At 28.7% G+C, this 262,678-nt stretch overlaps 7 protein-coding genes across 11 annotated transcripts; 4 read left to right on the top strand and 3 right to left on the bottom strand.

Annotated features, from left to right (window-relative positions):
- The first annotated feature begins 21,316 nt into the window (after positions 1-21,316).
- LOC107439645 (uncharacterized) lies at positions 21,317-91,064 on the top strand. The gene is made up of 16 exons (XM_016052312.4): positions 21,317-21,455; positions 35,103-38,524; positions 70,393-70,622; positions 72,740-72,854; positions 72,946-73,033; positions 74,503-74,615; positions 76,079-76,249; positions 77,664-77,757; positions 78,948-79,040; positions 79,116-79,281; positions 81,303-81,382; positions 81,459-81,581; positions 85,760-85,880; positions 86,652-86,838; positions 87,352-87,494; positions 88,597-91,064. Exons 2-16 carry the CDS (start codon positions 35,206-35,208, stop codon positions 88,834-88,836), a joined length of 5,283 nt encoding a protein of 1,760 aa, XP_015907798.3. The 5' UTR covers positions 21,317-21,455; positions 35,103-35,205; the 3' UTR covers positions 88,837-91,064.
- LOC147816369 (c-Myc-binding protein homolog) lies at positions 64,718-66,649 on the top strand. The gene has a single exon (XM_087161423.1). The coding sequence runs from the start codon at positions 64,884-64,886 to the stop codon at positions 65,208-65,210; it is 327 nt and encodes a 108-aa protein (XP_087017549.1). The 5' UTR covers positions 64,718-64,883; the 3' UTR covers positions 65,211-66,649.
- A 5,675-nt stretch (positions 91,065-96,739) lies between the features above and the next one.
- Positions 96,740-148,204, bottom strand: LOC107439649 (uncharacterized). 4 transcript variants are annotated; one of them, XM_087161383.1, is made up of 12 exons: positions 147,859-148,204; positions 123,880-123,924; positions 118,785-118,988; positions 115,775-116,073; positions 114,673-114,945; positions 113,394-113,478; positions 111,470-111,647; positions 109,991-110,175; positions 107,710-107,862; positions 107,483-107,572; positions 106,790-106,894; positions 96,740-104,907 (listed from the first exon to the last, which is right to left on the bottom strand). In XM_087161383.1, the coding sequence occupies exons 1-12, from the start codon at positions 148,004-148,006 to the stop codon at positions 102,116-102,118; spliced, it is 4,557 nt and encodes a 1,518-aa protein (XP_087017509.1). In that variant the 5' UTR covers positions 148,007-148,204; the 3' UTR covers positions 96,740-102,115. The 4 variants fall into 4 exon arrangements, with proteins under 4 accessions (XP_087017509.1, XP_087017518.1, XP_087017514.1 ...); XM_087161392.1 differs by lacking the exon at positions 147,859-148,204 and adding an exon at positions 135,027-135,540; XM_087161388.1 differs by lacking the exon at positions 123,880-123,924.
- Positions 148,205-148,337: 133 nt separating this feature from the next.
- On the top strand, positions 148,338-162,585 carry LOC107439650 (uncharacterized). Of its 2 annotated transcripts, none has more exons than XM_016052319.5 (7): positions 148,338-148,579; positions 151,176-151,242; positions 154,293-154,372; positions 156,760-157,049; positions 157,165-157,305; positions 159,727-159,781; positions 161,762-162,585. In XM_016052319.5, exons 1-7 carry the CDS (start codon positions 148,577-148,579, stop codon positions 161,909-161,911), a joined length of 786 nt encoding a protein of 261 aa, XP_015907805.3. In that variant the 5' UTR covers positions 148,338-148,576; the 3' UTR covers positions 161,912-162,585. The 2 variants fall into 2 exon arrangements, with proteins under 2 accessions (XP_015907805.3, XP_015907806.3); XM_016052320.5 differs by having other exon boundaries at positions 148,346-148,579; positions 157,168-157,305.
- A 2,165-nt stretch (positions 162,586-164,750) lies between these two features.
- LOC107439631 (uncharacterized) lies at positions 164,751-186,597 on the bottom strand. The gene is made up of 8 exons (XM_087161482.1): positions 186,459-186,597; positions 183,055-183,214; positions 178,548-178,691; positions 176,802-176,986; positions 173,647-173,772; positions 172,268-172,354; positions 168,732-168,876; positions 164,751-165,117 (listed from the first exon to the last, which is right to left on the bottom strand). Exons 1-8 carry the CDS (start codon positions 186,549-186,551, stop codon positions 165,020-165,022), a joined length of 1,038 nt encoding a protein of 345 aa, XP_087017608.1. The 5' UTR covers positions 186,552-186,597; the 3' UTR covers positions 164,751-165,019.
- Positions 186,598-192,662: 6,065 nt separating this feature from the next.
- Positions 192,663-217,300, bottom strand: LOC107439651 (4'-phosphopantetheine phosphatase). The gene is made up of 17 exons (XM_043048019.3): positions 217,049-217,300; positions 216,846-216,971; positions 215,319-215,404; positions 213,512-213,729; positions 211,892-212,075; positions 210,254-210,346; positions 208,378-208,549; positions 207,452-207,636; positions 206,237-206,318; positions 204,170-204,261; positions 202,775-202,930; positions 201,242-201,354; positions 199,964-200,051; positions 198,903-199,107; positions 198,672-198,826; positions 197,010-197,179; positions 192,663-194,641 (listed from the first exon to the last, which is right to left on the bottom strand). Exons 2-17 carry the CDS (start codon positions 216,943-216,945, stop codon positions 194,434-194,436), a joined length of 2,307 nt encoding a protein of 768 aa, XP_042903953.1. The 5' UTR covers positions 216,946-216,971; positions 217,049-217,300; the 3' UTR covers positions 192,663-194,433.
- A 191-nt stretch (positions 217,301-217,491) lies between these two features.
- Positions 217,492-240,801, top strand: LOC107439652 (uncharacterized). The gene is made up of 8 exons (XM_016052322.5): positions 217,492-217,896; positions 224,016-224,175; positions 227,647-227,786; positions 232,730-232,915; positions 233,620-233,739; positions 234,674-234,760; positions 237,326-237,470; positions 240,341-240,801. The coding sequence occupies exons 1-8, from the start codon at positions 217,780-217,782 to the stop codon at positions 240,436-240,438; spliced, it is 1,053 nt and encodes a 350-aa protein (XP_015907808.1). The 5' UTR covers positions 217,492-217,779; the 3' UTR covers positions 240,439-240,801.
- The last annotated feature ends 21,877 nt before the right edge of the window (positions 240,802-262,678 follow it).

A 262,678-nucleotide genomic window follows, 5' to 3' on the forward strand; every position in this document is an offset into this window, starting at 1 on the left:
ATTTCTTTTCATAAATCAATATCACTCTTTAATTTTTTTAGCTAAGCATTATTAAGAAAAAAAAAGGGGCATGACGTAACATTAATAGAGGAAATTATTCTTTTAATCAAGCCCTATAATGGATTAGTTAAAAAAAAAATTTTTTTTCCCACAAAGATTGGTTAAAATTTTCAATTTTGATGAGATTGGTGAAGACCCAAAAAAGATTGTCACATGATAAAACTAGTTCCTGTTTTTATGAGCAATTACTGGAGGAACTATGAATAAAAATAAAATCAGCATTAAGGGGGCGAAACCTTCGACCCCTCTTCGACTTGAACAATAGGGAGCACATTTTTCAGACTGTGGCTACTTCCATGTTTTTAGATCTCGTTTTAAGGAAGTTAATCCTACTTCAATTAAACTATTGTATGTTATTCGCATGTAAAAGAGCTTATCTTTTCCAGTGATTCGAGACACGAACCTGTGACCTTATCCTTCGCAGTCCAGGCCATCCGATTTATATTTTTGGAGTTTTAAAAGTCTTAATCGGGTATATTTATTCAGCTCGGACAAATGAATATGCAAATCCAAGCAAATTGCAACTCACTGTATTCATTTTTTTTCATCACTGCCTTTTTATTCTAATAAAAAAAAAATTCGAAAGATGAGCACGGTTTTACTTATAATTTTTGAGTAAGTAAAATCGAAAGTTTGAAAATATTTATTGACGAAAACAAAATTATTACTAAATCACTAACTTATTTATTTATTTTCCATTTCTTTATTTTCACAAACACAGTTCTAGCTCAGAACAACTGGTTATACAGAAATATAGATTTATAATAAAGTTGTTGAAAAATTAAACTTTACAAATTTAGTGATAGCAAGGACATCTTTATTGTTTTAAGACATAGACATCTTTATTTCATTTAATAGATCATTTACCTAAAGTTCTAATTAAGTTTTAAACTTCGAAAACATGCTTCATTTTGCAAGTAAAAAAACACAAAATAGTTTTCGGACCATGTGCAATATAGATTTTTCTACGTAGCCTATTAAATTTCAGATTTTGAATTCCAACAGCTGATAGTGTTTCATTCGCCTTGATCATTAAGAATCTAAATGTGAATCTCAGTGATCTATTAGATTATTTAAAAATCAATGCTCCTTCACCTTAATTCATTAATTATTTAGGGTAACACTTCAAAATACATTTGAATTTAAACTTTTTTATGTGAACATCGATAAAAGAAATACTTAAATTCATATTAATGCAGTTAGCTGTTCGAAAACTGCTGAGAGAAACGTATTGAACAAAGTCGCCAAGCTCTGATGTAAAATCGTGAAATGCATCGTTATTTATTCATTATTTTAAATTTAAAAGTGTTTATATATATATTTTTTTCTTCATTTGCGGAATATTTTCGTATGTATTATGAATGTGTGTATATTCAAGATTTTTAAAAATTCTCGAAAGTTACATTATTGAGGCATGTCTTAATATACATAAATTTTATATTTTCTTCACAAAACAATTAGTCGTAATTATATTTTTAATTTGATTCAGTGATAATTTATGACATATTAGATCCAATTTGGCATTTTAATAGTAATAACGCTACATGAACTCAAGAAGTGTATTGATAGTACAATATACTTTTTTAGGTATGTGTAAAATCTTAATTAAATTTTAAAATATTTTCTCGACATTTGTGAACATAAAGTTATTTCTGTGTGTTAATTTGTTCAAAATAAAATGCCGAGAGCAGCGGTATAATATTTATAATAGCATTAATGCGCTGAAGTGAATGTAAAATGAAATGGTTTAAGAGCCGGAATCTGCTGTACTACGCCAAACGTAAATCCTGTTTCATGATTTAGGTAAGCGATTCATGAGTAAGTGTTTCATGATTTAGGTTTGGCGTCGTCTTAAATAGCATGCAGGGCCCCCGGGGACAAAAATGTTTTAGATCCCTTTAACATGCCATAATGTTTAACAACGAACTGAAAAACTTCTCATAATAAAATAAATCATTTTCAAGATATGAGGCAAAAATTTTGACAAATTTAAGCACACTTTGATTACCTCAAAAACTCAAATAAAGCATTTTTAAACTATGAGTAATTTTAAAGAAAATTATAACCAGTTGCAATCCTCATATAATAAAATAATTTTCAAAACCATGGAAGTTAATTAAAATAATTAAATTAAATAAACATAAAGATTTACCAAATCAAAAAAAAAAAAAAATTAGAAAAGTATGAATTATTTTGTCAAACTTAAACAGTTATTGAAACATCTTACAACTCCCAAGTAGTATCTACAAAAGAAAGCTTCTTGAGGGCCCTCTGAGTACCCGCCCCCCCCCGGGCACTACCCTCGTGTGCCCATGTGTAAAGACGGTACTGCTCAGTCATCACATTAATAAACAATTTTACCCACATTACACACAAAAATGTCATTTAAAAAATTGCTTTGAAAGAAATAGTCTGCTTCAGTTACAATCAAGGCTAAGTTCAATTCACGTGACTTTATAAATTAAATCTAAAACTAAAAAAAGTCTAAAATATTTTTAAAAATTTTAATAAACTCATTCATTTAACAAATAAATAAAAAAAAGAGATTAGTGCTGGGCAATATTCGAATTTTTATATCGCTCTGTATTATCAGAAAATATCTATGATTCACTCTACCTTGCGATATGTTTTCCTTCTAGACTAATTTACATTATATTTACTGTAATCAACATTATCGATATCTAAATAAAGTTTACGAACGCTCACGATGATATCAATTTTAATAATCATTATTCCCGAAAATGCTCACAAAATTATCGTATTCGATAAATATCGAATACGATAACGACAGCAATATTGTTGTATTCCATAATGCTCATGCAGTTATTGTTGTCAATATTTATCGTTGTCAATAATTATCGTATATTTGATATTTATCGTGTTAGATTGTAATCGCAAAGCATCGTGAGAAAACCTTTCAAAATATCATTATCGCGATAATTAAATCGCTCCCCTCTGATATCTAACAATGGACGTGCTTTTTCTGATATCTAACAAATACTCTATCAAGTTTACTTTGTTTCAATTTAATTCACAATCATAAAGTTCTTTCTGACAAATCAATTCCGGCTAAATATAATTTTGTTTTTTAAAATGACATTCAAATTTTATTCATAAAAACGAAACAAACAGCAAGGGCATGCTCTCCTCACGTATATAGGGCATCGTGTTTGGAGTATCAGTTTTCTTATCTCTGTTTTCACAATATGTCGGACAGAAAGAAAAACGACCACAAAACCCATGTTTTTTGACTTTATTGATGTCTTGATCTGATATTCCAAACAACCATTCTCTATTTCCGAATATTCAATATAAGAGTCTTTATATTTATATGCTCCTTGTTGTGCAAAAAGTTATATTTGCTGTTGCATGGGATAGTGCCCGCTATTTCGTCACGAAATCTTTTCATTATTTTAAATAATTCCTTTTGTTCCTTGATCTTGATACTTGAAGAGAGTGAATTTCTTTTGTCTTTTGCGATTGTATCTTTTCTATTATATCAACGGCTGAATTTAATTTCAATATTCAGATTTTCAAAGACAAGCTGTCTTTTACTTGTTTATCCAGTTGATTTTAATGAAAATCATCGCCCAAAACCATTTTATCGTTTTAGGAATTCTTTGAATAAAACCTCGTCATTTTGCTCTTACAGAGCGGCGAACCATTGAGCTAAGTAGATGAAAGTTCTAATTGATATTATAGTGAATTTGTGTAAATTAGATTTAAAGCTTGCACTAGGAAATTAAGATTATATCTTACTTCTTTCTTTTGTTCTCAAACTTACGATAGTATTTCAAGATTCCAAGATTGCGTTCCAAGGTTTTATGAGGTTACTCGCCGACGGCTCGTTACTAAATGCACTCAGAGCCATTTCCCACACCAAAAGCAATGAAAGAGTATTGATTTACTGACATCTCTGAAATTTAATGACTAGGCAAAACAAATCGATGTAAAGGTGTTAAATAAGACTAAAACAAGTCATTTCCTAGCGAAATTTAATTTTTTTCCCTTCAAAATTGTCACTTAGAACCTTCTACTAAACTATTCATTTTAAAGTGTACTAAACTAGAATTATGCTTAAAATAATTACCATAAAAGTCTTAATAAATCCTTGATTTTAAAATGAAAAATTAAATACTAGATGGTGCTATATATAAATGTTTAAGTATGGAAACGTGCATTAACGTTTTTGAACCCCCCCCCCCCTGTTGTCACATTTCACTATACCCCCACTCTCTGGACTCCTGTCGCTCTACGTTTGCAGTTCAGAAACACACGTGTTAAAGATCAGATTTCAATTGATATTTTTTAACTACATTTGTGGGTACTATTTGCGGGTCGACGTGTAACTTATTTTAATGTAAAAGTTGCAACTTTTTTCCCACGGCAAATTGAGCCCACGGCGAATTGAGCTAGTGACGAGCTGTTCCTGTGACTAATTTTATTTTATATCCGTCGTTGAAAAGCCGACCCAATTTTGAGTTTACAACTACTCATGTTCAACTCCGTAGCCTTGTAATTTTGAACCAATCCAGAAGACAAGGAAACTCTTGGATCAGTACCCCCAGAGGTATTGATTTGTTATGGGAGCATGGAGGACTTTGAGACTCGACTGATTTAACGTGCATCAGTCACCATTTACTACACGGGGAGTCTTCGGCCGGCGAGGATCGAACCCACGACCTCTTGGATATGGGCCCAGCGCCCTACCAACCAGGCTATCCCGGCCCCCTGTGACTAATTTTATTTTATTTTATAACCGTCGTTGAACAGCCGACCCAATTTCATGGGTTTACGACTACTTACGTTCAACTCCGTAGCCTTGTAATTTTGAACCAATCCAGAAGACAAGGAAACTCCTGGATCAGTACCCCCAGAGGTATTGATTTGTTGTGGGAACATGGAGGACTTTGAGACTCGACAGATTTAACGTGCATCAGTCACCATTTACTACACGGGGAGTCTTCGGCCGGCGAGGATCGAACCCACGACCTCTTGGATATGGGCCCAGCGCCCTAACGACCAGGCTATCCCGGCCCACCCTGTGACTAATTGTGCTTTGCATCGATTTTTACCCATGACGAGTTGTGCTTGCGTCGATTTTTACCCACGACGAATTGTAGCCATAAATAAATTTTCGCCATAAGGAATCGCGTCCGAGAAGAATTGTTTCGGCGACGAATTGCCGGCCCGACCAATTGTAAGCAGAGTATCGTCGCGCGACGAATTGACGTGACAACTTATTTTTTTCTCATCAAAAAGTGGGGCATTACACTTGTTATTACTCCTTCCCTCCCCTTTATCACAAACTGTCACAGTTGAGCCCCGAAGGCGCAGGGGATAGAGCGTTCGTCTTCTAATGAGGTGAAACTGGGTTCGAATCCCAGCGATGGCTGGTAAATACGAATTCCGAATTCGGCTTGCACCTACCACAGTACTGACGTAAAATATCCTCCGTGGTAGACGGATGATGGGTTAGAGTCCCCTTGCCATCAGGCTAACCGTGGGATGTTTTCAGGGTTTTCCTCTCCATGTGACGCAAATGCGGATTAGTTCCATCTATAAGCTCTCTACGAAGGGAAATCTTTTAAAATACTCGATCCAGTAATTCCCTTGTCTTCTCAATTGTGTTCAAAATTACAAGGCTACGGAGTTGAACTTTGGTAGTTGTAAATCCAAAAAAATTGGGTCGGCTGTTCAACGACGGTTATAAAAAAAAATTTAAAAAAAAAAACTGTCACAATTTTTAGGGACTTCACCCACCCTTCCAAGCGTGACATCATTTATGACCTATGGTAAAACACAAACTCCATTTTTCTTTCTTATGACAAATGTATTAAAATTATTTTCAAATTTCGTTCTTGCTTTATAATAATTCGTCACTTGAGTATCGCTGTTATATGCAGTGATGTTGTTAAGGCCGAATATGAATGTTACTACATTTCCAAAAAAATGTTTTGATGAGAACACATAATTATTTATTTTAGCATTAAAGCATGGAATTAAAAAAAATACGTTTAGTTAATAGTAATGTTTAATTTAAAAAAGCCTTTATAGACAGTTTGATAAATGAAGAGCTTTTTTTAAAGCGGAGATGAAAAAGTTGTTTTTTAATTTATTTAAATGTTTATTTTATTATGACTTTACCCTAATTTTAAGCTCTAGAAGACCGGAATGTCTCATTATTGTCAATTAGTGACATATCTTCTTCTCTTAGACAGCTGAAAAAACAGATGACCTTATAACTAGTTTTATCTCCAAGTTTTTGTTAGTACAGCCTATTTAGTTCTAAAAATAATACTTTAAACTCAGAAGAAGAAAAAAAAAACACATTATATACATTATATAATTGGTTTTGAGAAGAAGATTTTTTTATTTGAATTTTCGAAATGTTTTCGAATTTTCAATTTCAACTTTCATTGTTGCATATAATTAAACATATTTTTTTCGGACATTTTCCAATGGTAGCATATTTTGTATTTTATTCTACAGCACTAGAACGCATGTTGTGGAAGATTTGAAAATTCACGAGGAGCAGTTTAACTATTACTTAAGCATATTTTTGGTGGTTTGTGGACACGCTTTGTCAGAAAAAAAAATTAGATAATCGCAAAGTCTCCCTAATGCTCAATTAAAGTTTTTCTTTTCAAATATTAATTATGAAAAATTGAATTACTTAATTTATGAAAAAAATAGGGTTTATTTTTTTAATGAAAGGAATGTGAACCGTGGTGGATTAGGTGATAGAGCGGTCGCCTCTCAATGAGGGGATCCAAGTTCGAATCCCAACAATGGCTGGCTGATACGAACTTCGCACCCGGCTCGTACTGATCACAGTGCTAACGTTATATATCCTCAGCATCATAGGTTAGGCCGTCAGGCTAACCGTGTGTGGTTTCTGTCTCTATGTAACTCAAATGCGGGTTTGTTCCATGACAAAAAGTCCTCGACCTAGTCAAATTCTCCTACTACTTGATCCAGAGCTGCGCTGACTCAGGGGATAGAGCGTTCGCCTTCCAATGAGGTGAACCGGGGTTCGATTCCGGCGATAGCTAGTACGAATTCCGTATCCGGCTTGCACCGACCACACTGCTGACGTGAAATATCCTCAGTAGTAGACGGATCATGGGTTAGAGTTCCCTTGCCGTAAGGCTAACCGTGGGAGGTTCTCGTGGTCTTCCTCTCCATGTAACGCAAGTGCGGGTTAGTTCCACCAAAAAGTCCTCCACAAAGGCAAATTTCTCCCAATACTTGATCCAGGAGTTCCCTTTTCTTCTGGATTGGGTTCAAAACTAAAAGTCTAAGGAGTTGAACATTAGTAGTAGTAAACCCAAAAATTGGATCGGCTGTTGTTATAACAGTTATAAAATTAAATAAAGAGAATGTAGAGTATTGGGTAATTATTGTTCACACATTCTTAGGTTTTTTCGTAATATTTGAGTGGTCCCTCAGCAGATTTCTATATAAAAAAAAATTATCAATCTTCCATGTCATTATTTTTTTAATATTAAGAGGCACTTGTCTTAAATCTTTTCTCATCTCACCTTTATTTTCAAAAGACCACTTTTGAAGTTTATTTATAATACAAAATGCTTGTTTTATCATAACCTATTCTATTTTGATTGATTATGAAAAACTCCAAAAATAACAAATTCGTGTTCAACTATTTGTTTCATCTATTTTTATACCACTTTCACTCCTCTTTATAAATCTAAGCAATCTTGAAATACTTTGCTTTGAATTTAATTCAATGATGTTTTTCGTAACTTATTAAAAAAAACTATAAAAAGAATTGAGAGCTGCTCATCATTTTTTAAAAACGATGATCGCACTTAATGAATTTTGAATGACAAGATAAAGAAGAAAATGAAGGAAGTAACAGGTACTTGAAGTCAATCAACTTCGGTAGCTTCATAGATTGAAAAAGTGAATTGAATAAATGCGAAAAAAAAGTAAAAGCGCAATTTTGTTATTATTTGAACTTTCATCATCGTGGAAAGAAAGATGTTTTTATTGTCTAAAAATAAGTTTTCGGTTTTCAATCAATAATGGAAGAGACACTTTCAGTTTTTGACAATTTTTTTAAAATTCTCAATAAATACTAAAAGGATTATTTCGTAACTTTAGAGGTGTTTAATTCGAGCGATTTTTCATACTTAGCAATAAGATTTAAAGCTTTCGGAGGTTTGGAAGACCTACAATAAATTTTTAACACACTATGTCGGAAAATCAAGCAAAAAACTTGTATCTTGTATCGTTTACTTTAGTTGTTATTTTTAATAACTACATAACGTTTCGCAAACCTAGAGTAAATATACTTATGAAAATATGGACGTTTTTATAAAAAAAAATATTTTCGTCGTTTTTTTGGCTATAACTTTGTAATAATTCAATGGAATTAAAAAAAAAAGTTTTTTGCTTGATTTTCTGACACAGGGTGTTCAAGCATACTTGTTTCGTAATTTATTGTCGGTCTCTCAAACTTCAGAATGCTTGAAATCTTATTGCTAACTATGAAAAATCACATGAACTAAACATCTCTAAAGATTTTTTTCACATTTTAAAGTAATAATTTTATAATTAATTTCAAATTACTCCACAAATTTCGTTTACTTTCATTGAATGTTTTTATAGTTATGGCAAAAAAACGTAAAACAAAAAATTTAGTTTTTTATAAAAACGTTCATATTCGCATTAATATTTAAGCTAATCTCACGAAATTTTGCGCTATTATTGCATATAATAACCAAAATAATTGTTGTAAGTTAAATTTATTGCTACATTTCTTGGATAGGGTATTCAAAAACTCAATTTTCCGTTTGTAATTTATTGTTAGTCCCTCAAACCTCCAAGAGCTTTAAACTTCACTGATATGTATGAGAAATTGCATGATCTAAACATTTCTGAAGTTATAAAATGATTCTTTAAGTATTTCTTGAGAAATATGAAAAAATGTATTAGAATAGAAGTTTTCCATTTTTTTGTCCACCCCCTGTAAATATTGCGCTGTTATCTACTTGCAGAAATTTCGGAAACTTGTCAAGTTCTTACCTAAGAAGAAAAGTTTGATACAAAGTTGTTAGTTTTGGAAAAATATAGCATATCACTATATCGCTGAACGCCCGTCAATAGGGTACTTAACACTTCAAGAAGAAGAAGATCACCGATACCCGCACACGTGATCCATGATGTCAGTGTCAGCTGATCGCTTATAAGCAAAATGGCGTGTTAAAGTTGAGCTTAGTTTCTTCCCACAAGTTAGAATGTTAATTAACGTAAAGTTATTTAAACACGGTGCCGTATCACACATCAAATTTCTTGAAATAGGATTCTTTCTCGTCTTTTACTTAATTTAGATTTATGTTTTGTTAATGTATTTTATTATAACCGTAATATATTTTAGCCTTGTGTACCTGGCAATTTCAATGCATAATTAGCTTGTTTATGTTCCACATAGCCTTGTGCCTGTCTTTGTGTTAAATAAGAAATGTATAGTGAAAGAATTCAAATCTTTGTGAAAGAATATAGAATGCGTCATTTAAAGGGATCGATACTTGACGAGCTTGACTTACTCGAAATCGAATGGAAAGAACAGTTACTAACGGAAACAAATGCCATATTTCAAAAACCAATCAGGATCTAGATACCCACTTAGACACTACGTCACTTGCAGGTATCCCATTTAAGTAAGTTCAAAACCACAGGTGATACATCCCTTTATGTCCCGGTTTGATTTTCATATTTGTAATTTTTTCTGTTGTCGCTTTTTTCATTTAAATCTAACCATTAGATCAAAAGTTATTCAGAATTATATTTTTTTTCACATTCTACTTATGAAAAAAAAAATTATGAATTTAAAAGTTGATTATTTTTTTATTCCTACAAAAATATATAACTTACATTTTCGAGTACGATGTTTTATCTTGAAACTATATTTGTTTTAAATTTTCCTTGATCATATCTTAGGTGTTGATATTTGCTGAAAACAGTTTGCGTGTTGTACAAGAAAAAATCGCACGAAAATCATTGTAACGTACCATTTGCATTTTCTAATTCACATAATAACCGTTTGTGTCAGAACTTCAAAATTTGTTCAGAAATGCATGAGCAAACTTTAGCGTTCAGAGGAACTTTCGAATAAATACTTCTAACTTCGCACATTTTAGTTGAGTTATAAGAATAATAAATGTGTGTTTCGTGACTCGAGTTCGAGGCTAATGTCACGATTGACATTGGCAACCGGCCGATGATCTGTGAGTTCGAGTCAATTGATGAAAATTGTTATTAAAAGTAGATCAGAAGTAGCTGTAATCGATTGGTCGGTCTACTTCTAATATTTAATTTCCTCTTTTTTTTTATTTGAGGTTCTTACAACTCAAGCCCATTTTTTATGGACTAAGCACTGTGATTAAGAAAGTTTAATGAAACCGAGCTCACAACTTATAGAATTATTATTAATATTATTTTGTCCGAATACTCCCAAGAATATTCAATATACGTGCAAATAAAATTCGAGGTTGTCAAATTAATTAATTTATAGTGACCTTAATTTATAGGACCAAACCTTAAGTGATTAATTTATAGGGAGTACAGGATGTTCTTTAATCACTGTAATGTAAAAATTCAGGATCAAGTTACGGTTAAAAGTACTATCTCCTTGAGAACAACATCCATAAAATTCATTTTACCGCAAAATTCATTTCCAACGTAAAATTCATTTTTACTGAAATTTTTACGTAAATTATCACGAAATGTAACATTTATTTATCAGTTACTTTACACTAAATATCACTGTAAAATTTATGGTATATTAGATTATTTTTGCGATAAAAATAGATTTTACAGTAAAAAATACTCTCACCCTGAGTGCTAGTACTTTTTACCGTTATTTGATCTCGAATGTTTTACGATGCACATTTGGCACATTTGGATGCACATATTGCACAATTTTGTAAATCTTTGACAAAAGCGAAGAAAAGTAAACTATTTCAATGGAATTTACAATAAGGGTCGTAAATTAATATTTGAATGAGCGAAAATAAAAATCAATACTTATGAAATCATTAATGAGTAAAGTATGATTAAAACATATAAAACCGCAATTGCCAAACGGAATTAAAAAGAGGTGAAACGCGACAATTACCTTTAATAATCTTCAATCAATCACGCTAGTTTTTATATTTTTAATCCCGTCGTCCTTAATACTGATTCGTCAGACTTTGATAGCGTTTCTTTCTTTTTTTTTTTTACCACTGTTATACATTAAGTTGTGACCTCTAATGTGTCAATATATTTGATTTCAGTATATAAAAGAATTTAAAAGAAATATGCGTTAGTGACTCACGTTACAAACTACTCAATGTAACACTTATTAATGTTATAGAAAATCTACCATATCTAATGGTTCAAAGTACTAATAATGTTTCAAGGTACAGATAATGGTTCAAGATATAACGGTTCAAGGTACTGATAATGACTCAAGGTACCGGTAATAGTTCAAAGTACCGAAAATGATTTAAGCTATAATGGTTCAAGGTGGTACCGAAAATGGTTCAAGGTACTGATAATGATTCAAGGTACCAATAATAGTTCAAAGTATGGATAATAGTTCAATTTACCGATAATGGTTCAAAGTACCGAAAAGTTGACGTAACTATAATGATTAATTATAGTTACATCAACTTTTCGGTACAATGATTCATACCGAATAAGCTATAATGATTCAAGGTACAATAATGGTTCAAGGTACCGATAATGGTTCAAGGTACCGATAATCGTTCAAGGTATAATGGTTCAATGTTGAGCCATTGAAAAAATTTAGTATTTGGTATATACTCAGTACCAAAATTGGTATCAAGTATTCACTAAAATTTTCTGCAGTGTAGGTTTCAAGTTACACTAACGTAATTAGCAGCCGTTTAACCTAAAAGCCATTAAAAAAAATTTCAAAATTTAAATAATCTAAAGTTATAATTAAAAATTTTGAAAGCTTTCATTCATATTTATATATATATACTAAAAAAATTTTCGTCGGTAAATATACTACTTAATTCTTATTCTGTCACTATATTTATTTGAAAAATATGCAAGTATACTAATATTTCTGCTTTGTTCCTTTCAAATAAAATTTGTATGTCATGCATCTAAATTAACTTTGATAATTTTTTTTGATTTCCCTAATCAAAACTCTTAAAAAACTTACCCCAAAAAATCCTTAAAACTCTTAAAAATCCTTAAACCCTTAAAAATAAAGTTTTTACCTAAATAGATAAAATTTAGATTTTTAATGCTATATAATTTAGATATGAAACGCTGAGGAAAATATAATGATAACCCATATTTTCTAAAGATCAATTTTTTTAATATTCAAACTAGTCCTTGGTATTATTTCGATGTAAGGTACTTCACAAATTTACGGAAGATACACTAGATAAAAGCGCAATACAATCCTCACTTTACATTTTACCTCAGACGCTTTCCCAAGTGGAAAGCGTGGCTTATCTCTATAGAACTTCGCACGTGTTCTGGTGCATTACTTATAGCACATTTCCAATCCAAAAAGGAAAAAAAAAAACATTTACCACGGTTAGTATTTTATGCATAATCTTTCAGTTATAAGACTGTTTGCCTCATTCATCAATGAATTGAAGTTTTGTCAGTGAAGAATTAGGACTAGCGAAATGACATGTTTTGTTCATAATTGTACATTATTATTGACAAACATCAATTTAAAGATAAGTAATATAGCATTATCTTTGTTACAAAATGTTTTTGAAGGCTAGTAAAGTCATTTGTCAGATCTGCCTGAGTTTGATTGTCTCTTGTTATTTAAAAGTGTACTTAATTCAAAATATCTTGCTTTTGATTGTATTTCTGGAAATTCACAAAGGCATGCATTTACACAATCTGTAGTAGACGTTTCATTGCTTCAGTGAGTTGTTCTTTGAGTTTCATTTCTTCACGCTTAATTTATAAATATAAGTCTAATTTAAAGATTATTTTAAGTGGAACAATGTAGCTGAAAATATTTTAGAACCATAGCAATAATATTACTTATAATGGATAATTATCAGTAAATTATAGCAGATAATTATTCGATTCGATAATAAATACCTAATGTATTCGATTGTTTTATTTAAAATCTTAAATTAGGGTCCCGCGATGAACTGATAGTTAAGACATGGTTCTCAGCAGACCCCCGCAGTCAAGCATGAATGGCTGTTTTCAGTGCTCGGGATGACTACTTTCATCAGCCTACGATGGGACCGAGGGTGTGCGGTATCTGTCCTCGTAAAACTATTCTACCGTAAAGTGCTCGGCATGGCGTGCAGGTCGTCTGGCTACAGAAGCGAGGGTGCCATCCCTTTTGCAGAGGGTCAAAATTGTGACGGCATGTCTTCTTATCATCCTCAGGTTTGCTTCCAATACCAGTAGCCTACTGTGCGAGACGTGTTGGCTCAGGGGATAGAGCTTTCCACTGAGATGAATCGGGTTCGAATCCCAGCGATGGCTGGTCGATACGAATTCCGTACCCGGTTCGCACTGACCGACCAGTTCTAATGTAAAATATCCTCAGTGGTAGACAAATTATGGGCTAGAGTCCCCTTGCCATCAGGCTAACAATGGGAGGTTTCCTTGGTTTTCCACTCCATGTAACGCAAATGCTGGTTAGTTCCATCAAAAAGTCCTCCTCGAAGGTAAATTTCTCGCAATACTTGATCCAGAAGTTCCCTTGTCTACGGAATTAAACATTGGTAGTCGTAAACACAAGAAATTGGGTAATCTAAAATAAAATAAAATAATTCAATAAAATATAAAATACCCCACTGTGAAAATCTAGTGCGACATAAATGAATCATAATTGTAACAACTACAGCTTGGAGTAGGACAGTGAAAACGTAATAAACTAATAATGTAAATTTTCATATTATCCAAGAGCAATATAAAAAATGAAAAATTAAATTGAATGCATTACATTTCGAAAAAGAGTACGGACAGCTCCAGTTGAGCAGTATCGCCAGCCTAACGCTTTGTACAATGGAGGCAGCAGGCTCGAATACCTCCTCATCCCTACATGAATCTTCAGGCTGTCTTTCTTGGAATGGTGCAATCTGTTTTACGATTTGACAAAGACTAATAAACGGTACTTTTGTAATTGAGCATGGAAGTTTGCATATGTGTGTGTACCAATATTTGTAAAATGTACACGAGGGCAGTGTTGCCTATTGGGTAAAATGGTCAGTAACTTTGAGTCCTTGGAAAAATAGCTAGAAAAAAAAGATACAGCTTAATTTAACACTTTTAAGAAATTGAAATTTATGTTAAAATAAAAGACAAAACTAATTGACCCATTCAAATCATTTCAAAATACATTGGAGATTACCTTCATTCAAACACTTTAAGAAAGATGAAAATTTGTAACTTAGTTATGTTATTTTTAGAATTTTCGAGAAACAATAATTACGTACGCTGTTCGAAATTCCCAGCAAAAATGATTAAATAACATATTATTTAATTGTTATTTTGCCATACTCAACTTAAACAGTCAGAAAACAATAAAAAAAGATGAATTCGATCTGTTAAATGTGAGAAAAAAAATATTTATTTATTGTTTTTTCTTGCTACGATTAATCAACTAGAATTCAATCTGCACCAACTAGGCCCACTTTATAAAGCCATTTTGTTCCGTGCAGCTAGGCACACCAATTGCACTGATCTGTGATAACTGATCGGGTCAGTCTTATAACTTCTATGCCTGAACAGTTGCTCTGCACTCTTCAATGGTGACTCTGGACTATTAGAATACGAAACTATTATTCACGCATGAATGGCGCAGTACCCAGAGAGCTTCAGTGTACAGTTTAGTAGTAACGGTTTTTTAACGGTACAAGTTGCAAACGGTTTCAAAACCGTAAAGATAAAAAAAAATGTTCATATGGTTAATCGGATGGACAGACTGCTGCCGGCTATTTTACCGTAATTTCAGAAAATTCTGACAGTGTAGCCCACTATAAATGTTTTACAGATCCCTATAAATAAAGGAACTTTCATAAAATGTTGAAACTTTCATCAAATGTTGAAACTCAACAGTATGTTAGCAGTATATATATTTTTTCCATCTGAAATCATAGCAATTTTTATTTTATAAAAAAAAAAAAAAAAAAAAAAAAAACTTATATATGAGCGTTAGTTTGGTCTAGAAAAAATTCATTTAGTTTAAGCACATATGTCCTACATTTCTCATAGAGGCACTAAAAATTCATTTAGTTTAAGCTCATACCTAAGCACATACATATGTCCTACTATATTTCATAAAGGTTCTAAAAGTCCATTTAGTTTAAGCCCATATATCTTACCATTTTTCGTAAAGGTACTAAAAATTCGTTTAGTTTAAGTACATATATCCTACCGTTTTTCAAAAAAGTACTTTCCACATCAGTATGAGAAAAAAAACATTTACACAGCATTCATAGGGAAAAGGTTAAATATATTCACAGATTTGATTAATACATAGAAACCTCCAATAAATGCTCGATAGTTTTTAAACTTCTGAAGTATTCGTTAAAGGTTATCAAAACCTCAAAATTTCTCTTTTCGTTTTAAAAATATAGCACACACTGTGAAAAATATACATACTTCATTCTGATCAAATTTAAGCAAAACGAAAACTTTTTTTAATCTTAATTATATTAGAACAAAGTTTGTAGAGCTAATTATATTGTAATAACTGCTGACTTTTAATCCTACTATATTTTCAATGCAGTTTTCGTTACAAAAGAGTTGGCAGCCAAACAGCCGAGTTGCTACTCAAAATTGATTTATACTTCCAAAAGTTATGGAACTGTAACTGCCATAAATTTGAAACACAGATGCTTTAATAGTAAGGAGTTGTACTTTTTGGTGAAATAGATTAACTTTTCGATATCTTTTTATAGCTTAATAATTATTTTACTACTATTTTAAAATATCTCCCGAATGACAGTACAAGTTGGCAGCTATGATACTGCAACTTAAAAAAAATCAAAGCTGAAACTTAGTTAGCATAAATGTTTTGAAACAGGAACCCAAGACCATTTAAATATGTGGAAAAATTAACAGTCACCACAGGGCATATGGCGACTACGCATAACGAGTGGCCATTAAAAGATTTTAAGACAACCACTATTTTTTTCGTTGAAAATGCACTCCATGCGCATTTTATTACAATTATTTGTTTTTATAAATATGGAAGTATTATGAATATTTTATAACATTTTGAAAATCGCTTTATTTCACGCTTGTTTCTTAAAATTCTTCATTTTAGAAGTAAACCTTGTTATTATTATATGATTAAAAACTTCATTCTCTTCATAAAATATGTAAATTGGAAATAAAACTCGACATGTTTCAAGCGCTCAAGAACAGACGCCCATTTTCAAGACTTGCCGGACGGGATTGAGAAGAAACAGTGATTTGAAATAGAAAACGAAAGTGGCCAACAGAAAAGAGAAGAATAAAGGTGAGAAATAAAAATAGAAAAACCCCAGTAGACGAGAGAGAAAAAGATGAAATACAGAAAAAGAAAAATCATCGAGAGGGGCAAATCGGGGTAAAATGCAATTTCATGAGCTACGGAAAGGTGGTGAGGAACTAATATCATTCACAATCAAATCAGCATTCATATATGAATATTACATACATTTAAAATCACTTTCGTTTTTTCTTATTTACATCTGGAGAGCCCTGAAAATGGGCGCATGTTATTGAGCACTTGAAACATATCGACTGTTATTTCCTATTATAATGCTACTATAAAACAGCTTGCATTTTTAAAATTAAGTTTTTTTAATCATTTGAAACTTTAAATTTTTTTTTTTTTTTGAAACTGGTCGCACGTTATAAAAATTGGGCAGAGACTTTCTTTTCTGTTTTAAGATAAGAACCTTTCTTTAAAAAGAACTCTAGAGAGGGACTCTACTAACCCTTTCCCTTACTCGGGTAAGTTTTAAAAATGTCTTCTATCGCGTCACTTCGAGCAATTATTTCGAAAAAATTTTTGATATAGAATTAAGTCATTTTGAAAACATTCAACGTTTCTTTACCATAATATTTACTTCTTTAAATGTTCATTTCCTGGCAATTATTTTTGTTCTGGTAAATCAAAGGAGAAGGGGAAAAAAATGGCATTGCTACTTTCATCAATGAGAAATATGGAACAGTGCCGATTTACTTTACTCTAATCTTTCATAAATGTGTGACCTTTTATTTTGACATACATTAAAACCATTTTGAAAATTCATGTTAGACGAATCTTTTAACAGAAAAAAGTAAATACCCCGGATTATACTTAATTCAAAAATATAATAATCTCGATTATTTTACTTGCGAAACAGTGAGATCAACAAGGAAGTGAGGGCTTTCATCAGAGTTATAATGCAGTTTGACCGCTGGATTTTCTAATGTAACATTTCTAGAATACATTGTAAACAACAACTATGACCAAACAATGAATAAGTGAAATACTAAACGAGAAAAATAAAAACTCTTTTCGTGGTTCGTTCGGTGACTAAAATATGCGATTAACATTTTTTTGTTAACACCTCAATAGTTATTACTTATTCAGGGCCAGCGCTAAGGATTTTAAATTATTAGCCCGTAAATTAGCCAAATATCAAAAGTTTTTGCCAATTTTTGAAAGTCTTCGCCAAATGTAAATCTTAACAATTTTTTATGATTCATTTTTTCTCATAGAATTACTTAACGGGGTTTAATCTGTATTTTACGGTAGTTAGTTTTAGGCTTATATTATTTGGACCCAATTATAATTGGTTAAGTGGCGCATCTACCGAAAATTACTGTAATTGAATATAAAATACTGATTTGTTTAGAAAAATTCATTTTGACATAATTTTGATGATCGAGTGTATATTTTTTTTCTTTCCAGTGAAAATAATCATTCGCCAATACTTTCGCCAAAACACATTTTTATTGGCTAAATTTATGATTTTATCGCATTCGACAAGGTGGCAAATGCTTAACGCGGATACTGCTTATTTTATGTGGATATCTGGTAAAAAAGTATTAAATAATCAATTTAAAATGTTCTATAGTTATAAACCAGCTTTTCCCAATTTTTTTTTTTTTTTTTGTCTGTGGAATTCTAAATATTTGAACTTCTTTTGGGGGAAATGTTATTCCTTCGATGCAGATGGGACGCGGGTGTCCCTTTTGTACATTTTACTTCTGACGCTCTAATTATTTACAAGCAAAAATATATTTTGTTATATTTTTTAATTACGAAAAAAACAGTCAAATAATTACTAAAAAATCTGTTAGATTATCAGAATTATATTTGTACCAAAAATCTAAGAAAGGTTGTTTGAATTTTTTTTTTTATCGAAGTGGTCATCCACCAGCATACTGACCACAGCCAGTGATACTTGACTTCTGAGATCTGCTGGGAACCGTGTCTTAAAAATCAGTTCACTGTGGGACCCTTAACCAAGATTTAAAATTAAACAATCGGATATTTTAGGTATTAATTATCGAATCCAATAATTATCTTCTATAATTTACTAATAATTATCTATTATTAGTAATTATCTTTATGGATCTAAATTATTTTAAGCTGCATTGTTTCACCAAAAGTAATCTTTAAATTAGACCCATGTTTATAAAATAAACGTGTCAAACACTTAAATGAAACATATACTATGGACCGTGTTAAAGCCTGACTTAGTAAACTACCAGGATTAAGAATGAAATGTTTTCTATAAAATAAACCTCTTAAATAACAAGAGACGATCAGGCAGATCTATCAAATGACTTAACTATTACCTTCTAAAACATTTGTAACAAAGATAATGCTATATTGTTTATCTTTAAATTGATGTTTGTCAATAATAGTATACAATTATGAACAAAACATGTTATTTCTCTAGTCTAAACTGTTTACTGACCAAGTTTCAATGCATTGATCAATTAGGCAAGGAGTCTTACAATTGAAAGATTATTCAAATTCTAAATTGTAATATTAACCCTTTGAAGCAGATGGGACACCGGTGTCCTTTCCAGATATTTTTTTCTGACGTTCTAATTTCAAGTAAAAATATATTTTGGTATTTTTTAGTTTTAAAAAAGGTGAAATTACAAAATAGTGACAGTTAATAAAAAAACAGTGACAGTTACTAAAAAAATCTGTTAGACTATCGGAATCATAATTGTTCTAAAATATATAATCCAAAAAAATTTGTTTGAATTTTTTTCATTCATATTCAAAAATTTATCAATAATTTATTTTGTAAACTAAGGAAATTTCAACGAGGAATATCTATTTCTCTTAGATCTAAATAACTTTAGGAAAGTGCACATTAAAAAATTATAGTTTAGAAGTGAGCCGCGTTTGGAATATTTTACCTTTAATGCAGAAAAGGACACCTGCGTTTCGTGCTGTATTTCATTACCATCAATTATCAAAATACTAAGTATAATATTTTTCACTTATCTTAAACTAAATTTAAATTAATATAAAATAAGGAAAAAAAGGTGTGAAAATCTGTTTAACAAAAATCCTGCCAGCGTCAAATGCATAACAGCTTTGAATATACGAACTGTTAAAAAAATAATACTAATAATAAAAATAATATTTAATATGAAAGATGAGATATTTTATGTTATAGATCTGTTCTTGGCGAATGCATACGTTGGAAATAAACAAAATCAGTTGAATTATGCTTTAAAAAATAACTGTTATAAACGCTGAAAATATCTATCAGAGAATTTTTAAATCATTTTAAAGTAATTTTTTTTACATGGCAAAATACAATCGGTTGAATAGTTTCTGAGAAATAAAATTTTAAACATACGACTTTTTCAAAATTGGATTTCTCAGGAACTATTGAACTGATTTCACTCAAATTTTGTATTTTTCCATGTAAAAGTATATACTTAAAAATTATATAAAAAATTATATACCTTACAATTCAAAATTTTTTCGACTATTGTTAAATAAAATAATAATAAAATTTGTTAAATAAAATTTAGTTTTTGCATGAGGTTATCTTTGGATAAACGAGTCTTGTAATTGTGTGCAAATATTTTTCAATTCGTTTAAAAATGCCTCAAGATATAGCGAAATATGCAAGAAATAAAAGGTAATGTTATGAGGTTCAAACTTGTGATCGCTCTCCTGATCAAACTATGGGGACCATATTTCCAAGATTGCTGTTGCTCCTATATTTTGGGGATCGGAAATCTGATTCCGATGAAATAAGGTATGTATATTTATACAGAGAAAGTGCGTTTTTGTGTCCGATTTTGTAACTTAAAATAACGTCTGCACTAATATATTTGAGGTCACTTCCTCGAACCCCTAAGATTGAGTACTAGAACGTGAAGATCCGATAATTAGATGATAAATTATTCAAGGTGTCTGTTTTTTTTTTTTTTTTTTTTTTTTTTTTTTTTTTTTTTTTTTTGGTGCACAGCACATACAGGAGTTTTTGATTTACTATTCCGATTGTACATACGGAAATAAGGAGTAAAGTAGGCTTAAACACTGACCGTTTTAAGATAATTGGTATTTCCAAATTTTTATTTATCGTCTCAAAAAATAACAAAAAAAAATTTTAAAAAAAACATGCGTGAACGATCCAAACATAGTCCACTGAAAAGAAAAGACCCCTGATATTTCCTTGAAATGTAAACACAAATGTTTTTCACATCCAACAAAAATCAAGTGTGAAAGAATTTTAGAACACTTTTCCCTTAAAAGAATATTAATATTTCCTGAAATTTCCAGGAAATTGATATTACATAAACTCAAATGTTTTTTACGTCTCACAAAAATCAAGAGTGAAATATTTTTAGAGCACTCCACATCGAAAAGATTAGTGATATTTCCTATAAATGTAAACACAAAAGTTTTTACATCTCACAAATATCAATTGTCAACTATTCATATTCCCTAGAAATGTAAACGCAAATGTTTTTCACATCTCACAAAAATCAAGTGTGAAAGATTTTCCTAGAAATGCAGTTTCTTAGATTTCATAGAAAGGTAAACACAAATGTATTTTTTTTTTTACACTTCACAAAAATCAGGTGTGAAAGATTTTTAAAACACTGTCCACTAAAAAGACTCTTGATATTCCGTAGAAAACGAATTAATTGGGAAAGAAGAAAAAAAGGTAGTAACTTCATCCGTAATTATTCGGCTGGGCACCATTTTTTTCTACCTTTTAATTTTGTTTTTCGCCTTGAGCACATTCAACTTAAAGCGAAATCTTCCATAACTAGGTTACAGAATCTCTGAGGGATCTTCATCTGCTGTCGGCCACTAGATTCACAACAACTCTCGACTTGAGAAGAAAAAGTTAATTGATTCGCTCTTGGAATTCACAATATCCAACTGACAGGTGAGTCTTTTTGTTTTTATTTCAAAAGTGAAAAATTTTTTTAAAAATTAAATTCAATTTATTAAATCTTGTTCGTAAATACTGTCTTTGGTATTTGTGGAATAAACAGTTTTTGTTAAATAATTAGTTGTTCTAATGCAATTTAAAATACGTTTTATAAATTTTATTCCTAGTCAATAGTCATTATTTATTACTTATTTTTATTGTAATTGCTTAAATTTAATTTTTGTTTAAGCAATAAATTTAATTTATTTACATTTAAGTTTATTGCTAATTTTATTGTTTACTATTTTTTTTCTTAAAAATCAATCGATAATTTATTATAGATTAAATTTGAATAAATTGTTTGATTTTTTGAATTCAAAATTACAATTTTAAGTAATTATGCAATTTGCTTTAACTAATTTAATTTATATAAATTAACCTACAAGAAAACGTGAATAGTTAATTTTAACTGAACTACTAAACTGAAAATAATAGTCTGTTTATCATTTCAAAGAAGAAAAAAAGTGTTTCTTCAGAAAAATTTATTCTCAAGATTTTTTAACACAGAAAGCATTGTAGCGTCATTATAAATAATTTCTTCAAATTACCCTCCTCTTCCCTTTATTAGAGGGATAACGAAGGTTATTTGGTTAGAGAACTGTATATCATTTAAGCAGGAAAGTGAGGTATAGTTTTTGATGACTTTTTTATGCTGAATAACGTAAGACAAATCACAAGACAATAAAGACCAAATAGTCCAGAAATTAATAGGGTTATATATCCAAAAATTGGAATTTTGTACTGCCACTTTTTTTACCTATCTTACATTGCTATACAGACAAGTGAGGTATTGATTCCTTTGTACTTTTTCTCGTTTAATCGAAAGAGACAAACTAGTATCAAAGGGGCTAACAATTCAAAAGTTAAAATAATTTTTTGTATAAAATGTACAATTTTTGAACTGCTCTTATTACCTTATCACTTCTCTTACCTTTATAACTTCAAAACTATTTATCTTCTGAACTCGATTCTTATCTTATTCAATTCAGTATAAAGATTTTCATCGGAAAATGTACCTCACTTGTTCAGAGTCCCTAAATGTATAATCATGTGTGTGTGTAAAAATCATGTGTGTACCTAGTGTGTAAAAATCATGTGTGTACCTAGTGTGTATAAATCAAGTCAAAGATAATACAATTTACACATGAAAACACTTACGACTTTTGAATTATTCGTTCTCGTATATAGCTTTATTCGACTCAGCTTAAAAAACACATAATTAATGTCTCATTTTCTCAGATACTTATATTAGATGAGTCATTTGATGCAAGTACAAATTTGTACTTTATGTACTATATACCTATGTACTATGCTTATAACTATTCATCCGATCGTCTTATTTAATTAAGCGTGAAAAACAAATCAGAAACAATGCCTCACTTGCCTGTTTAGAAGAAATTGAATTCTCACCCTCAAATCACCCCCATTTCCCTAAAAAAAAAGGGGGGGAAGCATAACAGAGGAGAGTAGGGAGTTTTAAAGTATCATTTATTCCAAATTTCTATGGAAAACAGTTTGCGTCTTAAATTTTCAGAAGAAAAAGTCTAATGATACTAAATTATACATAAAATTGTTTTATTTTTATTTATTCATTTTCTTGGTTTGCAATGAAGCATGTTAAATTTGCCAGCATTGTGTGCCAACATCAGGTGTATGTTCCAAATTGGTTTCTTTATTATTATTATTAAATACAAACTTTACAAAATTTCTAAACAGAAATTACGTAAAAATATATTGCTAATTCCCTTAGCATTGCATATTGATTTATTGTTATGCGAAATCACCAAATAAAAAAAAGAAAGCGGTAATATCTTCGCGTTTAGGTTAAGTGAGCATTTTTTTCTGTTAGCTATGAAGACAAATGTTTACAATTAAATAATTAGATTACCTGAGAATGTACAGGAAAATGGAATATTGAAATTTTGTAGGTAAATGCCTGAGTATTATTTAGTTAGTTTATTGAGTTAGTTTAATTAATTTTTACTATTTTAACTAAGCTTAGCATTAGACATGGGTGATGGAAATAATTTTGATTAATTGGTAATTGTTGTAATATTTGATAAATATAAATTGAAAATCAGCTTTAAATTAATTTTATAATAAATTAATTTTTGTTCTTTAAAAATGAAGCGTTATATTTGATGACTGAAATTTATTATCGTTTGAAACTACACGAGAATTAAATGAAAATAGAACTTACTTTTTAATAATACAAATAAATAGAATCTCAAAATTTTCAAATTTTAGTTAGAGTTAACCATTACAAAACAGTAAAATGTTCGCAGTAGTTTATTTCAGTAGTAGTTTCTCACATTCAACTTCAGTCAGTAGTTTATTCATTTTTTAGATTGTTAATCTAAAAAATGAAAACTCTTTTTAACTGTTAGCAACTCAGTGCCCAAAATTGATGAAAAAATGTCAACTATGTACACTGCTAATTAAATTTTGCTTAGAAGTAACCATGTGGTAATAGTTAAAATAATTTTGATTGTTTTCTAATTGTCGCAACATTCGATTATTGTAAATAGCCCAATTTACTATTATTCTGATATTAATTAATTTCTCTTTTAAAATTATCGAACGTTACATTTAATGGCTGGAATTTATAATCGTTTGCAATTACTTGATGTGTTAAAATTAAAATAGAACTTATTTTTGTATATTGCAGATATTTAGAATTTCAAAACTGTTTGTTTCTTAATTGAATTTAACCATTACATGAATATAAAATTCCCACAGTGTTTTTTGATGATTTATAATTAAATTGTTTCAGAATTTCATTAAAAAATACCTTAATTAATAATAATTAGAAAATATAACTTACTTTTGCATGTCACAGATATTTAGAACTTCAAAACTGTTTGTTTCTGAATTGAATTTAACCATTACATGAATATAACATGCCCACAGTGGTTCGTTTGCTGATATATAATTAAATTGTTTTAACATTTTATTAAAAAAAATATCCTAATTAATAGGAGCTTAGTAATTTCAGAATTGATAAAAAATTTAGAAGGAGAAGACAAACAAGATTAAGAAAGATAACGATTTCCTTAATAACACCAAATACTTTTGTAAATTAGATAGTTTCAAATGAGCGTTCTTTTTCTACTCTGCTATATGTGTTACATATTAGTAGAGGGATAACTTTAGGCAAAAATAATTGATTTTAGTGCACATTAATAAAATTAAGAAAAAATTAATTTTACGTGACTATACTTAAGTGTTGTTAATTAAATATGAATAAATTTTTAAAACCATAGTTCATAAATATAATTATAATATAAATAATCAGGCCATTAATTATAGAATTTAAACAATTTTTAAATTGATTGGTTTTTACTTCGATACTTTTAAATTAATTAATCATATAAATTAACCGATTTAAACATTAAACCCTCATTCTTATTTAAAAATGCCATAAATACTTACTTACAAAACTCATTTGTCTTATCACGAATCAGACATTTCTCATAATAAAAATAAAATTAATTAAAAAATAAAATTAATTAAAAAATAAAATTGAGGAATATAAATAATAAAAAATTTAAATTTAATAATATTCAAGTTAAAACTTGAACGTAAAATGCCGGTGGTGCAGACGGTACAATTAGCTGAAATTCAGTGATCGGCATGCATTGTTATAAAATTTTAAAGTGGCAGCCATTCAATGTTTAAATATAAAAATATATAAGCTTTAGCTCTTATTTTAGTTTTAAAAAAAATAATACAGTTGTCAATTTAAAAGTTAAATTTAATTACTCAGATCACTAACTTTTACAAATTATCAAAATGACAAATACCAACTGTAGCAGCGAGCTACAAAAGAATTTAAATGTAGTAACCAATTTACTTTAAACTAGCAAATAAAAGTTCAATATTTCCCAAACTTTCGATCTCTTTTCTGACTATACTGTTAGTATTACATTTTTCAGATTGCTACTTCATCTTGTATTTTGAGGGTTGAAGGTATAAAATCATTAAATGATTTGATACTTTCAAATAAGGTACGTTTTATTCAAAGGAAACACATTTTAAGGGTCTGATTTTGCAATTTAAATATCGTCTGTCCTAATTAATAACAAATATGAAGTTGAACCAAAAAAAAAAAAAATAGAATTGTATGCTAATACGTAAAAATTGCATCATTTTTTAGATTGCTAATATATCTTGTATTTTGAGGGTTGAAGGTATCAAATCATTAAATGATTTGATACTTTCAAATAAGGTACGTTTTATTCAAAGGAAACACATTTTAAGGATCTGATTTTGTAATTTAAAATATCATTTGTCCTAATTAATAACAAATATGAAGTTGAACCAGAAATTTTTTTTTTATGTTAATACGTAAATATTGCTTCATTTTTCAGACTGCTAATACATCTTGTATTTTGAGGGTAAGGGATTCGATACTTTCATACAAAGTACGTTTATTCAGAGAAAACACGTTTTAAGGGTCTGATTTTGCAATTTTAATTATCGCGTGCCTTAATTAATAACAAATATAAAGTTAAACCAATAAATAACATTGCATGTTAATACGTAAAAATTACATCATTAAATAAAAATATATTCAGTTTTCCTGTTATTTATTTTGCGATCCTTTCATTTACATTTTTCCTTTAATTTTTATATATTAATGAAACGGCCGATTAATTTTCTTGATTGAAAGTTTTTCTTGATTAAAAGTTTTAGATGGGCATGAGACCAAGAGTTGATTTTAAATTCATTTTTCCTGTTGTAAGCTGTGTTCAAAGTTAACGGTTCCATTAAACGATTAGGCAAATATTTTTCAATCAAATGAAGCAATTTTTAAAATTATAAAATTATTATTATATTTATAACATAAACTGCAAGTGAACGAGTTTCATTTTTTATCAAACATAACAAAAACTGCTTATAATGCAGAACAAGTATTTTAAAGGAATTACCTTAAAAACATTCTATGGCGTTTTAAACAAAATAAAAAACGTGATCTAGATTTGATGTCTGAAAAAAAGATAATTAAATAATTGAGTTAAATAAAGAACAATAGTAATTAATGAGAGGGAAATGCTCTTACGCTAGATTGAATTTTCATTTGTCTAAAAGGAAAAAAATTACTCTCGTTTAAATGATTAATAATGATTAACCCCTGTTTCCTTTTCCTTACTACATTGCTATTTTCGATTAAACCAGTAAATTTTTAGCTTTATTAATTGTTACATTTAACCATGATTATTTTCAAGTCATTAGGCAAAAATATCACTGGTTTTTTTCTTCATAACGTGTACATTGATGGCGTTAATTTTTTTATGTGCACTTTTTAAAAATATTAGAGTTACATGAAATTTTAAGATGAGTTAAACAACATAAAAATTAATAAATAACATAATAATTAGTAAATATTGTAAAAATCATAAATAATTAAAAATTAATTAATAACATAAAAAGTTGAATATTGTTTGCAATTTTTTTCATAGAGTCTTTTTAAAGAAATAGTTCTCTTAAAAGAAAAGAAAACTTTGTTAGCAAAAGTGCTTTTTATTGGAATTCATTTAGAAGTCTGGATCAATTCCAATAATACTAATTGTCAATCATATTATTTTAATACCTATAAATATTCATAATATATATTAAAATGATGAATATAGAATAAATAGTATAATAAAATATATATTAATAGGTAGTATAAATATAATATATTTATAACATATAATTTATGCTTGCAATAAACTCTCAGTGCTGAAGTGGTAATTAACATAAGAAAAGATCTGCGAATGGCAAATCTACACATACCTTTTCTTTAAATTACTTTTCGATTCAGAGCAATATTTGCGAACAGGTATTAAAGGGATATTTATAAATTCTAAATTTACAGTGAGATACGAAAGTGAGAGCACAAGACGAAATTTTTACAAAATGTTCCAACCAGAATATCGTTCAAATTTGTTTGCCAATTTAATGTGGTGATAAATGAACCATAATTATTGTACTTCTTAAACTTGATTACAATAAACTGCAGCTCAACTTAAAAAGGTAATATGGCTATATTCAGTATCTTATTAAGGTTATAGCAAACTTATACGCTTCGATTAGATTCAAGGTACTAATATTCTGAATAAAAGCATATGACGCTCTAATAAAGTATGACAGCGTGAATAAAACACAAATAACAACGACAAACACATTACAACGAGATTGTCTCGTTACTTTTCTACTGTTTTTTTATATTTTGACATTGAGGAGAGTTCTTGTGTATAAAACCGAAACTATATTATGTCCATTTCTGTATTGCCTTATTCATGTTGTTTTGCTTTACTTTAAGTATGACACCTAGCAGTCGTTTGGACTGATATTGCGATTGAACGTCAACGTTAGACTTTTTTGAGAGGGTACATGTGCATACTTGAGTTGGATTCCTATATTGCTATTAGTGCGTTATTCATGTTGTTTTGCTTTACTCTTAAGTATGACACCTAGCAGTCGTTTGGACTGATATTGCGATCAAACGTCAACGTTAGACTTTTTTGAGAGGGTACATGTGCATACTTGAGTTGCATTCCTATATTGCTATTAGTGCGTTATTCATGTTGTTTTACTTTACTCTTAAGTATGACACCTAGCAGTCGTTTGAACTGATATTGCGATTAAACGTCAACGTTAGACTTTTTTGAGAGGCACATACTTGCGTTGTACACACTGGTACACACTTGCATTGGATTCCTATGAAAAAACACCCTCATTCCCTACAATTTTAGAAGAAAATCCTTCATTTCAAAATTGAAAAGATATTATGAAAGACCCTGATTAAAGCTTTCAAAAACTGTATTATTTATGTTGATGTAAAATTTAAGCAAGTAATAAATGTAATACGGATAATTATGCAATGGAAATTAAACACTATATCCCTTCTTGAATAACAGCTTCTTTAAAAAAAAATTTTTTTTTAAATATAAATAAGTTATTGCTACGTATGATTATTTTCATATAAAACTGAAAAAAAAAAGTTCAAAAAATGTTAAATGTATGCTACTAGCTCGCAAAGATATCTTCGATAAAAACAAAAATATTTAAAATTTCTGTATTTGAAAAGGACTATAAGTGAGTTATCACTAAAATTAACAATACAACTTCTGAAAGTTGAAAGCTTCAATCAAGGACTTAAAATCTTAAAAATTTTGAAATGCCGAATTTTCTTGTAAAATTGTAGAGAGTGAAAATGCTGTTTTCGTAAAAACACAATGCAAGTACACACTGAGCCTGGGCGATATATCATAAAACATCGATAATTTTTAAGACATTTTAAAATCAATTCACCCGATACATCGAATTGCCATATTTTATGCAAACTATCGAATATAAGATTATTATTAATCCTGATAATATCGCGAAAAATTTCTGAATCAATAACTATAAATATATTGAATAAGATAATTTCCCGAGCATTATCGATAATAATAATTTTTACAACGTTATGATCATCATGCACACTGATAAATATTGAGTATGACAATATTACAAGTTTAGAGGATGATAATCATCAAATGTGCTATCATCATGAGCGTTGATAGTTTTATGAGTAATGAAATTACTGACCAATGTAAAAATTATATGTAATCAGAAAAATATCGTAAAGTATCGTCAAATATCGATATTTCTTGACGTTATATAGAGATGCAAAAATTCGGATTAGTCCATAACTAGTACATGCTAACTTTTGTAATTCACTAAATGTGATACTGGTTTTACATGATATCATTTTTCTATTTAAACCTTATTTTAAATAATTTTTGCTATTGATAGCTGTTTTCTTGAAATATCTCTTAAAATGTCAGAATTTCTTCGATGCATTTTGTAAATCATTATATGTGATACTGGTTTTACATGATATCATTTATTTTTCGTCGTAGTTTTCTTTTTAAGCCTGATTTTAAATTAACTTTGCTATTCATAGCTATTTTTCTAAAAATAAATATCACTTAAAATCCCAGAATTTTCTCTTTGCACTCTTGTAATTCATTCACTATATGAGGAACAGGTTTTTCGCATATTATTTAGTTTTTAGCGAATTTTTCTGTTTGAATTTAATTTTAAGTTGATTTTGTTGTTCATAGCTGTTTCCCGTAAATAAAATATTACAAAAAATTTCAGAATTCACTCTATGCATTTTGTAATTCACAGCATGCGATGCAGGTTTTAGATGATATCATTTAACTTTCGTCGCATCTTTCTGTTTAAGGTTGATTTTAAACTAGATTTGCTATTCGTAGCTGTTTCCTTGAAATAAAATAGAACTCTAAATTTAAGTATTCGCTCTATTCATTTTGTAATTCACTACATGTGAAACAGGTTTTATACTATATTTACTTTTAATCGCATTTCTCTGTTTAAGCCTGATTTTAATGTAATTTGTCATTCATAGCTGTTTTCCTGAAATAAAGTATTACTCGAATTCTTTCTATGCATTTTATATTTTATTATATGTGATACAAGTTTTACGTGATATCATTTATTTTTCGTCGCATTTTTCTGTTTGTGCCTGATCTTAAATTACTTTTGCTATTCATAACAGTTTTCCCGAAACAAAACAAAAAGTATTCAAAATTTCTGAACGATCTCTATGCAGTTTGTGAAATACTATTTGTTATACAGCCTTTACATAATAATGTTTAATTTGCATTGCATTTTTCTGAATAAGCCTGTTTTTAAATTAATTTTGCTATTCATAGTTTTTTTCTGAAGTAAAATATTTCTCAAAATTTCAGAATTCTCTGTACACATTCTGTAGTTCACTATATGTCAAACAGCTTTTATATGATATCATATACTTTTCGTTACATTTTTTTTCTCTGGCATATTTTAAAAGAATTTTGCTATTCATAGTTATTTTCTTGAAATAAAATATAATTTAACATTTCTCCATTCACAATAAACATTTTATAATTTACCGTATGTGATACAAGTTTTAAATGATATTATTTATTTTTCGTTCCATTTTTCTCTGCTAGCCTGATTTTAAAATAACTTTGCTACTCATAATTATTTTCTTGAAGTAAAATATAACTTTATATTTCTTCATTGACTATAAATATGTCATAATTTACCGCATGTGTTACACGTTTTAAATGACATTATTTACTTTTTATTACTTTTTTATGCCTATACCTGATTTTATATTCAATTTTGCTACCCTATACTTATTTTCATGGAAAAAAAAAACATCACTCAAAATGTAAACAAAGTATTAATTGTAAAATCGACATTAATTTAAGTTAGTTTATTAAACAAAAATGTAAAACGAAAACTCTTATTCAAATAAATTAACTTCGAATAAATAAACAAAACAACTATTCAGAAAATAACCCATTTTACTGTTATTATTATTAATTCAGCAGAAACGTAGGGTCACCATGAAATAGGTATTATGAATGAAAACAAGTTATAAATAAGTTAGCAAACAATAGCAACTACTTTATTCACTCATCGACAATGAAAATGATTACTACGCAAGACTTTGTAACAAAATATCCAGGCAACCCAACTGCCGTAAAACCTTTCTCTTAGGTAATTTAGAAGACAATGGGTTTTGCGAAAATCGCAGGAAACGTGTGCAATTTTTATGCATTTTTGGAAGATACAGCCGGAAAAGAGCTAAAACTTAAAGATGATTAAAAAAAATAGAATGCAGAGATTTTATTACAATATTCACCAATTCGAATTTTTCCTTAAATGTTATCATACTCTTGATGTTTACGAAATATTTTTTTCGTAGAGAATTCGCACAATCCATGAATCCAACTGAAGAATCAAGTATATGAAGGTTCCAAGTGGCATTTTACTGAATTCGAATAAATTAGCTTTTAAGTTTATACATTGAATTAAGTTTATACATACAGGAAATTCAGATTTTACCTTCCCTTTATTTTTTTTCCGCAAGCTTCCATCTGACGAAAACAGGGATCAAGGTCCAGGATGTCCACACTTATCCACTATATTTAAAATTTTGTCACAGTACCCCAATTCTATAATATTTATCTTCTTTCTTATCGTCTTAATTGACTTTGCAGCCTTTTGTGGGCTATAAAGCCTTATTCAGAATGGAATCATCTTATCTTCTGTCCTCTTCGTCAGGGTGCTCCAATTGGTCACTCTCAGTGTTTCAAAGTCGTCGTTAATAACGTCAACCTTATCTGGTCTTGCCTTTTGAGTACCAGTCGGTTTAATACTAACGATCTGATTGTTAAAGAAGATGAGTCTATATAGCCGATGTGTCCAGAAAATTCAATACAGTTTACTTTGATATGGTTGATAATGTCTACCACTCTATGCAGCCTGTACAGCTCATTATTGCATCACAATATTTGCCTGTGGTATAATATTTACAATATGCAAATAATAGTTTAGCATATGTAAAACTATAAAGCAGAAACTATGGAAATAAGTGGAGAGAATATGAACAATTTTATCCCCTATCCCAGTTCTATAATATTAATTTTCTTTTTTATCCTCTTTATTGACTCGACAGCTTTTTATAGGCTATAAAACTTTATTAAGAATATTCTTATGCCAAGATGTTCCAGCTTGTCACTTTCAGTGTTTTAAAGTCCTGATTAATGATGTCAATCTAATCTGTTCCTGCTTTTTAGTTGGGTACCAATTTGTTTAATATTAATGAATCTGGGTGTTAAAGAAGGCTGGTCCATTCGACCAATGTGTCCAGAAAATTTAGCACAGTTTACTTTAATGTGGTTGATAATGTCTACCACTCTATACAGCATTTACAGCTCATTATTGCATAATAATACTTGTCTGAAGTATAATATTTATTATAAGTATATAATGTTTTTATACGTGAATAATACATATAAACATAGTGAATACAATTGATGCCTTAAAATAGCGTAAATATTTTATTGTTAACTGATAAAAAAGTATTTAGATAATATATAATATTATTAGTCTGTATTAATAATAGAAGAAAATTTATCAGTCATACTCGAAGGTATAGTGAATTCATTTGCTGCAAAGGTTGCTTGCATAGATTTTTTAATCGTGGAATAAAGCATGATATAGCAACTAGCATTTCTTTTCCAATGTTTATTTGCGAACAATATTTGTTTTTTGAAATGGCAACTTGAAATCCAATGTATCTGCCTAGGTTACCACAAACATTAATTACAATTTTCTAGTACTTTTTATTCATTTTTCAAAACCTCACAAGTTTCACAATCTTCTTTGAGTATTTTACCTTTTTGCTCAGAAGGTGAGGGCTTAATTTACTAAAGAGGTTTTTTTAATGTTAATTAAAAATATATCCATGAGTTTTACAATATAAATATGAATCAAAAATTTTTGTTAAAACTAAATAGCTTGAACTGAAAAATATTATTAAAAGGTGCTAAAAAAGTTTGTTCAACAATTTATTTTTTACTCTAATAATCTGTTTCTGATGATAAATTGATATTAGGCGGTATATTTTGAAAGATATTGTGGTATATTTTATTATTTTTATTTATATAACATTAAATATGCGCTCTATTGTTAGGAGTATATTTAAAAAATTAGACGAAAGTTAAAAGTCAGAATTAGCCTTTTTCTGAAAAAAATTAAAAATAAAAATAGTTTATTTATTTATTTATATTACTTTTAATAAACTGCAGAAGGATTTCCAGAATTTCCAACCAATTTATGAGGATATTTTTTCTAAATTTTGAAGTTTATGGATAACTCAAGATGTGTCAAGAAACATCAATGCATTTTAATTTGCTTTAGCGACAAATCCGTACTTACTCACCCAGTTCCTATAATATAATTGGAATAAGATTAAAACTCACCAGAACTTTTCGAACTCAAAATGGCTCGTTCAGTCTGCGAAAGTGTATGATCTTTGTTACTGCTTAAAATGCATTTTCCATTTTTATGTCTAAATTTTCAATACAACATTCTGTACAGGAGTTAACTCTTAGAATATATTTCTTTGGTACTAGGTGATGCTTTTTTTGGACAAAAATGTACCTCTCCCATAAAATTTTCAGTAGATAGGAAAAAGCTTCGAATATACTACTGCGGTTAGAGTTAACACTCTTTTGGTCAAAAATAGGCTTAAAAAATGTTTAAACGCATTCTTTCGTTTTCATAGATAGCTCTCATAAAATTCTTTGAGAATGAGCATTTGCTTAGAATATGTCGTGGGTAAGAAGCAATACTTCTTTGGACAAAAATATCCTTTAAGAGAAAAACGTGTAGCCTATTCTTACATTTATAGATTACTATATATAACTTCAGTAAGTCAAAAAATGCTTAGAATATTCTGTGATAATATGTATTTACTTATTTTGGGAGAAAATAAGCTACACAAGAGAAACTTGCTAAGTAGCGGAACATTAACAACTCTTTCTAAAACATCTTAGTTCTAAATTCATATTAGACTTCACCCAACAAGAACAAAGAATATTTACTTCTACTTTAATCTGATAAGGTCAGAACACTTTTCTTACACTTGAATTGTGACAATAGCTTATTGACATGAAACATGAAGACACTTTCTCTTCAAGATTTGCAAAAAATAGATGCGTTGAATCAACAATGGTCAGCTAACTTGACGAACTTCATTCAACTGAACTTTTTATACATCATTACCAAATTGATAATCTTCCTTTTTCACGCATGAGTAAGCCGTCACTCTTCGCTAATAATTCCTTATCTACAACTCAACGTAATTTAATAATTCTCCCTCCGTTAATTACTCTAAAAATAGGTGAAAAACTCTTTCCGTGTTAAGCTGATTACTATTTACGAGTTTATCAATTTTCGAAAGGCCAAATGTTCCATTTTTTTTAGTCCGAAATTAAGAATCCTGAAAGTTTATTAATCATTTGACGTGAACGTTTTATAAATCGGTATTCAAATTTTTAAAAAGAAAACATTTTATTTCCTCTTTCGTATCCTAAATTAAAGTACAAATAAGGGGTTTTTTTCGGCTGCAGAATTAAAGAGTTTAATTTTGGAAAACATTTTCTAAAAATAGACAATACATGCGAGTTAACAAATGTTTTAGCAATTAGCGAGCTCTTTTCATTAATTTAATTTAATTTAATTTAATTTAATTTAATTTAATTTTTTAACTTGCATTGAACAGCCGATTCAGATTTGAGTTTTTGATTATGTAATGATGATTAAATGCAATATTAATTAAATATATTGTAAATTTAATGATCTGTCTTTAGTAGGTTTGGAAATTGATCACTCAAACGTTTAAAAGGTTTATTGATTACGTTACAATATAAAAAAGTAAAATATTGGATTCGATGGAATGTAGAACAAAATGACATTTGTGCCTGAATCGGCTATACTGCTTAAAACAAGTGTGATATCGTGTACTTAAGGTAAGCTGGTTAAACGATTGTTAACCAAGTCCAACGCAGAAAAAAAAGATGAAATTTGCGATCACTAGGGAATCTGAGAGTTAATGGGTTTTGTTTTTACCTGAAAAATACAAACCCCTTAAGGGAGGTTGGATATCTGCGAAGGATTTTTATTCTGCATGAAATTATTTGTTTATATTTAGTTGGACTTAATATTAACTATAAAGACATAACTGTATATTATTTTTTGTTTTAGGAGACTTAATTGAAGGCAACTCAGACAGCAGAATATGGATAGAAATTGAAACACATTTAACTTTTCCGGCCATTAAGCTTTGATTTTTTTTCCACAAATCAATATGACGAAGGTTTTGTTGTTAGTGACGTTTGTATTTATATTTTTTTCATTGATGGAAATAGAATCCCGAAAGATGATCTCCCCCTCTACAAAGGGTTCGAAATATTTTTCAAAACCGTCTTTATCAAAATTGCGTCTGATACCTACTTCCATAAACAATAAAAAAATTAACAAACTTCAGTATGGTAAACAAAAGCCATTCCTGAGAAAAACTTCGATGGGAATATCTAGAATGATTCGTGATTTGAGATTCCCCTTCTTCACAAGCGAGCGCCCGAAGGTGAACAGGCACGTACAAAAAACTCCGCATCGATCTCCATATTCAACCGCAGATTTTTCCAACTCTGGTTTCAGACCAGTAATAACACCTGAAAAAAAGCCGATGAATCAGCAACAATATCGTCCTGCATATCCCCTCACTCAAAATTCAGCACAGCCACATAATACCAGGAACCAAATGAGCACCACCTTTCAACAAAGAAAACCAAAAAGTCCTCCTCAAATCTCTGCAAGACCTATTAGAACTACCAGAGGTCCTCTGAGATTACCTGGAAAAGATATGATGAATAATAGGCCAAGTCTAGGAAGAATTACGATTCCTGAGAGACGGGAAAACTTTAAACAGCATGCGGCGGCTTCAGTGCCCGTGCCTTCTTTGCATTTAGACCAACGTCTAAACAAGTTTCCATCAAATGGTAAAAATACTGAAAGCATTGCAAAGCAGCAAACATCTCGAACGAGAGCTCGAGTTATTGACGTATACCATCATATACCAATATCTGACAACCCTCTACAAACCCCACAGTTAGGCATGCAAAATCCCCCAGAAATTGAAACTCTCTTAAAAGAAATGGAAGTACCACCTTCCTCATTTCCTTCCTTGAGTAAACCTGAAAAAATAGCCGGTTTGAGAGATTTTGTTCCTAAAATGCTACCCGAATTAGACTTTTTAGATACTGAACTTTTGAAAACTCATTTAATTGAACAAGCACCTCCAAATGCGAATGTCTACACACGGCAACCAATAAACTTACCACTTCGTACTAGTACTGTTTTACCATTTCAAGTAAAACCTGATTATCAGTCTACCAGTGATAGAGAAAATTTATATGTTCCCGAACCGCTTCACGAAGAAAAAAGCGAAACTCAATCCATTGCAAAAACTCAAATAAAACCTAACTCACACGATATTGATCTTTCAGAGAGCATCGTTTCATCAGAAAAATTAGCACCTGTTAATGATAAATTAAAATACATTCGTGTATCGAACGAAACCTTGTCTGAGGGTCCATTAACTGTGAAAAAGTATTTTGACTTCCACCAAGAGAATGCAGACCAGGTTCCCTTTGTTCAAAATCAACAATCACTTCAAAAATTAGTACATGGTGCAAGCAAGCCAGCCCACGAACATGATTTCAAAAATCATCGCATGCAAGAACATCCAGTTATAGATCCTATTTCCTCTGTTATAAAAACTTTAAACGAATATAATGAAAAAATTACTCAAGTAAAGCCAGAACAAGAACTTTATTACAATCCTCCACATCACAATCTAAACAATTATAAAGAAATGATACAAAGTGAATCAAGTACTCCAAGTAGTTCAGTTTTGAGCTCTGAAGTATCAAGTAGTGACCCCGTTAATAAAAACTCAAAAGTGACGAAAAGTGAGTTTCACGGTTTCAGAAATCAAAATACTCGAATTTCAACTGAAGTTTCTGATAGCAGAACAACTTCAAATCCCTTTAAAATAACTCCCGACATTGAGAGTGATTTTACAACAAGCGATGCAGAGAGCAACAGCCAATCTAACACAAATACACAGTATCACCATCTGCATTTACCGCATGAATGGGACCAAAATATGGCATACATTATCTCAGACATATTTAGAAGAAATTCTAGTACTCTACTAAACGAAAATTTTACTCCGGCAACTCAAGAGAAACCTATAACATCCCCTGGTATTTATGCTCGTAATAGAGGTCAGTTTGAAAAATATGAAGATCTTTCAAATTCTGAACTTCAAGATCTTCACGGGGAAGAAGGTGAGTTTGAGATCAAGCAGTATTTTAGAGGTCCTCAACATGTAAATCATAATAACTGGACAATATTAGAAGAATATCCCATACCTGGTTCTCGTTTAATTACTTCAACGCTTATACCTCCTGGTAAGCCATGGGTAATTACTCCACCGATTAACCGCCCACTTGAATTTGTTACTGAATCCAGCAGACAAAAGGAGAGATCAGGCTCTCACAATAAGGTAACGAATGCTTGGAACTTTGCTAATAAAGTATTTGGAAGAAGAAACCATACTACTCGTATGCGGATGATTTCAACAACTGTTACTCCTGAGCATAAAAAGCACAAATTTGCTTATGCACCTCTGCATAGAAATGTAACAGACGGAAAGCAGAAATCTGAAAGTAAAAACGGAGGAGTCAAACTGGTTTTTAATTTTAGAACAGGAGCTGCTCAAAACCCAGTGGCAGAAAATAAATCTGAAGATACTGAATCTGACAACAAACCTGTTCCAAACCAGGATAATGTAAAAGAAATTACGTTTAAACCCAAATTCCAAGTTACCATTCCTGATAGGAAAAGGAATCATGAAGTTCGTTTACGAATTCCACCAAAAGCTACCGAAACCAGAAATGTATACTTAAATCTTAAACCAGCTACAAAATCATATTTATCAAGCACCACACAAAATCCACCGAGCAGTACTAAGCAAGTAAATGACAATAAAAGCCATGGTATTGGTATAATCTTTGAGAACAAAAGCAAAACCCTCCCGCAACATATTTTCATTAAAAGCACTCAATTGCCAAGGATTACAACTCAGAAAGTAAAACAATACGAACCAGCTACCGAGAAAACAAGCACATTTACTTATATCAATCCAATTAAAACTTCAGGTTATGAAACTGAAGCGGTAAAACAGTTTGGCAAGATGGAAACCACAACAATCTCTTCAACCAAAGCTGTCACTCATAATAACTATGTTACTCCTGCAGAAAATATAACTCCACCACGTAGAAGTGAAACAGTCAAGAAACCAATACAAATAATCTCTTCAACAACGCCTGAAACTGCAGACACGAACATTGCTCAAAGCTTAAGTAATGAACAAATTTTAGTCGATTCGTTAAGATCTATGAAATTAAAAGTGCAAGAAATGATGTCTAAAGGTATAAGACATTTAATGCCTCTTGTAATGGAACTGTTTTCTGATGTTAGTATATCAAGTGACTGTACATTTTCACTACTAAGATGGCTTCGAGGGATTAAATCTATGGAACAATGGGCCATTAAGAGTGAGTACAGTTTATTAAATATTATTAACTTTATTTAGTTTTCAGACACTTTTTCTTAACCATTTTTTTTATAATCTAGCTTATAATTTATAGTTTCAGTCCATCATACGATTTTGAGCCTTTTTTTTTCTTTTAGTACGCTTTTCTAGACGGTAAGGAATTGTAGTGTATGTTATTCACACCAAAAATACTGGCAACTACTTTACATCAAAGTGTTGTACTGAAACACCACAGATAATTTTTGATTCTTTTTTTTTTTCATTTCGCTAAGAACCAAGGATATTTCCCAATGTAGTGAAACACCAAAAATGTTTCTTCACACTACTTAGCGTAAAGTAGTTGCCCTTATTTATAACATTTGGTAACAATAAAATTCATAATTACAATAAAATATGATACACATAAGAGTCGGTTAAGTTTTTTTACGATGCAATATAAAGTAAGAATCATTAGTTTAAGATGCATATATACACAACACTTATTTTAAAAATAAAATTAGTTTGTTAATCACAAACATACACACAACACAGAGAGAATACTAAGAATAATTCGAACTAGGCTTAACAGAATAGAAGTGAATAGAATCAGTGAATAACCATTTGTATTAAATACAAAATTATTTAATACAAATGACAGATATTAAAAAATATAAAATATAATGATCTTTACTACACAACTGAAAGCATACATGCATTTTGAAACGGAAAACTTTTGTTCTTGTAATTGCTTAGAAGCATAAAAGAGAACAACAAATTCGCGCATTTTGAAATCGATCGGGAACAATCTACTGGCGATATCCAGAGTTAGGCAAAATTTGTGTTTTTTGGAATGAAAATAATTAATTTTGTAAATAAAATTTGTTTGTTAATCAAATATACACACAACACAGAGAGAATACTAAGAATAATTCGAACTGGGCTTCAGAACAGAAGTAAATAGAAATTAAATATTATAAAATTATTTAATACAAATGACAGACATTAAAAAATATAAAATATAATTATCCTTATTACACAACTGAAAACATATAAATATTTTGAAACGGAAAAACTTTGTTATTGAAGTTGCTTAGAGGCATGAAAGAGAATAACAAATGCGCGCCATCTCGAAATCGATGGAAACAATCTATTGGCGATATCCTGAGTTTGCCAGAATTTGTGTTTTCTGAAAAGAAAAGAATTCACTAATGTTGTAAATGCTCAGAGTTTGGCTTATAATTTCTCTGTTATTAGTGTTTCAATTTGACTATTCTTTTTTAAGTGTACGAACATAGAAATGAGCTTTTGCAGCTCACAAAAATTTCAAAAATAGGTATATGAAAAAAATCCTTCGTCACATTGTTGAAAATTCGACTATTAATGTTAATTTAAAAACACAATGAAAATCGGATAAATAGATTAGGTGGAATCGAAAATAAAGTAAAAAATATACTTCCTAGGAAATGCGATTGAAGTTTTCTCCGTGTGATATAGCGGTTATACAAACTTAAAGGAAAAGATGGCACATCATATTATAATTTAGAATTGAAAAGCAACTGACATGTTCGGACATGACATCGTGGAGCGGTAGGAGCGCATTTCTATATGCTTGCTGTTAAAGCGCATTTAAAACTGTACTTTTATTTAGATAAATTATCTTCCCTTTTATTAACTTTCCGCTAAATTGGCCATCAAATCATTAAATTACGATAAAAACAGAGGTAAATTTCTGGTCCCATTTGAATGCATTTATTAACAATAATAATAGAAGACGTAAAGTTAGCAAATTAAGGTAATTTAAATAAATAAAAAAATGTTTTAACTGAGCACGAACAGCCAGTTCATAATGACGTTTATGGCCATTGGCTGCTATGCAATTCTCATTCTCTATGATATGCCCTACTTCTGACACAACGCTATTAATCTCATTATTTTTGAAAGCTTAATATTTTAAAAACTAAACTTTTTCTATGCTACTCAAACAAATTAAAGTAACTAAAATATGCATATTCCAAATTCCATGAAATTATATTTCATAATTTCTTATATACACTGTTTCAAAGTTAAAAAATATTTATCAACAAAACTTTCAGTTCAATGCTTGGGGAAAATTAACTGTGTCTTATCTCACACAATAAAAGAGATAAAACATGATTGTTTTTCTTCATTGGAAAGATATTTAATAATATTTTTTATAATCATAAGAATTACAAAAAACCATATCATTTTTAGTATTTTGTATGAAGGACCTTTTGAAGATTTTTTGCTGCAAGACTTTCTTTTCTTTCTCAGCTTATTAAATTGTGGAAAATATAGTGGTTTTGACAAAACGATCGTGATTTCTTACTAAATTTCTTTTTCAGTTCTGGATTTTTAAGATTCTGAATATCAGAATTGCGATAGCTTCATTGAATTGAGAAAAAAATTGTCTAAACAAATAAAAGCGAAAAAATTTCGTTTAAATTTCACGGACGAAAAAGCAATAAAAATATATTTTTACAAGAATAATAATATTTACCTTTAACAAATAAGATCCATCGATATTTTTATAAAATAACCACTTCCACCGATCTGTGTTGGTGGGTTCTTATAAAAATGCTAAAACGAAAAAGAATCTATGTCATCACTTTCTGAGTTTATTTAAGCGTAGTGGTTACAGTTAAATTAAACTAAGCGAAACATTAATTAGTTATTTAACCTTATTAAAGTTTTCGATTAATTAATGGCTAGTTTGATTTCTTGAAATTGACATTTAAAAATAAAATAATGGCAAAAGCAAAGAGAAAACGATTTTTAGCATGGCTCTGGAATAATATAAATACAGATTAAAAAAAAATGGAAAGGAATGAATTAGAGTATAGAAAAACTTAATGATTTTTCTAAATATAATATAAACACATACGACAAATCCCAAAGTGATTAGGATCTAAAACTAGGTTTACGAATATTATTACTAAAAATTTTTTAATCGATTCAAGTTAAATCGTGAAACATACTTTCTGATGTTTGAGATCGTCTGATGTAACAATTTTTAAAAAAATCATAATTAGCATTCGAATTTTTTTAATTTTCCTTACTATTCTACCGATTTCGTTCAAACTATAAATTTCGTCATTTAAAGTTATATAGTTTAAAGTTTTTCAAAAAATTTTCTAACCATCATTAAATTCGATAATAAATAATTACTATCCTCTAATATAGATACGTTCTGGTTAGTCTGGTGCAAGTAAATTCAACTATTCTTTTGTTATATTTCTTAATTTTTTTTAAGGGACGTTCGTTCATGATAAAAATAATAGTTGATTTTACTTGTGCTCTACAAACCTAATAAACAGAAATAATATAAGCTTGAAAATGTTTTTAAATCAGTAGGGTTAATATTTTTATTTTCTGATTGAACAACATAATTAAAAAGAATAAAATCAACACTAATTTAATCAGTTTTTGTTATTACATGTATTGTTGCGTGCATATAATACAACAATCATACTGTGACCTTATGAGTTTCGAAAATGTGTTGCCATTCGGTACTCCTTATACTAAAGGGTTAAAAAAGCTTTGAACATTACTCCAAAAAGTTCAAACAGTCAGTCGAGCAATGAGTTTTTAATAGTTTCGTGACTAAAAATATCGTCTGATGAAAGTTGTCACGAAGAAGCAAGGAGCATGTAATCAACCGCAACATTTATCAGCATGTGTTGAAAACTTTAAATGAAACAAATGATGCATGTTCGTTTTATCTCAATTTGCTAAGTTTTTATTTAAGTAACTGCTCATGCAGGCTCGGTGATTTTATTCTTAGTCTCATCTTCAAGAACAACTAAACTCCGATTTTCCACTAAGATTGCTGATACGCTCTGCATATTCCAACTTCCAAGATCACGTTTAGAGATCAGAAACCCCTACAGGCATGGACATCAAGAATCTGATCTTAGATTATTTATGTTTCATTGAGGGGGGGGATTAGATCAATCCTTTTAAGGACAAATTGTGTCCTAGAGATTTTGTGACCTTCTTGAGTTTGGTCATTTTTATCGATAAATCAATTTCTATGATTTGATTCATAACTTGATATGAGTTCACAGATACAGTCTGATATCCATATACACCAAAAAATAGATGTATGCTAGTTTTAGGATATATTTATTTAATCATAAATTTATGGCTGTAATTTGATTCGGCTATATGCGTCAATTGGTATGAGTTTAAAAATATAGTTGGTGGATATTACCCATGCTGTTTGCGGAATAGTTTCATTCTCTATACGTTGTTCAGTATATTGCTGTTTGTTTAAGAGAACTTCAGCAACTAAAAATAAATTATTAGATTCAAATTAAACGAAAATTACTTTAAGAGAAAAGTTACAGATCAATAAATAGATCCATATCTGTTGAAGAATATAATTAATCATAATGTAAGTATATAGTGTAAGACGATAAGAATATAATTGAATTTTGAACATTATATAGATATATACATACAAATTTATAGATTTGATTCTCTCCACTATTATATACGTTTATAGATATGAACTGGATCTTTAAGGTATACTGGATTATTAATTCTTTGCTAAAATGATTACAACGTAATGCTAATGCGTATAACTTGACAAACTATATGCTAATGCTCATGACCAACATTTACTGTAAGTTGACACATACAGTAAATGTTGCATATTGCATCAAAAGAGAGTAAATATAAAATTATCTATTTTAAATTTAGGTTCGCACAATCTTTTAATTGACAGTTTAAAATTCCTCAAGTGAAGTTAAAAGATTTTCAAAAATTACAGATAAGAATTAATTCACAATTAATTATTAAGAATAAACTAATTATTAAGTATTAATTATTAAGAATTTATTCTAATTTCTATACTTAATTTATGTGTGTGTTGATTTTAATAAGTTGTGTGCTCTTTATTATAATAGTTAAGTACTGTAGCAAATATATTTAAAACCACATCACTTACTTCAGGAATAACAAATTTGTGATTTTAGTCACCTTAAAAAAGTATTTTTTAAAGCTTAAAATGCTTCTCAAAACAAATTTTTTTATTTAAATATCTCTCGATCACAAACATCTATTTTTCTCAGTCAGCCGGAAACATGTTTAGTATTCACTAAAACACATGTTCTCATATTTATTTTAAAAGCAGTAAAAATATTGAGGAAATTGCGTCGTTAAGCTCACTTAGTAGTCAGAAATTCTCTAACCCAGTTTTATGAAAACACTTTTTCATTTTAAGTAAATTTCAAAATTCTCTAAATAAAACTGTCAGAGGAAGTACATGTTTTCTCAAAGTCAGTTCTAAATATTATAATATGTTATTTTAAGGCAATTTTCCTTTCTCTTCCGGCGGCGTTCATATGAAGAGGAAATAAAGGAATATAATTTTAGGCAATTGTAAATAAATTTGAGAGCTATCGCTATCGTTCATTAAAAAGGATTTGTGTCACACACTTTGGCACAAAATAATAAACCTGAAAAAAAAAGTATTATGTTAGGAATTGTAATTTCAATTGCAATTAGTTACAAGTTTAACATATGCAAAATTTAGCCAACTTTCAAAATTCATGAAATGATAGAGGAAAGGGAGTAACTATTGACCAAAAAAGCATACTAATTATTACTTTAACTCTTTATAATTATTATTACTCCTCATAATTATTACTTTAACTCTTTAACAGCGATGTCCCTTTTATATGTATATTTCTTGACACTCTAATCACAAGTGAAAATATATTTTCGTATTTTTTAAATCTGAAAAAAAAAACTTTCTAATAGTTACTGAAAGAAACTGTTAGATTATCGGAATTATATTTGTACTAAAATATGAAAAATATCTTGAAATATTTTTTTTCATTCATTTTTTTCATTCATGTTCAAAAACTTGTTAATTAATAATCTATTTTGTAAATTAAATAAGTTTCAATGTTGAATAACTGCTTTTCTTAGATCTAAATAACTGCAGATTGGAAAAATTATTGTTTGGAAGTGAGCCGTGTTTGGAATATTTTACCCTTAACACAGAAAAACACACCGGAGTTTCTTGTTGTATTTCATAACCATAAATTATTAAAATGCTAAATATAATATTTTTCGTTTATTTTGACCTAAATTAATACAAAATAAAAAAAAGTATAAAAAAAGGTGTTTAATAAAAATTTTGCATCAAAGGGTTAAATGCATCTTTAAGCATTTTTGTCTTACATTAAAATTCGAGCTTTTATCTTCATTTTGAGAGATACATATACTATTGATGTATACTTTTTTAACAATCTGTTTTATTTAAAAAACGTTTTTTTTTTTGTCCACACTAACTTCATGCACGTCTCAAAACTGAATCTATTTTTACTCATTATTATTGTTGTCGTAGGCCATTAAGGCAAGGGGTACGATTGTCCTTGTTTTCCAGTGGCGTCATCTATGGCCAAGAATTAGACTTCTGCCTCGCCCATATGTCAAACGCGTTTTAGGGCGGACCCATTCATACATCCATTTATTCATTCACAGATTGCAATTTTAACTTGAGCCAGAGCACGATCAATCTCCAATTCTGTACCCCCAGAGGTTTATTTTGTTATGGGAACATGGAAGACTTTGTGACTTGACAGATTCAACGTGCACCAGTCTCCACTTACTTCACGGGGAGCTTTCGCCGGCTGGATTCAAACTCCCGTCCACACGAACATGAGTCGGGTGCCCTACCAACCAGGCTAACCCGGCACGTTTTTACTCATTAAAAACGTAAATGGCTAGTGTAAAAGTAAAGCCGCTTAGCTAAGGCATCGGGAGGAAGTGTGAGACTTTTATTGTTATTTTACTTTTATACATTTCAGTTTACACCTTCACTATGCAGCTTGAATAAAAAAATACTTCCATCCTATTTTCAAAGTAACACTATCATTTCTTACATTAAATTTAAGGAAAAAAATTTCACAGTAAAGGAATAAATATTTTAACATATTTTAAATGATTTAATTTTTATTCATTAAAGCTTAAAACTTCATCGGAATTGTTAGATTAGTTACTGAGATATATCTTAAACTGTCAAAAACTGAGTTTGCGTCTTATTTGACCACTTTCATATTTTAGATGTTGCCATTTACACATTTTAATTCAATTGTCTTTTTAAATGAAATCATAAATCGACTATTATCAAATAAAATGATAAAAAGTATTAAATAATTGTTAAAACTTATTTTCTGCTTAACTGTAGCTTTGGATAAGGGAGTTTTTAATGGACAAAATGTCTTAGTACTAGCAATTGTTTTTTTCTTGTTTTTTGTGGAAATGATTGGAAAAATTCAAAAATTTAAAGATAAAATTAAGGTAACTAAACTTTTTAAAACTATCTTGACTGAATTTTTGGAAATCCAGCTTACGGCTTTTTCAAGATTTGACAATTTAATGTAGTCGAAAAATAAAGAGGTGTATATAATCAGAAAAATACGTTATGATGTCTGAGATTATTAATTAAGCAAATTAAAATGTGACCTCGAACAAGTTTCTGAAAAAACTTTTCTGAACAAAAGATAATTTCTGAAAAAAATTGTGATAATTATAATTATTTCGTGCGTTTCGCTTTTTAATTTCTGAACTGTAAGATCTTATTTTGAAATATTTAATTTTCACTTTACATTAATTTGAATATAAGTGTGAAGTAAAAAAAAAAATAAAGAGTAGTTAATTTATAATTGTTTGTAAATTATAAGCTACACCTATCCTACGAACCGTTCCTCTGGCAGATTTTGTATTGTGTTAAACCTTTGACTCTGAATTTTTATTAAACATATTTTGCATTATGTTAGGTAAAAACGAGTGAAAAATATTATATTTAGCATTTTAATAATTTATGGTTTTGAAATACGGCGCGAAACACCTGTGTCTTTTTTTACGTTCAAGGTAAAATCTTGATAACACGGCTGACTTCCAAACAATAATTATTGAAATTTGCACTAATTTGCAGTTATTTAGATCTAAGAGAAACAGTTGTTCATCATTGAAATTTCTTTAATTTACAAAATCAATTATTTATAAATTTTTGAACACAGATGAAAAAAAATGTGTAACTATACTTTTTTTGATTTTATATTTTAGTACAAATAAAATTCCGATAATCTAACAGAATTTTTTTTTATTAGTTATTGACTGTTTCTTATAATTCAAAAATACCAATAAATATTTTTGTTTGAAATTAGAGCGTCAAAAAATATGTATGTATAAAAAAGGGACACCAGTATCACATTTGCGTCAAAGGGTTAACTATTTATAATGTCTTACGAATGCTTACAAATAAGCAGGTTTTAAATCAGATAAAATAAAGCCCATCATTTCATATCCTATAGTCATGCTCCATTGCAGATATTATTCATAAATTTTACCATTAGCTGATTAAATAGCTATTCAAAACCAAATGATCAGAATCTAATTTCAATCTTTCCCAAGGCGTAGTATTTCTTTTAACGGACATCTTCATTTCTTTGCATGATAAACAGAAATTCATCTTTTTAGGAAGGTTTTAAAAGGAAGCATCCTTTAAGGCTTCTAGCGACAGAATAAATGCAAATATTACCAATTTGGTGTCTTTGAGAAAGAAGTAGGAAATTAGTTCAATCATTTTGGTCAAAATAAAGTTTCAACTTAAATGATACGTAACGGTATTTTAAGTACTAGGTTATTGAAAACGAGAGTAATTATTATACTGAAAGGCAGAGAAAACACACTGTAAAAAAATTCCAGATCAAATGGCGGCATAAAGAATCGGCACTTTGGCGCTTCATCCGTAAAATCCATTTTACCATAAAATTCATTTTTACCATAAAATATTATACCGTTATATCAGTTTTTTTTCTTTCGTAACACGCTCCTATTAAAATATATTTTACGGTACTTTTTACCGTAATTTGATCTGGAATTTCTTGCAGAGCAGCTAGAAGGTCCACATTGAAAAGTTTCAAAATCATCAGTATTGCTTAGTCGCCAGTCACTGCTAAAATCACATATTGTTAAAATCACATTCTGCTGTTCAACGACATTTATAAAATAAAATAATAAGCTGTTAAAATTGACCTATCCAACCTATAAATGTCATCTTCGATGCCCTAATAAAAATATTTTATGTTTAAATAAAAATTAGTTTCCACAAATTAATTTTTTATTTGGCGTGATAACGTATTTTATTTTTTCTGTGGCACTTTTGTACTTAATGCATGCAAGTATTACTATAAATGGCCGAAATCCGTTCACACGCGTAATTAGTAAGAAAGCAAAATTTGTAAAAGAATCCGTTATTTCTCATACTTATTACGAAGGTTCGGCAAAGACCCGATTGAACCGTTGCATGTCGAAGTTTTTCATATACAAATAGCGAATCGGGTTTTTTTTATTAAAATATTAAGGGCACTGATATTTAAACCCCATATGATGATGAAAATGTTGTAATAAATCAATATCTAATCTATAACTATCTAATCGAACCTTCTCGTAATAATTCTCCCGTAATTTTCTATTCATATTTCATCAAAACTTTTACCAGATTTTTTATTTATATTTCCACAAAAAAAAATTTCTTTTCTAAGTTCACTTTTCTAATTTGTGTTACGCGTGTAGAAAGAATGAATTTTCACTGAAAGCTGCAGTATATAGTCGAAATAATATTTTAATGTGGGCCATTCCTTACCTTAAACCTAAGAACGCTAAATACCACAAAAGACCACAGATCACAAAATTACAAACGCATTCAGACTTATCACATTTTTATTAGGAAACACGCCTAAATGGGCTACTTCTGCAATACAAATTTAAATTTATTTATTTATTTACTTACTATTATTATTATTATTTTTTTTAAAAAAAGGGAATCATAACTAGAGTAGTGTTACAACTCCATTCACTCCTAAACCTAATCTTGTGAAGAAGAAAAAAATAGCTGCGATAAGTCGACATAGTTCACATCCTGCTTATTTTAATTCAACCCATCTTTTAATTTTCAGTGGGAAAAATTTCATCGGATTATATTTATTTCATCGGAAAAAACCACTGGAAAATGAGAGGCAGGAACAATTTCGTTCCGCCACTTAATTCGTATTATGGCGGCTAAATATGGGACAGATTCGGTTTTATTTTGATTGTATCAGCTTGCTCATATGAAACATGTGATTTTGTTTATTGTCTTACGGAAATCACAATCTCAGAAAGACTTTGAATTCGAAATCCATTTTCACATAGAATTATTAAGCGCCTTTCGATTTATATAAAACCGGATGGGAATAATAATTCTTTCACATCCCGTAATGCTTTAAAAACCTCTCATAACCTTTAATTTACACTCTTTATATAATATGAAATATTTTATTTATGGGCTTATTATTGCATGAAATGAATAATACTGTGATAGTTTTTTTTCCCTTCAAATAAACTACCAAAGTTCAAAGCTCAGCTTTGAGATCATGTTTGCGACCTAGTGCTCAAAACTGCTACTTTTAGCCAAGATCTTCCAAAGGTTTTGCTGAAATAGCATTTAATTCTCGGTTTAATAAGCGAAGATTTAAGTTGATTTTATCCATGAAGATTTAAAAATAACACTGTGCCAGGGTCTGATTATCGCCTAGGTATGGGCCTAGGGCCCACAATTTCTGAGGAGCTTCAAAAATCAGTAAAATGTCTAATGGAAGGTGGGATAGCTTTGTGTTGGTTTAAGTACTAAATAAAAAATAATTACAGCTTGCAATAAAAAAAATAGTTCAGCTAATCAGTGACTTTTAGCAAAAATCACTGATGTCAATCGCTTGTGGTCACCAAACTAATTTTATTTTGACATAACAATGTTTTGTTGTTTTACATTTCGCTTTAATTCAGAGATACGTAAACTTTATCTTAGAAAAATAATCTTCAATTGTCTGCTTTCTTAGAATGTTTATTTTGAATCATGCATTTCAATAGTTTCTTTTCTATTGTTAGAACTAATTACTCAAAATATATTGTAAATTTCAGTAACTTAATTTCAAAATATTTTGTAAGGGGCCCGAAGAATTTGGTGGGCCTTGGGCATGAATTTGTCTTGATCGGTCCCTGTGTGCAACAAATTTGATTGTTTTTCTTTCTGTTTAGAAGGAAACTAATTGCAGTATAAACAAAAGATTCTTGATTCGTGTTTCCAAACCAAAATGATCCATTATGTACCGTTTCTATGGGAGAAATGTCGTCAAGCTTTCTTTGAATTCTCGGATATCTTGCTTTCTAATGCATTTAGAGCCTCGAAACTTCGGGAAAGTTGATGAAAACTTTGTCCCAAAAATTTCACCAAAGTCGCCAAAATCCCTAAAATTGGTGCAAATTAGGAGACCTTGATAATGGCACCATTTTTTTAAAATTACAACGATAAATTATTGAAAACAATCCTACAATAGTTTATTAAAAATTAAAAGTCTTGAGTCACAAAGTCTTGAGTGAATCATTCCACCTGAAATTGAATTCATTTAAGGGAAAGAAAAAAAGACATGGGAAATCACCCCTTTTCCTAAAAATGGAATTCAATAATTTAGGAAAAATCATGGGGAGGAATTTATATGATAAAAATACATGGAGACTCGTCCCACGTGAAAATGGATTTTGTTAATTTAGGACTAAACATGGGGAATCATCTAACCTTAAAATAAATTCATTTATTGGAAGAAAAAAAAGGAAGCATTGTAAATTTTATTTATTTATTTATAGTGGAGCAAAAAAGGAATGGAAGTATGATTGAGAAAAAAATCAAATAAAAATAAATAAATAAAAAGAATGAAACTATTTGTTATCTTAGACAAGAAAGGTTAAAAAAACAAAAGTTTTCTTTTCCCCGCCTTCAAACAAGAAAAGCAAAAGGTGTGGATAGGTTATAGTGTAAAGTAGTTATGTTAGTTTTTCTTTTTTATTGTGTTGTGAATAAACCATAATTTTCTATCTCAAGTCGCTGATTGTATAACTCTATAAGTGGAAACTTCATCCGTTGGTTGGATTTATGTTTTACCTTATAATGATGAGACAATGTATTCTTGACCTTGTTCTCTAACAACGCCGTGACATTAACCTGGGCGTTGCACAAAATGTTAATTGCAAACAACTTGCATATATAAGAGACTTGGGAGAGAAAAAATTTGACCTCTTTCCTGAAATTATGAGGAAGAAAACAATCTCATATCACGAAAGAACGAAATACATTAAGTGACGATTAAATTGTCTGGATTTGTTTGTTCTCTTTAATCTTGTTTAAGCATGGTTGTCTTTCTATGGTGATTGTTCATCCGTAAGGCCAGAGGGGGCTTAGATCCACTCACTATTTTCATTTAGTAATGAAGAACTTTAATTGCATTTGTGAAAAATACTGTTACTAAGATTTTATAATTATAGGGGAAAATCTTGACTGAAAAATTAATAATTATATTGCCGGTAATGTTGAAAAATTCTGGCGTTCTTAGGCAAAATGTGAAATATTAGAATTATTATACAATTTATACAGGCATTGTACATATTGTCCATGCATTGTATACAGTATCAATTATAGGGGAAATTATAGAGTAATTATAGGGGGAAATCTCAACTGAAAAGTTATTAATTATGTTACTGACAATTTTGGAAAATTCTGGTGCTTTTATTCAAAATATGAAATATTAGAATTATTATATACTTCCACCAGGCATTGTATATATTATCCAGGTATTGTATACATGTCCAGGCATTGTAGATATTGCCCATGTATTATATACAGTGTCTGGGTATCCAGGTTCAGACATTGTATAAGTGAAGGCTGATAAAATCCACGAAGAAACATGGAATTATAATTCTTTGCTTTCTTTAAAAATAATATAAATAAATAAAAATATTACAGAGTTGATAAAATAATAATAAAATTCTTGTTATTCTATAAATCAATCTTTTTCATGGAACACAAATTACATTTTAACCAGCTTATTTGGTTGTTATTAATAATATCCTATTTGAAAAAACATCGAAATAGGGGATACCGGGCAATAACCTTTCACTTTAGAAAAACATTTGTGTAGGTAATGGCTCTTAACGTTAAAAAATATCAGTGTAAGGAATGCAGGAAAATGACTCACACTTCTGTGCCGCCTGGTTATTATTTCAATTAATTCAAATAGTATAATACATGGCGAATATTAAAAGTTTATCTCCATTTTATTAAAGAAAAAAAATTAAATCTAAACCTATTTGTTGTACCAAAAAATGACTTTCAACTAATGTCAATAATTTATAATTAGAAGTGTAAAAAAAAAATCGCGTTTCCTACTTCACCGTTTAGTTATTTGAGAATTTTACACAATGCCAAATTTCTAACTTAGTAGGTAAACGACTACATTAGTTAGAAACTTTTTAATCCAGCTACTATTTTATTAATACTGTGAAACCTGTGTATGTTGGGTAATTGTGAGATAGCAATGTGAGGTTAATCTACCAGTGCTCAACTTATAATGGGACAATTTAATTATTTTTACCGATTTCGTACTTGATAATTGAGATCAACTCATATAGGTGATAAACATACGAAGGTAGTAAGTGCAATTTCACAGGTTTCACTGAGCTCTAACAATGTTAATTAATATTACTGAAAATATTTATTAATATTAGGAACTTTCGTAATTACAGTTATTAATAAAGCTTTTTCAGTTATGTTGGAGCTAATTAGTGTTACGATTCGTTCGTTAATTGATTTATCAATTTTTTAAGTCACTAGCCACTTTATTCCACCTTTAATTAAAAATTAAAAACATTTATATATAATGAAGAGATTAGCTTTATTAAGCTTTTCGTTTTTCTTAATCGTTGAAATTGCTGTATTATTTGGAGCTATTAACTTCGTTTTTTTTTCTTCTTTTTTTTTCTTCTTTTTTTTTTTACCAATTTTCAGTTGGAAAGTTCTTTTTCTTAAATATTATATTTGCATTATTTTAACTATTGTTATTTTTTAGAAACTTTCTATAAAATTTTAAAACATGTTGCTTAACGCAACCTTGTTGTATTATTTGGAACTATTAACTTCTTTTTTTTAACCAATTCGCAGTTGGAAATATTTTTTCTTAAATGCATTATTTAATTAAATGCAATATTTGCATTATTTTTACAATTGTTAATTTTAGAAACTTTCTATAAAATTTTAAGAGATGTTCTCTTAACGCAACCTTGCTATATTATTTAGAGATATTAGATTTAGTTATTTATTAATTTTTTTACCAATTCGCAGTTGGAAATTTTTTTTGTTGTTAAATATTATATTTGCGTTATTTTAACTATGGTTATTTTTTAGAAACTTTCCATAAAATTTTAAAAAATGTTCTCTTAACGCAACCTTCTCTAACGCATATTTTTTAGTTAAGACGAATTTCTTAAAAACTCACAGTATTTTCCTTTTTGCTTTCCAAATGTCATTATGTTTTAAAAATTAAAAAACCGATGGTTGGCGACAAAAATAGCAATTTTTTGCTGCCAAATTTGCTTCGATTTATCAATATTAAATGTAGTAAACGTATCGGTAATTTAAAACTTATAATAAAAAAATATAATGGTAACAATAAAGCAAGCATAAGTGATTTCTAAAACATAATATCTAGATTAAGAAGGCTGCTTAATATTTTTCTATTGAAAATTAATAAACCAAAATTTCAGAGACCTTTTTAACTTCAAGGGGGGGCGGGATTATTGCTCCTCGTCTTTCCTTTTGCCTACACCCATATATTTCTCTCAAACAGGTAATTGCATTAAAAAAGACCTTAAAATCAATTTCTATACTTTTTTTTAAAAAAAGACATAAAATATGGTTTTCAGAACTTTAGTAACCTAAATTTGTAGTTCAAAAAAATAAAACAGTGAAGAAACTTGAACTAATTTAAACTGCTTAATATTTTTATTCTACTGCAAAATTTTTATTATCTTTAATTATAATAAAAGAGTTTTTAAAGAAAATCAAAAATCACAAAATTATCAAAACTTTTCTCAATCGTACTAAGAATAAAATATTCAGCTGATAAGCGTTCACAAATTAAAAGCACCATCACCATTTATTAATGTAAATCAGGTGATAAGAATATAATTTGTTTTAATACAATGTGTACTCAAGCATTTTATTGCTGACCAGCGCGGTTTATCAACCTTTTAGATCGCCAATGAGCTTTTAGTGTCAGTAGTCCGATTCTGATTTTCAAGGTCTCGATGCCTGGAGCAGATCGTCTGTTTTGTTAAGTAACAAAAAAACAAGCAGACGAAAAGGAACGTCTTCTTGCTATCTTTTGACCTATTTCAATTGTTATTCTATTCATCAGAACACGATCGCTTTTTTTTCTTCTTTTTCTTCGAACGTGAAAAAGGAAAGGATGGGAAAAAGTGTTTGATTTGCTAACTTTTTTTCCCCCTCAAAAATATTGATGGCATATTGGGTACTAATGAGCGATCGTTTTTTATCGGGGGGGGGGGAATCTGCCAATTTCTTTGGCAATGAAGCGATAATGATTTTTCGAATCTTAATGATGTGATTGATAGGTCATAAACATCGTTTGAGGAAATCAGAAGTAAAATATTGCTTTTAATTAGATCAGTTGTAGACTTTTTTTTTTTTTTTACTTTTTAGCGTTATTTAAAAGCATTAAAAAAAGGTTTTACTAGAATAATTTATATGAATCATTGATTTACTTAGCAACGCAGTACCAGGATTCATATATATAGAGGTGGCAAAATTATCTCATAAGAAAAAAATTAATAGAGAAATTCCCTTCTAAGAAACAAATAAATAAATGAAAATTAAAATTGTTATTCCTTATTTAACTTTAACGCGAAAATTTAAGTAAAAAAAATACATAATTAAGTATTTGGAATATTTCCTGTAGTGCTTAAATTAATAAGCTTTATCCTGAACAGCAGTGACGTAAAATTTCGTCAACGCACAAGCAAACTATAGATGAGTTCGGGCTCGCTTTTCGAAATTCGAACTCACCCGAGCCCAAAATATGCATCTGATAAAGGCCGAATTATTCGATCTAGCCACCCAGCCTTTGTTGTCTAAACAAAGAAATTAATCATCATAACCTTTTCGTCACTACCTTGTAAAACAAAATGCAAAGAGAAAAACCTAGAAATGAATGTGGAATTTTACCATGAGTCCAAACCTGCGTCGGGCCTAGGCTTAGGATGAGCCCGTCTCATCTCTAAATACAAGCAGAACTGTCTCTAGTCTTCGCACCATATTCTGTGGTACCCTTTAAATATTCTTTTTCCTATATTATTGACATAAACACGATTTTTTTTCTTTTGAATTTCACTTCTAAAAGTTGACATAAGTTCACTTATGAAAATTTAATTAAATTATTTTCTTAAACACTATCGTTTAATTTTTGCATTTTGTACACACAACATTAGTGGTCCTTAAAGAAGAGGAATTTTGCGATTAAGGCCTCTGTTTAAATCTATAAGTGTTTAAGCAAAAATCGTTTTCTAATTTTAATTTATACGAAATTTTTGAGCAAGGCTTCTAGAACAACATTCGCCAATCGGTGATCAAGCATGCAACACAGCTCTGACAGAAAATTAATAAAAATTCGAAGAACACCGAAAAATTCGAAAATGAATAGAAGTTAAATATTATAAAATTATTTTACATAATTCACAAATATATGTAAATCTTTTTTTTTTCTGAATGGCAGGCACTGAACTTTATTCGTTTTGCCTTAGAAGATGCTAGAGTTGTTGCTCATTTCGCGTTACCCAGTAGGCACCTGTGAACCAAAGTCACGCAGGCGAGTAACATTACCCTCGCCACACTGCCACAAACCCGTTCATAGGGTGGGCCACATTCATCATCACACACAACAGAGGACAACACAACAGAGAGAAACATCCATACCCAGAGCGGGATTCGAACTCGCGGCCATTGGCATCGCAGTCAGGAGCCGCTAACCGTTCGGCCACCTGGCCGGCTATATGTAAAGAGAACATTTTATAAATGTTTATATGAGTAGCTTATCAAATCAATCCGACAAGATGATTTTTTGGTTTCATAACCGGCGTTGAACAGCCAACCCGATTCTGAGTTCACGACTACTAATGTTCAACTCCACCATCGTGCAATTTTTAACCAAATCCAGAAGAAAAGAAACTCCTATATCAAGTATTTAGTTTTATAACCATCGTTGAAGAGGTACCCAGTTTTGAGTTTACGGTTACCAATGTTCAACTTCGTAGTCTCGTAATTTCGAACTAAATCCAGAAAACAATTGAACTCTTGGATTAAGTATTGAGAGAAATTTCCCTTCGTAGAGGACATTTTTGATTGAACATATCCGCATTTGCGTTGCATGGTGAGGAAAACTACGAAAACCACCCACGGTTAGCTTGACGGCAAGGGACTCTAATCTATGTTCCGTCTACCGCTGAGGATATCTTACGTTAGTATTGTGGTCGGTGCTAGCCGGGTGCAGAATACGAATTGACCAGCCATCACTGGGAGGCGAGAGCTCTATCCCCTGATCCACCACGGCTCTTGGATGAAGTATTGAGAGAAATTTGCCTTTGTGGAGGACTTTTTGAAAGAACTAACCAGCATTTGTGTTACATGGGAAAGAAAACCACCCACGGTTAGCCTGACTGCAAGGGGACTCTAACCATGATCCGCCTGCAGTTAATTATATTCTGCGTTGGCATTGTGGTCGGTGCGAGCCGTTTCCGAATGACGAGTGACTGCTGTGAGTTTGCAACTGTTAACTCATTACTGATAGGTGAAGTTTAGCATATCTAAAGTCAGCTCTGTCTACGCTTATTTTGACAATGGCGCAAAACGTCAATATGGAGAAAAGCCACAATTTTGTGAAAATGACAAACGTTTGTGGTCTAATTTTTTTTTAATATTTAAAAACTTACGCCTATGCTGCATTACTTGAGATCATAAAAAATTGCAAAAATTAAGAATAAGGCAGTGATTTTGATAATTTTCATCTAGGTGTAAAAATGTCACCAACTTGGCGATTTTTTCAAAAAGTTTAATAACTCTCAAAATAGTTATTTGTCTGTTCTAAAGTCAAATAATTCTTCACGGCTAGATTATATATATCGTTTAAAATCATCGCATTGCTTTAAGTGCAAGGCACTTAAAACTGTAGCTTTTTCGTTTACCTTGGCGACAGGGCTTCGAAAAAAAGCGTTAAAAATTTTAAATATACACTAATTATTCGCCAAATTTGCAGAGTTTCGAATAACACTTCACCAACGAGCTGAAGATTGGTGTAAGCTTTATCAATTATTGGTGTTAAGATTTTAAGTATTAAAGCACATTCGATATGGCATTAACTTGTAATAAAGTAATCATTCACATAATTTTGAAAGTTTTTAGACATCAAATTCCAAGAAGTATTTACCGCAATTCTTATAGTGTAGTTAAAATATTTATCTTTTTCCACCTTCGATTACTTTATACAGGCCTTCTTTTTCCATTTTCGACTATTTGAAATAATTGAGATAAATTCAAAATGACTTTAGATAATAAATTAATATTAATTTTAAGATGCGTTTTTGAAATATAATGGAATCATTATGATTTACTCTATCGGTAAATCGGTTGAAAATTTTTCGGACTAGACATACAGTAAGTAAGAGAAGCATAGTTTCGAGTAAATTAGGTTCAAAGTTTTGTGATCAATAATCCATATAAATATATAAAATAAAAATAATTGCAACTAACTATCGAGCATCAATACCAGGAAAATGAGAAGCTTCTTTTTCATCATTTTTTGCAGTCTCTAATGCTATTCTAGTTCTTTTTCTTGTCGATCTATTCTCACGTGATGGCTCATATGTTTTAAGAGTAGTAGCCGAAATTCTGTGGTCATTTTAAGAATATTCTTTAACTGCTGAACCTGCATTTATTTCTAATTGTTCCAAAAACTGTCAATAAACCTTTGTTAAAAATTATCACTGCTACATAAGTTACAATTTCAACTATTTATGTTGAAAGTACCATTATTTCTTTTTCTTAGATAATTTAAACAATTTATTTAATTAAAGTAGTTAAAATTATAGCAATTTACTAAATTTTTTGATGGGATTAAGCAAATCTATTAATCAAGTGAGAGCACAAGTTCACTACATATTACGTCACTCCCGCGTTCGACATTATTATACTGCAATTTTTACATTTTTACGAAAATCGAATCGATACTTCGGTATAAAATCAAAAGGATAAGCAATCAAAAAATGCAATTAAAATTTAATTTATTTTATTTATTTTTTGTTGAAAAATTTATTGCGTAGTTCCGCCTAAGTTTATTTTTTACATTCTTTTTACGCTAAATTCTCTCTCCCACTTCTAAAAATCTTTTTTTTTTCCTTTGGCTGTTTTTAAAATCCTAACCAACTCATAAATTAAGAACAAATCATCTTCGATTAAAGTAAATACCCAATCATAGGCTAAACAAGTTTAAGTTAACCAATCCTAAGTACCAAAAGGGAGATCTACTACCTGCCACCTACCCCTTTAAAAAACATCTGCTCAGAAGTTTTTTGAAACCCCATAATTAAGACTTTCTCACAGTCCCGAAAACGGACAGGAAATATTAACCATTTATTAACCAAATTATTAAAAAAATATCAAAAAAATATCAAAAATGCGTATAGCTTTTTTACCCAATTAAGTAATGGCTATTTTACACTTAGGCAAATATTTTTTTAATATTCAATATTATTTTCCAATTTTTTTCTTAAAATATTTAATTTGGTAAAATCCCGGATTTGGTACACATATAATGAAATTGATTAAAATTTTTGATTATTATTTGCTTGTATTGAGCTTGTATTGTCAGAATCTCATGCATGGAATTTCCGCCCACGCAATTTTAATTTCTTCAATTGTGAAGTTCAGCTGTCCAGCCTCATCTTCTCCTGTCTACATCTGAGAAGAAATAAAATAATAAGCGTACATAAAAAATACTAGTAATAATTAGGTAGAAAAAGCAAATCAGGCATAAATTTTCTAATAAATGTAGCAAAAACACATAAAATAAGTCAACACTATTCTCAATACAATTTGTAAAATATTGAGTGTGTGAATATAATATTTACCCTTTGGAACTTTAAAGTCCCAAGAAAGGATTAGCACATGTTGTTGTTATTGTCGTGGTCCATTTAGGCAAAGGGGGAGATTGCTCTTGATTGAAGTAGAGCCATCTATGGCAAAGAATTCGACTTCTGCCACACCCATACGTCACACGCGTTTGTAGGGCGGACCCATTCTTACACCCATTCATTCATACGCAGGTCGTAATTTTGATCTGAACCAGAGAACAATCAGTCTCTAATTCAGTACCCCAAAAGGTAAAACTTGTTATGGGAACATTGAGGACTTTGTGACCCGATATATTTAACGTGCACCAGTCATCTTTTACTACACGGGGATTCTTCAGCCTGCTGGATTCGAGCTCCCGTTCTCACGAACGTGAATCCAGCGCCCTGCCAACCAAGCTATTCCGGCCAGATTAGTACATAATAAAATTTCAACCCTAAAAATGTAACATTTTGTTGTATAACTAGATGAAAATGTTAATGAATCAATTAAAAAAAACTTATAGAAGACTTGGTTACAAAAGTGATCTAGAATAGATAGAAAGCTGAGAATTGAAGATCAAAGATTAATCATAAAATTATGTCCTCTAAGAAAAAGTCAAACTAAGTCCCAAAGGCGATGCTTAACTTCAAATAATAGTGTGTTGCCTAGTAGTAATGATAAATGGAAAGTCATATCAGAAAAGTTCCAATGGGATGTTTCATCCCATTTCAATTCTATATGGGAATATTATTAGAGGAACTTGCAAGTCCCGTCGGAGCATAAAGGATTAATGGAGTTGGTAATTTTTCTCCCAATCAAGTGTTCACCGAAAACAGTGTAGGACAGAAAATCTGTTGAATCCCATAAACCTCCAGCTTAGTACAAAAAGCAATTCAATCCGTTAAAACAGAATAATTATTAAATTAACTTCATTAAATTAGAATATTAGTTAAGTTACGATACAATAAAATTAGATATGATATCAAATCATTAATACTTGGAATTATCGATCATTATTGAGCATAATCTTATTTCAAATTTAGTTTTTATTAGGATTATAAGGGTTATCATAAATACTTATAGCTTAAAATCACAATTGCAATCGTGATTATAAGCAAATTGCAATCGATTATGTCTTGCTAAACTCTACCCCATATTCAAAACTTCTTACAAGCAATATAGAAAAAATAAAAATCACCTTTCTTCTATCTTTAAGTATCATTAGGATGTAATTGTATCTCGAGTTAAAAGTGTGTAAAAATTGTCTTTTCAACGGGTCATATAGGACGTTAAGTAATAAGATTTTTTTTTTATGTTGATAGAAATAACCCCAGCATGCCTATTCCAGTTATAACAATAGCATAAAAAATAAATTGTCGTCTTAAATTATATTTCTTGATGCTTCGTAAGTTGTGTCTTCTAGTTTCCTTTAAATATGCCGGAAGCACTACGACAATAAAAGCGATTTACAACTGAAAAAATTAATGTTCATTGCATGTTCATCAAAGTCATTTTTTTTTCTGTTTTATTACTATTTTTAGTGACTTCACGGTTTAATTGTTGATTCTATGGAACATTGTTTTTGCTTATTTATTTCTCTCGGGCATATCAAACTTGATTTACAAAATCTAGAAACTAAACTTTTCGCGCAGAATGAAAACTAAAAAAGATTACTGAACCCGTTAGCAAACTGTAATCTCCGCAGTTATTTTAAGCACGTATGCTGATATTAAAAGCGAAAGAGATAAAAGCAAAAGACTGAAAATAATTCCTTTAAGTGCCACAGCCGTTGAGATAATCAAAAGTGACATCAATTCTTAAAGTGCATTACTATGCGAAACCTGTTAAAATTTACGTGTTTAAATTCTTTTTTTAAAAAAACGTAGTAATCCTTAAAACAAGGATTTTACAAACCTTTTCAAGATTAAAGGTCACATTTCCATAGTCACATTTTCTAGGCCATCGTCTATATTTGTCAGAAAAATGTGGAGGAAGCCACGTGTGGATTCATTTGTTTGTTAAGAGGATTCGTCGTAAGTCGAAAAGAACAGTTTCTGAATTCTCGTATTCAGTTCTAGATTGTTTGCTGCGACCTTTTGATGCAAACAACACCATCAGAATCCTGTATCTGGGTTTTTAAAACTTTATTCAAATTGCCCTCGCAAAAAGAGTAAAGGTGATTTATAAAGCTTCGAAAATATATTTATGTTAAGTTGCCTTTCGACAGGAAAGAATGGTTTAATTTTGTCTTTTCCTTATTAGCAAAATAAAAAAATTTAGTTCTTTTACTCCCATATATATATATAAAATTTAAGTATAAACTGAATTAGCATTTTATTGTGTTAAATACCATTTATTTTTATTTCAAAAATAACAGCAGTTATTTACTTATTCATTTATAAATATTTTAAAATCAATAAACCTTAGTGCCGGAATAGAAGGTCATATCGGCAAATTTTGTTTGGGCGCATTCGTCATACTTACGAAAATTCATCTTCTCATATTTTATTCAGAAAACGCAAATGAAATTATGAACAGCACGTCTTACTTTGTATAAATTTATTTTGAGTAATTAAATTGTTAGGCTTCGAGGAATGGAGTGCAATAAATAGCAGAGGAGGTAAGCCTTAATAAAATTAAAATAAAATGTAAAAAGAAAAAATAGTGCGTGGAGTCCCTCCGCGCGGAAGAAGTGAAACTTCGTAATGTGGAAATGAAAAGAGGAAGGGGTAGAAATTGATTTTTTGTGAAATCATATTGTTTCTTTAAGACAAACTTTATTAACGTTGCTTACAACCACCTATCTACATAACTTTATTTTAAAATGTAGCACAGAATTACATTACAACAATAATAATAAAAAAACAATTATCTTAGTTTTAAACTCTTGAATTAAAAGCGTAATAATAACGGTTCAGGAAAATAACATTAAATTAGGGATGCAAAAATATTTATAGAAAAACAATACTTTTATTAATTTTATGCTAGTGAGAACCAAAACAATATGGAAATGAATGAGGGAAAACTGGATCCTACCACGTGATTTTCCGCCCAATAAAAATGTAGCGTTAAATGTTTAACGCAACCTTGTTGGAAGTCGCATAAAAGAATGAAGAACATCAAGGCATAATAACTGGGATCTAAAATAAAACTTAGGAGAAAAGAATTCGAAGCTAATTCGGAAGGAACTGCGTCAGAATTTTTGGGGAATTGAGGAGCGATAGCTATCAGAAAGCAGAATCTCCTTGTGATTATAAAAGAGAACATTAAGAATTTTGTGTTTTTATAAATTACGTATTCATTAACTTAGTGGGAGGTTCTTACAAAATCCCTTTGATGCTACGGGAAAATTTTTTTTAAATAATTCAAGCTGGGAATTATCTATAGTAATTTAAAAAAAAAATATTTATTTCATCTGTTTATATGCTGGCATTATTTCATTCATTCAATTATTATCAATAATTATGTATATTAATTTAAAAAAATTAGGCATAAAATCACGTTTACTCTATCCATATCTACTTAACTTATTACTTTACCTTTTAAATTCAGCAGATTAATATATTTTAAATAAGTTCAACAAACTTTTTATTTAAATTAATTAACTTTCGTTTTCTTTTTAATTATTAAAATCTTTAAAACTATTTTTAACAAATAAGGCAAAGAAACTGCAGCGGTAAGATATTACATGACTGAAAACTCCATTCACTTCAGAAATAAACGAATAAGAAATAACAGTCAAAATTTTTCAAACCCTTGGTAAGTCTTGAAAACGGTCGCCTATTTTTAATGCTCATGTCGACTGTTATTTCTTATTTGTTTATTTCTTAAGTGAATGAAGTTTTCAATTAGGTAATACTGAAAGTATAGTTTCATTTTAAAACATGATTCTCATGATACCTATTTTATTTCTGCCCGGAATTCGAAGAGATTTGCTGATTACTAAATTATTTGCTATTCGATCCATATAATAGTGAAAAATTATATCATCTTAGCTGCGAATTAATTTCTTTCTTTTTTTTTAGATTTATTTTTCAGGTAGTTCAATATTAATTTTATTTATTGACTAGAAAGAAAGTAAAGCATTCCCACAACAACCTTATGTGTTCCATGGGATTTATAGAGGTTGAGGTTTCGCAATGTAAGAAATGCTGATTGTGTCAATATGGTCAGCATTGCCCACAAACAGCTTTTACTTTCCAGACATAATGATACACATCGGTCTGAAGCTGAGTGGGCTTCAAGCCGCCACTGGAGATCGAACTCCAGTTCTTCACAACACGTCAAAGCCTTACCCATTGACCAATCGCAGCTCATTGGTTAGAATAATTAAGTATGAAGTCGATAAATCTGTAATATATTGTAGGAAAAGTTTAACATATTGTGAAAATATTAGCAACAAAATAAATTTTTTTAAACCAAGCTAACATTACCTACCTTTTAATGATTCATTCTATCAAAAGGAAAATTTCATTTGGCAAAATGGGAATTTCCCGCCTCCCAAAAATATAAGTTCGCGGTACTTCTGGTTACCGCGAGGTTAAACCAAGCTGCATTGCAGAAACGAAGTTTAAGGGAAAACGCGGTTCTAAATTTCAAAAGTGTTTTTAGTGAAAAGAAACCACGATTTCCATGCCGATAAAAAGATGCTACTGAATATTGCGCTATTATTAGAGGTGATTCGGAACCCTTATAATTTAACAATCTAAAAATTACACAGATTAATTGTTTAATGTAAAGATGTCACTTAGATTTAGATGGTCACTTTTTAGACCAAAGGTTCTAACCAATTCATTTGATACAAGAACGATAAGAGAAAGAGAAGAAAAAAAAAAACATCGAAAAAATATGTACCTTATGTATGTCCCTCGAGTATTTAAAGTGGTAGTAAGTTTTACGCTTTACCATTTTATTTATGATTTAATAAATTTGATTAATAATGATTGGATTCTTAAACTTATTGGATTTGATTTTCAAACTAATTTCATTTTAGAAACTATATAGAACTCCAAACTGCATTAAACATAGTTTTCAAAGTTAGCATTGTGTTCGTGCCCACTGCGACACAAGCGCCATCTCTTAAGAGTTTTAAATATTTGAATCAGTGTTAAATGAGTTCCGCAATCAAGCGGATGTGTCTATACAATAGTGAAAATGTGTGTGTACTATAGTGTTAAATAAAATAATTAATGCGTACAATCCACTGTGAGAGTTATTGAAATACATCTGGTCCGTACTAACCGGACTGATTAGCGATCTATGGATAAAATTTGAGATGTGCAATTAAAGTTCATTGTGCGTAAGCTACGAAGTAATCAAAGTGAAACTTTAAAATCAAAAGTGAAACTTTCCTGGATGAGCATCTAGTGTCGAAGTAGGTGCATGAACTTTCTGGTCATTTACTCCCACCAGTTAAATTTTGTATTTACCCATATGAGTTAAGTGATATATGTCAATTTTGTGATTGTATTTTGTTTGCAAAATGTTTAAAGGAGAGAAAAAAGTAGACTTACAACTTGCCGCTACTGAGTTAGGCGTGATAATAAGTGATAAAATGACAAATATAGATCTTACTAACCTTATAAAAAATACTGAGAGTTACAAAACAGATCCTAATATGGTAACTGATCTAATCGAGGGGATAATAGATGATAGGAAAACAGAATTAGAGGAACTTGAGAAAAGTAAACAACAATAGTTACAATTGGAACAAATAAAATTAGAGAGAGCAAAGGCAGAATTGGGATTGTAGCGCAAGCAGTCAGTTCAAAAAACTAATGATAATTATTCTGAAAACAAAGTTGAAAATTGCGAGTCTCTGGATTCGATTATAAAGACTATAGAAACTTTAACTATTAGAGTTCCGAGTCAGCCAGAAGGGTGGGGTTTATTTTTTGCTTCTTTGGAAAGGTCCTTTATAACAAAAAATGTACCCGATAAATTTGAGGCTGAAATTCTTTTGAACTAACTAGGCCTCCATGAAGGCAGATTTGTGACATGGAACCGGTGTTTGTTCTTCCCAAAAGTGAAGAACTGAGAACTGTGGTTGAGAACAGCGGCCTCTAGGCAAGAGAAATCAACCGCATTTTTAAAAAAAATTGTCGAGAATGCAAACATGCTTTGTCGTAGACAGAAATAAGCAAGCGGAAGCGTTGTCAGACAAATCAGCTGCGAAATTCGAACTTTTACTATTCACGTGTTATTTGTTAGATACGAATTGTTTTGTTCAATTTTAGTTCTATTTACCTGAAATAACTTACGTTTTTGAAAATTACTTTAAATTAATTGCATGAATTAAATGTCGTCCGTTCCGGATATGCCTACTTTGGGGCAAAACAAGAATGTTGCCCCCACAACCGATTCAGAAACTGAAGAATTTCGAAAATATTTAGAAAGCAGTGGAACTTTTGATGTTATTACTCGCATTTTGAAGGAGATGTATGAAAAAGAAGACAAACCAGCGGATCCTTTAGTCTATTTTACCAGAACTCTCGGAGCTGTAAGTTTTGAGGCCAGAGAAATCGATGCTTTAAAGGATGAGATTATTGATTTGAAATCTGTTATTGAGGAATTAGAAAGAGAAAACAAAATTTTGAGAGAAGCAGTAGATAAAAGCACTGCCTAAAATTTCGCTTTGATTGATAGACTTTTTAAACAATTGTGTAAAATGGTGAGAGTGAAGTATAGGTATATAGTTTCGGAACTGGTGACTGATAAACATCAGCACTTAATAAAATTGCCTGTTAAAGAGAAAGACATTAAAAACACTGTACTTGATATGGTTAATGAAATTCATGGTGATTTTGGTGTATCTTGCATTCTTGCTGGCTTTTCTATTAAACTGTTTAATCCTGTCACAAGAATAGTTATTTTTAGAGCCCGTCGCCAGCACCACAATATTTTATCTACTGCTTTGCCTTTAATTACTGCAGTTGGTAAAATGAAATTAATAATGAGAACTTTAAAACTCTCGGGAACTATTCGAAGTGCTTCAAAATTTATTATAGCTTATGATAATGCTAAACTTATTGACATGGTGCATCAGCTACAGATTGCTCCTAATATGGAAAAAGAACTGAAGGAGTTATTGGAAAATTGCCATCACAGACTAGCAAAAAAGAAACTAGATATGCATTAGTTACTTTAGTTTAGCAGAAAAGTGTTTTGATGTTTAACTATTGTGATAAAAAAAATGTGTTTATGTCTATCCTTAGGTGTTGAAAGATGGTTCGCAATACTTGTTTTCAGCAAATGTTTATCTTATTATTTATTCACGTCGATTAGGTCCGAAATTTTGACATTAATGGTTGTAATTTTTCAAGTAACTTATTGATTTATTTTATTAAAACTGTGTATCAGCTAATGATAAAAAATATTTTTTCTAGTTTTCTAAAGGAGTTCCTCTATACAGTTATATTTTAATTATTATATCCAAATTATGGATTAATAAAATTTTTTTAACTATCAATTTTGTTGCTAGTTTGATATATTCATTGATTGATGTAAATCATCATCATTGTATCAAAAATTATTAAACTTTTCATTTTATTATGAGTGCTGCTTCAAACCTGGTTACTTCTTTAGTTATTAGTCCTAGATATGGATTCAAATGTGACATTTTAAGTTTTTTATACTGTTTTTTGTTTTGTATGTTTGAAATAGCAGCAATATTTCCCTTCTTATAAGACTTTTTTTTTCCTATAAAACATGTGTACAAGGTTATAAATACAAGAGGCTACAAGATTTCCCCACTTCTAAATGATACTTTTATTTATTTTATTTTTCTTGTTAAATGTTGTTTTCATCTTTAATGGAAAAGATTTCGTACTGATACATCTTATTAACCTTTCCTATTAGTATTAGGAAGGTTATAAATTGTGAGCTATCTTGTGATAAATTACAAATGCTAAAAAAATTATTTGTTTTTATAAGATTCTTAATCGAAGTTATCTTTAATATAATTATATGAGACTATTTGTTCTTAAACATGTAATGAAATTATAAGTAATTTGTGTATTTAAAGTAATTCTGATACTTATTAATAAATGATTATGAAACTTTCAATCTTTTCTTTCACTTTTTAAATTAACTATTAGTACTTACGTACTGTAATGAAGCAATGTAAGATAAAATTAAAATCTTTCTACTGATCAAGCATTGCCTAAAATCATAAATAGCATCTTTACTGAAACTTAATTTGACTAGCAAAGCAACCAATGTTTAAATTGATGTATTTCCTCAAATTCAGCATTTTTTAAAAATTAAAATTCTGTTTATAATATTAAAATTTAAAGCTGTTTATTTCCCCAGTAATTTTTTTTTAAATTAATTTTTCAGTAAACTAAATACATTATTATATGTAATTTTGTTTAAACACAAAATTGCAGATATATTTTATCCTCTTTATATGAAAATGTAAATAAATTTTTTTAATCATTTATTTGTATACATATATAAATGTCTATAAATATACTTATATATGTACACATATATACGAGCATAAAATTATAATGGTTGATCTGCTTCTCAGTTCATTTTCATGTAGCTACTTTTTGTGCTGCAATTTTCTTTCCTGCACCTAGAATGATACATACACTGATTTCACGATAATTCTCAATTACTTTTAAAAAAATTACGAGTACAGTTTAAATTAAACTGTAACTAATTTTTATCTAAATAGTCTTTGATTGTAAAATACATTTTCTATCTCCAGGTAAAGCAATGTGACATGTAAATAGTTCATACAGCTAGCAGCAGTGTTGTGCAGGCCATTAGTTTTCTAAATTATTATTTTGTATGTGTGCATGGGATAAATTATAATAGTTTGGGCATGACACACAAATAGATAACCACTGAAATTGCTGCCTGTTCGAATATGCAATTGCGAGAATGAAAGGGAGTAAAAATTAAATTGTGATAAAAGATATTGTAAAGTGCAAAATATTTTAAATTTAAATACAATTTTATGAGGATAAAGAAAGGAACAAATATAAAGTAATCCCCTTTAAAATAGTATGTTAATGTTTTCACTTCATTTCTGACTCATGTTTCTCTTGTATTTGCATGTTACATATTTTATTATCATTTAATGTGTTGAAATTTAAATTATTACTAACCAGAGTATATCTTTTTATTACTTTATTTTTGCTAAGAGGGAAAGTATGGCATCTTTGTAAATATTTACAGAGATCTCCCGAATAATAAGAAAGGACAAGGTACTTTTTCAAAACTAGGGCACCTTCAGTTTTGAAGGGCACTAATCTTACAAAGTATATTTAAATAGATTAGTGCCTTTCAAAATAGAGTTTAAAATACTCAAATATGATAAGTAATATTTTATACATATTAACTTGACCTAAAAATAATTTGCAGTAGTTATGATAGTCTGAATAGCTTGTGTTCTGCCCCCTTTTCTTGGAATAAAAAAGCATATTTTTTTCTAAAAAAAAAGAGTAAGGAGAGTGTTTACCTCTATAATAAGTCAGGCAGGGTGGACCTCCTTTTTAAGAACACTTAGTGTGTGTACTAGTTATACACATGTGATGCTAAATATAACATGTGCAAATTATTTTTCTTCTGTGAAATTGGTGATTCATTGGCACAGGACCACTAAAATTTAACTTGGGGCAACATAATGCAGTGGTCCTTTAGATCATTCTGAAGGGTTTCAGTCTGTGTTTTAATCACACAATAACATATTTCATCATAATTATATCATTATGAAATTCACTGTGTTATTTTTGTTTCAGTTCATTTCTATTAGCTTGAAAAAAAAACTCGGGTAAATGGATCAGTAAAAATGTGATTGGACTAGTAGATCAGCAACTTAATTTCTATCCCTGGAAGGCAATAATATTTATTTTGGGCTAACACATTATCTAATTTTTTGATTTAAATTATTAGACATAATTCATAAGTATTTGTATAGAAATTCATATCGTAGAGATTTATGTAGAAATTTTCAATAAAAGGTGAAAAGGTTCAGAACCTGATATTAAATGTTGTGGTAGCAATTTTAATTATTACTTTGAGCTTTTTATATTTTATTGAAAATATTTGTTTATTAGGATAATTAGTTATTTTTGTAATTAATTGGGTTTCTAAATATATGAAGCAGGTTTTTAACAATGTTTTCTATTTCTTACAATAGTAGGAAAATTTTAAAGTTTATGTTTAAAAATAAATAAAGAAAACTTTTCCATAGACATGAAGGGAAACAATGATCTGAGTTGTATCGTCAGGAAATCTGTTCCATTTCAAGGAAATTAATTCCATTTTGTTAGTGCAAAGTCATTGAAATTTAGAAATTTATATATGTAGGAACCATCTCCTTAAACTCTGTAAAGTATTCGCAATTGTCTCCTAATTTTTTCACAAAAATTCCTTTAAAAAAAGAATTATCGCATCACATTAAAAAGGCTTTTTTTTTAATATAAGTATTTCATTAAAAATAACATAGTATTTTAATTGTAGATTCCTAAGGGCATAAGTTTTAAAAAATGAAATAATTTTTTGATAAAATTTTCCTTTTATTGATTAATTTTATTAAAAATTTTGAAAATCTCTAAAAATGAGGAAGTAGTTAGGAAACTTTTAATATAAGAATGAATACAATATTAAAAATTGGTATTTATGTTGTGTCCTGTTGACCATTTTAGTTAATCTACCATCTGAAAATAAGTTTGGAAATGTTCAAATTTTTCCTCGTTTTTTCATCTAATAAATTATATTTGTATGTTGTCTATTTCTTTATGATCAATAACTATATAAAAATAAATTTGGACGACACCAAAATAACTTAAGCACAGTGTAGGCGAAAAAATTAACAGAATAATATTAAGTACCTAAAAATGATAATGTGTAATTTGTGAACACAAAAGCCTCTTTAATTTTTATCTAGCAACTACGTGGGTGTCGGTATGAGGGTCCTTCTGACTAGTTAGAAATCAATATTTCAGGTAAAGAAAATTTTGATTTATCATAATAGATTTAAAGTTATCAAAGTAAGAACTAATACAAAAATAATTATCTTTTTGCAGATTTAAGAATTTTTTTTCTTCCTTCATATGAAATTTTGAGAGCTGTTGTGATTGTGAAATTTAATTTCTTCCTCCTCAAAAATGCGTCTCTGTGACCATGGCCAGCTACTCATATTGTCTAGATAATGGTATAGGTATATCACAAATATAGGTTGCAAGTTTATCACAAATCTTTTGCTATTAATGCATATGCAAAGATTAAAAGAAAATTGATGTACGTTAAAAAACTAATAATATGTATAGATACTGATGTAGAAAATATTCTCTTAAGAGGATGCTAAACTATGGGAGAATCCTTTCATGGCAAATTCTCTTTTACCAAATCACCTACTTATTAAAGTTTAGAGAAACAGGAGTTCAGTAAAACAATTAAGTTTCAAATGCTGAGAATTTTCAAAATATGAATGTATATGGGATTGCATTGCGAAAGGGAAATAATCCTTTTACAGGATAATAATCCTGCATTATAATATTATTTGTAGGATATTTATAAAATTTGCAGGATAAAATTACCCTGCAATTTGATATTTTGGGGTCATTTTTTTCCCCATCAGTTTTTGAAACTTGGTGATGTAAGTTTTCATAAATAATTCAAAAAATAATGCTTATGTAGCTGGAATTGAAATTTCGATTAATTTTTTTTAATTTTTTAAACTCTTAAATTAAGTTTTTTTTTTTATATCCAGGTCTATGAAATTTTTTTAAATGTCTTCTTAAATTATTTAACTAGGACCTTTTTATTTAATACATAATTTTTTTTAATTTTAGTGATTGATGCTTCTAGTAAAATACCTGAGGGCATATTATATGGAACATTATCTACATTTGGCTCTTATGATGAATGTGTTGCTATAAAAACACCAAAATCGAATATGCAAGTTTCTTACACTGGACAATATTGTTCAATTAACGTAGAACCTGTTTTGCCAGAAAATGATCGCCGTTTCACCATTCAAAAGGCTTTCCGGAAGTATCCGAAGTTGAAAAATGCTTTTCAGGTATGCATTGATTTTTTACTTACTCATTAAAATGAAGGACTATCTTGCTGAATTTTCTAATTTTGTGAGTTAAGGACTCTTTCTTCGTATTCAAGAATGATTTCAAATTTAAGGCTGGCTATATTTCACTTGTCTAAATAGCTAATGTCAAATGTTTGGTGAAGAGTTAGGATCTTTTTTTATCTGATTGTAATTTTTATCAGTTAGATAAACTTTAAGGGAATGATCAGAAAATTTCTATTTTTCAAATTAATATTTTTTCTTTAAAAAGGAAAGTAACAAATTATTGTAATATTTTCCTAGTAAATTTAAAAGTTCAATCCCAGCATTTTGGTTTATTTATTTATTTTTATTTTTTATACTGGTTGCTTTTGCATTTAATCCCATAAATATCTTTGATTGAGAAAAATGTGATTTTTTATTAGATATTTAATGATATTAGTTTAATTAAATATGGTGGTAAATTGTGAGTAAATCATTTGCACTAATTGTTTATAGTTCACACACCATTTTTTTTATAATCAATTAAAATTTTTATTGAAATATTTTATTTTTTATAGGAAAAATTTCATTGAGACTTTATTTCATCTTTCAGTTTTTTGACTGGCTGTTGTTGGAATCTAAATGACATAATCTCTCTATGTCTGCAATATTGTCATTAATGAAATAATTTAGCTATTTTTTTATTTATCTTTTTTTTTACTTTTTGAAAATATATCCAAAGTGTTATTTTTAAAGTACATAAAAAAGCAGTAACAAAGTGATTGATGGCAATTTTCTTGGAGACTTAAAAGATTTGTGATTACTTAATTGTGCTTATCATTTAAAATTTTGTATTCAACAGAGAATAATATTAATTTAGCATAAACAGAGAAGCACCATTGTTCAAGTTTAGATACAGGTATTTTATGTTTTTAACTGAAATGTTTAAAATCTTCAAGATGATTGCTTTTAATGAAATAAATTCCTTGCCGTCATGAATAGCAATAATTTTTATTTTTAGATTTAGACATTTATGACAACCAGAATTTATTAATAATTTAAAACTTATATTTTGTGGAAGAAAATATCTATTACATATTAACACTATCATAACCATTAATTGTAGGACAATACTTAGTTTTACAAAGTGTTAGATAGAATGCTGGTGTAATTTCAGTCTTTCATTATTTTGTATTAGTAAGTTGATGAGTATATTCTAAGATAAACTTGAAGTTTTAAAACTAAGCAAATAAAAATTTGGTATACATATTAATGAATAACTCGACCCTTTAATAGAAATATTCAGAAGGAAATTTAATACAAAATTTGATAACTTTATCTTACGTAATACATATTTTCTATCTTTAAGGTTGTACAATTTGCAGTTCTCAAATGGTCAATGTGTTAAATACATAGGTTCTAACCTAAAAGTAATATGACCAATATTGCTCTTCAAATTAATTTCACTAGTATTTTGTAATAAAAATATATAGGTATTATTAATTATAGTCTTAAATTTCCAAGATGTAGATTATCAAATGTCATGACTTTTGAATTTTTTAAAAGAAAAAAAAAATTGTAGACCAAAATATATTTACAATGTATACAATTAAGGAATTTATTTTAAAATTTAAGTTATATGCAGTTTATATACTGCAACATATAAGAAAATTATTTCCCCACTGAGAATAGTTAAAAACTTACTGTAATTTATAAAGAATATAAAATGTGTAAATTGAAAGTTTTTTCTTTTACTTCAAAAATATTATAATATTTGGTTGCCATGTATACAATTTACTGTAATTTGGCTTTTCCTTTTTAAGACAAATTGAAATTGTTTACATTATACTAAAATAATTAAACCATTGTTGATAGATAGAAAAGCTAAATTCAATCTGACCCTTAAAAGATGATATTTTTGAAGCCCTCTTCTAGAGCAAGCTTTTTGCATCTATACTATTAGCATGAATTTTACGGTTTTGTTTTGGATTTGTTAAAATCATTTATATTTTCTCTTTCAATGTGTATGTAAGCTAGAAAAGCTAGTTTTAAAAATAGAAAAAAAAAATATTGCATTATATTTGATGCCATTAAGTAATAACTATAAAGTTTTTATTTTATTATTCATATTTTAGGAAATTAATATTGATGAAGAGACTATGGCTTACTATTATATAATGCATCACAGGTTGGGTTTCTGTTTACCATCCACATGTGACATTGATGATATTAGTAATGTAACAGAAAGTAGTAAGTATTAGCTTCTATTTTTATTTTTAATGTTGTCCTGTCTATTTAACCGTTTGTTTCCATGCATTCTTTATTATTTTTATTCTTTCAGTTGCTAAACGTCTGATGATGAAAATTTCAGTAGGGCATTGTGAAACATCTGAAAGACCTGGTCTCACAACAGGTCAAATAATTAGCATGTAAGATATTAATATTAACTGCAATCTGTTTCAATATTTTATTTTTATACTGTTTTATGTTATCATTTGCTGATATTGCTGTCACTGTGTTATATTGTTTTTTTTAATGTTTTTTTTTTATGTTGAGGTTAAAATATTGATTAAAAAAGGTACATTTATCTCAAGAGACCAAATACATTTAATATAATATGCTAATGTAAGAGGATTATTGTATCAAGTTATTATTTTATTTTTATTATTTTTTTTGCATTAAAAGAATATATATATATATATATATATATATATATATATATATATATATATATATATATATATATATATATATATATATATATATATATATATATATATATATTTGCTAAATCCTGTATTATTGAAATTAACTTATCACCAATATTTCACTATAAAAATAGTCCTTACCTAAATAAAAATATATATTCCAACTTTTTGTAGTCAGGGAAAAAAATTATGTTTTTTGGCATGTTAGTATTCAATACATTTTTCTTTTATTAGATTCTGGCAGTTAAATTGTTGATTTTTAACATACATTTTGATGTTGCCCTCTTTACTGACTTAACTTTATTTGCCCAAATTTTTAATACAATATAACTATTTTAAATTAAGTAAACTGTAATTACTTAATAACTTTATATCTAAAGTGTCTTTTCGTGAATTCACATTGTGGTTTAAAATAATTGCCTGAAACATCAGTTTAAAATTGAAGTAGCTCAGAATTAAATTACATATATATTTATTCAATTTAGTTCTGATATTATATTATTTGCCCAACTTTATAATAGATTATAACTACTTTAAATTAAGTAAATGTTAATTTATGAAACATTTCTTTAGATCTAAGGAGTCTTTTTGAGAATTCACATTGTGGTTTAAAATAATTGCTTGAAACGTTAGTTTAAAACTGAAGTAACTCAGAACTAAATTGAATATATTTATAACTATTAGTTATTGGGAAAAGTTGTACCTCTCTGACACTTCTACTTTCATGCTATGAAATCTTTCAATCTTATCCTTTTCAGTAGTGAGAATGATATCAGTTGTCAGAAATTAGACTATTTAGAAAAGTGCCTCTGATTCAGAAAGATTTGAATATTTTCCCATTTCATAGACTGTTCATTTCTAGCTGGAAGTTTTCACAATATTAATCCTTTCACTGTTTTGTATTGAACTTATTTTGCCATATGATCTAGTTCCTATCCTGTAAATTGTATAAATTTAATAAATTAGTTATTGAAAGTAGTTAGGCAGTTAAAGTTAATGGAACAAAATTTTATTCTAGTAACTGAAAAGAAAAAATTTAAATATAATTTCATATTTTGATCACAATGGTGTGATATTCAAGTATATAAATCATTATCCATCACTGTCAGATTATGTGCAATTGTGAAATTCAAATTATTTATAATCCCACAACTTTGAATGTTTGGAATTATTGTTAATTTTACTTTCAGGTTTGGAGTGATTGTAGCATTTGGAGTTGTGACACTAGCAACCTTTATGGACTTTTTCATTCAAGTTAGATTTGAACATGAAATGGATATTGATGAAATTGTTCGTAAAAAAAGTTTGTATCAACATATTTCTTCCTTAATTAAATATTGCTTTTCTAGCTGTTCATTAAATTATTAATCTTATATAATGGCAATTTAAAACTGATCAACGTACTACAGTTGAGTCTCGATAGTTCAAGTTTCGATTGTTCCAGTTTCCCATAAATTCATGCTAGTGGAAAAAAGTCAGTCTTGCTCCCAAATAATGACCAACGTACACACAACATGTGGAACGAATACTATGATGGGGTTTTATGATGATTACTACGTCTGAATGTTGAAAAACGATATTGTGTGCTAAACACTGAAACATGTGAATAGTGTTTAAACTGAAAACATTAGACAGCTATTTTAAAGTATAATTAACCTAATGCAGTTATATAATGAATATTGCAACTTGGTGTAATGTAGTAAGTGTACCCTGATGCTCTAATGTAAGTTTTCTTTAAATATAATATATTTTTCAATTAAATACTGAAATTTAAAAATTGCTTTGTTTCTATTTATTTAAATATCTATTAAAATTCAAGTTTGCAATAATTGGAGTTTTCAAACGTTGGTTATAGGCTCTGTCTCGTCCACCTCAAATTACCGAGACTCTGCTGAATATGAGTTTTCTGATCTTCTATTGACACACTCTTATCTTCTATTAAGGCTATGGAAAGATACCTATGATTTCTTTATATTTTCATTTCTATGATATTAGCACATAGAATGGCAAGTCTTTAGAATGTTATGTGTGGAATACCAATTACTTTTTTGTAGTTTTTTACAGATATTAGTTTCAATTGCACTCATTTATAAGGCTTTCGAAAGTTATGGTAAGTCTGGTGTAAAGATTTTTCAATTGATTTTTGTTTTTAAATAAATAAAAAATCACATTTCTGAGTTTAGATTAACTTTTTATTTATTTATTTATTTTTAAAGAAGATAACTTTGTTTAACAATAAATTAAAAGCTATATTTCAGATAACTTTATTAAACTTGATCTTTTATTTTTATAAAAGTCAACAATGAAGCTTATTTAATAGATTTTAAACTTAGTCAATATGCATTTATTGAATTTAGCCTGTTCCATTTTAATATTTTTCTATATTTTACTACTTTTAATACTATAAAAATTTTTTCCTTTAATATTTAAAACTACTTGAAACTAGCTCCTCAACTTTAAAAAATGCATACCCGGAAGAGAATCCCCAATTATTTGTGCATAAAAATAAAATGTATTAAGAGATAGAATGGCAATCATTATTATAAAATTTTAATGTGTAACTGACTTAAAACATTCTATGTTACATTTCTAATAATTTCTTTTTACCATATGTAAGTATGTTTAGTTAATTATATGAATGCAATGTTTTTGGAAATAGTTTTATGTTTTGTTAATTATTAATTTTATTAAAAATTACCAAAAGAAATTTAAGATGGGTATATAATTTCAGTTAATATGTGTAGCTAATTTATTTGTATTTTTCAGATAGTGTAAGGCAGTTTGCTTATGCCTTTTCTGCATACCGAAACTCGTGCAGGATTTTGAATACTTCCATTCCGATGAATCATTTGTCTTCTTTGCATGGAATTAAATTCTTGAGTTTAACATGGATTATGCTGGGTCATGTGTATTATTGCTTAGATTATTTGACTTTAGGTAATATTTCTGAAATTTAAATGTGTACATAAATTTGATAGTTTACACAATGTGCAATGTATGTGTTTATAATTTGTTTCAAATATTTACAAAGTATTTATAAAGTGTCAATGCATAATGATTAATTTAATATATTTTAATTATTTTGGCAGTAGTAAATGCAATTAACAAAATTTATGTTAATATTTTAATCACTTTTATTCCAATTATTTTATTTGTGTGAAAATTTATATTTAATTATGCTTGATTTACTTGCATTATCTTGTGAATTTTTCTACTAATAATTTTTTATTAGAAGTAATGCAAAAAATATTTTCAGATGAAGCATTTGCTTCATTTTGTGTTGAAGATACTATTAATTCATTTTACATTTAATTCAAATAATTTTGTATTTGTGAGTGTTATCATTATTTTAAAATTAAGACAGATCTAATATTATCATAAACTTAATCTGCTAAATATTTTGTTTATATTTGATTTGACGTATTTTCAAATGTGGAAAAAAAAAAGAAATACAAACTTTATTTCTAACAAACTTTTTCTTTCAAAAATGCCTTTTAAATGATGGAAAAGTATTTAGTAAGGAAGATGTAGCTTAAATTAATTTTGTATGAAATTATTTTTACAACATAAATTGTTAATGCAAATTCAAAATTTTTTATTTTGAAGTATTACAATTTTTATTCTAACTATTTTAAAATTGATTCAACAAATGTAAAATAATGCTTGTCGCAAATAATGTTTAAAAACTTGTTTCAAAAATAAATCAAATAAAAAAATATTTTTCAATGATAACATATTAAAATTATTGTAATTTTTACATTTCGTCAATATCACAACATAAATTAATGATTACCTTGTTATGTTGTTTGTTATATTTTATGTATTTAAATAATCTCTACTTCAAACTAATAATTTTTACTTAAAACTGGTTACATTTTTTAGATCTTGTAATGTTACTTTATTACTTTATTCAAATGAATAGTTTTTGATTAAAAGTTAAAACCAATTGATGAACTTGCACATTATGTTTTTAGGAATTAGAAATAAAAATATTTATTTCAAATATCTATTTCAGTCACTAAAACAGACATAATGACAGTTTTAACTGTCTTTTTCCACTTGTAACAAAAACTTGCTTTATCTGACTACTTACTAATACTACTATTTACTAATACTCACTATTAATCTGACTACTTAATTTTACTACAAAATTTAATTTTAGAAATCAGAGATGAATTTATAGGCATAATTATTTTTTTTCAAGTAAAAAAGTGTTTTTTTTTTTCTTTTCTTTTTTTTTTTTGCATTTTTACTCTATTTGAAAAAGCAAAAGTACACATTGTAAAATTAACAAGAGTGTGTTTTAGTTCCATATTTTTCTCAATATTCTTTGATGTCTGTCTGTTAATAGCTGGGTTGCATAAAGCCCGAGATTTAGGATCCAATTTTGCTTTTCAAGTGGTGTTGAACTCAGCCTTTGCATCTGATTCATTTTTCTTTTTAAGGTAAGCTTTTAAACAATTACAAAATCCTTTTTTTCTTTTCTTATTTAATCTGCTTTGTTCAATGTAATGTTTCGCATTTCACCATACTGCAGAAAATTCTACTGATTTTGCTCCTTCGAGTGTGGATAATACAAATTTTTTGCTTGGATCCTAGAGTTTTATGTAAAAATATTTTTTAAAAAAAATAGTAGATAAATTGAATTTTATTTTGGATAATTCAAACTTTTTGTTTACTTGCTCTGAAATTATTATGGTTAAAATTGTTCATACTATAAACTTTTCAGGAAAACCAGAATGAAGCTCCCTCCTTACTGCATTCGCTATTAATTAAACAAACAAAACCTGTTACCCCTTTAAAAAGTTTTAGACTCTGCGATGTTGAAATGTATTATTTTCTAATTAAATAATATTCACTTGATCAATAGGTAGCGATTCATGACATATGAATCTCTGATTACCGCAAATGCAAATCTTTGGCTGGAGAATTTATTTCACTGCAGTTTGAAAGGATAAAAGTTTTTTCTGTGAAATCGCAGCTACTTTTTTTGGTCTTATAATGTCATGCACTTTCTGTGAATGATTAAATGTGGCTGTAACTTTAAGTTTTTGTGGTTGCGTTTTAGGTACTGTTTCTATGCTCTCACTATGCTATTGCCATAAGCTAAAGCTTTCTGTAAGTCATTAATATTAGCTAAGGGATGTCCAGGATGTGTTGCCTCCTTGATAAAGCTGAGCGTATGTGAGTGTAAACGTTTACAGTGGGAAAAATTATTTGTTGCTAATATCTTATTTAAAACTTTGATCTACATCAGAAAATCAGAAGGAAAAGAACTGAAAAAAAAGAAGTTTTTTTAAAAGCTGTTTTTTCTTTCTTTTTGATTTATCTTTTAATTTTAAATCTGTAACTTTGAAAGGAAAAATAACCTGTAATTAGATTACCCATTTGTTATTTTGAGAAAAACCTATTAATAAAAAATAAAAAATTTCAATATGCAAACAGTTCCACATATTTGCATATCAAACTTAGTTTATTTAGTTATATAAGACTTTTAAAAAAAAAATTGTATTTAGGCATTTAAGCCTTTAAAAATAACATTAAAATTTAGACATGAAAAATGAAGTTTAAAATTCTCATAATGAATATTATTTCTTTGGGAATATTTTATTTAATAATTTTTTTTTTCTAATAGTGGTTTGCTTGTTGTGTACTCGACTTTTCAATATTTGGAGAGTAATGATGGGCATTTCTCAATTGTTGGCTTTTATATTAGAAGATACTGCCGGTAAGTTGCTTTTTTCCAAGTTATATTATTGAAATTTGTTTTTAAGTTATATAATTTTTCCTATCTTTAATTTAGGTTAACCCCTGCATTTATTATGATTTCTGGAGTAATTTTATTGGGTCCTCTAGTCGGAAGTGGACCTATTTGGAATGAAACTTTGGAGCCTTTTGTTACTGGTTGTCAAAACTATTGGTGGACAAATATTTTTTATTTCTCTAATTTTGTGCCAACTGCCAAAGCGGTAAAGTATTTTTTTAAGTGGTGAAGTATTTAAGAGTAGAAATAAGAATAACAAATGTACATAATTTACATATGGTATAATTTTCCATTAATTTTTCACTTTGAAAAATTATGTACTGGGTTGTTACTGTTGAAAATATTTGAGTATTTCTTGTTATTTTAGAGGTACTGTTGTAAATATGTCTGTGTACAAAGAATCGTGAATTTAGTTATAGTCATAAAAATGTAAAAAGTTTTAGTCGTCATACTAATCAACTTTAAAATAAAAATCTGGTTTACAAAAATTTTCATTGTTTAATTTTTAAAAGTTAATTGATGTTATTAATTTAAATACAAATACATATTTATTTAAAATGGGTAAAAAAGAAAATTTTAAATATTGACTTATGAAACTAAAAAAAAATGTACATTTAGTTGACTTTAAAGTATTAATTACATTTGTTGTCTTGATTGCATTTTTGTTTCATTAAATATTTTATATAGTATTGTGATTGTATTTTAGCTTAAAAACCACATTTTAAAGTTGTAGATTGTCAATGAAATGACTGAAGCTGTACTATAAGATGTACAAATTTTACCTAATTTTACCATCTTTTATACAAACTACGAAATGGTTAGAAATTTTTAAAAACTTTTATAAAATGAAAAATTTAATAGTTTTTTTGTAGTTCATTATGGTGAATCACCCCTTATGGTTCGTGTTATAATTAAAACTTTTAACGTCTCGTTTTAATTACTAAAAGATACACAAAACTTTTTCCAGGAGTTAAATGTTAAATAAAGTTTATTTTAAGAATTGATATTGTTCTGGAAATTACATCTGAATATTATTTAGTATGGAAGAGAAAGAAATATTAAAGTGTTAATTTCTATTATTTTGATTCTATGAATTTGTTTATTTTTTTATTTATTTTGTTTATGTGACCCATCTTTTATGATAATAATACTATACATACCCTCTTAAATGAATGATTTTGCTGTGAGAAAATCATGTAATTCTAAGAATTTCAGTTACATTTCCTATAAAATTTCACTGGTGCACTTTCTATTTGATTGTTTTGAATTCTACTACAATTATTTTTAAGATAAAAAAAAAAAACATTTATGAAAGTTTAGGGAAATAAAATTTCCTAAAACTAGAACTACTGAAGTGACTGATATGATGAAACGACTATTATAAGTACCCTGAAATTGAAAATCTAAAAATAATAATAACAGTAATAATATGATTATAAAGAAGACTGTTTACAACCAGTTATCATAGTTAGCACCCATATTTTTTTTTTCTATTGAAATTATTCATAGTATTTTTTAAAAAAAATTAATTTAGGGAATTTACATTTGAGAGAGTTCTCTGATTATTGGCTTAGTGTTTAGATAGTATTTAAATTCCAAATGAAACACTTTTTATTAGATATTAATAAGATAGAGATAGAAAGCCATTAATGTATGTCTTCAACCTCAGAGTGTTATATCCCAAGCCATCAGATGATTCAAGCTTATTTTTTCAACCTCAATGCGCAATATTACATGAAGAAAAAAATAACAAATTCTGCCATTTATACATATAGCATATAATTTAAACAGTTAAGTAAAAAAGAAAAGAAGAAAAAAAAACTTTTGGTAATCTGCTGAAAAACAAAATTGAGTTCGCAAGCAGCCCCTCAGACACGTTACAACAGAGCTGGGTTAAATGGACTCAAATAAATATGTTTATTTAAGAATAATGGTAATGATTTATTTTTAAATTTTTTTCTGACTTAAATTTTCAAGATAATATATATTTTTTAAACAGCATTGATAAATATTTTCATTTTTAGAACTGATTTAGGCATACTAGTTAAATCCTATTTCTGAAATAAAGTTGTATAAAAAGAAAAGGAGACAAATCCATGTTTTTGAGCTATGCACATGTTACAAAACTTAGCTATTTTATTTAAATCATGTATTATATATCAAAATTAGGAAGGTATAAAGAGAGCGATATTAAATATAGAAAAGTTTAATATTTTTCATTTTCAGTGTGTTCCACACGGATGGTTTTTATCCTGCGATATGCAATTTTTCATTATATCACCTATTATAATTTTAGCCTTATATCGGTAAGCATTCATATTTTTATTTTAAATTTGTTTGATTTTTTTTTGTTTGTATTATAATTAATGTTATTTTTTTTAGGCGCCCAAAAGTAGGATTGCTATTAATTGGCCTCGGCATAGTTATATCTATGCTTGCAACTGGATTTCTTACCTTCATGTACAATTTGCCACCAGTTTCCCTCTTTACATTGCCACATTCAAAGTAAGATTCCCTAAATTTGTAAAAAATTTTGATTCAGAAAATGATGTCATTACTGTGTCATAGTATTACTTGTGAGCTATTTTTTAATAGAAAATAACTTTGTTCTTCAGTATATTGTATGGTAATGATAACTTTGTGCAGTTTTCTCTACTATGTATTAAATATTTAAATACTTAGTAATGCTCATATTTAGTCATTATATTATTCTTTGTGTAAATAGGAATTTTACTATGATAAAAAAGTTTTTTATAAAGTTTAATTCCTTTTTCTGCGATATAGCATTTACAAAATATGGTTCTTGTTGATTTATCACATTTTTTCTGCAAATAAAATTCTGTCAGTGCTGGCAGGAAAAAATTCTAAAATAATAAAATTAATGCATTATGAATTTATAATAAAATTTTTTTTAATCAAAATAAGTGAAAAAATCACAGGTATCTGTATTGCCTGAACGAAACGCTATTCATAAACAAACTTATATTCTTTATTTACTTACTATGGAATGTTTTTATAGTTGTTAGAACTATAGTAAACCATATTTCAATGCCTTTTCAATTTTGAGTTCACTTTTATCTATTAATTGATCCCCCTTTTTTTTTACTTTCTTAATTTTGTTTACGCTTTTAAGAGTATCTATAAAATGAAATTAGGTTTTCATAAACTTCATATGAATAATTTTCCCCTAAAATTAGAGTTCTTCATAACGAATCAAGATTTCTTTCAGGCTGAAGTAAGAAAGTGATAAAATGAAAATATATAAATAAGCAAAATAAAATAGTTATAAGGCCACAGAGTAATTTCATAATAATAATTTCATAATAATATTTTCATAATAATAATTTCATAATAGTATTTCATAATAATAATTTCATAATAATAATTTCACTGAGACGATATGCATCCTCAAAGCCTCAGATTCTTGTATCTGCTATATACTGTGTATCCATGTGTATAAGTCGATTTTTCAAACTCCAAAATTTTTCAAAAAACAAGATGTCGACTTATACATTGGTAATAGAGTTGTACATTCTTTGATCGTAAATTATCGATGCATTATAAACAATTAGATAGATATGAATGAGTCAGTATCAATTTAGCTTTACAAATTGCTTTTTTCAAAAACTATTTTTAATATATTATATGCAATTTATTTTGCATTTTCCCACATTATATTTTCTTTGCATATAAAGATTTTTTTTAGTAGCAATAAGGAAAGCAGTAAAAAAATAGCAATAAAAAATAAAAATAAAATAATTTATTCAAGTGTATTTCAAAAAAGATATAACACTGAAAACTTCCAAAACATACCATAAAGTAGGGGTGCACAATCTTTTTGAGTGAAGGGCCACTTGCACAGCAGGTTGGCTAACGAAGGGCCGCACATGTATTTAGACATGTTAATGACAAATGTAGTAATGCTTATTTAGACATTCGCGCTCTATTTTTTATCAATAAACTTAGAAATATATTTGTAAAAAATTAAAGGTGTTCCATTATTAGAAATCATTCAAAGTAAAAAAAACCTTAAATTTTTTTTTTTTACCAAAAAAAAAAATTTCTATTTTTAACATATGAACAATAGATTTATCAAAATAAATAAACATTGAAGAAAAGAAAAGTTTTTTTTCTTATCATATCATGCAATACGAAAATTCATTTTAGAATTAAATTCTAATAAATAAATAAAAACTGCAATGCCCACAAAATGAAAGTAGGAAAAATTTAGTATAAATTCAAATTAAATATTTTAATTGAAGAAAATTTATAGGTTTAAAACAAAGCCTAAAATAAAAACAAAACTGTGATAGTTCATTCATTTATTAATTATTAGATTTTTTTTATTGTAAACATTTTCCTTTTTTTCAATCGAAAAAGATCACTTAAGCAACAAAAAATTGAAATCTTAACTACAAACAGTGAGCAGTTTAAAAATTCACTTTTTCCTCCATTTTATGAATTTCTCAAGTTGAATATCTCAAGATGGGTGTAATGAGTATTTTGCCCTTCTGTGAAAAATTCAGTTGGTTGAATGATCTGTCAAATATTCGGCAGAATATTTTTTAGAAATTTATTTTTCTAAGTTTTTTTTATTTTTGAATTTTTATAGATATTGCTTTTTTTTTAAAATATATATATATATATAATCAGAAGTCAATTTTGTCATTTCTTCGATAATTTGAGAATTGAGTAGGATTTTTTTCCACTTTTTGCTGTTTTTATTATAAGCCAGCATTTTAACAGAACGTCTTATACTATTAATTTATTATCTCTCTTTCCCTGTACTGTAATATAAATAACCAGTAACATAGAAAAGTGTGAGTTTCAGTATTAAAGTTTTATTTCAGGAATTAAGAGAAATTTGTTTTTTTCTGCTTTTCTTTTTTTAGGCATTTTTATTATGACAGCATTTTTTTTAAAAATAAAGTTAGTAATAAATTTTATTTTACAGCAATTTAAATTGAGATTTTCAGCATAAGATTTTCATTAAAAAAATTAAGAACGTTTTTTCTAACTTTTTATTTTCTTTAAATAAAAAAAACTTTTTTTAGACATTTTTATTATAACGCTGTAATTTTTAATAGCATTTCTGTTGACTTAATTCTTTTTTCTTTGCTTTTTCTGGTAATTGAAAATCTGAGATGTTCAGCTTTAAAATTTTCTTTCAAAAATTAATATTGATTTTTATGTTCTCTTGTTTCGCTTTGCGACATTTTCAAAAACCTTCTAGATTGGCTTTATTTTTTAGAGTTAATTTATGAATGCGTTTTTCCAGGAAATATTATTCTGAGCATTGAAATTTTAGTTTCAGTGTTGCTATGCTTCTAAAAGATTTTGCTATTGGGCCCCAAGTGTACAGCGTTCAGTCGATTTTTTCTTTTTTTTGTTGTCGAATATTTGGTTTTTGATCAAATCACAATTCATTATCACATTCGACCAAATCATATTCGTTGCGGAAATAAAAACGATGGAAAAATAGCTGGGATTTACGATAAAACTGTACCGAAATACCGTATCAAAAAGTGATTATTCAATTGTGCGATTAACAATCGCGTGTCTTAGTAACAGCATAGTTAAATAACGGGATCATCAAAGTCATGTGGAAAAGTATAGAAATAATAGGTGGGAAATTACTTATATTTATGCTGATTTCAGCACGAATAAAGCTTGTCAAATGCACGATTTAAAATTTGCATGTCGTAATAGAATAATTGAAATTTTTTGTAATACGTGGGAACGCATAGCAATAACAGCCGAAAAAAATTGTTGAAAAAAAGAATTTCAAAAAAAAAAAAAAAAGATAAAAAATCACTTAGATTTAAGATTAAATCGTCACAAATAAAGTGCACCAAAAAGTGATTATTTAAATGGGCGATCTAAAACTCGCGTCGTAATAAAAATTCGAGATTTTCGAAATCACGTAGAAAAGTGGAAATGCCTGGTCGGTAGGGCGCTGGGCCCATATCCAAGAGGTCGTGGGTTCGATCCTCGCCGGCCGAAGACTCCCCGTGTAGTAAATGGTGACTGATGCACGTTAAATCTGTCGAGTCTCAAAGTCCTCCATGTTCCCACAACAAATCAATACCTCTGGGGGTACTGATCCAGGAGTTTCCTTGTCTTCTGGATTAGTTCAAAATTACAAGGCTACGGAGTTGAACGTTAGTAGTCGTAAACCCATGAAGTTGGGTCGGCTGTTCAACGACGGTTATAAAATAAAATAAAATATTTTTACCAGAAAATCGGCTTAAAGAAAGCGCATTAAACGTACATTTACTAAAGAATCTGTTAAAATTGATTGTGTCAAAACGTGATGACTTAAAAGTGCGATTAAAAATTGCCATTTTTAAATTTTTTTTATTGTGTTTAGAAGCTCTCACGGGCCGCACTTCAGTAGTCGAAGGGCCTTATTTGGCCCGCGGGCCGCAGGTTGTGCACCCCTACCATAAAGCTACAAATTTAAATATTCCAGAACATCATCTCTGTCAAATTCAATAACGTTAGTAGTGCTGTCATACGATTAGTGACATAGTGCTATTTCATCTGTGAGTCATAGTGCTATTTAATCTAATTTTGAAACTAAGAATTTTTAAAAAAATTATAATCATTTTTCTAAAATAAAAGCTGACAATTATATGTGTAATTTATATTAGTTTTCATTTATTTACATTTTTTTTCTCTAGTGATATCAATGACTACCTGGACAATATGGGTTATAAACCATATGCACATTATGCTCCTTATTGTATAGGAATGGCTACAGGTTTTTTATTAGCTATTAAAGAAAAAATATCAATATCCAAGGTATGTATAGCTTAGTTTTTAAGCTGTTGCAAATTTTAGGGGGGGGGAGAAAGTTGATTATTATTATTCTGATTATTTTTTCATTATGAGGGTTTGATTTCAATTATTGCTAATGTCTAAAATCTGGGACTTTTATTCTTAATGCTACAGCAATAATATTTTGCAATAATTTTATCTAAAATTCTGAAAACATAATTAAAAATGCTTTATGAATTATCTATATCTTTCTTAAACTTATTATTTCATTTTTCTTTGTATACCTTGAAATTTAAATGTAAGTTTTTAGACATTGGAAAATTTATACATTTTACTCAACATAAAACTATAATAAATATTCGGTGATATAAAAAATAATTTTATTTTATAAATCAATAGTGAAAATCATACAATTTTCCTTATTCTAGGTTTTTCAATTTAAAAAATATATATGTTTTATCTTCATTAGATTGTTTATATCCCATTTAAGTTATGTCACTTGGCTATTGGCAATGTTTTTGGATCAAAATTTTCTCAGAGAAAAACATTTTAGAGAAAGGAAGAAAAAAAATTCTGTTAAAAATATTTGTGTAAAATCAGTCCTAGTGTCAAACTGAACTTTTTATTTAAAGAAACGATAAACAAGTTCTTAATGGCGAAAATAATGAGTGGAAAAAGCTTCTAATAAAGATTATTAAAATGAACTTGTAAACAGATTTTTTTAAAAAAAATTGATGCATACAAAGAAACCATGTTCTAGTTGCAAAAATTTGTTAAAAGTTTATAACTTTGCAGTGCATTCAAATGTTTGGATGGGGCTTTGTAACCACTACTTGCATGCTTGTGATCTATGGAACATGGAATTGGAATAGTGGTAATTTACCTGATTGGCCTGTTTCAGTAGCTTATGCAACTTCTTGCAGAACAGTTTGGGCATTGGGAATAGCTTGGTTAGTTGTAACATGCTATTCTGGATGTGGAGGTAAGAAAATATATATTTTTTATTGGTTTAATAAATTTGGTAATAGGTTAAAAACATTTTTTAAAATTTGATTAATTAGAATTCCATGTGCAGCATGTACCATAATGTAAAACTTAGAGCTGTATAGTGATAAGCCACACTTTTTTTTTCATAGATGAAAATCATAATCTTTCAGACCTTTTTCAGGAGGCAATAGCCTAACTAGACTCCCTAGGCAAACACAAAAACTTTCAATCCTTGAAAACTTGATACTTTTAATGTGTAATGAAATATCATTTTAACTAGAGGGTATTATGGGGGCTCCTTATACTCAGGGGCTCGGGACACTTCCCAGTTTGTCCCAATGATTGCTACATCCCTGGCAAGAGCTATGGACATTGGTTCCTTTTCGAATTTCAAAGATGAAGATTCTTTTAGGTAGAAAAATTTTTTGTGTTGGTTCTCTGTTTATACAATTAATTGCATTTCAATTAATCTGTATTGTCTTGTAAAGCATAATGAAATTATTTTTAGGTGCAATTAATGATGTACTTTCATGGAAAGGATTCATCCCCTTGAGTAGACTTTCTTATTTAGCATATCTGATCCATCCCTTATTGATGTATGTTTATGCTAGTTATGTAAGAGCACCATTTTACTTCAGTCAATATGTCGTGGTAAGTTCTTTTATAGGATTATACATATATATACTATACATGTTATGGCAAAGTTCAAAGCATTGTGCAAAATGCCAAAAATAAGACTGACGAAATATAAAATCACTAAACATTTCACGCATGCATTGTATATTGTTATTATTTGCAAATATGCATATAATTTTGTGATTATTCTTTTCGGCAAAATATAAAATCATTAAACATTCACAGATGCATTGTATATTGTTACATATGCTTATAATTTTGTGAATATTATTTTTGTTAGAAGGTTATCAGACAAAGCCTAATTAAATAGTTTAGTTAGAAAGCTTGCAAGAAAGTTGTGTAATTTTATCGTAATTTGGAGAGGAAGTAACACCACGATTATTTTAACACTATTTTTGCTGACTTAGCTATTTGGTGACAAAATTATGGAAACTTCAAGTTTCAAAGTGATAGGACCAATATTTACAGAATTATACAAGAATTGTCTAGAATCATGTCAAAATTTCTAGTTTTTTTTTTTTTTTTTTTTTTTTTTTTTTTTTTTTTTTTTTGCTAATCCTATATTAGTAGGAATGTGCCATGTCAAAGTAGAAGTAATCTGCTTTTGACTCTAGTCGTGGGCTTCAGTTAGATTATTGACTTACCTGAGGTTGTAAAGCCTGTGTTTAGCTGTTCTAAAATTTTATTTGAATTGTAATGGAGTGCTATAGATAGTTCGACCTTCTGCTAATAAAGATTTGGAGTCTTGAAGACTGTTTCATGCACCTCCAACTGTAATGAGCCCCTGTGTTTGGTACAATATGAAGCATTTCTCAGGAATTGCATATAATGCTAAATGAGGAACCGGTGAAGTAATGAACCATTATAAGATTTATAAAAAAGTAATCATTTTGTGCATTAAATCATCTTTAGGTAAACAAGTTTTATAAATGAGTGCATTTAATTCTAGAGCTGTGGCGAAAAAATGCAATAAGTAAAATTAATGAGAAGACTAAAATATTGCAGATGCATTCACATTAGTAAATTTGTAATGTAATTAACAAATTTTTATTTGGATGTGATAAAATTATATAATTTATTCTTCAAAAGTTTTTAACTTAACTTTACTAATTTATAGGTCTACCTATATTTGGGGCACATCTGTGTGACTTTTGGTTTGGCATTCATCTTTTCATTGGCATTTGAGTTACCTTTCTTGAATCTGGAAAAGCTTGTCACAAAACGCTTAGACCAAAACAAAAGAAAAAGAAGAGCTTCTTTCACCCATTTCCATTTCAACTGGCAACATCCAGAACACCCTGAATTAAAAGATTCAGTTGTGCTCATGCGCAGAAGAACTGACAGGTTTTTAACATAAAATACCATTCCTACTTTCAACAGTATAAATTAACTGCTACTGGGTAGTAACCCACAGGTTTTCACTCATATTTCATCTTCAGGAGGTTACTTCTGAGCATTTTTTTTAATGCTGTCAAAATGAAAATTCCTTGCAGAGAAAAAATTTTAATTTTATTACTCAACATCTCCATGAATGAGTTTAAATGTACACTGAGCGGCAACTTAATTATGACTGCTGTCCCTCAATATCTCTGTTATTCACATTTTACCTGTAATTATAGCCTTGAATTTTGTTGGCACAATTGCTTTGAGAGGTTGGCAGATTGTTTTTGGCATCTGAGACCGAACTAGAAGAATAGAATTTTGCAATCGTGTGAAGCTGGATAGTAGAGGATTGAGATGATGGATGATTCTTTCAATTGTATCTCTCAAATGTCCAATAGGATAAAGATATGGGGATTGTATGACTATAAAAAAAAGCCTCCATATACTGATCTTTTATAATTACAGCAATATGGGAAAACACATTGTCTTGTTCAAAAAAGTACCCCTCGAGATAAGGATCAATCATTAGAATTGCAGATTGTACTTGGTTAGTAACAATGTTTAGATTATCTTTCTCTATCTTTACTTTATCCCACAAATACCTAATGGGATAGAGATTTTGGGATTGTAGGAGTCAATGCAATAAAAATAAAGCCTCCTTGTTCTTTATACCTATTTTTTATAATTACAGCAATATGGTAAGACACATTATCTTGTAACCCTTTGAGATAACGATAAATCATTAGTATTGCAGGTTGTACATGGTTAGTAATGATGTTTAGATATATCTTCCTCTACTAACACACCACTAAAATAAGTTTTTTAAGCATAATATACTACACCAATCGTTAGTTGTTTTCGTCTTATGGCCCTTGTCAATACTAGCAAGCCTATTTTAAGGTAAGAGGGGTGCGCTTCTTTTTGTTTTTCAATGGCGCCATCTATGGCCAAGAATTTGTCTTCTGCCACAGGCGTTCGTTACATCATGTTTTACAGGAAGGACACATTCAGATTGTAATTTTTGACCTGAACCAGAGCATGATCAATTCCTAATGCCCAGAAGTATTGATTTGTTACAAGAACTTGGAGGACCTGGTGATCCCAACAGATTTAGCTTGCACCAGTCACCATTTTGTACATGGGGAATCTTTGGCCGACGGGGATCAAACCCACAACCTCTTGGACATGGGCCCAACGCCAGGCAATTCCTGCCCACACCAATCTTTTAGCAGCAACATTAAGATGCAATAGTTCATTTGCATGAGAGGGTCAGGCTATTAAATATCATAATAAAGGGACGCTCAATGTAAAGTATTTAGAATCTTAGTTATCAGAGGGTTCAAGCCTTTTTCCAAATAATCTTTACAAAAAGTACAATTTGTTAATTGCCTTAATTGTAAAAGTATATTACGATGTATTTTGATGTGACTAGTTTTTCAAGGACTGTTTTCAAAAATACTTTTGAATTTATTCAATGGCAAGAATGAAAAAATATATGTTCATCATAGTAGATTTTATTGGAGATTTCTATGGTGGTAAACATTGCATTTATTATGTATTGGTGCAAAAATACAAAGATATGTTGGTAGTTAAGAAAGATAAGGTATTTTAAGATTTTTATCTACAGTAAATGATTTCAATAATTAAGATTATCATATATTTATTGCTTATTTGAAAAATATTTCTTTGAAAATTCTATTACCCATAAGAAGTTTTGAAGATATCATTACATCTATATAAATACTATGTAGTTTTTTGTTAATTGTATTATATTTAAATAGTTTGAGACACAAATTTTCACATGATCTAAGAATTGTAATTGTTTTTCAATTTATAACTACTCTTGTTTGTCTTGTTAAGATCTGTTTGGTAGAAAATGTTGAAGTTGTTGTATATTAAGTAAATTGTACCTCATACTTTAAAATATATATTTTATAAAGCAAAAAGAAGAAGAAAACAATTTTCTGTTTAACATAGGATTGAATTGGAGTGTTTGTCCAAATTAAATTTCTGTGATATAAATCTGTACTTTTTATTAAAAAAAGTTTACATTGCCATTTTCATTAACCTTTTGATTATATTCAAAAGATGATTTAATTTCATTATTGTAGGTCATCACACATCTTTGTTTGTATAGAAAAGTTCATCTATTATGTAAAATATTATTTTTTGTACATAAATAAAAACATTTCTTATTCAAAACAGTTTCATTTGTTTGAAGGGTTACAAGAATTTATACTTGCTTAATTTACAAAAAGCATATATGAACATACACTTTTTTTAGCATATATGAACATACTTTATTTGCAATCAGAAAATTAAATTTTAGTTAAACTTTGAAAGAAATAATTTCATAAATCATAACTTGCTGAGTTTCTTTCAGAGCTGTGGTGGTGGTAGTTGAAATTTTATTTTCAGAGAGCTTAACTCCATGTTATATTTGTTTAAAATTTTCACAATAGAAGAAAAAAAAATTTAAAAGTATAATTGAACAAAATATTGAAATTGTGCAAAACATTAGAAGCTTCTTCTTCATAAGCTCAACAGCCTTTCATAGGCCAAGGCTGACTCGCAGATTTTCCTCCATCTGGCCCTGTCCGGTGCAGCGGCCCGCCATCGGTTGACTCCCGATAGCTTGAGGTCCTTTTCAACGTCGTCTATCCATCTTGTAGGTGGTCGTCCCCTACGTCTCGTCCCTTCAATTTTGGAAAAAGTCACTTTTTTGGCAGGGACGGCATCAGAATTTCTGAAGAGGTGGCCCAGCCACCTAATACGTGATGCTTTAATAGTTCTCATAATGTCGGTCCCACCGAATTTGTCATATTTTTTGTAAATTTCGTGGTTGTAAAGAATTCTCCTTACGTTATTCTCTCGAAGAGATCCAAAGATTTTCCTCAAAATTTTTCTTTCAAAAATTAGCAGTTTTTTCTCCTCTGTTTTGTTTAGGGTTCAGCACTCACTTCCATACGTAACTATAGGCCTGATTAAAGTTTTGTAAATGTTTAACTTTGTCTTCACACTGATGAACTTGGATTTGAGTTGGTTTCTGAGGCCCTAGAAACTTCTGTTAGCCTTGAAAATTCTGTTATTTATTTCGATTTTCAGGTTGTTGTGGCTAGACATCAAGGTTCCTAAGTACTTGAACTGGTTAACGTTTCAAAAGATTAAGTCATTATCTCCAGAGGGGATCGATCAGGAGTTTTATTTGTTGCGATCAAAAACTTGGTTTTGTCTGCATTTATAACTAGTCCCATCTCCTTTGCCGCACTCTCAAGCGCTACAAAAGCGTCAATGACTGAGCGTTTTGTTCTTCCAACTATGTCAATATCATCAGCAAAAGCGAGTAGTTGGACAGTTCTTTGTAAGATTGTTCCATTTGTGTTGATACCAAAGTCTCTAATGGCCTTTTCCAAAGCTATGTTAAATAGCAGGCAAGAAAGGGAATCACCCTGTCTCTGGCCTTTTTCGGTGAAGAATGGTTCAGAGAGACTTGACGAGATTTTTATTCTGCACGAAACTCTTTTGAGTGTCATTCTTGTGAGGCTGATTAGCTTCTTTGGGATGTTAAACTCCAACATAGCCTCAAGTAGTTTTCCTCGGTTGATGCTGTCGTAGGCAGCTTTAAAGTCAATAAATAAGTGGTATGTGTTGATGTTATACTCTTTGGTTTTCTCCAAGATCTGCCTGATAGTATGCAATTGGTCAGTCGTTGTTTTTCCTTTCTGGAATCCGCATTGGTTATTTCCAATGATTCCCGAGGTGTAGGTCTCCAATCGCTTGCATAAAATAATAGAGAAGATCTTGTACGCAATATTTAGAAGGGTAATTCCCCTGTAGTTTTCACATTCGAGTTTATCACTTTTCTTGTATATAGGGCAAATAGATCCTTCATCCCACTCAACATTAGAAGCTAGATCAATCAATATATCACATGCACACTGATAAATATAAATATCTTAATAACAACAAGATTTGGTGAATATTCATGAAGTAGCAAACTACTACACGTGATACATATATTCATTTGCACATTTTTTAACTGAATTTTAACTTTAGCTAAACAAACTTGATTTTGGAACTTATTAAATCTAAATATAACTTAATAATTTATTATTTTAATAGTAATTCAATCAATAAATTCTAGGATCGAAAATTTTCAAATCTGATAAATTAAGTCTGAGATAAGTTATAATATTTGAGTTTTTTTTCTTCACATAATTATAAATATTGGTCTAAATAATTTTCATAATATCAAAAACCTCTTTTCTTCTTTAACTCTAAGCACATAACTTTTAACCCTTTGCACTCGAGAAGTGACTGTCAGTCACCACTGTCACCTGTAAATTACCCACCACTCTAATTGTGAAACTTTTTTCACCTTAATGTTTAGTTACCATTTCATTCAGTGATCTCTTTGTATTATAAGGTAAGTTTGTAAAAAAATCTTTCAAAATGTTAGTGATTGCATCCATTTTTTTAACAGCTGAAAGAACTTCGAGTGCAAAGGGTTAACTTAAGAACACGATAATGTGGAATCCTGGTTTCTTTGATGTTAGAGAAAGTTAAAAATGTCATTTTTTTGTTCCAAAATTAAGAGGGGACATATATCTTTTGAACTTGTACAAAACAACAAATATAAAATAATATTTTTTTTTTTTACAGCAATATCAAAATTTGTTACTTAAACATTCGAATTAAAAAATTGTTTTTTTATATTTTAGAAACCATTTAACCTATTTTGTTCAAATTTAAGAATCCTTTAAAGATTTTGAAGTTAAAAAGAATCTAAAAACACAACAAAAGTTTTGTTTCACAAAAAATTCAATGTTATTATACACGTCCGGAATTACTAATGAAAAAAAAAAGAAAAAAACAGAAGACATTCTTACTTTTAATTTTAACAGCGAGAATAGTTATGAACTTTTAACATTTATCTTTCTGTAAAATCTAAAGTTTGAATGAAATAATAATTTAAAAGTTTACCATAAATTAAAACAAATTACATTGTTTCTAATCCTTCACAGTATAGCCTCAGTTATATCAAATCCACAAGTCCAAACGCTCTGGCAAAGTCACGCATCAAAGTCAGTCGCAAAAGAATGTACTCCAAGGAAAAATTCCAGACAATCAAGGATGTGTTCGGGGAAGCAGGTTTCAATTTGCAAGAAGAAAAAAAAAATTATTGTTTAATTTTTATATCTCAAAAACTATTTAACAAATTGTATTCCAATTTAAAATTTTGTTAAGCGAGAGGATCTGAAAATATGAGAGAGTTCAGCCTCACTCACATAATAAAAATTAAAGGCAAATTGAATAATAACAATAGGTATTCATATTTTAAATTTCTCAGAAAGGAAGATTGTAAGGTATACCCAAGATGTCCTCAATTCTTCTCACAAATAAACTGGTTAGTTTGTTTTTCTTAATGAAATTAGTAAATTGTTTGTCTGTGAATCACAAATAATATCCTATTTTTCCATATGATAATAAAAATCTTGGAATAAATTGAACCATCAATCTTGATTTCATTTAAGAGACAAAAAACAAACTAATTAAAACAAATAGCTTGTAAAATGTTAGGCCATTAAATTAGTATAATTTTTATAAAATAGGTAACAGCTAGGGATGTTACAAATTAATGGCGATAATTGCTCTTTTGAAACACATTATAAAATATATTGCAAAATCAAGACTGAGATAAACCATTCACAAAATAATTAAAGTTCTTAAGTAATATTTGACTGATTAATTTTCTATTAATATTTAGTAACTCATGTTTTTCCTAAGTAATCTTAAATAACAAAGCTAAATAATAAAAAAAAAGGCCCAGAAAAAAGAAAACATTATAGGCCAAGACATATTTGTGCTAAAAAAATGTCTACCATCGACTAGTATAGACCAAACCCCACTAAAGATCAACTTACGTTTTTTTTCTTTCTGTATTATTGTACCAGTGTATGATAATGGCTTGTATTTTAAATCAATAATTTGTTTATTTTTCTAAAAGCAAACTAAACAATATCTTTCTCTATTTTATGAATTTATTTTTTACAGCAAGCGAGGGAAATCACTGATAAAACCAGTAGCTTTTTCCCTAAAGCCATTTATTTCTTTATTTTTCCTTTCAACTTTATTTTTTGTCCTAGTGCTATAAATTTCTTTTTTTAAAAAAATCGTAATTTAACTTTGGGTAGCATTTTAAAACATGGCTGGAAAGAAACCAGATCAAAAAATCAGATCATATTTATATTCCAAATTTTTTTTACTGTTTCTAGGGCAAGGCGCTTCTAAACAAGCAAATTATGTTCAATCAATCCCATTCTCTCATTGCAATGTTACATTATTACTTGATCATTTAGCAATAAATATAAAAAATAATGCTTTTAAAATTTATTTTATTTTTAACTGAAAATTATTGTTGCATTTTTAAGGAAATAAAAGAAATTTAATTTAAAAAAACAATTGGAAGAGAGATATTAATTGGCAGAATTTCCATTGAATTTTTTCTCAAAACTGATTTCAGTCCCCAGGACTGAAGAGTGGCATCCATTCAACATACTATCTTAATACAGTCAAACCCCGCTATAGTGAATACGGTTTATAGTGAACTCCCGGATATAGTGAACGAAATGTTCGGACCCGTGCCTTGCTATATTCGGATGTTATTTTTTGTGGATATAGTGAACCAAAAAAGTGAGGAAGTGGGATATAATGAACTTTTTTCTGTCTTCAACTGATTTTTTTGATAATAATTTTAAAATTTCTACTTCAAAAAAAATTACATATACCGATTTTCAAAACCATCTATGGAGGGGAATGTAGCGATAAGCATTTTTCTTGTTTGCTTCTTTTATCTCGCTTTCCCATCCCTAAACAAACAAAGCAGATGTTTCCAACCCAGGCAGACGATACCTCTGTAAGGTGTCAGTCAGATCAATATGCATTTTATGTCATGGGTAGGACACTAATATGTGTTGATAAGGCCTTCATTTCAACTCCTTTTTGCTCTCAGTTCAGTTTAAAAAATCCTGCAAACAAGTGTCTCAAATTTAACTATGGCGAGCAGTAAACGTAAAACGTTCTCCATTGATGATAAAATGGGCATAATCAGAAAAATTGAAAATGGATGCAATCAAGCTGATATTTGCAGGGAATATAAACTATCCAAATCTGCAGTTTGTAACATATAGAAAAATAGGCAATTAATAATTTCTGCTCATGAAAAAAATTTAGATGGCAGAAAAAAGTTGAGAAAAACAGATCACAAGGATGTTGAAGAAGCATTACTGAATGGGTTCACCAATCGAAGTATCTGGACAACACAAATGTCGATGAATTTGCTAAGCTATTTTATGAGACTACTTTTATGTGCTCGAATGGCAGGTTAGACAGATTTAAGAAGCGGAATAACATAAATTCAGGAAAAATTATCCGAGAGTCGGGAAGTTTTTCCATATCTGATGTTGAGGATTGCTCATCAGCTAAAGATTACTAATTTTTTTTTGTACGCAAGACAAAGAGTAATGGAAAATAATACATTTTTTGCTACTACATAATATTTTTCAGTCATTTATTTGAACAATGTGTAATAAAAGGGAGGAGTTTGGGAACCATTAGTTAAATTGTCTGCGTAACGGATATAGTGAACTCCCGGTTATAGTGAACAGAAATTTCGGTTCCTTGAAGGTTCACTATAGCGGGGTTTGACTGTATTCTATTCACAAATTTATTAATGAACCTAAGCTTTTAACCAACATTTTATAAGTTTAGCTAATTACATTAAACATTTTAAAAGAAGTCAGTGATTGCACAGGAATACTATTCTCATACGATTTCCGTATAAAAATATGCCAAGAGAAGAATAAAGATAACTGAAATTAATTTATATAAACAATTTTATTTGTCATAAAGAAATATTTCATGTTGACTAAATCAAAGATACACAAACATGCATACACTCAATCAAACATAATGTTACCAGATGATTGATATTTTTCTAATGGCAAGTCAATGACTAGTCAGTATATGAGCACCATGAAAGTATAGGAGGAGAATTGGTTAACAGCTACGACATATACAAAAGCAGACACACTAACATTTTTATGATGTACAATTTGATTACTATTTATCATTTGATTTCTTTTTTGTAAAAGATGTAAAATCATTTGCAAAGTAAGCATAAAAATTGATTATATAATACAGATATCTATATATATATTACACAATTTTATAGTAAAATTTAAATCGAGTCATAGCACATTTTCGGACTTAGTAAACAATTTTAAATACATATATATATATTCTTCATCAAGAGCTTATATAAATATACACTTCTGAAAGTCACATTTTATTAAAAGGATTAAAAAAATTGCTATCTGCTTGAGTATATGCAGCGCCAAATATTCATTCATTTTTTTTAAAATTTACATATTACACTAATGTTGTTAAAATAAAAGTACAAATGCATAACATTTTGGAAGAATTATTTTACATAAAATAGTTACTTTAAGATTTCTTAATTAGTAATAGTAATAACACAGCAACGTCTTAAAATAAACCAAATTAAAAACTTAAATATATTATGTATTTTAGGCCAACTAAAAAAAAAAATCATTAAATAATTTATACTGTATTTAATAAAAACAAATACAATACAAATGCAGAATTTTATGAGAAAAATATTTTTTGAAAACAGTAACTTTAATTTATCAATTAGTAATAAACTATCAATAGCACAAATAGGCATTATAGCTATAAGAAAATTTTAAAAATCCTTTGACAATTTTAAAACAATCAAATGTTTAAAAGGTTATTTAAATGTATATTTTTGATTAATGTGAAGAAAAAAAAATTCACAAACTCAAATTTCAAGCAATTACTTTACTTGCATGTAGAACTCACATACTTAGCTTGTAGACTATTAATCCCAAAAGAAAGCATAATCTTTAAAAATTTGATTTACATTTTACCAGCAACATTTTTTTTTATAATACAGTAGAATAACGACTTTCTGTCAGATGGGGAAAAAAAAAGTTGAAATAAATAAATATTATTCTAAAGGAATTACTTGTTCTGTGCATCCATGTGAACTAAAAACTTATTCTATTAGTTACAGGGATGAAAGTACCAGTTAGCAAAAAAAGCTGAATTCTACATAAAGGCAATCAAACATTATGAAATTAATAAATGTATGGAGCTTAAAAAGCTGAATTCAGAGTAAAAGCTGAAAACTTTCATGCCTGTAGTTAGTAAAAAAATTCAGCTCTTATTTCTTAGTTTTATTTGACATTTTCAATACAAACTTGCATGAGAGCTTAACTTTCAAGAGCTCAGTAACAAAAGTAGAAACAAGGAACATGTGAAAGGAAATAATAAAAAGTTATACTTAAAAAAAAAAAAATGTTGCTGGTTTAATACCATTTATTAAAACTAACTTAGATTTATCTCATCCTTTATTATCTAAAAAACAAACAAACAAAAAAAACAGATAAAATTTATTTCTGAAGCACATAATGATAAAATTCTTTCATTTAAATAAATTCATTCAATTTTCTGAACATAAAGCTATTCTTTCATTTATGTTTACAAAAACTCTCATTCACAGAAATGGACCAGCCATACAATGGCTACATAGACACGCCACACAATATATTTTCTGTATCTACATCGAGTAGGAAATAACAACTATATTGCTAGAATAATAAATGAATCTGCACTTTGGCACTTTAAATATACAGTCAAACTACACAGAGAAGTAAAAAATTTTTGTTTCACATTTTTGGAATAAAAAAATCTAATAAAAAGCAAAGCTCACTACTTTGGTGTTCAGTCATCCATTATTAGTATTTCTTTTATGTATAAAATGTTTTAAAAGTTCATAATTTACATGATACAATATAAAGAGCATTGTTTTGACTTTGAGAAAAAAGTTGACAATAAACTGCAATATTTAGAAGTAAAATATTGGTAAATAACTAATAATTTTAATTTTATTATATATCTTAAATATTGAAAGAAATGACTTGCATTTTGGTAATGTAAGGGAACGTAAATAGAGTATTGGCAACATAGTGTAGAACGTCAGAATTTGGGAGCAATGATGGGTTAATAAAAAACAGTTAATCTAGGGTTAGGGTTTGAATGCTGTAGGATTAAATGAAGCCTAAAAATTAGCTATCATATATGACAGACATATAGTGGGTTTAAGCAATCAGTGCACATTAAAACTTATTTTCTAATGATGCATCTGCACTAAACAAGAGCACTGTCATTCAACATATTGCCATCTGTAATCCAACAACTTCCTAACATTTGGAAAAGTTGCTAAAATTTGTTAGGCATTATATAGAAAGAATATAGTACAATTATTTTATACAATTGCATTCTTAAATGTTTTCGATCTTTGTTGTCAATACTTCAATTACAACCCTTGTAAAGACACAAAAGTATTTGCATAGTGAAATGTACAATGTACATTTCTTAATAATGGCAGCAAGGCTAAAAAACAAAGTTTTGGTTAATCCATACCACATATAAAAAACATCTATTGGCTATAATGGTTTAACAGTCTTAATCTTTGAAGATAAATTTCATCTGCACTGTTTCTGTTAAATAAGTCACTTAACTTGTATACTTTTGGAACTGTCAAAAATAGGAACAGGCATACAAAGCTTTTATCAACAAAGGTATATCCAAAACTATTACCATTGTTGTTTTATTTGTTTAGAAGATTGAAAAGAAATTAAATTTGTTTAGGCTGAATAGCAATTAATTTTGTTTTGTACATTGAATAGTATATTTAACCTCACAATTACGGTTAAGCTCACACAAACCTGACTTAATTTCAAATTAAATTGATTACTGATTTCATTAATTTATAATAAATATTTTTTTTTCCTTTACTAAAATATTTTTTATTTAATTGACTTTAAGGCGAGTAATTAAAGTAATTTATTTCTTTTCAAATAAGGAAGGATTTAGTATAACAAATATTTAATTTTTATAGGAGACATAAAATCTTTGCTTATATGAAAGTGAATATATTTTTATTAAATAGGACTAATAACATAACGCAAGAAAACAAATATCAAGGGACAAAAATAGGGGAATGAATACTATGTGAAGAATTAGAAGCAAATTTTTACTAGCATTTCTGAGGCTTACAGTAATAAGGTATTACTTTTAAAAAGCAATTATATATTATATAATTATTAATAAACCTAAAATGAAAAATTTAGCGGAAAAATAGAAGGGAAAATATTTAGAGATAAAACATTTTTAAGCTAGTTAATAAAATGTCTAAACAGATATATAAAGATATCTGTAGAAAATTAAATACATCGTACAAAATTAAAGTATTAAAACAAATACATATAAAATGAACTCAAAGTTAAAAAAGACATTTTAAAAGGCTAAAGCAACTTAAAATAGCTCATTTATCAGATATATTTCATTGTAGAATCCAAATTCATCCAAAAGCTGTAGTGCTGTTATATATATATATATATATATATATATATATATATATATATATATATATATATATATATATATATATATATATATATATATATATATATATATATATATATATGTATATATATATATATATTTTTAACTGTCATTGGTTCCAAATGCTTCTTTATAAATACCACACTTCTGTAGAAATTTTGCCACTTCTCCCTGGATTAAAACTCTTCATTACAAAACAAAAACAGTACAATGGTCAAATAATTATAGTTTTGACATAGGGATAAACATTTCTTTTAAAAGTTGATTGTAAATAAAATAGCTGCTGGTCAAATAAAAAACTTAATAATTTAATGTTGAGTGTTCAACAAAGTTGAAACGTCTTTATGGAAATCTATAAGCGTTTAAGTGAACAGATTAAACGGTTACTCAATTGTGTACTGTTTTTAACATCTTGAGGGAAATGAATTGAGTCAATTTTAAAAATGGAAAAAAAAAAAAAAAATGCTCATTGCAGTTTTTAAAAATATTAAATTACTTATTCTTTAATATTTTATGACTGAGCTTTTTAATAAAAGTGAATGCATTTATTTTAGATTTACCATGCTAAAGACACAATAAACCATAAAAATAACATACTGCTATAAATTTTAATAGCCCAACAAATAACAATGCTATAAAAAATTTTATAGAAAAAAAAAATTATGTAATTGTAAAATAGTTTATTTAAAAAATTTTCTTGATTTGGAAACAAATGGGAAAAGAATGGAAAAATTAAGAAGTTTATTTCCCAGTTGATTCTTTTTTGATTGAAATTTTATAAATATTGTTTAGATAGGAAAGAATAAATATACTAGAATGCAAAAATGAAAACATACATTCCTAAAGAAATTATCACAATTTCAGAACACAATAAACAACACAAAACAATACTAATAATTGATTTAACACACATAATTACATATTCACATAATATATACAAAATTAAAAAATGGTTAGAAAATATCAAGGATATTAGGGATATAAATTCAATCATTAAAAAAATTATAATACTACAGTCTCCATCATCTATAAAGAATTTATTTTCACATAAAATGAAAGATGGTCTATAAAGTTTCATTAACTTACAAATAAAAAAAAATCTAGCTACTAATAATAATTTTAATAATAATCTAGCTAAAAAATAAATTTTGTTGAATTTTTTGGCATGGAAATATTTGTTCCCCTTTCTCTATCAAAAACGATGTAATATATTTTTTTTTGTATAGTTGAAAAAACTTGTATTTATATTAAACTTGCATTATTTAAATTTATTTTTTGCTAAAACCTATGCATAGATAAATAAAGATTCAGTCCATTTCATAAATTATAAATGCACTTAAAATAAATTAATACAAGTTTTAAATAAAATTCTTGGTATAAATTGTAAACTGATTCTCACTTTACAAAAAGAGGACCATATTTTTTTAAAACAAACTATCGATATAGTTCAGATTCTAAGAATACAGATCATATTTATAAAATATGATAAATCAATAATACTAAAGAGAATAAAAATGAGGTACGTCAGTCTGTTTAAAATGAAGAGCTTTATCATCGCAAACTAAAGTCATTTTGGGATTGGTATAAAAAAAAGGCACACAAGTGCCGTTCAGTTATTATTTTTCTTTCTTAAGCTTGAAATATTATAACGACTAGACAGTTTTCAAGTCGTTTTGACTCCTACCCACTAGATGTGCAGTAGGATAACCACAGAACAAAGATAGTACTGTACAAAAAATGTTTCATCGCTGTACAACATTAACAAGATCACGCACAGTATTTTGAAGGTCGGACAACAACTTCGCACTATCACTACTATTGTTACTATTGCAAGTCCTCAGCTGTTCGCCTTGGTTTTCTAGACGAGAGAGGAGTTCACGAAAACGAAACCGACCATGCGGAGGGATATATTCTGCATAGTTGGAACAGGATGAGCGAAAAAGTTGAACTTTATCAGTCAATTGAATAATGCTCATGCTACTTATGCTTGAGGCATTTCTAAGACCTACTATACTATTTTCTAAAGCATTGGAAATATCTATTATTGAAGCTTTGGTATTTGCAAGTTCCGATTTAGAGTCACTGTCATTTTCATTCTTTTCCAATAGCTTATCTTTATTGGTTTGTTCTAAACTAGATTGGGAAGTGGGGCTGTCTAAGCTTTTTGGGGTGTTTCTAGGAAACAATTGTGGTTTAAGAGCAGGTTTGGTAGGTTTAGTTACAGGTGCGACTGATGCCACGGGACGAACACCTTTCACTGGAGGTTTTTGGGGTACTTGAGGCTTTGAGACAGACACTGCTATTGCAGCATCGTTGACACTTTCCTGAGATTCACACCTCACTGACTGTGCAGCGTCATCTTTTTTGGTATCAGTGCTGCCATCTTTGTTCTGATTAATGTTAGATTTATTTTGCAATGGTGGAGATCCTTTCCATGTTAGTAAATTGTTTCTAGAGCCTTTTTCAGCCTCACCGGTATCAGATTGAGCACTACCAATAATTTTCTGATCTTTCGAATCTGGCAGTTCAAAGCTTCTTTTCATTCTAGATTCCAGCTGTTGAGCCATAATCTTTGGACAGACTTTTTTGAGTGTATCATTTGGTTTATCAACACTGTGACTATCTGCATCTTTTTCCCAGAGCTTCTTTAAACTGCTGATGCTCCCAGAACTGTGCCTTTTGCTCTCATCGTCTTCAACAAGATTGGTCTTATCTGGGTTAGTGATCTCCGTTATTTCATGCCGAGTATCACCATCAGATAGCACACTAGTGCGTTGAACAGGTGGAGCTATGCTATCTTTAAATTTATCTTCTTCTAGTGAAGCACACATGCGGTCTAAAACAGGTTTCGAATAGATAATACGCTTTTTATCCTGTTCGGGTGCATGATTCAACAAATTACTGGTGGTTTCCGAATTATCACATTGAGAATTGTTGCTAATAATTTTGTCAGTTTTTGATATAGGCTTAGGAATTTGTTCTGCAGCAGGAATTTTTTTAACAGTTTTATCAGGATTCCCTTGAAGAGTATTACTGGCAATAGATTCAGTTTCTGCAGCTTTTTTGCGTGCCTTCATCTTCAAGCTTTCAAATAGTTCGGTTACTAATTGAGCAGCAGGATTAGCAGGTGGCGCCGGAGCGGGTGTCGACTTATACCGAGAATTAGAAACGGGTTTCAGATTCTGTCTGAATGTTGAGGCATTTGACACAAATGCGGAATTTTCATTGGAGATGTCCTTAGAATTCGACGTAGGGAAGGAGGAAAATTCGCCAGTTACTTTGGGTTCTTTAAATTGCTGAGGGCTGTTTGCATTGGATCCTAATGAGGAAGCGTTTGGGCTCTGGGCATGATCAGATGCAGAATTGGACATAGGAGACTTTTCAGTATTTCTACCGAGATGTTCATCCATAGAACCACTTTTTACAATACTATTTTTTGGTGGACTAGGTGGTCTATCTTTCGGACGTTTCTTTAGTGTGCGCCTTACAAGACCACATCCAAAAGGTGGTGGTGACTGGTTATAAGCGAGTCTTTCATCTTCCACAGAATCTCTATGCTTCAGATTTACACCAAAGAGAGACCCATTTTCCCTCACATTTTCATGGTTATCTTTACTATCCTCTATTTTGTTCATCTTTTGCAAATAACGATCAGTCTTTTTATTGCGGGGCAGACGGGGAGAGGGAACGGGTTTAATTGCCAAGTGATGAGTTTCAGGAATTGAGCCCGTTTCGAACACCTCGCTAGATTTTGTGTGAGTTAAATCTGACTTCTGTCTTTGCAATACACCATGGTTGAAATACCTAGATATATCAGAATTCTGGGGTATATTGGCATGGGTTGCAGTAAATGTGTCACAAGCTATACGACTGACTAATTCCCCAGTTTGAGAATACATTAAATCAGAGTTAACTTCTTTAAGTACATCGAGTTCCGATTCAAGAACGGGTTCTGGTTGAGAACCTGCGTGCAATCCATGTTGGCGTAGAGATTCTAAATAAGCCCCTATCCTAGCTCCTTTGGGTAGAGTTCCATATCGATTTATTGCCCTTTTCACATTTTGAACTTCTAAAGCTGCTATTTGAACTTTTTTAGGTTGCGATTTGTTATTTATTTGTGCATTGTCTTTCATTCTTTGCTGGATGTTAGGAGGGTAAGTTCTGGTCTTTTTAAGTTTTTGTTGGGAAAGTGCCTGAGCTGTATTCGGAACACTTAAAGCCGAGGTAGCCGTGTGACTTTCGGAATCTTCTGTGTCAGGAGTTCTCTCTTGGATATCACTTTCTGTTTCCCCAGCACTGCTATTTAAATCTTGCAATTCTTTATTTATGTTTTCAAACACTCTTTCTAAGCCATTAACAGCTTCTTTTGAGCCTTCAGATCCATCCTCTCCCATTTTATCTTGGTATGTGCTATCTCGGAAGGAACTTGTTCTTTTAGGAGGAACAGGTGCAGTTTTGCTTCGGGGACCAGATCTACGTAATTGAACTATTGTTGACTTAGCAACAACAGGTTTTGATTGCACATTAGAGCGTCCTATTGAATAAGAAAGAAATGCAATTTAATATGCAGACAATGTTTTAAGTTAAAATACAATATATAATTTTCAAAAGCAGCATTAAAAGAATGATTAATTATGAATTAAAGGAATGAATAAAAACTGTTAACCAACAAAAAATATTTTAATTTCAATGACTTTAAAATTTTAAAACAAAATTAATATTATTAACTAATTATAATTTAAAACGGATTTTTTTGTTGTTGATATAATACACACACATATAATATTTTATATAATACATCATACAGTAAACAGGATTAATTTCATAGTAGCAAAAAAAAAAAAAAAAGACAAATAAAGAAAGGTGGGGAGATAGACTGTATTCAGGGATGAGAGTAGTCAGAAAGTGAAAAAGAGGAAATCCAAGAATATATATATATATATATATATAAAAACAAAAATTTGTCAAAAAAAGTGCGATTTTTAAATTTGTAAACCTTGTGATTATAAATCCCGATATGAGGCTTTTAAATCACGTGAATAAGAACCTCTACATCGAATTTAAAAAATGCGAACATACAAATCATGATGCGTAATTTTTAGATCAAGATGCATAATTTTAAAATCGCGAGATATTACAACGGCAAAAACGAATCACGACATTGGATTTTAAGCTCGCGTAGCTACATAGAGTTTTAAAAGCTCGTAAATACAAATCGCGATATTGGTTTTTTAAATCTCGTAAATAAGAATCGCAATGTACAATGTTTAAATGGCCTGAATAAGAATCGCAACGTTCAACTTTTAAATCAGGTAAATACGAAAATCGATGATTGATATTAAAATCGCGTGAATAAAAATCGACATATTTGCAGAGTCTGGACTTGGGATTTCTAAAAGGCTTGTTTGAATTGTTTTTTGTTTACACAATAAATAAAAATTTACAAGATTAATTGAATGAGCAAATAAATATTTTCACCGCAAATTCACCTCTATTTTTCCCCCCGCTTTTTTTTGTTCGCTTTCACTCCAGAATACAAGAAGCAACGACGTCTAAATTACGAAAATACGAGCTATCCCGCTGATGGATAAAAAATACGGAAAATCTTATTTTCTGTGCGTGAAATCGGAGAAAATAGCTAATATAAGTAAACATGCGAAAGGGTTAGCAGCTAGGACGTAGTTTGAATTTTCTGTTTTTCGTCGAAAATCGTAAACAAATATAATTATTTGACTTCAACGACTGAATTTTTAAAAAAAAAAAAAAAAAACGGGATATTTATAAATAAATAAAAAAAACGAAACTTTTAGAGAATCTGAGTTTTTGATAAAACGGCTGAAGTTCGAGAGACAAAAGCGAAAAAAATCTCTTCCCTGTATAAAGGTCAACCAGTTTTATCCCAAGGAAATGATTTTTAGAAAAACTTCAGATGGAGGAATGAGGACTTCAATAATTTTGATCCGCGGAAAATTAAATTCCTCATAAAATATTTTAACTTGTGCAAATAACAATTTCAGCGGAAATTAGCGGAAAAATCTGAGAAAAAGTGGAAATCCGCGGAAGAATCTCATCCCTGTGTATTGTAAATAATGTATGCTCCAGAAAAAGACTTTCAATGCCCGAAGAGAGTGCCACAATGTTATTTAAATCATTTATAAACTAATAATTTTTTCAGTTCATTTCAACAATAGCAGTAGTAGAGAAGTGAGGTGAAAATAAAAGTTAAAAAAGAAAAAACAGCATCAGGATTTGATAAAGTGACTAGATTCAAATTCATTTTCCTTGCAGAAAATTCAAGAGATACATTTATAAACAATCAAGCAGTCGATCATAAATGAAACTAAAAAGTTAATATCCCTCAAAAAGATTTATCAGAAAATGTAATTCTCATATAAAGAAATATCTAAAAAGTTTACCTTGTTCAACTTCTTCAGATGCTAGAGCTTGAATATTACCACTACTTCCATCATGCTTCTTAAAATTTGAAGGTGGGGCTTGTTGTTCTAACTGTTTTTCAACCTCTGAAAAAAAATTGAAAGCATTTTTTTTAATTATTCCCTTAATTCAATTAACTTTATACAAGATGTCCTCTTAATTTCAGAACTAAACTTCTCCCGGCTAAACTGACATAATTCCAGACCATATTTGTGCTATAAACAATATTTCATCAAATATATTTTTTATTCAATCTCTGATAATGAACTATCTCTTAATAGAAATGTATTAAAAGGACTGAAATTTCTTTTGGCGAATGTTACACTTCCATACAAATTATGGATAGAAGAAAATTTGTGCAACATTCATAAAAATTTTATAGTTTTCACTATCTTACTTGTGATTAAGTACGTTAAAAGCAAGTTAAAAACAATGATTGTGTTGTAAATAGTATATTAGAACTGAAAATATGGTTATAAGTATATCAATTTTTCAAGTTTTAGTTAAAAATGTACCATTCCTTGACAATATCCTAACTTCTTTCCTAAAATTAAATTCCTTGAAAATTCCAGGTTCTCACAGGTTTCCCTGATCTCTTAGGAACCCTCAATTTAAAAGTAAAATTATGAATCCATTTAAAATAGAAAAAGTAACAAGGGATCAAAAAGCAGTACCTTCAGTTATACTTGAGTTCTGGAACATTGTTTCTAGTGTAAGGTGAATTTCTTTGAATGTGGGCCTTTCTGATGGTTCCCAATGCCAGCCTAAAAAAAAAAAAACATTTTTGATTGTTTGTACAATTACAAATCCTGTTACATCATTTTAATAATTAATATAAAAATTTTATTTAACAATAAGTAATTCTTTCTTAAAATTATTAAAAATATCCAACATAACTTACATTGTCGCATCAGCTCGTAAACCCTTGGAGGACATCCAGGAGGACATTCCATCCTATAACCGGATTCTAACATGTGGTATACATCTGTTAAGTCCACACCGGGATATGGAGACATTCCATAAGTGGCAATTTCCCACAGGAGAATGCCAAATGCTGTAAATAAATAAAACCATAGTGAAAAAGTTAGTTTATTATTGCGTTTAGTTTATTTTTGCTGAACTCTTTTGGGAGCAATATTGAACTCGTTTAAGAAAGATAAATCAAGCAATTTAATTTTAATTATTAAACATATGCCTAATTTTTTTTATTTTTAAATCTGCTTAAAACTGCAAAATGGCCATTTTCTATAAAAATACCATAGAACTTGCAGGGCTAGGCAAAGACAATAATTACGTATAGCACATTTGCATGTGCAATTATTTATTTTAATTAAAATTTATTTATTTTAATTAATGTATGTGCAATTATTTATTTTAATTATATATTTTAATTAAATAGAAATTTCAGATTTGATTCACTTTAACTAAACTTGGCGGTAACAACTTAGATGCAGACCCAATCACCTATTAGATATGTTATACTACTTTAACTGTATTTTCATGTCACAAAAAGAGAGTATCAGAAAAATAGGACAATGAGTAAACATTGAAACTTAACAAGGTTGATGATGAATTTCTTTTTAAAGAAATTTTTTTTTTCTTCCTAGAATCACAATTTCAGAGTCATGATTCTAAAAATCAAATGAAAATAATAACTGTACCTTTTTTTGAAAATTCTTGAAAAAATTGAGGAAAAACATGTGTTATAATATAGAATGAAAAGCATTGGTTTAAACCAAGATTGACAAAATTTTAGCATGCGTCTGTTTTTAGCGCCCTTAACTATGGTTGAAAACATAAAGTTAAAAACCTGTAAAATTGCATTTATGTATTGCTATAAATAATATAATTCATATTTTAAATGACACATTGCAGGTAGTACTTGAACTCAAATATTGAATACTTTTCTAACATAATTTAATACTAGCTAAACATATAATAAAATTTTATTACACATTATATTTTAAATATAGATCACTATGTATACCTAAAAATTTATATCTGCAGATAGTAGCCTGTGGCCAGTAGACTCTAGTAACTTAGTAGTCACTTTTCCTCAAGCCTAATGGATAGGTGACCGATATCGATAGGTCATTTAATGGCTACTTTTTACAAAATTTCTTTCTGTTTGGATAAAATTATATTAAAAAAAAAAATTCATATTTGGAATAATTTATGGCTATAAAACGTTAATGAGACAATAAAAATAATATAAATATGTGACAAAATTTAGTTAAACATACTGACTTTAAAGAATATTATTTAAAAATAAATATTTGGGGTGGCAAAACACATTTAACGTATATGTTACAATTTTGAAATAGATGAATTGTTAAAGAACTCTCCTTTCATATGAATCTTTTTATTACAAGTTGATTGATTCTGAAGGATCGAAATTTTGAATGGAAACAAACATTTTAATGAAAATTCTGTTTTCGAGTTTTTCAGCATTGATGTACATTAATCTTTAAATGGTTTAATTCGCCACTTTTTTTGTTGACTTGCCACGTGGCGAGAGCTTATTTTCAGGTCTACCACTATATGCTAATAAAAAATTAGAAAAAAAAATATTGGATCTATAACGGTCAAGTTGTTTTAAACATTGCTATATTGTTGTTGAAAACAAACTTTTAGTAGATAAAGAACTCAGTCATTCATTAAATAAAAAGTCAAGGTATCACCCATCATTTCTTTAAGTCAAGGTATTACTAATTTTTAAATTTAAATTCTTAGAAATGCTATTTCCTCAGAAGTTAAGGTCTTGAAAGATCTAAGACAATCTTGACAGATCACGTGATCTAACATGCATTAAAATTATTAACATATTAAACTGAAACAATACGTCATAAATTTTTCAGCAATATTTTAAGATATCAACAAGTTAGCACACAAGTTTTCAGGATATTTGTATAAAAAAAAAGAAACATAAAAATTATTGTAAAAAGTCATCACATGTTTAAGAATGTTAAAACAAGAAAGAGAGCTTTATTATATTCAAAAAATAATAACATAATTTTGCCACAAAAATATATATAAAAACAGTATTACGTTATCACTATTAAAATGCATTTAAAAATGCTATTTTTTTGCTCCATATTAAAATAAGAATTTATACTAATTGGAAAATTTAAATTATAGAGTAATCTTAATAAGCATAAAAAAAACTATTAGGAATATCATACCCCACACGTCAGACTTCGTAGAAAATTTATTATAAGCTAAACCTTCAGGAGCGGTCCATTTAATAGGAAATTTTGCACCAGCATGTGCAGTGTATGTGTCATCACGCATTAATCTTGCTAAACCAAAGTCAGCAACTTTCACTAAGTGATTTTCTCCAACCAAGCAGTTTCTGGCAGCCAAGTCCCTAGAAAAAACAATAAAGGGAATATTATTTTTTGTAATTAGTATTTTTTGAAGTACTTTGGGATTATCCTGTCGACCTATCAATGCTCGTGAAATGCGCAAATCCTATGGCGCCATCATAATGAAAAGCAATTTCCAAAATAAACATTCTAAACAAATTAAATTTATCAAATAATGATAAAATAATAATAACAAAAAAAATGCAAGTGTAAAAATATATAATAAAAAAGTGTAATAAAAAGAATCAAAACAAAGTAAAAACCTCTATTTTTTTTTAATTTTAATAATTACACATTGAATTATTCTTGAATCCAATCATATACATTATTATAAATCATTTTGACGGCCAAAAATCCTTGATAGCTTTTAAAGTACTGAGGTATTTCTTGTTTCGTCGAACTCCATTATCATAAACACGATAAAATTTGCGGTTATTGCCACAGAAGCTATCGTTTGTCGATAATATCGGGTTTGGCGAAAATGGTTGACGAGATAATCCAAAGTACCTTTTTTGATTATTGTTCAAGATTAAAGATATAAAACTAGAAGTGTTTCATTATTATAGAACAAAGTAATTATATATAACTTATTACACATTTTATGATATATTTATATTATACATTTAACGATATTATTATATTTAGTTTTATAATTATTTAAAGATGCAGCAATTAAGTTTTATTTACATTTACTAATCATTGTAAATTTAATGTTAAACTGTAAACTGTCAATGTATGCAATTAAAAAAATGAATCAATATTTAAAAATATTAAGCAATATTAAGAATTACACTGCTAAATTATCGATTTGGAAAGTTTTTATAATAATTCAAAATTTAAGAACAGTTTAAAAACAAATTTTGGGATGAAGTTACAACAGCAACAGAGAAAAATGATTAAGTATACATTAAGATTAAGTATACAAACAAAATAAAAACTAAATCTATTTGTGTAAATAAACAAGCTGCAATAGAAAGTTTTGAGATCATTGAATTGAAATAATTTTTTTATTTTGACGTAACAATCAATTTATAGTCAAGATATAAAAATGAATGAAGAGCAATTGTGTGAGTTGGTGAGCTTCTTACTGTTAACATAAAAAGATATAATTAGAACAAGAAAAAAAAACTAAGTACAAAGTGTTTAAAAAAATATCCAGAATTGGTTTTAGTTATTAAAATAAACATAAGAGGTTTAGATGATTAAGTTTCTATTGTGACTATTTTTAACATGGTACTATTACAAATTCAACTAATAAAAATACTATACAGATGCTATATAATTGAAATATATTACCTGTGAATGAAGCTGTGTGATTCTAAATAAGACATAGCAGATGCAATTTGAGTGGCCATATACATGAGGACTACTGCATTTATTTCGTCTCTATTGGCATTTCTTAAGTAATCTAATAAATTACCACAAGGCATGAATTCTGTTATTATGTAAAATGGAGGCTCTCGTGTACAAACACCTAAAGAAAAAAGAAATATTAATTGTAAAGATTATGGAATATTTTTTACATCTTTTGATAGCTTTATAATTAAATTAAATATATATAAAGATATTATACATGATTAAATGTGCATTAACCCGTCTGATCATCCCACGATATCCACAGGCAACTCAAATGTTGCAAAATCTGCTCATCCCACGATTTTTGCTGGAATGTGTTTCTGTTCCTTGATTGAGGAGCACATTTTGCCTTTTCCCCATAACCTCGTCTTTTCACCGTATTATACTACATAACAGAATTAGCATAACCATGTAACTGAAACATTTTTGTGGTAAAAAATAAAGAGCTACAAATAGATTTTTGTTTTCAATTTAGTCACGACAGTGAATTAATGAGTTTTACATTAGTATAGAAATAAAAAGTTAAATGTTACATTGATTGTTAAGAAAAGAATAAAATATTTATATTAGCTTTTAATAAAATGTAATAAAAATGAAATAATTGGATTAAGAATTATTAAAAAAAAATAATAAATTTAAGAAATTTCAAAGTTAGGAAATATGTAATGCCTATTGTAGCATCACAATTGTGCTTTACACTTTTTTCTTGAACTTCTATGAAATTTCAAGATACTATATTAACTTTAATATTATTGTGCCGACGAAAAAATGGTGTTCACTTTACAGTAAAAATAAATACATCTTAATTAAATAATACTTGAATCTCAAATTTTGACAGCTTTCAGAAGTTGGTACAACTCAGTCTTATACATTTGTATTAGGTTGATAATAATGTATTATCGATTTATGTTGATATAAAATTATCATTATTTTAGAAAGTCCTATAAAATATCTAAAAATAGAAAGTATTATAAATTATCTAAAAATAATAATAGAGCTTAAGATATCTCAAAAGTATGTTACTTAAAGTTTATTTAATGCTTTATAGAAATTTAAATTAACAAAAATATTTTTTTTTCTTCTTAATATCACCTCAAAATTTAATCTAGGAATTAAAAAATAATAATAATTCAATTATGCTTGATAATATTTAGTAGACGAAAAAGTCACAATTAGCCAGGGTTGTTACAAGGTTTTTAAGAGAAGTTTTTCTGAAAATTTTAAATAATAACAGTTTTAAAAAGAACTTTAGGCAGAAAGCTATTTTTTACATCATGCATTTTATAATTAATTTATAACAGAAAGCAAAATAAATGTTAATTCCAAAAAAAATAATAATAATTGTAATAAAACAAAAGAATTAGGCAGAATCAAACTAAGAGTCAATAACAAAAAAAGCAATTTATAGAGATACAAAAATATTTTTAAGAAATTACTATTAAAAAGGCCTTCTTTTGAATTAAAATGGTCAAAATTGATTACAATACTTTTTTAATTGATTTATTACACTTGAAGCATTATAAATAATCATGTAATTTAAAAGCTATGAAACCAAAAATATTCATTTTTTAAAAGGAGCATTTTTGTTTCCAGATTGTATAGTTTCTGTTTTGGTTTGCATCCCTAACTATTACAAATATTCATGAAAAAGAAAAAAAATAATGCATAATAAAATATTCTCTTAAAAAGGAATTCAAATAATTTGCTTGATTTAATCCCTTTACAATTTTTTTACAATATTCATATTGTAGCATTTAAAAATAAAAAAAATATTCACTTTTACAAACAGACAATTAAATGCAGAAACTTGAGCATAGATAAAAAATAAATCAAACTTTATTATTGAACTGAATAATATACATACCTAGTAGTTGCACTAAATTCGGATGTTTCATTTCTTTCATGATAGCTGCTTCTTCTAAGAAATCTTTTAGGGCCATTGTGTCTTCCTATAAAAAAATTTAAAAAAAGAAATGTCAATGATTAATTCAGTTTTAAGACTATAAAGTTGAAAAATAAGCAGAATGCATCAAAGATCTTATTACAATCTAGACATTGCCTTTTATCCACCACTCACCAATTCACATTTGATGAAAAATTGTTATCTTAAGGTTATTTTATTTGAAAATTCCAAAACTAATTAAAAGTTTTGAACATTTTGGTACTTTTTAGTAATATTGTGGAAGAAATAGTTTTTAATATAAATTTCGTCAGCATCTTTTCCACCACTTGAGAACTTATTTATAAATCACATTTTCGGCCTCATAACACATCAATGAGTTTGAGCAAATCAGTTGATCTAGTTTTTTTTGGTGTGTTTAATTTAGTTGAAATTAATACACTATTCCCCATGAACATTGCACAAATTACATGATTGAAATAATGCTTTTATAACATTATCACTAACTAAAAATATATCTTAAAAAAACTGTGAATAAAAAATAAACTCATTTATAGCAAAGAGATATTAATTAAAATGAGTAAATAACAGAGACAACAAATTAAAAATAAAATTTTGTCATGAATCAAATTTATTTCATGCTAAGAAATACTCAAAAATGGCTGATATAACCAATGCAAATAAAGAGTACTAATAAAATGGATTTAATTAAATAAATGAATTTATTTAATGAAATGGATTTATTTAATTAAATAATGATATATAATAAAATTATATATCATTAATTAATTTGTCTAACATTCAGAAATGTTACACAAATAGAAAAAAAATATTGAAAAAACAAAGTTACATGAAATTGATAGATTATTTTAACAAACATGCCACAATAGTTATGGGGAAAAAAATAGAACTTTACATTTATAAAAATTTTTATGTTACGGGTCATATTTCAGAAGATTTCAAGAAAATTCTACATATAAATTGATCTCCATTTTCACTGAAATTAAGAGAAACGAAAAATAGATTCGTACATCAGAAAATCATAAATTTTTCAAATTGTCATTTTCGAGACATTTGGTAGACATGGCAGTTTATTCAAATAAATTTACTGAACTAATTGCAAATCTCAGTAAAAATTTTCCTGGGTAGATACAGTTGTTAACAAAGAATCAAAGTTTGATACAAAGTGATCTAACAAAAAACTTCTAACAGATTTAAAGATGAGAACAATAAGTAAGTTTACCTTTAGCGTTTTAACAGCAACAGTAACATTGTATCGTTTCCAAATTGCTTCATAGACATCTCCATACTGTCCTCCACCCAATTTGTGTTTCATTACAATATCAGTTCGATCGATTTCCCATTCATCAGGCTCAGGACTCAATGCAAACACTGTAGGTTTGTTTCTTTTAGGTGCAGGGTAAAGCAACAAAGTTATTAAACCATCTGCATGCATAGAGTGGTGATGGACGAGCTCTGCTAAAGTGTTAAATCTGCATTCGGATGTCACAAAAACCTGTAAATCATAAGACCAACTATGAGGACCCACTAATTTTAAAAAATTAGTTAATCAATGAAATTAACAACATTTTAGCAATGAATATAGCAACCAATTAATATTGTATGTTGTTGAAAGAGTATTACACATAAAGAACCTGTAACACATACAACGATTACATATCAATTTTGTAAAATTTAGTTTTTTAAATAACAAAAATATAGGAAAAGATACAAATATGAATTAAAATATGTTTTCGAAACATCATTATATGGATTTAAATAATATAACAATGGTATAATAAAAAAAAAAAAAACAATTTTAAAAGCTTCTTAAGCTTTAACTTTAAGAAAAGAAGTATATAGTTTTAAAAGTATGATAAAAAAATAACATTTGGAAGATTAAAAAAAGAAAAAATATATAGAAAATTAAAAAAAAGAAGAAAAAAAAAAGAAAGAAAAATAAAGGCTAGAGTAAAATTAGCAATCATATAAGCATGAATGATTTACTTCATATTTAACTATTTAACAAAGTCAAATAAAAGGAATAAATAAAAAAATTGGTTAATCATTTAATTAATATATTTACATTCAACAAATATTTTAGTAAAAATGCTTTTTCTCCCTCGCAATTTTGCATAATTTTAGATTGTGAAAATTTTGTATTATGCTCTTAAATTTTAAGAAGTATAAGTACATTTCAACCTTTTCAAATAATTGGATATTTTCCGACAGAAATTTTTATGAACTTTTCAGATGACTTTTTTTATAACAATTAATTTATTAAGAATTATTTTTTACTAACTATTTTACTAACAAAACTATTTTTTAAGAATGTTGAGCATTACCTTACTGTCTGTATCTTCACTTATCCGATAATGGTAGACTCTCCCTTCATAACGCAAAGAAATAGACCTCTGACCAGGGCTGCTTTCACTTTCTCTAACAAGAAAGCTGCCATTAATGCCACTACTCAATAGGTACTCAGCTGCATTACGAGAGATGGGCCCATGATACCAAGAATGCTTTTCTAAGCTGTTCACGGGAGTGATGTAATTGCTTGGCACCCAGCCCACCTGACAAGTTCTCGATTGAGCTTCACACCATTCACCAGTTCGGTTGTAGGAAAGGACCCTCACTTGTTCACCTGAAACATGCAGTTAGATTAAATATTGCACAAATTTTAAAATTAAAAGCCAGAACATTTTTAGCGTGTACGAAAAACACTAATCAAATAAAACAGAAGTTGAAGATAAGAATAATATACCCAAAATATCAAAAACCAAACTTTTGAGCTGAAAAAGATTTATAAGGTAATTATTTTCAATTTCAGAAAAAAAATTTGTTTTCTTTATTTTAAAATTTAAAATGATTTAACCCCTTAACAATCGGTTAATTTCCATGAAAGCGATTTTTTTTATTTTTATCCCTGATTAGTGCTGACACCTAGTTTAAAATAAACTATCTACAATTACCTTAAAATATCCTGGTACTGCCACCTGGTGTGTAAAATGAGAAATAAAATGTTTTCCGGGCGAAAGAAATGAATTAGTTTTATCCTCATTGGAGCGTTACTACTGAACACTCCAGCCCGGATATATCACGGGAGCGAGAAACAGAGGGCTAAATCTCACCCCGTCATTTTCACGGGAGCGAGAAGGAAGGGGTTAGATAAAGCCTATGTGAATTTGAAACAATACATTTTAAACATAGTTGATAAGAAATTACCTAAAACCACAAAATTTTATGATATATGTATGTATATATATTTAGAATTTCTATATATTTTTGATTACAAGAAAAGAATGAATTTTTTACATATGATAAATCACAAGTTCAGAGTTTAAAAAACTGCTCCCAATTCATCCACAAAAATATTATTTTAAAAACTTTATTTTGTATTCTGATACTTTATACTTTCTGAGAATTTTTCTTTAATGTCACAAAACATATAATTATTTTAATTAGACATAAGGATTTAAAATTGCAAAGACATGTCTTTTTATTAGAGTTTTTCCGATTGTTGTAGACTATTTGTCTTCTCTAAGATTTAGTGATTTTTTTTGGTTGTGTAATTGTTCTTTCTTCTAACAAAACATAGAAAAGAAAATAAAGGCAACTCTTCTAAGAAGGAGAGAACAATAAGATTCATAAGAAATAGGCAGCAGTGTACATGAATGGATAAACAATTTATGTATGTAAAATCTACACAAAAAAAAGAACCTTTTTAAAGTTATTTTTAGTATTATTTAGTATTTTTAGTTATTTTTTTATTATTAGTTTCGAAAACTTTTTCATGAGCCAAACAGTATTACTAAAGCCCAGAATTTTGATGCCATTTGTATTTTAATACCTGACCTTTTACAGATGGAATGGATTATTAAAGATAAAAAACAGTTTGCTAGATATAAAGAATTTGACGATTTATATTAATAAAAAATTTAAAAATTAGTATATTAATTACTTATTCATAAGATTCAATCATAAATGGAATTTGTTTCATAAACTAAACACAAGCCCTTGGCAGTCATAGGCATTCATGCGACACAAAATTTTAAAATAAAGAAATGCTACACTTTTTTCCTTTTTTTTTTTTGAAAATAAAAAAAAGTTTATAATTTCCTTTTTTAATATTTAAAAAATTACTCTAACTCTTGTTTGAGCTCTTTTAAACCATGGGAAAATTTCAAATTATTCATTATTTCTATCGGCTTAAATTCTTAAGGAAAATATTGCCAAATCTTCGATTTTAAACAAAAGCTAAATAATCATTATGATATTTAAAAATATTTGTCCATTTTAAAGTCAATTAAAGCTCAGCTTCAAGTTTAAGGCGCTCAAAATGTTCTTCTTTCCTAGAGAAAAACTTTAATAAACACGGTAGCTGCATATTTTCTTGGTGTTTGATCTCCAGCATTTTCAAACTTTTAGTGCCATGGTGGCTCGGGGGGGGGGGGGGGTAAAGTGGTCACCTCCTGATGAGGTGGCCTGGGTTCAAATCCCAGCAATGATTGGTCGATACGAATTTCGCACCTGACTCGCACAGACCACAGTGATGTAAAATATCCTCAGTGGTAGACCGATCATGGGTTAAAGTCCCCTTGCCCTATGGCTAATCATAGGAGGTTTTGTGGTTTTCCTCTCCATGTAATGCATATGAAGGTTCATTTCACAGGGTGCATAGCCAAATTATTTAACAAAAAATAAGCACTTTTCAAGGACTCAAATAATATTTTTAAGGACTACCGTCATGTCGAAAAATTTTAAAAAAACTTTCGGGAATTGTTTTTGACAATGGGCAAAGTTTTTTAATTATGTAAATCGAATGACGTTTCGATACGCTACAGACTGACGATAAGAAGAAATAGATTGGGGTTGAATTAATTGTGAAAACGTAGAATAGAACAATGTGAACAGCGTCTTTCTGCATAATTCGTAGCGAAAATCAACATGGTAAAGGAAAAATCTCATTTTGGAAAAGGGAAATTAAGCACTTTTTAAAAACACCCAATGAAAAATATCACCTTTAAGGGCTTTTAAAAACGAAAATCGAAAATAAGCACCTTTAAGCACTTTTTAGAAACACTATGCACCCTGCTTCATCAAAAAGTCCTCTATAAAGGCAAATTTCTCCCAGTACTTGATCAAGGAGCTCCCTTGCCTTCTGGATTGGGTTCAAAACTACAAGGCCACTGAGTTGAACATTGGTAATTGCTAAATCAAAATTCGGTCAGCTGTACAACATCGGTTATATAATAATAAACATTTCGATTTTGTTCTTAAAAATTTTAATTATTCAAGTAATTATGCTTTCAGAGAAGGCGTTGCAATGGTCTTATGAGAAAATGAAAGGTGTACCTTTTTTAAGGGAAAGCTGATTCTCTCCTCCCGATTGAAAATCGTACAGAGCCACAAATACTTGGGGATCAGCGTCCTCTTGCAATAATAAATTCTCCTTGGACATCCATCGTGATGCAGTTTCTATGCTCAGTGGAAGACCAGCAGAGGAGTCATCCAGCAAACCTGGAATCTCTGGGAGAGGTCGACTCTGCAGAAGAGCTTCTGCAAATTAAAATAATCCTTTATTAAATCTTTTATGGGAAATTTTGATTTATGACTTAAAATGAAACAGATCGAAATATTTAAATGGTGGAATAAAGTAGACAATACTTCAATCTAATAGCAGAAAAATATAAAGAATGAAAAAAAGAAAAAGAATCACTATATCATAGATTGCAAACAATTCAACCATAGATCCAGAAATGCCATAAAGATTTTCCACTTTATTGCTAGAAATCAGGTTGAAAAAGAACTAAATGAGAGAAAAAGAAGTTTTTTTTTTTTTTTTTTTTTTTTTATCCAGACAGTGTAAAAATAGTTTTTTTTTTTTTTTTTTTTTTTTTTAAATATACACTCTGTTCTTTAGCAGTAATAAGTTATTTAAGCAATGAGTTAATATTTTTTTTAATTATTTCTTCATGAATTTATCAAATTCCTTTAAATCTTTAGTTTTTCTTATTTAAATTCTATTAAAAGCTTGGACACTTTTCCATGGGATATCATGTTTTAATGAAGATTAGGTCAAATTTCTTAATTTTTTGCCCTCTACAGTACAACATACATTACTATATATTTCCCCTTTCTTCTTTACTTATTTAAGTTTACTTTTTAAATTTTATTTCAAATTTTATTAAAAAATACGTCACGACGAATTATTGGTTTATTTTAATACAATATGTTATAGGTAAATTTAGAAAATTATGTATCAGATCATTGAATTATATGGGGATTTTTTTTTAATTATTAGGAGATTATTTTAATTATAAGAGCATTTAAATTTTTAATGACATTCTTGAGGATTTTTACGTTAACCGAATCACTGTAATTAATATTTAGCAGGAGAGTAATTTATTGAATAAACTTTTAACACACGAAAATAATAATAAAAATATTATTTTACTACTATGACAATGGATTATTATTCTTCGCACTTTTCTGACTAAAAAACTAAAATAAGAATCAGTGCATCAGTCATGAATGAGAAACTCACGCCTATCCGATGACGCGGTCAATGCTAACGTCAGGCAAGCGTGACCGATAAGGCGGAAAATATGTTAAATATTTGCCCCTTCTTTTCTATTATTCAAAACGGAAGCTTTGAAATACTTCTAAAATTATTTAGAAGACAATTTTACCTTTACAATTTTTTTTTAAAAAAAAGTCAATAATGGAAGAAAAAAAAAGAAAAAGATGCTTTCTTTTAAATTTTAGTTACGTTAACAGTGGTATTGTATTTGAAAACTGAATAACTTCAAGCGATAAACGTGAAAAAATTATTCAGAAAAAATAAACTTAATACTTTTTACAAGTCCATGATTATAACTAAAACTGTTTCCCCCCCCCCTATTCTTTTTATTTTTAACGCGATAAGTTTCATGTTACTCTATGACAAATCGGATCAATACACACAGATATATTCAAAAATATTTTCAAGCCTAGTATTTCTCCCCATAATTAATTAATTAATTGAACCTTCGTAAAGTTCCTTTCACACCCTGCATTTAATTCTTTAGTTTAATTCTTTCGCAGAAACCTGTTCTTAAAAATACATCATCAATAACTTATAAACGCGAAGGTAAAAAAAAAACCTGAGAAAAAAAGAAAAGAAAACAATGTTTCTTCTTTTATTTTAACAATCTTAAAACGTAGAACAACAACTAAGGTAGAAAATATTTTAATCGGCTTAGCTAATGACCAAAAACAGAATAAGGCCAATGTCCCTTTTTCATCTCGTCATTTAAAAAGTATAAAAGGACGACCTTCACTTGTCGGAATCTCGTTAAGAACGCAAAGTATTTTATTCTCCAAGGTCACAATAAAAGAATAAAATTTCCCATAAAGATAGACGAAAAGAATAATTTCATCTTTCCTTTCCGAAAACGATTTCACAATAAGACGATTTAGTTGAAAATTAGCTAACAATTGAGTTTCAAAGTGTGCCATCAACGAATTTCCGTGCCCCAGATTTGTTAATAGTATATTTTGTACTCAAAAATAAGTTAGCAAAGGAAAATTTCATATTCCGTGACACTCATAAAAAAAAATACTACCTACATTTATATTCCAAGATAGGAATTATTTTATGCGTTCAGGCAACAATTTAAATATAGATCGTTTGAAAATGAATGTTTACATAGCATGCAACGTGATGACATATTTAAATTTTTGATGTTATCCAAATTAAAGTTTTTTATTTGCAAGAGTGGAAATTATTGGACTGTAACAGAAAAAGTTAAAAGTTCTTAACTTTAGTATAATTAAATAGATTAAGGTACCGTAACCATTTAATGTACATGTGATAATAGCAAACGATTTTTTCGATATTTCCTTTAATAAAAATCTAGGATCAATAAAACAAAATTTTAGATTCTGTGTAAAAGTATACGTATCTTTCATAAAAAATACAAAGATTATTAAATGTTAATTTTAAATTTTAAGTACGTTTTTAACTATACAGAAATAAAACAGAATAAATTAAAACAAAATAAAATGAAAATATAAAGAAAATTTCAAAAGAAAAAAAATCGTTAGGCTTTTTAAAAATACTTAAGTTCTGATGAATTTCATTTATTACTTTACCAGACGCCGTTTTTCTTCTCCCCACACTTTCCAGTGCAAAAAAAATTTGATGCTAATAACTAAAAGTAAATTTGCACTCTATGAAAATATTGTTTCAACCCATAACTAGACATACAAAAACCTGTTTATATATTTGCATTACCAAAAAGTAAAAAACATTAAATTTTTAATGTTGCAGTTTTAAAATTTCGAATGATAATTCAGACTCGAAAGCTATGTACCTATACTACACCAGAACTAAGTACATATTTACAAAGTATTTTCGAGATATATAAATTACAATTTTAACAGCTTTCAACAAACATCAACGAAGTATGTTGTTAGAGTTATATGCATTAGCATTCCATTTTAGAAATTGCAGGTAAACGAACAATTACATTCTATCACTTCCACGAAATGCGGTCACGCTCGACTTCACAAACTGAATAAAAAAGCAGTTAATAATCGAATTGCATGTTTAAGTTAAATATATTTATGAATAGTTATTTTTATTTTTTATGATGACATAAATACAGATTGTGTAAAGTAAAATTCTCAGTTGATATAACTAATGCATTTTAGTTCGAAAGTTTCTTTTCAAGGCTTTATCTTAAAAAATAAATGAAAAATAGAAATTAACATTTTTTAAGACTAATGACGGCAATTATTTTCCTCGGGAAATATAATAGATTGTTATGTGACAGACATAAAGCAAATAATAATAGATTTTGATGAATTAAGGTAAGAAAAAAGATGGAAACTATTTTGTAGTTTAAGCTGTATGCAAATTACCTTAAATGTAATCATAAAAAAAATAGTTCCACCCTAATTTTTTTCCAAGGTAAATTTATAGATTATAATTTAAAAAAAAAAATAATATAAATTCATCATTATCGTTCGAAAATTTTCCTGTTTGTCTTAAGCTAAGTTATTGAAAAATCCAAAAAAGACAAAATATGTTAAATCCGGTTTATTAAACAATTTTTCCTTGGGAACTATGCTTTAAATTACAAACAACTTTTGACAGAATTCTTATTTTATTAATAGCTGCGTGATACAAGCGCTGATTTAATAACGTTAATTTTTTTTCTTTATTATAAAGTTCGATTCTTAAGTAGTTTCTTGCTGAGTCCAGAGAATATGTTTTACGCTTGTTAAATTACTAATCCATTTGTAAAAACTCTTTTATGGACAAAGAAAAAAACATTGGGACAATTTAAATTCCAATTTACATCCATTTTTATGTAAATTTATGCAAAAATTACTCTTTTGTACAAATAATTTTCATAAATTTTTTTGAAAATTCTATTTTATTCTTCACTAAATAATCCGCTTAAGTTGTTTCCCCCCCCTCATATATGGCTTTATCTGGATATCAATCTATGTATAACATAGCAAACATGAACATTAAGCCAGAACACAAATAATAATATTACTAAGTGGTGCTCTTTGCTGGTTGGCCGTTGTCAAGATAGGTTTTCGAAATTTTGCGAATGGAACGGATACCCTATGCCTATAGTAATTTTTTTTCTTCCAAACCAGAGCTCAATCATATGTAGGCTATATAATTTTAAACCAACTATTATTTGTTTTTTGACAACATCTTAGCAAAAATTTAATTTTACATTTTTTATTCCCACGTGATCAAAAGAAATAACGTCCCCACATCTTCCTATTCATTTTCAACTACCTACTTTAACTTTCGATTAAAAATAACTAAGTGAGAAGACTAAAAAAAATTTAAAAAAATACAAAATTTCTCCAGTTGGTGTATTGATATAACGTTGCTGGAAATTTCAATTAAAACAAGTCGATTAAAAGATTTTAATAGCAATCCTCTATTTTAATGCTGATTGAAACATTTTCTGTTATGTTAATAGTTGATGAATAAAAAAATATTTTAATGATTAATCATAAAAATAAGATTGACAATGCGAAGAACAATTACACTCAATTTCACTTAATTCTGGTCAAACATAAATAAACGCATATTTTATTTTTTTTAAACAAACATTGAAATATTTTTTACGTAAAAATAATTTTTAACATTAAAAATCAATTAATAAAAAATAGAAGAGCACGAAAAGGAGAAAAAAATATAGCAGAATCATAAAGAAGAGTATTTCAAGGCTTATTGAAGAAAGAAGAACTCAAAAACAGAAAAAGCATTCGACCTGTCATTCAATGCATTAATTTTACAGACGGGTAAAGCAATTTTATTAAATATCATGTTCAGCGTGAGAATGCATGCACACAAACTGATTCACACAATGAAAAAGAACAAAAAACCAAAAAGAGAAGCAGTATAAATGAAAAGCAAAATTCTTTTTCTCACCTTCCTCGCAACCTTTAACATTGTCAAGCCAGAGACTACTACCAACTAAAGGAGGGAAAAAAGACCAATTGAAAATGTGTGCCTAAAATTCCAACAAATATTACACATAAAATGAAAACAATCTGAGGACAAAACAACATCTTGTTATTTATCATCCAATTCATTACATTTTGTTAAACATTATTTTAGATATTTAAACAAATTAATTAAGTACCATAAAAAGCCAATATCTTTAGATAACAAGAAGTGCCTGAAATGTATCAATATTTTCTATACCAACACTTCAAAAATGTATATTTATTAATTAAAGATCGAAAATGGAGTACAAAAAAATAAATAAACTAATTTTATCTAGCCTAAATACAAAAATACTGCTAGGCCGGAGGGGAAAAAAAACATATTTATATTTAAAAAAAATAAAAATAATAATAATTACTAATCGTTTATCCATTCTAATTAACCATTTTAATACTTTTTTAAACATATTTCAAACCTTTAGTCGTAAATCCATCATCAATCAAGAAAATCAAACCAGATTCCCTAATTTATTTGAAAATTCTATAATAAGAATTATTTAATATAAAATATGTCCTCTCTGCAAACATAATCGAAAAAATATATTACTAAGATTCATATTAAGTTTCAGTTTTAAATGGTGGAAATTACATTCAACAGAATTACTTAAGCCTAATTACTTAAAACTTGATTTATTTAAAATAATACCATTGAATTACCATTATATTGTGAACTAAAATTCATATTTGGTGAAACAGCATAAAAAATAAAATCACATTATTAAAAATTTATTTAAATGTTTACTTAAATTGGTCACATAACACGATTCCTTAAAAATCGTTATTAATGAAATATAACAAGTTAAAAAAAAAATTTAATGAAAGAAAAAACAGTGTGTCACATGCCCGCCTGTGTTTTTAGGGTGACTATAAAAAAGGATATGAGCAATAAGTTTGGCAACAATTAGTTAGTCTAATAATTAGTTTGAATCTACTAAGATATATTAGGTATAATTATTAAGGCTGTTTTTCAAAGGCTCCATCGTCACAGGAAATGATGACTTTTTTAATGCTATTTTCATAACTGCTGTGAGTTTACAACAGTTACTCGCGATTGTGTCAAGTTTAGCCTATCTAGAACCAGCGATCCCGTATGCTTATTCTGAAAATGGCACAAAACATCAATATGAAGAAAAGCTATCAGTTTATTAAAAATGAAAAGCTTTTGTGGACTAATTGTACAATATTTAAAAACTTACTTTAATGCTGCATTATCTGGGCTCATAAAAATTTGCAAAAACTGAAAATAAGGCAGTCATTTTGATAATTTTTATCTATGTGGAAAAATGTCTGCATATTAGTGAATTTTAAAAATATTTTAGTCATTTGTCTGTTCTAGAGCCCAGATAATTCAGTAAGACAGGGCAAGATGTTATATATAGTGTAAAATGATAGCTTTGCTTTAAGTGTAAGGCATTTAAACTGTGCCTTTTCTACTTTCTGCGGCGAATGAGCTTCAAAAAAGAATGTTTTTACCTTGTCAATCTTAAAATTATGGTTAGGAAAATTATAGAATATATATTTAATACCAAGTTTATACATAATAAATGTTTGTCTTTTACTCAATAATTTAATAAAAAATCTATTAAAAAGAAATCATGATTTTTTACTCATTGGTAAAAATAACATTGTAAGAAAAACAAATAATTATGGGCGAGACTACAACAACGGTTCGATGTTCCCACTCACATAAAACAAAACACTAAAATAAAGATTTAATGGATTGGAATAAAATTGCATCAGCATCAAAAAGCAGAAACATTGAGCAAGCATTAAATCATTTCAATGAGGAAACAAGCCATTTAATGAACATTTATTGAGTTTAGTAGTGCGGCACATGATAAAAAACTTCTTTCCCCCCAGTGGGTGCCTCACCGACACAAGACCTCCCAAGAAATATTCCACGGATATGCCATTTCATTATACAACTAGGAAAAAAATTTAAAGGTCTGGTGTTTTACAACCACTTTCCAAAAAGGGTGAATAGGCCGTGAACCTTGCTTCCTGTTTTTGTAGCTTTCATCTGTTTAAACCAAGTAGCAAAAAGCAGGAATTTCGTAGGAGGGTGAATGGCGTTTCCCAGAAATTGTTTCTTTTACATCCTTTTTCTGTAGTGGGTGGGCGATTTGAGATTTTTCTTTTTCCCTGTATTGGTGGAAATTATTTCAATGGAAAAGTGAGGAAAGTTAGATGCAAATACTGTATGAGAATAACACTCGAACCAGGTAATTCAAATTATGGGATTCCTGATAAAAATTAGTTTATTTAGAATCAGGTAATCCAATTTGGTAGATGCGATACAGTGTCAACTAGATTCCAAGATTCACTAGATTCCTGATTCAAAATATGATCCAATATGATTCAAGACATTCCAGTTTATTTTTAATATATATATTTCTTTTATGTGGCATCATAATCTCGGGTATTTGTATTAATAATATTAATTATTGACAACATAGTTGTTATTGATTATGTTAGGTTGTCTTAAATAATAATTTAAGAATTGTTGAATAGTTAGTTATACGTTAAGTATTTGTTTAGAATAATTTTGTATTTCTGCAGAATAAAAAATTAGTTACGAAGTATTAAGATTTATTTTTTATCTTTTCTAAAATGACTGTAAAAATTTTAAACATAAACAGTGCTATGGTGCCGCATACTATCATACCAATTATTAGTGACTGAGCTTGTCTTTTCCAAGCAATAGCATGATACATTACAATAACATTATATACATCAAGCAATAACATTATACATTACACGATACTTAAGTTATGGCTCGAGAGGTGAGCGAGGAATTGGTACAGCACGCATTGGCACGATTGGGATCATATCACGACAGAGATTAAAATTACTTCTGCTGCCTACTATGCTGATAAGTGCCAAAATCATACACTTTCCGTGTGCGATCAATACATAAAGAACTTTGACAATATCGGAATAATATCTAAATGTAGTTAAAATTGGAATCAAAGTGGCAACAGTAAGAGGGTGAGAAAATTTGAAAACGATCATACCAATTGTTGGTGACGGTGATTGTCTTTGTCTGTCGAACAGATTTTAAATTATTACAAAAATTCAGTACTTAAAGAACATAGACAATGTTGCGGACATCTCCAGAAAAAAGTTAAAATGGAAATCAAAGTACTTCCGCAGAGGGCAACAACTAAACTGTGGGGGAAAAAAATTTGTTCATATATTTGTTTAAAACGAATTAAGGTTGTTAGGATTGGAGGAGGGGTTGAAGAATTAGAATATTTAAATACAGTTGTACTGTGCATTCGGCTTGGTTACCATTAAAGTTTATATGATGTACAAATATAACTTTGAAAGGAGACCAAGCTGGTCGCCAAAGCTGGCTAGTAATTTTATGAAACTTCAATGATATTTGCGTAAAATAACCAGTTAAAAAATAAGGAAATTTAATATTCTCGACCTTAAAATTCATATTTGTATGACTAAAAATAAATAAATAAAATATATAAAGAGCGAAAGAATTTGAACATTATAATTGGAAGAAGCACTGAGCGTTAGGAAGGGAAGGCAAAAAAAAAAAAAAAAAAAAAAAAAAAATAATAATAATAATAATAATATATAAATAATAATAATCCTTTCTTACACAAATCTGAATAAGATATCCATTCACGTGGATAAGAATTTCACGAGAGAGAATGAGATTAAGAAGTTGAAGCATTTTTGCATCAAAATGTTACACAAGACGTTCCCCCCTTATCATTTGCCTTTTATTCCCTCAGTTGGGGAAAGAAATTTGCAGCAGCTCCCGATTGAAATCTTTCCGCAGTCTGAGTCATCATCATGATAAATAACACGCTTCACAAGTTTATTCAAAAGGATAAAAGAAAATATTAATAATAAAATGAACATTATATATGCTCGTCAAAAAAATATAACTTCTTTCATAATGAAACAAAGCGAATGGATCAGCAGCGAAAGAATTGAACCAGAACAAAAATATTCAAATGTAACTTTGTTGCTTTTCTGGGCAGAAAGAAACTATTTCCGGTTTCTTCCGTGAAAAAAAATAGGATATTCATACACCTGAATTAGAGGAAAACAGGGCAAACCAGACACATTCTTGGAAAAATAAAGATGACAGTATAAAAACGTTGAAGACAGTACGAGTGTAACCCAGCGATCTTAAATCCATAAAACCTGAATGCTTAGGATTAAATACGATTTAATATGCTTATTAACTTTTTTTTTCCAATTACGATAAATACAGCGATCTTATACTCAATAAAAATGCTTTCAAAATAATTATTTTAGAACATTAACCTGTCATAAAAAAATTCATCAACGCATATCATTGTCAGAATAGTGCGAAATAAGTTAAAAATATTTTATTTAATTTTAAATGCGCTTTAAAAACAAATATGCATTTGAATAATGGTTATTATTACATAGCATTATCATTTCAATGATGATAAATATCAATTGCCGATATGAAAAGTTTCATAATCTGAAAATTAATTCCTAACAATAACACAAAATGTATACTTAAAACAAAGAGACGATTTTTAAAACAAATTCATTCCATCCATTTTTGCACAGCAAGAAGAGAATTAACGCGAAAAAAACGTTTCATGTCTCTCTCTGACAACCAATGAATGATTCATGACATAAAGATTCGGTCCACAATAGGTCATCCACTTAATGTTTCTACAGAAATTACAACAATAAATAAATCGAATGAAATCCATCCATTTTTACGTCGCCTATTTTTATCATTTTCAGAATAAGTTGAAAATAAGTTTCAGATCTTAAAAACTTCACAAGTAATAAATAACAAGTGAAACTCACAAATATATGATTAAAAAATAATTATAGTACTAGTTAAGTGTTTCGAATTTTAATGTTGTCTTTGTCTTTCACTATTATCATCACAAAGTTTTAGTTATTTTGAATAAAGTTTTTACAATCAAAAAAATATCTAATATGAACATAAATTGTTCATTTTAAAGAGATGATTTTTAAAACAAATTTCTTCCATCCATCCATAGGAAACATAAAGAATAATAGGTTAAGCCAAGAAGAAAAAAAAAAGCCTCAGGTCTCTCTATCAACCAATGAGTGATTCATCAAATATAGATTCTATCCACAATGGGTCATCCACTTAATGAGATTCTACAGGAATAAAAAAAGGAAGAAGAAATCGAACGAAATCCATTGTTACAACGTGCCCAGCCAGGGCACACTTCTCACTACGAATAAAGATAAGCGGAAGGGGTTCATCAAGTATACTTCCAATTCATATGTAGAACGAAATTGAAGGGCCCCAGATGGAAGTAATACTAATCAAACAAATCAGATTTGGAAAGTCAGTCAGTTGCTGTTTTGGAATAACGTCTGCGGGCAGGCGTAACTCCCTAATTAGAGGTCGAGTAGAACGTGTGCTAAATGTTGAATACGAATAAAGAGGTTAATGGCAGAAAAATGCAATGACATTCTAAAAATATAATGAGGAATTTATCTAATTTTGGACACTTTCCCTAATTAGAAAGCAACTTTTAATGCTGTTGTGTCAAAAGTCACTGACTCAATAAGGTAAACATTGGGATAGTTTGTAGGTATTTAGGATAAACATACCAAATGCAGCAGGGCATGGAAGATAATTGATACATATTAATTACAGTCACAGTTATTTTCCGTAAAATTTGAGAATATCAGAGTAATTATAGCATCAATTTAATCTATATTAAGAACTGCTTTTGAACTCTTTAATTGGGAGTAATTAAACAAGCAGTACCAAACGACACATTTATAATTTATTGATTAAAAAAAAAAGCTTTTCAATAAGGTCTGACCCAAAAATTCGTTATTGAAGGAACATAAAATTAAGTCTGCACATTCGTTTTTAGCTAATAAATAAAATATCTTATAATTGCTATTTGTCAAAATGTTCAATAGTCCATCTCCCAAAATTTTAGTATTTATCGATAGGAACAACGCACACATTTAAAGGCATAACGATTAATAGTATAAAGGTCTTAATTGAATAGTAGGACAACTCCGATTGTTTTCCATTTGAGATACAGAGCCTTAAAGTTTAATTAGTGTATTGTTTGTTTTTTATCTTTGACTGATAGTTTGGCGTCTTCTGTTTGGCAGTAGAAATCAGGTAGAAATACGCTTAAGATAATGATTTTAAATTAAGAAAGAAATAACTTATTCCATTTAAAAACTATTAAATAATATATTCAAATATAGATTATTATTTCAGAAGCTTTATAAAATAAGGGGACTTTAAACTATGTCCTCTCAATCATTATGATAAATCATGCTCTAATATTTTTTGTTGTTGTTAAATTCCATTTACTTTTCTTAGATTAATGAATGCCCTTTTTTGTATTACTGATACTCTATTTAAAAAAATTATAAATAATTAAAATTAACATAATTATAATGAATTAAAATTATTTTGTGAATAAGAGTAAAGCAGGTTTTGTTTTAAGGAAAAAGAGAACAGAAAAAAAAAAGTTTTAATGAAGTCTTTGTTTTAAAATTACAAATTAAAGTCATTATAATCAGTTTTTTTATTAGTTTTTTTCAAGGAAATAATTTCGAAATAAAAATTTCATGAAGGGTCCGTTTCAACGATAAAAAATTTGGTGAAAAGACCGTTAACGGACTCAAATTTCTTCTAAAAATGACCTCTGATGAGAAATACAGTGGAACCTGTCTAAATTGACCACCTTCGGGACCAAGTCAAATGGTCACTATATAGAGGTGGTCACTTTATGAAGAGTCTTTAATAAGGACTTTTTAAATAAAACTTGCAGAAAATGGTCACCTTACTCAGATTCTCACTTTAACCAGGTGGTCACTTTTACAGGTTCCACTGTATATTTTTTTCAAGGACAACGGAAGAAATTGGACGAAATGGAAGAATTCTATGTGAACAATATAATTGTTTTGCAATAGTTTAAATTTTAACAAAACACAGTTTGTTTAAATTTTAACAAAATAAATATAAAATAGTCTCAGAAAGTTAAGTTTTTCACATTAAATAAAAAAATATATACATCTACTTTTTATATTTTATTTCAGCTTTATACAAAACTCTAAAATAAAATAGATTAAGAATCAGTTTAAGTAATCATAGTTGACAATATTTGATAATAAAAACTAGTACGCTACTTGTAATTTTGAATTCAGTGTGTGTAGTATACGATTTGTTAATTTAGAAATATTAATAAAATTTGATTATGACTTTTTAACTATTCTTTAAATAACTATAAAATTAGGTTTTATTACACTCCTCTACGTATAGAAACCACAGTTGCTTTACGGTCTTAAATTCACTAAATTTATACTTTTTTCCAGTAGTTACTTTTTAGTTTTGAATTATTTGAAATTAACTTTACAATTTGTAAAGACAACTTTATGTAGAACCTGAATTATTCTTTTTTCAAATGAAGAATTTGAATATGTAATAGTTGTATATCAAATTTACCACAGAGATATTTTCCGTTGATTAACTGATAATCTCTGAGAAAAGAAAATTAAACCAACCTTGTGAAACCAAAGATCTCCAGGCATAGAAAACGAAATTTCTCTCAGATTAAAAAAAATAATCGCCAATTTGGAAGAATAGATAATAGAGGAAGACGACCAGGAATTGATTATTCGAATCATTTCCTGCGTTTGAAATCTTAATCATTATCATCGCTAGCTGAACATATTCATTAGAATATTATGTAAATCTTCAAGGGGAAATTATGGGTCTATATTAGTTGCAATAAATTAATAGGGATGTACAACCATAAGGCCAGGATTTCAAAAACTAATATCAATTGAATTTGAAAAAAATATACAAATTCCAAAAGGAGGATGCACTAATCAAAAGATTTAAATCCGTCGATATTAGGGTTCTTGTAAGAAAAATTCATTCATATAAACCATTCAAAACAAATGTAGTTAAAAGATTTCGTTTTAAAAAATTAAATTAAGTAGACTTAAAAAATTAAATTTTCCCCTTATGACCCCTTGAATTTTTCCCTTATTTTATTAGAAAAGAGACGGTGTACACACCTTAGCTTTCTTTTACTTTGTAAGCATATTATGGATGCACAGTTGTAATTATATACAATGCTGTACTTTACCTTCCAAGTTTAAAATAAAATAGATTTTTGTCGCGCAGCAATAATTAAGAATTAACACAAAAAAATAGCATCAAATTTCGGTACTGAAAATCATTTTATATTTTCCAATGGCCTTCTATGAAAAAAACTGATTGCTCGTTCCTATTTCATTTTGTTACACATTTAGTGAATGACGATGAGAGGAAAAAAGAAAAGGAAAAAAAAAAAAAAAAAAGACTAATTTTTCACAGGTTTGAGAGTGAAAAAATAACAAGCGAGAATTTTTTTCCAGTTCGGCATAACTAAAACCACAGAACTAAATAGCGTAAAAAAGTTAAATGTTTGTTATTAACATGTACTCAGACCTTTAAAAAAAAAATAATAAAAAAAAAACTAAGATGTGGAACGCGAAGTGAGAATGTACAGGTTTTAAATTTTTTTTTTGTAAATTTGTTACTGTCTATATAATATTCGGGTATTTTCCAGAACCAAGATTGAAATCTATAAACTTCATGAAGAAGGGGGGGGGGGATAAAACGGATGAAGATTTCAGCAATAGAATTGTCGGGGGAGAGGGCTTTAAGTTAATAAATATAATTTTGTTTTCAGTATTATTATTTACTTCCTCCTTTTTTTCCTTTTTTTTTCTTTCGATATTTTAAACATATTCAACTGATAGAAGTTTGCAAGTACACATTGTAATACATTTTTGAGAATTAACAACATTTCAAATACTACTTAGAAAAAGCATATTTAAATATAATTTATTTAAACTTAATTCTTTGTAAATTACGGAGGAAAAAAAAAAAAAACGTAAAACACCATCACAAGATTGTAAGTCAATTCTAATTAAATGTTTCCCTTTACATAAGCAGGAAATGCAAAAATATGTTCAACAACTGATAATAGAATAACAAAGTAAAAAGAAGATTATAGTTAAGTACTACGCAACTACTGATTAAAGTAGAATTACAGATAAAACACATGGAAGCACTTGAATTGGTGCTGACAATTAACTATGCTAAAGAATAAGATCGCAGAAAAATTTATCCTTAAAGGGCCTTCAGCTATGTTTTTTTTCCTTCAAAAAAAAGAAAAAAAAGAGAGAGAGTTTAGTAATTTATAAAAACAAAACAAGTCTAATTACTAAAAAAAGCAATTTAAATATAGTTTGATGAACTTAAAAAGAAATAAAACAATTGAACGCAAATCCTTCTTGTTTTCATTTATTTTATAATTGATATTCAATTTGTTTTATTATTTCTTTCATTTGCCTGTTGCAGCTTTGAATGATATATTTGTATGTGTTTTAATTTTTAGGGCAGAGTCGATAAGTAAATTAAAATGTGCTAAGCAAATTTTCGATACGATATAATGAAATCTATGCAAAATAACCCCTTGTGGGACAATTTGATGATCTACTGACAAGTGGGCAAACCCATAAAGGGGAACTAAAATGTTTTGGCCTGTTACTTAAATCATTAAAACCAGCTTAACACCAACAAGTTCGACTTTAAAATATTGTGCAAGTTTCACTTTATGATAATTCATATTAATTGCAAGTAAAATTTATATTTTTTTATTTTGATGCCAAAACGAATACTACAAACTTTTACAGCATTGATTAAAATTAACTTATCATAAAAACAAATACCAATACCACTTTTAATCATGCAAAATGCAAATGCCCTGTATGTCTTTCCTGTAACCATAGCTAAAATTTGCACCTTTTTAAAGGCAATCACAACAACCCGTAGAAATATTTTAAATGAATACAATTACGAATTAGAAGAAAATCCCCGAATAAAAAAATCCCGGTTAGCGAAAGCAAATCAAAACACATCGTTAAAAAATCGCAATAAACTAAGAAAAAACAATACATTCGTTAAGCATTTCTTTATTTTTAATTCCCTTGACTTAACAAAACGAATCCTTAATAAAAAAATAAATAAAAGATAAAAAAAAAATCTTTCTAAATGGTCCATGTACCCTCAAAAAGAAATTTCTAATACATCAATAATTAAAAATATAGCAATATTAATCGTCCAGATAACCTAACCCTGACGCTACGCTTGTAGGCATTAAAGCGATCTAAAAATAAATCAAACACAATAAAAAATTTTTTTAAAAAAATCACAATTTAGTTAGTAAATTTAAAATTAATTTTATGCACTTTTTAAGAAAAAAGTTATCGCATTTTTTATCTAAGTGAATTTTTTGCAGTTAATTGCAATAAAAAAAAAAAAAAAAAAAAAAAACTTTTTTTAAAAAATAAGCCTTTAAAACATTTCTGCTACATTTAGAAATAAAAGTCTGCGATAGAAATTCTTCGGACTGTTAAATTTGGCTCTAGGCCCGTAAATATTTAAGTGGTCTAAAATAAATTAGTAAAACACAAAACATTTAAGAACTTGAAAAAAAAAAAAAAAAGAAATGCAACATGGGTACCCAACATACCTAAGTAAAAATTGTGTAAATAAATCCATTTTTTAAAATTAATTCCTCCACCTATTTTTTTAAATAAAATTAAAAAAATTATTTAAAAAATTCAATATAAATTCTTTCATTTACTAAAGCTCATGATTTGATACTAAGCTTGTAATACTAAACTAAAGAATACAAAAAATCAAATAAAGAAAATGCAAAGAAAAGTTAGTGTAATAAAGTACGTAAATTAAGGTAAATAAATAAATAACACACAATAGATTTGTGAATTTAAAAAAAATTGCAATAAGAATTTCCCTTACGATTTCAATAAAAATCCTCCCTGAGGAAAAAAATTACATAAATAAATGTATATTTTTTTTAATAATGCCTCTACCTGAAAAAAATTATACACGATTGAAAATCGAAGACAACACAAAGTAAATTCCTTCAACTGTCAAAGCAGACGATTTGATACAAAGCTGTAAACGTCTAAATTTAAGGGGGAAAAAGTAATGAGATAAAAGCAATTATAAAGAAAACTTACTCTGTATAATACGTAAGCTTCGACTTTTTTTCTTAAATGTAAGCCAATGCATCTTTAAGTAATCCATAAAAGCACAATCCCAAAAGTTTTTCGAACTATAAATTCACAATTCCATGAGACAACACAACTTCTCTTCGAACATCCCAACGACTTTTTTAACACATTCGGACATGCATCCACGTTTTTCTTTATGTCTTTTCCCTTCAGGTACTCAAGATAAACTGAGAGGAAAAGGAAAACAGAAGACGGCGGTGGAGAAGAGTGGGGGGGGGGAGGGAAGCACCTGTAGACGCTATGCTGGGAGGCAAGTTTTAGGGATGAATGGTAGGCGTACGAGTCCGCATACCACAAGTTTGGACATGTATGGTTGAATTGTTTTTACCACTTTTCGGAGACAGGAGCTTTGACATTTAACGACCTCAGGTAATTATTGAGAAGAAAAAAAGTTGATGACATCATAATCTAAGAAAACATATAAAACCTTTGGAGGAAAAATCAAGTCACAGGAAAATTAAATATTAGATTCATACTATTTAACGTTATATAATATAATTTTATGATTGATAATAACTTAGCCTTTTCTTATTTTATAACTTATTACAAAGATAAAATTTTCAATTTTGTACACGTATAAAAACGAGATAAGTATATCATCATGTCCCGTTAGTTTAACGTGAATGTCTTTTAACATAAATTACTCGTCATATTATAAACAAACAATGCAATGCAAATTATACACAGGGTGATTACAAAATAACTTTGCTGACATATGACATTTTGGAGAGCATACCGGTTGAGAGAATGGAATAAAATTTCCTACCTACATATTATGATCTATGCTCTCAAAAATGATGTTAAGAAAGATTCCGTAAGTTTTCACGGTTGTAGTTCGTAAAAACAAAATTTCGAAATTATCAAATATCAACACTCATTTTTTTTTTGATCGAAATGTAATCTTTACAGTGAAAAACCTACAATGGAGTTAGAACGGTATTTTTAGCACAAGAAATTACGTTCGCCAAGCGTCGCCATTTTTCGTGACCACTGACGGGACAATGATAAAAACTATTAAAAACACAGACAAAAATTACAAAGAAAGCATTTAATGTTTTAAAATTATTTGACACGTCCGACATATCCTTAGTTTCTTCTTTGTTTTTAAAGGTTTTTATCACACTCTCTTCTCGTTAATGGTCACAAAAAATGGCGACGCTTGAAAAAAGTCTTGTGTTGCCAATTTCTTGAGCTAAAAATGTCGTTCCAACTCCATTTTAGGTTTTTTTACTGCAAAGATCAAGTTTCGATCAAAAAATTGGGTGTTACTATTTGAAAATTTTGTCATTGTAATGGTAACCGTGAAAGCAACGTAATCTCTTTTAACACCATTCTAGATCAAAATACCCATGTACAAACTTTGTATTCCGTTCACACAAAAGGCATGCTTTCTAGAGGAGCATACGTAGTCAAAGTTATTTTATAAGCACCCTGTACATATTCTTGTCATATTTTGCAGGGAATTTGCATACGAATTAAACGTCTTAATGATGTATTTGCATATGTATGCAAATACGTTCATACGTCAAACTTTAATCGAATATAATGCTTTCAAGTACTTACAGTGTGTAGGAAATGATTATAATGCTTTTCGTCACATTTTGCACTAAAACTGCATACGCATTTAATGTTAATGTTTCCTAATACTGAAGCACATTTGCTTACGAATATGTTTCTCTTCTAGCTTTAACTATAATGCTTTCAAGCACTTATAACATGTATTTGCATACGAATATAATGCTTTTCGTCAAATTTTGTAATCAAATTGAATACAATTTAACGCTTTCAAGTACTTTTAACATGAAACATTTTATTACGTTAATTTAAATTTCATTAGTTGAAAACATTATTTTTAACGTGGATAGAAAATTTATTTTCGCAGCACGTGCTCAGAAATTGATGATTCACAATAATTTCTGAAATATTCCATATCTGTATTATAGTATAGATTATTTCACTGTTACAGGTGTTGAATGAAAGAGATAAATTGAATCTGTATAGGATATGGCTGAACTGTTTCTCTTATAAAGAATAGTTTTTGTACTTTACATATCAATAGAAAATTTTCTTTCACTCCACAAGTGTTAACCAAGATAAAAAAGCATGTTTTCTTGACAAATCCCTTTGTTCTATAGGGGTGGTCTCCCTCATCCTCACAGGTTGTTCTGAGAAACTTGATTCAACTCCTTTCTATGTAATTGATCATTGAAACACCTGGACAATAAAATTTTTCAAAATTCCTCAAGTTTCTTTAACGGATTTTATTTAATTATTTTCTTCATTTCTTTACCGCTAATTTTTGTCTTATACTTCAAAATAAAAATTTTAAATTTTTGATTAAAAATAAAAATTGTAAATTTTTCATTTTTAAATGCTATTGATAAGCTAGATGACTTTTGAAAAGCATTTGCAAATATGAGGGGGGAAAAAAAACAGGAGCAATTACTGTAGTCAGCCTCCAATTAAAAAAAACAAAAGTATTTACTTTATTTAACTTTCTTTAATAAGAGTCAATGTTTTTGAAAAAACATTAAAATAAATGTTTTTAAAAAAAACATTTAAAAAATGTTCTTTTAAGAGATAAAATTTTTTATAAATATTTTAATTTTTTACTATTTATGTAAATACTTTAAATGTAACCCGATAAAAAATAGTAAATTTTTCTTTATAAGTTTAGTTATTGAATTGAATTCAAAATTTTAAAAAAATAATAATGTGCGTCTGCATTACTTTAAATAAACATTAACATATAGTTTTTTAATCTTCATGTAACATTGCGCTGCTGCAAAAATAAATTAATGCAAGCAAATTTAACAGACCTCTTCAAACTTCGTGCTCTGAAAATTTTTAAAATTCAACGTTAAGATTTTTAAAAAAAATACTTGTTAAGTAATGCATTATACTTAAAGTAGTCGATAAGCATAGATGAGAATGAGATGTTATTTTGAATTTTATAATTTTCTTTTCAGTTTTAAAATTTATTTCGGTGAGTCAATGTAAACAAATTTTTACTGCATTTATGAATTAGGTTTTTATTTTTAATTCTAATATTTTCAAAATATTGCTTTATATAAAAAAAAACAATATTTAAAATATTAAATATGCATATTTTATTTAATGTTGCATTATTTATAAGCATATTGATATGCTTAAAGTCTCATTGTGTTGAAAAAATTAAGACAAAATAGTATTTTATTCTTTATTTATATTTAAATTAATAGTACTAAAACATAACTTTAATTTCACTTTTTTCTATGCACACATGTATGCGGCCGATTTGAAGTTTTAATCCTTTTGATCATTTCATTATTTTCAACTTTTTTTTTTATTGAACAAAAATATATTACCCTAAATTCTGTAAGCTCTGCTTAAAATTTGTAATAATTTAAATGAAGAAATTTTTTTTCAATTTTTATAAATTGATACTAATGTTATACATAATTATACTGCTATATTTTTAATAAAATATGACATTTTCGTATGTGCTGAGAAGCATAAAAGTTTACTTATACATTCATTATTAATAAAATACAATAAATATCACAAATAAAAAAAAACAAAAAAACTACACAAAAAAAAGGTTTTGTCTGAAAACATGCGCCTAACAGAAAAATGTGGAGGGGGTATTTTGGTAAACTTGCAAAACCACAAATCAAAGTGGGAAAATCCGTTTTTTGAATGACAGCTTTCTCTCTCCCCCTCTTAAACATAAGTATAATTTCCTATAAGAATTCTTGAGTATATTACAACACTAGGGTAAAGGTTAAGGAAGTTGAAGGTAAAATAAAGGTATAATACATTTATTATTACATTAATATTAATAAAATAAGTGAACACATTTACATTGTTTGACGGGAGGCATATTTCCTTCGAACATTGTTAATTATCACCATTATTATTAATAACAATAAAAATAGATTTTATCTCATACAAAATTCTTAATAACTAAGTTTCAGTAAAATATTTCTTTTTTAATTATATAAAGAAATATTAAACTGTCTATTGTTCGAATAAGGAAAACACGCAGGAATGAAAGAAGAAAAAAAAAAGGGGGGGGGGGATTTCAAGTTAAAAAAATAAATAAATGGAAATGAAATTACATAAACCCAAAGTAATGAAACAAACGTATGCGTGAAAAACAGAAAGAAAGAACAATGGGAATAGGTTTAATATCCATAAATTCTTATTTCGCGAAATTCTTGCCTGGTCTAAGTATTGATAAATCGTAAAATAATTATCTCCATTACATTAAAAAATCTAAAGTAACAAATTAACATAATAGTGAGCCTGTACGGTCGTTGAGGAAAATATTTCTTAGTGGTAGTGTGCATATATATATACATATACAATCGAATACACTTATAACGAACCCTATTTTAACAAGAACTCGGTTTTAATGAACAAATCGAAAATACTTGGTTGATGTAATGTTAAGTCTACTGGAGCAGAGCTCGCTTTTTAATGAGCAATATTTTTGTGATTTATAATATTTCTGTGTTTTTCTACCGCTCCATGTTAGATAATCCTACTTGAAAAAAAATTGTTTATTTAATATTCCAAAGACAATTGAAAGTTAGTATGAGTCATAAATCCAGCAAACACATGAAATTTTTACGAAAGCAGGGTTGTCGATCTTTTCCGGGCCTTGAGTCATATTCGAAGAAAAACAAATCTTATACAACAGAGACAATAAGACAGTTCACAGTACTGTACAGAAATAAATAAAGTAAATATTCTATTTATAACTTAGTAAGTATGTATAAGATTTTGCAATTCATTTTTGTATTTTTCTAATTTTAGAGGTTTATGTTTATCATAAGATTTATTTAATTTTAAGATACAAAATGCGACTTTAAGGAATAAAAGCACCGCCTTCATAGAAAAAAAAAATTATTTTAACTGGATGATACATTGAATAAAGAAAGAGATATCCCAGTATGAGAAAAATAAGTGCACTCTTGTCTGTCACAAATGGTTAACAAATTATGAATGGTTAGAGTTTGATGCAAGAAAAAACGAAGTATATTGCATCATTATTATTTAATGTTGATTATTTTTCCGAATTTTATTTGAATAATAGCAGCAATTTTGAGCATTTTTTTTCAAGACCAATTTAGTATTTATAATTGATCAAGTTTATTTCAAAATAAACTAATAAATAAGTTATTATCAACCATGGAATTAATTTTAAGTAAGGTCTATTTAACGTAATATTTCGAGTGGATCAGTGATATTATTTATGGACCAGTACATAATGATGCTTATTGGTTAACTGATGCTTATTAATTTAGTTAAAAACAGTTTACATTAGATTTCTTAATTAGCATGCCATTTACTTGAGCGTTCAAAATTTTCTAATACATTTCAGTAAATAAATTTAAGTTTAATTTTATCTTACTATTTGTTGCATCATGATTGTAAGTAAAACTCAATCACCCTTAGCAGAGCAAGTAATCTTGAACTTGATTGCAGTTACCGAAGGACTGTCCTTTCATTTATTTACATATACGGTTTTGTGTGCTTATTACAACAAAGTATGTTTTAAAAAAATAAAACAATACGAGACACTTAGAGGCGATTTAGAGAAAGGCAGCAAAATATTACCTTCAGAATTAACAAGACCGTATGGCACACATTCTTGACTACTAACTCAACAGTTTCTAGTTTCAGGGATGAGAGTGGTCAGAAAGTAAAAAGAGGAAATCCAAGAATCTCTCTCTCTCTATATATATATATATATAGATATATATATGCAGAAGCTATGGTATCCAAAAATTTGACCCAAAAAAAGTGCTATTTTTAAACCATGTGATTATAAATCCCGAAGACTAATTTTGAAATTGTACGAATATGAATCCCGATATGTGGCTTTTAAATCACATGAATACGAAACTCTATATCGAATTTAAAAAAATGAGAAAATACATATCATGATGCGTAATTTTTAGATCGCGTAAATACGAATCCCAATGTCTAATTTTAAAATCACATATAAATACGAAAAATGATGTTTGATATTACAACCGCAAAAACGAATCACGACATTGGATTTTAAGATCGCGGGAATACGAATCGCTAGATAGGTTTTTAAAAGCATGTAAATAAAAATCGCGAAATTGAGTTTTTAAATCTCGTAAATAAGAATCGCAATGTACGATTTTCATATCGCGTGAATAAGAATCGCAACGCGCAACTTTGAAATCAGGTAAATACGAAAATCGATGCTTGATAATAAAATTGCGATTTTAAAAAAAGCATAAATACAAATCGCGTCATTGGATTTTTAAATCTTGTCAATAAGAAATTCGAGAGACAAAAGCGAAAATCCTCTGAAAAATCTTATCCCTGTAGTTTCTACTCTCCTGTATTCAAAGTGGCACAAGCCAGGACGATATATTCCATATGAATCGGAGTGATCCCTCGACACGCCAGGCTGATAAAGGTTGACAGATTTCTGAATATAGAATCTATCTATCTTTCTTTTTGCTATCGTGATATTATAACTCTTAACGGTCCGGAAGTATTTCAAGTTTGCATACCATCTGGTACAAGTATTATGATTAATTATAATCACATAATTAATTGCAATCAAATTAATTATAAATATGGCAACAATAAGTGTGATTAAAATATTAAAATAATTTTTGTCATTATATGAGCGGTGTTTGACCCATGCCGCTTTTATGGCGGTATTGATGCGTTAAGGGTTAATAAGATATCGCATTGCAGCGCACGGACGAATAAAAATCTTTTCGTAAGGGCTTGACCTCATAACGGGATTCGAAACTGCTAACTCAAGCCACTTTTCGGTGTGTCTGACGGGCGATACCGCTTGGTCACGGAAGAAGCCCATAGTCACGCCCAAAACGAAGAGGTCTGCCTTATCTTCATATTTTTCAAAATTTAAAGCGGTTGATAGAAAACCATTTGATTTAAGAGATTAATTCTAGTGGCTCATACTTTTTGTCAAAAATAAAGATCATAGTTTTTATAACCTCTAAACCCAAAATGGTTAATCAACCTTTTAAAACAGGTTGAAACAGAAAAACAAATTAATAACGCAATGTCTAATTTAAAAAGAAAAAAGATGCGCGATTTTTTACTAGAATGAATTCAATCGAAACCTATTACATATTTTGCTCTTAGACAGTCACGCGAGAAACTTCCTTTTCAAAAGTTAACTTCAAATAACACTTCGGCACATCAAGGTCATAAGTTTCTACCAAATTATTATTCAATTTACGCATTTAATTCAATTCAATGAATTTCTTCCTTAACTAGCCTACACACCTGAATAAAAAAACATTTATTAGCCATATTGTGACATCAAGCTGGAAGCATAAGTCATCAATCATCTCACAATCAATTTTTTACACACTGCTGACTGCAATTTGAGATAAGACTGATTGAACTAATACAATGATAATGAGGTATCCTTAAAATTCCAAATTCGCGTGTCAACATTATCCTGGACAATCCTCCCTTCTCAAACGCAATTTAGAAATGCAACAGATTCCTGAAAATTATTCATTATTTCTAAAATTTATAGGGAGCCTTGGTGGCTAAGGGTACAAAGCGCTCGCGCCTCCCAATGAGGTGAACCGGGTTCGAATCCCAGCGATGGTTGGTTGATACGATTTCCGCACTCGGCTCGTACCACAGTGTTGGTCGTCAGTAGTAGACGGATTATGGGTTACAGTCCCCTTACCGTCAGGCTAACCGTGGGAGGCTTTCCTTTCCATGTAACGCAAATGCGGGTTAGTTTCATCAAAAAGTCTGGAAATGTCTCCCAATACTTGATCTAGGAGTTTTCTTGTCTTTTGGAATGGGTACAAAATTACAAGGTTATGGAATTGAGCCTTTGAAGTCGTAAACTCATAATTGGGTCGGTTGTTCAACTACTGTTATAAAATAAAATAACAATTTATAGGAGACAATCTTTCGTCAACTGAATAACATGACACATAATCACCTTAATGTTTTAAGAAGCGGGGAGGAAATGTCACTAAACTGATGATTATTAAAAAAGTAATAACTTTTAAAATATTTAAACTATTTGTCTGTTCTAAAGCCCAGATAATTTTTCTCGACTTGAAAAGTTACGTCACATATAGCTTAAAATTTAGCTTTGATTCAAGAGTAAAGCACCTAAACTGTGGCTAAACCCTTAGTGAAAGAGCTTCGAAAAACCAAGTTAAAAGATGCGTTTTTTTAAATTCAAAATTGAACCCACTTTCCGAATATATAAGAAAAATAAACATCAAAAAGTGCTTGAAATTTTAAAAGTTAAAATCTAAAATAAACCCAGTGGCGCAACAGCCCATAGAGGGCCAAGTCCTACTGTCATACCTGCCAACTTTCACTCTTTCTGAGAATGAATTTTCCAAGTGGTAGTAAAACAATTACCGAAAAACAACCTTACTCATAAATATATTTATATTTTGACTAGGTTAAAATTCGCTATCGTGAAGACTAGTATGCTTTGATATATTTGTAGTAATTATTTAAACATAGTGGTGGTCAAACTCATTTATAATTATTATTATAATTCAAAAATTTTAATGAGATGAGTTTCGGTACCACTTTAAATACAAAATTAAAATCTGTTGGAATCCGGAAGAGTTGGCAGGTATGTACTGTGCCTATCTCAGTTTTCTTGGTTTTGGGCTCTGGGGAGCAGGAGCAGATGTTCGGGTAAGGTGGTCAGCCGAACATGGAATCTCCAGAGTTTAGTTCATAAGCATGCTTGGAACTCATTTATCGACCCGCTGAAGGGATGAAAGACTGAGACAACCTTGCCCGGCCCGAAAATCGAACCCAGGACCGGTGGCACGGGAGAGTAAAGCGCTACCACTCAGCCACCGGGTGTCTTTAGTAAAAATCACACAATTATATCATTAATTTACAATTTTTTTCTTTTGTCAAATAAATTATCAAACGGTCGTCAGCTGGGATTAAAAACTCCGACCTCTCTGGTAGAAGGTAGACAGCTTAACCTTTACACCAAGAAGCATGCGCTAGAAAGCATTGCAAGATTTTGATTAACAATGATTTGATTAATCCTAAAATAAAAAATAGATCACTGCAAAAGATAAAAAGGGTTATCGAAATTTTGACGAATCAACTCAACAAAAGTAAAATTTTCAAGAAGGAAAAAAAATCACTAGATCGGATGTCCCATTAGATACGCCGTACGTACCAAAATTCAAGGTTTCAAATCATAAACTCAAGGTTTATCTACGAAAATAGGGTACTTTAACGCTTGATTCGAAATTCGCGTGCCGTAATAATACCAGTATTTAAAAAAAAAATCATGAATATCAATAGTAATAACTAAGCAATGAAAGACATTGGGATTTCAAGAAGTGAAAATTTATAGTAATAACTGGCAAAAAAAAATTAAAAAATTATTAAAACATTACTATGTTTACGATGGAATTAGCGCTAGTTGTGAGCAATAAAATGAAGACTCAATTGCCTGATATAAAATTTTCATTTGCGTAATAACATTTTAAAAATATTGAATCCATTTTACTCCAACCATATAAAAAAAAAAAGAGACAAATATACCACTTTGATTTATTAATTCTTTTGCTATAAATCTGAATTTGTAACACAAGTGTTTTTTCAGTGGAGCCATCTATATCCAAGAATACGACTTCAGCCATACACACATCACAGCCCGTTTTACAGGGAAGACCTAATCCTACTGAGGGATGGCTTTTTGTCGGCAGAAACTGGTTTCTGCCATGCCAGTGGCAGAAACTGGTTATAACCAGTAAAAACCGGCAGAAACTAAAAAAACTTCTATATTAGTTCTTGTTGTTAATTTACGTCACACTAGAGCTGCACAATGGGCTATTGGCGACGGTCTGGGAAACATCCCGGAGGATGATCCGAAGACATGCCATCACAATTTTGATCCTCTGCGGGGGGGGGGGGATGGCACCCCCGCTTCGGTAGTCCGACGACCTGCGCGCGAAGTCGAGCACTTTACGGTAGCACAGTTTAACGAGGACCAATACCGCACACCCTCGGTCCCTACGCAGACTGATCCAAGTGGTCACCCACCCGCACACTGTCTATATTAGTTCTAGTAATTGCTTAATGACATTTTGCTTAAGTAAACTGAAAAATTTAACTCCCTGTAACTGTAACAAACTTTTTAATTCATTGTTTGTAAATATATATTATTTTGTTTAGATTAAATTTAAAGAGTGCAGTATAACAAATATTTATATAAAATAAAGAATAAAATAATGTAATAATAAATATAAATACTAGATTTTAGTTTATTACATGAAACTCTGAAATTCAGTAATTATTATCATTTAACACTTAACGTAACTGAATAGAGCTATTTTCAAATAGTTTTTTTCTTTTCAAGACATAATTTGCATGACAACAATCCAATTATTATAACAGTAACACTTTTAATCTTTGCTGCATGTAAGAGGCGATATAATTGGTTAGATTCACTGATTCATGATCAATTAACTGATTCATTTCTATGAATTATCCATTGTATGCCAATCTCACTACTTACTTTTATGTCATTTTCTGAATTTCTGCCACAAATGTGTAGAAAAGGGTTTCTGCCAGTGGTTTTAACCACCTCGGCAGAAGCTTGCCAACCTTGATCCTACTCCATTCATTCACCCACAGATCGATGTTTTGACCTGCACCAGAGAATGATCAATCTCTAATTCAGTACCCACAGAGGTATTGATTTGTTACGGGAACTAGGATTTTGTGAATGTAATTGTACATCAGTAAATGTTGACTTTATAAAAAGTCAGATACTTTTTAAACACACCTAATAATGTAATAAAAAAAAATCCAAGGATATCATAGACGAAGATATAGGACAAGATTTAGATAATTATATAAATGTCATTCGCAGTATTTTTTTTACATGCTTCTAAATATCCAAATGCTCAAGAAAAAAAAGGGTTAACAAACCTCAAGTGGGATAAATTGATACGTTTGGCATTCTTAGATTATGTTGATTACTGCTATTAATGAACAACACAAGTATAAATATTAATCTTTTGGTGTTTTGACCAGGAAGCTAATCACTAGGCAGGGGTCACTATTTTAAGGAAGCCCTTAGTACAAAATTTACTATAGCACCTCATAGTCTCCAAGGAATTTAATTTCTGTTAGTTAGTATAATCAAACAGTTAAAAAAAATATGATAAAGAAAATATTAACTAAGAAATGTGAAAACACATACATATAACAAACTAACTATTAGTTTTAAATTAAAGAGTGCGATTACAGGCTTTCAAATCATAAACGAATATCTCAACTGTAATTGTAATTCTATATTTTCGAACAGATCTTTTTTCAGTCATTTTTCTCACAAAAAGCACTTTTATTTTATTGACCTAGTATATATATATGTTTGTATATTATAGCTAAATACATTATCAAATTAAGGTTAATAACAAAATCATTGCAGGTTATTTTAAGGTGAAGAAAATGTGTAAATAATTAAAAAATTATAAATCTTAGGTTGCCTATATGTCAGAGATAGTTCTGCAATTAAAATCAGTAAATCTGTTATACTTCAAAACTTTAAAAATTTGCCAACCTAAATCTATAGTGTACAAAAAAAAAAATTTTTTTTTTTCAGCTGAAAAATAAGTTTTTCACTATAAATTAATTTCACTTTTTATATCCATTGCATATTCTTATTTTTATGTATTTTCTTTTACCTAGCATGCTTTAAAAAAAAAATTAATACAAGATCAATTTAATATTAACACTAAAGGCATAAACAATACACTAGAATCCAAGAGGCTCCCTCACAAAATGAGTACAAGAATAGTTTTTTCATACTTTTATAACTTTTACCATAAAATAAAGAACAACAAGCCCTCAATGTAATGTGATATACTCAATATGGAATTTAAGCCATTACTTAGTATTAATATTGCAATCAGAAATTTTATGTTTTAAATAAACTAATTAACATTACCAAGTTTAAAAATTAGAAAAATGCACTCATGTGAACCTTGTTTTTCTTAAGGAATTTTTTTTCGAAGTATGTAAATAATGACATACTTTACATTAATTTATGATTTTATCAAAATATTCAAAAGGATTCATTTTATTTGCCTCATATCAATTTAAAGAAGCTCTCATTTGATTAACAAGATCCAATCACACATATTAAATTCATTTTACTACTTAATATAATAAGTAATGCATGCATGCAAATACTTTACAATAAATTACTTCATATGATTATAACTATTTACTTATTACTATACCATAAATTAATAACTTTATAGACATTATGTTTTAATGCAATTAAAAAATGTTTAATATTGTGAAAATATGACAGAATTGTCAACACAACTTGGAATGAGAAAAAAACTTTAAAAAAAGATGAATTTTCTTAAATTAATAAAGAGTAGTCAGGAAAAAATAATACAATAAATATAACAAACACCAAAGATGTCATTGTTAAACAATAAGATTCATAACAATAAATTTTTTTTATAGAGCAATTAGAAATAATATATCCTGCAATTTTTAAGGCTTTTATAATTTACCAAGTAAAATTTTAATAGCTAAGGTACATTATAATATTTAGGTAATCTTTATGCTTAGTTATAACAATGTAGAGTTTAATTCCATAACGTTCCCGACTCATTTAGAATTTTATTTGATAAAAATATGAATGGTAAACATAACAGGGTTGACGTAAGTTACCAATTACAAGGAGTATCAATTACAGAATAATCATTAGTAATTGGCTATGACGTACCATTGTGTTCTGTAAATATGTTTGCAGCTCCAGAGGATATCCTAGAATCTTTAGATTTTGATTTATGTTTTGAAGGTTTACCTCCATGGCTCCCACTTCCTACAGAGGAGCTGCTTCCTCTATTTTCTTTACCCTGTTGGGCACCCATGGCCAAGGGAAGAAGGTCTATCCAGGTTTTAATCTAACCATTAACGCAGTAATTTGAGACTCATATAATAATAAATATCATGATGAGCCTCAAATACTCATAAATTAGCTTCAATCACTCGATACTCAATCATAACATTGAAAGTAAACAGCCATCTTCATTACTCCTTCTCTTCCGGCTTTCGTAAATGAGATTTTTCTAGTCTCGAAACCAGATGGAAACTGTCCTCAAATTTGAGGACACTTAGTTTTCATTCCGGAATTATATTTGCTCAAATGGCAATGCTCAGTCACTGCACTACGAAAATCGTAGCAATCGGTTTATTCAGTTTTCATTCTGTTAATCTATAAAAACCAATGCGATTTGCGTCTTTCGAATTTATCCACTGTAGTCAGTTCATCCAAAATAAGAATTGGAACCTGTCGGAGTTTTATTTTCTTTCGAAGTCATTAATGTTTTTCTTTGTTTATAAAAGTTGCCGATTAAAGTTGAAATCGCTCAGGTTATTTCATAATATTTGCGAATTAGTGTTCAATAGTGAGCTCTTAAAACTTATACCCCAATTAAATAATGGTAAATGTTGCTTAAAATTTTTTTATGTAGTACAGTGTAAAAACAAAAACGAGATATCATGAAATATCTTTAGAAATTCGATTAAATCAGACGACCTAATAATGCATAAAGTGATTTTCTAAATAATATCTATATATTTTGGAAAATAGTGTTCTGTGTTATAAATTTGTTAAAAATTCCATCGACAGGATAATTTTAATTATACTTTTTTTGGAATGTTTGTTTTTGTGTGGCTTAAATAATCGTAATAAAATTTAAATAAGTCGATTATAAAATATAAAGCTTCTAATTTATGTCAGAAAAAATATTTTATTAATTATATATGTTTAAAGCAGTTTATCCTTCCACCTTTACTAGGTCGGTATTTGTTTTACCTGAACTCTAAATTCCTACTATTCGTCCAGCCATAAAACATGAATAATTTTTATGGTCACCATTCGACAAAATTGCACATTCATCTAGGAGATATTTCCGTAACGTGATCTGTCGCGGCAAGTACAGACGCCAAACAGATGTTAAACTTGCAAATTTTGAAAAAGAAAATGTAGTTGATTGCCCAGGTTTAGCTACGAGTTATACCTTTCGAGTTGATCCCTTTCTGTGATGTTTTTTTAGTTTCAAACAGGTTGCTGCCTGGAAGTTGCCAAGACTTAGTGGTTATTTAGCCACAGATCATGATACGGAAATATCCCCCTAATCTAAATTTAAGGCTAATTCCTGTATTGTGATCTGTGGCAGAATAATCTCCAATACAACTTCAGGGTCAACTAAACTAATTGTCAATACAACTATGCTAATTGACAACTACTGGGCAGTTTCTCATAAGAAACTAAAAAAAAAAAAAATCATCGAAAAGGACCAACTTGCAAAGTATAATGTGTAGCCAAACATCTACATGTTATTTTTAAAAAAATTTGCAAGTTTGAAATCTATTTCGCACCTTGGCAATTGTAGTAGGTGCGACAGGTCATGATGCGGAAATATCCCATAAATTTAAATCATGTTTGTTAAGAATTGTTCTCATACATTAAATTCATGATTGTATTACATTTATATTTACCTTGAGTGATCTTCGGACGACTTCAAAAAGGCAGCCTTGAACATGTTACATATTCATTCTGCAAATTTTATACGATAATAAAATTATCAAAGTTACACTTATTTTTGAGTTTAACCCAAGGTTGAGTTTTTGATGTCAAAAACGTGGGGCAAGTTTTATTTTTGGTATTGGGGGGAATTTTATTGGATAGAGTCAGGTGGGGGAAAAGTGAGTATTTTGTTAAAAAACATATATTTTCTTCTTCTAAGTTGATAATTTATTTAATATTTTTAGAGGCATTTACTGGGATTGTGGCAAGCATTTTTATTTCAGTATTAGAAACTGATGAAAAAAATTAACTAACTATTTGTTTATGATCAACTTATAAAATGTGTTAATTTAAGCTGTTGATGAACCTACTTCTAATATCATTACAAACTATCAAAAACTATTCATTTTAGTTCAAACTAGTAGAGAGATGTCTAAAGAAAAAAATTTATATAGAAATTTAAGAATAAATTTCAAAATTCTATTTATTATGAGTTGTTTTATGAGGTGGGGTAAAGTAGGTATCTATGGTTAGGCTTAGTTAATGTTGTGTGATAGGAATATTATTTTTGCTTCTGTGTTAGCTATTGTATCTAATGCTATATTTTAAAATTAAATAGCTAAAAAATAATTTGCTTGTTTGGTTGTGGCCCTACATAGTAAATTTTAATGCTGAAAGCAAAATTTCTCTTAAATTCAATTTTTTAACGAGAAGAATATTAGGGGGAATAACAATGTAGCAGACAATTATACAATTAAAAAATATTATATAAATAGCATAATGGTATAACTTAATGAGCATATTTAAAGATATAGATGAGTTTTCATCACGCGCGTTTCTGCTTTCATGTGGCAATTCTTTAATGGAAAACAAAATAATTTCCTTAAAAAAAATTCAATTCAATCTAAATACATGTCTGCTTTAAATAGTAAAAACGCTTTAAATTAATACTATACATAATAATTTTTACACTCTCATTTATATTTCAAATAAACCAAGAACTATTATACTTCCCTTGCTTAATAGTTAATGGAATAAGCATTAGGGCATAGAGTTATATACGATTAAGTTTATTATTTATGTAATGCAGAAAAAAAACTGCTTCAAATATCATAATTATAAATCAGATTAAGAAAACAAGCTCATTAGTACTTGAAGTTTCATCTTTGTTCCATATATACCAGTTGAAGGTCTTCGGACAATATAGTAATATGCCACATTTTTAAATTGTTCAGGAGAGCATTTTTAAAAACATTTTTGATAAAGAAAATTTTTTTAAAGAAAAACATCGCAATTCTCATGTAAGCAATAAGATGTTATTGTGTTTTATCAGTTATTTAATAGAAAGATCCCAAACTTGTAAAGTACCTATCTGAAAATAATACAAAGAAAAGGTTTGGTCTAAATATACTTTAACCTTTGAAAATAGAGTGGCCAAGCCTTACAATTAGTATACACAGATAATTAATCTCCTTTTAACTATAATAATTTTTAACAACTCTTTATAGGAAGATCAAGAGGATGTCACTGTAATAAATTCCAGTTTACCTGAAGATTCATTTGAAATCAGAAGTCGTATGCACTTTTTTCAATTATAAGTTATTTTTCAATTTATGCTATGTTTTCCCTTATACAACTTACTAAATTCATAAAAATTTAGTTCATATTTAATAAAATATGAATTATATTGTATGTATTTTACCTGTAAATAACGATGTCATTCAAAATAAAATAAAAAATAAATAATACTTTTAAGAATATTATAAGTGATACCTGTTTTACTAATGGCTTAAGAAAGCAATGAATGTCTGCCCTCTGTACTTTGTTTTAGCCACCCATTTTATTGTAGAACTTTTACATTTGTGTGTTAATTGTTGTTAATTTAACGCTATAAGTGTTATCTTTAAAAAATAAAACCAAGAAAACTACAAGAAACCACAAAATTGCGCATGTCAAACAATAGAGACAAATCAAGAATATCATACCAATGATTTCTATCCAAATATTAATTTGAAAGAGAGAGAGAGAAATAAATAATAACAAAAAATACTCATTTGAAATATATTAGAATCAAGTAAAAATAAATAATTTAATAAAATCTTATATCTCATAGCAAGTTTGATTCATTTCTTTTGTTTCGGGTTTGTTTTCTATTAAAACAAAGTCAGTTGTTTGAAATCATAGCTCAGGCAACGATGACTTTTAAGTTGGAAATCGATAAAAAATAGTTTATGTGTTGCTTACTTTTTTTTTTAAAAAAATATTCATATTGTATTCTTTTTTAAATAATTTTATTTACCTTTCTTTAATTTTCTTTTCTTTTATATCTTACTTTTAGTATTTTAATTTTATGTTTTTAGTTTTTCAAGCAATTTCATTTTAAAAGATTTTAATATTTATTCTAGCTATGTTGTAAAGTTATTCCTTCTCTTTCTCTTTTTTTTTAAAATTTTTTTTTTATTAGCCCATTTAATTTACTTACCATTCATATTGTATGTGTTAGTTTCTTTACAGACTTTTTTAGTGGATTAAACCTGTCTATGATATAAAATATGCAGTTAAAATTAAACAAATAATATCTAGTTAATAAGGTTTCAATTAATTTAAAATCTAAGAATTTTTTCTATTTTTGGGTTGACAATCATGGTATAGAACTTTTAGTTGATATAGAATGTATTATGTTTAATTTTGTATGATTAAGTTATAGAAAAGAGTTTGTTACATTTTATTTGACCCAGGAAAGTTCTATTGTTCTCTAATTTTTAGATGTTAAGAATATTTGCATTACTTGGAGGCTCCACACCCTGTTTACTCCTCTCATAATTTTTTTTAAATAAAAATTTAATATTTTTGAAAATTATCATTTGTTTATGAAATATATAGTTTTATGAAAAAATATTTTGTTAATATATTCTTCAAAAAGAAATAAATCAATACCCCGTTTTAAAAAATAATAAACTGTAGATACAGGTTGTGTGACATGATAAGGATAAATTGATGGAAATTGTTAATTATATAAAACAATAAGTTTAGATCATTATAACATTATAAATTTGCAATGGCTTTTGTCTCTCTCGAATCTTTTTTCATATTTTTATAAAATTTCAAAATGAATATTAAGATATATATTTGGCACCACCTAATCACTCTCTCATAAGAGTTATTACATTATATATGTAGGAGTTTGTGGAGTAAGGGAGGAAATAAAGACAATAGTTTAATAATGAAACTTAGCATTTAATTAAAAAAAAGGAAATAAGTTTAACAGCGATATCATGACCGGTGAGAGCTGCCTACACGCAGGGTTGCCGGATCAAAAAAGAATGCTAAATCAGATTGTTCTATGGAAAAGAGTAAGAGTTATTAATTTATTCGGGACCTTTCCCGTCTGGACTCAATGGCACCTTGGATACCGGAGCTTTCTCTTCTGGAGAGGCTGGCACCTTTCAACGAGGAAGTAGATGATGCAATTCGCCTAACTGTTACATTCCACTACATATATAAGATATTTTTTTCTTTTATTCCTTTTTTTTTTGTTGTTACTTTTGATATTAAGTCAAGCATAAACTTTTTAAATGAGGATTTCAAGAGAATTATATTTTTCATACCAACAATGGATAAATAATAATTTTTTTAAGCAAAAAAGTGAAGAAAAAAAATTTGTGAATAAAGCAATTAAAATTGCAGTAGCTTTTGAACAAATTAAAGTTTAGTAAAAAGGGCCCTTTTAGCATGTTAGAGTTCTTAACAAAAAATTTAAGTTCTTAATTGAAAATGGCCCTTTCAGCATGTCAAATTTCAAGTTGTTGCATTTCAGTTGATTGATTTATATGGAATATGACAAAATACAACTTTAAGAGTTCATAATTTTTGAACTAATAATTAAATCTTAATTATTATTATTTTTATTTCATTATATTCCTAGTACATTTATTTACTTACTTTTGTAGTTTCAATAATTTTTAGGTAAAATGTTACATGAAGCAAAAAGGAAGTACTTAAAATTGCCATAACTTTCAAACAAATTAGAATTCTGGAAAAGACTTGTGTTAAGTTCGCATCACAAAAGTGGTCCTCTCAATGCATCACATTTTGACTCTTTAGTATCATTTCACCTGTCACTTTTGAATCATGAAAGTTGTCATACATTTAAAGACTATGAATGACTGAATATATGACAGAATTCTGATGTAGGCAAGTGCTTGCTTGAAGAATGCATCACTAGTCATATATTCAAGGACAATGAATGGCTGAATATATGACAAAATCCTAATGTAGACAAATGTTTGCTTGAAGAATAACACATAACTTGTCAAGAAAATGTATCTACTTGCAACATAAGTATAGTGATAAAAAGAAGTTTTGTTTCTCAAAGAATAACTTTTTTATAAGTAAAGATATTCAAAAACATATATAATTTAAAATGCAAGTGAGAAAAATAGACAAATTTGGAAAAAAAATTACATGAATAAGTTACATTAGGAAAAATATGTGACAGAAATAGACAATGTTACAAAGTGTAATAACAAAAAATTATTAAGAACATAATCAATGATATTTTGATTTGGGGAAAAAAAAATCTGGTTAGCAGTAATATATACTTAAAGTTTTTTCTTCCATTTTAGCTGAAGTTGAACCACTCAATCAAAGTAATTTCAGTGTTACCGAATCGGTCGAAGTTGTTAATACAGAGGACTCAATAATTGTAAGCATCTATCACTCAAATACTGCTGTCATAACTAATTAATAAATTATTAAAATCAAGGCTGATTAAATTTAGACGTGTGTTAGTTTTTTACTGTTTATTTACATATAGACATCAAAGCCTAAAAAGTTGCAGTTATATATTGGTATAAATATTGTTATTCATATGTTATAAATAGCATGTTGTATATAATATTTAATCACCAATTTCTTATACAATTTAACAAGTTCAAAAAAAAATTTCATTTCCTTAATATATACTTTAATAATAACTAGTGTTGAAGGATATCTTAATTTTTAATATTCTGATATATCATAAGAAAATATCAATATTTAAAAATGTACAGAGCATCAAAAAAGGGACCACCCTGAAAATTTTTTCATTTAATGATCATATCTTCACTTTCTAGGACTCAATCACTCGAGGGGTTGACTTTTAATATTTTAAATAAGTGCAGATGATAGTTAAAGTTACGAAATCAGACACAAAAATGTACTTTCTCCTAAAAAACATTACTCTTTTTCGATGAATTCAGATTCCTGACCCCTAAAATATTGGGATATCCACAATCTGGGAAATATGGTCTTAATAGTTTAGTCAGTAGAGCGGTCCGAAATTTGGACCCCTTAATGTTAATTTTCATTTCCTCATATTTCACCATATCTCGAGAACTTTTTAAGCAAATTCAAAAATTTCCTGCACGCAACTTTTAAATTCAATTATCCAAAGATGATTTCATACAAAAAATAAATTTTAGTAAAGATTTATTTTTTATCGTTTTATTTAAATAAAATTCCAAAAAATTTTGAATTATAAGGTATACGATTTTTTGCATCATTTTAAAGTATCTAATTTTGCATGGCAAAATTTGATCAAAATTGGTTGAATAGTTCCTGAGAAATCGAATTTTAAATATGTAAATTTTGTATAATATTCGATTAAATATACAATATTCGATTTCTCAGGAAGTATTCACCCAATTTCAATCAAATTTTGTATTTTGCCATATTAAATTAGATACTTTAAAATGGTGTAGAAAATTTTATACCATATAATTCGAAATTATTTTGACTATTATTAAATAAAATAATAAATATCCACTAAAATTTCTTTCTTTCTGGGAGATACCTTTAGATAAATGAGTTTTGTAATTGTATGCAAAATATTTTCGATAGCTCAGTAAGTTCTCAAGATCTGGCGAAATATGCAAAAAATAAAATTATCATTGAGGGGTCCAAACTTAAGATCGCTCTCCTGACCAAACTATGATTGACAGCTGACTCCTATATTTTGGGGGTCAGAAATCCGAATTTGTCAACAAAAAAAAGGATATGTTTATTTAGAGAAAGTATGTTTTTATGTCTGATTTCATAACTTACAATATATTCTACAATTATTAATTAGCATATTTGAAGTTACCCTGTCGAGCCATTAAGATTGTGTATTAGAACATGAAGATCATTAGATCAAAAGTTATTCAGAATTTTTTTTTTGCTCTTAATCTCAGTATTTTCAATATAACTATATTTTTTTTTAAATAATAATAATTTTTTTTAGTTAATATTTTCTAGACCAAATGAGAAAAAAAATTATTTTTTTTTCTAAAATAATTAATAAATAATTAAAATAATCTGAAATAATTGTGACTGAAATTTGTATATGTAAGAAGCATAATTTGGGATGGAAGATGTTAAATTCATTAGCATATTTTAAGCGTGCATATTCGTTTTTTATATATATATATATAAAACAAATAATTTGTCATTTCTAAAAATTTTATGTTTCTAACCCTGTCTCTTGATTGTCATTTATTGCAATATAAATAAAATGGTTATTATTTTTCTCCATTCATTGAGAAATCTTAAATCCCAAAACAAATATTTAACATTACATTGTCGATAAAATATAGTCTGGATTTTCATTGAAATTAAATTTACCTGAAAAAGTCAGAGAATTTTTTTTTTAGAAATTGAGTGGTGCATAACTGGATTTAATTATAGAGAAATTGCTTTCAGCATTTCAATAATTTTCAGTGCCGTCATTCCCTTACAAAAAAAAAAAAAAAATAGCTATGAAATGTTAAAAGTAAAATTACTAGAAGTACATACTCCTCAAAATCCTGTCCTATTTTATTATTATTGTACTATACAAATTTTATGTCAAAATATACTATAAATTACCTTATTTTTATTGTTTTTTAGACATTTCTGTTCAGAAGTTTGTCTGTTCAAAATTTCCACTTTTATAATTTAGATTTTAAGCTGCTGTAAAAATTGAAAATTTTGTACTGAAAGAAATTTTATTAAAGTATTTGTTTCAATTGTTTACTTATTGTAATTCTAAATGTAATTCTAAATGTAAATTCCTGTTGTAATTCTAAATTTCAGTGTATAGAGGAAGATGAAGGATGGATAGAGCTTCAACCGGACAATGATATTCCTCCTAATCTTTCTTCTTCCAGTCTACCTGTTACTATTCCTTTTACATCAGGTGATATAGAATCTTCATCTATTAACCATTCTAATGATGATGATGATTTTTGTATAGTTTTTGAAAAGAAAGCATCACCGTCAGAAGTGCAAATTTTAGAAAATTACATGAGTCCAAACACAGAGGCTAAGAAAAAACACAGAAAATCTCAGAATCCAAGGCCATCAAATCAAAGTGAATACCCTAAGTGAGTTCTTTAAAATTTATTTAATTTATGTATCCACATTTAAAATTTAATCTCAAACGTGAGAATAAAGAAAATTTCCACTTTCATTTTTCATATGTTTTCAATTATATTTTAGTAGTGTAACAGAATACACAGACCTTTCATTAGATGATTCCGTCTTAATTGTTGAAGGAAACACCTATGTTCCTGTTGCTACACCGCCTGAAAGCCAAAATTATGTTTTGAATAGATTGCAACAAATAGCCTCTGAATCAGCGTAAGTTAATTTTTTAAGTTAAAAAAAATTAAAGTGGATATTCAAATATTGCATAAACATCTAAGAGTGGGTAGATATTATCTTATTTTTGCTCATAAAAAAACTTGAGTTTAAATAAGATACTTTCTTTTAAATTTCAAAAATAATAATTATTATTGAATAAAAAAAATTGCATTTTGGGAAAAAGTATTTTACATAAACATATTCTTAGCTTAATTTTTAATTATTTGTTTTGACGAAGGTGTGTAGATAAATTTATATGCTTATATTATTATCCAAAAAAATAAAAAATTTGCTTATATGATATCTGGATGATCTCTGAATGTTATGTATACAGTACATGCCTCTTATAAATTCATAACTAATGATAATATCTGAGAATTTTTTGCTTAATTTATCTAAAGTAATTTTGGTACTTTTCCATTATACCGGCACAAATCTCGCCAAGCAGACTTTTTGGCGACGGCACTCAGTCGCTGGAACAAATCACACGAAGCAGACTTTATTGGACACAACACACAGCATGCACATAAAAAAACAACATTCAATAAATGGTCCAATTTTCTTTTACTTCATAGGCATAAACATTTTAATATCGCTTAAAATATTTTCAAATGGGTCCTCCGTTTGCCTTCTCCACATAAATTCCGCAAGATAACTTTTGAGGTGATGAAGTGCCGTTCCTCTTTGTTTCTTATTTCTTATTACCCCACAATCACTCTATTTTCTGCTTGTGCGTTCCAGTTTCCGAATCCACTAAGTTGTACTTATGGTTCACTTTGAAATGTTCGAAACTTTCATCTTCTAGCTTACTTGTCAGTATAATTTCCATGAATCAGAATATATTATAGTTTCTTTTTCGATGTTTTCCTTAATTGCCTTCAATAAAGTGTTCAAGGATTGGTTTGGCACCTCCACAAGGAAACATTTGTATGTTTTCCGGCAAACTCCACGGAATATCCATCGTTGTGGTATAATCCGCCCCGCATTGTTTTTTAGAAATCGTAAACAAGCTTTCATCCTCTTAACGATCATGACAGGTTTTCCTATTTTCCGTTGTTCACGTTTAAGTAAAGAATACACACAAACCTCATGCATGAAGTTATTCCAGTCTACAACTGTTCCGTGTCTGATTTCCAACTGCTTTTCACACCATTTAACTTAGCTCCAACAATAAATAAACTCTTCAAAAAGCCCAATTTCGATAACTGAAACCATGTGCCTTTACGGATACTTCTTTTACAGCGGACAAGATGAAAGGTTGCAATGCCATTGAATTTTATCTTCGATATGCAATTACATTTCATGATTCTTATCACAAATTGTGATTTCAGCTAAAATGCCTTTCTCTTGAAAGAATCTGACTGCTTCTTTCTCTGTTTTGATAAATCTCAAATTTTCATTGCTTTTTGCGTTAATTTTTCATATTGAGAAGAAGACGTGACTGATGGAGAGAAAAAATGGCAGCGACTTGCGTTGAAAATGTGAAGGCAAAAGGTTGCCAGAAGCGATATTCCGTTTGACTTAGGTTGCATCATTATTGACGGCTTTATCGCCTGCTCCGGTATAATGGAAAAGTACCGTAATTTCACAGCCTAGGAGATCATTGACATTAAGGCTCCACAGTGTTTCTAGGCCAGCGACTTAAATACTAATGATGTGGTCGGCCACCTTTACTGCCCACATAAGCCACTTTTACTTGCCATACAACATAGTTCCTATCAATTTGAGGGCTCCAAGCTGCCATCAGAATGAAAGTTTAGTCTTTCACATTATCAGCCTAGTGACTTAATCACTGTGCCATTGCAATTGCTCAATTATCCAAACTCTGAGTTAACAGCATTTTAGGACTACACTTAGTAATATTGTTGAAAATTTATTTATATTGTAAAAAGCCATTAAAAATAGGTTCCTTTTAAACTTATTTTGGTTTACTGAAATGTTGGATTATAGAAGTGACATCTACCATCTATTAATTCAAATTATAGCCGTAAGCGAAACTATTTGTCTAACAAGCAATTTATTTTGCATTTTTTAAATCATATTGAAATGGGTAAAAATGCATATGTTTATGTGAGTTTACTTACTTGCATAATTTCAAAATTTACAGCATTCTTTGTTAATGACCCTGTATATTATTACATTGTACTAAATTATTATAAAACATTACCAAAATTTTTTACCATAAGCAAAACAGAAATATCTTCTTGATTTTTTCCTCATTCACTGAGAATATTTAGTTTGTAAAAAGGGTCTAAGTTCCAAAACTTATTTCAAAAACATTTGAGTTCAAAAACTTACATTATTCTTTTGTATTTATATAGTGCTTGTCACAAATCAGTAACTCTTATTAGTGATAAAAACAAATGAATTTCTTCATTTACTCATTTAAAGTTGGTTCTAACAAGATTGTGTTTTTAGGGAGAAGAAAAAAAGAAAGATAGAGTGTGGAGTTTGTTTTGATGGTCCTGATGAGGTAACTATTTCAGTTTCTTGTTAGTAGGTTATGTTATACCCCTTGTTTGTAAATAACCTGAGCTGTCTTATTTTTATACTTCAGAAATTAAATTCAATGCAGTTTCTCTAATGCTTTTCAAAACTGTGTACATTAGAATGTAATTCATATGTTAAGTGAAAATACAACTTATGGAAATGTTTAAGATTGCTTATCCAATTGAGTAGAGACAGGCAAAAAGTAGAGAGCATTTCATATGATTTCATCATATTATGTTTAGATTAATTATTTAATATATTTAAAATCATTTTTCATTTTTAACAGCAAATCAAAGATAATAATTTGCTCCCAAATATTAAATTTAAAGAAAAAAATTGACTTTTTACTTTGGATAGACTTTGTATTTGCAGTTATGATAAATTTTCTTTTTACTCTGCAGAGAAAGGTTTAAAAAAAATGTTAGGTTTATAGTATTATATTTCTCTTAAAATTCTAATATTTTTAAAAAATTTCTGTTATGTTTTGTATAAAATTAAAAACAGTTTAAGACTATTAAGAAAATTAATTCTAGCTAAATTAATTCTATTAATTCTTATTCAAATTAATTCTAATTCTTTATTAATTCTTGCCTACTAAGGCATTTATTAGAAATTTAAATTTTATTTGGTCCTTAGTGAAATACCTGTTCTTTAAGACAGAGATTACTGAACCATTGATGAAAGTGCTGATCTGATATAGGAAGCTATTATTACTCATTATTATCTATTAACTTTATTTTATTTCTTCTTTTAGGTCATTGTTTAACCATAACTTTACCAGTGTCAAACATTGGATAAAATTGTTGCTTACATAAAAAATTAGTCAATTTTTTTGTATATATGGTGAAAGTAAAAATTAAGTAAATGTCATTGATCCAAAGAACTAAGAGATTACTTATCCATTAAACAAAAATTACGGAACATAAATGGTGCTACTGAAAAAACAAGAAACACACCCTTCTGCCTTAAAAATTTGCTTGATTTCAAGCAGACTTGCTAGCATTGGCAAGTGGCATAAGTAATAACAAAATTACGGAAAATGTAATATTCATAATTATAGTGAAGAAATAGACCAAAGCATTAAAAAGAAGTATATCATCCCTCTATATTCAACTTAGTAGTGATTAATTGATTATTACTCATGCTTATAGTCCTGGACTTACAAAGTGCTGTTAATTTATTGCTTGTTTTGAGTTACATGGAGCACCTGAACAATATAGTGTTATAAAAAATGATTTTTTTCATGAACGTTATATACTTCATGAAAATAATGGTCAAAAGATTTTTTTTTAAACACTTTACAGGTAAATTAAAATTAACCAATTTAGACAAAGGTGTAGAAGACCAATATTTTAAACAACTTTAATTTTGTGTAAATTAAACATCAAAGTTTAGTTAATTTAGATCAGCATTTTTTTAATTTACATATGGACAAAAGATAACTAAAAAAAATTTATAGAAGTCTTGTGCAATTTCAATCTTTTATTTATTTAAAAAAAGTAATAAATTTTTTTAAAAAATTATTCCTAGAGAACGATGTCAAATAAAAATGAAAACTCGATGGTTTTTCTTTAAAGTTAAATTGAGCTTTGTACTGTAAATTTTCTCTCTTCCTCTGAAATAAAATTTTTTCAGGATTAGTAGGTTTTTTTTTATTGGGTTCATTTGGCTTTCACTGACCTTAATTGAAAAATCTAAGTGGTTTTTTGATTGGTAACATTTTTGTAAGCCTTGTTTTCTATTTTATACTTCCCTATTTCTTTTATTTTTAAGCATTATCATTAATTAAAACTGTAAAATGATTGTATTTCTGATTATAATTCTTTTTATTCTACTCATACTATATTTTTAAAATATATATTAAAATAGTTTAAATAATGCAAAATAACTACCCTTGATAGCATTTAAGTGTCTGATGTCTATGTTTTATTGCAATAGTTATGCGACTTACCTTTTTTTACAGATTGAAGCAAGTGGCAGGAGTTTAGTCAGCACTAATTGTGGACACATATTTTGTTCCGATTGTATAAAACTAGCTATAAAAAATTGCAAGCAATGCCCCCAATGTAGAAAAAGGCTTACTATGAAGCAGTTCCATGCTCTCTATATATAACATCCTTATTTTTTTGCAATCTTTTGGATTTTCTGTTGTTTTATTTGTATTATAGATGCTAGTAAGTTTACTTACCTTTTGAATTAAAATATTCATATTTACCAAAGTATTGTTTTTAAAAAAATACAAACGCAAAATTCGTACCAAAATCTTAACTTTTTGTCACAAAAATAAGACTTTTTAGAAAATGCTGTACACCTTTTCATTTATTGCTTTTAATTTGAGAAGCATAAAATATTGTAACTTTGTTGATTTCTGATGTTCAGATTACATTCTATTTACATTTTGGGGCAAAATAAAATTATGTTAAGTGTATTAACTTTGAAAGTCAAATGTTTGTATGTTAAAAAACATACATATTTATATTATAAATTTATTTGTATTTTGAAATTGAATATATGATTTTTGCAGAATTAAATGTAAAACCAAAAAAAAAAAGCTATTTTTTTAATAGTTTATTTGGATTTTGAAACGGAATATTGGTGTGAATTACAATATTGTTCTCAAAGAATAAATTGTTAGAATGGAAACAAAAAGTCTGAAAATATGTAGAACTATTTCACTGTCATTTTTTGTTATATAATCAAAATATGTCTTTGTATATTTTTTCTGACCTGTTGTAATATCATCTAAATTTGTATATTAAAAAAATAAAATTTTTGTAATTATTTGTATTATACGATCATTTTTATGTTCTATTTCATTTAGTACAATTTTTCTTTTTCATGACATATTTTAAACTTTTCTAATTGCCTGTTTAATTAGAACATTTATTTAGTTTATGTACCTGTAATAAATTTTACACACTATATTATTGTCCATGTCAGAATTTTTCAGTAATATTAAATGTCCTGAAAAAACTAGAATCATTTCATTTTATTTGAAACATCTTTAAAATTTAAAAACAAAGTGAAATAAGAAAAAACAAAATGCTAAAAATCACTTTGTAAGTTAAAAAAAAAGAAAATCTAAAATGATTTAAAGTCAAATTTTTTGTAAAATTTTTTTTTTACAATTGTATATCTAATTAAAACATTTGCTGATTAGATTTTGATATTTATGCAGATTTTGATATTTGATTAGATTGTTGACAGTGATTGGGTTTTCATGTACCAGGACTCTATGTTAAGGGTTGAAGGTCCTGACCATGAAAATGCTAATTACCAACCATAATGTAATTAAAGCGCAGACAATATCAAATGAGATACAAAATCCTACTTTCTCAGAATAAACATTTTTTTCTCTTTTTTTGACAAATAATTCTTGATTCTCAAAATATGAGTGGTATATAATTAATCTACAATCTGGAAAATATTGCCCCAATAATTTAAGAATGGAGCTGGTAAACAGTTTGAACTAATTAAAATTAATTTCACTTTTTGTGTAATTTTCCTTTTAAAATTAGGCCTTTGAACACATTAAGTACTATAAAATCTATTAAAAGTTATTAAAGCGTTCACTTTTTTATTTTGTGCACTGTGCAAGAACAATATATAAATATCATTCTATTTCACTTATAGTATATTTCACTCTTATTGCATACTTCCCACCAATAGGAGATTATTAAAGTTTTTGCCAGATACCTGAGTTTTCAGGAACTTTTAGATCAGTTCTGGAAACTAATAGCCATACTTTGTACATGGAAATAAAGATCATGCCATTTTCCTTGTCCACAAACTACCAACTATTGACTAAATCTTTAAAAATCCCTAATATGTAAACTGTGTCATAGTGTTCACATTCGTGGCTTCTTAAATTGCTGGTGCTTTTAAAAGTAAAGATAAGTTATTAAAAATTCTTAGTCATTAGGTCCGAAGCAAATTTGGCTTTGGACGTCAATTGCACAGGGAAATTTCCTCCCCTCCTAAAGCTCGCAAGATTGCTATGTAATTTGTACTTACATCTATTGTTTGATTAGAAATTTATAACAAAATAAATTAATGTTGCATAGGCAAATAAAATAATTCTCGAGAAATTGAATTATTTTCAAATATTTTTATATGTATGATAAAAAAAAAATGATCTCTTAGAACTCTCAACTAGTAAGCTTTTTATTACATGTTAAGTTAACAATTTCTATATCATGACTATAGGGATTAATCAAAAAATTGGATCAGATTAAAAGAACACAAAGTTAGCACTGTTATGCTTATTTGAAAAACATCAAATTCTTGCTTGTGGTAAGAAACATTTCTTCATTGACATCAAAATCATGTGAATGTAGATTGGAATATAGTGAGAAAAATAATCACTCAATATGTAACATGATATAACCCTATATTATACATCCCGTTTCGAGTATTTATGACTTAAGTACACAATTTTTTTTTATTTAATTGTCAATATAATTTGTCCATAAAATGTCTTTTTCTATTGAAGTCCATGTCAGTTTTGAAAGAAACACTTAAATATTGGTAAAGTTATGTAACCCATTTTGTTACATAACCTACTTTGGGTAACTGCCTACCGGTTTGTATAGTGGTCAGGGAGCTGACCTTGCACTTGTAAGGTCCCGGGTTCGAATCCCGGACAAGGCATGGATGTTTTTTTCATTCTCTGTACTATCTGTCCTTACTGTGAGAGCAACGTTGGCCCACCTACTATGGATCCCTTGGAAACAGTGTCTTACAAATCTGCATTACGCATACCTGATTTTAGAAGCCAACAAATCTTTCAGTACCTCTCAGCCATTTTTGCAGAAAAGCTTTTCTAGGTGAGTTTTTAAATCGTCCAGAGAATTGTTATGTGCAAAAGTTTGATAAATATAGTGGATAGGTTTTATTTTTAAACAGAAGGGAATAAACCATGCCTTTTCTCGAAGAAACATGACATCTTCAGATTTATGTCCAATTACATCTTTAATTCGTCTAACAGCAGTAATACTTTGATAAAATTGATCTTTTATAATTTTGTAAACATGTCATGTGCTTTCAAACATTCTGATATTTTCAAACCTACCCATTTGTCACCGAAAACAATCACTAACTTTCTGGGCATCTCAATTACTTCGTATCATCCTTTTCCTTTCAATAATATGAATCAATGATTAGTTCAAATCAGAGGGATTTTATTGTTGTAAGAGATGTAGAAGTGGAAAGATCTTAGATCCTATGTAGATTGTATCCCTGTTAGAGAAGGAGACAGTAAGTAAGTTGCTTCACTATTTCTTGTAGTAAAACTTTGTGAGCCTCCATTGTCTTCAAACACTAAGTAAAGAAAAATAATTGTATTAGCTTTTATGTTAAATTATTGAAAAACGATGAAAAAAAATTAAAGTACCAGGGGGCTCAGTCCCATGCACATAGCTGGGTGCTAATATTTGGAGGAAGTGGTTCCAAATATTTTTTAAGAAAATTTCTGATCATATATAGGGGCAAATTTACATTTAATATTTGATCGGTTTACCATAACAGTTTCATTCACAATTTTTTTTTTTGTTTATTCAATTTTGATCTACAGTAAAACCTCGTTAAATATTTTTCACCAAAAGGATTATTTTGCAATAATGTAAAATGTTTATTCTTAATAATTTGCTTTACAATTTTATGCGTTTTATTTATTTATTTATTTTTGCTACTAGAGGACCAAGCCTCCTGTTTATTGCTGCTTTTCATGTTCAACATAATTTTTTTTAAATTTTATTGTTTATTATAAGATAAATTTGATTAGTAAATAGTTTAAAAGGCAAATTTGGCGAGTTCAAAACCGTAATTAAATATTTTTGCTTACCAAACAGTCAGATGCATTAAATACAATTTGCACATGCATCACTTTCTGCATGAAGCTGATCATTCAACGAATCTTTTTAACGATAATTTATTTATAGCATATTAATATAATTTACTCGAAAATTTAGGCAACGATCTGAATTTAGGCAACGATCAACAACAACAATAAGAAAATAAATATAACAGGTAAATACCTTTAAATTTGGCTTACAAAAATAATTTACAGAAAAACAATGCATTAATTAATTTTATTAACTTTATGCTGATGACAACCAAAAGAGTATAGAAATATATGTGGGAAAACTGGATCCTACAATGTGGTTTTTCGGCCAGTAAAAATGTACCGACAACAAAACAATAGAAAACTATGACACCATCATTAGATATCCTTATATATTAATTATTTTAATATGCTTTCTGAACACAGTTTTAAATAAAATTTATTATAAAAGTAATTATAATTTAATCCCCTTTTAATATTTGTAAAACTGTGAGTAATTATAATTATCATAAAATGTTTCATAATAAGGTAATAACACGCAGAAAAATAAAGTAAATGAACAACGCGAGGATCGCGATAGCTTGGTTGGTAGAACGTTGGGCCCGTGTCCAAGACATTGTGAGTTCGATCCCTACCTGCCGAAGACAAGTAAATAGTGGCTGATGCATATTAAATCTGTTGATTCACTAAGTCCTCCGAGTTCCCATAATAATTCAATATCTCTGTGAGTACTGAATTGGAGATTTATCGTTCTCTGGTTCAGGTCAAAATTACGATCCGTGGATGTACGAATGGGTCCACCCTATAAAAACGGGCTGTGGCGTGCGTGTATCCGAAGACGTATTCTTATCTCTAGATGGTGCCACTGAAAAACAAAAATCGCATCCTCTGCTTTAAATTCGCTTGGTTTCAACAAGCATGCTTGCTGGTATTGGCGAGTAGCGTTAAAAACAGCAACAACAAATGAACAACGCTTTCGGTTTCAGTCACTAATTTCAAATCATGATCAAATTTTTTATATTAACTGAAAATTTAAGAAATGGCGATTAATAAATATCGCTGGTAAATACCGCTATAACTTTTATTAATCTCATACTAATGGCCCTCAAAGATATTGAAATCTTCTTTATTTATTAATGATTATATCCTGTTTTTTTTTTGTTTTTTTTCCAGTCGAATGAACAAAATGGTTTAACGACGTCTGTATTTTTATGGTGCATACAGATATAGACGAATGTTTTAATGTAATTAACGTTAGTTTGTAAACTAATACTCTTCATGTATATTGTAGAGTGCCTGTTAAAGTTTTTATCTACCCTCTAAACTTTCGATAGATATTAGTCTAGTTATCACAAGGTCTTCTAAACATTAGAGGAAAAGGTGTAAATATGGGCACCCTCTTTTGTTTTTTGGATAAAGTTACTTTCAATTTGAAAATTTCTAGATTTTTATCTTTCATTAGCAACTATAACAAGTTTCCTAAATGCGAGAAGGCAAAACAATGATTAACATCAATTATTTCATTTCAAAAACGACGATTTTCAAAAATCTTTAAAAAAAGCACCAGAAAAAATGGGGTGTAAATATGGGCCCTCTTCAAAAAAGCCACCAAAAATAATTTAAAAACAGGATAAAACAATACAAAATGGTAGAGAATTTATTTATTACAGGAAAAAAAATTATTTACAGAAATCGCAAACATAACTGGCTCTTTCACCCCCGGCACAGTGCCCACATTTGGCACATAACGCATCTTACCCACACCTCTCCTCGAGTGTCTTCAGAGAACTTTCCATCACAAAAACTGCAAGTTGCATCGCTGGTTTATCCCCACCGTTGACATTTATTATATTCGTATCATCATCGCTGTAGATAAGAGGAGGGTCATCTAGTCTGATGAGTCCGATGATGAATCGTATCGGTTTGTGGGCCGAATTTTCTTTTTTTGAAGGCCTTTCGTCTTCCCACCCTGCCCTCTGGCCGGTCTCTTACCCCGGGAAAACTCAAGGACGTCTTCTTGAGAGCACTTGTCAAGCGTCTTGGTCAACTGATCCTCGTATGGTAATCCGGTGATGAGGCTGGACCTTGCTGCTTTGCGTCCACGAGTAGTGGTTATCTTCTTAATGTTGGGAACAGGAGATATGTCGAACGGAGAAATTGCACTTGAAGTTCCCGGGGAACATTGAGGTATTTCAGCTGCCTTATCAATTGGCATAACTAGAGCCTGATGTGCTAAACTCCACTAAAAAAAGTTGGTGTAATTATGGGCACCCTTTAAATGGGGGCCCATATTTACACCAATCCCACCTAAGAAGGATGGCCACTATCACAAGTAACCTAAAAGCGTGCGTGACTAAAGGTGTGCTTCAAAAAATAGCTTAAGATCTCCGCTTTCCGGATATCACTGTCAAATTATTTTCAACAGAACATAAGTACATGAAAAGAAAACGATTTCACATACCTCTCAAAAGTTTGCAGTCCAGAATAAACACCAATTTGCGCAATAACTCACGCTGCATCCACACTACTTGAAAAAATGGTTTCAACTGCTCTGTACAATCTTATATTAGCAACTGGCGCCATATACAGTCCTTGCCGCCAGTCTTCAGTACCTGCCATAGCTACTAGGGAGGGGTGCCCATATTTACACCTGTGCCCATTTTTACACCTTCTCCTCTATATATAAAAAATGCATCTTATAAATAATTTATTGAAAAAGTAATACCATCTTACAATACCTAAACACCACTTTTATAGCTGAAATTAAAAGGGTTATTCTAGAATTTTGTGGGCACTGTAGATAAGGGATAACAGTTTTGAAAAACCAGTTTTATCAATGAGAAAGGGAGAATAAATATTTCTCATTAGATATATTCGGGAAAAGAAACCTATGATCGCTTTTCGGTGATTTCTATGGCTAAAAGTTTTTTGATAAATAAAAGAGCTTAACAGCAAGTTCTTATAGAAATGGCTTTGATAAAGAAAATTTTGAATCTTTTTTAGTTTTTATGAAGTCAATTTGTTGACAAAAATTAGATGTTTCTTTTTAATTTCTAAAAGATCTATGTAGTTCGAAAGATATTTAACTTACTTTTCTCTTTCAATCCTTTACCAAAATGGTAAATTGCAAAATACGATGTTGAAAATATCAGTAACATCCATATGATCAACGCAAAAGAACCACATACAAAAGTACTGTTATAAATTGCATCGATATTTGAGTGTGTTGTTACAATCTATAATAGGAAAAATATAGAATTTATAATAGAAAAGAAAAATTGATACTAACAAATAAATAAATAAATCATTTCTTCTTAATGAAGGTTGTGAAATTTCAACATGTTTTAATAGAAAATAGCTGATACGTATCTTTGTTGCCTGTTGAAGTTGATGTAAATATTATGCACTTTTTAATTTAATATTATACTCTTATTTTAATTAAATGGTATCTAGAATAGAAAAATAAAGTAAATAATTTTTTAACTTCGTTTTTAAAGTTCATAAAAATTAGCGATATGATTTTATTTATTCATTTTTAGCACTTAAAATAAGAAATGTGAAAGAACTTTTAGAGGTGATAAAAGTTTATTGAGTTAGTGATGCACCCTAAGTATTTTGTTTTAGGTCTGAAATAATAATTATTTTCTTTTTAATCAGCTTTTAAAACGCAGTTTTTAAAACTTCAATTTTATTTCATTAAATTTTTTTGGTCTAATTCAATACATCTTTTCGTTATGGAATAATATTTAATCCGAAAAGAATCTTGATATATCTTATTAAACCTAATTTTTTTCCAATATAATATATATTAGTCAAAAAAGTGTCATACAATATCTTATGGGCGATTCCATGAAAAAGGGGAAAAGCATCGGAAAATTCAAATAAGAATAATGTTATTATTTTGGATTTTTTCTGAATTAGAAAGGTTTGAAGTTTGATAATTTATAAAAAAATTTTTTGAGAATTCAGTTTTTTAGTGTTGGTAGCCCATTGAACATTGGCATTTGCTTGTTCTGATTTGGGTGAAGAACAAAGTCAGATTCTGAAAATCAGTAACTTAACATTATCTTCCTTTCAAAATGTTCCAAAGAATAAATATTGTTTATTACACTTAGTTGAAGTATTGTGCAGTGTTAAAATAATTTTTTGTTGTTAAATTCACTTAATTATATAAATTTCATCTAAACATTAATGCATGTAACGTAAGTTACCAAAAACTAGGAAAAGTTTTTATGTGTAAAAAAAAACATGTGATACAAAAGTAAGAATATTATTTTTTCTTCCTTAAAGGCTAGCACTAAATAAATAGCAATAGTTTTTTTTTTAAATATTATTTATTTATTGTTTTGTGCACTATTCAATATATGTAACGTAAGTTACTGACTTGCATGTAATGTAAGTTACCAATGTGAAATGAGTTCATTTCTTTTGAAAATTGGCATATAAACTAAATAAGATGTATCCAGCTACAATAACAAAGTTTAAATAAATAAACACTGCCTTAGGATATTAATTTTATTGAAAATCTTTGCATTAAGTCATTTTATTGGGTGCTGGCATTCATATGTTTTCAAAGTTGGACGAAATCTCTCTACAAGCTAATGGTGGCAAGAAGAAAGTACAATTCTTCTTCATTCAGTTCGGTCTTCTTCATTCAGTTCGGGAAATGTACCAAATGTTTATGGAAAAAAAAAAAATCCAGAATGCAAAATTGGAAGACTAAGTCCTTTGAGCTCCGTCCAAAGCATATCTTGCTTAGTAGCAAACCTCCCAGAAATGTTTGTCTTTGTAAGTATCACGAAAACTTCGGATAAGCTACTGAAGCCTTCAGAAAATTCCATAATGTTCCATCTTACGCAATACTTCAGAAAATTATTTTTATGTTCAGAAAAAACAGATGAGTGCTGGTCTGGAGAATGTGTGCCGGTGGATATCAAAAATGTTCACATCTGGTCAGATGGGCCAAGGAGTCAGTTCAAGAATCGATATATAACTCCGGTCTTACCTGTTTTTGAGATTCATCATGGAAAAATATTGATGTGGAATTATTTTGGTACGTCACACGGCAAGAGTCCTGTTGATGGGACAGGTGGATCTAAGAAGTGTAAGAGATGTCGTATAGAAAAGAAAACATATTGTCATCAATGCTTCTGAGTTTGGGATAGCAACACAAGAGCATTGAACAAAAATAAATACGGTAGAAATCACACCAGAAGATATTAAGAAGTGTCAGAAAAAGTTAATCTGTCTAGTCTATTCTCAAAAGCTCCACAGATTAAAAACATTAAGCAGATCCACCATTTAAATGTTCAAGAAGGTATACCAGAAGGGTTTTTTAAGTGAAAGATGTTGAAAAACAAAATGATGAATCCAAAATAAAAGCTGGAGATTGGTATATGGTTAGATACGAGGAAATATAATATCCTGGTGTGATAATGTCTGTTGAAGAGCAAGAATTTAAAGTCAATGTAATGGCTGCTGTGGGAATCTATTGGAAATGACCAGGAAAAAGAGATGAAATATTCTACCAGAAAAAAAGCATGGTGAAAAGAATTGAGCCCCTATACTAGTTAATAACAGAGGACATTATAAGTGTGCATAGTAATGTCTGAATCAAGTGTGTAAATCAAAAGTTTTTTGAGTTTACTTCATGTACACTTTTTCTCCCTTGCACTATACTGTTTAAATATGTTAATTTGCATTTGTACATTACTGGAGTAAAAGTTTGATGCAAAGGGAATTTCGTAACGTAAGTTACTGTAACGTAAGTTACCCATTTAAAAAATTATATTTAATTTAACTTTTGAAATAAAATCCTAAATCTAGGCATGATAAATATTTAAACATGTCAGTAAAATGATACATATAATCTTAATCAATTAACATTTGTATAAGAACAGAATTTTGCCTTCAAGCATATTGCAAATTTATGCCATTCCTTTTTCAGTAACGTAAGTTACCACACTAGTTTTAGGTTTTTACACTGCTTAAATTGAAAAAATTAATTATTCTAATTAGTTTCCTTTTGGTTTTGATTGAAATTTTAAGAAATCACTTTATTTTAGATTGTGTATTAGTATTATTTGTTTGCTTCTAAGTTCTCAGTGCAATAAAGTTTCTGTGAATGTAACGTAAGTTACCATGGAATAGCCCTTATTCAAAAGTCTTATTGAATTCAAAGAAAATAATTTTTAAATAATAAAAAGAGTGCTAGTTTCGAAAAAAATTTCATAAAAAGCAGCTTATGAAAAAGGATTTTTTTAAAATTCAGAATAAAATAAGGCATGTTAAAACACATTTTTGTTGAATAATTATTCTACAGTGTTAGATAAATATTGTGAGTAATGTAAAATTTGAAAGCTTAGTTTAAAACAAAAGACTCATTCACGTATTTATATAACTCTAAAGTAAATTAAAATAAGGAGATTGAATAAAGTTGTAAATTGGTAATATTTAACTTAGATTGAAATTTCAGAGAATTTAATTGGAAATTTGATCATATCATATAATGCGATCTTATAAACATATTAATCGTATTTGTGTGTGTTATTATTTCATACACATGCTATAAATTTAAATTCTTGTACTTGAAATTCAGAGACAAAAACCACTAATGCTTATACTTACATAAATAAATTTGTATGTGATATAAGTTGGTTCAGCAAGGGCCAAGATGTAAAATAGAATCATCAGAGATTTATTCTCATAACGTAACTATAGAAAAGAAAGAAAGAAGAAAAAAATATGCAGCGTAATCCAAGAATTTAAAATTAAGAGAATTGCTTTTTTTATTATTGAATGTAATTCTGCATTGCCTTTTAAGATAAAGTTATTTAAAATTGTGGTCTAATCTTATTAACCGTTTTACAATTATTACTTTTGCGCAAATAACATTAATATACAATTATAAATGACAGTTAAAGAGATCTGCTAAATGATTTAGAACTTAACGATCAGCTTCATGCACGATGAGATGCAAGCAAAAATAGCATTTAATATATCCGCCTGTTTGATAAGCGAAAATAATAAATTACGGTTATAAACTAATAAAATTTGTTTGAACAATTTAATGTTATAACAATATAAATGTTATTTTAAAAAATGATTACTTAGAAAAACGACTTCTGTTCACCAATAGGTCTAAATATTTACGATATTAATAGATAATAATATATGGACGTGGGAAGTGGAGGCACAAGCGTAAGCAAACAGAATCCTTTTTGTACATATATGTTAAATGAATTATTTTAACTTTAGTCGAAAAACTGTTGTCTGACAAGAAACAACAAATATTGCGAAGCAATAATCGGGATTGATGAGCGGCAGCGAACAGGAGGTCAGCCTCCTAGAATCCAGCGACATCCAACTCACGAAATCATCATTAAATTTCTCACCTCCCTTGATGTTTGTATGAGACCAAAAAAACAAACAAGCAAACAAAAAAATAGTTTCATACTGATATTTGTAATGGTCGGGGTAATTAGCCTAATTGACAAACGATCGTAAATTCGTAACACGTTAAGACAGGATATTAAGTCTAAAATTAGTCAAATTGGACCATATGTTCCTTAACAGGTTAACAGGTAAGAGAAAAACTAGAATTTTTTCCCCCGGTGTCATGTAATAATCGGAGCAATTCGAGGTGGCTATACCCTAACTGGGGGGTAGAGAAAAATTACAAGTTTTTTTTCCAAAGTAGAAATCTTAAATTTAATGGCGAAAATTCAGAGCAACGCTGAAGATAGAAAGCGCCAAAATAGTGTGTTTGTGCTGGTTAAGGACTATGTGGTTCATGTAACCATAACTGCTGCCGGTGGATGGTTTATTATAAATGAATTTTTGCATTTATAATAGTGTAATGTAGTATACTATTTTTATGAAATAATTGTACTGTTTTTAATGCTCAGAAATCGCCTAATTATTAATTTTTCAACACAGATATTTTTCTTGAAATATTGGGTATTTTAAGTTAATTAATTCTTAAAAAAATTGAGTTATTTACTTACACCTAAAAAACCAACAAGGATGAAAAGAAATGTAACAGGTATTCCAGATGCGAGAATAATTGTCTGTGTTGTTTCTCCTATCAATATCACATCTGCCTTGCCCATGACTAAAACCAACATACTAAGCTTAAAAAAAGGTAAAAAGTAAGTAAATGAATAAAATAAAAAACAAAGCAGAACAATATTACATAAATGCAGAAAATAAAAAAAAATTGCAGAAAACAACAGTAAACAATAACATTACAGAAAATAAAACATAAGAATAGACATTAAAAGACTTCAAACAAAAAATACATATTACGGGTGGTCTTTATGTAACACCCTGTATGTCGTTTAAAATTGAAGCTTTTCTTCGAGTTAAAAAAACTGAAACCGTGACATTTTTTAAAAAAAAAATTTGTGTGAAGAGCTTTGTAGCTTTTTGAGTAAGAGTTACGAAAATAGTTGTGAACATAGTTACGTTTTAATGGATTTTTTTCTAATTTCAAATTTGTTTACAGAAAACTCTGCTAAAAATTTCAAGAAATGAACATAATAAGAAAATTATAATTCAAGAATGAATAATTCGGTCATTAATAAGTTAAACACTAAAAAATAATTGAAGATTAATAAAAATTGCAATTTTTGATGAGATTATTATTATGTTGATGAATAAAGTTTAGCAAATACTCTTTTGACTAAACTATTTTTTGTTACCATTTACCTAATTGTGTCTAAGTTTATAGTGTTATGGAGATTTCAAAGAATTAATGCAATTATAAACAAAAGTCAAAACCTTTAGGCAAATCAGAATCGTAAGAAAATATTCATGTTTATTCCAAGAAAGTAATATTTTTCAAGATTTTGTTACTTTGCAACGTAAAAATACGATCATTAAATCAAAAAAAATATTTTAAAAGTATTTCTTGTAGTACCGCAGACACTGTTCCTAGTAGATCACCGAAGTTAATCATCACTATCTGCGATCAATGTGTGGGTGGCTGATCATTTTGATCACCTGCAAAGGAACCGAGGGTGAGCCGCATTGGTCCTCGTTAAACTGTTCTACACGCAGAGCATCGGCTACTGGAGTGAGAGTGCCATCCCCTCTGCAGAGGATCAAAATTGTAATGACATGTCTTCAGATCTTCCTCAGGGATGCTTCCCAGACCATCGCCAATAGCCCATTGTGCAGCTCTAGTGCGACGTAAATGAACTACAACAACAACAACTTTTCCGAATTGTGCTATTAGCCCATCTACATGACAAAAGCTTATAAGCCTTAACTGATCAGACAAGCCTGCAAATGTATGTTGTATCAGTATACACAACTCCTCTTTTTGCCTGCGTAAAAGCGACTAGCGTCCTCAAAACGCTAAAAATCTTGTATCGAAATAAAAAAAGTTTTCGAAAGATCATTTCTTTACTTTTTGAGAAAAAAATTCTTTCTGTTAGAGAAATCCGTCGAGGTATTTCTTGTTGTCGTATGCCATTAAGGCAAGAGGGTTGCGCTTCCTCTTGTTTTCCAGTGGCTCCTTCTATGGCCAAGAAATTGACTTCTGCCACACACATACCTCTCAACCCATTTATAGGGCGAATTCATTCATGCATCCATTTATTCATCCACAGATCGTAATTTTGACCTGAACCAGAGAACAATCAATCTCCAATCCATTACCCCTAAAGATATGATTTATTATAGGAACATGGAGGACTTTGAGACCCGACAGATTTAACCTGCATCATCATAATGACACAAGAGAGCCTTCGACCAGGCAGGTGGTATCGAACTCACAACCTCTTGAACATGGGCCCAACGCCCTACGAACTAGGTTATTCCGACCGCAAGGTATCTCTATTCTAAGAATATAAATTTGGAACGACAAAGCAGCCAGTTTTCATATATTCGTATAGAAATTTTAAGACTTCTTTTCTTAAGTTCTTTTTTTGTTTTTACTTTCTTGAGAAAACTGCTTACGTAACTTAATAGCCTACGTAAGATGTTTTTAAAATGTATTTTTTTTACAATTTTAATCGAAGAATTTTTTGTGATTAGTATTGCTCGAACCCTTTTCCTAAGATGCTAATGCAATATTTGAATAACCCCTTAAAAGTTTAATTTTGCATAGAGATAAAAATTCTACCTAACATCATATAATTTTAATGTTAAAGTGTGCAAAAAAATAAATAAATAAACGGACCATCCTGAATAACGTTTGATCTAATGATCAGATCTTCACGTTCCAGAACTTCCAGGCGATATTTTTAGATACGAAAGCAGACACAAAAACATACTTTATCTGAATACACATTTTTCTCGACGGATTCGAATTTCTGACCCCAAAAAATATTGGGAGAGTAAAATATATTATCTGGAAAATATAATCTCAATAGTTTGGTCAGGAGAGAGGTCCAAAGTTTGGTCCCCTTAATGTTAATTTTACTTTTTGCGTATTTTCTTATATCTCGAGAATTTTTTAAGCGAATTGAAAAAATTTTGCACGCAATTATAAAATTCATTATCCAAAAATAATTCCACGTAAAAAATAACTTTTAGTAAATTTTATGATTGTTTATTATTTTACTTAAGAATGGCCGAAAAATTTTGAAATGTCAGCTATGCAGTTTTTTTCTTCATCATTTTAAAGTATGTAATTTTGCATGGCAAAATACAAAATTTGAGCGAAATTGGTTGAACAGTTCCTGAGAAATTGAATTTAAAAAAAGTCAGATATTTAAAATTCGATTTCTGAGGAACTATTTAACCGATTTCGCTCAAATTTTGTATTTTGCCATGCAAAATGACATACTTTAAAATGATGTAAAAAATTGCATACCTTACAATTCAATTTCTTTTTTACCATTATTAAATGAAATAATAAATCTTTACTAATTCCTGATCAAACTATGGGGACCATATGAGCATATTTCCCAGATTGCGGCTACCCCCTATATTTTGGGGGTCAAAAATCCAAATCCGTTGAAAAAAAAAGATATATTTATTCAAAGAAAGTACGCTTTTGTGCCTGATTTCGCAATTTAAAATATCGTCTGCATTTATTAATTAGCATATTTGAAGTCACCCCCTTGAGCCATTAAGTCTTAGAAGATGCGATCATGAGATTAAAAGTTATTAAGGGTGGTCCGTCTATATCTTGAGCACTGTACATACTAACTTGTAGTTGCATATCAAATTTCAACAATGAGCTGCAGATGTAATAAATTTGACAGGACTTTTGTAATGATGCAGTCGCACCGACTGTATAAAATACCAAGTTATTGGAATGGAAATATCGAATGCACAGAAAAACTCCGAGACCAATTAAGAATGGACTGAAAACACCAATGATTGTTAAATAGCCTGAAAAGAAAACAAGCTTCACAATGATTTTAAAACAGTGCTATAGTGCTAAAACTTAAGATAAGGTATAAACCTAAATATTGCTATCTAGACGAATAACTAAGTCGAATGAAATCTATTCGAAGTGGATAGGACTAATTAATTTAGAAGTTCTTGACGTGCTATGCATAAAAAGTAGATTATTTACTTGCACCTATTTACGCATCTGGCATTTGTATCTGTTACCGGCAAATTATGAAATCCGGCATTATATATAATGCCTAGGCATTATATATTATCCCTGAAACTAGCCGGCAAAGTATGAGATGATTTATATTTCACAAATGACGGATGCTATTTAGGCAAAGTATGAAATAAACGTCCTGATGAGGTTATTATGTAAATGATGTGCATGTGAATGACCGAAATCGGTGGTTGTTGACTTTCACCGGTGAATGTTGAAAATCACATAGTCGCTTTGGTGAATGTCCGAAATATTTATTACATCCGATTTGATATTAATTTATTCGCGGATATAATTACATTTATTCGATATTTTAATTCTTACTGACGATAGATTAGAAGAAACATCATTTTTTCGGTGCTACTCACACTATTTTAATGATATCTTTAGCTTTGGCTACATTGATACAATATTAGAAAGCACTATTTTGGAGGATGTAATCGCGTGAGCTGATGACAAGATTATAGCTTTTCGTTAATTTATTTTCTAACTTTAATAAATTTTTAATTTTTTTAAAAATATTGCAGGTATAGTATACGATTGATTTGGCTAAGAGTCAAAATTTACCAGATGTTGTTAAAAATAACCTTCGTCTATACGTTTAGAGACCACAAAATAGCAAGTTCGAACATTATTTTTAAGTGTCAACGAGGAATCATGAAGAATTCGTGTAGAGGGGACAGCTAGGGGCCACTTAAATATTACGTAAGCATAATTTTGACATTTTCAGTCACCCTCCCTCTCACCTAGATATAGAAAATGAGCAAATTATAATCACTTTCCATACTTACCTAAGAGAGTCGCAGCACCTCATCCATAACTTTTTGTTTTAACTTTGACATTTGTTGTTGTAAAGCACTTATAAAATTAAATTTAAATAAAAATGTAACTTCACATAAAGGAAAATGTGCATTTTAATTCCTTTTAAAAAAATTTCGAGTAAAATATTTTTGAGAAGAATTTAAGAATTTTTTTTGCTTTCTTTCTGTGGTCAAAACTCTTGACCTCCGAAACTCTCCGAAAAAAATTTATGCCTACTTTTTTCGTCCACAAATTTATTTAAGATTAATAATTTGTCAAAATGTAATCCCCCCTTTTTTTTTACATTTTTAAATTTTTATTTTTGTATTTAAAAGAATGAAAATAAGGTAATTTTAGAGCCTTATATAAAAGCATTGCTTAAATCTCTTCTTCTTTATTAGTACAAAAAAAAAAGAAAAAAAGAGGAAGACTTCTCTTTTATTAGGTGCTTACGTAGCATTTAAATTGCCCCCTCGTTGGATTTACAGTAATCGCTAGTGATACAATCAAAGAAATATGTTTTAACTTAAGACAGACTTACTAGTTTTATAGCATTTGTGTCTCCTGTTACATAATTTACTATGCAGTACATTAAAACAGTGATGTTACTAACTACAAATACCATCAATTCGTCAAATCTCTCAGTAAACATGGAATGTATGACATACATGTAACAAAAGACTAGAAAAAAAAAACCCAAAGAATATTTTATTAGAAAAATAGCACTTATAAAATAAAATACTATTTTTTTATGTATTTTAAAAAAACTAGATTGTTCCGTTTTATACGTTAAAACTAATTAAGTTTCTTAATACAATGCTGCGTGAAAATTGTATTTAATTTGCAAATTTACTGCAAGTATTCAAAAACATAAAAATCCTTTTTTTTTAGAATAAATTTTTTTTTGTTAGTAAAAAGTAGGCATGATAAAAAGTGGATACATTTTTATTAAAAAGTAAAGTATGTACAATTTTAATACTTTAATCGATTTTGTGTTACAAATTTAAAATTCATGGCGATAAGGTAAAATCGTAAAAAGTCAATCATAAGAGTATACAAAGTATGCATACCTAGTCTTCTTTGATTTCTTTAAAATTAAAGAAAAAGGTACTTTAATTTTTTTAATTTTATCACGTAGAATGTAGACATTATGAAACAGTCAAAACGTGTAGAAGTTTTTGTGTAAAAAAAAATTATAAAAAAAAATTTATTGGAAAAAGTAAAAAAAAAATTAAATTAAAAAAAAAGGTACTTTAATTTTTTTTATTTATCACGTAGAATGTAGACACAATGAAACAGTCCAAAAGTGTAAAAGTTTTTGTGTAAAAAAAGTTTTAAAAAAATTTAAAAAATTGAAAAAAAATTAAAAAATTGAAAAAAATTAAAAAATTAAATTAAAGAAAGGGTACTTGAATTTTTTTTATTTATCCCGTATAATGTAGACACTAAGAAAAAGTCCAAAAGTGTAGAAGTTTTCGTGTAAAAAAAAAATTATAAAAAAAAATTATTAAAAAGCTTTAAAAAATTAAAAAATTGAAAAAAAAAATTAAAAAATTAAATTAAAAAAAGGGTACTTTAATTTTTTTTATTTATCACATATAATGTAGACACCAAGAAACAGTCCAAAAGTGTAGAAGTTTTTGTGTGAAATACCTTAAACGTAATACTTTACACATCATTTTTCACATGAGTTGATTGTGAAACCTTTAATAAAGACCACCTCTATATAGCGACCTCCTCTATTTGCGACCACTTTTGGGACGCACGGAATTTTTTCCATAGACTTTGTTGAAGAAAACCTTTAGGAGAGACTATCGAAACCTCTCCTAGCGGACAAACCTCTGCACTAAATACGAAAAGGGTTAAATAAGAAAACACGAAAAAATATCAAAACGAAAAGTATTAACAAAAAAAATCAGTAGTTTAAAATGTATTCAAAATATTTATGTGAGTCTCTTATTTTGGAGAGCTCTTTTTAACAATCTCTGAATGAGATCTATAACCTTATGTTGTAGTCAGACGATGCTATCAATGATTTATTTTTGGAGTTGAAAGTTAAATTAGAAAAAAAAAGTTATCTTAGACAAGACTACGCTTCTCAAACCTGTTTAAAGCTAACTAATTTTTATGGTATAAAATTAAATACTAACGGAAACAAAAAACATTATTATAGAAAATACACTACTCAAAACAATTAAAAGGATATTGTAAGTCTTGTATAAAATAACGGTATAAGCAACCTTTTGTTGTTGCACAAAATGGAAGAAGAGAGAGTCACAAATGCAAATTTTTCTTACTTCCAAACTTCGCAGTATGCAAATTTTGAATTTGACATCGAAGACGACGCTTTAGCGCAGCGAATTTGATTTGACTTTCAACTTAATGTAAGACAAAGCGCAAAAGAATGATCGACATTCAGTAAGCTCGTTGTCCTGATGAGTGCAATGGCTTAACGAAGTCATTTAATCGAATCAGAAGCTTGGGGGGTTCTTGGCCGGTTAGAGGGGGGTCACACACAACCCGAAGTAGCAGAAGCCATTGGAGTTTCAGGGCAAGGGAGTTGACGTAAGAGAAGGGATCACGGTGAAGACGTAGACGTGCAACAACGCCTAATGAAGATCGTTATTTAACGCTAACGGCTCAATCTCTTCTTCAACAGCACCTTCGTTCGGCTACTGGCACCACAGTTTCGACACAAACTGTCCGATGAGATTTACAATGTTGATCTGAATGCTTGCCGACCAATGGTGTGAGTCCCGTAAACAGAAAGGGACCGTCGTGCCCGCAGTGTGTGGGCAACAGAGCATGTGAACTGGAGTGGAAATGAAAGCAGCAATATTCTTTTTCTGACGAGTCACGTTTTTCTGTTCATTCTGATAATAGGCTTTTTTTTTCATCTGGAGGGAACGTGGAGGTAGAAACAATCCTGAGTTCGTGCACGAAAGTGTAAGAGTTAACGATGGGGGAATGATGGTCTATGCTGGCATCTAAATTGATGGGCTCACTGATCTCCATATCATTCGAAATGGAGCTCTGACCGGTCGATGATACAGGGATGAGATCCTGAGACTAAATAGACGGCAACTGCAGGTGCTAACTTGGTGAATTTGCTTTTGGAGGAAGGAATCATACAAATGGATTGGCCAGCGTGCTCTCCGGACATGAACGCATTCGAGCATATTTGGGATATTCTAGGCAAGGAAATCGCTGGTTGCATACCACCCCCACAAACTTTTCAAAAACTGGAAAGATTACTTCTGGAGGAGTGGGGCAGAATACCACAGCCCCTCATTAATAACCTCATTGACTCGATGCCTCAAAGGTGTCCAATGTTGCTGACCGTTTGGGGAAACTATTGTGACATTGTGTCACTTAATTTGAATTTTCTAACAAAATTGTGACCTAAAATTACTGCTTCATTTACAAAAACTTTTTTAGATCCTGTTTGATCAAGGAAAGAAAAATAGGTATGTAGAAAAATAAGTCTTCCGTTATTGTTTTTGTAAAATGTTGTACCTCACCAATTGCCTTAAATGGGATATTGCGGCACATCGTTTTTTTTTGTTGTTGGTACGAACCATTTTTTTCGTTTTTCTAAAAATTTACTTTTCTATCAATTCTTTTTGTACACGGCCCTAATACAACAACTATACACCCAACTAAAAACGATTTTCTTTTAAGGAAATTTTAAGGAACAAATTGTGTTTTTTTCCTTTTGTATCCAAATGCTCCTTAAAACGCATTTTTTTCCTTCTGCCAAACAAAAGTCATTTTATCTCGTATAGCCTACTACGTCTGTCGATAGTGTATCAATCATTCAAACAATTCTCCAGATGCAAGATCAACCCACAAACTCAATATCCTTCAATTGTTTTGAGTGTAGTTCCATCATTCATAGCTGGTAGTTTTTATTTTACTCATAATTTTATTAGTTTTGGTATTATTTTTTGACGCTACGTTTTATTCATCTATCCAGTTTTCCTGACGCGACACAAGTGGTATTTTCACACCAAGAAAATGACGCTGACTGAAATTAAAATCGTTTGCAAAAAATCATGTACCTTCGATAGCATTTTGAAGTCAATGGAGGTAACCCAAGAACGATCAACCTCCATTAACGAACATTCTACTGTGGAACAGAGAGTAGTCGCTTCTGCTAGGCTTCACTGTATTAATAGACAAATAATCGACGAACAATAATGAATAGTTTATTATAAACTTGATTTTCTAAAATAAAAGCCTATAAAATAGTTGCACACAGAATGACTGTATTTTCATTAATACGGTTTTTGATGATCCTCCGCTACAAAATAAATAAGTAAATAAATAAAGCTATTACCTTACACTTGAAACAAACCTATAATTTTAAATTATATAAGCCACATTGTCTTGAAGAATTATCTAGACCGTTACAAATGACAAATAAGTAAAATATTTTAAAAATTATTAAACTTTTTATAAAAAATCGCCAATTTGGTGATCTTTTTCCTCCTAGATGAAACTTATCAAAATCAACGCTTTATTCTAATTGTTTGTAAATTTTTATGAGCCCAGATAATGCAGCATTGGAGTGAGTTTTTAAATATCAAAAATTAGACCATAAACGTTTTTCATTTTCTAAAAACTGTGGCTTTTCTCCATATTGAAGTTTTGCGCCATTTTAAGAATAAGCATAGAAGATGCAAGCTGAAAATGGGCTAAACTTAAACTTCACCTAACAGTCACAGCAATTATAAAAATAATATATTATTCGCAAAAAAGCATCATTTCATGCGACTACAGAGCCTTTAAAAAACAGACCTAATGGGTATAGGATTGTCATCAATGGGGGATTGGATATTCCACGATGAACATCCTAATGTATATATAAACGTAATCTAAATTATGCCATAAGTTTTTACATAAACAAATCTAATTCAATTCTAAATTATTTAAATTTATAAAAATTCAAGAACTTAATCAATCAATAAATAGAATATATAAATAATACAATAATGCATGAATTTGAACAATAAATTTACATGAATAATTTTAAAAAAAATACCTGTTGTAAGTAGCAAAAGAACGGCGAAAGTAAAATCGCTCTCATTTGCATTAATTACAGTCAATCTCTCGATTGTTATTCCAAGTGAAACAGTTAGAGCTATTAAAGATGTTGTCAGGTACACCCATTCCAAAGTTGTAAAAGAATTAAAAGCTCGAATCTATAATCACAATGAAAAGAAAAATACCTGACTAATTCTCAGAATATATATATATATATATATATATATGCATTTTTTAATAATTAGTTTCAGATAGCTCAGTTAAAAGGGAAAATATTTATTGTTGTTGTTAACGTATGCCTGTTAAGGCAGAGGGGTGAGATTGTTCTTGTTTTCCAGTGGCGCCATCTATGGCCAAGAATTCTACTTTTGCCACACCCGTTTATAGGGCGGACCCATTCATACATCAATTCATTCATCCACAGATCGTAATTTTGACCTGAATTAGAGAACGATCAATCTGCAATCCAGTACCCCCAGAGTTTTGATCTGTTATGGGAACATGGAGGACTTTGCGACTCGACAGATTTAACGTGCATCAGTCACCATTTACTGCACGGGGAGTCTTCGGTCGGCGGGGTTCGAACCCACGAACTCTCGGACATGGGCCCAGCGCCCTGCCGACCAGGCTATTTTTGAAGCGAATTAATAATTAAAGTGTCTAGTATTTAATAAATATAAAAATACTTGTGTCATTCAAAAAATTAATTAGCTAATCAATAGGGAAAATGCCATAGATAGATTTAATTTTTTAATCAAGTATCTTATCTGAAAAAATGCATATTGTACCATTGCTGTAGCATTGGGCCATGTTGTAGCATTTCTATATTATGATGTCCCTTTAGCACTTTTTTTATGCGTACAAAATTCCATATTTTTCAATTCAGTTGTTTTTGCTTTACGAGAGAGAGAGGCACGTGCGATGAAAATATTTTAAAACAATGGTGATGGCAGTAACTTTTTTTAATAAACACGGTGTTGTACCTTTTAAATGTGATGATCAAACATAATTTTGTTTTCAATTGTTTATCGCTGTTTTTCGAAGCTCTGCCGCCAAGGAAAATAAGAAAGCCATAGTTTAAGTGCCTTTCATTTGATGCAATGCGATGATTTTAAACTGTTGTATATATATAATTTTGCCTTGAAGAATTATTTGAGCCTTAAAACAGATAAATAATTTAAATATTTTTAAAATTTATTAAACCTTTTTAAAAATCGGGCGACACTTTCCCACCTAGATGAAAATTATCAAAATCACTACCTTATTCTCATTTTGCAAATTTTTACGAGCCCATTGAAATAAGCAGCATTGAAATAAGTTTTTAAAAATTAAAAAATTAGACCACAAATGCTTTTCATTTTCACAAAATATGGCTTTTTTCCTTATTGAAGTTTTGCGTAATTTTCAAAACAAGTGTTGATAGTGTTGGCTTTAGATAGGCTAAACTTAACCGAACAGCAGGAACCGGGGACAGGGGGTGGGGCACATTTATCACAGCCGCATTTAAGATTAAAATTTTTCACTCAATATTTGCGTAATTAAATTTACAATTACAAAAATTATATAATTTTTTGTGTGTCTAAATTTAAAAGAAAAAAAAAAACCTTCTCTATTTGAAGCAAGCCTTAAATATAGATTTTCCTTCGTGAAAACTGCTACCAAATCATCCCTTAATCACCCTCCCTCCCCCCCGTAGAAAGAATATACGGTCTTATTGATGACCAATGAGGAAAATTCGTGGTTTCAAATGTCCCAACGAACAGAATAAAAAAAATGAGTGATAAATAATTTACAGGTAAAAATGTCCTTCATTAAATTTATTTTGATTTTAAAACAATTCAAATCATATATATATATATATATATATATATATATATATATATATATATATATATATATATATATATATATATATATATATATATATATATATATATATATATATATACATATATATATATATATATATATACAGGGAGGAGAGCCCCCCCCCAAAAATATGATATACTTCCGCGGTCTCTGTCTAACAGTCATGATTAACAGTTGCAAACAACTCACACCAGTTATAAAAATAGCATATTCTTCGCAAAAAGCATCATTTCATAATACGACGAAGTCTTTCGATAAACAGTTTTATGACTACCATATAAAATTAAGCTCAAGGCGTAGTTTGAAAGTGTGAAATTATTCTATTTTCGCACAGTTTTTCGATGATAACTTTCGACGGCTGTGTTACTCATCACAATTTTTTTTTCTCTTCCAAAAAACAGTTAACTGGAATATTACATCTTTTTTTGCCGATGTATTAGTGAATAATTAGCAAATAATTGCACTAGTAGACTTCGTACTAATGATGTTTCTTTTTCCATTCATTAAAATGTGCAGGGCCAGCGTGACCTATTCCTAATTCATATTCGACGATTTTAAGATTGTAAAGCTAACTAGTTTCTAAAATACAATTTCTCCAACGAATGTGATATTGAGGAATAGGAATTAATTTAATTAAAAGATGCACTTAAAAAGATTTTTTTTAAGACAGTAGGCGGCAATAGCTGTCATTTGCCGACATATTGCAAAAAAAAAAAAAAAAAAAAAAAAAAAAAAAAAAAAAAAAAAAAAAGTAGAAATCCGACGGCTATAGACATTTGTGGCAAGTTGTTGAAAATAAACTAAAGGCATATGTTAAAAATTATTGTTCAAAAATCATTCTAAACTATTTTATTCAAAATTATATTTCAATATTGAGAGTATAATTATGTGAACTAAACTAAACTCAGTGGCGCGACAGCCCATAGAGGGCCAAGGCCTTCTGCGACCATCTCAGTTTTCTTGACCTTTGGGCTCTGAGGTACAAGAGTCGATGTTCCGGTTGAGTGGTCAGCCCAACGCTCAACCCCCAGTGTTTGACTCCCTAGCATGCTTGGTACTCTATTTATCGACCAACTGAAGGGATGAAAGGGTGAGTCAACCTTGCCCGGCCCAAGGATGGAACCAGGGACCTGTGACAGCGCGTAGCGCTACCGCTCAGCCACCGGGGGTCAATTATGTAAACACAAAACGTAATTACTTGATTAAAAACTTCATTCACTTCAAAAATATGGAAATAGGAAATAACAGTCGACATATTTCAAGCGCTGAAAAATAGGGGCCCATTTTCAAGACTAGCCCTGTCGACTGTTATTTCTTATTTATATATTTTTAAGCGAATGAAGTTTTTAATCCCATAATATCTTACACTTCTGTTTCTCGGAATTATTTATTTAAAAAACGTAATTGCAATGCAAAAAAAAGATTTTTTTAATGCCAAGTAAAACATTGCCTCTTCCATTTTCATTCTTACATATATTTAAACATATAACAATTATAAAGGAAGTCCTATAATGTATAAATATCATCACTTACTTTACCAAAAAATGTTTGTTGAATTCTAGGTGGTATAGGCCTAAACGAATTTAATAAAATTGGAACCTCTGAATCTCCATTTGTAGTTTCCATTTCGATATATTTATATAATAAAAAAACGTGATTAAATACTATAGAGTCTTACTCTAAATAATAACACAGCGAGTGGAACCCGAGGAACAATTGAGGGCCATCGCAATTGAATTTGAAGTATTAACGGCAAAAGATAATTGATAAATCTCAAATGGCTAACTTATAAAACTGAGAAATTTTCTTTTGAAATTCGAAATCACTCTAGTAGTAAACAGCTTCCAACTTTCGCTTTCACTTCTTACCCTAGTGACTACTTGATGACTGTAACATCCTCTTTTCGAACAATGTTATTATCATCAACTGATAGCACTTTTTCTTAAAGGAAAAACTCAAAAGATAATTTAAAATAAAACGATAAAATATGAACTTTTATATCTTCATCATCTTACCGTGTATTGAGCCCGAATTTTTTTCGCATTTTGCGTTTCTGATTTTTGCTGCAAGCAACATAAATGGTTGTTTCCCATTTTACTTAATTTAAAATTAATACATACATACACAAATACTATTGAAACAATCGGAAAATGAAAAGTGAAGCACGTGTTAGTTAAGTATGGCTTAGTTAGTTTTGAAATGACAGATTTGTAACACGTACTATACTTTGCTCGAATTTTGTTCCGTAAGAAATAAGACAAAACTGTTATTTATCACAATTATTATTGATGAATGAGTTTTGGTGAGAACTCATGGAAACTAATAAAGGGTTTGGCTGTAATAAAGTGATATCCCATATTTTTCAAGCGTGACAATATAAATTTTACAACAAATTTTTTTCTTGTAAAGTACCTATCGTTGTATTGTTTCCAGATAGATACTTCTCAAACTAAGTAATTATTCACTTGATAACAGGATAATGCTCAATAAAATCTTACACAAGGTGATTTTTATCTCAATCATTCTCTTGAACAATTTAAAACAATAGATTATCGTTATGTCGCATCAACCCCATCAAATTTTTCGTTTGGGTTAATTGGTTAAAAAAATGTGGCCATTTAAATGTACAGTGAGTAAAAAAAAAGAACGGTCTTTTCTGAATAACTTTTAATTTCTTTTTAATACGACTTTTTAAAAATTTAATTTCTCAGGCACTTAGATTAATTTCGCTCATATTTTGTCATGTAAAATTACATTCTTTAAAATGATGTAAAATTTGTGTACCTTACAATTCAAAAATTTTTCGACTATTATTTAAATAAAATAATAAACATTTAGTAAAAGTTATTTTTTGCTTTGAATTATCGTCGGACAAACGATTTTTATAATCATGTGTAAATATTTTTCAATTCATTTAAAAAGTTCTCGAAATGAGGCGAAACACGCAAAAAAATAAAACATTAAACAAACTTTATACCGCTCTTCTAACCAAACTATAGGGATCATATTTCATAGATTGCGATTAACCCCCATAATTTGGGGATCAGAAATCCGAATCTGTCGAAAAAATATGCGTTGATTTAGAAAAAAAAAGTTTTTGTGCCTGATTTCGTAACTTAAAATATCGCCGTCACTTAATATTTAAGGTCACCTCCTCGAAAAATTACGATTGAGTACTAGAACGTGAAGATCCAATCATTAGATCAAAAGTTATCCAGGGTAGTCCGTTTTTTATTGTACGCCATTAGGACCATTTTTACTAGATTTCGACTGATTGAATATTTTAAGGGTCAAAAATTCGAATCCGTCTCAAAAAGGCTATATTTATTGAAATTTCGTAATTTAACTTTTTCGTAATTTAACTTTCATAACTTCGCCAGCAAAATATAATTAGCATATTTGAGTCATCCTCTCGAAGATTTGTGTCCTAGAACGTGAAGTTCCGACGATTAGATGAAAAGTTATTCGCGATAATCCATTTTTTTTAAAGATACTGTGAATGTATCCTATCATCAAAAATTAGCTAAGAACATTAAAAAATAAATTCAAACATTTTACCGAAAATAACAAGCCTCTTCATAAATAGATTTTAACATATCCCTATTTCTATTTTCGTACTTGTGATAACGAAACTGTCAATGCCAATGATAAGAATAACATTCTTGATAGAAAATAAAGATAGATAGATTATTTATGTTGAATAAGATAAGTGTTATAATCTTGGAATTCAACGCAATCTTTTAGACAATTGAAACATGCTAATTCAAAATATGTTGTCCTTATCACTCCCAAGCCCCCCTTTTTTTAAATATATTCTTTTAAACATATTTTCCTTTCACTAGAACATTTTATTGTTACATGTACTTAGAGTATTCATAGGGCCGGTATATCCTGGTTGGTAGAACGTTGGACTTGTGTTCTTGGGGACGGTAGTTCGAATCCCGCAGGTCGAAGAAACCCAGTGTATTATATGGCGACTGGCACATGCTAAATCTGTCGGGGTCACAAAGTCCTCCAAGTGTTTATAACAAATCAATACCATACCTCTGGGGTACTGAAATGGAGATTGGTTCAGGCAACAATTACGATCTGTGGATGAATGAATGGGTCCGCCCTGTGACGTGTGTGTGGCTGAAATCGCATTCTTGGCCATAGATGGCACCATTGATAAGCAGGGGATGCACTATCTTCCTTAAATTCTCTTAGTTTCCCAAGCAGGCAGTCGAAGTAACAACAGAACATTCATGAACTTAAAAGTAACACAGGAAATAGTTAGATTAAGTCACATGACATGCATTCTCTATAGAACTATCGAATTTAAGATATTAATACAAATGTAATATCCATACACGCTGCAAATGTTTCCTTAATCTAAGGTGTGTTGGAATTTTTCTGCCGTAGACTTGCGTTTGCGTTGAGCATGCGTCATGCCACGCTGACGTCTCTCACAGTGGTCAGTCATCATTGCTGCACAACATCGCCCCTGATACTACTCCAAAACTGAGATGTCCATGAGATGAGTGATGATTTGGGCAAAAGCGATGAATCTTGAGAGACATACAAACTTGTTGACACATAGGAATTTGTATGAAATGATGCACTCTTCTAAACTTTTACATTATAGTCAACAGATTTATAATTTCCAAAAAAACTGGCTACAACGAATGTCCCTCACGCATTTCTTTCACTATCATTCACTAATTCTCCGAAATGAGTGTCAGCAATTATCTTTCTTGCTTTAAGTCCTATATGAACATACCTCCTTTCACTTTCTGATAACTCAACTGTAGAAACTTATTGCACAGGTATCAAAAAACATCTATTCATGAGCCCAGCTTGATGTGAAGCATTGGGATGATAGCTTTTTCCCGGAGGACAGGAAGGACGATTATATTTTTTGATGATTGATCAGCTTTTCTTCATGTACTGTCGTTTCTTATCTCTACTGTCTCACTCAGAGATAAAACATCAGTAAGGTTAAGGATTATTTCCAGGTACGTGCCCACGTTTGTGTGGAGGAAAAGAAAAGTTCTTTATAATAAAAAACAGATACAAATACAGAATAGTGGCTGAATATTTGTTACACACATACTGCTACCATTTGTTAGAACTATGGAACAAGTTGCAGACATGTTATTTGGAGATGAATGATAGACTGAGTAAGCCATGTTAGTCAATGTTAACGTTTAGAAAAATTTGAATCGAAAAAGGTTTTATTTTTATACAACCAATTTTACTCTTCAGTTTCTAACTGTTTGAAGATTTAAGTATGTTAAACATCGGATAACATTTCTTTCAGCCATATTTTTAACTATTAAAACTGAAAATATGCTAAGTGTTCTTGTTGTTGCTTATCCCCTTGGTCTAGAGCCCTAGACCAAGTCCAGAAGATCATGTCGCATCACTCATCAGTTGCCTCACAGAGGCACCAATAGTGTTCTTAAGTGGTAAATGGAGTTTTATTAGTTGGACATAACCAGATTTTATCAGTTGGACATAACCAGAAGTTCAAAGCTTAAGTAATCCACAAGTCAAAATCTCTGGTTTTATACAATATCTTTTTGTTCGATTAATCTGGATTAATCTTGTCTTATACTTATTTTATCAATACTAATGCCTTTTCAAAGTTATGAAAGACTGTATCTGATCAACAAGTAAAGTATTCATGCAAATTAATCAATCACGACTGTGAAGCATTTTGAGATTAATATTTCGAAATGAAGTTATGATCAATTAACATAACATTAATGTAAAAATGGTTTTCAAATTGTTTGGCCGAAGACACTACAATTATCACATAGGCAATATGGTATTCATATGAATTCTGTTGCCATCCAGTTGAATTTCAGGAAGCTGGTAAAGTATCTATTCAAAAACAATATTAAGAAACAGTTTAATGTAAAAGTGACATCTTTCAAAAAAGTTGTTTATCATAACATAGCATTTAAATTTTTTGCTTTTTGTATTCAGTTCTATTGTTTTTTAATTACGATGAGAACTTTTATTTAAGTTTTTTCTTCAGTTTATGTGAAACTAAAAATAAAACAACTGCAACAATTATTTTTTAAAATGTTTATTAAGAAATTTGGATAAGCCCTTTTTATTCAAATCAACAATTTTTTTTAATAAAGAAAATAAGAAGAGATACAGGATACAGTTGAGATTGCATGTCAACATTATGAAGTATTTAGGACGGCAGCATAAAAACATACACACATGGTGAATGTGAATATACATATTTCGATGATTAAATAATGTGCATGAGTTGGAAGACAAGAGTGTTAAATATGATTGTGGAATATAGATTTAGAACAATATAGTATTATTTTGATAATAAATTTTAAGAAAATCCATCAAGGAAAGTCCTAAGTGCAATTACAGAAGTGTTAAATGATTTAAAATAATACAATTTACAGCAAAATCTATACGATAAAAGTAATAATGAAAATAGATTGTCTACAGAAAGAGATTATTATTTCATATGTTAGAATAAAAAAAATAAATAATGATAGACTATTAAATCTGTACAAACCTGTGATTTATAAAATGGGAATTTTATTTTATTTAAAAGCAACAAGGTTCATGTAAAAAGAAATATGATCAATTTATTTTTAATAATTTTTGGTTATTTTTTTGTCTAAGGCATGTATTCTTGTGAAGTTTTAAAATAAGAATAAATATTAGATATTTCAATAAAATAAATGATCAAACAATAAATTTTTTTAGCTTTTTTTAAGTAAAATAATTCAATAAAATTTTAAATTTCTTTTTAAATTTTCAAAGAAATATTTTAATTAATAATTAATGCCAATTATTAATTTAATTAATGATTATTAAAAAATTTAAAACAAAATAAATTGATAAATTATTATTATTTAAATATTTTTTTTCTGAAACAGAAAAAAAGAGTGAAAAAGATATTTTAAGGTAGTAAGATTAGTGTTAGAGATTAGTATAAAGATTATTCATTATCATACAGAATGGAATTTTTTCTAAATTCCCTTTAAATGAGAGTTCAATAGAGATAATTTAAAAAATAATGTAACCTAAACAACTTTAATACATTTGTTTAATTTTGCCAGAGACTTTTAATTTCTTTCTAATAATAAGCTTACAATATTAATGTTTAAATCAATATATTAGTTAACAGTAAATAAAACTTCTGATTGCAGCAACAAGAAATTATCAGTAATAAAATCAAAAATAATTACAACAGTTTAATTAACTCAATATTAGCTAGAGAAATATATATAATAAAGAAAATAATTTACTACAACATTCATAGAATAAAAGAGATAATGATAAATGATTAATTAGAAAAATCAATTATATGTTTAATGAGAATTTTTCATATAAAATCCTGAAACGAAAGATACATAAAAATAATATAACTTTAAAAAACTATACGAGTTTGTACAACATCTTTACTTTCATTTGAAATTACAAAAATCTGAAAAATATGTTTACAAAGTCAAATAGTAATCAAATAGTTTATACTTCAAACAAGCTTTTTTGCATATAAAATTGTCAGACTTTTCAATCTAAAAAAAACGCAGGTTTCTAGCGATGGAATATTTAGGAGGAAAATTTTTTTTAGTATTTTTCTAAAAATTAAGAAAAAAAAACTTAGTTTTAATAAACATTAGTATTCCCTACTATAGATTCTTTTTTTTAATTATAATAATAAATAAAAAAAATTTCCTTCAAAAATTACACTATAAAAAAAGGAAAAAGGTAATAAATGCTGCATGATTAAATAAAAATATAACTGATCACACAAACAAGAAGATATAATACAATTAATATCTAGAGAACATAGTTTGATAAAATATGATAATGCATCTCTATATTTTCATACAATTATTTGCATTTCAACCAGAATATTTATGGCATGAACACTAAAATAATTAATACAGTGTTTGTCTTAATAAACATTTTCTGCACAAACCACAGGGATTCAATACATATTTTAATTCAATTTATCTAAAAAAATGCAAACATTTTAATGATATTTGATTTTTTTAAAGAGTTTAATACATTTATGCCACTTTCGGCACGCAAAAAAGTGATGAAAAAGAAATATAACAATAACTTGACCTTTCTACTGTAGATCTTAAAATTAGGTGATCAATTTTTAGATCCTAACTAAAATTAAAAAAATTAAATTGTTATCCAGGCATGCAAAAGAGAGATTAACGAAGAAAATTAAGAAAAAAAAAGTTTTATTTACTGTTCATAAACTGCAGGTACATAGAATTCCTAAAATATGTTAAAAATGTAGAGAATTCAATAGAAATATTTTTTGAAGATAATACAGAGAAGTATTTTGGTGTCATGGAAAAAATGTGAAGATATTTTAAGGGATAAGGAAAAAAAAATTAAAAAGAGGAAAATCAAAATATATCAACAGAATAGTGTGAAGAGCACCAAAAAAATTGAAACAAAAATAGAACATATTAAGAAAAAAATGCAAAGAGAAACAAAAAATGCAATGTAAAACAAAAAATGCAAAATAAAACAAAATAAAAATAGAAAATAAAAATTCAAGAAAATGTAGAATAAAACATAAAATGTAATGCATAAAGTGAATAGCAAATTCATATGTACTTACACTTCTCATCTTTTTTTTTAAACTTTTGAATATTTTTTAAAACAATATCTTTAGCCTTTTTTTTCTTCTTTTCTTTTAAAATATCTTCATATCTTTTTCCATGTTTTCCTATATATCTATATAATGCATACCAAAAATAAGCTTGAGCATATCCATTAGACATGTGATCATGCTCATTCTTAGGGGTTGTAACTTGAAATCAATAGAATTTTTTAGAATAAGCCTACTCATTTGAGATTTAATATTTTAGATAAAGGCCAAAATTCTAAAATGATATATAGCCAAAATTTGAAAAATACAAGATAAATTATTTGATTTTCTTTTGTTTCTTAATATTTAATACTTCTCAATTGTTTATAGTTAATAATTATTTTACTTTTTTTAAAAATTAGTAACAATATCAAACAAACTATATATATATACCGATTTGGACTTTACATAGAACGAATGTATATAGAAGCTTAACCGGAGCCCCTATTCGGATGTGCTCATCTCATCTTTATTACCCATACATAAATTCTTGTACTGAAATTCCACTTAAAACATATGATTTAACTTGGAAAAAAAAACTTTGAACCAAATTCTGAAGCTCAAGCTCAGAAAATTTAACAAATACGGTTGATAAATATATTGCCATTTACTGCGAGAAATAACATAACATAAATCTTAAGGAAATACCTGGTATTGTGACATTAAATTACTTTCAGCATGATTGTTGATGTGTAGACCCGAACTTATGGGAAAGTTGGGATTTTTCGAGCATACAATTACTCCAAAAGACAAAAGTACTTCAATAATTAAAAATAGATAATTTCGAACAACCACCTTTGCACAAAAGAATAATATCACAAGGCATTACCATCGAAGTCAGAATAAATATAATGTTATTCTGCTACTTTAAGGAGCTTCATATTTAAATATGACTGAAAACATATCTCCACCTAATCGAGATGCAAGCCAGTGATTTTTTAAAACAGCAGCTTTGATTGATTCACACTTAAAGTTTGCATTTAGATTTGTATGTACAGCACGACCCATTCCTTCTAAAACAATGAGATCAGTTCCATAGGATTCCATTGCTTGCGCAACTTCAAGGTTTAATCGACTGAAAAGGAATTGAAAATATTGATAGAATTCATAGGGTAAGGAAATACAATGTAAATAAAACAAGGTAAGGGAATATAATGTAAATAAAACACACACAAAAAGTATAATAAGGATATTTTGAAGATAATATTGTAATATAGTAAAACCTAACAAGTTGACCATCTGTGTAGAGGGAAAGATTAGTCGTCGCCAATCGTCACATGGCGACTATCTAAAATAAAGTAAATAAAAAAATTACCATCATTCACCACTGTCTTTTGGGCCTGATTAAAGCAGAGATGTCGCGCATCTTCAATGTGTGGAGCACAGAATGGGAACAGACCTTGTAAATGATTTCATATTGATAACTTACGAGTGATGTCCATCACCAATGATTTAAGATCATCAATCTCATCCACTTGATATTGATGAGCAATACATTTGCTGTGTTAAATAAATAAGTTTGTTTTTCTTACTGCAAATGCAACCAGCTAAAATGCATACCACGCTCGTAACAGCTATTCTTTGCATCTGGAAAAACATTGCATGTGTTTCTGAGGACGTTTACGAAGTAAATTTTTTTATTTATTTTATTTTAAACAGGGCTGCATACCAAACGGGTGCGAATTTTTGCACACAGTAAACTAATCTGCATTAAATTCTTGTCATCCCATTCTACTTGCTACTTGCCATCTCTCGCAAAGGACACATTTTTGACACATTGCTTTTGCGTACATTTTTCAAATTTTTAAGAAATGACAAAATCTTGATTCAAGAATATGCATAGATGCATACATTATGTTTAATTGTTTCCATGCAATTTATTTTATCAGGATGTAAATCTTAGCAACCGGGCAGTGTTACTGGACAAGCTATAAAGACAATGGGAATGAACAAGAAGGAACAGTGACATCTTGCTCTTTGATTTGCCCCTCACATTGAAACAGTAAGGTGAAGTAATAAAGCCTTATTACCGGAATGGTTAAAATGCTGCAGATGCATTGCACGTCTGCCGAATTAGTTATGACAATGATTTTCTTCAACTCTACCAAATGTCACTACTATTCATGTAAATAGCATCATTCCCACTCAATTTTAAATTTTTTACTGAGAGGATTATATTTTATTGAGAAAAAGTAGCCATTTGAAAATACCAAAATTACTACTGTAACAATTAACGTAATTGAGAGAACAGAGCTGAATAATTGTATTTAACAAGTACATACCCAATAACACAGTCAGCAAAATTTTTTTTCCAATTCTCGGGAACAATCTATTTGTCAGGGGTCTTAAATAGACAAAGTTTTTTTAAATAATTACCCTGTATAGTGTATACTTTCAATGCACCAGATTAATGCAACAGAGATTTAATGATAAGTTTAGGCCAAACTTTACCCTTGCTTAACTGATAACAGTGAATTTTACTGTGGGAAAGATACCATTGCATGTCAACATGACACAGCGGTTAATTCTGTGTTGTTAGATCAAGAACAATGATTTACAAGGAAGCTTTTATGTAAATTTATCCAAGGTAATTAACAGTAAAAATGCTTAGCATAAAGTATAAATACATTTTTATATTTACTACAATAATACAACAATTTCTAAAAGTGTTAATTACTAATATTATTAATCTACACATATTTTTTAATACTGGATTAAATCTTTGCCAAAATTTTAATGATAGATGCCTTATACAGGCAAAAATCGCAAATTATATAAGCAATAATCACAAAACTAAACTCAGTGGCACGACAGCCCATAGAGGGCCAAGGCTTACCGTGCCCATCTCAGTTTTCTTGACCTTGGGCTCTGGGGTGCAGGAGCAGATGTTCCGGTCAGGTGGTCAGCCGAACGCGGAACCCCCAGTATTTAGTTCCAAAGCATGCTTGGCACTCATTTATCGACCCACTGAAGGGATGAAAGGCTGAGTCAACCTTGCCCGGCCCCGAGGATCGAACCAGGGACCTGTGGCACGACAGCGCGAAGCGCTCCCGCTCAGCCACCAAGCGTCTATAATCACAAAACTTTTTAAAAATATATTTTAGATTGAACTTAAGCACTTACTGAACAAGCACTTAAAAACACTACTGAAATGAAAAGTAATGAAACCAAATAGTATTAAAAAACTGAATCTGAAATAAAAATAAACTAAAACTAGGAAAGATCACTAAGGTGTCTAAGACTAGTGGAGTTTATGGTAATCTGAAAAAAGTACAAAATAAATTGAGATAAATAAATAAAATTTTCAAAAATAAAAATCAGAGTAATGAAAATGCAAAACAACAAAAATTTAATGTACAAACTAAATTCTGCTTAATTTTTTCTTTATCAAAAGTAAAAAGCATAAAATACTTTAGCCAACAAGTAGTGATTTTTAAAAATACCTTAAATCAAGACAAGGTGAACCTTGCCCAGAGTCTAAAATTTTCAGTTGACAGCTAGAAAGAGCATCATTAACCTCAGTGATAATTGCAGCTACCTTTCGAATCAGAACTTTTAATTCTTGATAAGTCACATCATTCAGAGCAGGTTTTGAGTTAGCACAAAGTAAAACCTAGGAGTTAATATTCTGTTAATATAAATTAAATATTGAACAAATAAAACTTAGAAAATTCTTTTGCATCATAGTAAAAATGAAAAAAAAAAGGTTGCTGTTCTCACAGTTATCATGGTTTCTCTCGTTTTTATTCCCCTTTCTCTTTTGTTTCAAACTGTTTTCCTTTTACTAAATTTTCACCATTCATGTCCTAACCTGATAAGGAGTGTCACGTTTGATGTCAACCATTTTTATTTTACTATGAAACAGAAGAACTGTTAAGTTAAATAAAAAATATTCGCGATATTTTTTTTCTTTCTTCTTTTTAACGAGGGATAAATGTCTTAAAAATTAAAAAAGAATTCAATGATAGTAAAACTTAAAAAAAAATATTTATTGCGAATATTTTTTATTTAACTTCTATAAATATTTTCAGTAATAAAAATTTATATTTTCAAACTAAGTATATAAATAAAAATACAAACGAGCATTTAAAAAGTTAAATGCACTGATTGTTAACATTTGGACTTAAAATCAACTACAATTAAAAATTTAAAATAATTAACAAACATACACATAATTCTTTTTAAAAAAAACTCAACAGCAGTATTTAAGTTTAAAAACTTTTTAATGATAGCTTCAACTTTGTGAAAGGCAAAAGAAAATGTTTGAAAACTCACAGTTAGAAGGGACTGACTAATAATGATTGAGGGAATAATAGATCAATACATAGCAATACAATATAAAATAAGAATTTAATATATTTTTATTGAATAGTCAAATTAGGAGAGAAAAACTTCTCCCTTTTTTTTTAAAAGTCACACAGACCACATAAAGAATTTTAACAACATTTGTAAAACATACAAACAATAGACATACACACGGAAAAAAATCTACATTTTTATATAATTCTTTAAAATATATTTAGTGAAAAGCATTGTTTGGATGACTGAACAAAATTAAAGGAACTAAAAATGCATTTTTCAATATTCTGCCAAAGAACAAGAATTCGATTTTCACTATTTTCTAAAAAACTTTTTAGTTAACTAAATAAACAATATCTTAATTGTAATATTTAGATTTCAGTTGTAAAATTTTCAGAAATTGTTATTCAATATTATTAAATTATTTAAATAAATTGTATTACTATAGTTCTTGATTGTAAAGACGCTCACAAATTGTACCTTGCTAACATAAAATAAATTATGTTAATACAAAAAAGTTATATTATGCATTAAATGTTTTTATTTAATGTTGTGTAAAAGTAAAATATTTTATGTATACTTTTTGTTTTAAAATGTTTTTATACATTCTTTGACAAATTATTTATAAGATACTTAATAAAATATTTAAATAAATTTTATTATTAATCTTTGATTTCAAAGGTTCTGAAATCTGAAAACTCTTATTAAATCTGCTTACATCTAAAAAGTAATATAAGGCGGAAAAGTTATATGATGTACTAAATAATTTAATTTAATATTGTGTATATAGCAGTGGAATATTCTACCTTTGTTTTTCGTTTCAAAAGCTCCAATGCAAACGGCAAAACACCCAAGACAACATCCATTCCACTATTATCTACAAATATAGCAGCACATTTGTGGGCAGCTCCTTTAAGACGTGCAAGCCATTCATTAACATTGTCAACAAGCCAGGGTCTAGCTAAAGTGAAAACCAAATATAAGTCTTAAAGTTCCATTCAAATTACTTCCTTTACAATCTATAATAAATATTACACCTTGAAGTCTCTTGTTTGCATCAGCAAAGCCAAAATCTGATGATTCCATGATTTTTGCAACTTCTTTGGCACCCCAATCAAACACATTACCAGCAAGTAGTCCCTGAACAAGAGCTATTTGCCTATCTTCCCAATTCATTGAATCCAAAGCATCTATTCTGCTTTTCAGCATTTTTATGGCCATTTCATTTTCCATACGCTTTTGCTGGAAAAAAAGTGGAGACTAAATAAAACAAGGCACAAAGAAATTTTCATAGCATCAACTTAAAAATCAGATTAAGATCTCATGTTTAACAAAGAAAATTTTTAACAAATAGGTTGATTTAAGAGTCAGTTTTTTAAAATTATAATTATGATTTTTTTTTAAAAAAATTAGGCTTGTTTAGGTAACTGACATTTTTGATTTAGTTAAAATTTTTAAATTTATATCCCTTCTGCAAAACTATAAAACATGCAATTTTTATTTTATTTTTATTCTATTATTCCTTTAATATTGGAAGTTCTGAATTGATAGTCATCTAGTATTTTAAGAGAAGCACATCTACTTACATTTGGCAATAATTTTTGTGCCAAGAGTGAGTGAAAATTGTTAAGACACCAAACTAAGCGTAACGTCCTGGCTCTTCAAGTTGGGGTTTGAGCATAAGGCTAACAACCCCATCTCGTAAAAACCTACTTGTAACAGAAACTGAAATCATACAGCAAAAATACCAATGGTTAACTCTTGACACAAAAATAAAATGTCATTCCAGTTTCTTTGAAATAAGGCTTTAATCTTAGATTTTAGTCATTAACATCTACTTGTTCTTACAGTAAATCATAAAGATATCCTTTTTAATTTTATTTTTTTGGTCGGCAAAAATAATGATAAAAAAAACATGCGTCTAATAGTTTTATATTAGGAATAAGAATTAGAGTTGGACTACAGAAATTTCAATTACATACAAAATATAAGCAATGAATAATTTCACAGCATAAAAATAAAAGTAAACAAAATTTTTGTCAACTGTTACTAAGATTAAATTATAGAATTGAAATGAATGAGCATTGAATTGAGTTACTTGTAAATAAGGATCTGGAAAATCAAATTCATTTAAACAATGTTCTCTCATATCCAATAAACTTCTCACTGTCAAAGAACCAAAAGCACTAGGAAAAAAAATTATGAGTGCATAGTTAAAAACGTTTCAAAGCTATTCATATAAATAGAAATCAAATGAATTTAGTAAAGTTCTATCATATACAAGTTTTTAATGTTAAAGAACCAAAAATACTAAAATAACATAAAAAAATCTATGATTACATAGTTAAAAAAGTTTTAACAACATTCATATAATTAGATATTAAATTCATTTAAGCAATGTTTTCTCATATCAGAAAAACTTTTCATTGTTAAAGAACCAAATGCATTAGATATTAAAAAAAAAGTGTAATCTATGAGTAATCTATTTTAAAAAGTTTTAACAGCATTCATAAAAATAGAAATCAAATTGATTTAAGTACCTAATGTTCTCTCCTATCTAAATTTTTCACTGTTAAAGAGCCAAAAGTACTATTAAAACAGTTTTAGCAACATTTAAAAGATATATTTAAATTAAAATGATTTTATGTGTCTAAATTTAGAATCCCAACCAACGTTAATCTAAACAAAAAATTCATTAACTAAAATGTAAATAAAAGTTTTAGCACAAACCTAAAAGAAAAAACGATTTTTTCACCACAATCCTAAATGGCAGAATAGGTTGAATGATGAATGTTTTACACTAATTATCATCTCAAAAGAGAAAACAAGAACAAGAAAATGATAAAAGCTTGAAATATTGGAATTTACCCCCCTTGAAATTTGTAAAAATGCGTAATTTTTTTTTTAAACGGTTGGATAGTTTCAAATTGCAATGACAATATTTTAATTTATTCAACATCTTCCTTTTTAAATTCTAGCAGAGCATTTTCTTTTAGTTTACAGAACGCTAATATTCGAATTAAGGCAAATAAATTAGTTTTTATGTAAAAACTGTTTAAACCTTACAATAAATTTCACTTAAAGCTTAAAAAAAATTTTTTTTTTTAAATGTTTGATTTCCATTTTTATGCATATTTTATGTTGACTTAATTAGTTAAAATTAATTTGAAGAAGTAGTTGATTAAAATAGTACCTTAAATTCTGATTTTTACTGCATTATTATGATTCACAAAAGATATATTTGTCTTCACATTGCATTTTTATAAAAAAAAAAGCATCATTATATTTTAAAGATTAAAATTTTGTATACAGAATATAAATTTATTTTAAAACTAAGCTAAAAAAATAAAAAACAAAATTTTTTTTTAATACTTACAATGGGTGAAGCCTTAATTGTTGTAAACGGCCTAAATATTTTTCTTTGAATATTTTAGCTCTTTGATGAGCATCAGAGTGATGAACTTGGCTCTGTATAGCTCTTTCTACAAACTGAAAAAAAAAAAAAAATTTAAATTGCAACTTTTGAATATTTAACTACACTTCATATAAATACACTTTTGAATTACATTTAAATAATTGCCAAATTAAAAAGCAAAAAACATAAAAGAAAGGATAATCAAACATTTTAAATATGTTATATATTATCATTATTATTTTTCAGTATCAAGTGCAAATTTTGGTGTGGTCGTTGCAAGTTAAACTGAAGACAAACATGCGATTTGTTATTTTTAAAAATTAATTAAAAGATTATTATTATTATCTATAAATAAATTTCAAATTGGGGTGATTGGTATATTTAGTAATATTATATATATAATATAAGAAAATCACATATTTTACTTAATTTTGCTATCATTATTCTAAAAATATCTGATAAAATTATAGTGTTCGATGACTCTAAAAATAGTTGGCTTTATTTAAGAGATCACATATCATGAAATGATCATTAAAGCAAGAAAGTCTCAAAAAGAAATTAAAGTAATATTTAGTAAAGACAACCAAACAATATCTAGTCCTGCAGTACAGATAAAGTAATAAAAATTATTTTCCATTAGCTTGTCAATTAAAATTTTAATTGTACGCAACTTACTTTGCAAACAACTACTTCCTTCGATAAATACCAAATTATCAGCTCTGAAATTATGTAAATTTGACTACTGAACAGTGACAATGATTGCATTGCAGATAAACCGATAGAAATTTACTCTTGATAATAAATTTGAAATGAAACACATCTTGGGCAGTATACTTTTCAGCATCATTTCACAGTATACTTTTTCAACGTGATAAAAAGTCAGTTTAAATCAAGGCTACTACATGAAATATTAAAAATATAACCTAATTATTAAATGTTAATCACCTTTTATGAAATAAAAAAAAATTAAGAATAATAATTACTTTGTCTATTGCTTCTTCAAAACAAACAAGCCAATAATCTCTAGCATCTGCATCTTGAGTTAAATCAACTGTATCTGGCACATATTCAGTTGGCTCTTTTAAAAGAGGGCAATGAACAAGTTGCCAATCAAAACGATTTCCATTACATAAAAATTATTTTCCATTAGCTTGTCAATTAAAATTTTAATTGTACGCAACTTACATTGCAAACAACTACTTCCTTCGATAAATACCAAATTATCAGCTCTGAAATTATGTAAATTTGACTACTGAACAGTGACAATGATTGCATTGCAGATAAACCGATAGAAATTTACTCTTGATAATAAATTTGAAATGAAACACATCTTGGGCAGTATACTTTTCAGCATCATTTCACAGTATACTTTTTCAACGTGATATAAAGTCAGTTTAAATCAAGGCTACTACATTAAATATTAAAAATATAACCTAATTATTAAATGTTAATCACCTTTTCTGAAATAAAAAGAAAATTAAGAATAATAATTACTTTGTCTATTGCTTCTTCAAAACAAACAAGCCAATAATCTCTAGCATCTGCATCTTGAGTTAAATCAACTGTGTCTGGCACATATTCAGTTGGCTCTTTTAAAAGAGGGCAATGAACAAGTTGCCAATCAAAACGATCGATCTCAAGCTGATCAATCTAAAATAAACTCTAAAATTAAAATTTGTAAATTATTCAATGAAATAGTTAAAAAGTCATTTCAATAAAATTTAAATTTAATTTTGAGTTTTGATATAAAATTAGGAGTTTTTGGAAGTCTTTAAAATTATTTTTCAACAGAAAAAAAATATTGCTATGTATATAGCAATATACAGTATATCAATATACATTGTATATGCAATATACAATTAAAGCTAAGTATAAACGTTTTGCTTGTATTAAGCTTGTTTAAAGCAACGTCCTAACATTTCAAATAAATATGAAGAATTATCATTAGCATTTTTAAAATATGCTTGGTAGAATGTATAGCTTAATGGTATAAGAGCCAGAAGTTGCAAGCCTGGAACAAATGCTAACAATATAATGTACTAAAGACCAACTAGTGTTACATACTAAGTTTGACACAAAAATAAATATAACAAAAAGAAAAGTTACTCGGCTGCTTTCCAGTCACCTGACATCTATTTAGCGAAACAAGGTAAATTTTTTCAAAGAATAATTTAGATGGTAGTCGATACGAACGCGTAAAACTAAACGACCTTTAATTGTGGTGAAAATAAGATTAGAGGCTCTTAATTGTTTTCTATTCTTTCAGGAATTCTTAGTGCTTGTATCTTCACAATCGGATTTAAATCATAAATCCCTGGCGGGAATAAAGAGAAATTAGGATTTTTGTTTAACCCAGCTCAACATTTTTGAAGTCAATCAATTTCAATAATAACATTTAAAAAAATTAGGCTATTACATAGCAGCTAACATCTAAAAATTATGGAGATTTCTAAATGATAGGACATTTATTTAATAAGGAGTTTGGGAAAGAAGCCATTTGCAAAATCTGAAATCTAGGTCAATACAAAAAATTTATACACAAAAACAATAACTAGCATGAATTGCTTACTAAATTATTATTGAGAAGGGAAAATACATTTACTAACATTGATTGCTTAATGTTACAAAGTTACGCCTTATTTAATTTTTTTTGTAAAACACTGAATTAAAAACATCATCATCTGTATTTTCTATAGTTTCAAGCAACTTTCAAGAAGTTTATAATAATTACAACATTATCACAGTGAGCTAAAAAAATATTACATTTTTTCAGCTTTTGGATGATTATGATTTAACTTAAAGCACAAAATGATATTCATAACTACAATAAGTGTAATTAAATTAATGAATTGTTGCCAAGTAAAAGGAAAAAGTTGACTTAATCTTTACCATTGGGTTTGTAGATGAAGGTTGCGTAGGAAGAGGACTGCTTAGACCTGAACTCCCAGCATAATTTTCACACCAAGAGTATTTGTCTGTATCTTTATGAATTAAAAAAAAAATGAGTGTTAAGTACAATTTAAGTTGAAATAGTATATTTTTTAAAAAAAAAAATAAACAAGAGTATTAGTTAGAGTAGTATATATATTCAAGAAAAGAATTGATAGATCCCGATTGGAGTCGTATACTAAAAAACAACAGGGTCAAATTACACCATAAATCACAGAAAATAGTTAGAGATCATAATTTTAAGAATAAAGAATAAGAGAAAACAAAGTCTTACGTTTCTTTTCACATAAACCTATGTAAAAAGAAAAAATTATTAAATTTAAGATTCTTTAACTTTAAAACTTAAATGAAAATATGTACACTTTTTTGTCTAGTTAATTTTCATTTTGTAGATGCATTTTTTTTCGTCTAGAAAAAAAATAGAATAAATAATTAAAAAAAAACTATTGGATTACAGAAACAGATTTCACACTGTAATAACAAGACAATACAGACAATACAGAATAAACAGACACTTGAGACAGAATTGTCACTTTAAATACAAAAACCGATGAATGATAAGGAATCTTTGTCTGGCAAAGTTTGAGTGGAAATCACAAGCATCAAGAAATTGGAACCTTATTAGTAGAAAACTGCATCAAACAACACAAGATATCACATGAAATGAATTATTCAGATCATGATAAACAGAGTATGGGATTAAAAAACATCACTAAAAATAACCTATACATTAAATTATTTGCTAATACATTAAATAGCCTATAAATTAATTTATTTGTTCATACATTAAATGGCCTATAAATTAATTTATTTGCTAATACATTAAATAGCCTATAAATTAATTTATTTGTTAATACATTAAATAGCCTATAAATTAATTTATTTGTTAATACATTAAATGGTCTATAAATTAATTTATTTGCTAATACATTTAATAGCCTACAAATTAATTTATTTGTTAATACATTAAATAGCCTATAAATTAATTTATTTGTTAATACATTAAATAGCCTATAAATTAATTTATTTGTTAATACATTAAATAGCCTATAAATTAAATTATTTGCTAATACAGTACAGATCCCGTTATCCGGAAATCAGAAAACCGGAAAATCAAAAAACCGGAACGAAATTCGATAAATTTTGCCGCCATTTTTTTAAAAAGAAATTTGTTTTTCGTCATAAGATTTCGAGATTTTTCTTTCTTTTTTGAAAGATGTTTACCTTACCATCATTTTGGAAACAATCATTAGTGTATTACTTCATCGTTTTTTCTTTTTTTTAAGATTATTTCCAAATATATTTTTTTTTAGTTGAGTTTGACAATAAAAAAAACGGCTTTTTGTAGCGATTCAGAAAACCGGAAAAATCAGTTATCCGGAATAGCGATGGTCCCAACCGTTCCGGATAATCGGTTCCCTACTGTACATTAAATAGCCTATAAATTAATTTATTTGTTCATACATTAAATGGCCTATAAATTAATTTATTTGCTAATATGTTTAATAGCCTATAAACTAATTTATTTGTTAATACATTAAATAGCCTATAAATTAATTTATTTGTTAATATATTAAATAGCCTATAAATTAATTTATTTGTTAATACATTAAATAGCCTATAAATTAATTTATTTGTTAATACATTAAATAGCCTATAAATTAATTAATTTGTTAATACATTGAATAGCCTATAAATTAAATTATTTGCTAATACATTAAATAGCCTATAAATTAATTTATTTGTTCACACATTAAATGGCCTATAAATTAATTTATTTGCTAATACATTTAATAGCCTACAAATTAATTTATTTGTTAATACATTAAATAGCCTATAAATTAATTTATTTGTTAATATATTAAATAGCCTATAAATTAATTTATTTGCTAATAATAGAAAAATTGCTATAATGACCATTGCATCTGCAACTGTGCATTTTCCTTATATAATGGACTTATATAGCAGTTTGAATAGAAAATAAATAGAAAAATTTGCTAAGCATACCATATTCTTCTGCACCTTTTAAAAATGCACCTATAGCACATAAATATCCTTCATGACGTAGAAATAAGGCTTGCACTTTTCCCTTAAAAGAACATAATACATTTAAAAAAAAAATTAGTTATATACTTGTATCAAATGCATAAGCAACGTGCAGTTAATAGTTTATTTATGAATTATTTTATTGCTGAATAAATTTATGATAAAGAGTTTAATTTACTTAAAATAGATTTTTTTATGTTTATGTCTAGAAAAGGCTTGAAAAGATGATTTTAAGCAATAAACTAAATGTAAATAGCAACAAGTTAAGGTTATGATAGAAGCTCGGTGACTGAGTTACAGCGCTTCTTACTTCCTATTTCTGCGTGATTCATTTTACTTTAATAACACTTCTGATTTGAATTAAAAAAAATCAGAGTACAAAATACTGACTCAAGAAAAATTATTTCAGTATATGATATAATGATAAATATGGCACATTGATGAAAAAACTTGTGATAAAGAATTCAATTGACTTAAAATGGATCATTTTATGTTTATGTCTAGAAAAGATTTAGATTAAGATGATTTTACGCCATTATACTAAATGTAAATAGCAACACGGTAAGGTTATGATAGAAACTCGGTGACTGAGTGATAAAGCTTCCTACTCTCGAGTCACAGGTCCATGGCTCTATCTACTCCTTGAAGCGTGCAAGGTTGATTCAGCCTGACATACCTTCAGTGGGTCAATAAATGTCTACCAAGCATTCTCGGGAACTTAACACTGGAGAATCCGTGTTCGCCTGACCAACCAACTAAATCATCTGCATCCCAGAGCCCAAGGTCGAGAAAACTGCAATGGGCATGGTAGGCTTTGGCCCTTCATGGACTGTTGCGCCACTGAGTTTAGTTTAGTTTAAGAAGGCTATGATAAATTTACAACACTTAAAAAAAATAAGAATAAGGAATTTTTAAACGTTTAACTTAACAAGTTCGCCTGACCAACCAACTAAATCATCTGCATCCCAGAGCCCAAGGTCGAGAAAACTGCAATGGGCATGGTAGGCTTTGGCCCTTCATGGACTGTTGCGCCACTGAGTTTAGTTTAGTTTAAGAAGGCTATGATAAATTTACAACACTTAAAAAAATAAGAATAAGGAATTTTTAAACGTTTAACTTAACAAGGTATACATTTATTTACATTGAATAGAATCACCATAAAATAATTCAAATTACCTTGCTCCAATAATTGACAGCATAAGAAATAGTGTGCATGCTGAGATGATGAGCTCTTAGAAAATATCCACCGAAATAGATTTTTTGAAGATTGTGAAGCATGGCGTAGAGACATGCTAATTGACCAATATCATTGCTGATCATGAACAGCAAGCTTCGAGCAATGTCATCAGGTGCAAACTGATCTAAATTATTAAAATAAGAAGAACAAGATAAGAGTTATTAAAATAAAAAATGTTCGGAAAAGAGATCCTTCTGGTAAATAAATAGTCGGATATGGGGCTTTGTACTGTATAAAGGAAGAAATAAAAGAAGTGAGCCTCCAAAAAAAAAAAAAAAAAATTATAAACCAGTTACGAACAATCAAACATAATGCACGTAGCCACACATGCTAAGTTTTCTACAAGAAATATTAATAATTTAAGTAAATACAATAAAAGTGCCATTCTCAACACTTAAAGACTTATAATGATGATATAAAAAGGGATTTGTGGTTTGAAAGTTTATGCAAAGATACAGGAAAAATTAATATTTTCATTTCCTTTATAAAGTATTTTTAGTTCTCTACTATTTTCATATTTTTGCAAAAATTGCGCTAATTATAGGTATAAATATTTGATTAGTGATTTAAAAGGTCAGTGAACAATCCAATAGCTCGAATAATCATTCTGGTTAATGGATTAAATGCTTTTGACATGGAGAAAAATAGGGCAATTGTGTTATAAGTGGCATGCCAAAAGAAGAGTTTGTTGATAGTTTTCAGATGCTCTACAAATTATGTCTTGCAATTAATGGTTAACTTGAATGCCAGTAAAGATTGTATCTCTCGTTTTCTTTGTATTTTTTTATGACTATCAAACTTTTTGAATGTGCTCTTGATATTTGTATCAAAGCCGAAAAATAGGTAGAAAAAATAAAAGACTCACCACTATTGAAATCTTTATCTTTAGATGTGTGGATAGCTTTTCCGAAGCTGCAAGCAATTATATCTCCTGATAAGCCCATAGCAGAATAGTCACTACCATATATATCCTTAACAAGCATATCTACTCCCCTATGATCTCCTTTTTCAGCTAACTCTAGAAGTTCATCAAATCCCTACAAAAACATATGATAAAACGAAATATAATTATAATTAATGCATTTTAAAACAAATTTGTTAGATATGTATTTTGGGAATCATTGTTAGTTTGTGAAGGTATTGAATTTTTGATGGAGAAACTTGGATTAAACCCTTATAGCCAGACCAAAAAGCATTTAATATAACGCACATACTGGTGCAAACTTTGACTCCTTAAAAGTTGACTTTTGTACACTGATAATTATATATAATACAAAATATCTATGATAAATTTGGACATTCATTGATTGTGAAATATTGATACATTAAAAAAAAATGTAACAGATATGAATAACTCTGCATCAATTTACCCCTTTCAAAAACTTTTTTTAATATATTATATACAATTAATTTTGCATTTTCTTTCATCATATTTTCTTTACATATAAATATGTTTTTAGAAACAATACTTTAAATTACCTTCAGCAAATAAATGAATAAAAAAGAAATTAAGAATAAGAAAAGTTAAGATAACTCATTTAAGAGAATTTCAAAAAATATAACACAATGAAAACTTTTAAAACATACCATGCAACTTCAAATTTAAAAATTCCAGAACATCATCAATATTATTAGCATCATCATCACATGGATCGATCCCACTTTGCAATGGTTTCTACTTCATCCTCACCATTTGACTCCCACAAAAAACCATCTTACCCCCATTCAAAGAATTTGAAATTCCCCAGATTTTTTAAAAGATTTTGCAATAAAATAGAAATGAAGTAAAAATATAATAGAAATAGGTTTTTTAAGTTGTTGACTTTCACAAATGAGGTTCCAGAAATTTGATATCTAGTAATTAAAAATAAGGGATCAATTTATACAACTACGGTATGTAACATTTGAGTCCTGAAGCAAATATCCTACTTGCCTAATCTTAATAAGAGCTCCAATCCCTACATTAAAAAAATCCCATTTTTATTTTTTTGGTCCTTACTTTCCACAACTAAAACATATTATTCATTAAAACTCTTTAAAATTCAAAGATAATGTGAGCCACTCTTTCTCAAACTTGTTTCTTAGTCTAATAACCAGCTGAAAAAATTTTGCTTGTAACTCTTTTTATCAAAGCAAATTAAGGTATTTTTACACAATATAATTGTTAAGCAAACTTTTGCTGCAAAAATTATTCTAAATATCTTTATAATATTTATAGGTAAAATATTAGGCACTATTTATTACATTACATGCACACAAAAATTTGGTTTAAAAAATAATTAAAGATTGGCATACCTGCCAACTTTTAATCCTTTTGAGGATGATTTTCCCCAGTGGTATTAAAATGGAATTTAAATTACAATTTTAGACAGAAACAAACACAGTATTTTGAAAAAGCTTAGGCGAACTGCTACCAAAACTGTATTGCATGTTAATATATAGGATTAATTTTCTTCAAAATAGTGGTGGTCAAAAAGATTATAAATTAAGTTTTTAAATGCAAGAAATATATGGAAAGCAGACATTTTACTACCACTTTAAATATAGAAATAAAATTTTATTCCCAATGCGTAAAAGTTGGCAGGTATGGATTGGTTTCAAAATTTAATCTTTTTAAATACATCTGAGTATTTAGAAAGATTAAAATATGTTTATTAATTGTAAGGAGGTGCACTGAAATATGATTTTTGAAAATAAGGAGGAATTGAGTATGTAATATAGAATTTAAATAAAATAACTACCTTGGCCTTAGTCAAGAGAGATCCCAAACCCCAAAATGTGCCACCTCCCATTGCAGAACCACCGATTCTTTCATAAGATGACTCTGACTCCACCTGTTATACATACAAATTTTTTTAAAACAACATTTTAATAAAGTTACTGTAAAGCAGTGTAAATGTGAGATACTTTACCCTGCTTTATTTTCTCTTTTTCTTTAATATCAATTTAAATTGCATTACAGAGTAATGAATAATTTACAAACTACATTAGTAATAGTCTCTTTTTACATGTAAAACTTCATTCTAAATAGCAATGGAAATTTAAAAAAAAAAATGTTTCCAACACATAAAAAAATCACAAAATCACTACTTTCAGAGGTATGACTTTGTGCCACTTGTTAAGTAAAGAATTTAAACTTTTAAAAGCAACTAAAAATAATAATACTTTAATTGGAAAAACGAGCTAAGAAACAGTGAATCCGAAAGGAATTGAAACAAAAGAGACAATAAAATATGAAAAAAATTTATAAATATGACAAATGAAGCTGACTTCTTCAGGGGATACATGATTATGTATTATATTCTTTTCCTGGACTTTCCTGAAATAATTATGTATTATATTCTTTTCCTGGACTTTCCTGAAATAATTATGTATTATATTCTTTTCCTGGACTTTGGCAAAACCTTTGTGGTACAGAGAGAGCAATTTTAGATTTCTGCCGTGCTCTCTCGATAGAAAAGGTTTTGCTTTTATGACTTCCGGAGCTGGTACCCCCTGAAGACGTCAGCTCCGTTTGTCATATTTATTCATTTTTTTCACATTTCATTGTCTTTTTTATGTCACTTGATATTCTGTCATAAATTTAATTGAATAAAAAGTATAAATTGAATAAAAAGTATAACTTAAATTAAAACCATAAATTGAGCTGAAATCAAAATCATAAATTCAACTAAAGCAAATGTTCATCAAGTAAAATAAATTTTGACACAGAGTAGTCCTTCTTGTTATTGAAATCTACACACAGAATTTATAGAACACCCCAGCTTTTTAGTATCTAATTTTTTGGGCAAAAAAAAAATCTTAACTACATTAAATATTTTACTAATTTATTAATGGTTATAAAACTATTTTTCTTATAATAAATTATATTGTCATCATTTGCAATGAAAAATCAAAATCAATATTAAACAAATGATATCTTCTTTAATTGACTTCTTTTGTAAACAATTAGGTTATCTAACATGATCCTTGACTCCTATATTGCCCTTGGCAGATACTGGTGCATCTCCACTCTCATACACATCTGCAAGCATTCTCCAAAGATACAGTTAACTGCATTTTTGGACAGTATCATCTGACAAACATTATTAGTTCTTGGCTAATCACGTATGGCTGTTTTATTTAATTTATCTCAAGGTTTCTATTGGTATTGTGATGTCAGAGAACAGTCATGATTATTGAACTCATCATTGATCAACAATCAATCAAGATTCTTTCTTTTGATATAAAATAAAAATTTCCATTAGTAAACATTATATGTTCATTAATAATTTAATTTTTAATAAAAGATAACTGACTGTGAAAATGAAGTAAATGACTATTTTAATAATTTATGAATTCAAGTTTCGACACAGAAAGTTCCATAAATTTATAAATACCTTCATGACACTGACACCTGATCCTATGTTTACAAGTAAGTATGGATACATGTTAGGTTCAACACTATGAAAACGATATTCTGGATTAACATGTCTTCTATATTCAAATACTTCATCTGGAATGTTTTTCAGAACAAAATTACAGCCTTTAATTAAACATTCCATTTCATCTTCTTTATCCACCCTAAAAAATAGAATAAAATTTAGTTATGTTCAATTTTTTTTAAAAATAACTAATGATTTAATGTTGATAATCTGAAAGAAATTATGAATCAAAAGTTAATTCTTTAATGATTTATTGCCCCATTTCTTTCACATCTGAACAAGACATTTTTCATTTGAGCTACTAGAAATGACAAAAGAGTTAGAAAAGGATTCTTTTAGTTTCTAAACATTTATTTAGAATATACTTATCACATAATTCCTAAATAACAGTGTGATAGCAAATTCATAAATAACAGCTGTGCCATCTATGAGGTAATAGATATAACTGAAAAAGTTTGATAAATTTTTGTACTCATTAATAAAGTTCTTTATTATATATATTGATGCAATATGATTGCTAAATCACATTTTTCTTTGAGTTCTTCAGCTTTTTGAAATTTGTTGATGATATTTATAAAATACAAGAATGCATTAAATTATATTTTATGTAAAAAATAGAATAAAAATTCTTAGTGTTGTAAGTAAAAAAAAAAAAATTATTTGGCAAATAATTGTAGAATTGTTTAATTTGCCAATCTAAAATGATCATAAAACATTAAATCTTAATTTTTGCAATTAACATAAATTTTGATCTATTAATAATTAATAAACAATTAGGATAATTTTCATTAAATATTGCTTTGTTAAGCCATTTTTTTCTTTATCTATCATACAAATGTATTTTGCAACATAGCACATCATTGCACCACATTAAAATGAACTATTATTTAGGAAAATTTGTTAACAGGATATAAATTAATAAGATATATATCTTTTATTTACATTTCATACTTAACAATCCAGTTGATGAGCATTGTATTTAGCTATGTACATTTGCATTGCTCTGTACAACAAATTATATTTATCAATAATATATTCTTATAATAAATATGTAGAATATTTTCTACACTATAACAAACAAATATTAGCAACTTTTTAAAATTTTTCCAGTGGAAAAATAATTTTATTCATTTTTACTGTATTTAAACCACTAACATCTTGAATCCTTAAAAAAATTTATTATTTGCCTACATAAGTATTAAACATGTTTTTGTTAAAGGAAAAAAAATCAAAATTTTACTTGGTATTTCTGCACTTTAGATATGATACATTTTCCCCTAAAATTAGATTGAAAAACTGTTATAAATATTACTTATATACGAGTATACATTAAAAAATTCTTTAATTCATATTCTTTAACTATTATATTAATTAAGACATGTTCTTTAGTTAAATAAAAAATAAAGTTCAGAAAAAAAGTTGTAAATTTTTCAAATATTCAAAACTGACTACTATAAATGAAACTTAGGGATTTTTCTAAATAAATTATTTATAAAAAAAGGAGAATTTTTAATTAAATCAAAAGAAACTAGCAAATTCCAGTCGAACTACATTCAATGAAAAAGCATCACTTACATCAAACCCAGAGTGTTTGTGAGTATATTAGTATATTTATAAGCCCCTCCTCCGGTTGCTTTAATGCTTTTGCCTCTCATAAAGTCAGGTGAACCTATTAAATTCTTTTTAATGAATTGAAGACAGGATTCAATGTGTTTAGTCTCAAATTTAATGAAATGTAAGCGGGCAACTTCTACATCAGTCTCCAATACTTCATAATGACCGTCTTCAGGATTCTACATAAAATAAAAACTATATGAATAAAATAGAATTTTTTGCTTTTCTGCATAAAATCGTAGGAAGCAGTCATATTAAATTAATTGGAAGCTATAGAAATCTGCAATTTGTTAATTAAGGTAATACAGAACATTTACAACTGCTAGTTTTGTTATGCTTTATATGCTTTTATCATCCAATGATTGCTATCTAACTTTTTTGAAATATGATGCCATAATTAATTTTAAAAGATTTGATTAACAACATAATTAATTATGGAATAAAAGAAGCAAACATACATCACTCAAAGGCACAACTCAAAAAACATGCATTTTGGACTAAGAACAGGTGTAAATATGAAAATGCACATTCTTTCAGCAGCAATACTAGCACAACTCATAATTCAACTTGAAGGTAATCTTCGTTTAGGCAAACTAAAGCATTTCTTATGCATTTTGCTTAGCAATGAAAACTTTAAACCCACTTATCCCAAAACTTGATTTTTTAAGTTGTGCTGCTGTTGCAGCCCATGAGCGATATATACACAGTGGAAAGTCTCATATCCGGAATTGACGGGACTTCGGCAAGTCCAGAAAATAGATTTTTCTGGATGATAGATCTTTAAGGTAAACAAAGATCAAAACATCCTTATTGATTAAAAAATAACAAATTGATGATAAGTAACGCCAATTTCAATCAACAACAAATAAATCCACATGGTTTGAGCGGTTGCAATATTTTTGTCATAGATTTCCACATGGTTTTATAAATATCGATATTTTAATATGACATTATAACATACAGTAAATTCCGAAGCATGCATTTCAGTAAGTTATTATTTCTCGGTTAGCAACGATTCCACATTGAATTTGTGTATTTTAGTCGATCATTTTCTCAGCAGTTATTAAAACAGATTTTCTTCGTTTTTAAAATCTCAGTGCTTTAATGCAATATTATTTTGTTCGGCAAACTTGAAATCACGCATTTCGTATTTATTAACAATTCACCTGCCATCCCATGTGGTTTTATGTTCACATTTTTGACCATTATAGTTACAGATTTTCACATTTTTTAAATGCTACATTATTATATGAGGGAAATTCAGAATCATGCATTTGAATATTTACTTTTTGAACTCGATATGTGAAGATTTTATTGTCCACATGGTGTTATCGTTCACATTTTCAACAGTTTGGGATTTTCACACAGTTTTTGAAATATCGATTTCATTTTAAATATATAGATATTATTAAGATCTATAAATTCTGAAACACGCTTTGGAATAATCACTTTATGAGCCACTTAATCATGATAATTTCATTTCAATTCCACAATTTTTTCAAAATGTAAATTTTTGCGCACTCTGAAATTGAGAGCGTGATTCTTGATAGCAATAATCTTTTTATTTGAGACAAGAGAAAAAAAATTGCCCTGTTTAGAATGTCAAAATTAATATTTTAACTAATTTTACCCTATTAATTTAAACATTTTAATGCCACACAAAGTCTGTGAAATACAAATTGAAATTAATTTACAATCTTGTATAAATATTTTTATTAGGTATAATTAAAGAAAAGAATTATTATTTACAGAAACCAAAAATTTATACCTGAGTTTCTGAATTTTCATCTAATGAGTATAATGCTCGTTTGTATGAAACTGTGGAATAATATGCAATTTTCGTCAGTGAACCACCTGCAAAAGGAAATATTTCAGCACCTTACAAAATTTATACAATAAACACCTTGAATTATAAGTGAAATGTTTTTTTTTTTTAAAAAATTCTTAATAACAACTGGAGACATTTCTATATTGGTATCTGTTTACGCATTTTTCTTTTGGCAAGGCATCAAAACATTTTATTATTGTCAAATATAAAAAAAAATAAAATAAAAATATGCTATTGTTCAACAGGGGTTGGCTACAAGTTGAGCATTAATGAGTTGGTCCCCTTTCTAAAACGTCTTTTTAGTTTTCAACGCGCCATTGCCAGAAGTTGCAAAAACTTGATTATTTTGGCGTAATTTTCTTTAATGACAGACTTACGAAACTTGGATTGGATCTTGATTAAAAGCTATTAAATTTTCCAAAAAAAAAAAAAACAAACAAACAAAAAAATACTTTTTTGATTGGTTCAAAATAAAATGTTTGAACTTGTGGTATAAAAATATCTTCTTGAAAAAGCTGTTCTTCTGGTGGAGAATCATACATAGCAAAAGTAATTGAAAAGTAAATGAAAAAATGGAATTAGACTTCAATCATTTGCAAACAGCAATGTAAACTATACTTCCATTATTTTTTATATTCTACAGCAATTTTCATTATTTTTAATTAAATTATTAATATCCTATTGTATAATGATTTATTCGTTTTGCATAAATTTGATTTATTTATAAGGGATCAGGAATTTTTGACTGTCATGTTTAATCAAATATATATTATACTCAGTATCTGATTTATCATAAAACTCGAATAAGCAACCCCTTGGCAATAAGCTCAAGATTTAAATTTTTTAAATAATGTTTAAAAATATGTCATAAAAATTTTCTATTATAACTAGAATTGACAAGAATGGAAAAAAAAAATCAGCATAAATTCTCTTCCTGTATCATGATTTTTTAATATTTTAAATCAGTTAAAAGCATTTTGAAGTATTTTTAAAGTATTTTTAAGTAAAAGTATTTTTGCACAATATTAAGATCAGTGGAGCCATTGACAGTTCTGTGCTTAGATTCTCTGTTCTTTTTTTAAAAATTTTTTTAGACTTGACTGAAAAATTTAATAACAAAGGATGAAAAATTTTGTAGGTCAAATAAATAAATAAAAAAAAAGTAAGAACAATAAATTAAGGGCTAAAATGAAAATTTTGAACGTGGTTTTTTTAAAAGCTAAAACTTACAATAACATATATTTGTACCTCAAAATTTTATGCATGAAAAAAATTTTCTAGCAAAAAAACATAATTTATATTTCTGTGATTAATGCTCAGCGTAATGTATGGTAGTAATTACTATTCCAGTATTTGTTCCAGCAAAATTTTAAAAATCTTATCGTACTTTAACACATAAAAACGGTAATGTTTACTTTTCTACACTTTACATAAAACAAATTAAAAATTTCAAAATTAAAGTAATACCAATATCTATAGCAAATCTTTTGGCATTTTTAAGGTTTCGAAACACAACGTCTTGTTCTGGCAAGGTAATGCTACCTGCTTCTTTTTGAGAGCAAGCCATAATGTTTACTAAACATCAAATAAAATCTGAAATAAACAAATAAAAATTTGCATTAATTTCCTCTTAATAGAAATTTAAAATATGCTTAAATGAAAATATGTACCCTGTTAGGAAATAAGTTCTATTCAAAACAATGACTGTAATTCTTAGTTATTAGGAAAATGCAATTAAATAGTATCCGTGATATGGAAAACTATTTGAATCACTAAACTGTTTATTTTGGTATGTCCCTTTTCGCAATCAATTTAATCATGCAATCAATTTACACAATCAAGTTATCAATTGGATCATTCAGAGTTAATAAGTTTAAAGCGATTAAACGGTTTGGTTTTCTGACTTGAACAAATTAGCATATCGTATCATTTTTCTGATTTGTTAATTAAAAAAAACTGAAAACTTTTACCGACAAGTAAATGATTTTATCAGTGGTTTGAAATGTTTTATTATTTAATTTTCCCTTTCCGAACTTTTTATTCTGTTACTAAATAATTTTATCAGTTGATTTGTTGGTAGTAGTCTATACCTTGGGCAGGCGCGTTTAGGTGATATTACGAACTCAACCTATTCATCATGATCACATGTTTTGAAAGTGAAAGTAGTGGGCTGTATGTTGTTCAGAAAGGTGCTTACGAAATAAAATTAAGTTTTTATCTTAGAACTTTTTACCGATGATTCCTTTTTAGTTACAGTATCAAATTGTAATTTATTCTCTTTAGACGTTTCTAAAATAATATTGTTGTCAATAATGTAGGAATTTTGTTTCCTATACTGAATTCTACTGATAGTTGGTGATAATTCTTTCATGATTAAGGGCAATATACATCATACACTTTTATGGAAATGGAAACGCCGGCTAACACATCTAATAATGAACCAGAGAGTCCTATTTCTTTGAGTCGCTTTAATATTAAACCTATACCACCTAGAGTTCAACAAACATATTTTGGAAAAGTAAGTATTGTTATCGCTTTGACTTCTATTTGTTTAGTGATTAAGTATGACCAGAATGACGAAAGCATTTTTTATGATTTCAGTGCAATCAATTTAATACATTTCATTATTTAGACTTTCAAATAATATGATCCATTTGTCAAAATTAAACATTGAATGTTTTGAAAATCTTATTAAACTAGATGTATTGGACATTTGTTTCGTTTCTCTGTAATAAGTTTTGTTAAAACTAGTTTTAGTGAAATTATTAGTAAAATTGTGAAATTTCTACTTACTTCTATAATATTTTTATTGATGAATATTAATCATCGTATTATTAATTATACAACATTAATAAAGCAATTTTTTGATAAAGAATTTTATGCTTTTAATTATTTATACAGTTATAATTATTATACCTTCACAAATTCAACTTTAAGAAAAGCGGTAGTTTTACAAAAAACTTTTTCTTGAAATTTTATTTTTGTTTTTCTTAAGAAACTAAAAATCCATATTTTCGTGTTGATTTTTTAATATAATGTTTAATTTTCACAAATTATGCTAAAATTTTCACAAATTATATCTAAATTTTCACAAAATAGGTACCTCTCAGGAAAACCTATTTTAATATTTATTTTCTTCAATTTTATTTGAAGTTGAACTTTTTGACAACCTTAATAAATCATGTGTAAAACAGTGTTCTCAGAGGGTGGCTTCCATGCTGTATATTCTTGAGAATATTTCAGTAAAGAAGAAAAATAAGATTAATAAAATGAGAATTTTTTTAATTAAGCAATGGTATACCTGCAACTGTGTGAACCTCGATCCTTATTGGTTGTTGAAATGTGGCATTTTTTACATTAGCAACTGTTCTTTCCATTCTATTTCGAGTTAGTGAAGCCCATCAAGTATCGATTCTCTTAGGTGACACATTCTATATTCTTTCGCAAAGATTTCGATACTTTCACTATATATTTCTTACTTCACAACCATGACACGAAACCACGTAGAACATAAACAAACTAATTGTACATCGAAGTTGCCAGGTACCTGAAACAAAAATATATCACAGTTACAATAAAATTCATGAACAAATAAGAAATCTTAGTTGATGTAGACAAGATGAATTATGATGTAAAGATGTGGACGAGAAAGAATTATTTTAGTAATTTCAATGTGCCAGCACAAGTTGAGCATGATGAATAAAATCATTGAAAGGACAGACTTGAAAGGTATAACTCAATCACGAAAGGCAAAGATTTACTCATATTTTTTTAAAAAAATTTTGTAAATGCAGAAAAATCCCTTTAGTATTTTAATAGTTGTTGGCATGAACAGACAACAAGGAAATATCCTTTGTGTCCCTGTTTAACTTAGAGTTTGTCCTGTAGTGGACTGATTGTTAAGACACGGTTCCCAGCAGATCACCGAAGTCAAGCATCAGTGTGCGGGTGGGTGTCCACTTGGATCAGTCTGCGTAGGTACTGAGGGTGTGCGGTATTGGTCCTCATTAAACAGTGCTACCGTAAAGTGCTCGACTTCGCGCGCAGGTTGTCGGGCTACCGAAGCGGGGGTGCCATCCCCTCCGCAGAGGATCAAAATTGTGATGGCATGTCTTCGGATCATCCTCCGGGGTGTTTCCCAGACCGTCGCCAATAGCCCATTGTGCAGCTCTAGTGCGATGTAAATTAACAACAACAACAACAGTTAACTTAGAGTTTAAAATATAATTTGTAAAGTTTGTTTTATTTTCATTGTTACTTGATTAATAAACAAATTAATTCTCTGAGCGAAGATACATAATTTAAGTTAAGATTAGTTCGATTGAGATCACATGCATAATATAATTTTGTGTGTGTAATGAAATCTTTAACCCTTTGACTACTAACGGGACTCATTTGTCCCAACAAATGTTTAAGAATTACTAATGGACATATGTATCCCACCATTAAGTACGACCGGGACATGTATGTCCAGCCTCTAAATCAGGGTTTCTTAACCTGTGGTTCATGGACCCCTAAGCAGTGCCGTAGCGAGCTTAACTCGCGCCCGGGGCACAATACCTTTTTAGCGCCCCCCCCCCATTCGAAAATCATCTAATATTATAAGTAAAATATACTCGCAAAGTAATAAATAAATAAAGTCATAGGCTCAAGCTAGACATTAAATTTGAGACAAAAAATGTAGTTGAGAAAACAAGACTAGATTTTGAAATGTATATGATCATCTAGAATTAGTTCAAAAGATACCTATTATTTATTTTACATATTTATAAAGAAATATTTTAAAAACACACAGTTTTAAAACAATAAAAAAGTAAATATTTATTATCTCTAAGGAGATACATATATTTAATAATATGATTATAATACATTAATAAAACTAATTACTATATGTATAAATTTTCCGCTTTTGATGAAGCAAATTTATCAATAATATCATCAAAGTTGATCATTTCAAATTTTTTCATACCTTATTCACTGAATAATAGAATCGTCGAGTAGATGTAGTAAGTAATCTTATTCGTTTTATTACTAACCAAGAATGCCTTGAACTTGAAAGGTAGCAACACAGTGAAATATACACTAAAATTTATGCTAACATTTAATAACATTTCATTTTTATTCTAAGCAGAGCGCGATGACAATGACGCAAAACTGAAAAATACAAGCACAAAATAACTTAAACGTTAATATTTCGGGTATTTACCTAACTTGTAGCGGAATTCCACAACCTGTCGCAAGTGTCAACCTGTCGCAAACGGATATGTACAGTCACGGAAAAAAGTATCCGGAAAGTAACAAATAAAGAATCATTTATTTTTTGAAACAGATAATTCTCAGGTACAGAACAAATACGGCGTTTGTGTCCTTTCCTAGAAACAGCAAAACACTGTATTTGTTGTGTGTCTGAGAAGTATCTATATTAAAAAATAGACAATCTTTTAGTTGTTATTTTCGGGATACTTTTTTCCGGGATACTTTTTTTTTTTTATACTTTTTTTTTTATGATTATAATACATTAATAAAACTAATTACTATATGTATAAATTTTCCGCTTTTGATGAAGCAAATTTATCAATAATATCATCAAAGTTGATCATTTCAAATTTTTTCATACCTTATTCACTGAATAATAGAATCGTCGAGTAGATGTAGTAAGTAATCTTATTCGTTTTATTACTAACCAAGAATGCCTTGAACTTGAAAGGTAGCAACACAGTGAAATATACACTAAAATTTATGCTAACATTAAACTTATAACATTTAATAACATTTCATTTTTATTCTAAGCAGAGCGCGATGACAATGACGCAAAACTGAAAAATACAAGCACAAAATAACTTAAACGTTAATATTTCGGGTATTTACCTAACTTGTAGCGGAATTCCACAACCTGTCGCAAGTGTCAACCTGTCGCAAACGGATATGTACAGTCACGGAAAAAAGTATCCGGAAAGTAACAAATAAAGAATCATTTATTTTTTGAAACAGATAATTCTCAGGTACAGAACAAATACGGCGTTTGTGCCCTTTCCTAGAAACAGCAAAACACTGTATTTGTTGTGTGTCTGAGAAGTATCTATATTAAAAAATAGACAATCTTTTAGTTGTTATTTTCGGGATACTTTTTTCCGTGACTGTACATATAAGTACATTAGAGTGCTATTGTTATCGTTTTAAAATAACAAGCGTGAGCTACATTGCGTTTATAGAAACAAAAATAAATAGTGTTCTGAAAGAAAGAATGTTTGTACTTTGTACACTGTACAAACACTTTGTACACTGATGTTTGTACTTAGTACACTGCAAATATTTGGAGATAATATATGTAACCACACAGCGTAGATGCCATAAGGAAGTGCTGACAGACACAGGTCGAGTCAGCCCTGACATTAGAAAAGACGTGTCATTTCTATTATGAATATATTATTACAGTTTGATTAGTGTTCCTTTTTATTTACGAATTAACATTTATTATATTTCACCGGCACTAAATTTAAAATATATTTTCCAGAAATAAATTATAATAAAAATAAAAATCATCCAACAATTTTTTTTGTTTTGCTGACCATTAGGCGCCCCTTTGTGTGTAGCGCCCGGGGCATGATGCCCCCCCTTGCTCCCCCCTCGCTACGCCACTGCTCCTAAGGGGTCCATGAGTCATATTTTGGGGGTCCGCTGACTACGCCTAGTTTTTAAAATGTTTTGAAGCCTGCCCATTGCTTGTAAAGCGAGCTATGGCAGTTATAATTCCATTTGCTACAGTGAATCTTTGCGAAGCAGGATTTTCCACATTTGTGACAATAAAATCAAAATATCGAAGTCGATTGAATGTTGAACATGATATGCTCATTGCTTTCTCGAATACCATCCCCCAATCCAATTTATTAATTAAGGAAAAGCAGCAGCAACCTTCACATTAAAAATTTAAATTTTAAAATTTTTTGTATAGGATAAACCAACCAGTGCAGAAACACTACCCAGTGAGGAAACATTTCATATATATTGATATAAAATAAGAATTTGAAAGTTTTTCTTTAGATTAATTGGTAACAATATCTTACTGCCAAACAATAGAAAGTCATCTAGCAATGTTTTGGATTACCTAGTCAAATAGACTTCTCTGGAAAAATGTTTGAATTTGTTATTATCTCTGCAACACCTTGTTTCTTTGAAAAAATTATAAGGTGAGTGTTTGTATTTATATGTTTGAAGTGGAATTAATTGCATGTAATAGTTTTATTTTTCTCATTGTGAAAAAGAGAATTCAAAATATAGTTATTGAAGTTACGTTTTATTTTTTTTAAGCATCGTAGCATAATAAAGTACTGAGATAAGGGGTGTTTATTCACTGGATCACCAAACGATGAAAAACCACTGAAGGAACAAGTGTTCCTTTACTGGTTTTTTTTCTAAGTTAATGAAAATAAAAGATAAACTTTAATTTCCTTGTACCTTTAGTGATGTTCCGCATCAAAAGTATGCTAAAAATACGAAAAACAACTTTTAATCAGTGAAGGAACAGGCATGTTCCTTTACTGGGCATAGATTTCCCAGTGAATGAACAATATGTGTTAATATGTTGACACTTTAATTTTCAATTCATGATTACAAAAAATAGTTAACATTTTCCAAGTATTTATATGTTAAAATTTCAAGAATAGGCTTGCTTTTAAATATTTGTATGGCTTATAAATTCAAAAAGAGCATTAAAAAATACCTAAAATTAAGTGTTCCTTCACTGGGTGTTCATTCACTGGTAAGAGCTGTTCCTTCACTTGGTCTTCTTACTACTTGTTATTTGAACCTCCAAAACTTTAAAACAATATTATGTAAGTTTTCTACAATTTTTTTTACATAATTTGCAATTAGTAACAAATATGTTGACACTGTCATTTAAGTAAAATTACGGATATTGAAATTAATATGATTTCTTAAAAGGCAAGCGAAGCTTAAATGTTCCTTTACTGGTTAGTTTACCCTACTATTAAAATAATAAAATTAAATGTTTTCTAACAATTGATGTTTTTTGCAATAATTTTTTTCTCAGGGGGTGGTCCGTGACTTCTTAAAATTTTTTAAAAGGGGTCCATTATACCAAAAAGGTTAAGAAACACTGCTCTAAATTGATAACCGCTTGTCAGAAAAATCACAAATACTAAATTTGCCTTATTTGTGACCTATTTTGTCCTTTTGAATAATAAACGGGGCCAAAAAATCATGTTTTAAAATTCGTAGTCAAAGGGTTGAGACGAAATCTTTCACTTAATTTTTTTACATGTTCTATTAGTTATCTTTGAACATCAACACATTAAGTATCAATTGTTCTATTTTATGAATAAATTTTAATGTATTAATTTTAGAATATTATTATTATTTGAATATTAGCATGAATTATATATGTGTAAATATTTAATTTATTCAACCTATTTAATATTTTTCAAATTTATGATGCATTTTTATTTTCAACTTGATTTAATTAAACACCCACATCTTCTCTTATTAAATTTCAAAAGTGTATTTAATAAAGTTAGAAATTTTTTTTTAAACTTCCTTTAAGTAGAACATAGTTTTTTTTGTTTTTTAATATTAAGCTTTACAAAATATACTAATATTTTTATTTTATTGAAATTACAGATTCGAGCTTTCAATACTTTCTCCATTTTGGAATGGGTGTATCTGGCAATTGCTATAATAGCTCTTACTGCTTCACTTGGGATAACTATCCAAAGACTGACGGTTGAAAAAACTGATCAGAGTGATTTTACATTTGCTCTTCTTTTACTACTGACCATAGGTATAAATTTATCATTTATAATTTCTTACTGATGCGCTTTTATGTTAATCAATTTTATTTTAGCTTAAAAATTGCTATTGACAGAAAGGATCCATCATTAATTTGAAGATTACTGATCAAAAAATTTTTTTTATTTTATTTAAATGTAACTTTGAATGTCATAAAACTAAAATAGTCAGTAATATTAGTAATATTGTAGTAGTTTAGATTAGTAATATTGTTACTATTGGTTGCTTTGTTTTGCATGACTATTTTGTACAGGTTATTTTGTATTTTACTCTTTTTTTTTTCTTAACCAAAATTTTTATTTATACATAATGTTTCGTTTGAGTCAAAGATAGATTTCAATAAATAATAAAAAAAAGATGCCTAGATCAAATGTGATTTTTATATGTATGTTTTTATACTAACACTCCTTTCACAAGTGTGACTCTCCTTTTTTTCATACCATGCATACATTTTTTAACTATGGAATGAGATAAATTCATGATGACTGAAACTTCACTTAGTTGTTTAATTGTTTTCATGGGTGTTTCATGATTTGATTTCGTTGTCCTAATCAGATATGCTTTCTTTGTAAACATATTGAAAAGCTGAACTTAGTGTGATTTAAAAATGTTCTGGTTTAAAAAAAATTTTTTTTTCCACCAAATATATTTTGGATTTTTAGGATTGAAAAAAATTCAGATGAAATGTTTATGAAATATTACCAGTTGTAATTTTTTAGGTACCTGTATTTTTTCAATCCCTTTACACGCATGCAGAGCTTGTCAATATGCCTCGAATGTGTGTTTCGCTCCTCAAAAATTCAAATAGGAGTGAAAATACTCCTCGTAAATTCTGCTAAAATTGTCTTTTTTTTTTTTTTTCCATACTGTTAAAGAATGATAATTCCTTTGAAAATTTAGCTGATCAGTAAATACAGAGAGGGTGATAATGAATTTTTTTCATGTATCCTGAATACAGCATATTAATTACTATTATTCTGTCATTGCCAGTAACTACTGTCTGGCAATTGCAAGGCGAGCTATCAGTGTTTTTGAAAGACTCGCTCATTTTGGGAAGTAGACTGGATGGCAGTATTAGCTAAAACCATCTGCCAAAAGAAAACTAGGTTTCAGCTCAACGAGGCCCCAAACCATAGTATTATCTTCACCTAAAATAAATTGACCAGTCCAATACTAACACAACTGCCATCAAAAAGTCTTGAGTCAAGGACTGATCTCATGATTGCTAGACGGTACAGCTACAAGTAAACAAGGTTTTCCAACTCAAAATATTTTCCGAAAAAAAAAGAGCTTTTCTCGGGGATGAGCATTAGGGTGACCTTTCCAGATTGTCTAGTGAAGAATCATTCCAACATGAATGTCAAACATGCTATAAAATTGTAGAAAAAAAAAGTGTGTATAAATTTAAATTTTATGTACTTTATGAAATTTTTTTAATGTTTTTTAGAAATCTTTGTCTAAATCAACCTGTTAATATTGAAAAATAATTATAAAGTGTCAGAATAATATTTTTTGATTAAATATTCGAGCAATAATATTGTATAGTTTATTTCTTAGAAATGCACTCTCTGTTTTCATTCCTGTATTTTAAATTTCACTCCTCAAAAATTCTTAGAAGAGAGAAATTACTCTCTAAAATTTTTTTGTTGTTGTTGTTGATATTATGGCACAGAAGTGTGTCAAAATTACATCAGAAGCTGTCCTTGATATCAGAATTGACTGAAAGCACCACTTGTAATTGTTCCAAGTGCTATTATTTGGCTTCTTCTGAGCTATAGTTATAATTTACCATAAACATCTGATTACTTTATTTAACACAATTTATCATTTTTATTGGCAATTTTTGCATAGTTCCAATCAGGATATGAAAATTAGTTTCTTTGATATAGTGGAAATATTCCTTGAATTTTTCAGAAATTTGTACTTTCGTACAGCTTTTTCAATTATTGTATGTATGTATTCTTAATATATTATCTTTATTTGTTCTCTACTCTTTATGATAACTGTTACTGAATGTTTAATTTAAGTACTATTATTAAAATTTTTTAACTGCCAACTAGTTTTTTTTTTGTACTTTATATACATTAAAAATATTAATTCTTTTAATTTAATTCATTTATTAGTAATAATAAGTTTGAAATAAAAATGTCCGAATTCCTACACTGAAATAAAACTCAGTATTTTAAAATTAAATGTGTTAAAATTTAAATGCAAAAATAAAAAACAAAGGTAAAAGCATGCAAAAATGTTAAAAAATAATTTTTTAGACAGATACAGAATAACATTTAGTTGAAATTGGGTTAAATCAATTTAAATCTTACTCCAATTTGATTATTATTAAAAAATTAACTGTATTATTGTTTATGAATTGATATCATTCTTGAAAACTTAAGTTTTATAACTATTTTCCTTTTTCAAGGCAATATATCCATTGTGATGCCACAATAGGCATTACATGTTTCCTAGCTTTTGAAATTTCTTTAATTTCTTAAACTTATTTTTTTAATCATTCTTAATCAAATTGTAATTAAATTAAATCAATTTTTATTACATTTTAAAAGAAGCGAATATAAATTATTTATTCTTTTCTTATCGATCAATGTAATGTTCTTTATTTCTTACCACAAATATGTTTCAGTTACATGTTTATACTAATTCTCACAGTCTTGTTGGCGATTCCAGATTGCCAAAGTATTTTCAAACCTAATATTGATTATGGAGGGTTGGCTTTATTTTTTGTGATGTTATCTTTCGATAAATCACCAATCTTGGATCTCTTCCCATGCTCCTAACTTCCTGTTTCGGCCATTGGGGTTGCCCTTTTGGGCATCCTAGTCTTAACAGTTGAGTAAGAAATGCTAAATAAAATTCTCGATATCTTGTTGATCTCTATAAGGGATTTCTTTTCTTTATTATTTTTATATTTTTTAATTATGGCCATTTTCAATAATTAATAAATCAATTTTTTTATGCGATTTTATTTACTTCTCTGAGACAATTATCATTTTATTACATCCAAATTAAGATGTACCTGTAACAGTCATAAAAAAAAGAAGTCAATAATGCCACCTGTGCAAATCCATAAATTAATTTAAAACGATCACCATCATAACATCCATTGAAAGCATAAGCCAAAATCCTTACTTTTAAAAATATAGTGCATCCTTAGTGATGTTTAGAATCCTGTGTAAAAAACTAATCAGTCATGAATGACTAATGAGTCAATGAAGATTGTGACATTAATTAGTTCAATACGTTTCTAAAGTTATTGAATTTTGATTGAATGCTTGCTTTTTGAAATTTTTTTTTCTAAATAGTTTATCCTGAGAGTATAATAATTTTGTTAAGCAATTGCAACTGATATTATTCCTAACATATAGATCTAAAACTAAAATGAGTATTAATTACATAAACAGTTTTTACATATTGTATTGTTTCAAATAAAGTATATTTTTTATCCTAGTGTTTTGCTATCACTATGTCATTCATTCTATATTTACTGAAAGATGGGACGAGTTGATGGTTTTTGTAGTTAGCAATGTCATTGTTTTGTCATATTGCATAGCAAACTATGTGAGCCATGAAAGAGACACTATAAAACTTGTAAGTATTCTATTGAACTTTAAAAATACTTAACTTTATGCTGCAGCTTCTTTATATTTGATTTAATCAAATATATGTATAATCTATTTTTATTTTTAATGTTTTAATTTTGCTTTAACTAATTTTTCTTTTTTTTTTTTACTTTCTTATTTTCTCTTTTGGTTTTATATTTTAGCTTTATATTGTATAAAATAATTTTATAATCAGGCTGTATAAAAATGCAATTTTTAAGATAGGGGAGCACAACCTTTTTGAGTGAAGGGCCACTTGCACAGCAGGTTGGCTAACGAAGGGCCGCACATGTATTGAGACATGCTAATGACAAATGTAGTAATGTTTATTTAAACATTAGCGTTCTATTTTTTTATCAATAAACTTTGTAATATATTTGTAAAAAATTAAAGGTGTTCCATTTTTAGAATTCATTCAAAAATAAAAAAACTTTAACTTTTTTTTTTACAAAAAAAATTGCTATTTTTATCATATGAACAATAGATTTATCAAAATAAATAAACATTGAAGAAAAGAAATGTTTTTTTTTATCATATCATGCAATACGAAAATTCATTTTAGAATTACGAGGCGCATCCAGAAGGTAAGTTTCCCTATTTTTTTTTTAAAAAAAAGAACTCATACTTTCAGGAACATATTTATTGGCAACAAGTACAGCAATGTTTCAGCTATTTTTCAACATAGCCACCACCAGAATTGAAACACTTGTCGTATCGTGGGATCAACTTTTGTGTCCCTCTGTCGTAGAACTCTGCCGTCTGTAAATGGAACCAGTGTGTGACAACTCTTCGTCGTTGCCAAAACGCTCACCGGAGGACAGGAATTTCTTAAGGTGCAAGAAAACATGAAAATCGCTGGGAGCAAGATCAGGGCTGTAGAGTGGATGATCAAACAACTCCAAGCCAAATTTCGTCAAAACAGCTGCAGTGCGTCGAACTGTATGTGAAAGAGCATTGTCATGGAGAAGCACAACACCTGCAGTAAGCATTCCACGCCTCTTGTTTTGAATGGTACGTCGCAATTTCCGCAGTGTTTCACAGTAACGGTTAGCGCTTACTGTTTCACAACGTGGTTCCATTCACAGACGGCAGAGTTCTACTACAGAGGGATACAAAAGTTGAACCCATGATACGACAAGTGTCTCAATTTTATGTTGCTATGTTGAAAAGTAGCTGAAACATTGCTGAACTTATTGGCAAAAAATATGTTCCTGAAAGTATGAGTTCTTTTTTTAAAAAAAATAGGGAAACTTACTTTCTGGATACGCCTCGTAAATTCTAATAAATAAAAAAAAAAAACTGCAATGCCCACAGAATGAAAGTAGGAAAAAATTTAGTCATAATTAAGTAATATAAATTCAAATTAAATATTTTAATTGTAGAAAATTTATAGGCTTTTAACAAAAGCCTAAAATAAAAACAAAACTGTGATAGTATAGGAAAATATAATTCAATGCTTATTTTGTAATGTACTTTATTATTTCATTTGATTAATTATTAGATTTTTTTATATCGTAAAAATTTTCCTTTTTTTTTATCGAAAAAGATCACTTAAGCAACAAAAAATTGAAATCTTAACTACAAACAGTGAGCAGTTTGAAAATTCACGTTTTACGCCATTTTATGAATTTCTCAAGTTGCAATAACATTGCATTTAAATTAGGGATGTAATGAGTATTTGGCCCTTCTGTGAAAAATTCAGTTGGTTGAATGATCACTCAAATATTCGGCAGAATATTTTTTAGAAATGTATTTTTCTAAGTTCTTTTTATTTTTGAATTTTTATAGATATTACTTTTTTTTAAAAATTATAATCAGACAAGTCAATTTTGTCATTTTTTCGATACTTTGAGAATTGAGAAGGATTTTTTTCCATTTTTTGCTGTTTTTATTATAACCCAGCATTTCAACAGAACGTCTCATACTATTAATTTATTATCACTCTTTCCCTATACTGTAATATAAATAACCAGTAACATAGAAAAGTGTGATTTTCAGTATTAAAGTTTTGTTTTTGGAACTAAGAAAAATTTGTTTTTTCTGTTTTTCCTTTTTAGGCATTTTTATTATGACTCATCATTTTTTTAAAAAATAAAGTTGCTAATAAAATTTATTTTATAGCAATTTTTTTTCTTCTAAAATTATAGCAATAAGAAAAATTTAAATTGCGATTTTCAGCATAAGATTTTCATTAAAAAAATTAAGAACGTTTTTTCTAACTTTTTTTTAAATAAAAAAAACTTTTTTTAGACGTTTTTTATTATAACGCAGTAATTTTTAATAGCATTTCTGTTGACTTAAATCTTTTTTCTTGGCTTTTTCTGGTAATTGGAAAACTGAGATGTTCAGCTTTAAAATTTTCTTTCAAAAATTAAGATTGATTTTTATGTTCTCTGTTTCTCTTTTCGACATTTTCAGAAACGTTCTTGATTGGCCTTATTTTTTAGAGTTAATTTATGAATACGTTTTTCCAGGAAATATTATTCTGAGCATTGAAATTTCAGTTTCAGTGTTGCTATGCTGCTAAAAGATTTTGCTATTTGGCCCCAAGTGTACGGCTTTCAGTCGATTTTTCTTCTTCTTTTTTTTCAACGAATATTTGGTTTTTGACCAAATCACAATTCATTACCACATTCGACCAAATCATATTCGTTGCGGAAAAAAAAAAAACGAAGGAAAAATAACTAGGATTTACGATAAAACTGCACCGAAATACCGTATCAAAAAGTGATTATTTAATTGCGCGTTTAACAAACACGTGTCGTAATAACATCGTAGTTAAGTAACGGGATCGTCAAAATCATGTGGAAAAAGTATAGAAATAATTGGGTGAAAAAATTACTTATATTTATGCTGAACTCAGCACGAATAAAGCGTGTCAAATGCACGATTTAAAATTTGCATGTCGTAATAGAATAATTGGAATTTTTTATGATGCGTGGGAACGCATAGCTATAACTGCCGAAAAAAATTGTTGAAAAAAAGAAAGAATTGCAAAAAAAAAAAAAGATAAAAAATCACTTAGATTTAAGATGAAATCGTCACAAATAAAGTGCACAAAAAAGTGATTATTTAAATGGGCGATCTGAAACTCGCGTCGTAATAAAAATTCGGGATTTTCGAAATCACGTAGAAAAGCGGAAATAACTTTAAAAAAATCATTTATATTTACGATAAAATCGGCTTAAAGAAAGTGCGTTAAACGTACATTTACTAAAGAATCTGTTATACAGTGAAACCCCGATTTTACGTTTCTCAGGGGACTGGGTAAAAAAAACGTAAAATCCGGGAAAACGTAAAATACGGGAAATACTTAGATAGCAAAAAATCATATAATAATAATGGGAAAATAAAACAAACTAAAGGTAGTAAAGATGACTCTTTCAAAAGGTACTATTAAAATCTATATTTTACGAAAAGAATATTAGTATTTAAAGAAAAAAACATACCAGTTCAAGATCACTTTTACAATTTTTGTTAAGAATCATGTAATTTAGGTGCAAAATAGTGCGTAATAAAAGATTGTTTTTTAGACATTGAGTTCAAAGTAAATGCCTCATCTTCCAGGACTGAAATCTTTTGCAAATTTTTTTCCTGGTCTTTGTATGATAGAAAATAGTCTTTCACTATTAGCAAACTTCTCAATGCTGTGTTGAAAGAAGGAACGGGCTGTGCTTCTGTTCCTTCTTGTTCATCTTCATCGGCGGATGAAAAGTCCATAACATCGTCCACGGATGGAGCAGTGGTTCTCTCAGCTTCGCATGTTGCTAAGTTTTCTCGGATGTACTCGTCGAAGTCATAGCTAACTGTTTCATTGTCATTCTCCGGGTCTAGTCTAGCTAATCCTGCATCTGCTAACGGTTCATTAGAAGCTACGATTCCGCTTTCTTCAAAACAGTGGGAAATGCACTTTTGTGTAACGCTTCTAACCTTAAATATTACTTATTAAAACGTTTTTTTATTTTTTTTCTTTCTACAAAAAACGTAAAATGCGGGAAATTCCGTAAATTAAAAACTTACAATCCGGGTAAAATTAACATTAGAGGTATACGGAAAAACTGGGTCCTGATGAAAAAAACGTAAAATGCGGGAAAAACGTAAATTCGGGGGACGTAAAATCGAGGTTTCACTGTAATTGATTGTGTCAAAACGTGATGACTTAAAAGTGCGGTTAAAAATTGCCCTTTTTTAAAATTTTTTTATTGTGTTTGGAAGCTCTCGCGGGCCGCACTTCAGTAGTCGAGGCGCCGCATTTGGCCCGCGTGCCGCAGGCTGTGCACCCCTATTTTAAGAAAATAATGCATTTTTATGGAGCTTGATTTTTACACTGCTTGGAATGCATTCTTCAGAGAAAATTTTCTTTATAGTTTAGTCAGGCTCTTTTAGGTTATACTTTAATAATGTAACATAATGTAAATTGTTTTTACTTAAATATCCCAAAAAGAGCTTAATACTAGAGCTTAATATTTAATACTTAAATTTATATATAATAGAGTTTTGAAGCGAGAGTTTGTTCAACAATGCAATTGGCTTTTTAGGAACAAACAGCTCTGTTTGTTCCTAAATTTTATATTTTAGCAATGAAAATTTCTATATATTTTCTTTAAATTCAATGGATTTTGTTTAGTTTTTATTGTAAAATTTCAGTTAAAAACTAAAGAGCTTCTTAGCGATATTAGAAAAACATAACTACAAATTGGCATTCTTGGTGTTCTTAACTTCATTCTATATTAATTATAAATGATTGTTATTTTGTAAATGATTGTTATTTTGTAAATGATTGTTATTTTGTAAATGATTTTTATTTTGTAAATGATTTTTATTTTGTAAATGATTGTTATTTTCTAAATGATTGTTATTTTGTAAATGATTATTATTTTGTAAATAATTTTATTTTATAAAATTATATGAATTTTTTCTTTTCTTTTTCAGATTCGCTTGATATTCATCTGTGTTTGCAGTCCATTTTTAATTGGCGTTGGAGTGTTTCAATGCCTGCGATATTGCCGTTCGAATAATTTGATATATAATACTGTTGGTGCCATTTCTTCTTTGCAGAGTTCGTGTAGATTATATTACATTTGTAGCTCATTGCTAAAATTTGATTTGCAACTTCAGGTTAGTGGAGATAAATTTATTTTATGCTTTATTTTTATGTGCGCTAATCTACTTTATTTTTTTCATCTTTTACTAATGACATGGGTACTAGTAAATTGTTTTCAATTGTCCAGTAATTTTATATTATTGGTGACTATCCTAATTATCTAAAAATTGCTTAACAAGTAAAAAAAAATTATAACTTTTTAATTTCATTGTTCTCTATTTTTGTCTCTCCTAATTTGCATTATTTTTTCTTTTCATCTCTTACTAAATACATGGATATATATATCCAGGATACATATGTTCAAGGACACACTGACTTCTGATAGTTGGTGGCTGACCTAATTATCTAAAAATTACTTTATAAGAAAATACAATTCATAATTTTTTTATTTTATTATTCTTTTATAAATCTTGTATTTTTATAGTCTTTATAAAATAACGTTAGTGCATTTTCAGAGTAGACATTGTTGTTTTATATGCCATTATGAAATATTTTAAGTTTTCTTAATGATATAATTATGTACTAAATCTGTTTACTCTGCATACTATATAAAATTTTTTATTTTACATGATTAAATTTTGGTTATGTTTCTCTATATTGGGAAATTATTTTCATTTTTCTTATTATTTTTTTATTTTATCATTTTTATTATTTATAATTTTTTTATTTATCATTTTTATTATTATAATTTTTTATTATAATTTTTTCATTATTGTAGCTCAGTATGTTGATTTTAGTCATGGGTAGAGGAGTGGCTAATATGGACTTAGAACAGAAAGTTATTCTTGGATCTGGAGTGCCTGTTACATTCCTTTTCTTCTTTGTTGGTATGTTAGGTGTAAGTATTAAATAATTCCATGGAAGTATTTTTATTGGTTGGATGGTATCGGTTGAATAATTAAAATGCTTTTATGAAGTATTGATTTTTTAAAAAATTTAGTAGAGACATTTGAATTATTTAACAAACAATGCTTAAGGCATAATATCAATGCTGCTTTTTTGAACTTGCCTTTTTTCACATACTAAATAGAAGAATTTAGACAGAATGTTTTGATTAGTTAAACGCATGTATAACTAGTTAAAACATTCTGCCTAAATTTTCATAACAATGCTCCATATTTTAAATTATTTATTTCTTTTAAACATCGACACATCATTAATTAAATAATTGTACTTAAGGCTTAGTAATAATGCTGTATATTTAAAATTGTATTTTCCCGTATTCACGCCATATGGCTCTGAAAATAAGTATCAAATGCAGAAACTTAAGCTCGGGGATTAAAATTCTAATACTCAAAGTATGTCTTTTTCCCTACACAAATTTATCATTAATTAAAAATTACTGCTTAAGGTTTAGCTTCCATGCTGCATTCAAAGTCGTTAAAAATTATATTTTATTAAATTACATATGAATCAGCAGTATATTATTAAATTATATATGAATCAACAGTATATCAAAATTATATGTAAATAAAAAATGCTTATATTTGACGAAAATATTAATGGTTATGTGTGGTTTACATGGAATCAAAATATTTGCAATCTTAAAAATTTTACTTTGAAAATTTTCTTCTGTTAAACGAAAATAGTTTTAAACTATCTTATGTAGTAAACACTAGTTAGTTATCTATGTAGTAAACACTTAGTCAGGAAAGCTGTGTTTTTTAGTATCTATTCATGTAGTCAATTTGACTTTGGCTTTTAAAAAACCCAGTTTTTAAAAAAAAATTATCGTCTGGAAATAGTCTTTTTAACTTTTATTTTCTTTCTAGTTGCGGTATGAAAACAGATCTTTGATGGTTATATTTTATATCTTGGCTCTTTTTGAACCTGGTTACATTGTTTACAAATTTTATTATGTAAGTATTTAAATTTGTTTATTTTTTAGTTCTTTTAATGCTAAAACCTTTTAACGGAAAGTTTAACTATTTTAATTATTAAAACTTGGAAGTTTCTATTAATTTAGTGAATTTAATTATACAGTATACTCTCGACATCTCAAAGTTGAAGGGATGCTAAAATGTTTTTGAGATAAGCTCAGAACTAAATATATTCTAAAAAGTAGAAAATATATTCTAAAATATTACTCTAAAAAGTAGAGTAATGAAACCTAAGAATAACTTCTAATAAATATGTAATGATAGTTGACTTTAAGTTCAAATACAAAAATGATAATTTTATTTTTAAAGGGTAAGGACGAAAATATTCATGCCTTAATAGAAAATAATTGGTTCACAATAAACTTTTTATTAATTAATTGGTTCAAATAAGCACAATAAAAGATTTTTTTTTCCAAAAAATACATTTTCTATTTTGAAAAAAAATGACAAAACAAGGTTTTAGAAGAAATTTTTTGACATAGGAATTCAATTTAACTTTAGGAGAATATATAATGCTTAGGGGAAAAATATTTTTTTGACATAACAAGGTTTTCGAGATGTTGAGAATATACTGTACATATAAGATATACTGATAACATTATCTTAATTGTTTTTTATTTGTATATGGAATTTTTGTATAAACACAGGCATTTTTATTTTTAAAGAATGTTCATTTGACTGTGAATGATGATTCTTGTGTAACATCAGAATCATTGAGCAATTTTATGCAAAATATATTACATGTTATTCTGTGCAATCATTCTAAAATCTATTATCAAGAATGAAATATTTCTTTGTTTTTTTTTTTAACTTAAAGGTTGATTTGCTACATTTCTGAACACTTTGCTCATTAGGACTTTTAACTGCAAACTGAGTTTTCAGAGAAATTGACTGAAACCAATTATCATAACAAGGCTTTAAGGCATGGAACTTTAATTAGTAAAAATTTTCATAAAATTCATTATAAATCATACAATTTTTTAAAAATTGTATGTCTTAAATACGCTTTCTAACAATGCATAAGATGACTAGTTGTATAACATTACAATTATAAAAGAATTTTTTTTTTTATTAAAACAAAGAATCACTTCAGACTTCTAAATTAGAAAAAGATTTTTTTTTCAAGGAAATTGTTGTAAAAATTTCATTTGCAGTAATTTCTTGCACAGGTATTTAAAGGAGAAACAGGTTTTAGCATAGGTTTACATCTAAGGGACACTAACAAGCTCACAGGCAGTTAGGAGACTGTTACTGTCAGTCAAATATGTAATGTTTTAAATAAATTTGTTAATTCTGAAAGTATAATGTTTGAAAATGAAATGAAAGAAGATTTATATAGTTCAATTATTTAATAATTGATTATCTTGTAAATTGTTATTGATTCTTAAATAAGTCTTCCAACTGCCTGTGAGCTTGTTAGTGTCCCAAGAATAATTTAAAATTGCATTTTTATTTATTTATTTATAATTATATTTTTCAAATTGTTTGATGCTGTAAATAACTTCAACTTTCAACCAAACAACTCAACTCATTTCCGCAGCATACCTACTTTTGTTTTGTGTAGATGTAGAATTGATTAATGTTAATATTTAAGAACAAAAATGTCCAACTCTGGTGGTAGAAGAAAAGATTTAATCTGGTTATATTTTGATGAAATAAAAAATGATGAAAGGAAAGGATGCAGGGCTATATGTAAGAAATGTAATGTCATCAGGGGTCTGTCTGACAGACCCCTGATGACAATCATCCTAACTTTAGAAATTTCGATAATAAAAAAATAATAGTAATACTTGCTATATAGTCAATACATATTTGAATAGGCAGCTTGAGATAACAAATATAACTAAAAAAATACCACAACCTTTCTAGGACGTTTTGTCTTCTTCTGTAGAACTCCAGTTCGTTTTTTAAAATTTTATTTAAGAAATTTCAGTTTAGGATTATCAATAAAAACATCATGAACTTTTTTCAAAATTAAAAATACATTTAAAATATTATATTTGAAAAAATATTATAAAGCTGCAATGTAGGTAGTCAGAGAGATATGATTGATTCTTATTTGAATAATAAAACCAAGTGATTGGTGAGTGATTAAAGTGAAATTTTTTTACCCTTCATTTCTCCATTATCAAATATGACATTTTAGTGTGGTGTATTTGGATGTAAAAAAGCTTTACTTTGAAACAATCATATGAGTAAATATAGGAAAGTAAGAAAACAATTTAAACACTAAGATATAAAATTGTGAATTATTAAAACATCAACCTGGTTTAAACCAAAAAAACTGGGTTTTTTGCCAACCCTGCTTAGAGGTAAACCTATGTTAAAACATATTCTCCTTTAAGTACCTGTGTAAGAACTTATTCGCTAATTTTAGAAACATCCTGCATTATGACAGGATGGCATGCTATATTTCACTTTTGTTACATTATATAATAATAAGTATAACAGAGCAAAATATGCTATGTTTGACTTTTTAAAAGCTTTTTTTTTTTTAGAATGATAGTAGCTTTTTGATTTATTTGTAATTGTTTTTAATTTTAGACTGTAACAAATGAATCAGAAGTTGATGCTATTTATGACAGCACCTTTGTATGTGGATATTTTGCATTGGTTATATGGTTGCTATTGATTTGCTCCACAGTTTATTTTGCTTTTTACTACTTTGGAAAAGGACTCAAGGAAAAAAGTAAGCCAACTAGTTCTTATGTATCATTTAACATGTAATCTTTATAATGTTTTTAAGAAATTTTAAAAATTATTTGCTTAAATTTAGACTATATTTTTGTATTTTTTTAAAAAAATTATAAAATGACAAAATTTTTAAAGCATTAAAATCTTATTGAATGTAGAACTTGAAAATTCTCAAAATTTTCCCATGCCATAATATCTTTTTTGTGTGCATATTAAGGAAAGTATATGAATGTTTCCATTATTAATCTGTCTAAAATAAAAATGTAACATTAGGTACATCTAAACATGCCCGAGATATTTAAGTTCTCTTCGAATTACTTAGAGAGGGATCTTTGTAATTTGTAGAGTTGTTAATAATCTGTTTTTACTATACATTCCCTTCACAATGCGCTTTTCTGTCACCACGCATTGTTAATATCTTGGTTTTATGTCTTCTTGATCTTGCACCTGTTTTGCTACATTTAGTTAAATATACTTTGCGTATTCTTATTGTGCTTTTACTTGTTTGTTAAGTTATTTTGAAATGCTAGATTTTCATGGCAAGTTTGTCATAAAGACACTATGTTTCTTATTTTAAAAACACTAATAATTTTTGTTGATAACATAATAAATTTGTTAATAATAAAAACAACTAGTTTTACAAAGTTTACAGAATCTTAAGTTTGATTAACAAAGTCATTTACTTTGAGGTGAACTTTTTGTAAGTTATTAGTGAATGTTTTCTATAATTACGATGTAATCAAAATAAAGAATAACAGAATGTGTAGATACTGGTTATTTGCCCTTTGTGTTTACATCCGTACTTTGAATGTAACAGACATGTGATTTTTCTGCTAATTTGCGAAATTTCGCAAATATCAAGGTACTTGATTTGCATTCTTCCTTGAATCAAAAATTTTTATTTTGACAAAATTTTCTCAGAGTTCAACTTAGCTAAAATTTAACTTTCACAATTTTTACAAAGTTCTGTTAACAAGATATTTGTTGCTTCTTACCAACAACCCCCTTTTTTTCAACTGGAGTTCTCGTTCACGCCCAATAGTGATTTTTTTTTAATACAACTTTGGATAATTTTGCTAACATAAAATTTACAAGTTGTATTCACTTTTAGATGTGCTCGATTTATGCCTATACCATTGCAAAACCAGACGGTCTTGCAATGTTTTATCGGCAGTTATTGTTGCAATTTTTTAAAATCCCTTTATTTTTCATACAGTATTATTATGGCACATGTAATTCAAATCCCCTATTTAATTAGTAACTTTTTGACGCTATAACACTGATACTATATATTTTTTTCAGTTATTGCTACTGATTTTGAGGTTTTTAAAATCTCGACATTTTTTTCAAATGATCTTATTATGGCATGTGATATTAATAACAGGCTTTTAAGTAATTAGTTTTTGACCTGTTCAATTGGCACTGAATATATTGGTTTTTTTATTGATTTTCAGCAGCTATTGCTGTGGATGTTTTTTAAAGTCTTGAAGCATTCCTTGCAATATTATTAAGATGAGGGAATTATGAATTTGAGTATTCACTATTTAACGCTATGATAGATTTTTTAGCAGTTATTGCTATTGATTTTTTCATGGTTTTTAAATATATGTTTATTATATTTATTATTTATTACAAGTCAACTGTTTTCTACATTTAAATTGTATAAATATTACTTTCCTGTATAAAAAAAGATCTATTTTTCATTGAACAAAAGAAAGGAAAAAAAAGTCACGCAGTCGACTGATTGTAAAGTAGTAGTTCCAAGTAGAACACCGAAGTCAAGCATCACTGGCTGCTATCAGTAAGCGGTTGGGTGACCACTTTGATCAGTTTGCATAGAGACAGAGGGTGCGCAGTATTGGTCCTCATTAAACTGTTCCACCCTAAAGTTCTCGACTGGACACACCAGGTTGTCGGACTACTAAAGCAGGGGAGTTATCCCCTCATTAGTAGTCCGACATTAGTAGTAGGGGAGTATCCCCAAAATTGCGAAGGCATGTCTGAGGATCATCCTCAGGGATGTTTCACAGGCCGTCGCCAATAGCCCATTATGCAGCTCTAGTGCAACGTAAATAAACTACGACAATCATTAATTTTTAACTCTTTAAAAGAGGAAAACATATATTTGTTATTCTACCTTAACATAGCAGAGTTCCGTTAGCACTAAACGCTCGCTTATCACACCACACATTATAATTTTAATTCTTTCTGTTATTACGAGAAGGAGATGACGCCATAAGGTAATTAATTATTCCATTAATAATTACGATAGAAAAGAACAGTTTGCCAAATTCAGAAAGTGAGTTCAAAATATCTCCGACGCCAAATAATTTCAAGGTGAAGAGTAATGAAAAGATGGGTAATATCATAGGTTTGAAGAGAAGCTGAAAAAAGAGAAGCTGAGTTTCTAGAAAAAATTCAGATGATTTCGTTCTTCCAGTATTCAATATTATAAACTAAGAAGTACTAGCTATTATTGCCTACAAAGTGTTGTTATTAAAGATATTAACTATTATTGGTAATGCATTTCTTACTTTAAACTTATATTTTCCCTCACTTTCCCGAATGATAAGACAATGAAAGGAAATGCAAATATCAAGTAAAAAGGAATTTAAAAAAAACTTGACTTTCAAATTTACTGTCAAATTTCAATAAAGATTTGAAGTAGATGTTAAGTAAAAGTTATAAAAGCATTGTTATTAATGCATGTAAAAAAGGGAAATAAAAACTTTCATATAGCTTTTTAACGTAAAAATGTTAAAGAGTTTTAAGAAAATGCATGTCTCAGCTTGTTAGAGTAGAATCCAACTAAATAAATAAAATTTTTTAAGTACTAGTGAAATATTTTTTATATTTTTTATTTAGTGTTTGAAGACAGTGGGGGATCACAACCAAGGAGGTTCACCAGCACATTCAGTGAAGCAACAACTTCAGAAAATGTCAGTGTCACTCAAGAACCTTAAAATGGCTTTGTATTGATATCTAAACGTGACATTACTAACATATTAGAGAGATATTTTAAAAATCATGTTGGTTATTAGAGAATAATTGTTTGAAGCCTTGTTTTTCAACTTTTCTTTATATTGTTTTTCTACTGGTTTAAATATGGTGAAATTGGAATCACAAAGATTTTAGAAAGCTGATTGTACTATTTGTAAATTTTTTTTTATGAAAGATAAAAATTAAAAAAATATTAAGAGCACATATAGTTAGATGTGAAGGTTGTTTAAAGTGGTTTTAGTTTAAAAAAAAAAGTTGAAAATTTTTTACTGAAATTAATTTGAAATTATGAGATAAATGTATTAAATTTAAAAAAAAATAAAAAAGAATTTGAATTAAAACTGAGTTATTTAAAAATTTCAATATGCTATATTTAAAAATAAAAAAGTTAAATATCGATTGAAAAATTCTTTTATTAAAGAAATATTTGGAATTATAAATTTAATTACTTTTATTTTTGTAAATATAAAATGAATAAAATTTTGATTTTTTAAGCAAATTTTATTTTTAATTTGAAATAAATGCTTGTGATATTTCTCGTAGTTCGATCCAGTAGTTTAAAAATACTGAGGTCACATGATTCAAATGTAGCATGATCCAAAAATAACACTTCCTGTTATTTATTTTATCATGATGCTCAACAGAAATTTATATATATATTTTTATTACAATAGAATGAAAAAATTACTTGTAGGTATTATTTAGTCAACAAGTAATTAACCACCATATCAAAAAAGTATTAACCCTTTTACCATACATGAACTATGTATATTGATTATATTTTGGTTAATTTTACTTACTTAGGAAAAGGTACTTTAAAATCTGTATAAAATATTTTATTTAGCTAGTTTCAGTATCATTTGAGAATGATTGTAGATTTTTCGAAGGAATTAAATAATTTTTCCGTACTTTCTTTTTATGTATTTAAATATATTTGTTATATTGAATTGTAGAAGTGATTAATTCTAATTTATTATTAAATGAACATAGAAAGAAAATGAATATTTTTAATGATTCCCATTCTTATAAATTTATAAGTAGCATTTATGAATGGACTCTATGGGAAAGTGGTCAAGGTCAGCCATTACAACAAAATTTGAAATTTAAATTTTAAGATAATATTAAAAGAGTATTTTTTTCTTCTTAAATTGGGATGTTTGATCTAAAATAATTTTACTTAAAATCATTTAATACTGATTAAAAGAGATAAAGCTTACAATCTATTTAATTTGTATTGTTGGCATAAGGAAGATTTAAAGTTTCAATCGAGTTAGAAAATCTGAAAAAAAATTCTTGCTTTATAATGATATTTTGGATGTACTTTTTTTGATTTAAGGAAAATTAATTAAATTTTATAAACTTTCAAGCATAGATAATTTTAAAGTGACCAATTTCAACCAATATATTATCTAATGTGTTTATATGGTAGTGCTCATATTGTGTTGATAATTTCATTGTATATTTTATAAAAATTATAATAAAAAATGATCTTTTCGCATGTGTATTAAGATATATAAGACTGTGATATAAACAACTTATTTATAAGATCCTCTATTTTTGAAAAATGAGAGATATTTTTAAAATTAGTGAAGAGAATTTTAAAACTAAATACAGGCATACTATATGAAGAGTTTTATAAATTTAAATTTTGATGGCACCCCAAATGTGTTATTGTTTGTAATTTAAAATACACTTATTTATTTTAAAAATCAGTCTACAATGATTTACGGCATATCTTGTATAGAATTCAAAATTAATGTGTCAACTGTAATTTTTTTACATTGTATTTTATCATGAAATATGTAACTAAGTAAAGAATTTGTTATTCGAAGTTAACTGTAAAGGTTTTAAGTGATATTTCTTATAGAATGAACATTTTGCTGGGAAACTATGCATTAATAACTTTATAACATTTTAACTAGGCAAAAATAATTCATTTTTCTAAATTATTAAATTTTGGAGATCTCAGTAAATGAAGGCATTAAGTAACAATCTTAGAGTTATTTCAATGTAATGCAAGATTCCAAGTGCATTTGACAACAATTAATTCATAAGTAATCTTTAAATGCTGTCTTTTGGCAACAAATTAAAACTCTAAGAGTTGTACAAACTCTCTTAAGCAAATAAACTTAGGGATACATAGATGTCACTTATTGTAAGCTTGCAGGCACCAGAGAAATGGAAGATGCAATTTTCAAAGTATTAACTTTAAAGTTAATTTGTTCAAATTCTTTTAATATCACTTTAACCTTTCATCCATTCAGCTCTTTGTCCACAGTATTTTATATTGTTATATTAATGAAAACTCTCTGAAAACATGTTATTTCTGAAGCGGTGAAAAATGTTCTTAATAAAACAACTCAGTATTAAAACGTGTAAGTACAAAAACAGTTTCTTTTTGCTTTTTACCATATGGTTAATTTTCTTTCCTTTTATCATGTTTGTTTTTTTGCTGTATTATTAGTTAGAGTTTAGATAATGAGCATCTTAATTTCCTCGGTATTGTACTTGGAAAAATCAAATTAGAATGCTTAAAAACATCAGGAAGACGTGAGATGTGTTCAATTACATTAATATCAACTGAAAAATGATTTACAATATCTATCATGAAAACTTTTAATTTATCCAGTTAACGTAACCTAAAATTATCTTATTTTCCAAGAATAGAAGCATTCTTATAATTGGAGAGGAGGCGGTAGAATGTCAAGTTTTCTAATAAGAAAATTAATCTCTAAGTTTTTGAACAAATATAATACTTTTCTTCCTGATTTGGAAATTACTAAAAAAAAAAAAAGAAATGCACATTTAAATGAACATAATTTCTAGCAAATAAATAAAGAACAGTTATTAAAAAGTAATTTTCATATGCATGGCAACAATTATATTTCGTAGTGGTACATAAGATGAATCTAAATTGTTTTTACAAAATGAGAGGGATGATAGTACCTATTGAGGCGAGCAATATTTATCGCAAAATCATCCCCTTTGTCGCATTCCACTTTGAAAGGCAGAAAAGAGCAAAGTCATTGCGAACCTATTGTTTGGCTTTTTTGCTCACCAGACCTTATACCCCTGGACTTTTTCTTCTAGAGGCACATGAAATCTTTAGTGTATAAGATGCCTGTGTGCTCCTCTAAGGAATTCATAGTGATAGTTGTTGTGATAGACAAAATTAACACAACACCAGGAATCTTCAAGAACATGTGTCCTTCTTATAGTGTGAAACGTGCAACGACATGCGTGGCAAACGTTTTCAGCACTTACTATGCTTTTTTTAATGAATAAATCAGAATTGCCAACTTTTCTTTCGTTTCCCTGACACTGTTGTGAGTTATTCTTGAAATTCTATTTTTATTCATTTCTGACTCTCAGAGTGAAATAGACACTGTATATCATGATTATTATTGCTTGACTCAATAAGTACTTTCTCCTCATATTTTGTAAAAATGACTCACGATGCTTTAGGTTATGAATGTTTAAATTATAATTACTCCAAAATAAACATGTATCTGTATATTTTAAAATCGTACTCAGGATTCTTCATAATAATTATTGTTCCGTATTTGCTGCATATTTTAAAAAATGATGATCAATTTATGTTAATTATATTTTTGCATAAGTAGGGGAAAGTGGGGTTAAGATCAGGTACCTGAGACTCAAAAGCCTGCTGGAGCTATACTATTCGTCCCAGAAACTGTCAGATATTTATTATATAGTCATGTACAGCATATAATTTTTAAAAATTGATAGATGCACTGCTTTATTATAAAGGATTTTTTTTCTAGAAAAAGTCATTTCACATGGTTTTACAGGTGCACCCCACTAATGGGATAAGACTGGAGGTACATGTTAACTCTGTAGGAAATTTAGAAATAACAGAATTCCAGTGAAAAAGTAGTAGGTATTTTAATTTTATGTGACGATTTAAGAATATGTATGTAATTTACAAGTGAGGTTTTTCTTCTATTGCACCGTAATTTTCGTGGGTCCAGCATAGATACGTATCAAGAAAAGAAGAGGTCAAGACCGGGTAGTACGTGGTCTTACCCCAAGAGCAGAGGTTATCGAAACAAAAAGGAACAGCTCTACTACTAGAATAAATCCTTATTATTTCTTAGAGTATGAATCTATAGTAAACGTATAATAAGCTGGACTAAAAATAATTTGAATAACTCTAATGACCAATAAGTAAGGATAGTTTAAAAACGAAAGAACATTAGAGATTTAACATAGTGAAACAAACTTATCTACCCAGTTGCCGTGAATTTATTAGCAAATACTACTTAACTAAAGTAACAGACGCGACAGCTCTTAGAGGGCCAACTGTGTTTTTCTCAGTTTTCTTGACCATTGTCTTTGATGTGCAGGATCATATGTTCCGGTTGGGTGGTCAGCCAAAACGGAACCCCCTGTGTTTAGTCCCCGAGCATGCTTGGTACTCATTTTATCGACCCACTGAAGGGATGAAAGGTTAAGTCAACTTTCCCAAGTCCCAGGATTGAACCCAGAACCTGTGGCACAAGGGGGTTTAGCACTACCACTCAACAACAACAGAGCATTATAGTAGGCCCTTCTTCTTGACTAGTAGAAGGTAGTTGAGAGTTTTTCTGCTAGAAAATAGAATTAATTTGTATACAATGGAGGCACCCATTCTTATCCCACTCTCCCCTTAATGATGTATTCTTTTCTATGCATGTGTTTTTTTTTTTCATGTGCTTTATTTTTCTAGTCGTTTTATGCAACTATTTGCTTTTCGCAGTTTCAATTGACTGTGAGACACTTTTTGCTATTACTCATTTTTAATTTTATCTTTCAAAATGTTTGCTGTATGTAAATTCATCAATATGTATATATGAGTATTTTGTACATTTATATCTTTGTGATTATTGCTGTTAAAGAATTTGGTATTGTCTATAGCAGGTATATTTTATACACATTTTACTTGAACGGTTTTGTTTGTTATGATAATTGTAATTTGAATTTCTAAATTTTAATGTTACTATATTTTTATACTTAGACTTTGGAACATGATGTAAGTACTTTGTTTTCAAATGTAATGATTGTTTCGTAAATTGTATAAAATTTGAATGTTTTTTTTTAAAACTTTATCAAATCTTTGTTGCTTATTCTTTAGACTAGGGATGGCCAAGCTGTGACAAAAGAGCCGAAAATAGCTCATTGGATTATTACTAATTACAATTTAGTATGAAAAGCTGATTTAAACACGTTTATATATACATATACACACATGTATATGTATGCACTCTTCAGGATGCATTCCTTTACGATAGAGACATTTCAAAATAAAGAATAATTATTGTAAGATGAAAATTATTTTTTACTATGCATCAATGCCTCAAAAAAAGTTATGTAATTCCTAATTAGTTTTTGTTGAATGAAGAAATTAAGAAAACTATCTTACTGATAAAAAGTAAAATAAAAAATACATTTATAATAGATTGACTAATCTAACAATTAAAATTGCTAAGAAGAAAAAATAAAAAGGATCGATCTTCTAGATGCCATCAATTAATATAATTGGTTGAAAAAAAACAGTGAACTCGTTTATGGATATATACTTATAATATTTGAAGTAAATGTTTTTAAATTCAAAATCAATTAACAACAACAGTAGGATCCACAGAAATAGCATCAAAATCCACTGAATAGCTCACAATCAAATGAACATAATTAAAAAAATATATACATACATTCCTCAGTTGTTTAGCATTACCATGCAGTCAGTAGTGCATATATGGTGTCTTGTAACAACTGCTTATAATATATGTTTTCTAGAATTTTTTAAAAATTTTTTTAATCAAAAATGAAGTTAAAGTATACATATCAGAAGTTGAAAATTAGTGATTAAGAAAGGAAAAAACAATGATTCTACCGAAATCTAACATCAAAACTAACTTGCTGCAGGATCCGGTCAAAAAAGGATTATTAAAAACACTTTCAAGTTTCATTAGGCAATTAAACTGGTTTTGATTTTTTTTTCATTTCTTTTTCTCACTAATTCAACAAATTTTGATAGTAGTTTTATTTCTTCTTTGCATAACTTAATTTCCAACCTGTAATTCACATTGCTAGTCAACATTACAAACCACTTTTTGCTTTGTTTTTAAAATGGAATAGAAAATGCATATTAAGGGCAGTGATTAGGTAACACTCTTTGTAATGTATGTATAGTGCTCAGTCATATTGTATATTTGAATTCGGCTCATGGTATGTGATAGGTTGGTCATCCCTGCTTGAGATTATTATATTTTTTAATTGTTTTAATACTTATAGCATTATTTTTTTAGTTCACAAAGTTACTCATATTTTATAAAAATTTTTTTGTCGTGGCATAAGTGTATTGCTTTAAAATGCTTAGTTCTTTTCCTTATATTAAAGTTTATTTGTAAAACTTTTGTACTGACAAGGTGGTTGTTGCAAAGTATTTTTTGGAATAAAAGTTGGTCTTATATTTGTATTTTCTTATGATTTTAATTTTTAACTGTTCATGATATTGTCAAATTTGAAGTATTTTATTTATTTATTTATTTTTAATTTTAAATTTAGTCTTTACTCAACATTTATTCTGTTAAATGAATTTTTGTTTTAAGATTTAAGTTTATTATTTTTTTTATCCTTTTAATAATTCTTTTTTAATGATGTTTATCGCTGTGATTTTCTTTCATTGTTGTTTCATAACTGTCATTTCTACCAAATCTAGTTAGTTTTTTTTTGTCTCCTGATTTATTTAAAAATTTTCTTGGTTCTTAGATTCTTAGACAATTACTTTAAGTTCCGAGAAAAAACAATATAACAACATATTTCTTTTTAACTCGTCTTATTGCTTTTTTGGGTATTTGAATAAGTAATACAGTCAAATTCATTTATAGCAAGTTTGTAAAGACCAATACAATTCATTCGCTAAATTAGGTTACTCATTATACCTGAATTAGCTGATGTTTAAAAATAGTTTATTTTTTTACGTTTCTTTTATTTAACACAGATTAGAATAATATTTGTAATTTAAAATTTTTCTACATTACAACACTCATCGCTCAAATGAATAATTGCATTTAGTGTTGTGCATCTAACCTCATTGATACATAATGATTTTATTAGTTTTAAAAAGTATTAATGGAGTACCATAAAACACGCAATTTATTGTTAAAGTTTTGTTAATAGGTAAATAATTAATGTTAAGGATAATTTGCTCACCAAAAATCAATTTTATGACTTCTTGAAAAATGCAAAAAAAAAAAAAATCTTCTACTGTTACCAATCTTTTAGTGCCAATTTCAGCCAGAAGTTTTGATTTGACGATGATAATATGATGGATTTAGAACAAGTAGGGTATTGAAAATTATTAGCCAATGATTATTCTTAATATTTTTCTAACTCTTCTATACATTAATATTTTCATATGCCTGACGCTGCAGAACTTAAGATTAATGTAATTTCTTTCTATGTATTAATTATTTTGCAATCCGGATTCAATTTACGATGAAGCTGGGATAGTCTGGGCAGGGTGCTGGACTCACGTTCGTGGGAACGGGAACTCGAATCTAGCAAGCCAAAAACTTCTCGTGTAGTAAATAGTGACTGGTGCACGTTAAATCTGTTGAATCACAAAGTCCTCTATGGACCCATAACAAATTATACTTATGGGGGTAGTGAATAGAAGATTGATCGTTCTCTGGTTCAGGTGAAAATTACGGGTCCTCCCTATAAAACGGGTTTGACGTATTGGTGTGGCAGAAGTCGAATTATTGACCATAGATGGCTCCACTGGAAAACAAGAACAATTGCACCCCTTGCCTTCATTGCCTACGACAATAACATATAATTTACGATGATTTTACACACAACTCTATCAACAATTAATAGTTCTTTTGACATCCGAAAATGCTTACATTAAATTGCCTTGTAGAAGTTGAAGAGCATCATTTTGGCAAACAGTAAGTCGTCGGTAGTTTTTAAAATCTGGACATAGCTCGAAATGCGAGCTAAAGAAAATGGATACAGCTCAATCATTCAATATTCTGTCTAAAATACAACAGAGAAATTACAAATCGTAACTACAAATATATTGATCCCAAGTAATAATAATAAGAAAACTTACCAAATAACTATTTCACTATAGTCTATGATCCGTTTATACTTGCAACTATTTTTGATTTCTCTTTCAAATCAACATCATCGAAAGAGGATAAAACAAATTATTCTATTGATAAATACCATTATTGCTGTATAAATTTGTTCAATGCTACTCCTTCAATTGGATACCTACAAGTGACGTCATCGTAGGTAAGGTAATACAACATGCGCAACATAGTTGTAATAAATAAGGCTCCTATACTAATTCTAATTCAGGGGCTCTAGTAATAAATAACGAAATATCTCTTACCATCCAACAAGCTTGGAGCATCGTGGTTTTTAAGTTTCTTTTCAGTATCTTCTCCTAAAATTATGCATACTTTGATAAGCTCTTTAAAGTCATCTCTTAAGTTAAATTCGTTTTCCAAAATGATTAGTTTCTCTTTTTAATTACGGTCTAGTTGAAACGCTGTTCTGCGTATTCTTTTCCATTTCTATTTTAATTAGCATTGATGATTATCCAATTTTGATGTTTTTTATCAAAATTTTGATGATAGTTATCCATTTTTTTTCAAATATCATTCATGATTATTCAAAGTTGTAAAGGCTTCCCGTATTTTACTTTCAAATACATTTCGCATTATTAGTTCATAGGTGTAATGACGGCATGGGAAAAATAACATATGTCTTCTTAGAAATTTCTATTTTTTAAAATTTTATTTTAAATGCCAAACGATATATAGGCTATATTATTAAAAAGTTTTAAGAATGTCATTTAGTGAAAAAGTGCTTTAAGACACAGATTTTTCGAATTTTCAAAGATGAGCGTAAAATTTTAGGACTTTAGTGTAAAAAGAAGTAAATTCATTGTGATAATGAAAAATAAATTAATGTAACAACTGGTGTTTTTTTTCGGGAAAAAATAGCATTGAAACCTTTAACACGGAGCGTAGCGTTTTTAAAAAGTGTTTAAAGGTGCTTATTTTTGACTTACGTTTTTTAAAAGCCCTTTCAAGTGCTTTTTTCATTGGGTGTTTTTAAAAAGTGCTTAATTTTTTTCCGAAAAGGAGATATTTTTTTTTTTACCATGTCTATTTTTGCCATGTATTATGCAAAAGCGTGCTTTTCACATTGTTCTAATCAACGTTTTCACAATACATTTCAGTGTACCGTCAGTCGGTAGCGTATGAAAGCACTGATAATTTTACAGTTTTGATGAAATATTTGCGAGTCCGCATGTGCGTATAGTGAGCTGGGTTGATTGAGATTCTTGCTCTCTCATGTGCAACTCTGTTGCATTTTTGCAAAATGTTCTCAGTTTCAAGCTTCATTTTCCACCCTCCGATATCAAACCGAAAATCTCTCGATCATTTTATAACGGCTAATATAATCAAGAAAAGAGTATTTTTAAATTTTTTTTAATCAGAAACTTGTTATTTTCTCATGATCACGTCAAGTCTTTGAAAATTATTTTGCATTTTCTTGATGTATATAGTACTTAAAAATGTTTTTTGTGTGCTTAAAAAGTACTTAAAAGGTGCTTGTTTTTTGTTGAAAAATTTGGCTACTTACCCTGTAACATATTCCATACCTTTAGAAAGTGAACGGAAGATTTAAATACTTTACTTGAATTTCTGTATTGATCCATCTGCAGGTTTCCCCAGTTTTTTTTCTCGATCCAAACCTTCCTACTCAAGTCAACAAATCATTAGTCATCCCAGCACTTCTGAGGCAGATAGCTCTCTAATTAACTAATAATATTCCAAAGGACGCTACTCTTATTTATATAGATGGTAGCAGGAATGAAAATACTTGTTCCAGTTGAGGAGTATATATTAGATCTAATAACACCCCATACCGTATCAAATTGAGAAATCCTGACGGCTGACCCGCCTTTCGCAGTGAATTAATTGCCACTCATTGAATTAATTGCATGAAGCTAGACTCAATAGAGTACTTACACAAGTTTGATAGACTTCTGGATTTTGAGTGGTGGACGGAGTGCCATCCAACATCTTTTAAATGGCATGACGTTGGGCATAATGTCGGCGTGGCTATTCTGAACAAGCTGAAAAGTCTTTCCATCTCTTATGTAGATTCACTTGCAGTGTATCCCTTCCCATGTCGACATTGCTGGCAATGAGTCTGCAGACTCCTTTGGTCAAAATGACGCAGCTTTGGGCTTGTTTTCTCAGATATGCCTGACTTTTTCAGAAGTGCATTCTAGTTTTATTAAATTTGCGCTGTCCCTCCTGCTCACCACTGGTAATTGCCCTGGTGGTTCCCTGTCCCTCCAGTGCAGCAGACAAGAGCAGACCCATTTCCTCAGTGGTTATCTGAAATGTTTGACATATCAAAAACAAAGTAAAGGTTTTCCCACATGTTCTAAGTGGTCACTCAGGCCTGTCAGGTTACACCAGCCCATATTTATGACTGCCTTGGAGATCTCTTAGTGGATTCGCTTTACGTGCTTGATATGGGCAGAGTTGATGATGTAATGGACTTGATTTATCTTTGCTAACAATTGAGGGCTAGCAAAAACATCAACAGAAGGTGATCAGTGTGCTTTTTATGTTGATATTGAATTAATACATTAAAATTTTTTTTGGCCCATATACGGTGAAAAAGACATTAATTTCTTATTGTTATTTTTTAGTTACTGAGGCTTTTTCATGCTATTCTTTACGTATGAGGCCTATCCACCACTACTAGGAGGTCGCACATCACTCTGATCGGTTTTTAACTGTGTTGCCAAAAAAAAAGGAAAAAAAGATGCATAAATTGCAAACGGTTATTCAATTTTTAAATGCCTTTAAAAATTCGCCTCGAAGAAAGAGTAGGGTATCTTTTTTGTTCGAGAGTGTCTGCGAGATATATGTTCGATCTCAGCATGTTCAGTTCACTTAACTTAAATTAATCGTTTTGTACCATACATGTAAATTATTCTTTCTACCTGAGCGATAAATAAGCGGTTGCACGTAAAGAAGGTTCATTGAGTCTGACGTTTTTAGTTGAATTGCAATTTGTTTGGAAAAGAGTTTTTTAATTTTTTTTAACTACGTCATAATGTCAGTGGGTATTTAAAACGCTTTTTTTTCTTTCTGGAACGACTTGTTGATAACATGACTGCCATAATGGAAATGATTGTAAGACATTCCAAGCTTCATTATTTATTTTTTAATTATTAAATTACTGTAATCTTGAGATAAAAAAAAGTGGTTTTTATTCAAGTAACAAACTTAATTCATTGGTGAAATATATAGTCACTCTATGGAAATTACATTCCTCACCATTCATATGGAATAGTGGTGATGACTATGGTTACGAGGTTTAACTATTTTAAGTAGGTCTTGGAAGCATTGGTGAGAGAATGGGAATCAAGGGGGAGAGAAGCTCCCCTCTTTGAAATGCGCTATTTCTTGCCTCCATAGCAACAGGCGGCATTAAACTTTGTGGCGAGGGTAGTTCCCTATACGGACAAACTATACATGCATTTTGAGGGTATATTTTTATCGCTAAATCAGTCATGCGGGAAGGGTTGTTATAATGAAATGGAAAAAACACTGCTTTATCTATGGAATGTATCCAAACTATCCCTGGAAAAACTATTTTAATCGTTTGAATTTTTCCTTCCCTAATTTCAAGCTTGCAATAGCATATTTAGGAAGTAATATTCTAAGAAGTCATACATTATTTTTGAAAAGTGTTAACACAAGGTTGGAGACTAAAGAGATTTTGCACAGCATTTTGTCTTTCGTTAACATTATATTTTGTAAAAAAAACAAACTCGGTCTGTACCATTGAGCTAAAGCTTTAATCCAGCGAGCAAGGAGCACTGCTAAATACATAAATGATCATGTAACAATGAAACAGGGCTCGAAAAAACTCAGAAATTTTACCCGTCCTCGAGGACGGCTTGCCCAACAATGTACCCGTCCTCCTTTGAAACTTACCCGTAGCTTCAAAATAAATAAAAATATAATTTTCTCTTATTTATTACTAACATTTATATAAATTGCTCAATGAATCAGTAGTTACTAGGATTACATTATACAGTAAAAGAAATACTAGGTTACTAATAGTAAAACCAAGTATTTCTTTTATGAAATAATTTAAATAACAAAGGTCAAGTTATCTGGAATGCCAATTTATCCGAGGGTACTGCATTTTCTAAATGAATCAAATATGATGTTTGCCAGTTCCACAATCAAGCCAATGATTAACAGAGGCTTCTGCACAGAAATCTGAAAGGGGTTTTCCATTTAGGTAGCCATTTAGGTTCATAATTGCGTTTAACGCCTCTTGTTTAAGACCATTACGTAATGTGTTTTTTTGTAAGTTCATTGCTGAAAAACCTCTTTCAACCGCTGCAATACTCCCAGACAGAGAAGACATCAATTCCACCATAATCAGTAAGTTGCTGTATTTCTAGATTAGAAGTGAAGCACTAAACTCTTGTGAGATAACAAAAATTGAAAATGTATCACGAATGTAAACGGGAAAATGGCCGTCCGCGCGGGCGTTGGATTCGAGAAATTTGTTGTCCGCGGGGAATTTTTGACCGCCGAGGACGCGCTGTTTTTCGAGCTCTGCAATGAAATATTAATAAAAAAGTTTAAAAATTAATGATTTCTTGATTTTGCCTACCTCAGAGGGTTACTAATTTTGGTTCTATTGAATGGACCCAAATGAAACTCCAAATATGTATCAAAGGTTCGAAGTTTCGGACGAAAAAAATAGTTTGAAATTTCCCCCTCAGAGGGCTCTGTAACGTATCAAGATAACTACAAAATTCAGAGGATGACAATATTTTATAAATTTACACTCCTGTGTGCTGCATGTGCATATCTTGACATCAATAATATGCAAATAGTAGCATGTGTACATAATTTACTTGTGATTTTAATGGTACTGCGCCATATCAAGATGTTGAACTATTTTATTTAAACCTTGGCCTCACGATCTGCATAACATATATTTATATAAGCTTCATTCGGCTCCATTTTGTGAAACTTGAGCATTGGTCAAAAAGAGAATATTTTTGTAGTTTGTTATAACTACTTTATTACAAATGTAGTTAGCTACAACTACATTTACACAACTTTTAGAAGACGAACTTAGCTGGAGAACTAAATTTATTTCTACTGGCATGACAGCCCTTTGTGTGGCCAGACCCATTCCTAGAACCTTCGTCCATTCTGCTCTTTCCTTTGCGATTGTTCTCCAATAAGTAATTTTTAGGATTTTAAAATCCTCTTCCACACAGTCAAACCATCTGTTCTTAGGTCTACTTCTGACTAAATTTACACCATATTCAAAATAGGTTTGAATAAAAAATTAGTTTAGTTAAAACACGAGGAAGTAAGAAATACTCATTCAGGTTTACATGAGCCAGTTTGGTATCGTAAACTTTTAACAAATTTGTTCTTCTAACCTTCAACTTCTTATAACTTGCTCGAAAACGAATATTTAGTTTTAGAATGTTAGGTAATTTTTGAAATATGAATAGTTTTGCTAAGTATTTGATGCTATTTGATGTCCTCTAGAAAACAAAATATATCGAAAATTGCAGAGAAAATGCTCTGTTCCATTGAAATAGCATCAGTGTTTTATGACTGTAGATTAGCATTTAAAAGGGGAACCAAAGTGGTAATTTAGCTATTATTCGTAATGGTTTTTTTAAATAATATGAATAATATAATATACTTATAAACGCTCCGACACAGGGGCATTCTCGTTGCATTCATAGATGGACACGCGAAGATTTATACCAAATTCGAAAAATTAGTTGCGTTTGAAACCTAGTTTCTTAACAGCGTTGAAGGTAGTGACTAGCCTTAAAAGTAACGTTGAGCTACCTACCTTACTAACTATCTGGTCGGTGCGAGCAGGAAGCAGCACTCATATCAACCAACCTCCGTTGGGATTGGAACCTGGATCACCTCATTAGGTGGCGAACGCGATATTCTTTAGCACGGCTCTTTATCAAAGTTTTGGAAACAACGATTTTTAGCAGTTTACTTAGAAAAAGTCGGAAGCTTTTATTCTTTGATGATGTGTTTTTTTAACTTATAATTATAGTACTAAAACTAATTATCGAAATTTATTTATTTATTTTAAAAAACTTTGCAGTCATTAATTTACATTGAACTTTTTTCTGTAACAAATTAAGTTTTGATAATAAATTTATTTATTATTAAATTTCTTTTTAATTAAATTTAATAATGATCGAAATAGCTTTGAAATGTAGGCGTTGAGCAATATAAGGATAATTTATATTTTTTCTAAAGGTATTATTTTTACATCAAACTGTTCTTCAGTTTTGTTTTCAGATATGAACTTCACAAATTTCCGGAATTTTCACTAAATAACAGCGCAATAAATTGAAACATCTTATTGCCCACATGAAAACCGTGGTATTTTTCACCACTAACGCTTCTTAAATACGCTTTCCTGAATAATTTGAAATTGTGGCTTATTTTGTAATCCCTAAAGCCTTTCAATTGTAAGCTTTAAAAGTTTTTACATAATCAATAACAACACAATATGAAATAAACTGGAATGATATAGTTTTTGAGAAAAAAAATACAAATTTTATCAAAATTTTATTTTTTATTACTATTTTAACTGATTTCGTTTTAAATTAGTGCTCTCTTACTATTTCAACTAATTTCTTTGAAATATTTTATTTAGCTATCTACAATTAAGCAGTTGAAAATACGTCAAACTTTTGGTACCTTTTTACTATTCACATTTCACTGTTATTTAACCATTTCATTCATGAATTTGTTTCATTTGAGTTATAAAAAATATTTAGGTATGCTACAAGCCCATTTAGTATCTCAAGAATGTGATGTAATAATTCATTATTGGAAATTTTTGTTCTCTCTAATCAAACATTGGTGTACCATTGCCCAAATGAGGACATCTGCTTTTGTGGTATATTTTATCAAAATTTTAATCATAGAAATACTGAATATTCAAATTTCTATTAATATCAGATTTTCATTTTCGTGAATCCTAAATCTACTTTAAAATGGTCATATCCTTTAAACTCTCTTGAATGGCCTGTCACCTGGTGTGGTTTCCAAGAAATGTTTGGAGTTCCCATATGTGAACTACCTTCAAATTACAACACAAATGCAAATCTGAATAACATGATGCAAATATATATATATATATATGTCCATATGCATGATATGGTTAATTTTGAACACTAAATAAATTAATAATAATGTTTCTTTTTCTTCTGAAAAAGTGTGTTTTTGCATAAAAACAAGCATATTCCGTTATGATTGCAATAAAATGTTACTATTTATTTAATAACGTTTTTTGAGATATGGTCAAGGAACATTAAAGAAGGAAAACCTGATCAGTAGTTTTAAGATTATTAAGAGTGATACTCCGTCCCCCTTTTTTACTTACTGTGTGTCAATATTAAAAAAAAAATATATCACTCTGAATAGCGTTTGTACTAATGACCAGATTTCTAACAGTTCCAATTTTAATGGTTCAAGAAGTTGCCCTTAATACTCTAATTAATTAGATCTAACTAATTGGGGAAAGCAGTCACAAAAAACTTCTATCCTTGAATGAACATACCTTCATTTCGAAAATTCAGATATATTTTTGATATTGATTTAGATTGATTGATTGATTTTTCAACCTTAAATTCGGAAAAGTCCCATTATTTTAGCCAGGAGAGTGGTTGAAAGCTTGGCTTTTTATTTTTAGTTTCACTTATGGCGTATTTCGTCATGTTACGAGAACTTTTTAATCGAATTAAATGATTTGTTACACACAATTATGAAATTCGTTTGGCACTTATTTGCTATTATTAATTAATAGAGACAGCAAATTTCATTTAAATTTCTTTTTTTTGAAAAACGAAATGAACTTTATTAATTGTCATAAGTTTTCTTAAGTTAAAGGAATACACAGTTCAAAAACAGTAAACAATACATTTAAAGCAAAAAATAAATTTTTTACATAATTTAGCTTAATAGCGTTGTTCAAGAACTAAAAGACAGAAAAACCAAGTGAATGAATATTTACGCTAAAAAGTTAAAATCAGTGTTCATTTATTTTACACGTTTAATTAGCAATTAAAATTTTATCTAAACAGTTTCATTTAATTGCCAATCAGTTTTATTCAATTTTATTAAGCCTGGACGAAAGATATTTGCAATAAAATTTTTTTTCTTTTCCTATTGAGACCAAGGTGATTAGATTTAACTGATCTAAGTTTTAAATGTGTTTACACAAATATATAATTTATGTTCAGTGCGCCCAAAAAACCACCATTCTGAATAACTTTTAATCTAATGTTTGGATTTTCACGTTCTAGGACTCAATCTTTATGACCCCAAATAGACTAATAATGAGCGCAGACGATATTTTAAGTTACAAAATCAGACGCAAAAACGTTCTTTCTCTGAATAATCATTCCTTTTTTTTGACGGATTGGGATTTCTGACCCTCAAAAAATACGGGGTAGTCACTGTCTGGGAAATATGGTCCCAATAGTTTGGTCAGGAGTGTGCTCCAAAGTTTGGACTCCTTAATGTTAATTTTACGTTTTGCGTATTTCGCTATAGAACTTTTTAAGCGAATTTGAAATTTTTTTTACATGCAATTATAAAATTCGCTATTCAAAGATAATTCCATGCAAGAAATAACTTTTAAATATTTAATATTTTTTATTATTTCATTTAAGAATAGTCGAAAAATTTTGGAATTATAAGGTAAAGTTTGTTTTGCACCATTTTAAAGAATGTAATTTTATATAACAAAATACGAAATCTGAACAAAACCGGTGTAATAGTTCCTGAGAAATTTAATTTCAAAAAAGTCAGATACTTAAAATTCGATTTCTGAGGAACTATTCGACCGATTTTGCTCAAAATTTTCTATTTTGCTATATAAAACTACATTAAGAAGATGCAAAAATTTTATATCTTATCATTCAAAACTTTTTCGATATTTTTAAATAAAATAATAAAATATAATAAATATTTACTGAAAGTTATAGTTTTGCATGGAATTATCTTTGGATAAACGAATTTTATAATTGTGTGTAAAAATTTTTAAATTCGCTTAAAATGTTCTCGAAATATAGCTAAATATAGCAAATATATCAAATATAGCTGAGATATAGCAAAAAGTAAAATTAACATTAAGATGTCCAAACTTAGGAGCTCTCTCCTGACCAAAATATTTGGACCATATTTCCCAGATTCCGGCTACCCCCAATAGTTTGGAGGTCCGAATTCGTCGAAAAAAGGTATGTTTATTCAGAGAAAGTAAGTTTTTTGCCTGATTTCGTAACTTAAAGTTTCGCCTGCACTTATTAATTAGCATACTTGAAATTACCCCCTCGAGCCACTAAGATTAAGTCCTAGAACGTGAAAATCCGATCATTTGATCAAAAGTTATTCAGGATGGTTCGTTTTTTCTGTGCATTTAGGGCATTTATCCGATTCAAATTTTTTTGACTGTTACTAAATTAAATTATAAAAATAAATATAAAAAATATTTTCTTAATGAAATTGTGCTTTGTTATTCGACTTTTTTATTGTGTGCAAAAAGCTTCCATTTTGTTTGATAAGTTTGCTCTACGGACGCTTTTGTTTTACGGTTTGTTTTTGTTTTATGTTTGTTCTGTTCCTCCCTGAAGTATTTTCCTCATAGGGGCTACTTCTTAACAATAAAAGACATTATATTTAACGGTTTTTCTTTTAAAAAAATGTATGGTAAATTTTCCTTTAATTCAGAATGTAATTCAGTAAACAAAAATGCAATTCAGTAAAAGCAGATTTTTGGGTCTCATTTCACAGCATAATGTATAGTTAACGGCATTACATGACATAATATGGAGTTAACAATGTGAATCATTAAGATTAGCACTTAATGAGTGAAAATCCGATCAATAGAACAAAAGTTATTTAGGGTTGCATATTTTTGGTTCACTGTTAATCAATACCAAGAAAATGCTGTTTCAAAACTAAGCAATTTTTACTGACATTATGTTGTTGTTGTTGTGATTGAATATAAAAGAGAAAAAAAAATTATATTGCCACTTGAAACACCGATCGAAATAAAGATCGTGAACTTCAAAAGACCTGTCAATGCAACGTTACGATAGAAATAACATTTTTGTAATATCTCTTTTGGTTGTTTACGATCAATCTTCGGTAAACGACAACTCTAAACCTGAATCTGTCCTTCGCATTCTCTATATAAGACGACGATATAATCTAATGTCAAGAAAAATGCCTCTTCCCCTGTCATGTTATTTTTTTTTTTACTAGATAGTTCATGACCTTTATCCAAACGAGCTAGGCTTGTAATTAATTCCCGTAAGTAAATCCTTTTAAAATGTAGCCGATCAGTTTATTTTCAAATGCTCAATAATTTGAAAAAATAAAGAAAAAATAATTAGGTTTTATTAAGATTATGTGGAACTGACACCATATCATGTTTTTAACTGCCCTGCAGTCGCTGCAGGCCTTCACCTCTTAAACTACCCCACAGAAGAGGATTTGTATTCTTTTAATGCCATAGAAATAACAAAAACTATTCAAGCACACCATGAAATATGATTCTACAGAGGATACGACACCAACCAACCAACCAAGATTATTTAGTTGTTACAAAGAAAATCGAGAGTAAATATTTTGTTAAAATATTTTTATTCTATTCATTTTTACGTATATATATATATATATATATATATATATATATGTTTTTTTTTTTTTTTTTTTTTTTTTTTTTTTTTTTTTTTTTTTTTAGCGACTGCAATAATCAATTTAACAAACTACAGTTTCTTTTTCCTTTAGAATCAAAGGATGAAAAAAGTATTGAGAAAAAATAGGGTAAGAATGAAATTAAATATCAAGGTGTAGAAAAGCAATACCTTCGAAAAAGAAATTTAATTATAATGCAATGATATTCACCGGTGATAAAATCAATAATTCTTTTTAAATTCAGAGTTTTTAGTATTTTTTCGGTTTCGATATCTCATAATCAGTTAAATTTACCAAATTTCTACTAAAGTTCAAAACTCTTGACCGAAAATAAAAAAGGAAAAATGGCCGACAATTTTATTATATTTGTTTTAGAAAAATAGAATTTAGAGTGTTTTTTAAATAAAGCTAAACGAAAAATATTAACAAATATAAAATTAGTACACTGAGAAAAAAATATGACAAATAATCAACAATTTTTTAAACGCAGTGTTTTTGCAAACTTTTCTCTTTCGATACCTCATAATCAATTCAGAGTAGCAAAGTTTTAAACTTGCACAAAATTTTTCACAAAGAGAAAGGAAAAAAAAGAAAATCTAAATGACAATTTTGTTGTTTTTGTTTTTGGAAAGAAAAACGATTCAAAGTGCTTTTTTTTAAAAATATAAGTGAGCGAAAAAATTAACGAATGTAAAATTCGTATTACTGAGAAACACTATTTATATCTTTGCATAATCTTCGAGAACAAAATTTAATTCTAATACAATGATTTTCGCCGGTGTTAAAATCAGTAACTTTTTTTTTTAGTTTTCAGTTTAAAAGTTTTTCTGTTTCGATACCTCATAATCAGTTTAATATACCAAATTTTTGAATAAGCTCAAAACTATTCACAAAAAGAAAAAAGTAAATTTGTTGTCAATTTTATATTTTTTTTTAGAAAAGTAAAATTCAAAATGTTTTTGTAATCAAACTAAACGAAACTAAATATTAACAAACATAAAATTTGTATACTGAAAAAAGGATGTTTAAATCTACCAGAATATGATAACTAAGGCCCGGATTTTGATGACATTTGCATTTTTTGCATTTTTGGACATTTTTTATCCTTTAGAGCATTTTTTGAGATTTACAGGGCATTTTTTTTAAATTTTGGGGCGTATTTTGCATTTTAAAGCATTTTTTAAATTTCTTGTTAATTTTTTACTACAATACCACTACTTTACACCAATAACATCAGTAGACGTTGAAAGAAGCTTCTCCTGGTATAAAAATTTGCTTTCAGACAAGAGACGCTCGTTTACATTTCAAAATATTAAAAAAAAATTTAATAATCCATTGTAATTCTGATATTTAGTAATATTATGAGATGGAAGTTGTTATATTCATTTAAGTTTCTATACAAAATGAAAATGTTTTGGAGTCAATATATTTTCCTTTTTTTTGTTATTTTAGGATATAAAACATATTTTTCAAACTTTAATGAACGTAGAACAAGTATTGCATTGCTTTATATTTTTTGAAACGACTCATAATAATTTTAAAGAGTAAAACATTGTTTTAGTTCAATATTTTTCCTCCATTTAAGTCATGTCATAAGGCATTTTTAGCGCAATTTTCGCATTTTAAGGGCATTTTTTGCACTTTTAAGGGCATTTTTTGCACTTTTTAAGGGCATTAATTGAGATTTTTTAGGTCATCAAAATCCGGGCTCTAATGATAACTATTGCTGTATTTCTGGTTCTATGGGAATATTAAAAAAGCTCAGTAGTTATTACAAAAGTGCTTTGGTAATGATTTTAGTAAAATTAACAATAAAATTTGGTAAATTAATCATGATACCTTAGAGCACTGCATAAAAAGCATTTATTCATTTAAATTTATTAAATTACAGTTTTGTATTTTTTAATAAATGTGTGGTAATGAGAAGTATGCTATGTTGAAAACCAGAATTTCTGGTAAACCATATGAATAGAAAAATTTACCAAATTAATGATTTAAGAACCGTATTTTTTATTTTTTTAACCTGAATTAATATTTTTTTTCTAACCAGAAATGTCATTACCATACAGTACGGTAATTTTACCGCAATTTTTTCCCGTTTATTACTGAGAAACATGTTTAATACTGTAGCGATACCTTTGAAAGAGAAATTTAATTCCTTTCGTAGGTAATAAAATCAATAATTTTTAAACTCACTGTTTTTACAAACTTTTTTGTTTCGATAACTTTTAGTTTAAAATAGCAAATTTTGAAATTTGTACGAAACTCTTCCGAAACTAAATTGAAGGGAACAAATCTAAATGACAATTTTATTATATTTGTTTCCAGAAAAAAAAGGATTCAAATTGCTTTTTTTTAATATCAAAGTAAGCGAAAAAATTAGCAAATTTAAAATTAGTATTAATGATAAACATTATTTATATCTTTGCAATACCTTCTTAAAAGAAATTTAATTATTATATAATAATTTTCGCCTGTGAGTAAATCGCTGGTAAATTTTTTTTCAAATACAGTGTTTTTAGAAACTTTTTGGTTTTGATATCTCAAAATCAGCTAAATTTGCCAAATTTTTAAATAAACTCGAAACTCTTCACAAAAAAAGCGGAAACAATGATAGTTTTATTAATTTTTTTCTTTAGAGAAAAATTCATTGTGTTTCTTTTAATCAAAATATGTGCAAAATATTAACAAATGTTAGAGAAACGGATAAACAGTAGATAATTTCATTATTCAGAGACACATTTGAATATTATATGTTTTTGCAGGTGATAAAATTAATAATGTTTTTAACGCTAAACTTTTCGATTTCAATGTTTCACAAATCCAAATTTTGTAATAAACCCCAAAATTTTCGCATTAAGGAAGGAAAAAAGATTTGAATGACGATTGTAATAAATTTCTTTCAGAAAAAAGGCCTAAGTGGTTTTACTTTACATTTAAAGCTGCGCTAAAAATTAAAAAACGTAAAAACTTAATAAGGTTTTCTGTTTTAATACCCCATAAATACCGTATTTATATTTAAAGTAAGCTAGAAATAAGAAAACAAAAAGAAAAGATAAATGAGCTTGATAACACTTTCTATCTGATTTTTATAACAAATACTAGAAATTAAGTAACTCTTGCAATTTTTCAAAGGATTTCATTCGATTCAAGAATACCTTCCTGAATGCTTATTTCATTGTGATGAAAGCAAGAAAAGCCTTTGAGCGGAAACAATGAGAAGTTGTTGTGGAAAAGAGGAAGAAGCTGTGTCTGTTATTGTCTGTTGTTCACAATAATATCGCCACTTTTTGATGACGAAAAAGAAATTAAGTGACCAAATATCCTAATCACGATTTGGGAAGATCTTCCATAACTTTATCTC

Source organism: Parasteatoda tepidariorum, chromosome 1 (genome assembly GCF_982258835.1).
Source record: "Parasteatoda tepidariorum strain Cologne lab strain chromosome 1, Ptep-v5.0, whole genome shotgun sequence".
Classification (NCBI taxonomy): domain Eukaryota; kingdom Metazoa; phylum Arthropoda; class Arachnida; order Araneae; family Theridiidae; genus Parasteatoda; species Parasteatoda tepidariorum.

Bases quoted from the DNA above. Each gene is read 5' to 3' on its own strand.
- LOC107439652 (XM_016052322.5), top strand. From the start codon at position 217,780: ATGGAAATGGAAACGCCGGCTAACACATCTAATAATGAACCAGAGAGT. The intron at 224,176-227,646 runs GTATAAATTTAT...TTTTTATCCTAG, and splicing joins TCTTTTACTACTGACCATAG to TGTTTTGCTATCACTATGTC. The intron at 233,740-234,673 runs GTAAGTATTAAA...TTTTCTTTCTAG, and splicing joins TCTTTGTTGGTATGTTAGGT to TTGCGGTATGAAAACAGATC.
- LOC107439651 (XM_043048019.3), bottom strand. From the start codon at position 216,945: ATGGCTTGCTCTCAAAAAGAAGCAGGTAGCATTACCTTGCCAGAACAA. The intron at 207,637-208,377 runs GTGAGTCTTTTA...TTAATAATTTAG, and splicing joins AGATAAAGATTTCAATAGTG to ATCAGTTTGCACCTGATGAC. The intron at 204,262-206,236 runs GTATGCTTAGCA...TAATTCATAAAG, and splicing joins AAAAGGTGCAGAAGAATATG to ATACAGACAAATACTCTTGG.
- LOC107439631 (XM_087161482.1), bottom strand. From the start codon at position 186,551: ATGGAAACTACAAATGGAGATTCAGAGGTTCCAATTTTATTAAATTCG. The intron at 178,692-183,054 runs GTATTTTTTTTA...TTTTTTTTCTAG, and splicing joins TCTTTTGCTACTTACAACAG to TCTTTTGTTACATGTATGTC. The intron at 168,877-172,267 runs GTAAGTATAAGC...TTCCTATTATAG, and splicing joins TCACATACAAATTTATTTAT to ATTGTAACAACACACTCAAA.
- LOC107439649 (XM_087161383.1), bottom strand. From the start codon at position 148,006: ATGGGTGCCCAACAGGGTAAAGAAAATAGAGGAAGCAGCTCCTCTGTA. The intron at 123,925-147,858 runs GTACGTCATAGC...TCCCTCCTTTAG, and splicing joins CATATTTACAGAACACAATG to TTGGTAGTAGTCTCTGGCTT. The intron at 106,895-107,482 runs GTACTGCTTTTT...ATTTTTTTTCAG, and splicing joins GAACTCAAGTATAACTGAAG to AGGTTGAAAAACAGTTAGAA.
- LOC147816369 (XM_087161423.1), top strand. From the start codon at position 64,884: ATGTCGTCCGTTCCGGATATGCCTACTTTGGGGCAAAACAAGAATGTT.
- LOC107439650 (XM_016052319.5), top strand. The intron at 151,243-154,292 runs GTATGCACTTTT...CTTCCATTTTAG, and splicing joins TTCATTTGAAATCAGAAGTC to CTGAAGTTGAACCACTCAAT. The intron at 159,782-161,761 runs GTAACTATTTCA...CTTTTTTTACAG, and splicing joins GTTTTGATGGTCCTGATGAG to ATTGAAGCAAGTGGCAGGAG.
- LOC107439645 (XM_016052312.4), top strand. From the start codon at position 35,206: ATGACGAAGGTTTTGTTGTTAGTGACGTTTGTATTTATATTTTTTTCA. The intron at 72,855-72,945 runs GTAAGTATTAGC...TTATTCTTTCAG, and splicing joins TAGTAATGTAACAGAAAGTA to TTGCTAAACGTCTGATGATG. The intron at 76,250-77,663 runs GTAATATTTCTG...GTCTGTTAATAG, and splicing joins CTTAGATTATTTGACTTTAG to CTGGGTTGCATAAAGCCCGA.